The 224,533-nt window shown below is 40.7% G+C and overlaps 14 protein-coding genes and 5 non-coding genes across 27 annotated transcripts; 12 read left to right on the top strand and 7 right to left on the bottom strand.

Annotated features, from left to right (window-relative positions):
* The first annotated feature begins 2,045 nt into the window (after window positions 1-2,045).
* Window positions 2,046-39,714, top strand: clpb (ClpB homolog, mitochondrial AAA ATPase chaperonin). Its single transcript, XM_004075755.4, has 16 exons — window positions 2,046-2,699; window positions 2,863-2,914; window positions 7,172-7,258; window positions 12,598-12,701; window positions 14,459-14,587; window positions 20,282-20,379; window positions 25,432-25,546; window positions 30,298-30,375; window positions 32,509-32,564; window positions 32,635-32,679; window positions 34,374-34,535; window positions 34,616-34,772; window positions 34,846-34,919; window positions 34,994-35,113; window positions 37,149-37,253; window positions 39,019-39,714. The coding sequence occupies exons 1-16, from the start codon at window positions 2,252-2,254 to the stop codon at window positions 39,214-39,216; spliced, it is 2,028 nt and encodes a 675-aa protein (XP_004075803.1). The 5' UTR covers window positions 2,046-2,251; the 3' UTR covers window positions 39,217-39,714.
* Window positions 39,715-45,323: 5,609 nt separating this feature from the next.
* Window positions 45,324-49,383, top strand: phox2a (paired like homeobox 2a). The gene is made up of 3 exons (XM_023961495.1): window positions 45,324-45,804; window positions 46,600-46,787; window positions 46,874-49,383. The coding sequence occupies exons 1-3, from the start codon at window positions 45,582-45,584 to the stop codon at window positions 47,360-47,362; spliced, it is 900 nt and encodes a 299-aa protein (XP_023817263.1). The 5' UTR covers window positions 45,324-45,581; the 3' UTR covers window positions 47,363-49,383.
* Window positions 49,384-49,465: 82 nt separating this feature from the next.
* On the bottom strand, window positions 49,466-84,632 carry inppl1 (inositol polyphosphate phosphatase like 1). 3 transcript variants are annotated; one of them, XM_023961492.1, is made up of 27 exons: window positions 84,122-84,632; window positions 72,774-72,837; window positions 72,179-72,326; window positions 71,139-71,220; window positions 68,920-69,066; window positions 67,912-68,002; window positions 66,294-66,383; window positions 65,555-65,653; window positions 63,815-63,965; window positions 63,469-63,575; window positions 63,120-63,222; window positions 62,794-62,990; window positions 61,730-61,847; window positions 61,475-61,571; window positions 58,834-58,972; window positions 58,647-58,746; window positions 58,117-58,205; window positions 57,930-58,011; window positions 56,798-56,887; window positions 56,557-56,670; window positions 56,079-56,255; window positions 54,648-54,803; window positions 54,480-54,564; window positions 53,422-53,508; window positions 52,623-53,349; window positions 51,858-51,991; window positions 49,466-51,042 (listed from the first exon to the last, which is right to left on the bottom strand). In XM_023961492.1, exons 1-27 carry the CDS (start codon window positions 84,301-84,303, stop codon window positions 50,949-50,951), a joined length of 3,750 nt encoding a protein of 1,249 aa, XP_023817260.1. In that variant the 5' UTR covers window positions 84,304-84,632; the 3' UTR covers window positions 49,466-50,948. The 3 variants fall into 3 exon arrangements, with proteins under 3 accessions (XP_023817260.1, XP_023817262.1, XP_023817261.1); XM_023961494.1 differs by having other exon boundaries at window positions 54,489-54,564; XM_023961493.1 differs by having other exon boundaries at window positions 68,920-69,063.
* Window positions 84,633-89,555: 4,923 nt separating this feature from the next.
* LOC101171932 (folate receptor alpha) lies at window positions 89,556-93,267 on the bottom strand. Its single transcript, XM_004075753.2, has 5 exons — window positions 93,023-93,267; window positions 90,637-90,767; window positions 90,332-90,520; window positions 90,062-90,197; window positions 89,556-89,880 (listed from the first exon to the last, which is right to left on the bottom strand). Exons 2-5 carry the CDS (start codon window positions 90,763-90,765, stop codon window positions 89,606-89,608), a joined length of 729 nt encoding a protein of 242 aa, XP_004075801.1. The 5' UTR covers window positions 90,766-90,767; window positions 93,023-93,267; the 3' UTR covers window positions 89,556-89,605.
* A 1,134-nt stretch (window positions 93,268-94,401) lies between these two features.
* Window positions 94,402-97,132, top strand: anapc15 (anaphase promoting complex subunit 15). Its single transcript, XM_004075752.4, has 4 exons — window positions 94,402-94,763; window positions 94,839-94,898; window positions 94,989-95,129; window positions 96,486-97,132. Exons 1-4 carry the CDS (start codon window positions 94,644-94,646, stop codon window positions 96,531-96,533), a joined length of 369 nt encoding a protein of 122 aa, XP_004075800.1. The 5' UTR covers window positions 94,402-94,643; the 3' UTR covers window positions 96,534-97,132.
* Window positions 97,133-97,256: 124 nt separating this feature from the next.
* Window positions 97,257-99,919, bottom strand: LOC101165493 (transmembrane O-methyltransferase homolog). The gene is made up of 4 exons (XM_004075809.4): window positions 99,633-99,919; window positions 99,330-99,526; window positions 99,110-99,232; window positions 97,257-98,096 (listed from the first exon to the last, which is right to left on the bottom strand). Exons 1-4 carry the CDS (start codon window positions 99,892-99,894, stop codon window positions 97,899-97,901), a joined length of 780 nt encoding a protein of 259 aa, XP_004075857.1. The 5' UTR covers window positions 99,895-99,919; the 3' UTR covers window positions 97,257-97,898.
* Window positions 99,920-102,105: 2,186 nt separating this feature from the next.
* On the bottom strand, window positions 102,106-106,322 carry LOC101171428 (secreted frizzled-related protein 2). Its single transcript, XM_004075751.4, has 3 exons — window positions 105,568-106,322; window positions 103,024-103,104; window positions 102,106-102,895 (listed from the first exon to the last, which is right to left on the bottom strand). The coding sequence occupies exons 1-3, from the start codon at window positions 106,079-106,081 to the stop codon at window positions 102,477-102,479; spliced, it is 1,014 nt and encodes a 337-aa protein (XP_004075799.1). The 5' UTR covers window positions 106,082-106,322; the 3' UTR covers window positions 102,106-102,476.
* A 2,910-nt stretch (window positions 106,323-109,232) lies between these two features.
* Window positions 109,233-113,633, top strand: lamtor1 (late endosomal/lysosomal adaptor, MAPK and MTOR activator 1). The gene is made up of 5 exons (XM_004075750.4): window positions 109,233-109,560; window positions 110,698-110,843; window positions 110,939-111,016; window positions 111,449-111,572; window positions 112,304-113,633. The coding sequence occupies exons 1-5, from the start codon at window positions 109,519-109,521 to the stop codon at window positions 112,394-112,396; spliced, it is 483 nt and encodes a 160-aa protein (XP_004075798.1). The 5' UTR covers window positions 109,233-109,518; the 3' UTR covers window positions 112,397-113,633.
* Window positions 113,634-114,675: 1,042 nt separating this feature from the next.
* On the bottom strand, window positions 114,676-118,327 carry LOC101170946 (leucine-rich repeat-containing protein 51). The gene is made up of 4 exons (XM_004075749.3): window positions 118,118-118,327; window positions 116,415-116,620; window positions 116,173-116,321; window positions 114,676-115,088 (listed from the first exon to the last, which is right to left on the bottom strand). Exons 1-4 carry the CDS (start codon window positions 118,167-118,169, stop codon window positions 114,941-114,943), a joined length of 555 nt encoding a protein of 184 aa, XP_004075797.1. The 5' UTR covers window positions 118,170-118,327; the 3' UTR covers window positions 114,676-114,940.
* Window positions 118,328-118,732: 405 nt separating this feature from the next.
* numa1 (nuclear mitotic apparatus protein 1) lies at window positions 118,733-138,580 on the top strand. 2 transcript variants are annotated; one of them, XM_020708389.2, is made up of 25 exons: window positions 118,733-118,868; window positions 119,236-119,305; window positions 119,515-119,600; window positions 119,712-119,785; window positions 120,540-120,628; window positions 120,709-120,783; window positions 121,522-121,615; window positions 121,710-121,869; window positions 122,523-122,662; window positions 123,335-123,446; window positions 123,569-123,686; window positions 123,985-124,125; window positions 125,904-126,017; window positions 126,122-129,817; window positions 129,909-130,118; window positions 131,537-131,718; window positions 132,633-132,764; window positions 133,125-133,230; window positions 133,418-133,601; window positions 135,044-135,180; window positions 135,363-135,656; window positions 135,752-135,853; window positions 135,932-136,228; window positions 138,178-138,220; window positions 138,404-138,580. In XM_020708389.2, the coding sequence occupies exons 2-25, from the start codon at window positions 119,270-119,272 to the stop codon at window positions 138,463-138,465; spliced, it is 6,684 nt and encodes a 2,227-aa protein (XP_020564048.1). In that variant the 5' UTR covers window positions 118,733-118,868; window positions 119,236-119,269; the 3' UTR covers window positions 138,466-138,580. The 2 variants fall into 2 exon arrangements, with proteins under 2 accessions (XP_020564048.1, XP_011481088.1); XM_011482786.3 differs by lacking the exon at window positions 138,178-138,220 and having other exon boundaries at window positions 118,733-118,880.
* Window positions 138,581-140,336: 1,756 nt separating this feature from the next.
* On the top strand, window positions 140,337-156,031 carry LOC101164990 (NLR family CARD domain-containing protein 3). 2 transcript variants are annotated; one of them, XM_004075807.4, is made up of 12 exons: window positions 140,337-140,667; window positions 145,264-145,422; window positions 145,572-145,658; window positions 145,904-146,090; window positions 146,191-146,338; window positions 147,838-147,930; window positions 149,383-149,735; window positions 149,957-150,163; window positions 151,941-152,116; window positions 152,187-152,457; window positions 152,553-152,762; window positions 154,980-156,031. In XM_004075807.4, the coding sequence occupies exons 1-12, from the start codon at window positions 140,645-140,647 to the stop codon at window positions 155,373-155,375; spliced, it is 2,310 nt and encodes a 769-aa protein (XP_004075855.1). In that variant the 5' UTR covers window positions 140,337-140,644; the 3' UTR covers window positions 155,376-156,031. The 2 variants fall into 2 exon arrangements, with proteins under 2 accessions (XP_004075855.1, XP_020564047.1); XM_020708388.2 differs by lacking the exon at window positions 140,337-140,667 and having other exon boundaries at window positions 145,406-145,498.
* A 3,835-nt stretch (window positions 156,032-159,866) lies between these two features.
* folh1b (folate hydrolase 1B) lies at window positions 159,867-178,853 on the bottom strand. Of its 2 annotated transcripts, XM_023961664.1 has the most exons (20): window positions 178,683-178,853; window positions 178,081-178,192; window positions 176,608-176,794; window positions 173,725-173,826; window positions 172,331-172,456; window positions 172,177-172,257; window positions 171,985-172,090; window positions 171,819-171,912; window positions 171,006-171,101; window positions 170,633-170,718; window positions 170,383-170,502; window positions 168,683-168,765; window positions 168,547-168,610; window positions 168,399-168,466; window positions 168,221-168,312; window positions 167,095-167,185; window positions 165,937-166,201; window positions 165,781-165,862; window positions 165,554-165,646; window positions 159,867-164,200 (listed from the first exon to the last, which is right to left on the bottom strand). In XM_023961664.1, exons 1-20 carry the CDS (start codon window positions 178,762-178,764, stop codon window positions 164,011-164,013), a joined length of 2,220 nt encoding a protein of 739 aa, XP_023817432.1. In that variant the 5' UTR covers window positions 178,765-178,853; the 3' UTR covers window positions 159,867-164,010. The 2 variants fall into 2 exon arrangements, with proteins under 2 accessions (XP_023817432.1, XP_023817433.1); XM_023961665.1 differs by lacking the exons at window positions 176,608-176,794; window positions 178,081-178,192; window positions 178,683-178,853 and adding an exon at window positions 176,384-176,473.
* A 3,312-nt stretch (window positions 178,854-182,165) lies between these two features.
* On the top strand, window positions 182,166-206,537 carry nox4 (NADPH oxidase 4). 4 transcript variants are annotated; one of them, XM_004075806.4, is made up of 18 exons: window positions 182,167-182,392; window positions 183,318-183,413; window positions 189,316-189,426; window positions 190,552-190,636; window positions 194,121-194,218; window positions 194,436-194,463; window positions 194,754-194,826; window positions 195,405-195,485; window positions 195,985-196,135; window positions 197,941-198,105; window positions 198,604-198,666; window positions 199,123-199,183; window positions 199,568-199,649; window positions 202,647-202,766; window positions 202,857-202,965; window positions 203,335-203,403; window positions 205,361-205,461; window positions 205,557-206,537. In XM_004075806.4, the coding sequence occupies exons 1-18, from the start codon at window positions 182,336-182,338 to the stop codon at window positions 205,675-205,677; spliced, it is 1,671 nt and encodes a 556-aa protein (XP_004075854.1). In that variant the 5' UTR covers window positions 182,167-182,335; the 3' UTR covers window positions 205,678-206,537. The 4 variants fall into 4 exon arrangements, 3 of the variants coding, with proteins under 3 accessions (XP_004075854.1, XP_023817525.1, XP_020564045.1); XM_023961757.1 differs by having other exon boundaries at window positions 182,167-183,019; XR_002291556.2 differs by having other exon boundaries at window positions 182,166-183,413; window positions 202,647-202,729; window positions 205,557-205,586.
* Window positions 203,904-203,975, top strand: trnad-guc. Its single transcript has one exon. It is a non-coding gene; the product is annotated as a tRNA-Asp (tRNA).
* Window positions 204,120-204,191, top strand: trnad-guc. Its single transcript has one exon. It is a non-coding gene; the product is annotated as a tRNA-Asp (tRNA).
* Window positions 204,335-204,406, top strand: trnan-guu. The gene has a single exon. It is a non-coding gene; the product is annotated as a tRNA-Asp (tRNA).
* On the top strand, window positions 204,552-204,623 carry trnan-guu. The gene has a single exon. It is a non-coding gene; the product is annotated as a tRNA-Asn (tRNA).
* On the top strand, window positions 204,987-205,058 carry trnad-guc. Its single transcript has one exon. It is a non-coding gene; the product is annotated as a tRNA-Asp (tRNA).
* Window positions 206,538-208,953: 2,416 nt separating the features above from the next.
* Window positions 208,954-215,424, bottom strand: tyr (tyrosinase). Its single transcript, NM_001104802.1, is given in 6 exon segments — window positions 208,954-209,812; window positions 210,475-211,066; window positions 211,154-211,335; window positions 211,642-211,789; window positions 213,639-213,855; window positions 214,296-215,424. Coding segments are annotated over 5 exon segments (1,623 nt in total). The 5' UTR covers window positions 215,124-215,424; the 3' UTR covers window positions 208,954-209,812; window positions 210,475-210,818.
* Between the last annotated feature and the right edge of the window lie 9,109 nt (window positions 215,425-224,533).

Below are 224,533 nucleotides of genomic sequence, written 5' to 3'. Positions count from 1 at the left end.
AGCGCTCAGCACAAGAAACACGTCCCTCACATACAGTTATTTATAAAAACAAACACTGTACATCATATACATCTGCTAAATTATATAAACTCAGCTCATACAGTACAAGTGATTGAACCGACATACAGAGAGACAGCAGTACCGTCTGACTGCATAGGTATTGCGCAATCCAAGGTGAGGCTCAGCGGGCTGGTGCCTCATCGCACGTCACTTAGTATCTGAATGGCAAATGTGGAAATTCAGCTATTTTAAAAAGAAAAAACACCCAAAAATGGTACATTTAAATGGAAAATGACTGCAATGCACAAATTACTGATTAAATATAATAATTGAATTTATTTTTTCTCTTTTCTTCCCATAATGACAGGTGAGGCACAGCCTCACCTGCCTCTCCTGACTGCACGTCACTGGTCTGATATCACTACTACAGACAGTATCTTTCAATGTTCTTTATTCATTCATAACATCCATCCATCCATTTCCTCATCCGTTTCGGGGTCTCTGAGTTGCTGGGGCCTATCCCAGCTACTGTTGGGGGAAGGCAGGATACACCCTGAACAGGTCGCCAGCCCGTCGCAGGACCGCACCATCACACACTCTTACACACACTAAGAGGAAATTCAGAGTCACCCATTAACCTATGAAGCATGTTTTTTGGACTGTGGCAGGAAACCGGAGTTTCCGGAGAAAACCCACGCATGCATGAGGAGAACATGCAAACTTGGGAAAGGTCCTAGTTAGGATTTAAACCAGGGAGGGCCTTTTCCCTGTAAGGTGAGAGCGCTAACCACTACACCACTGTGCAGCCTCATTCCTAACATTTACCATTAATCATGATCCATATTAAAACAATCTAATTTCACACATTAAGTGACAACAGTCTTTTATACTTGGAATTCATTTCTCTCAAATGTCCTTTCCTTGTTAAAAATGTTGATGTAATAAAGCAAATTACATTGAAAGAAATAATTACAACATTTTATGATATGTATATTAAAGAGTCCTCAGAATGGCAAGAAGTAAAGATTTTTGTATTTGTAATTTGGTGCCACCTGGCGGCCTTCATGTGCACAGCAGAGTGTTTTTTTTACTGATCTGCTTTGTGTTCAGCTTTCTCTAGAGCAGCGCTCACACAGCGTGGCGTCTGAACACACTATTGTGTTCAGACACAATAGTGTGTTTAGAAACAAGAAAAAATAAACTACTATGGTCAGCATTAGTGTGTGTTTGATTCCAGTTCAAGCAGGGTCAAAATCAGCATTTTACAGTATCTTTAGCAGAACAATCACTAAGTAATACTTCCCTTTTCTTTCCCTTCAAACAGAACCTGCCGATTTGGTTTATAAAAATTGTGTTTGGAGTGTTATCGTAAAAGATAAGTTCACAAACAAAATTATAAGAAAAAAATTCAAACTTTTATGATGGTAAAGTTTTAAAATTACAAAAAAAATTCTAAAATTGGCTAAAGTCATGATTTTACAAATTCCTGAAATTTTCATTAATTTGTACAGAAGCTAACGTCAGAGTTTTAGTTTTAAGTCTTCAAAAAAATAAAGCACATTCAGCAAAATTCTTGAGCAGTGTAATTTCCATTCCAATTCTCTGAATTGCCTACAAAATAAAGTAAATTTGAACAGGTAAAGTTACCTGTTGAAATGCTTTAAAAGCTATTAACATTTCGTTTTCGACAAAATATATTTTTCTTTGTAAAATTACAACTTTAGGAAGCTTAAATTTGGGGGTTTTATGCTAGTAAATGTTTTATTTTTCCATAATTGTACAATTAAATTTCCTATAATTGCATGTCTTTGTTCTTCTAAAATTTCAACTTGTTTTTGTTTTTAGGTTGAAAACAAAACAAATGTGTTGTCATTTAAACGTTTTTTTTTTCTTTTATGGTGGCCCATATAATCCATCATAAAATTTTGATTGTTGCATATTTAAATAAAAACTGTAATGTGGATGTTGTGTTTATTTTATTCAACAGTGTGTATTTGGGGTGTGTCGTCATAGAAACGTGCGCAAGCTTACATAATATACTACATTTCCCAGAATGCATTTCACATTCGAGTGACATCCACGCTAGGATGAGGAGAAGCGTTTGTTTTCGTCCCCTGATTGTAAACTAACCGTCCTACACCTTGAGATCCGAGTTCAATTCCCCTCGTGGCAGCTTGCGCTTGTGTCATTTCCGCTCCGGACTTGCCACCAGACCGGGAGGTATTTTCTTCCCTCGTGGGGTTTTATCACCATGTTATCATCCGTCCCCAGCAGGCTAATAGCGCGAAGGTCGCGCAGCCTATCACCTTGCAGTCGCGTGCTCCAGACGAGCGTCAAGGGCGGCGCGAACCACGGCATCCGCGAGACGCAAGCGGAGAGCAACCGCAACCCCATCGTGTCCACCTCACGGGTGTCCAGGAGGGGCCTTTTGGCCGATGAAACGGCGGGTGCCTGTGTGAAGCCGTTGGTGCAGTACCACCACCTCGCCCCTAGGTGGCTGTCGAATCTCGAGATCCGGCGCAGTTCCTGGGCGGCTCTGGCCACCAGAGGGCGCAATAGTAACCAGTACTGGGAGGAGAGCGGGCGGAATGAAGGGGATGGGGGCAAAAGAGCAGGCGGCGGGGCAGGATTGGCCTCTGCTGGGGCTCTTTCTGCTGCAGCTCTGGCCTTTTGCTTGAGGAAAGATTCTGATAACAAAGGTAAGCTTTATAATAACTTTATTAACCATTTTAATAATAATACTTAAGTGGAATGAAATTGACCAAAGTCATAGTAAGTTTATAAACATTTTCATTTAATGTTAAAAAGCACAGATAAAAAAACGTTTTCAAATTTTACTGTTTTTATATATTTTTTCTAAAGGTGACGCCCTTCTTGAGGGAGCAAGGACCAATAATTCAGAGGATGTAATCAGGTACGACTCCCCTGATCTAACAGAATCTACATTTTTATTTACTATGTACACTACACACACAGTCCAGTCAGTGTTTTATTGTTTCTGCATACATTTTTAAATAATGGCATTATAATTAACCAGCATGTAGCCCCATATTCATTTTGACTTCCTGTATAGGCGTTTCACTATAAAAGCCATTTTTTAAGGTTTAAAATCAGAACTGATTATTTTCCTACTAAAAATTTTGATTTTTTTTTTTCCCCCTTGGAAATTGCCATTCAGTCACCATCCATGCTTTCAAATAATCAACACAAGCTCAAACAAAACCCTTTGGTATTTCAATGACATGTAGTACAAATGAAGGAGCCGCAGATGGTTTGGTTTGTGCTCCATCTTCCAGTGCAGGGACTATCTGATTTCATTTCTATGGTCACAAATCTAATTTGCCAAATGGTCAGAGTCCATATGTTAGGAAAGGCCTCTTGTAATTTCATTTGTAACCACCAGGTGGCACAAGAGGGCCACATGTGGCTGCAGACAGTTTGCTTTATTTTTGACCAGTTTTTTTTATTCTCTCAAACTAACAAAGAAAATTAGACTCCAGTTCTGAGTTTAATCTCAATGTTAAACGTAAAACATTAGTTATTCATCAATTTGATGACTGAATATAAAAGTATTACTGTAACTGCAGAAGGCCTGAACCAAACCCAATGTTTGACTTAACAGAGTTTCTCGTAATCAAAGGTAGAAAACAGAAATGAGAGGGAAGGCATTGTAAGAATAGCTGTTTGATCTGGGGGTATTTAGTATAATGGGAAATGATTTCAGTCTATTTGAATTAAAAAAAAAAATGTTTAAAACTGTCAAAGTCAAAGTTCAGGCACAGAAGACGCGTATCTTACATAAGATAACAAAAATGCATAAAAAGTAGAAATTATTTAGAGTTGGGATGGAATTTTAAGAATTATATTGCAGTAAATTTGAAAGTAGTAGTAAAAAGTGTAAGCTGCTGCATCATAGTGAAGAATGGCAGTTTTCTTTAGATTTTAGATGCCTTGATGTTCTGCTCATTTTTCATGGTCCAGCCTCTGATCATTTGGATCATTTCCTGTTTGATTTCTTTTGTGTTCTTAAATTAATGCCGTTTTTATGACTTAAGGAGTTCAGATTCGGATGCTGCAAAAACAATCATAGAAAAGTGAGTCCTTAACTCATGAGTACCCATGGTGACATCAGTGTAACAGAAAAATATCAGAAATGGATCCTGTGGTCCACCTGGTTTGTGGTCAAATACACATAATTTTTATTTTTTAAGAAAAAATGGGTCTGTGTTCTTATGGGTTAAGATCAGAAATGTCTAAAAGTCCCACTTCGACTATCTTGTGATCTATTGTAAAAGTTTTCCCAGTGGTCTTTTGATTATTACTGTGGCATTTTTAGCCAAAACAAAAACGACTTTTCTTGGACATAGTTTCTGTAGAGCGGCAGGAGGTCGTTAGAAATTCACCTCTAAATTGTGGTGGAACCTTTGGAGCAGAGCAAAAGGAAAATCATCTGATGGATTTGATGAAACTATTGAGCATTTTTTAGGTGAAGATGGTCTGGATCTGGATTTATTTAGGGTTTTTGAACCCAGCCTTAACATGGTGATCTGTGAAGCTTTCTCCTGGGGTGTCACCTGAGTGTGTTGGAGCTCGGTTGTGTTTCTTTGTGTGCAGGCTTGGGTTACCTGTTCACACACAGCAGATGGTGCAGGGATGCAGTCATCTGCTCACAGATGTGTTAAGTGCTTTGGTTTCCATATCAGGATTCATTCAGTCAGAGGTCCACAATGCAAACGTCTCACTCAGTGCATTCTTCAAATCCCAGCTATAGTAATGCGCTGACACTTTTACTCATAGAGTTTGTTTACATAAACATAGAAACGCAGGTTTGTCTTTCCAGTGTGGTGTGTTTGAAAGCTGAAAGAGCTGCTGAGCTCCAGCAGCTGTACGGGTGGAGCGTCTGCCCCATCCCTGCACACCTTCAGACGGGGGGGGCAACAGGAGCAGACGTGACAGAGGCCTCCGTGTTGACTGTAAACACGCTGGTTGCCGGCTCGCACCGCTCAATAGTCGACAGAAGGATCCTGTCAGAGACGGCGCCATGGCAGAAAACACACCTGCTCTGCACCGACAACAGTGCCGACTTTCCAGAAAAATACTTGCAACAAGTTAGGGATTTTGTCATTTACATGAGAGCTTTCCCTATCTGGTCTGAATTTTAATGAAATACGTAAAAGTTCTCTTTGGCACAACTATGTGAATGGAAAAAAAACACAATTTTGATATTAATTACCCCCAAAATTAGGACAGAAACCCCCAAATAACCAAACTAGACTGTATCAATACCAAATAAATCCTCTATTTCCCTCAATGACAGCTTGAAGGGGACGTCTCATGCTCCTCACTAGCCTCATGATGTCATTCTGAGGCAACGCGTTCCACAAGTGCTACATGCAGTTCTGCTAGATCACTTGGGGTACCGTCATCCAGTCTCTGCTTCAGCTGGTTCCAGATGTGCTCTATGAGGTTTAGGTCTGGGGTCATTGCTGATCAAACCATTTGAGACACTCCCACTTCCTGAAGTCCAACTGTGACAATTCTGGCACCCTGTATGGAGCATTTTAGTCCATGAACAGAAAGTTAGGGGTGTGCTGGTGGAATTGGGGAGGATGATGGTTCTAAGATGTCTCTGAGGTAAGAACCTGCAGTGACTGGACCATCTACAATAACCAATCAGTTTTTAAGTGATGTCTGCCCAGACTGTTGCACTGTTGCACTACTGACCCAACACACATCAGCGAACAGGAGGCTATAGACCATTCCTGCATTGTCCAGGTCACATGGTCTTGTACTGCAAACGTTCACGGCACTGTCTTGGTGTCAGTGGAGTCACCTGCAACAGTCGTCTGGTGTTCAAGTCAAAGCGGTGGAGCCAGTTGTCAATAGTTAGTGAGGAAACTCGCATCCTTCACATCTGGTAAACGGGCCTGCAGCTGTGTGGCGTTTGCTAAACCATGTCTGTGTGCAGAGGTCCTTAGGTACTGGTCATTTGCACGGCTCCACTCAGGGGTCTGTCACAAACTCTGCCAGTAGTTCTGTGTCTTGATGTAAGTCTACTGATGACACTTTGAGACTCACAAGTTCACCTGCAACATCTGGCTGTCTACTACCAACCTAAAGGCGCTGTGACCAGGTGGTGCTGCTGGTCTATTAAACAACCTCATGTAGTCATGGCTGTTTGAATGATGAACTTGGAATGACTTACTGGAAAAAAAACAGCTTTTTATTTCCACAGAATGTTGAAATTGTTGACACATTGAAAATGTTTTAATTTTAGATTTTTCTGATTTTGGCCCCAAAAAGTAAAACACACTGAACACAGTTAGACTGTTATGTGGCAAATTCAATTCAATTCAATTCAATTTTATTTGTTTAGCCCAAATTCCCAACAACAGTCGTCTCAATGGGCTTCGTACCAGTAAATGTATGGTAGAGTAGAGACAAACCAGAGACGAGGTACACGGTCAGGTACAGGAGCATGGAAAACACAGAATGAGGTGTGTCTGTCACCCTAATACCTGCCTAATAATAATTGCCTCCCCTTAAAATCTGTAAAATGTTACAAACACTGTGCATACGACATCCACAACATTTCACAATAACCTGAACTGGAAATGTAGAAATGTACAGTTTTGAAAGATTTGTTGTTTCTGTTATTAATGTCACATTTGTGCTGATGTAAAATGAACAGATTATAGAAGACATTTTCTTCTTTCTGTTCCAAGTTTTCAAGTCTAAATAGGGGATTATGTTGTACTGTATTTGTGAAACTCCTTAGAATAAATCCTAGGAAGTTTCATTTATTTATACATTTCTCCATGTTTTTACACTTTTCATATTTTTTAACGACATAAAAAATGTTTTATTTCAGTTTTTGATTTTTTTGCAGTAAAAAAACAACAACAACATTTTCTCCTCAAACCATTTCAGGTTTATTGTGGAAATAATATGTAAAATCATGAAAACCTATGTTTTAAAAAAAGAAGCTAGGGCTGTACTGGAAATGAGGCCTTGTCACAAAAACAGTTTTAAAGGTAAATTTAAAAAAAAAGGAAATGTTGGTAAACGGTAAAGGTAAAACCTGTAAAATATCATAGCATATCCTGAAACATTGCTATATTATCAGTATTATTATTATTACATGAGGACTTGTTTATTGTTTTCTCTCTAGGCTCTTGAAGGAGGGCGTGGATCCAAACCATCGCCACCGTCTCGGCTGGACGGCTCTCATGGTGGCTGCTATGAACCGGCAGCACAGGTTTGGAAACGGATCGTCTGCTTTCAGAGTGTTGTTTTCTCGGAGGTGCATGCGGCGTGGGGCCATGCAGCTGTCCGTGTGAACGCGTGCCCTCCCTGCTGCATGGCCACAGTACATCTTTAGAAGCGCAACTCCGACCGACAGACGGCGTTCAGCCGAACCCCCATGTCTCCGTCCAACAAATTCAATTAGCCTGCTGGCCCAAAGAACACACACAACGCAGAGGGCTGAGGTTAAGGCCGGGCCAAATCCAATTTGAAGGCCTTTTCTGCCTGCATAAGGGCTCGCCTTCTCCTTTTTTTCTTTTCTTGTTTGGTGAAGACAAAGCCTCGCATGAAATCTGACCACGACTTTAAAAGAGATGCTTTTAAATCGGAGTTAGTTCTTCATAACTCTGTGGCGTCTTCTCTTTCAAAACAGATCAGAGAAAATGCACATCTGTCCCATTGAGAGCTGAAACATGAGACAGACACTGTAGATATGACCCATCTTTTCTTTTATCTTGACTAAAGTAGGCAGATTTGTATATTTACTACACTTAATATCACAACATTTTTAATTTTTGTGAAAACTTTGAGCTTATCCTTGATAGTTGTCGAGAAAATTAATTTAAATTAGTTTTTTTTGATGGTTTAAAAACCGACTAATGAAAATGGTGTCGTTGGTGTTTGAATCATTCTTTAAGCAAGCAGGAAAGCACGTTATGGGTGACAGGAAGGGGGAACGGGGTTGCTCTGCACCAACAGTCCCACCCACAACTGGGAGGCAAAATTCGAATGAACTCCGGTTGCTCTGCAGAAACTATGTCCTAGAAAACGACACAGGTTTGTTGATTTTGGCTGAAAACAACACAATTATAATTAAAAGACCACTGAGGATGCTTTGAAAAAAACATCAAAAACTGATCGGAGCGGAACTTTAAAATAGCCGTTGTCTGTTAGCTGCTGCTTATGTTTATGCAAACATCTTTTGTCGCAGACTGATGAAAGTCGTGTTTTGCGTTTAACGGCGTGAATTTGTTTATGGAGTGCTTTTCTATACAAATGTAATTGCAGGAGTGCTTTTATTTTTGCGTCAGCGCAGCATCCTGTGTGTATGTGTGTTTGTGTTATGAGTGCTATAACTCAGCAAGACAGACACTCCTCTGTGTTTAATCCCGTCTTCCAACCCCCCAGTGAGCCGTCAGTGCTGCGGGGAGGACCGAGCGCAGCTTCGCACACATCACTCACTGTTTCACTCACATAAACACACAACCGCGTCCACTCAGAAAGCCCCGCACAAGCCAGGAGACGAGGGGAGTTTTTACCAAATATCTCAGAAGCCAACAGCCTATTACTCAGCTGCACACAACTTTATTTGCAGGCGTTAAGTGAAAACACAGCGAGCATCGCTCATAAACAAGCTCTGGCCTGGAGCTGGAACGTCAGGTCGGCTCTTATTAACCCATTTTTTCGGTATTTCCCCCCATGTTTGCAGTTGGAGCGGATTCTCAGTGAAGGTGGAAGTTGCTCTGACTGTTGAGGCGTGGCTCCAACATAAAGCTCGCACGGGGGGGTGGGGGGGTTTACTTAGTTTTGATGTGGGGTTGAATGGGGAGGGCCCTCTGTTTGCACTCTTTAGCACACAATACCCATCTCCATCGCTCCATCCATGTCTTCTGTGCTGCATTCAATGACCGCCCAGCCAAGTGAGACGCATGGTCCAACCTGAGGCCGCAGGGTGGGAGTGGGGTTGAAGGATGAATTTGCTTTTGGGGGGGGGGGTTCAGTGAGAGCAGCGTCATGTGAAACCAACTGGTTCATGAAACTAGACGATCCTTGGAGGATCTGCAGAGGATTCTGGCTCAAAGACCCACTCTGATGAAAATGGTGTTTTGAACATGTTCTTGTAGCATTTTTCAGATGCTGGATGACATCTATTAGGAAGATTAAGCTCAAAGTTGTATTTCTGAGTATTTCTTTATCCAAATTGTTGCAAATCAGGAGCCGACAAAAGAACTTTTGAAAAAGAGCTTAATTGTGACGTAGGAAATATGCTGGGCAGGCCACAAGCTCCGTGCTCCAAGCTCTCACTTATGGGTGATGGTGAAGGGGGAGGGGGGGGGGGGGTTCTCTACACCAACAGACCTGCCCACAACTCAGAGACAAATGTCTGATGAACTACTGCTGCCCTGCAGAAACTATGTCGTAGCAAACAACACAGGTTTTTGGATTTGGGCTAAAACCAAAATAATCCTATTTAAAGGCCCCTGGGAACACTTTTACAATCAACCAAAAAAGGATTGGGTTGAGACATTAAAGTGAAAAATGTTGGGGTTAAATCAGGTCCAGGACCTGGACCGGGTCAAAAACATGGATGGTGAGTCTCAGGTGTCCAGACAGCTGATCTTGTTTTCCCTTCAAGGCCAGATAGGAGACCAACAGCAGCTCAGCAAAACATCATAAAAAATCTAAATATGTGAGCAAACATGAACCTGAGGACCACCTCGTTCTGCTTTGGAGAAGATGGAAAAATTATTTAAAGCTGCTGAAGATAGAGGTTTAGACTTTTCCTCTAGAGCCAGGGAGCCTTTAAACTTGGCTTCAGTCTTGATACAACTGGGACCTTCTGTCATCATGATCAAACCAGTTTATGAGTAGAAATCAAGACGCATATGAGAAAATAAATCAGGAAAGATAATTCACATGTGTCTCCACAAAGCAGCTTCTTTACTCTTTGAGCTCTGACAGCACTTTGACATTTTCTAACAATGTTTCTGTCCATGCTAGAAGTTCCTTGGAAGTCTTTAACTTCTCAGTCCTTAAAAATTGAGGTTTAACCTGATAAACCTCAGCGTGACCCCAAATTAGTGTCAAAGCTCTCCTCCCAAATAAAATTAGTCACTTGTCAGTTAATTAGCAAAACTATACAGTGTTTTTTAAACTGTGTTAGTTTTCCTGTTGTCCTGCATAATTAAATCTCCATCTCTTTCATCTTTTTTAGCTCCTCCTCCATCCTTTCATCCCTTCCTCCTTTGCGACGTTTTCTTTATCCGTCACTTGTTTGCGTTTCTTTCGCCCGTAACTCCTTTCAGAGCATCCTCACATCCTGCCCAGCCTCTCCCACATCTGTATAGGTTTCAGAAGATCAGCATCAGGGTGTTCAGACAACTTCTTGCAAGGGTGAGAGCCTTTTGTGAGCCACGACACCCCGACCCCCTCTGGCGTTTAGTGATACAGTAACAAAAGGGGGGACCCCCTAATGGACCTTTTCTGCTTCTTCACCAAGGTCAGACACAAAGGCCTGGCCAGAAGTTCTCTGCCTTGGTGTCCCTCAGGAGCAGGTTGTCCCATGACGGCGCCGGGAGGTTTCTGAGACCTTCATGAGCTTTCTGTTGTTGCAGCTGCTGCACAGTTGCAGCAGGATGGAGCTTTATCTTAGTTCTATCTTAACCTCCTGTGTACCAGAGAAAACAATGTTCATTCAAAATCTTTTTAATTCACAAAAACCACAATTCCCAGAGCCCCACCCCTTGACATTAGATATTATGGAAAAGCCCCAAATGTTTTCTAGATACCAAAAGGAGTTTGTTCAGTCGTATGCTGTAGTGGGAGATATTCAGGTTGAGACATGTCCTACAGAGGACACATTTGCATGGGTGGTTGTCAGGAGGTTAAGACATATTAAAGGCCATGTCATCAAGAATAACACATCATGCTTATAATGTTTATCTTTTTCCATTAGTAGAACATATGAAGCACAAAGTTTCTCTCTCTACCATCCAGTAGCTCCATCACCAACTTAATGTAATCTTCTCTGAACTCGTTTGTCTTTTTCCTGAACATTTCGTTCCAAACCAATCCTTAAAGAAGTAACAGGTCTAGTTGGACCTAGAGCCACAACCTTAGGAATGTGGGAAAAGATTCAGCTATTATTTGTGTAGTCTTAGGTTCTAAACATTGACTGTATATGAGAACTGGACTTAGTGACCCATCCCCCTGGTGTTCCAAACAGGAAGTACCTCTTCAGTAGAGAAATAAACGGCTGTTATTCTGTAATTTTATTTGTCATAACCATTCTTGGATTACTACATTTTTTGTTGTTTTTTTTTTTACATGTTTTTCATGGCTGTTTAAGTTGTGCACATAGTTCCCCTTTTTTCTACATAAAAGTGAAACAAATCCTGCTGCCATATTCCAGTCGGTTGGGATAAGTTTGTAACCTAAAGGCCCGTTCTCTGTTATCGCTGGACTTGCTCTAAAAACAGCCCACCTCATCCTCCCACAGATGATCATTTTTCCTGCACTGAAGCTCTCTCTGGTCTCTGCCTTAGCTGTTTAGCCTGCAGCGATCCATCACTCTGTCCTGGCCTGCATTTGGTGGTCCCAGGTTTAATGACGGCAGTGCTGCGCCGGCAGGGTTCAAGTTTTGGCCAATGGCCGCTCTGCAGACACGATGGCTTTTTTGGTGCGTGTCCTCACCGCTCGCGGTGGGAACCGTGAAGCGTGTGGTTCTGTAGACACAGAGACGCTACCTGGAATGTCCGTGGGGTCACAGTGAGTGATGTTGCCGAGGTTCGCTCTAAAAAGGCGGTACGCTCCAATGAGAAGCTGCACACAAATACTCGTTTTTCTCTCCCAGACCCCCCACTTCCACAGTGTTGGTGGATACGGGCCCGACCCTTGCCCCCTCCGCCAAGCACGTATGTGCGCGTTACGAGACTGAGGGAGCCGTTGAAGTGTGTCCACCATAAAGGCGCACAACAGATGGAAGGGAGTCAGGTGGAAGTGTCATGGTCAGTCGGGGGACTCCGTGTTTGCTTTCAGGCTTTTAGGACGTGAGAAACTTGGTGGAGGGTCAAGGTTACGTTTGACGTCTCCTCCGAGTTCCAGCTCCAACGTTTGCTCTTTTTCCAGAACCAAACTCGGACAAGGGGTTTTTGCAGTCTGGCACATTTACATAAATGCAGTCTTTAGGGGCCTTATTGCAACTCTGAAGTTTAACAGCGTCTGCAGTAAAACAGTGAAAGTATTTTTACTATTTTAGAAATTAGGACGGGTGCAATATGTCCACGAAAATGTGCTGCTAAAAGCATTAAGAAGAACAAAAGTTTTTAATGGGAAAGGAACAAGAGTGCCCAGATATTTTCCCAGAAAATAAAGATGAGGAAAAAGTTCCAGTTGTTTCTAATGTGAGCCTCATCACTTCCAGGAATGAATTTTTAGGATTTAACAGAAAAACTGATCAAACTTATCACATCAAACCTTTATTTTCGTACACGATATTTGATTGTCATTTCAAGTGAAATTCCAGGTTATTTGCAGAACCGTGTGACTCCTAAGATGTGTTTGTCTCCTCAGCGTGGTTAAAGTTCTACTGGAGGCGGGCGCCAACCCGAATGCAGGAGACGAGTTCAACAACGTTTATGACACCTCGCGGGAAAAAGGCATCCACTCGCTGGAAGGTGAGAGAACAAAGCGGGCTCCTTGCAGCACCGCTCGAGTTTGCTTTATTACACAAGTAAACCTGCGAGCATCATAAGAGACGAGCATTTGCATAAACATTTACATTCATGCACATGTTTGACTCTTGGAGTATTTTTCTCTTTTATTTATTTTCTGGGACGACTAATGTATTTTTTATGTTTTTCTTCGGAGCAAATGCATGCGTGATGGTACACTTATTCGCCCCACCCTCCTAACCACCACCACAACCACCCTCCAGTCTGTGTTAGGTTTCTGCAGACATATTTATATGGGATATGTATATTGCAGACATTTATATGGCTGTCAGGTTTGGGTCCACGTGGGGCCGGCGCAGCGTGGGGAAGCGTTTCCCAGATGCACTCTGATGGATGGGCTGGGGTGGTCTGTGCGACGCTTTATTGGGTTAGCTGTGATTATCCCACCCTGTGCTTCACACACACACACAAACACACACACACACTGCAGAGAGGGAGACGACCGGAGAGATGGAGGAAGAGTGGGATGAATGGAGGGAGGAGAAGACGGATGAAGCGCAGTAGAAGGAAAAAAGGAAAGGCTCTGAAAGAATAAGGATGAAAAGAATATTAAAGACGGAGGAGTAGGAAGAAGCAGTATATGTTTAGGGGCTGAAGGAAATGGCAGGGATGATGATGATGATGAGGGAGGGAGAGGAGAGGAAGTCAGGAAATGGATGAGACAAAGCTGTGGGTAAGGCGGAGGGATGGAGAGGCTGCATGTGATGATGGAACTTATGGACACAAAGGAGGAGAGGAAGGATGCAGAAAAATGAAAATGAATGATAGAGGAGAGGCACGAGAGGAGTGTTCTTATGAAAAAGGAGTAAGGAGGGAATGATGGAGGATCTTCATTAATGTGAAGAGAGACCCAAATAAGAATCTTGTGCGAGTCGTATCATGTTGGAAGAATGAGATAAAATGGAGAAAAATTAACACCTTTTTTGAAACAGGATGACTTGAAAGTGTCTGAATAGGAATGTATTCATGAGGACAACCCTACAATTACATTAAAGGCTAAACATTTATCATTGGTAGACTGATTGGCTGCAGAGTGTTCATTATAAAGTGAAAATGGACACAAAAAAGAAATTCCTGTCACATGGCCTTAATGTCCATATTTCTTGCAATACTTGTAGACTTTGAATCTTTGAAACAAACTTTTGCTTCATCCTCTGGACAAAAACAAGAGATGAGAGATGAACTTTTCTTATAAAATGATCTTTTGAATCATTTAACATGACGTTAAGCTTATATACTAGTGGTTAGTCCTCCTACAACAGCTGCAATAGAGCGACATGCCACCGTTACCATGACATTGCATCCCACAGTGTATCAAATTATGAAAAATAATGGAAACATTGAAAATTCCAATATTAAAGTACTAATATCATATTTAATATTTATTTCTTTTGTAAGTGAACATAGCCTGAATAAGGACATTTGAGGAAGCAACCGGTTCTCGTCTCAGTGTCAGGCAATAATTTCTGATGATAGACGCCTGGAAGGGCATTATCCCTTACTTGACTTACTGCAGACATTTCTGTCAGCAGGATTTGTTTTTCAAAAGGGAAAACCCGTTTCCCAATTTTTTTTTAATTCAAGTATACTCTTTCAGTCTTTTGTATGATGTGAAAAAGTGGATCCAAACATCATCTTCTCCCACATCTTTGGGGTTATCTAAGAACTCCAATCTTCTTCTGTCCTCTTCCATCCTCCAGTCCTGGTGTCCAGAGAGGACGAGTTCAGCAGCAGACTCAGCAGCAGGGCTGGATTTCGAGGCTGCACCGCGCTTCACTACGCGACCCTGGCGGATGACGCTCTCGCAGTCCGAATGCTTCTGGAGGCGGGTAGGTCGAAGGCCCTCCCCTACCACCACCACCACACAGAGTCATCTTCAGCTGCTCAGCATAAGTCTGAACGCTGCCTACACACCTCAAAGTGCAGAAACGACGACCTTCTGATGGTCAGTCGGTGCTCCTGCCTTCACAGGGGTTCAATAACTGCTTAGCATTTTAACAAACGGATGGATTTTTCCCAAATTCCAGAGGAAAATGTAAAACCACTGATGTGCTTTACTTGACTTCATCAGCAGCAAAACTCTTTAGCTATTGTTGCTGTTGTGGAGAAAAAAAGAACAAAGCTTCTGTTGATTTAGACCAAACTCTGTCCTTTTATGTTAATTATTGAGGTTTTATTTGGTTTCAAATTATATAGCGATTTGGGTTGGGTTTAAAAAAATGAATATTTTTTATCAAATTGATGTTGACTAAAAGTTCAGTATTCATTCTTAACCCCCCCCCCCCCCCCCCCCCCCCGGTCATTTTTAGGTACAAAAAAGTTCACTTTCATTTCAACAATTTTTCATTTTGCTTCAAGTTTGTTTAGTTTGTATCACTACTAATGTGAAAGGTGTTGTTTATTACCAGACTAAATAAGCTTTGAAAGGAGATTTGAAAAAAGGAAATCAATATTTAATCTAATTGAAGCGTAAATCAAATGGAATTGTGAAGTTGTGAATCTGAGTGGAATCGATTCAGTATTTTGGCAGTTTTTCCTCTTTTAGTGACAGATTTGTAATTAAAGGTAAGGAGCAAGAAAGAAAATGAAACACATTTGAGTAAAATACCCTTTAGAAGTTCTTTGAACATTCTAATATTTTTTGCTGACCCTTCAGGAGTTTCATATATGAATTTTATTAGTATTTGTTGACTACATTTCATTTTTTTTTTTTAAACACCAAATTTGATGTCACCCATTTGCCAAAGTGAAAACCAAACATGAACCTTTTATATAATCTATTTATGAATCCACTGAGTTCTGATGGTGAAAACTTGCATGATATATAAAAATAAAAGTACATTGGTTTGTTTTTTTTGTTTTATTTTACGACAATTTTGCCATTCTAGTGACGATCAATGCACACTGTTTTTTTTTTGCATATACTTCTGGAAAACATACAGGGCACTGGACTTTGAAACTGTACACTTTTCTTCTCACTACTTAGTGCACTATATACGGTGTTTGCAATTTTTTCTGCGTCTCGGAATTTACAATTCTAAATCCCAGTGCATTGGAAATATCCTAGAAGTCTCTGCCTAAAACCAGTGTGTATTGTTTTTCACTAGATTGATGAATACACAATGCATTGCATTTGACCACTTTGTAATTTGAATAAAATAGTATGTAAATTAAATGTTTATAAATCATCCTAGTCTTTTAGGGGTTAGGGGAGGTAGTGAGTGAATTCAGACATAATTGTAGATTCAGACACTCAGAGAAAATGCCAAACGCCCTTTATAGGACTTTAATGCTATGTTTACATCAGCCATGTGACACGTGTAGTAAATGGCTGGACTGTCACTAGCCTATACTAGCACATGCACCTACAGTTGGAAGAACCTTGGTGCAAATATTGCAAACCTTGCTCCCGGCTTTTTCTTTCGCAGCTCTGTTCCAATATATAAAAGGCTTGGTGTCATAGAATTCCAGCTGGGCACAAACCGCAATAAATCATTTCTCCTCCATGATCAGTTTTCAAATGATTGGCGCTGTTGTGAATCACAGAGAATGCCATCCATACGTCACTACCAAATCTAAGTCTCTGATTGGTCAAATTTCCGCTTGGTTTAACTTTCATCACGCATTCAATGGCTATACGTAGAGCCCGAAAAAAGACTCGAAAACTTGCGTTCACAATGCGAGAACACAAGAGTTTTAAATGAGGAAGCCTGAAATGCACATAGATGTGCGTTAACATAGATTTTCATTGGAAATGGTGATCTGAACGCTTGTTGCTGAGGTCAGTAATTAGGGAGTAGTGAGCTAATTCTCCTTCAGGAAAGTTTCAGACCATAGTCTGTAAAGTTTCCTTTCAGCGTTTACATCCTTAAAGCCTTCTTACATGTGAACAGCTGATTTCAGGCTGAACTCATCTGAGATTGATCACTCGTTCATCTGCTTCATCCCCCACCAAACGGGCACCTGTCGTTGACTCAGCTCCGCTGGTGCGTTTGCGAGCACACACACCCTGAGGCGAACATCCCCCCACACAAACCCTCCCACCCCCATCTCCATTTCCAGCTTTTAAACAAGCCAGGCCTCGTTGAACTGTGACCCCCACACAGAACATGCCCTTGGGGTAACTCCACAGCCACACGAAGTGTGTGATATGATGTGAGAGCATCTATGGTTGCACTCACACCCTCCATATGTCCCACTATATAATTTGTGCTGTTACAAATCCTCTGCTTTCTTATTCTAGTTCAGTTATCGGAGTTGAGGCCCCAGTATGAAGGTTCGACCCACATTTGCTAAATTTAATTATTTTTTTTGCAAGCTAATGTATCTTCTCTGTGCTTGAATTGCAATTTTTCTCTTTTTTTTCGGTTGCAGTGCTTCAATATGGCCGCAGCAATATATTAATGTCAGTGTTTGTTCTTCTGGTATCCTCTTACCTGTTTTTTCTTCTCAGGCTGATTGCACTTTTAATTTAATATCAGTCATTTTGAGTGAAACCCTGCAAACACCATCTAAAAGGCATACGCAAAAGCATATATTAACGTCGTGTTTTTGCTTAAGATTGATGCACCTCCAGCCCGCGTGCCCACCTCATCCGCAGGCCTGAGTACGCTTAAACAAATCACTTCTATCTAACTCAATCAAATGTTCTGCTGGTGCTTTTTTTTTTTGCATTAAAAAGGTAAGAAATTTCACAAAGCGCATGCATTTGTTTGAAAAGCAATCAGATTAGCCACAGATTTGGTCGTTGCTTACCCGACGGGGACTTGGCCGTCTCGGCGCCAGCATCTCAGCTGATAACAGTCATGACATCACATACTTCTCTAACCGTAGTTTAAGGCTGAATAAAGTCTGTTCTTTCTCTGCTAAGCTTTTATCCTTTGTGAACCTATTTTCTTGTAGAATTGTGTTTTTCTTTTGGGTGATCGTGGGAAAAAAGGTCACGGCTCTTCCTTTGTCTGCGTCATCCCTTCATCGTATGTGTGTGTTTACAGCACCATGTTTGTCTTTTACCGGATTATTTCCCCTGTGTCTGCATCCGCGTTACTCTTCTAGGGATGCACTTTCGGCCTAAGCCGGACTTTGACTAACGTCTCCATCCATCACATGGTCGGACCCTAGCCTCGGGCCCCAGCGAGCCCCGTTGTCCCTCAGCCCTGCCTGCAGAGGCTGTGTAGCTTCTCCCCGGGCGCCACATCAGGGCCCCCCCAGATAATGGACAGCTCAGTAGGTGGTGAGGGGGCAGAAGAGGCACACACACAGGATGGCAGACGCACACACACTCAAAGGCCAGCAGGGGCTCTCTCCCACCAGCTGCAGTAAAAGAGCGGGAGGGGAAATGGGAAAAGAGGAGGGACTTCTAATAGGCATAACTAAAGCACTCTTAATGAAGGGATCCTATGTGAGTGTGTGTGCATGTTCAGCTGGGGTGTGTGTGTCCTCTTGTGTGATTGTCATTAGTGTTGATCCTGTTATAAAGTGCTCTGGCCCAGAGGGTTTGCCTGATATTAAAGCCTTAAATGATGCAATTTATTATGTCCGGTGTGTAGATGTGTGTGTGTCTCTGTGTCCTGGGTTTTTTATTGCTTTCCTCCCTCATGTTTTTGTTGGTTGGGGTGGAGTGGGTAGTGTATTGTTGTTGGGATCGATATGAGAAACGTACGAGTTTATCTACAACAACCAGGAAAAAGTGTGGCTACTTCAACTGTGTGGACCGTTTTTTTGCAGAAAAGGACCTCCTGACAAAAATTCTAAATTTTCTTGTATTCAAAATTTCCTTTCTAACAGCCAAACCTTGTGAGAAGCCCAATGATGTAGTTCATTTATATATTTTGTAATAAAACAACTGAACCCAACACAGTTGTTGGGCTGTTATTTTTAGTAAAAATGTGGCCATTATCCAATAGAAACTGTCTGCCAGAACTTGCTGGTCTAATTGGAGAAATATTCCTGTTGGTGCCCAGTCTGTTACTAAAATTGAGCTTTGCATCCTTGAGCAACAAAAGTTTTTACCTTTGAACCCCATATAATAATAGGGCTGTAACAATTAATCGACTTAATCTATGATTTGATTTGTATTTCTACAATCCAACCAGATCAATCTGATTCAACTTATCATTTAAATATATATATCATGTATCATCAACCACAAATTATAATATCAATTGAATTGTTGTTCAAATTAGTCAATACACCTTCTAATATGCATCATATTTGATAAACACATTTCTGACACTTCTATCTCATTTACATGATCTATTGTTCATTAAAACATGTTTTCTGTCCTGTAGTTCATCATCGTTCCACTAGGAGCAGTAGAATGGCTTTTCCTGCTCATTTCAAAATGGCTCCAACCATGAAATCTTAACCCTTGTGCTATCTTATATGACCCCACCCTTACATTGACGTGTTCTCCCTACCATGACAAAGGTGGATAAAGGTGAAGAGGATTTCATGTAATCCATGGACACCAGTGAAGATCACAAATCATTGAAGAAAAAAAGGTTCAGAGCACTGTCTAGTGGGTCTAGATGACCCAACTCTCAATGTTAAAGTGCCTAGGATAGCACAAGGGTTAAAAGTGGGAACATTTTAGCTAAATTCAGAACTTTATTGAGAGAATAACTAATCTATTGTTATTAATTTTTTTAATTACTACTAGCTGTGTTGCTAAATTTGTTTATAATTAATTCTTTATAATACATAATACCATGTTGAAATGTGTGCATTAAATTAGAAACAATCACTGCGTACATTTTTTTCCTGAACACTCTTTTGCATTTAAAACTAACATTGTTGTGAGCAAAATGTAACAAATTACCCAACGTATCATAATTGATATCAACAAGATCTCGTAAAATAATTATACTGCAAATGTTTTTTGTGAATTTCTTCGAAACCTTTCAAAAACAGATTTGTATCTTTTTTCAATGTACTGAGCTTTACAAGGTTTAGGATAGTGAACAGAAGTTTTTTGGACTAAAAATTAGTTATTAGACTCCTTTTTTGAAAGCCACAAACACATGTAAACATACATTTGCAGAAAAGCAAAAACTTATTTTGGTCACAGCTGATTGTTGTAAAATCCCAGCAGGCAGTGTCTGTCCAGAAGGATGGCGCATGCCAGTGCAGAAGAACACACACACACACACACATCCACACACATCCCGTGCTGTTACACCCAACAGCCTTCAGCACGTCTGCTGACCCATCCTGCAGTTTGATTCTTCTTGCATCGGGTGGGGGCAACAACCTGCTGTCAGTTTTGTTGTTCGGCTGTAGATGTCTGAAGGTTTATTGTTGACATGTGATGCAGATATGAACACTACCCCTGCTGGGGTGTGGCCCCCCTGCTTCGCTGCAGCAAGCCTCCGTCACCTTTGACCTTCTGTGACCCTAACCCCACTTTCTCCGCCACAGTTTAACTGTCCTGCAGAGCAGAAGGCTCCATACAAAGCTAAAAAAAAGAAGCTCATCTTTTGCTGTTGATCTCGTGACTTCCTGTCTTTTCTGTGGGTCGACAGGTGCCAACCCCCTGCAGACCAATGGTTTGGGCCACACCGCACGCGCCTATGCCAAGGAGGGCGAAGTGAGCACTGTGCTGCTGGAGTGGGAGGGCAAGGTAGGTTCACACCTGCAGAACATGCCTGCTTTTACTGCTAACAGACATCTGTACAAACCATCTTGCACACAGGCTCTTCCTCCTCAGGAGGTCTTAGTGCGTTTACTCATTGACTGGCAGGTGCTGGGGAGTCTTTGGGTGAATACTGGGAAAGGTTAATTGGGGTTAAACAGAAAAAGAGCCGTTTGTGTTTTGGAAACCAGTTTTTATTGTGAATCAGTGATAGTAAAAGAGTTAACTTGCTGAGTCATTAAACTGCATCGACTATGACTAAAGGAAAAGTTAGTAAACATTAAATTATAATTATTAAATTCCTGATTTTTATATATATATATATATATATATATATATATATGTATATGTATATATATATATATATATATATATGTATATATATATATATAAGGGCATCAAAACTAAGATTTCATATTCTATATTCTAGGTGTATAATTCCACATGTGTTAATTCAGTTTTGATGCCTTCAGTGTGAATCTACAATTTTCATGTCATGAAAATAAAGAAAACTCTTTGAATGAGAAGGTGTGTCCAAACCTTTGGTCTGTACTGTATATGAATATGATAGAATGATTAGTCATGGTTTGATTGTAAAAATTTAAAGTAAAAGTGATTTATGTCTATGTAAATACATACATATTCATAAATTGTACTTACAACACTTTGAATCCATTAATTGTGAAGTTTGTCCGAAAGAGTGTAATTAGGCTATTTGCTTGTAAAATGAGTGGGAGGAAGCTAAGTTATTTGCATTACTATTTTGCATTACTTAACTATTTTACTTTTTTTTTTTTTTTTTTTTTTTAATAATTATAAGGTTTCGGTTACTGGGGATTGAGTTTCTCAGATGTAGCAGAAGTTACGCTTCGAAGCTTCAAAGCTTCAAAGCTTCATCTGAAACAAACCGCTGTTGTTTGCCTCCAGCTGAAGATCCTGGACTTAAATTGATTTCACAGATGTGTTCTTTGCAAAGCAGCTGATGTCAGTATTCATATGCTTTTCTCTTTGTAAACATGAAAGTCTATGACGTTATGAATCATGGGATGCAACACTTCCCGTTTCTACCTCTGAAAGTGTCTTTTTTTTTTCTTTTTTTCTTTTGAATGACCTCTGCTCTCCACTGTAACTGCTCTCCGGAGGCACTGAAAGTGATAGCTGTTATTAGTTTGTGGAACTCTTTACGAGCTTTTATTTGAGGGTTGGACCAGCGAAGCTGCCACTCCATGTTTTTGGCGGCTTCATTATCTTCCATATTGCGGATTTGGTTTTTCTGCTGCTAAAAACTAAAAATCTGAAGATGATCTTCTAATCATCCAGTTTGGCATTAAATTAGGATCTCACTCTTAAAATAGAGCTACCACTTTCAAAAGAACTCATTTACATTCTTTACAGACTATTATTATAAACGATTCATCTCCAAAACGGCCAAAAATAAATGCATTCAACACTACAAAAAGAAATCTGTTTGTGTCCCAAACACGGATGTAAACGTCATTGACTGTAAATGAGAAACTGACTGACTGACTGACTGACTGACTCATTGTTTCTATGGCAACCACTCTGGTCAATCAGGCGTGAGCTTGTTGGAAGGGCATACCCCTACCACTTGAAAGCAAGCTACACCGAATCTGTCTAAAAAACGTTTTAAATGTCGGATGTGAGGGCCAATGGGCACCCCCTACTTTTATTCAGGCAGTTTATAACTTGAATAACTTGAAATACGTAAAAAAATTATCATGAAAAAAATTTGGATTAATAGCTGTTTATAAGTCTATGGGATTTTTCCTTCTCGGAGACAGCGGGTACTTCCTGTTTGGAACAACAGCGGGGAGGGGTCACTTTTTTAATTTCTCATGGTCAATGGTAATCTTCCATCTTGGTTCTTGATTTTTTCTCTTTAAAAGCTGCTTGTGTTTCTTCTGGGGTTCAGATCATTTTATATTTGCATTCTTAGTTTATTTTTAATTATTTCAGGTGTTCAAACAATCACATTATTCACTAACGTATGACTGAAGTCAACAAATGACAAATGAGTCTGAGACTAAACAAAATGATTGTCCAGATGTATGAAAATTATGTCTATAATTTGTGTTAAGTAAAGTTTGAGTTTAATCCCACAGCTCTGGGATGTTAAAGGTTTCAGTTGCCCTCTCTGCTTAGATGCTGCTGCCTCACTGGTGTGCAGCAGCATTTCTAAAATAAAACTCGAGTTATCGGTGGTTATCTGCTGGCTTGACAGTAGGCTGGAACTAAGCAAGATGGAAGGAGAGAATAAACGGCTTCCCGCCACTGCAGGCTGAAAACCTGGAGTTTAAGGAGACGGAGAAGGGGAGGATTAATGAGTGGTGGAATGGCTGTGAGAAAGAAAGAGGAGAAGAACTGAGGAGCAAGTTAAGAGCTGTAACAAGAAACTAAAGCGGGGGTGCCAAACACATTCTACAAATCTAAAGATTTGTAAAAACTGGTGAAACTTTGCAGAAGTTGTTTATTTATATATATATATATATATATATATATATATATATATATATATATATATATATATATATATATATATATATATATATATATATATATATATATATATATATATATATATATATATATATATATATATATATATATATATATATTCTCACATCTAGTCCATTTCAAAATAAGACCCGGGCAATAAACAGCTACGCACTGCCAGTTATCAGATACCCTGCAGGAATAATAAGATGGCCAAAGGAAGAGATACAGACCACGGATGTTAAGACACGAAAGCTCCTCACCGTGCATGGAGGGTTCCACCCCAAATCCAGCACCCTGAGACTGTATGCTAGCTGCAAGGATGGAGGCCGAGGACTATTGAGCGTAGAAGCCACTATCCAGGATAAAACATCCAAGATGCATGAATACATCAAGCTCAAGGCCCCAACTGACAGTGTGCTCAGTGAATGTCTCAGGCAATGGAGAGCAGAGGATACAGTGCTGGAGGACAGATCCTCATGGGAGGACAAACCCCTGCATGGGATGTACCACCGGACCATAACTGAAATGGCTGATATCAAGAAGTCCTACCAAAGGCTAGAAAGGGCTGGCCTACAGGACAGCACTGAAGCGCTCATCCAAGTAGCTCAGGAAAAAGCCCTGAGCACCAGAGCAATAGAGGCTCAGATCTACCACACCAGACAAGACCCAAGGTGTAGGCTGTGCAAAGAGGCGCCTGAAACAATCCAGCATATAACTGCAGGGTGTAAGATGCTGGCAGGGAAAGCATACATGGAGTATGCTGAAATAATACACAGGAACATGTGTGCAGAATATGAACTGGAAACCCCAAGGTCAAAATTGGAAACTCCTCCGAAGGTGGTAGAGAATGAGAGGGCAAAGATCCTGTCGGACTTCCAGATCCAGACTGATAGGATGGTAATGGCGAACCAACCAGACATTGTAGTGGTGGATAAAGAACAGAGGAAAGCCGTTGTGGTGGATGTGGCAGTGCTAAGCGATGGGAACATCAGGAAGAAGGAACACGAGAAACTGGAGAAATACCAGGGACTCAGAGAAGAACTGGAGAAAGCCTGGAAAGTGAAGGTGACAGTGGTGCCTGTGGTAATTAGAGCACTCGGGGCAGTAACCCCCAAGCTGGAGGAGTGGCTACAACAGATACCTGGAAAGACCTCAGACCTCTCAGTCCAGAAAAGCTCAGTGTTAGGAACAGCTAAGATACTGCGCAAGACCCTCAAGCTCCCAGGCCTCTGGTAGAGGACCCGAGCTTGGAGGAGAAACCAATCGCGGAGGGTGAGAGGGGCGTTTTTTATTATTTATATATATATATTATTATTATTATTATTATTATTATTATTATTATTATTATTTTATTATCATTAAAGCACTGAGTCTTTTTCCCATTTAATTATATATATTTTTGGTATATACCAGGGGTCTGTGACCTTCAACACTACAAAAGCCATTCAGGAGAATTTCTCTCTAACCACAACCCAATAGGAGCCAAAACACAACTTCACCCTATAAAAAACAAAAATGATAAATATAAATGAAACATTGTTTTAAGATATAAATACATATTTTTAAATATTGTGAATTAATAATAGACAGTCCGCTTTATAATTCAGTACGGCTTAACTATGGATTCTGGTTGTGCTTACTGACCTCAATTTGATTTTCTGTGGTACACGGAGCTCAAAAATGTGTCAAAAAGCTGCAACACTTGATAGAGAATTATGGGTACTGTAGTCTGAAGCCTGGCAGAGTGACACATGTCACATTTGTCAATGACTTTAATAAGTTTGACTTATTTGACTGTTTTGTTTCACTTGACCTTCCATTTAGTCCAAAAATTTTAATATCTTCATTCTAAAATTAAAAACATGTTAATATTCTTTAACAATAAAGGAGGGGTCCAAGAGCCCCATGTGGCTCTGAAGCTTTAGGCTGCAAACCCCTGGTATAGATGGTTTTAATCAAAAAAGGACATTTAGTTCTTTATAAGAAGAATTAATATTAGATGGATTTATTTTTGAACTGAAGATGTAAATAATAAAGATCGTAAATAGAAGTACGATGAATGATATTCAAAGTTCAAAAAGAGGCTTTGGATAAACAAATTTGGTTCCTTTTCTTTTCCCATAAACAAAAGAAATTTAAAAAAGTTTCCAAGTTTTTGTGTTTTGTCTCATTTGTAAACTTAGTTTCTTGTAATATTAAATCTCCTTAAAACCTAGATCTATTGAGCAGTAAAACTCTTGCTAAAGGCTGTATCATTAGGAAAAACAGTTGTCAGAAAAGAGCTGCAGTGTCATTTTTAATAAGACTAGACTTCTTTAAAGGACTTGTGGCTCTCAGCTTTAGGTTCAGAAGTATGTTTAGTTTTTGTGTCTCTAAGAAAACCTGGTTTCATGTCAGCAGAAGAGGAACAAATACTGCACCGTAACATAGTAATGTTTTTTTTCTTTCATCCACACCTCCCTGACTGTCTCATCCTCATGTAAATTTACTAAATTTTGTTGTTTTTTCTCTGTCTCCCCATAGTTCAAGGAGCTGCAGGCTCGGAGGGAGGCTGCAGAACGGAGGAAGTTCCCTTTGGAGAGGAGGCTGAAGGAGCACATCATTGGGCAGGAGGGGGCTATCAATACTGTGGCTTCAGGTAAATGCATGAATATACACTCACCTCAGTGGATACAACCTGAGGAGCATGTCAATCCCCCCTTCTCCTTTGGTTTTTTCCTTGTCTGTCCTTCCTCCTCTGCCTCCCCTTTTCCCTGCAGCAGTGGGCGGGCTCAGACAGACTGGCGGAGCTGTAATTGGTTAATTGTGATGAATGAGCTGTCTGTCACTCGTACACAGGTGCTGTGTGTGTGTTTGTGTGTGTGTGTGTGTGTGTGTGGTTTTGTGTGACAGCTGAAGAGGCAAAGCTTGGAGCCGCCAGTTAACACGATTACAGAGAGAGGAGACGTACTACAGACCCTCCTCCTCCTACTCTGTGCCCTCCATCTTTCTGTCTTCCATGTTTTTCCTCCTCTCTTCTTCTGCACCACCTTGACATTCATCTCACCAGCTTCCAAACATTTCTGTCTTTCCTTAATGCTTTTCGTGGCCTCCTGAACATTGTCCCTCTGAGCTACCAGGTCATAGGATAAAACAAGGAAAACAGGAAGCAAAAGAAGCTGCATGTGATGGGAAACGAGTGAGAAAGCTTTAAAAAGGTAGCCACAGATAGGGGGGGGGGAGTAAAATGATCTGTGAACCATTGACAGAAAGACGGAGAGCGGGTGGAGGCTATAGAAAGGAGGAGGCTGGATGAGTTAGAGCACAATAACGCAGAAGACGGTAAGAAGCCAATATTCCAGCAGGCATCCATGGAGGCCACGCACCGTATTGATCTGCAGATGAGAGAGTGGTTTTACAGCTTTGTGAGCTCTTTTTATGAAGCCTGACAAGCTCTGCTCAGATTTGTGAAAGTAATAACTTATTCCTAAAATTGGAAACGGTCATTACAACCTGCAGTAAGAACAACTTTCACTTGTGTGAGCATCATCAAAGCAGAAACCGCTGATATGGAAACGCTGGGAAGCGTAGAGATTCTCAATTCTGATTTCACCCATGACAACCCAGACTCCTTTTTCCTAAAACATTAAATGGGATATACCACAGAACAAGTGGATCACAGAACGTATTCTGCTGTTTTACTGTTAAACTAATGTCACCATGGGTTCTTGTGAGTTAAGGTGGTATGTTGTTATTTTAAATGTATCTGGTAATTCTTATGTTCAGTCTTTACATTCTGTTTTTATGCATTGAAGAAAAAAGCTTAATTTTTGTTTTGTTTTTAAAACTTAGTATCTCCAAATAAACTACACTTATTACGTTTTTCTTTTAAAAAGAAAATGTTTGGCGAGTTCATCCAACTTCTTACCAGGCAGCAAATCATTTTTTGAAACAGTTGATGTCATTTGGGGGTTTTGTGCTTGGTAACTATTGTGTAAAGCAGTACAAATCTCCAACAGAAGCTCAACTTCTGCATTTTCACTTTAAACATATGTTTTCCAGTAAAAATCTCCAGCTGCAGGTGTGTTTTTTCTTCATCTGCTGCTTTGAAAACATACAATTCTCTGCATGCAGACCCGTGAGCGAACATCTCACCAGCTTCTGTGCAAAAACAGACCTCCTAGAAGTAAGTCAACCATTACTACAATGTAAATAAAATAAAATAAAATAAAAAATTTAAAAAACTGCCAAGATGATGAGAAAAATGGTCTTACCTTATTTTCAGAATCCAATTCTAGTCACTGAGACATTTTTTCTTAAACTAAGATTATTTTGCTATTAAAAAAATTTCGGGAGTGCTTTAGAATAAGATTCCTTAATAAACTACTTATAAACTACTTATACTTACTTACGTATTAAGCTGCTTATGAAGACATTTATTAGTATCCCCTGTTAACATCCTGAGGTGTCCATGTTGACTGTTAGGTCTGTTATAATCCATAAAAAGCTGAAGCCAAATGAACCAAGCTGTCAAAGAGAAAACAGGGAGAGGAAATAAAATAAAGAAAACAGGAAGTAGAGACTCTTAATAAGGAGATGACAGAGGAGAACAGGATGTGAGGATAAGCTGAAAGAAAAACTGCTTGGGAAAGGGGAAAGGGTTGTGTAACTGAATGCATATTGATCAGGCTGAATGATGATTGAGTCATAATTGATGAGGGAAATTCTTACCAAGTGTGAATGCAAGGCAGCGGAAGTGGTCTCATTAATTCCCCCTCACTGTATGTTAGGATGGGTGTAGTGGTTACCGCTCTCACCTCACAGCGAGAAGGCCCTGGTTGGAAGCCTAGCAGAGACCTTTCTGTGTGGAGTTTTCCTCGTGCAGGTGTGGATTTTATCCAGGCACTCCGGTTTCCTCCCATGGGTTTCATGGGTTAATTGGTGACTCTAAAATGTGCGGTTGTGTGACGGACTAGCGACCAGTTCTGGGTGGCCCACCTTCAACGGTAAGCTGGACCCTAGAACGGATTCTGCAGGTTCTGAAGATGGATGGATAGACTGATGTTGGCAAGGATCTGTCATAAAAAAGTTCAGAGAAGCATCTTTGAAGACATTACCGTTACAGTTTAAAAAAAGGCACGCTGGATCCTTTTTCCATATTTACTTCTTTATGTTTTTGCACATCATTTACAATCTTTTTCTGATTTTCTTATCAAATCTTCTCACCTGGACCAAGTCTTTTTCCAGGTTCATTAAAGAAAACAAAATATTCTTAAAAACCCCACTCTGATTGTGTTTTGGGTGTTTTTAACATGGTCTTGTGGCATTTTTCTGATAATAGAGGACATGTAAAAACAAATTACGATTCACATGTATTTTCTGAGTATTTTTTATTTAAATCGTGACCAAAAATGCTGCTTAAAAAAGAGTGGATCTGTCCCGTTCACAATTTCTAATGAACTACTGCTGCTCTGCAGAAACTATGTCCTAAAAATCGACAGCTGATTTTGGTTTAAAACAGCATAATCATAGTTAACAGACCACTGGAAACGCTTTAAAAATAAATCAAAAGTTGAGTGGGTCTTTAAAACAAACGTTTTTAAGTGTTTTCTGCTTGTTCACTGACTGCTGCTTCAGTGCGTCAGTGTGGATTATGACTGGAATATCTGCCTGAGATATTTGCAGGTCAAAGATGAGGAAAACAAATTAAAAGTCTTTGATGTGTTTCCGTGTCTTGAACAGCTGTTTCCACGGTAACTCCTCATGATAAACAGCTGGCCTACAGCAAGACCCACACACAAACACTCACACAGAGAGCAGAAATACATAAAACCCATCAGAAGACCAACACAAACACACACACGCACACAGCATGAAGGTTAGATTGATCCAGGTTTAGCTCTCAGGGCTAAGAGTTATTGAAGAGAATCATCCCTGCGTAATCATGTTAGAGCCAACCAGACCTGCCTGAAACACAACGCCCCAATGGTGTGTGTGTGTGTCTGTGTGAGTCTGTTTGTGTGAGTGAGGAGGCAAACTTTCATTTGTTTCGCCTCCCCTTTCCTTCCTTCTTGCTGTCAGGGACCTTTCAGAAATGTCAGCGTGCCCTTCTGTCAAAGTCAGTCCCAATCAGCCCAAACCGACAGGAACGCAGAAGGTTACGCCGTCATTCATGCAGCCATGGAAGGAGCAGATGGAGCTGTGGAGCCTCCTCTTGTCACTATTCATCTCCGGGTCCATCTCTGACACGCTCATTTGTTTCTCTGCCTCATTCTCTGTCTCCTTATCTCCATCACTGGCTTTCCTCTCCTTATCTCCTTCCAGGTCTTTACTCCTCTTTCCTCTCCCTTATCTTTTGTTCCTCCTCCTGCTTCCTGCGTCTCCTCTTCCTCTCCTGCTAAACGTTTTCTCATTATCAGTCGTTAGCAGCGGACTTAACACTTGTGTAACGCATGTTTGGTGTTTTTACTCGACAAAGGCGGTTTTTAGGAGAAGAGTTTCAGCCTATTGTCATTGGAGGATGCTGCAGCTGTGGTTTCTCCAGATTTTGAGGGAGTTGTCATTATTTTCAGCAGAGAACTTCTGGCGGCCTCATCCTGTGGTTGACACAAATGTAATAAAGGGATATTGTGGTCACGTATTTCAAGGCCATAAAGCTCGTTTACCTGAATGGCTCATGCAGGAACATTTTGTCCATTATCTGCTGGAGCCTTCAACCTCAAAAGGATAACATGTCACATTAAATGTAGGAGAGTGTTGGGGTAATTTGAAGTCTCTTGACTGTTGGTGGAAACTCAATCTCTGAAGCTTGGCGTAGAAACCGCACAGAGCAGCCAGCGGGCGTCTGCTGAAGGCAGCAGGACCAGCACCCATGCATCTGGGACTCCGGTTGGGCTCCCAGCTTCTCTTTTAGAGGACGGTGCCTCTTCCGGCGGTGGTCGAATGCACCGCTCCTCTTCCTCAGATCATCCTCATCATCTGGTCTTTGTGTCTTCATAGGAGTTTGGTTGCTGGGGTGATGGCAGAGGGAGGGAGGCACTCCTTTTTAAGAGTGTGTGTCTGTGTGTGAGGCTACAATCTATGCTAAACTGATTTCAGCATGGCCGCGCCAGAGAGGCTAACACAATTACAGCTGGCTAATGGCCCCACTGACTGAGGGGGAGGAGAGGCATTGTGGGTAGCTTTCAGGAGGTCTCTCATCTTGCTTTCCTGCTCTCTTTTTCTTTTTTCCCCCCTCATTTATTCCGGCAGATGACCCTTTTCTCATCCCTAATTTTTTTACTATCATGATTGTTCGAAACTTCTCCACCGCCGCCATGCCACCTTTGTTCACTTCAGTGAAACTTTGAGTACTTGGTGGAAAAGCAGAGTCAACAAACGTAATGGGTTCTCTGTCTGTGTGTTTTACAGCCATCAGGAGGAAGGAAAACGGCTGGTACGATGAAGAGCATCCTCTCGTGTTTCTCTTCCTCGGCTCTTCGGGAATCGGTAACTCGTCTCACGTTTTAGCTCTTCTCACTTTAGCTTCTGTTATTGTATCAGAAAGGAACAAAACAATTGTAAAAAGTGTTTTTCATTCTCCTCTTTAACCCAAATAATAAGATAAAATTCAATGGAGTTCTTCCTGAAAGGTGCAGTTGTTCCTCTGTGATGCTAAAAAAGTATAAACTTTACAGAAACATGTTCCTCAGACATTTCAACAATGTATATGCAAACTGGACTGAGTGACCCCTCCCCCCTGGCGTTCCAAACAGGAAGTACCCGCTGGCTCCAAGAAGCCAAATTCCCAAAGATTTCGACAGAAATCTCAGTCATTCTATTTGTCAGAATAACCATTCTGGCTCTGATATCTTTTTTAAAGATGTTCTTAATAATCCTCTTTTTTCTGAATATTTCTTCTGTAGTTCAGGTTATTCAATTTATAAACTGACCCATCAAATACTTCACGGTGGTGTCTGGGGGCCACCACGTCCAGCATTCAGAATGATTGATTGACAGATTTCGAGTAGCCCGCTTTCAAGCGGTACTGACAATTTCTGGCTCCAGCGTTGCGGTGTCCATGACACTTACTTCCTGCTCCAACCAGGTGACATCACACTCACTCTGTCCAGTTCTCATATACAGTCCATCTATGATATTGAAACAATGCACCCTTGGGCTCCAATCATTTGACTGTTAGTGTATATAGTGCTGGGCTGCTGTTGTACTGTATACAGAGAAACATATTTGTCTTGTTTGCTCATTTCATGCTAAAATTATTGAAAAACATAATAAACCAAGTAAAAGGAAAAATTAACATAAAAGAGCACAAAGTATGAATAAAAAATCAAAGCAAAAAATAATAACTGTCACATATAATCTTAGAGATGCGAGTGAAAGGGAAGTGCTTTGAACTGATGGCTCCAAAACATTTTTGCCCACTTTTCTGTCCATTGCTGACTCCTGTTAAAGGAAGTTAAGGTCTAGTTTTATTTGACAGCTCAATATAAATCCATTTGTTTTTCCACAGCTAGTCCTGACAGAGCAACACAGTGATGTAGTATTTGAACCCACGTTTTTTCTTTTTTTACATCTCTGCAGAGATGGAGTTTGCGAACTCACTCTGAAGCATTTTTCTGTTTGTTTTCCTGCTGTTTTGTCCAGTCGCAAACAACGTTTAATGTCTTTAAAGAGACTCAGTAGAGAAATCAGCTGCTTTTTAAATCAATTGATGTTGAGTAATGAACATAAATAGTGCATTGATGCTCTGATTGCACGTTCTGGAAAAATGGCTGTAATTCTTTAGCATCTTGAAATAAGTTCAGCCTCAAAACACAATGTCAGGTTTATTTTTTTGTGCTTTCTGCTGATCTGTGGTTCTGGTTTGTCCACACAAAATCATTCTTTATCATGCGATAAAACTCCACTATTTTTCTGCAGCTCAGACTTTGTGGATTCACTCGCAGATGTATACTTTTATTCTTAAAAAACAAAAACAAAACAAAAACATCTGCATGCACGTTTGATGGGCTGAATCCTGATGTGTGGTTAGTCATTAAAGTAAATGTCAAAGGTAACTACTTAAAAACGATATGTTGTATGTTTAAGGAAAATTTGCAGTTCTATTGATTATTATTTTACAGTTGGGCTGTGAAAACCAAATCTCTTCCCATCAGATTTGACGAACTTTGACTAGAATAGTTTAGAGAAAAGCCTGAACATCCTGAAGCTGCAGCACGGACTGAAAGTTCTGATGTGGAGGCACAGCATGGAGCTCACAAACAGAGAAAGATGCTGAAATGACAGGTCAGGGAGACGGATGAGGGGGAGGCGGCGTTCATATCCTCAGTTCCCCCTCAGCAACAAACCGTGGCCACGAGACATCAATATTAAACACGGCAACAAGACGCGCGCCATCGTACCCAAATGCATGCCAAGCACAAGACATCAATATCCCATGTGAGCATTTATATGCAGAATATTTTACAGACCGCAATAATCTGGAGAGATGATCGAAAGAAGGGTAGAGAGACACGCTGGGATTTGGACCAGCACTCAGCCAGGAGACGAAGGAGCTACGTCAAAAAATGATTCCATGAAAAGTTTGATTGATTTCCTCTTTTTGTCTGGTCTTATTCACAGGAAAGACGGAGTTGGCCAAACAGGTGGCACGCTACATGCACAAGGACATCAAGAAGGTATCTGAGAGCAATCAGAAAGGAAGAAAAAGCTGGTCTTGTTCCGGGTTAACCTGTGGTGTTGTTGCAGGGTTTCATCCGCATGGACATGTCCGAGTTCCAAGAAAAACACGAGGTAAGTGCCTCTAAACTTGATCCAAATGCTGTACCTGCGTCCAGCCTCACTTCAGTCCCAGTCATGCATTTGAGGGCTTCACCCAAACCCATTCACTTCAGCTTCTGGAGCTGCGGGTGTCACGCAGAATTCATACTGCTTATGGATTCACAATTGAGGCAAAAACCAAAACGAATGTTTAGTTTTTGGCTTTTTTATACTGTTTATGAAGCTTTGATGATAAATGAATTTAATCAGAGATTTAAAATTGCTTTCTATTGCCGTGCTAAAGAAGAGCGTCCAATCATTTTGGTTTCGTGAACAAACTGTGTGTCAACGGCTCTCAGATGACTGCAGTGAGAATCAGCAGAAGGGAGGCTTTGAAGTCCCCCTTCGATCATCTTTGATACATTTTCAAAGAGTTCCCAGTGGTCTTTTAATTATGATTATGCCATGTTTAGCCAAAATAAAAATAAAAAAAACCTAGGACATAGGTCATTAGATATTCACCTCTGAGTTGTGTGCCATACTGTTGGCGCAGAGCAACCCTGACCCTCTTCCCCTCTTTATTGCTGAAAGCTCTTCGTTTACATGCTCTTTTGCTAGCTTACAGCCCCTCAAACTCACAACCTAAAGTTACTGGTGCAACTAAAATGCTGAGAGGTGTTAAAGCCATCCAGCTGTACAGTTTTGATTCAGATGAAATATCAGACGAGGAAAACAAAGACGTACATGGATCTATTTGTCTACAAGTAGATGCATCAGAATGGAGCGGAGCAGGGAGCTTGTACCCTGCCCAGTGTATTTTCTACCTCACTTAATCTTCTTTATATATGTCCACTGTTACCAGAGATTAGCCACAAGAACATTTTAAAAATAACAAAAGTACAATTTTTTTGGACAGTTTCTGTCATAGCTGTGAGTGTAAAGAGGTCCCGTCTTTTATGGAAACAAAAGCAGTAAATACGTGCAGCTGCATGGAAGTTTCAGCCTTCTCTGCCCCACAATCCTGCTGAATTTCTCAATCAGGCGTGTCCAATCAATCTCATTATTATGGGGACAGCATGGAGTAAATCGAGAAGAACTGGAAACCAGGAGTGATAGTAGACCTGGAGCATTGACTGTGTATGAGAACTGGACTGAGTGACCCCTGCCCCTGGTGTTCCAAACAGGAAGTACCTGCTGGCTCCAAGAAGCCAAAATCCCATAAACTTCTATAGAGAAATAAACAGCTGTTACTGAGTAATTCGATTTATCAGAATAACCATTCTTCATCTAACATCTTTTTTAACATGTTCTTGATTATCCTCTTTTTTTTCAATATACTTTTTTTCTGTAGTTATTTAAGATATAAACTGACCAATCAGATGCTTCAATAAAAGTAGGTGGTGCCTGCTGGCCCTCACGTCTAACTCTCAAAACGTTTGATTGACAGATTGGACGTCTGGCTCCACACATGGCGGCATCCATTTTGGAGAAAAATAAATTACTGACTGAATTGACTTCATTTGGTTGGAGCTGAAAGTAAACCATTTCCTGTGGATGATGTCACACTCACTCAGTCCAGTTCTCATTTACAGTCAATGATGTGGAGGAGCAGGACCAGGCAGGCATGTTTGATAGGTTCATAAAGACAGACTGCACGGTTAGTGTGATTGCTAGTTAAATTCCTGCGTGATTTGGATGACCAGCATCCATCCTCCCGTCCCTACTAGGTGGCAAAGTTCATTGGCTCTCCTCCGGGATACGTTGGACACGAGGAAGGGGGTCAGCTGACCAAACTGCTGAGGGCATGTCCCAACGCTGTTGTTCTGTTCGACGAAGTGGACAAGGCCCACCCTGACGTGCTCACCATCATGCTGCAGCTGTTTGACGAGGTGTGGACTCTCAAACCCTTGTACTTCAAGGCGGCCACATCAGCAGTTTATCAAGCTGACCTCTCTACATTATCTCTCAGGGGCGACTAACCGACGGCAAAGGGAAGACCATCGAATGCAAGGATGCCATCTTCATCATGACATCCAATGTTGCAAGTGAGGAGATTGCCCAGCATGCACTGCAGCTCCGACAAGAAGCTGAGGAGGTTAGCCGCAGGAAGCTGGCTGACAACCTTGGTGAGAAAAACGCCTAAATCTCAGCGTCGCACAATGAAAGAAACGTTTTCTGACGTGTTTTTTTCCTTCCCAGAGGACGTGCAGAAAGGCGATGACGTCAAAATCTCCAGACAGTTCAAAGAATCCGTTATTCAGCCGATCCTCAAGGTACGGCATTCGATGAACCCTTTCACACTGGAAACTGTTCTGCAGGTGACGCTCTCTCACCTTTCACCCCCCAGGCTCATTTCCGGAGGGACGAGTTTCTGGGCCGAATCAACGAAATTGTATACTTCCTGCCGTTCTGTCACTCCGAGCTGCTGCAGCTCGTCGGCAAGGAGCTCAGCTTCTGGGCCAAGAAGGTTTGATGACTGTCCATTAGAGTTCAAGGGTCACTAACCCTCTAGAAACCAAGAACTTACTTAATGGGTATCAAATCATGTGAAAGCCTACCAGCTTGACACAACCCCCTAAAATAACAAAATCAAATATAAAGTGTTCCCTCGTTTATCGCAGGCGTTTGTTCTAAAAATTACCTGACAAAATCCGATAAGTAGGATAAAAGATGAGTTTTACAGGCTGTGAAACTCCTCACTACACACTTTGTACACGTTTCTCAGACAGACATGAACATTTTCACATTGCTCTCATTCAAACTCTCAAAGTTCAAACCTTCATTGAAAAATAAGACCAGTTTTATGGAATGAGAACAAAGATCTGATCAAAGATTTATGTCGATTTGTCAAGCTGAAAGCATTTTTTAAAAGAGACGCAGCACAGAGGAGATTGATTGACAATGGTACACAGTCTATTATCAAACAGAATGCAATGCACTGTAAAATAAAAAATAAAAAAAACAAACGTGCAAAATTGCACAAAAGATGCCAAAGATTACTTTTGCACGTCCATTCATATATAAATTTTCTGAACCCGCTATATCCCTTCCGGGGTCAAGGGGTTGCTGGAGCCTTTCCCCGCTACTGTTGGGCGAAGGTGGGAAACACCGTGGACAGGTCGCCAGTCTGTCGCAGGGCCACAATCAGTCCCCACACATCTAGGAAACTTTAGAGTCACCAATGAATCTAAGAAGCATGTTTTTAGACTTGGGGAAGAAGCCGGAGAGCCCAGAGAAAACCTACACATGCAAACCCCACACAGAAAGGTCCCAGATGGGATTCGAACAAGTTCCTACTCCCTGTGAGGCCACTACATTGACGTGCAGCCCCACTTCTACATTTCATTATAAAAATTGTCCTGTTTTCATAATTCACGAGCACACCCTTTTAACAAGTCAGGGACTATGTTAAACTATGTTTTAAAAAAGGTTACACAATATTTCAGAAAAATCCACACAAAGAAAAAAGTATTTTACGATCTTTCATATTCCTAACTACTCAGTGTTTTATCAGGGCCTGTTTGGATGAACAAAGAGCTGATATCCTGGAGATGGGAAATGTTTTTAGATCAGTGAATGATTAATGAGGGCAATTTCCCACGGCACACCTGACCATCTCCCACGGCACACTGGTTGAAAAACACTGAACTAGTCGACAGTGAGTGCACTCTTCTGTTCACAGAGGCAAACTGAAGACATCATCAGTAAAGGACTCCTAACAGTCCCAGAAAAAACCAGCTCCACTCTTCGATCATTACACGTTGTATAGATCAGGATGTGCGTTTCTTTTATCTGTAGGCAGAGGATGGGGGCATGTTTCTTCTGAAGTAGGCCTCCAAAGCTGCACAGGCGGAGTGGGACTCAGTCGTCTCACCCTGCAGCCGCTGAGCGCTGCAGAAACACACACAGATCAATACTGTTACTCGCTATAATCTGATTACACTGTTTAACATGTTGTGCCCTCATCAATATTGAATTATTAATATTACAGCTGGTGTCCTGACAAACAACTTGGCCTCTGCAGGCGGCGTGTTTCAGCAGCTTCTGCCGTCACCTTGCTGTTGGTTAACGTTAAGGCTGCGGTTGCTGTTGGTTAACGTTAAGGCTGCGGTTGCTGTTAGTTAACGTTAAGGCTGCGGTTGCCGTTGTTTCCAAGGGTGATGCCACGTCCGACAGCACAAATGTCGTTATCGCTGAATCCCCAAAAGCCGTTGGTTTGTAATCAGAATTAAACGCTTGGCGCCGTCCGCATCGCCATAGGTACATCCGTAGCAAAACGTTGCGATTTATTTATTGAACCGAGTGTTGACACAAGTAGCTAAATGAGCCACTCGGAACACAACTATTGACTGGCGTTTGATTAAAATGCATTAAGGGCTTGTTGATTAGCGCCGGTGGCCATGCTGCCTGACAGAACCTCCTCTCTCTGCTGCTGCATTCGTCTCTGTCACTCCTGTGGGTTTAGATGCCTTCTGTTAATGTCTCTGTCTCCTCGCCACCAGGCAAAGCAGCGCCACGACATCACCCTTCAGTGGGACCAGCCGGTGCTGGACCTGTTGGCGGGAGGTTACAACCTGCACTATGGAGCTCGGTCCATCAAACATGAGGTATGGAACCTGCAGCAGCTGGGTGTTTGTTTGTTTTTTTGAGGAGTTCAAATTCTCTTTTTAGTTTTGAAGGTCTAACTTTAAAAAAAAGCATCTCTGATGAAATACTCGTGGAGATGGCTGAGAGGTGAAGAAAGTCTCAGACTCCAAACATCCCAGCAGGCCTTTCACATCCATTCATAAAGGGGGTTGACCCGTAGGGGGGCTGCACGTTGTAGGGTTGTCTGGGCCCCTGGGAGTGTTGTAGAGAGAACTTTATTATTTTCGTCCCTGAATGAAAACATGAAACTGTACCATAACTGTAGATAAATGGGCGGAGCGTCCATGACGTCACATGGTCAAATTGAGTCTATTTAAGACCAGCTATTAGTCGTCATCTTAAGATGCTAAAGAACTGTGGTTTCTGTGAAGGTAGACAGTAATCTGGAGAAAAATGGACCGAATTCTTCTCAAGTAAGAGCTGAGCATTTCTCTCAGTATTATCCCCCGATTAGAGCTGGATGTAACAGACATCCTTTACCTATGCTGAATCATCTGAGAAAGCACAGTTTATCCTTTCACAATAAAGATTAAAGAACCACTCCAATCATCTTTTGATCCGTTGTCAAAGTTTTCCCAGTGGTCTTTTAATTATGATGGTGCAGTTTTTAACCAAAACCAAACAATCGTGTCGTTTTCTAGGACATAGTTTCTGCTGAGCGGCTGGAGCTCATTGGAAATTCACCTCTGATCTGGACTGTTGGCGCGGAGCAAACCCACCCCCCCACCCCCCTATCTGTCCCTGTAGTTTGGGGCTCGGAAGCAAAGAGCTTGTGGCCCAACCAGCTTATTTTCTACATCACAAATATAGTCTTTTTCCAGCTGGATTATTTCATCTGCTCCTGATTCACAACGATTTGTATAAAGAAATACAGTTTTAATCTTAATCGTCTTTATATATGTCCTCCATCTTGAGAGAAAAGGCCACAAAAACATTCAAAACACCAGAAAACACAATCGTCATTTGCGTGGGTCTTAAAAAGAGCCTTTGGGCTAATTCTGGCGCATTGCAGCTATGCTTTTACTGTGGACTGTCCCCGTTAAATAAATAAATGTGGATTTTGTTGACTGGGAAACTGATGAGATTTGGGCCCTCATGCTTCATTTTTCTTTGTTTTTCTCCTAATGGTTTATTAAATCCTGTTTTGTGTTTGGTGGATTTCTGCTTTTCCTCTAGTTTCAGGCTTTGATTGTCAGAGCTGTTTTATGTTAGTCATTCCTCAGTATTTAAAATTGCGGTTTTCCTCCCAGTCCAGTTTTCCTGGATTTTTTTTTTCTTCTTCTCATTTTTGGCATAAATGCTTCTTGTCTGTCACTGAGCTTGTCATTCACATTTAGAACCTCCAGGACCGCTGTTCCTGGCCGCTCTGACGGGAAGTCTTTCTGTTCCTCCATGTCACAAAAAACTTTATTTTTAGGGATTTTTTACAGGCCTTTTTAAACTAAAACTGAAACAACTTAAAGTCAGTAAAATATATGCAGCTCTGCTCTGTGTGTCTGTGGGGTGGCAGGTGGGGGGCTTCAGATGTTAAATGAAAAGATTTAGGTCAGAAATCCTTGTCTCTTCATCACATCTTTACCATCTTCTACTCTTTTTTTTGAGATTTTAGAGAATATTTTTACAAATATCCTAAACCAGTCTTCTTCAGACATCACGGTACGCAGAGGCCGTCTCCTGCAGTGTGTCTTTCTGTATAAACACTAACCACAGTGTTTCATCCCACAGGTGGAGCGGCGGGTTGTCAACCAGTTAGCTGCAGCGTACGAGCAAGAGCTGCTGCCCAAAGGATGCACACTGCGTCTGTCGGTGCATTCGGATGGTCAGGAGGAGTGCGGCGCCCCCAGTCTGCGGCTAGAGGTGCTGGGAGAAGATCATTCATCCAGAATGCTTGACATCCGCCCACCGCTTAGTCCTGAACACTGACCTGCAGCACAGCACTCTGACCTCATCGCAAACATTTCAAATAAAAGTTCCTCTGAAGGCAGAACGTCGTGGTGTCCCTAATTCATGCTTCAAACAAGCTGCGGGTCTGACTAACATTTGGATCACTTTTGCTGTGGATGTCATCTCTGTTACACACTGATAAGGTTCATAATGTAAAACACTGAGTATTTATAAGTAGAAGAAATTCGAGTATAGAGGAAGAAGGGTTTAATGATTCCTCATTTCCTGTTTTTCACATGATAGAGATTTTATGTTTCACATGTAAACACAACAATCTTCATTTAATGGCATATTTCCATCAGAAAACCATCAAATTCTGCTTGATGTTCTTCATTTTGCTGTCTTAATGCTAAGAGAACCAAACATTTGTTGCATCAGGAATGTATGAAGACCATGTTCCGCTGGGACGGAGCAACATTTCCGTTCTTGTTTTCCGGCCTCCTTTGCTGTAAATAAAGCCGTCACAAAGCAAAAGGAGATTCCTCTGGTGTGTTTTTTGTTCTGCCTGCTCTGACACTGCTGATGGATGTGTGTGTGGGAGAAACCAGTTTCTGGGTGGGAATTCTTCAACAAAAACACTTGTGCACCCCATGAACCAACATGACAGAGGAATTCTGCCCCATGACGGAGGTCAGAGTCGGACACCGGAAGGGAATGCAGCCGAATTCCCTGCAGGAATGTCTTCTCCACATAAAGAAATTAGCATTAGCAAATGTGCTTTCGCTCTCCCTGTGCTGTCTGTGACCTTTCCAGGGAGTTCCAGTTTAATGGAGGTTTCTGAAGTTTTGAGGCAGAATAACGTCCCCCGAAACTCAAACTGCAGGATTTTTCATTCTTTTGTCTCCTGTTTCAATTACCCCACAGCTTCCCAGGTAAAACGGGCTTTTCTACACAGATGTGTGAAGTCTGAGCTGTCAAGAACCTGAAACTTCATCCTCGGGAAGCAGATGAAGATAACGGTGACGAGCACCAGACAAACTGAAGGGCTGTATCTGCATAGCAGACCAGGTTTGGCTCAGGTACCTTCAGGCTTATTCTTCCTCATGTGACCCTCAATCTACACTTTATGGTTTTGGGAAGTCCAATTGATGTGTGTGTGTGTGTGTGTGTCCGCGTGCGTGTGCGTATCCACTTACCCTCCCTGCAGAAGAAGACAAGAATAAGAAGAGGAGGAGAAAGAGGAGAGGCTCTTAGTCTGTATGTCAGGCTATTTCTGACTGCTACCATTTCTCTGATTAGATTATGGAGAAACAGAAACCTGGCCCTCCATCGTCTTAACCTCCTTCTTCCTCCATCTCCCTGCATTTTATTCCCCCACTCCCCCAGCTCTCCTCCACCTTTTCCTCTCCATCTGTCTGTTCTCCCCTTTCCTCCTGCTGCATGACTTTCAGGACCATGAGTTTACTGGATTTCTTGTGAAATCTATCAGAAGAGATGGAGCCAAAAGGCTGCGTGGCTGTGGACCAGCGTGCAGTCCAGCAGGTGGAGGTGCTGAATGATGAACGGCTACAGCCGCGCTCCCATTATCATATCTGTCCCTGCTCTTAACGGAGGATTTTCATCCATGTCCCTCCTCACTCCTCTCCCTCCCGCCCTCCGCCTCTCATTGTGCTCCTCTCAGAGAGGATCGATTTCACCTCCATTACCTCCGTCCACTCAGCCGATCCACGCTTGTGCCGCCGCGCAGCAGCACTCTTCATCGCAGCCTCTTCCTCAGCTTCAGGCCACGCTCATCCTGCGCGTTAACGCACGGACCCTCCGGCCCGCGCGCACCTGATCCACCCCCCACCCCGCGCTCCCAGAGAGAATTATCATAAAAGACAAATAAGGGAGGCCACCAAAAAACACAGCAGCCCGTCCTCCCTTTCTTTTAAAGAAAAGGAACAAATCCATTCCGCCTAATTCGAACCTTGCACGGGGACAGCTCGCGTGGCAGATTGCAGCCTAATTAGTTTAGAAGGAATTTAATTCAATTAACTTTCCACAGCTCCGCGCACCCTGCCGCTGGGCTGCTTTCAGAGCGCGGGGCCAGAGCTGCAGATCTAATTAGCGTGTTTGGAGAGGCTCTCCTGCGCGCGGCCAACCCCTAGCTGCTCCAGCTGTGGCGTGCTCGCGTGCGTGTGTGTGCGTGGTCTCCCGGGAGCTGGTTTTTATCCTAAAAAGCTTCTTTTTAAAGTAACATGCCGTTGTCCATTAGGATAATCCAGGTCTGGTAGCGCAGCAGAGATGGACGCAGCATGAATAACCGCAGCTGCTCTGCGTCATGTTCCTCCTGATGGATGCGCGTTCACTTTAACTTAGTGTGGAGTTGTTTACAGATGAGCGTGATGTGGATAGGTTTCATTTTTGAAAGATCCAGACTTTTGGGGTTTTAAAAACATTTTTCTGGTTCCTAGGGGGCCTATTTCAGATTTTGTGTCAGGATTTAGTGCATCTTTTCGCACTATTCTTTAGTCTTTAAGTAAGGTGATTCTGGGAAATGATTTACTGAAATTTTCCCAAGGTTATGGTGAATTTAAAACTCGTCTGTGACGCACGTTTGGCTCTTAAATTTCCAGTTTTATTCATTTTCTTCTCGAAAATAATGCTGTCATCAATATTTAGTTGGTTGTAGAACCATCAAGAGCTTTTATTGCGTATGAGCTCCTGCTGAGGGGAACTTCACGCTCGATGCTGTTCTTCCTCCTCTAAACCACATGGATGCGTCTGGAGCAGGAGAGTCACGGTGCATTCTGGTAATTGAGGGGTTGATGTAAAGGGACACAATGGACGGTACCGATGGGTCCCCAACCACCCCCCTTCCCACCGCATCCTTCATCCATCACCGATCAAATCAAATGTTTGCGCGCCTCCGCCGCTGGAAGGACGCAGACCGATGTTAATGGAAAGATCTGGGAGTTTCTGAATTTATCTTATGATCAATCTTATCGAGCTTAGAGGGAGGGGGGAACCTTAAGAGGGGGGCGATGACACGACACATTTTAGTGACACTCCAGGGAGCCGCCTGCTGCTGGCTGTGACGCAGCACACTTTCTGGCTGGATCTGCAGCAGAAAACAGTCTTGATCCCTCTTAATACAATAAAACCGCTAGTAAATCTGCTGCGAATAATCAACATTTTTATTTAAGTAAATCAGTAGAAACTGCTGATGAGGACGCACGCCGCGCCTGTTCCGTGCGTAATTTACGCACAAATGAACCAATCTTCAATCCAGAAATTAGTTTTAGCTTTTTCTTGCCGCTCTGCGTATGTTTAATTGAAATTGTTTGTCATGATCAAAATATACAAAATACACAAAAATATGTTAATTTATAAATTATATTAAATCCTGATTGTTTACTCCAGAAATGTGTTGTTTTGTTTTACGAATTAGGTTTTGAATTGGATAAAACGTGAATTAACAAAGAATGAAACTGGAATACTCAGAATATGTCCTGTTTTCATTTGTAATTTAACTAATTTCATTTTATTTTCAACAGATTTGGAAGCAGATAATTTATGATTTGATTTGAAGCATTTGAAACAAAGAGTCTACGGCGTATTTCGATGCTCGTTTTACAGAAACGGATGTGATGATTCCCGGCGCAGAAACAGAAGCTGACACGTTAAGGGAGGGGAACGGCCTCTGGACGAGACGTGTGTTTCTTTCAGTTCCGGTGATGGATGGACGGACGGCCTCACTGCCAAGAAGCCAGTCTGGGCCCCCCGCGTTGCTTTGCCTCACCCTTCACTCATCCTTCATCCTGCGTCTGTATACCTGCACCTCTTCGTCTTCCCATTCAGGCCATCCATCATACAGAGGGCGCGCTCTGCGTTTTTGCGCCACTTCTCCTGTCGCGTTCCCTTCCCTCCCTGAGGCCAGTCTGCAGGCTGGTTGGCTTCACCATGCTGAAGTGGAAAAAAATCATGCTGAGATCGAAATTCATCTGAGGAGGGTACTTTTTTAATTTTTCAAATTAAAGCAACAGATAAATAAAACCGTTTGTGTCTTTTAGCACAAATACCTAGTGTTTAAAGGCCTCAACAGAATGCCTTTCTTGGTGCTTTAATGATCTGTTTCAGATAAGATAGTTGAAGATGCTGTTTTTGTCTCCTGGCATTTGATGTTTTAATACTGAACCCATGCGCTCGTGAATGAATAAATGATGTGTGAAAAGGGTGAATTGGTCCTTTTTCTTTTCACTCCATCACGCCTCTGATTAGAAATGGACGTCACGTTTGGCTCCTTCCATCAGGTTTTGACTCTAAACGCACCAGTAGGACCATAATCCCTGCAGTGGGGTCCTCTCCAAAGGTCCCTCGGGAGTCTCTGGGGTGACCATTGTGTCCTCTCCACTGTTGACTCAGACGCCATGAATGCCAAAGCTCAGCGAAACAGTTTCCGTCAAATGAATGTAAAAGTCCAAAGTTAAGCCCTCCATGGAGGAGAGGTCTCCCCCTGCGCCTCCTGCTCCACTATGGGGCGGATTAGCGCCTTGGAAGAGACCACGTCTTTCTTTGAAGGGATTAGGGGTTAAATGCTAAACACTAGGGTCGCTCTTGGTTGCTCTTTTTTAAAAGTAGAGACGGCCTTGAGAGTTTAACTTTGAAACTGTTTAAGTTTCTCGGTAAACTCACCTCTGAACCGAAGCGACGGGAATGAAGGCGCACAGGAGGCTGAGCGGCCTGGGAGCTGACTCTGAGCCCAAAAGGAGAATCTCATTTGGTTTAAAACATGCGTGGGTAACTTCAAGTGACTGTGGGGAAACCTTTTAGATGTTGTGTCCTTTATCCACAGTAAACAGATGTTCTGTAAAACCTCTGTTGATTTGTCAAAAGAAAATGGAAGTGTATATTTTTTAATCTCGAAATGTGGCGTTTATGCGCGACAATAATCCCTGCTATGTGAAATTTGGTGCCATGTTCAGACAGCAGTCCCGCGCCGCCCCGCCGCCTCTCACCAACCACAACCACTGTAAACAAATCTGATTATTACTAAAGTGGGCGAATGCACGCGCGCAAGCACGCGCACGCAGGGTTAATGGCATTAAGGAGCATCATCGCGCGGCCTCCGGTCAGGCAGAGATAAGAGCTCGCATTTGGAACCTTGTTGTGCCATTTTACGCGCGGGCACACAGGCCAAACCAAATTAATTATTTGCGTGCGTACACAACGTAATTTTAGTTTGTGGATTATATTATTCGGTGAAATTTGCTCGCTAATAAAAAGCCCGTTGATTCGATAAACAGGTTACATGAAGCAGTGCTTTTTGTTTTTCAGACAAACACCAGATTTAGACAGAAAGTGATGTCTGCGCGCACCTCTGCATGCGTCTGCGTGCGCCTGCGTGCTCTGATGGCCGTGTGGGATATGACTTATCACATTGCATGACACCGAACAATAAACCTAAACCAATTTCTGGGGCGTCAATGCGTTTATGGGTACCCTGTCGTGGCTGCTCAGTTGTCTCCGCAGCCGCGCGCTTCTCTCTGCAGTCTTATATCAAAGTGACGCTCACTCTGGTGACATCTCAGCAAAAGTGATCGGAATCAAATCACATCTTTTAATCTGAGCAATCAGCGTCACATCTGGATGCTTTGCTGCACATAAAGACTCGAGTGGAGCTTTTGAAGGAGTGCCGCTGTGCAACTCTGGAAATATGGCACAAAAAGACTTTCAATGTGTTTTTGTTCAGTAAAATTCGTTCAAAATGAAGCTTAGCGAATCAGTGTTTTTTTATTTGTGTAATTTGTGTTGTAAAACTTATAAAATAATTAACTTTCACATTTGAAGGCCCTGAGTTCTGTTGTTGTTTAGAGATTGGTGGGAGGAGATGGAGAGATCTCAGAAATAGTGACGTCCGATAAAGGAAACATGCGGATTTTGACTGATTTAAGGGAAGAAATTGGTGCTTTTCAGATTGAAACCCCGCTGACACCTGCGGGATCGTGATGCTGTGGACCCGCGTGGGCGGTGCGGCAAATCTCCAGAAGGAGGAGGAGGGGGCGCGTCCGTTTCCACGCTCATTCACTGGTGCTATTGTCATGGTAACTAGACCACCGCCTCGTCATTGTCTCGCGCCCTGCCAAGTTTATTATAAACACACGGCGCTGTCATACGGAGCGCCAGCGCAGAGCGAGCTGCAGAGCAGGAAGGAGGTGAGAAGTGAGGAGGCGCACGCTCCTGCACACTGAAGGAGGAGACGAAGGAGAGCGGAAGAAAGCGTCTGGATTACTGCTGCAACTGAACCACAAGTTCTTTGGAGGTTCTGGAGAGAAAACCCAGAGAAGGTCCCGGAAGCAGCTGCAGAGCCAGGCTTCACCTCCCCGCGTTCTTTGGACCGGTGCGCGCACCGGCTGACCTCCATGTATAAGATGGATTACTCCTACCTGAACTCCTATGACTCCTGCATGGCGGCTATGGAAGCGTCGGCCTACGCGGACTTCAGCTCCTGCAGCCAGGCCAGCTCCTTCCAGTACAACCCGATCCGAAGCGGGCCGTTCTCCAACCCGGGCTGCACCCCACTCAGCACGGCCAGTTGCACACTGGGAGCCCTGAGGGAGCATCAGCCCACTCCTTACTCCTCAGGTGAGAAGCGTCTCTCCTCACTGCCCAAAACACGGGGGTCTGTTCGTCTCCTGAGGGAGTCCTTCATTTAACCAGAATATGAAGAAAAACGAGAATTTTATTTGATTCAGATTTCAGAAAAAGTATATTTCAATTAAAATGATATTTTTTAAGCCAGGGTGCAATCAGCCACTAATTTATTCACTCTTTTTACATTTTGATTTGTGGGTGATTGCAGCCCTAATTTTAATTCAATGAATTCTGATTTACAATTTATATGTTGTGTTTTTGCACAAAATGTGCGTCTATGTGTGTAAAAATTTGATTTTGCGCGCAAAAATATTTGTTTTATGCTTTTATTTTTTTAATGATGAAAAACTGAAATAAGATTTTTTTTAAAAAGGTGACGCAGACAGCTGAACATGAAGAGGATATATGACCGTATCTTGTTTTCTTTAAAAGAAATACTCGTAAAATTCTGCTTGTCAAAATCTATTCGAAATATTCGGTTTTTAAAGAAAATGTAATTTATCTTTGTTTTTATTTTAAACAAAGCTGTTTAGTTGGCTGACTGGTTATTTTAAATATAATAATAATAATAATAATAATAATAATAATAATAATAATAATAATAATAATAATAATAATTTGATTCAGGCCTTTTTTATGTTTTACTTTATATTTTGATTTTTCCCCCCAGAAAAATGAGAACAAATCAAGAATTAAAATCGGTGGAAATCTTGTTTTCTTTGGTTCCGTTTCGAGGCCTCTGGGTTCTCCCTGGGTTCCTGTCTCATTCCTTCGTTTTCTCCTCAGTTCCATACAAGTTCTTCTCGGATCCTTCGGGTCTGAACGAGAAGAGGAAGCAGCGGCGCATCCGCACCACCTTCACCAGTTCGCAGCTGAAGGAGCTGGAGCGGGTCTTCGCGGAGACGCACTACCCGGACATCTACACCCGGGAGGAGCTGGCGCTCAAGATCGACCTGACCGAGGCCCGCGTGCAGGTTGGACTCGTTCCTCAGATTTTTTTAAGTCATATTCCGTTTTTATTTTGTCCTGTGTGTTTGATGGGACATCTCTGCTCTGGCAGGTGTGGTTCCAGAACAGGCGCGCCAAATTCCGTAAGCAGGAGCGCGCGGCCAACGCTAAAGCCAACAGCTCCGGCGGCGCGACGGGGGGCAGCAGCAGCTCCGGGGGCAAGAAGGCAGGAGAAGCGAGATCTTCATCAGACGACGACGAGTCCAAGGAGTCCACCTGCAGCCCCACGCCCGACAGCACGGCTTCCCTTCCCGGCTCCGCCAACGGAAACCTGGGGAGCCCCGCCAGCCTGAGCCCCAGCCCCGCTCCTACCAACAGCAGCTACGCCAACGCCTCCACCTCCCCGGTTCTGCAAGGGCTGAAAACGCCCAGCTGGTCCAGCCTGGGGCCTTCTAACCCGGCCGTGGCGCAGCCCGCCGCCCAGACGCAGGAGATCCTGAAGGCCTGGCAGCCGGCGGACAGTATGAGCGGGCCCTTCGCCGGAGTCCTGTCCTCCTTCCACAGAAAACCCAACCCCGCCATCAAGAGCAACCTGTTCTGAAGCACAGAGGGGAAGCGCGCAGGAGCTGAGGGACTCTCTCTGAGAGCGGACCTGTCCATAGTGCTGAAACCCCAGCTGCTCCGAGTGGACTCCGCTGAGGATGTGGTCACAGGTGCAGCAGTGCAGACTCCACCTGTACCGCGGCATGCAGCCCCGAGCTCGGTAGAACCCAGAGCCAATCATTCACATCGACGGAAACCTTTCTAGAACAAACAGACTGAATGATTCAGAACCGCAGGCTCCAAAACTCAGACCACCCCTCATATTACATGCAGATCCCCCTCCCCGCACACCCCAGTTCCCATCCGCACTCCCACGCAGCATTGCGGGGCTTCAGAGCAGAAAAACAAACACGCAGCTCCAGTCGTTAAGCCCACAAAGCACAACCAGATCCCAACATGCAGATTTACTCTTAAAAGGGTTGGGGGCAACCCCCCTCAATCCAATTAGTGCAGGAAGATCTAAACCATTGACTGTATACCAGAACTGGACTAAGTGACCCCCCCCCCCCCCCTTCTAAACAGGAAGTGGCTCCAAGAAGCCAAAATCCCAGATTTCTTTTCATTCTATTGGTCTCTGCTACCATTTCAACATGTTTTTGATCATCCTCTTTTTATGAAATTTTCCTGTAGTGTAAGTTACTCAAGTAATAAACTGACCAATCAGATGTCTCAATGAAAGTAGGCGGTCTCACGTCCAACTTTCAAAACATTTGATTGACTGATTTTGTGTAGCCTGCTTTCAAGTGGTAGGGGTGTGGCCTTCCAACAAACTCGCTCTTTATCTGAAGAGCGGTTGCCATAGAAACGATGACCTCAGACTGACTCACAATCACTGACAATTGCGGATAATTTCTAGGTCCAACATGGCGGCAACTGTATTGCAAAAAAAAAAAGACTGAATTGACTTCATTTGGTTGGAGCTGGAAGTAAACCATTTCCTATGGATGACATCACACTCACCGAGTCCAGTGCTTGTATACAGTCAATGGTTGTGTCCCAATTCCCTGACTACTCACTAGTCAGTACACTAGGGGGTTCACCATTTTGTCAGGGTGTCCGATTCCTATTCCAAATTCCAGTGCCCTGGGAATTTCCCAGAAGTCTCTACGAAAAACCAGTGTGCATCGATCCACAATAGATTGACGCATATAGACCACAATGCATTGCTTTTGAACGATTTTACATTTGAAAACTCATAGTCTTTTTAAAATGCTTATAATAATTAGGTTGTTACATCGGTAAATCCATTAAAAATATTAGTGAGCATGGTGTCTGAATCGCTGATACAATCCAGGTTACTGGATAGACACTATATCGTTTTTTAGAAGTTGGGGAGTAGGAATGGAGAGCAGACTTAGTACAGACCCCCAACAGCTCATCCCCCCTACTTTACTGTATCCAGACCCACACGCCAATCATCCACAAGGCTGCATTTTCCCATCATGCCTTTTTTGACACAGAGAACGTTGAGTCTCCGTTTTCTCTTTAGGTGGAGGAAAGGTCAGGGAGTGAATAGTCTGGAGATGACCCTCTAATGCAACTTTCACTGTGCTCAATCCTCAGCTTGTTACTACCCGGACAAATACCAGATCGATCGCTTTTGTTGGGTTCATGATGGATTTTTTTGTTCTTCTTGATGTCAATCATTTTCTTTTCTGCAAAAGTCAAACAGGAAGCAGCTTTTTGTACTTCTGTCCTCTAAACAAAGCTGTCAAAAGCAGACAACTCTGAAGAAACTTAATCAAAATAGGGAAATCTACATGTATTTATTCATATTTTTATTATGTCAGTGAAAAGTGAGAAGCCCACACGTGTTTGATTTACTACAAAATCCTGAGAATGTAAATTCTGTAATTAGTAATATAAATCTTAGGTAGTTTTTTCTTGTTTTTTCATTGTTGCTTTACAAACTTCACTGCAGAGCATCTGTCATGTTCGTGAAAACAGACAGGGGGTTCCAGTGAATGAGAAGGTATAGCACTACTCTGAATATTCTAATAAATCTACATTATGGAGGCACTACATGATGCACAGTTTCTCTATACATCCAAACATTTTTCTAATTCTCTCAGAAAAAAAGAGGTCAGATTAAAAAACAGGGTTGGATCTTAAATTGAACTTTATAATCTTAAGAAATGACATTAGCTTAGTGAAATAGAACATTACACGAAGACAAACAGGAGTGTCACGACGGTAAGTCTTGTTTTCACATCATCTCTGAAAAATAAACCCAAATATGAGTGGGGAGCGAAGCCTTTTCTGTCTGAAGATTATTTGCGCATTTACTCAATTTACGCGAAACTACTTCAGAAAAAAGGAAGCAGAAACGTAAAAGTTTCATACGTCTGACTAAAAAACAATAAATTAATTCAACTCCTGGTTTCAGTCAGTTTTTACTGCAACTTTTAAGATTTCCACTTAAAGGTTTAGTGTGATCTGAAGAAAAACTAAGTAATTTTTAAAGTAAAGAAACATTTTTGAACCAGCCTGGAATTCCATCAAAATCATTTGTTTGTGTAAACAGCACCCCCTGCTGGTGACATCTGTGTATGACAGCCCCATATGCTTCAAATGTTCCCATGACAGAAAAAAACAATCAGGAAATGTTTCTGGTTATGCAACCAAATCAAATTAAGATGATAACACTGGAACCATGTTTTGATAACCAATTACATGATGGCTCATTTAATCTTCAGCACAGTAACCACAGTTTCAGTTTCTTTTGAAATAAAATCAGTAAAAATCGTGAAATGAACCTCAGCAGAAGTGGGCCATGTGAAATCACCACAAACATCGGGTACAACTTGGTGCAGCATTCATAAATCTTCTTGTGGGTTTTATGGCTTATTAGCTGATCGTGTCACAAACATTTTGAAATACATTTAGGACAAACTGAGGGCTGAAATGTACGGTAATAATGAAACACAATCCGGTCGAATGAAACGCCAACATGGAATAATTTGGTTTTTCTCGATATTCCCTTTAACATTTAAAGCATTAATTTATAAATATATGCAGAAACGATCTGCAGACTGTCAACCAAGGACATCCAAGAACAAAAACTAAATAAACAAGAGTTGAGTCGCTTTTCCCCAGTCACAGCTGCTAAAGAGCTCATCTGTTACATAATTCTCAGTCTTTTGATTCCCACTTTTTTTTATTGGGAATAAACCTGAGAAATAGAAAAAGGCAGTGCTGATCAGAGAGAAGAAATGGAGGGGACCTTTACATTATAAAAAAGGGAGAGGAAGAGCGCTCCTATGTTTACTTTGAAAATGATTCCTCCCTCATCAGCTCCTAAAAGGAAATATTCAGTAACATCTGATGGTGCAACGCAGTCAGTTATGTAGTGACGCTTGAACGAAAGCGGGTTTACAATTTAAGTCCACGCCGAGACAGCAACACACATACAGTACAAAAGGGGGGCAGGACGAAGGTTCGGCGAGTGTTTCCGACAGTACAGAGGGAGTGCAATTCCTCCCAAAAGGCACAGTCTGGAATGCGAAGGCGCGTCGCAGCCGGGTTCAGGTCAGCTCCGGCCTTTGTGGCTCCAGATGGTTTTGAATTGGTTTGGCACAGACTTGTTACTTCTGCTGCTGCCTCAGGCTCTCCAGCAGGATCTGCTTGTGGGCGGGGTCCAGGACTCCGGCCTCCTCCAGGTCCTCCTCTGTGATGTCACTGGAAAAGGAAGCAAACGCGAGGATGACCTTCATGGACGAGGATTTTGGGACAAACAGACAGACTGAGCTGATAAAGAGCACACAACTCTTTCTGTGTAATGTCAGCACCATAACGGTTTAATAGGGTTTTTTCTGAAAAAGCTAACTTTCTGATTTCAACAAAGAATGTTAATTTAATTTTTTTTTTTACAGTTTCTGAATATAGTTCTTGCTAAATATTTCTATCAGGTTTAACCCTTCAATACCGAAGCTTTAGCTCTTGTTTTGACATTCTTTCGATTTCCCCAACTCTTCAACTGTTTACGCAATTAAAGACATAATTCCAGCAGATTATAAGGCAGAAATAAGCAGCTTTACGTTGATATGCAACACTTCAGTAGTGAAGTAAATCAATGTAAATCCACTGATTCTGATGCACGAACAGCTTTGCGCCACTATGCTACACCTTGCAGTAATGTGTTGCATTTCGGTGCAAAGTTGATGTGAAAAGTCACATTTCTGCACCTCAGAATCAGCTGGTTCTGAGTTCAGAGGGCGTGCTACTCAGCTGTCATTGGATAATATGCACACTCTTTGAACCCCTGTAACTCTTTGACCGTTTACGCAGTTGACGCAACTCCATCAGCTTTGTGGTTAAGGATGTAAAGTGTTGCAAATCAGCACAAAGCTACTTTTCTCAGCTTTCAGAATCTGCTGGAATTTCGTTAAATGCATTAGCGAGTGAAGAGTTACTGCTATCCAAAGAAGATCAACACTGGAGCTAAATCTCTGGCGTTAAAGGGGTAAAGGTACTTCCGGACCGACTGGATGCACCTGAGGAACTCCAGGTCGTCCCAGCCATTGTGCAGCAGGCCCTGCTCGTACTTTTCCAGGCCCAGCCTCTGCAGCCACTCCCCCACTGACGACTCCCCCACTGACAGAGACGAGCTGCTGCTCCCCCAAAGGGCCTGCGAACATGAAACGCTGGATCAGTCAACCAAACCATGATTTGGAGAAATCCGGAATGTAAACCACGGACAGTAGTGATCTAGTGTGGGAGTGTCCACCCTGACAGTGGGATTGGGAGTTTGACTGTATCAGAGAACTGGATTGAGTGGGACGTCACCCACTGAAAATGGTATCCGTCCGACCAAATGAAGTCAATTCAGTCACCATTTTTTCGTGATACTGACGCCGCCATGCTGGAGCCAGACGTCAGTAAACAGTGAATGGTCTGAGTCGTTTCTATAGGAACCACCATGGCTTATCAGGTGTGAGCTTATTGGAAGTCTACACCACTACCACGTGAAATTGTGCTACATGAAATCTGTCAATCAAAGGTTTCGAATGTTGGACATGGGGGTCAGCCGGCCCCACCTACTTTTATTGAGGCCTCTGATTGGTCATTTTATAACTTAATTAACTTGAATTACAGAAAAAAATATCCTTAAAATGTGTTTTTTTTTTAAAGTATCAAAGCAAAAATGGTACTTCTGACAAACAGAGTGACTGAGTAATAAACTGTTTACTTCTGTACAAGTCTATGGGATGATTAGGAGGATCAAAGTGGAGCGTTTATTAAGCCTTAACGCTGCTCACCTCCTCCGGCATGTCCTCTGCGATGCTTTCCGTGATGGGGTTTCTAGGGGGGAAGGTGCGGCAGGCATCCAGACCCGCCCCCATGGGCTGCCCTCGGAGAGGTGGAGGTGCTGAGGGAGCACGGGGTGGAGGCTGCCCACCAAACTCACTCTCGCTCAGCGTCTTAGCCATCTGCAGCACGGAGCATGACTGGTCATCCAACGCCATCCCCCCACCTCGCCTGAAGCCCTCTCCCAGGGCCAGCGGGCCCCCAGGTGCAGCTGGTGGGATCCTGACTTCAGCCAGATCTGGGTACAGGGGGCGGGGTTTGTTAAATGGGGCCTCCGTTACCATCTCCAGGGCTCCTTTAGGCAGAGGAGGAGGGGGAAAGTCAGGAGGGGGCCGATTCAAAGTGCTCCCAGCACCTCCTCCCTGTGCCCCCGCCACGCAGGAACCTCCATCGTCCTCTGAGGAGCCCTCTTCAGTGATTGTCCGGGCTGGGGGGCCTGCTGCAGCTCTGCGTAAGTGAAGGGGCCCTGAGGGTGCAGCAGGGGGTTTGGTTCGAACTCCTGCTGAGGGTGGGTTGACTTTAGCTGCTGGGGGGTTGCTGGAAGTGGGAGATGGGAGGAGTTCTGGGGAAATAGCTGCAGCGGATTGGTTGGGAACTCCTTCCAGGATGTAGTAGGCGGGATTGTTGAAGCTGTTCTTGCTGATGGAGTCGCCGCCGTCGGGCCCGTCCTGCTTGGGTCTTCCCAAAAACAAAAAACACAAGATCAAAAAGATGGCAACCTTCTCCTTCAGGTAACACTTCTCACTGTACCTTGCTGCGGTTTCCTCCTTGCTGCTTCTCTCCGCCTCCTCACTGACCTTTCCCAGCTCTCCTAGCTGCTTGCGAACCACAGAAGGCCTGAAACACATCAGGAGGAGTTAGGAGGCGGGACAAAAGGAGACATCTGAACATTCAGTTGAAGCAGAAACCCTGCAGGGAGTCCAAGTGCACTTCAACTTTTTTTCTGTTGAGCTGCAGCAAAACAGCCAAACTGTAAACAAACGTCTCTTCTTCTTCTTCTGTCTGGTTGTCATCTATTTACCGAAACTGTCGTCAGCTAAACTTTGAGGATGGATAAACTGTGGAGAACATTTTCAGGATATGTTGTTAAATGATCCCAAGCAACAGAGATGCTTCTGTTTTGTTTACTGCTGAACTGAGACGTTGACAGGAAAACATTTGTGAGTGACATTATTTAAAGTGATAAATACCATTTCTTTGTTTCTATCTGCTATGTATTGTTGATCTCTTGTTCTAAATAAAGGCAGAAATGATGGTAATTAAACAGATATTTTTATTTTCATACATCCATACATACATAAAAAACAAAAATTTAGCAACCATTCAAACATATAGAATAGAAAGAATTGTGGTTTGATCTGTCAATGGTTGATCTTGATTTATAAATCAAATCTATCCCCACTCAATTTAGAATTCCAACTCCCAGATATATACTGGGTAAAGTACAAGTGGTAAAGCAGCAGGGGGTGCTGCAAAACTATATTAAAACTCTAGTGGTGCTCCATGTATGGATGTGTTAATCATTAGATCACATCCTTCTTTGCACTTTTACAGATTGAAAAAATGCTGAGGTTGTAGCGTTTTATTAAGCTCCACTGGATTCATATTAAAGAAAAGATGCAAAAGTACCGAAGATGTGTGACTTTGTCTTCCTCCCTTGTGTTTTTGTCATGCAACAACACCATAAGTGTCACTAGTGTTATTTGTGAGATACCACTTAGTTTAACTCATGCAGTCACACAGAACAAAGTAGTTTCCTTCAACAAAACAGCACTAAGTATCAAAATGAAAGAGAGAAGTTTACTGACTTCACATACTCATGTCCCATTCTGGACACCACTGAAGGTCTCCCTCTAGGTCCTCCCGTCTCATCCTTGTCCACACTGATCCACTCTAAAAGAAGAGAGAGGAGACTCTGAGTGATGGCTGTATTTGATCGAGCTCGTCATCCAAACATGACAGGACTTTAGTTTTACCGTAAAGTCGCTCCCTGGTTCCCATTCTCTCTGATGGGACTCTGACCCTCATAGACCCCCTGATATTTCCAGTTTCCTCACCGCGGTGAGACAGATACGTGTGGAACTGCTGTGCCGTGCTGCCGATCATTGACTTAAGAGCCAAAACACACTCTCCTATAGACAGGAACAGAAGCAAACGTAAGGTGACCTTTTTCTTGACGTAGAGCCTTAGTGACTTACACCTGTATAGTAGGTTGACCCGTATGGGTGCTGTGAGTTTTTGGGATGTTCAGGCCATGGAGAGTCATAAAGAGGAGTGGCTTAAGATATGTTCACACCAAATGCAGTTTGCACGCCAGTGGCTTCCATCTTCAATCTTAGGTCAAAGTACAGACGCGGCGTGTTTGGAGCGTTGGGTGTGGTGTGGCAGTCTGGCAGCATTGCTTTCAGGCAGCATGGTGCCCCCAGAGTTCAAAATCTGCATTCGCATTAACCAATCAAGTGTTGATGACGTGATTAGTGGGTGGCCCAAAACCAACATGGAGGACAATCTGATACCACACCAGTCTTAAGAGCAGTTGTGACTAAGGCCAAATCCAAATTGCTTCCCTATCCCTATTGCTCCAACTGAAGTGCATTTGGAGCTTTAGTGGTGTCAAAAAAAATTTTTTTAAGGGGGAGCCGTTGTGACTCCAGCACATTTCTTCATGTGGGTGTGCTCTGGAGCATGAAATTTACATTTTACATTACATTACATTTTATAGTTATAAAATCTATGTTGTTAAACATTTTCCGAGCGTTGGCAACTGTGAGCTAACGTAGATGACCGGCGACTATTGATGACATCATTGAGAGGTAGGAATGTCCGGATTTGAAGACATTGGTTCCCACTCCAATCCTTAACTACTAAAAAACTATATAGTGCGGGATTATGTAGTGCCCTGAATTTTAAAGCAATTCGAACACCTTGCTCACTCCTTTTTTATTTTTTTTAACAGCGAATATAATGTCATCGATTTTATGAAGTCAAAATCTAATTAAAACAAGCGTTTTGTGACTATTCTTTAAGTCCACTGTCTTCTGAAGATAAAAACGTTGATGGTTTATCAAAAAAATACACTTTTTTTGGTAAAAAATGTTCCGACGCAATGCATTGTGGTCTATATTCGCCGATCTAGTGAGCATCGATGCACACTGGTTTTTCGCAGAGACTTCTGGGAAATTCCCAGGGCACTCGATTTGGGAATTGTAGATTCGGACAGCACTACAAAATGGCGAACGCACAATATAGTGCACTATGTAGGGGTTAGGGTGGTAATTCAGACATATCCATTCTATTTTTTGTAACTCCCCGCTTGGAGGGCTAAATGTAGGGGGAGGGAGAAGCTGTAGGGGTAAGGAATGGATTATGATTCGGCCAGAGAGTTTAATCCGGGAGGGTCTGGGTACCGTAGGACTCGTATCCATCCACTGACTTCACCGTCAGCAGCAGGTGCTGGTCCTGCAGGTACTCGATCTCTGACAGAAGAGGCTTGAGGGTTGTTAGCTGCTTGTTGGACCAGCCCACTCGCAGGAAGTTGATGTTGTCGCTGTTCTGAGTGTCGTTCTCATAACTCTTCTTGAACTCTGCAACACAGGTGGAGGAGTGCAGAGAAGAAAGCACACGTGGGAGGAAAAAGGGAGAAAGGAGAGGTTTCATCACATTACACTTAAAAGCACATGGAGGATGGGGGAGGAGCATGCAGCACTGGATTCTAACTTTAAGGCATACTGACTTTCTGACATGGGAAGGATTGGACAGGAAAGGATAAAACAGGTAGAAGCAGAGAGTTCATTACATTCTCTGGAGAACATAACATTTTTTTGTATTTTTGTTTGCCTGGCAGCAGGAATAAGTCCTTGATCGAAGAAGTGAGGCCAGCCTTACCCTCCAAACAAGTAGAGTAGAACTCAATGAAGAATTTAGTCCTGCTTGCCGTCTTCACTATGGCCTCGATGCACTCAAACTCAATGTACGCTTGCTCTGAAGACTTTGGCAGACCTACAGATAAAATAAAGTTAATTGTTATTGTAATATTTTAGAAACTAAAACCAAAATAAGTAGGAACAGAAAAAACACGGCAGGTAAGGGTGTAAATCAAGTATTTTTGAAGATGTGTGACGTTCACCTTTCTTGGAGACAAACTGGGAGGTCACTCCAACCTCAAACGTTGCAAAAACAGGGGAATGATCACTGGTCACTATATCATCTGTACAGCCTGGGAAAAGGAGATGACTGACTTTAGTGTGCACACAAGTTTACTTTAACTAGGAATGTCCCGATCTGATCACATGATTGGCCTGATTGTGTAGTTCTAGACTCGAACAGAATAGGACGTTGTATTCCGATCAGGGATCGGATATTTATTTTATTTTCATTATTATGATCAGCGCTATAAATTTTAAGCTTGTTATAACATTTAAATACGTAAGTCTGGAAGCGGACAAAAACAGTTTGTTAAAGTTAGCAAGATATTCTCAGATTTGGGCTTCAGGGTTCAATAAATCTTAAAAACTTTTTAGAAAACAAGTGTCTATATTGGTTTGTCTTAGCACAAACAACAACCTACCAAAAAAAGTTTAACATTTGTTTTTAAGGACAATTTGTTTGTTTTTTATATGATTTAAAAGCGTAAATTGAAATTTTTGACAACAAATGGCTTCACTCAACCACTAACTATGAGTGGAAAAAAACTTTTTGTGCCATCATTCATATTCTATGAAAAATGATCAAGAAATCATAATTTCTTGCTTCATATTCAACTTTTTAGCTTCTTTTATATTAAAATCTTTTCATTGTCACAATAATTTCACAATAAAACTAAATCTGTGCAAAACAACATTTTGAGTAGTAAATTGACTGTTTTTTGTTTTTTTTTACATTTTAGAAATCAAAAGACAAAAATCAAAAGTGTATACAAATAATAAATATATAAAAATATAAAAAAAGAAATAAAGCATAGACAAAGTCAAAATATGAAAACTGAATTAAAAAAAACGGGTGAAGCTCCTTATTACGTATCATAGCCCTTGTTATGTTTGTTTTAAAGCGAAAATGTCAAAGATAAAAACCTTTTTAAAAACCTACATTTAAATTTTGAATGAAAACTATAATTTTGGAAGGCCAGCATCATTGTAAATGACCTGATTAGTAAACTCTCTAGTGAGTTCAAAGACTACTGAGGGTTATCTAATGTGAGACAGTGACTGTATGCAGCCACATGTCCTGATTATAAAGAGAAGAAGGGCTCTCCATCTCACCATAGGAGTTGCAGACCATGTGTGTTTCTGGGTAGGACTTCCAGAGGATCCTGTCACACCAGGATGGAACATTAGTCCTCATCTGCATCAGACGAAAACCCAGACCGAACAAGAATGACCGGGGTGACTCACGGAAAGAGGAAACGGGGAGTTTTTTTCCAGCGTGTGTCTTAAGTGATCAACTCACCCCTGTGGCCTTCTGCTTCTGCCAGACGTACGTGTCTCTGGAGCCCCGCTCATATCTGTAGGTGGGTGGGAAGGAGATCTCCTCCTCCGCTACGAGAAAAGAATTTACTTTTAGTTTTTCAGTGCAAAATATTGTTTTTCTTATTTTAAGGAATAGAACAGAATAGAATAGCACCAACTACCTTGTGCAAAAAGACTGCAAAAATAAGACATATAAAACAAGTAACAAAATATTTTAAAAAGCTACAAGATATCTCAAAGACAATTTTGACATCTTTTTAAAAATACATTTTATTTCTTTAATAAATAAATACAAGGGATTCTTTTTCCTGCAAGCACAGGAAACCTGTGGTTAGGTTGAACTGCTGAGCAGGTGCTTTTGAGAGTCACATGTTTATGAAACCACTAGGAAATGTATTTAAAGAAATGTTGAGTTTTCTTAGATAATATTTCCCTACATTAAATTCCCTGTAGTACCTCTAAATATACTCTGGTTCAAGACAGAGGAAGTGAGACGTAAGACCTACTGACCGAAGCGTAAAAAGACTTTATTCTTCTCCCGCTCCAGGTTCAGCTGGTCTACTTTAAGGAGCGGCTCAAACTCCTTCCTGTTAATATAGTTTAAAATTTCCTGCAGAGTAAACACAAAGCAAACCGGATCAGTAAACAGATGGGGTTGGATCCAGGCTTTGGTTTGAGCTCGACCTGTATCACCTACCTGTATGTCCATGTCCAGCCGGTAGTTGAGGTCTCCCAGCCAGAACAGATGTGTGAAGCGCAGTGAGATGTCAAAGGAGCTTAGCTGTTTGTCTCCCAGAGACAGCAGCCGCAGGATATCAAGGTAGTTCTGGTTCCTCCTTAAAAGGGAAAAAGTTGAGTGTGCTTCAGATAACAAGAACAAACGTAGAAACCAAGTACTGTTCCTTTGTATATTGCAGGGTTTACGTACGATTATAAATGTTTCATGGCTGTAAAACCCCTCAATGCACACTTCATACACTTTTCTATGACAAACTTTAACGCTTTTCTCTCTTGTTTAAACTCTCAAAGTTCAAACCTTCATAGAAACAAAAAACCAGGATGAAAGAATAAATATAAATATCTGATCATAATCAAACAATTTATGTCACTGCAGCAAACTGAACGGATTCTGCGCAGAAGAAGCAGATTGACAAAGTCAAAAGCCAATCAGGACACAGAACACAGTGGGCTGTAAAAGAAAAAAGAACATGCAAAATTGCACAGAAAAAAGCAATAGGTAAACTGCAATATAGTGAGGCAACATTATATTATAAAACTTTTGTTGTTGCGTTATCTTGTGAGGATAAACAGATTTTAACATCTGGAAGTAGGGATGCACCAAAATGAAAATTTGTGGTTGAAGCCAAAGAAAAATTAAAACTCTTGGCCAAATACAGAATAGTAATCAAATATCAAACGTGAAGGTTGAGTTTTTCCTTTTTGAAACCTTCCATACCGTATTTAACAGACAGTAAGTCACTCTGGACTATATGCTGTAGCAGTCAAAAAAAGCATAATAATAGAAAAATCGTATAGAAGTCACACTTTAACAATTAAAGATGCTATTCATGCTCCAAATTCATGTCCTCTGTCTCTCTTTCGACACGCGTCAAATTTGCTGCTCGACACCTTTCCAAAAATATTTTCATGACTTTGCTGCTTACGCCACATGTGGGAGGAGCTACCACCAAAGGTTATTAGCCTCAGTCGGAAACACTCACTATACAGTGCATGGAAGGCATGAATGATGTTCAGAGATCAAGTTTATTTATTTTGAAACATGTTGGCAATCACATCTCAATGTCTGTGTTCATTAGATCATCCAGAGACTCTCCCAGTACGGTGGGCAGGAGCTGTGTCTGAATGACGGCCGCTTTCAGCAGTACTTCTGTCTCTATGTGACCTAGTTTGACCATTTGCTGCCCCACATTAAACTGAAGAGGGAAAAAAATATAAGATTAAAAGTAGAGGATGTTTTTATTGATGTCTCGATGAAGATTCAAAAAATATCTTAAAGTTCATGAGGAGAACGATCAGATTCTCCTCCATGATGATCAGACTAAGTGGTGCTGCTTCTTCTTCTTCTGTGTTGTTAGTAGCAAATACTAATACACACACACCTATAGTACTCTCTAGAAATTGTGAGTGGGAAAATAGCGAAAACATGAGCCAATTTATTTAAAAAAAAAATCAAATATAGGTCACATCTAAGTTTAAGTTGTACCCCCGGCCAAATTATGCAAAACACAAAGAAACAAAAAAAAGGCGACTTATTCACTGAAAGATAAATGACCTAGGATACATTTTAGCTATGATTTTCAAATATCACTTGATATTTTTTGTTGCCAAATATTCAGTTCATCCCTATCTGGAAGTATATGTTCTTGTAAAATAATTTTTTTTTAGTCTCCTATCGTTTTTTCCCTTTTCTTTGTCTAAATCTCCTTAGTGCACATATGTCAAACTCAAGGCCCGGGGGCCAAATGTGGCCCTCCATGTCATTTTATGTGGCCCTCGAGAGCATAAAAGTTTTTGATTTCTTAAAATAAAAAATAAAAATTGATGTGTATATATATATATATATATATATATATATATATATATATATATATATATATATATATATATATATATATATATATATATATATATATATATATATATATATATATAGGGGGAATCTGCCTTGAAATATCAGATTGGGCAACTATAAATTAGGACTTAAACACTGTCCATATAACCTAACCTGACAGAATCAAATTTAAAAGGATTTATGACAGAGTAACAAGCAAACATATGTTTTCTATGCAACTGTAATTGTCACTTTCAAAAGTTATAATAAATAAATAAATTAGTTGTTTAACATTAAGGAGTAGTTACGTGTATGTTTCATTACATTTAGTTACATGTATAAGTTATATCCGGCCCTTTGAGGACAGCTGCTATACTGATGTGGCCCTCGGTGGAAATGAGTTTGACACCCCTGCCTTAGTGAGTCAACTGCAACAGCAAACCTTGACTTTCACCTTTAAGTGAAAACTATTCCATTCAAGCTCAGCAGGTGGCAGTCATCCTTAAAAACACAGTGAAAAGCTTGGAGAAGTCCAGAAGAGAAAGTAAAAATGAAAAAAACAAAACTCCATTTAAATATTTATATTTAAAAAAGAGCACATTACCAAGCTCATGTCTGATCATGAAATAAGGCAGTAATATTGAGGTAAACCCCAGCAGAAGTTGTGCTGCGTTAACTGAATGCACCATGTGGGGCTTTCCTGACCAAGACGTTGCTGTGGAAATGTGAACATGACGCTGCATTGGTGTGGACCGTCAGCAGGTACCTGCCAATCTTCTCGTTCCCCGAAGTCAAGTGACAGTTCACAAAGCCAAACGATGTCCCGTTAAACATAAACGACACACCCACTGCTCCTTTGTTACCTAGACATCCATCAAAATAAACACAGACACACATCAGTTTGTGTAAAAATTTTCAGACACATACATTAAATTAGTAGAAAATTCACAGATGTGGGATTACCGGACTATTATCTGGGGTTCTTAGGGGAAAGTAAAGACTAACAGGGAGTGTCAGTTACCCAAAGTGTTGGCGATGCCCGTCTTGACACTAGACATCCCCACATGGCTGATGCGGTTCTCGTGCTCTGGTTTCACCAACACAGCCAGCTTGATGTTCCACAGTGTTTGGATAGCGATCTGCAGGAACAAGACAAGCTGTGGTCAGCACTTTTACTTTTAAACAAATAATGCACGCTTAGTTCTCCTAAAGCCTTAGTCACAACTGCCCTTAGAAGTGGATAGGTGGTCTATACTAAACATCAAGGTCGTAGATCGCTCAGTGAGCCGTAGAGCAGGTATGCTCATTAACATTGTTGTCAATGGGCAGGTTATCGGTAACATTTATACAACACATAAGGCTAAGTAAAGGTAAAGTAATGAGACGCAGGCTTGTTGCATGGATTTTTCATCTTTTCAACCCTCCCCAAATCATGCAGACTGTACAAAGAGCCGGGTAGTGCTGTTCATGTGATAAGTTTTTGTTCCTTGCTTGCAGCCTGATTGTAAAAAAATTAAGAGATTAGACAATCAGAGTGTAGTTTGTGTGGGCGTCCTACGAGCACTGACACATCCCGTGCATGCAGCATTCACGTAGGGTCAGCAAGGAGCCAGTACTCACGCCTTACTAATGACTACAGTGTGGCGTTCACCGTACGACAGGATCAAGCGTACGTCATACATGCCTGCAACTTAAATTATCTTTACAAATACTTTACGCCACACTTACCACACGCATGGCCACGGTAAGCTGGCGTAAATTATCTTTACAAATACTTTACGCCACACTTACCACATGCATGGCCACGGTAAGCTCCATTTTCGTGACGCCTCTTGAGGTGGCTTTACGAGCCTTAAGGGAACTGCAGGACACACCTGAATATGCAGCCGCTCTACTCAACAACCTTACACGGGCCCGGACAACCCAAAAACCCGCAGCACTTTTTCTGGGTCAACGCCCCATAAGGGTGTATGTGACTAAGGCTTTAAGCTTTTGTGCACATATAAACCACAGTCTGCTCTGTTTTCCATCCTCATCCCATGACAGGCTTACAGTAGTCCTTCAACATTCATCATCTTTTCTCACCGGTTTATAATCCAGTTCAGTCTGCTCCTTTAATGCGACACGCAGCGACTCCACCCACTCCCTATCACACACAGAGTTCTCCTGGCTTCCAAACACGTACAGGTCGTGAGGAATGGTCACCGCCATCTCGTCCAGAGTTTTCCCAAGGCCGCGGCACAACATCCATGATGCCACAGACTTGGGTGCAGGTACAGACCCTGCAGACCCACAGCAAAATTTTAATGAAACAGCTTCATGCACATACTTCATGTTTTGTTCTTTTCTGTATAAAACATCAATATCTAATCTATTAAATTGCGTTGACAGGACAAGCTTGTGCATCTAACCCATATTCCAGGTGCCGATGAAGATAGAAATCATGTCCGGTTCATCCTGGTTGGAATGCTTGTTTTTCATGAGCTGCAGCAGCTGACAAAACGCCTCTCTCTTCTGAAAGACAGAGACAGGAAACACCTCTTACAGCATAATGGAGACATTTCAAAACAAATAGCTGTTTCAATTCTTTACAAGCATCTTAATAGTCACAAAAAGACCCTGAAACACAAACAAATCTCAGGTTTTTCAATTAGTTTAATAACCTGTTTAAATGTAAGTTTTTTCATGGTTTCTAATGTTTCTTTAAATGATGGAATGACAACCAAATCCCCCCATATGTTACTGTTTTAAAAGACCTACCTTTGCACTGGCAAAGACAAAGTCTTTCCTCTGGCTCTTGTCTTTCTCTTTCTCAAACACGATGCCAAGCTTATTCTGGACCCGCTGGGACTTGATCAGCTGACGTACTGAGATGGAAACAGATGAGAAAAGACATAAAAAACAAAAACATTTTTTAAGCAAAATGTGCGATACAGATCAGATGTTGTGGAAACAGAACCACCACATACCTGGGAAATCCCAACATACAACAGGTTAACTGGTTCTGAACACTAATATCATATTTCATACATAAATGACTAATAGGGTGAGATTTCTCCTCATTATTAATGTGAAAGCAGCGCAAATACTTTTGTTTACTCCTTACTTTTGTCATGTGTGAATGTGGTCCAGTCCTCCTGATTGTCCTTGACCTTCTTCATCACCACCAGCCTCCCTCCTTCCACATCCACAGACAAAGTGTACTTCTGACTCTTTCCTATTTTGGTCAGCTCTGCCAGGTACACATCCAGCTTCACCTGTGAGACACACAATGCAATGGTTGCTCCTCAGACGCTTAAGGTACACGCACTGGTTTGGTGTAAAAGCACAAAACAGTAAAATGTCTCTGACGGTGAAGTGAGAGGTCGTAAAGATCCACCATTAAATGTATTTTATAGACCCACTCCAATCCTCTTTTGATTTGTTTTTAACCAAAATCAAAACTCAGTGTCATTTTCTAGGTCATAGTTTCTGCAGAGCGGCAGTACCGGTAGTCAGCGGCATTAGAAATTCACCTGTGAGTTGTGGTCGGGACTGTTGGCGTGGACCAACCCCCGCCTCCTTCCCATCACTCTCCAGCTATCTTACAGCCCCTCACGCACCCAATCTAAGATTACTGGTGCAACAAAAATGGCAAGCATAATTGGAGCTATCCAGCTGTAGAGTTTGGAGCCATATGCCAGCTCTGACGAGGAAAACAAAGACGTACATGGATCTAGTCATCTACAATTGGATGCATCACAATGGAGGAGAGCAGGGAGCTTGTGACCTGCCCACCGACCAAAAAGCTTTCTTTTGTCTGCCTGAGTCACAATGATTTGAATAAAGAAATAATCAGAAATGCAATTTTGAACTTAAATTTTTTAGTAAATGTCCTCCATCATCAAAAAAATACCACAAAAACATATAAAAAAACAAAAACAAAAATTTTCATTGTTGTGGGTCTAAAAAGCAAAAAATGTGTCGCTTTTCTGGTTTCTGTGCATCATTTTCTTCCCTCTTTTTGTTTAAATTTAATTAAAAAAATCTATACTAAGAGTTGCAAAAACTTACAAAGGAATCTCTCACTTTCAATCATTACAGTATGACTGTAAGACTGTTTGTGGGTAAACATTTCTCTTCCTGAACAACAGGAAATGACTAAACTCATGCCAGGATGATTCAGACTGAGTTATCAGCTAATATTCAACCTCACTTATTTGCTCTTTCCTTCACTCTGGGCTCCAGCCCATTTAAAGTTCATCTATTTTCTGTTATGTGAGGCTCCAAGTTCAGCTTTTGTCTCCCGACTAGAATGTTCCTAATATTTCTCATTGAAACTATTTTTCCATTCTCTATGGAAAAATGCCATAAACCACTGAGGCATCAGCTGTGAGGAACAAACCTTCAGTGACAAAAGCAATCATCAGCTTAAATTTAAAGTTGCTTAAAACCCTTGTGCTATCTTAGATGACCCCACCCTTACATTGACGTGTTCTCCCTACCATGACAAAGGTGGATAAAGGTGGAAAGATTTCATGTAATCCATGGACACCAGTGAAGATCACAAATCATTGAAGAAAAAAGGTTCAGAGCACTGTCTAGTGGGTCTAGATGACCCAACTCCCAACGTTAAAGTGCCTAGGATAGCACAAGGGTTACTGATCTTTAAGATTCTGTTTACTGAAAAAAAAAAAATATATGACTCAATCCTGCACCAGCAGAATCTATAAAACATTTTTCATGAGCGCTTCAGAGCATTTTAGTGGGATATAAGTATTTTGCAAGATACAGAGCTCCACCCCCACACGCAGATTACTACTAATGAAGCGCACAAGCGTGCACGTGTGAGTTTGTACGTGTTTACCTCAAAAGCCTGAACAGGAATGGCTTTGCTGTGACGCATGGAGAAAGGAGGAGGAGAGCAGGGGGAGGACAAGCTCATGTCCTGTAGTGCTTTCAGAGCCTGAAGGGACAAAGAGAAAGTGTGTGAGTGTGGGGGAGTGGACAAACAATATGAGAAAGAGCATAAGGAAACACAAGAGGCTGCAAAAGGACAGGGCATCGGTGAAAGAAGGGAAAATGCACTGTCATGGTCAGCTCTAATGGGTTTAACGTCAGCATTTCCTTTGAGAATCAGGGAAGGAAGACCTATTTTCATCACATGTCCAGACATGCAGCTTCCCTGCACTGGAGGCCATCTCCCCCAGAGCCCACTGAAGACTTCCATGTGATGCTCTGCAGTCTCAAGTGTGTGTTTAACAAAGAAACAACTTCAAATGTCTTCAACTTAAACCAATCAAAGCTTTGATCAAGAATCCCTCTGGAGCTGACAGCATGTTTCCAGCTAAACTGGAGAAAGAAGTCAACCTAAAGGGAATAGATGAAGAATATAGAGAAATAACTTTAAATAATGTGAAATGCTGAAGAAATCAGTAGAGCCCGTTAAAGTGGAACACCAAGGATCCAAATGGGGATAAACAAAGGTTCGGAAATAGATGGTAAAATAATGCTAAAGCCCAAAAATCAAAACACAGCAAAGCGGCCTAGAAAAAGCAGAAAAAGCAAAGAGAATGGAAAACACTCAGACTAAGGATGAAGTATACCTTTTTCTCGATGGAAGACAACAGGTCTTTCAGAATTGCCAACTTTGTCACCAAGTTTTCCAACTCCTGGTCTCCACCCTGGTTCACTGACTGATGGATTAAGACAGACACACAGAAGCCACTGCTGTGAGAACATGGCAATTAAAGAGGTCAACTAAAATGTCACTTCAAACAATTTCTCTATAGTAATTACAGAGAGACAAAAAGTGTTTGTTAGTAAGGATTATGAGTTTGGTCTGTAATGTTCATCATAGAAACACTTACACTGTGAGAGACAGAACGTAAAAAAAGAATTCAGGTAATCACATTGTTTGATTTTTAAATAATTTATTTGTTTGACGTTGCAGAAAATAAGAATTTATCTCCAACAAACAAACAAACAAAAGATCTGTCCCTAAGAAGTTCTTGTACCCTCCACTTGTTACCTGTTTTAATATCAACTTTTTGAAGTGGTTATCTGGATAAAAGACACCTGTCAACACCCTGAAACAGTCAGACTGAAACCCCTCCACCATGACCAAGACCAAAGAGCTGTCAAAGGACACCAAGAACAAGATTGTTCACCTGAACAAGACTGGGATGAACCAATCTACAATAAGGAAGCAGCTTGGTGAGAAGAGATCAGCTGTTAGAGACATTATTAGAAAATGAAAGACATACAAGATCACTGACAATCTCCCTCCACCTGGAGCTCCAAGGACGATATTAATGGTCTTGAGGTGGAAACATCATGCTTTGGGGCTGGTTTTCTACAAAGTGGATAGGACAACTGATCTGTATAAAGGAAATGAGAAATGGATCCATATTTGCTGGGATTTTGGTCAAAAACGTCCACCCATCATTAAAAAAATTGAAAATGAAACATGGCTGGATCTTCCAGCGTGACAATGATCCCAAACACATCACCCAGGTAACAAAGGAGTGTCTACGTAAAAAGCATTTCAAGGTTCTGGAGTGTTCTAGCCTTTAGACCACAATCCAAAAAAGAATCTGCAAAGGGAGTGTAATGTCAGTGTTGCCCAACAACAGCCCCAAAACATCACTGCTTTTGAGAAGATCCGATTGGAAGAATGGACCAAAATAGCAGACACAGACCTACTAAAGACCTGCCAGAAACCTTTGACCTCGGTCATTGAGACCAGGGTTACATGAGAAAGCATTAGGGTAAACTTTTGTTATATTTTCTCCTCATTTATACAAATGATTTATTTAAAGACCAAACAATGTGATTTCCTGGATTTGTTTTTACACTCTGTCAGAGTGGAAGTTTATTTAAGATGAACATTACAGACCAAACTCATCTCTTTAGGTGGGACTACTTGCAAATATTTTATTCTACTTCTCCCGGAGACAAACACTTTATTTAAATAAGCTATTTTCTCTTTAAATGAGTAAGTCTGGAACTCATCTTTACATAAATATGTATTGATCACTTATGGAAGGACTTGCTTTGGTTCTTTTATTTTGCCATAGGAAATTAATGTTTGAAGCTGCCCAAATTTTACCAATTTTTTTTTAGCATTTTATAAGCTACTAATCTGTATTTATGTAAAAAAAAAAAAAAAAACATTCACCGAAAGTTAAATCATAGATATACAGACAAATGTGTCATCCTTACCTGCTGAATCATCTTTGAGACCATGAATGCACTCTGCTGATCAAATACTTTTGATAGGATCTCCAGTCCACAAAGGACTTTATCCACTTCCCTGGTTAAAGAACAAAAAAACTTTACCATGCAAAATCAAGTTTTTGAACTTTTAAGTGTTTTATAATGTTGATTTCTCACAAAAAAAACAACAAAAAAACAGCAACCCCAAGGCAGTATTTCGATCCATTCACGTGTTTCGGAGCGTCCCTCTAAAAACCTGCCTTATGAGCGCCCGCCCCTCCCAATCCAGAAAAACGAGCTGGTCCTCACAAACTGACGTAGATTATTCAGGAACAGCCCCTTCCAGGAAGCGTCTGTGCTGCCAGCACTGCCTCCAGGCTAACACACACACACACCCACACACACACCCCCACACACACACACACACACACACGCACACACACACACACACTTTCTCTGCTGAGCTAGCGGTGATCAGCAAAAACGCTTTTGTAAGGCTCTACAATACGCATATTGGTCTTTGCAAAAGTTTGGTTGTTGTGTGTTTTCGTGGGCGAAACGCAGACACACTGAGGAGGTTGACGTCATGAAATGGACGACACTAACTCGGAAAGAAACCCAGTGCCTCAGAGATCAAGTCGTCTTACTTCCAGGTAAGAAACTTTACTGCGAAAGTAACTCATATTTTATTGAAAAATCCTCCTTAAGTAATATATTATGAAATAAATGGATATAGTTTACTCTGAAAGGCTTGAGAAAAACATAGAATATAGACCTTTTAAGACGTTATGTCATCATCTTAATCTGCAAATAAAACTTAATACATTCCTGAACAATGGTCAAGTCTATTTTAAAGTGACCCTATTTAAGTTAAATATTTTTTTAGTGAATCGTTTTGTTAATTCAAATCCACTTGCTGCTTGTCATAATTTTTGAGTTTCAAACTTGAACCTTTGTGACCAAAAGCCTGAGGAAACAGGAAACACTGCATACTCAGAAAACCATAAAGCTTACCCATTAAGCCTCTTGCAGGAGGAAACTAGTGTTTTGTTGAGATGAGGCAGGGAGGAGGCTCCCTGTTTGACTGCTTCCAGGTCCAACGCGTAGCTGCCCTTCAGGTAATCATGGGAGATGGTGCTCAGGCCATTAGCTGCTGGACTGCTAAAGCAAAACCAGAATCAGTCCAGTGAGCTGTCATTACCACAGGAGGACATGAAAACAATGAAAACCGGGGGGATTTCATGTTGAACTCAAGCCAGTTTGTACAGCCACTTCCTGGATGCACAAACACTAAAACAATAGCAAACACAGCAATAATGCTGCAACACCTTACAAGTTGAGACTTCTCCACAGTTTAACTTGAAGCCTTTTGGGTTTTATCGTTGTGTTTACAGATTGCAACATCTGCTATTTTGTCTGTTTTCCTGCACATTTGCTGGACTGTTTGGCTTTTAGGTCAATACTGTTAATGCTCACATAAAACCTTAGTCACAACCGTCCTCACGTATGAATACAAGCCATCTGCAGGCAAAAAATGTGCAAACCTGTACGGGACTTACAGGTGGCCTGCACAAAATATCAAGAAAGTGGAGCAGTCTGTCAGCCCTTATAGAGAAAATCTACATACACATTTATTCTGCGGGCATGCGGCGGTCGTAGTGAACACATATACAACATGTATGGGTAAGTAAGAGAGAAGTAAGTGAGATGCAGGTGTGTCATTCATAATTTGCATCTTTGTAACCCCCCCAAATCATCCAGAATCTGCAAGGAGCCCATTAGTGCTGTTAATGTCATAAGTGTGTGCACCTTGTATGCAGCCTGACTGTTAGAAATGAGGAAATTAGACAATCAGAATGTAGTTTGTGTGGACATTCTTTAGGTGTCATATCGACACTTACATATCACGTACACATCCCATGCGTGCAGCATTCATGCAGAGGCAGTAAAAGGCCAGTACTCGCATTTACTAAGGACTAAAGTGTGGCATAAGGACACCGTAGGACCACACTCACATGTTCATCACAAGTGTGTGCAACTTACTTTAGCTTTACCAATACACAATAATGGTACATTCCATTTTCACAACATTCCTTAAGGTGGCCGTATCACCTTAAGGGAACTGAAAGACACACACCTTAACATGCAGCCGCTCCTCTCTATGACCCAAAAACCTGCAGCACCTTTTCTGGGTTAACTCCTCATGCAGATGCAATGTGACAATGGCTTAAATGTCCTAAAATGATCAGATCTTGTCAGTGAAAACAGGATGTTTTCAGACTTCTTAACCGGCTCAGAGAGAGCTGACAGACATTACAGCAGATTCAGCTGCTTTTCTCCAGCTTCTGGCAAATTTAGACTTTAGGTTGTCAGGGTAATGTTTTTAGCTCAGTACAACATTTGTTTTTCTCTTAGGAGGAAAACACCCAGGATAGCATGCAGAAGAAAATAAAGTTGGTTTAATGAGTTTTCAGCTTCAATTTGTTTTTCTCTCCTTCTATAAACTACTTTAAATAGACATGAGTTCCAATAAAAATCTCCAGAGTAAATCTTGGTAAATCTTTCATTTGGTTTTTGTCACATTCAGTGTTAGTTTTAAAGACTCAAGTGATATTTGAATGTAAAAATAAAACAGATGCATCTTTCTATTACACTTCCTGCCTTTTGCTCTTCTTCCATCCTTTTAAGAAAATGTAATGAGTCATGTCTGCACAGAGTGCAGGTATTTTCCACCACAGATTTCATGCTTCTCAAAGACCTCATTTTCTACTTCAAGGCCTTTTCGTTTTTTCTGGCTTTTCTAAAAGTACAAATGAGCGTTTGCTCCTGTCTAACAGGTTGTTTTTCTTTAACAGGACATGTTTCTCTGAGAAAAATGACATTATTATACACGCTGATGCACATCGAATGCTGTGTGACTACAGCAGCACCTCATCCAAGCTCTGCATCATCTGCGGTTTGCATCAGGATGTGGCACACTGTCATCACGACAAAGAGGGGAAACCTTTGTTCACCAGCTTTATGTTATATATGATTTAAAATTGTGTATGTTTGTTAATATTTAAAAACAGAATGAAACCAAAAAGATTCAGGGGCGGGTTTTTGTTTGCATCCATGCTGTCATTTGGTTGGTTTAACACCTCTTGGTGTCAAGTCAATCGGGTGGTTTGTGATTCCTGCTTGCATAACTTTAAGCAAGACTCGATGAACTGATTCATCAGCAGACTTTGTACCTCTCAGTGGGCGTTTCTGGTCCAGGGGAGGTGGAGGTGGAGGCAGAGCGAGGAGGAAGCGGCGGCTTCTCATCTTCTCCATCTTCCAGTCAGAGAAAATGAGGGTCAGGATGTTACAGGCAGAATCACTCTGTGCCATTGACTGTATATGAGAACTGAACTGAGTGACCCCTCCCCTCTGGCATTCAAAACAGGAAGTACCTGCTGGCTCCAAGAAGCCAAAATCCATAGACCTCTATAGAGAAATAAACAGCTACTACCCAGTCATCCTATTTGTCAGAAAAACCATTCTTGCTCTGATACATTTTTATCAACATTTTCTTGATAATCCTAATTTTTTCATGATATTTTTTTTACTGTAGTTCAAGTTATTCAAGCTATGAACTGAACAATCAGAAGCCTAAATAAAAGTAGGTTGTGTCTGCTGGCCCCCACGTCCAGCGTTCAAAATTTGGAATTTAGGGATCGACCCATAAAAGGTGCAGGTATTTGTTATTTTGACATGTGTTGGCATCAGCCATGTTTTATTCAGATGGTTATTTTGGCTCAGATGTAGCTGTGCCGCTCCGTCTCCAGCATTGTCCCGCCCATTCGCCATCTGATCAGTTACACCAACCATGCACAAATAAGAGGCAGACCCAAAGAGACTTTTAGTGCAGATGAAGATTGGCTACAGAATTCAGCTCGCGGCCCTTCTGACTACTAATAATCGGCATCAGTCCTAAAAAAAAAACATATCAGTTGATCTCAAGTTTGATAGACAGATTTTTTATAGCCCGCTTTCAAGTGGTAGAGGAGTGGATTTCGAACAAGCTCCTGATTGGCAAGAGTGGTCGCCATGGAAATGATGACTCGGACCAACCATTATTTACAGAATGGGTCTGGCCATGAATAGGCGATCGTAACACGAAAAATATGGTGACTGAATTAACTTCATTTTGTTAGAGCCAGTAGTAAACCTTTTTCTACGGGTGACGTAAAACTCCCTCACTCCAGTTCTCATATAAAGTCAATGCTCTGTCTGTGTTTGGGTCAGATACCTGAGTAGTCCCTGTCGTCTGAGACCGCCATCTCCTCCCGCTCCACGGGGAACAGCAGCGTGGTGACCAGACCCTGGCTGGGATTGAGGTACAACGATATCAGCTCTGGCAGCGTCTTAAACCTCTTGGGCTGCACACCCTGAGATGTCTGAACACAAAGGACAGCCAAAAAGTGATGACCACAGCAAATCAGCCTCTGACAACAAACAGTTGGGATCACTGGTGGCCTCCATTGTTCTACAGTTATGTTGTGTAAGCAAGCGCAGTCCAGCAGGCTAAATATAAGTCAAACCAGGAAGAACAGCTTTGATAAACACTGCAGGGCCTGGAAAGTCAATTAATTTTTTCATCGAGGCTCAAAAATCGCACAACACTAAGAGAGGCAGAGTGACAGACAGCTGCTGAGGAGGTTCCAGGGTTTGACTGCAGTTGGCAGTGGAGGAGACTTGACAGCTGTTGAGCACGAGGCCCAAACGGGCTGCTGTTGATGTGTGTGCGCGAGTGCATTACTAAGAGCTGTGCGCCAACAAATGCATTTCCAACCGCCAGCTGGAGCAAATGCATTAGCGAGGAAGCACAGGCTTCACTTGGGTACCTGCACGGCCAGAAATCCCTCATCGTCTGGCAGGATCCTGTAGGTGTGGACGTGCTTCTGGAAGCTGCAGAGGAAGACACATGGAGAGGAAGAGGGAACGCAGAGTTCAGTGGAAGCAAGCGGAGAAGAAAACGACACAAGACAAGAACATTTGAACAATTTTAATCATCCCCTTTGGTGTTTGTCTTCTGTTAGAAAGAAGTATGTGTCACTGTGTGTGTAGGGGTGTAGACAGTGTAGGGAGCGTCAACCTGTTGCTGTCTATCCCAACTATGAGCACGTGCTTTCTCCTTACAGTAAGCAGTGGAATATCATGTAAAAAAAAAGGCCAAACAAAAGAGGTTAAAAAAAAGAAAACAAGCCGCAACATTTCAGACACATAAAAACTTTGACGGAGTCATCAAGTATGTTATGGTTAATGTGTTTGGAGGCAGATTGTGAATTCTCTTTATGACCGTGAAACACGGGCGGCTGTTGTTTTCCCTTCCAATCACAGATCAATGCCCTGACATTGTGACTGAACGCCTGCAGCATTAAGCTGAAGTGTAATAATGATTTACATGCCAGCCCCCTAATGCTGGTCTACCCCAGTGCTCTGAAAATGTTCACTTTGCCAGGCAAATACTGTGGCTTTACTCTGCCGTCCTGCTGGTGCGTTTGTGTGGGTTCAGACGTGCAGGCGTTGGGATGGCCTTCAAAACACAATATTTAGACAACGCCTCAACTTCCATGTTGATGCTGCTCTCATTGGCACCATGAACGTACACAGATGCATCCTGGGAATAAACCAGTTCATCATGTCTTGTCTGGCAGGAAATGATCTAACACTGCAACTTAAACAGGTTTGAGTGGGTTCTAGGGATGCAACGTGTTTCATAAAACAACAACAACAACAAAAACACACACACAAAAAAAAGAAGAAGAAGAAGAAGAAGAAGAAAAACCTTTCAGTTAGCTAATTCTAAAGCGCGGTTTGACTGGGGCGCCCAAATTTTTTTTGCTTTTTCTTTGTCCTGTCCTGCAAATGAACACACAGATTGCAGCCGAGTACCTCTAGTGATGGACATGTTTTGCTTTTACAATCGAGGTTGTCTGTTGCTCTTCGAGTGCGTTAATATAAACCTCCTTTGTAATAAATGTGAGCCGCTCAGACAGGACAAGGGGGGAGGGAGGAGGGTGGGGGTTGATAATACTGTGTGCTTCCTGAAATGTTCTTGATCACATTCTACGCTTCAGTACAAGCGGGTAGCCCGACCCGGCAGGTACCCAGGGCCCCCACCTGAAAGACAGATGCAAAGGAACAACCACTCACAATGTACTAGAACCCCACCGTTGGAACAGAGCAGGAGGACACTCCCCAACAGCCCCCCAGCCGAGGGGCAAAGGGAACAAAGAACGAGCAGGGCAGGGGTCCTAACCAGGGGTGGCTGCCCCTACTCCCTAGGTGTCCCAGGCCCAGGTCCAATGCCCAAGACATACACCAGTGCCCAGACGAGAGACACACCACCTCCAGGCGGTCCTGAGCCCCCCCTGCCCTCACCCCCAGAAGCGAGCCAAAGCCTCCCACGACCAGCCCACACTGCAACCCCAACAGCCAGCCCATCAGGCCCGATATGGGGTGGCCGGTAGAATAAAAAGTAAAATAAAAAAAAGGCCTCTAATTATACTTTTTCCCTCCCCTGACTAATGTGAGACAGCGTTGCTGTTCACACTGAGGGACACTTAGCTTTTATATTGACATGGAGAGTCACTTTGCTTCACCTTTCTACCAGAGGACGCATGCTTACTGGAGTCAGCAGAACAGCCAATTTAAATATAAGACAAAAACATTGATTTAACAAGCTGAGAAACTAACGGAGGGATGTTAACCTTTCTCCGCCAAAGCCAACAATCAAACAACAAATCAAACAAAAGCAAGCTTTTATGGAAACTTTACAACTTTTTTTTTCCAGTACACTGCAAACTATTTGATACTTGCAAAGATTTCATCCAAGATATTGTACCAGGTTTTCAGCTGTTCTAACTTCTCTTTGCTCTACACCTTTTTAAGCTTTTCTCGAAGTCACCAAAGACTAGAATTTTTTATTTGGTCTCATTAAGAGTTAGGATCTAGAAATAAGGAAATTATTACTAAGATAAGTCAAAAATCCTTTTGCTCCATACTCTTGACAATAGAAAAACTTGAAAAAAACTTAAATTGTACTGAAATTTTTGGTTGAGCTGTGCATATCAGCGTGTCCATCTCTAATCAGTTATGCAACTCTGAGCAGACAGCTACATCCTCTTTAGAGTGCAATATTTTGTTTGTGATGACACAGGTGGAGTTGCTGTAGCTCCTTTCCTGGTACCAGTCCTGCACGGATGTTGAGGAGAATCCCCCATGTTTCTCTGAGTCATCAGTAACATGAAAGGCATTGTAACCGCACTGCTATAGGTGCAACACACACGTTTGGTTTTATCACAGCATAAAGAGACTGAACAGTCAAAAACTATTCATGTTAAAATCTTTTTTTAAATCTGAAAACAGTATGTATCTAATATTTAAACACTATCAGAAAAAGTCATACTCTGATTAAACTGGTGTTTTTAACGTGTTCTTGTGGCATTTTTGCTGCTGATGAAGGACAATTATTAAGAAAATTAAGCTTAAAAATGCATTTCAGAGCATTTTTTTCTTCAATTCATTGTAAATCAGGAGAAGACAAAAAAATGAAGTCAGAAAAAGATTGTGTTTGTGACGTTTGTAGAGAATACACAGCGCAGGCCACAAGCTCCATGCTCCAATCTATTCTGATGCATCCACTTGTAGACAAATAGATCCATGTACGTCTTTGTTTTCCTTGTCTGAGCTGGAATCTGACTCAAAACTGTACGGCTGGATGGCTCTGATATTGCTCAGAATTTATTTTGCACTGGTAACGTTAGGTTGGGTGTGTGAGGGGCTGTAAACTAGTGGGAGAGTGTGTAAACACATATGTTAGGAAGGGGGTGAATTTCAAAGAACTCCTGTTGCTCTGCAGAAACTATGTCCTAGAAAACAACACAGATCTTTTTTTATTTGGGCTAAAAAGTGCACAATCGTGGCTAAAAGACCACTGGGAACGCTTCAAAATAGATTAAACGGTGGTTGGAGTAGGACTTTAAACCATAAACCTTTTTTTTTTTTTTTTTTACAATGCTGTCTGCTAAAATGATTCCTCTGCTACAGAACCCATAAATGGGCGTCACTGCTGTGTACAGTAAACACTGGGGTTTGTGTGTGTGTGTGGCTTCCTGCTGATGTTCTTTACAGATCGGTGGAGTAAATACTATTGTTTCAGTAGCTGTAGAGTTGGAAAGAGGAGGGACAGAAAGAAGGAGCATGTGGTTTGTTGTGGGAAAATGTTCACTGAAAGCATAGAGAACAAAAATCTTGTTAACAATAAGCCTGTGCTGAGGGCACTGTCGGCCCCGGGGCCTTCCTCCGTCCTCTTGGATTAGAGATTCAACACCTCTTCTCCTGTCCTTCCAAAGAATACACACAACTTTTAAACTTCTTTGCCGTAAGCCTCTCATCCAGCTGAATTTCTGGTGGTTGTTGTTAGACTCCTGCAGCAGAAGGCTTACTTTGCCTGCTTACACACAGGTGATGTATGTGCACCTGGTGCACTACAAACACAATTTCACAGAAATACACCAAAATAGTCAGAATTATGCAAAAAGAGTTTTGTTTTTCAAATTTTAACTTACAGGAAGTGAAAGTCTGTACTTCAGACCAACTTATGGGTCCAGAGTTTATTTGGAAACACTTCCTTAACACAACTTTGTCTCCAACGTTCCAAAGCAGGAAGTCAATGTGATCATGAGTGCAAGCGTAGAAAAACTAAGTATGTTTGATGTGTGTTTATGTGTCTGCAGATACACAAGTTAGTCTGTATATAGGTTTCTGGTTATTACATTTGATATGAGACAAAACTAACTTACTACTAGGACTTGCAATTTGCCATATTAGCGCTCAATGTTGCGATGATGATATAACTTACCATACATGAACAAATAGCAAAACAACTAAATACATAATTTACATTTCACTGCAACAGTTTAAATCAGTCAACATAACTTAAATTACACTCCAAATGACCTTATTCCTACTTGACAAATTGGAAGTGTGTGGGATAAGAGGATAAGCGCTAATTTGGGTCAAAAGCTATTTAACGGAAAGAAAACAATTAGTCAAGATTGATGAATTTACATCAGAAGCCAAAGGCATAAGTTGTGGTGTCCCACAAGGATCAATTCTTGGCCCAAGGCTATTCAATATTTACATAAATGATATATTCAATGTTTCAAAGCATTTGTAACTATACTGTTCTACAGACAATCATAGGGAAGTTATGAGTGTGGTGAACAGAGTTAAACAAAATAAAGTCATGGATGGATTACAACAAATTATCTTTGAACCTACATAAAACTAAAGTGATGTTTTTTTTGTAATTACAATGCCAATACTGAGCTCTCCATTAAAATAAATATTGTCTCAATTCAAAGTGTTACATCAGAAACATGCAAACTAAAGTTTCAAAAAGTATTTCAATAATATATAAATCTAAACATATATTACAATACTAAAGTACAGTAGACTTTTATTGTATAGCCTCTTAATATTAACATATTTCACCAACTGTAGAGAAATATTGTGGAATAATTATAGGAGTTCACTACATCATCTTTTTTTACTTTAAAAACGAGCCATCAGAATTGTACATAAAGGCGGCTATCTTGATCATACAATTTATTTGATCAATCCAGACTTTAAAAATCGTTTGACCTTGTTGATTTTTACGCCGCACAACTGCTATACAGACCTAGTTGGAAATCATTAACATCCAAAAATAGTTCTTAGAAAATGAAGGAGGCTACAAACTGAGGGAACTTGAATATTAAATTGATAAGAAACCCAAAGAAAAGTTTCTGTCCTTGGCACTTTACTTTGGAACATGTAAAGTAATGAGCTTCTTCCACTATTGTCTTCTGTGCTCTTTTGTTTCAGACCACCTAACACTATTACCATAATCAATTTTTTGTGGTCAAACAGACAAAGTTTTAAAGGGATTGAAATATAACCTTTCGTTGCCTGAAGGGATTCTCAGATTTCTTCATTGAAGCCTTTTTACAAATGAAAGTAATTCCTCCAGTTCCTCTAAGTATAGAAGTCAGGAATTTAGAACGGAAATATTCACACAAGATAGTTTTATGAAAATTATAATTGCATTTATTATTTAAGATAAATCGATGCTTTACAGGATAGTGACCGTTTACCTGACAGGTTACTATAAAATCTTAAGCACTAAGAAGAAAAGCCAAATCAAGTTGCATGCATTGCGACGGAAATTAGTAAAATGAGTACTCATTACAGAAATGAGTAAAAAGCTTTGATTTTACACACATTTCAGGGCTCCAGACTAACTTTTTTCACTAGGAGCACTGTGGCCCCTAAATGAAAATTTTAGGGGCACAACCTGAAAATTTAGGGGCGCATACCATAAATCAACATGCAAACCAGATCTTCTAATTTCCACTGTATTATAAATACACTAAATAAAATAAATAAAGTAAATAAATACTTTAATTATAGATGCAAAAATTACAATCTGCTTTTTCAAATTCAGTGTCAGATTTTATTCTGCACTTTTGAAGATGCAACAAGAAGGTAAACTGACAGCAGCATCGCTGTCATGACAGAAAAAAATAGTAAACAAAATACCATAAATTTAGAATAAAAAAAGTTTTTAGTAACAAGTGATTACCGTAATAACCTTTCGGTCATTTCACAGTTAAGAACAATACTTAAATGTATGTAAACATTAGGGGATGGAAATTCATGTTGGCGACACCAAATAGGTTCAGCCAAGATGCACAATAATTTGAGATCACCCAGATGGACGTAACGCTGCACAGATCACCTGGTGTGAGACATATTTTTGTTTTTGCTCTAACATCACCTGTCAATCAAAACCAAAATATCACCAGAAAGGGGCGGAAGCAAGACCCCAACCTGAGCGAACGCAGCTGGAAATTTAGTACTGAACTGACTGAAAGCTGCCCTACAGACTACAAAACAATGCATTATGGGACATGCGTCCTGATGGGTTTTTGTAGTTCACTGATCAATTAAAATAATTTAAAATACCAACTGATTAAAAAAAGGCTACATACATCACAAAACATTGAAATAATTATAAAAGATGTAATATCACGGATCAAACTTAGGGGGAGAGGCATAATTATTAAATTGAATGTTAAGGACAACTCCAACTTCCTGTTGCAGCTTCGCCTTCATGCCCCCCCCCCCCCGGCGCTGGTTCATCTTAAACACGTCTATCGTTGCATTTTCCACACGTGTTTTAAGTGCGTCTAAGACTAAATCGTGTTGTCGCTCACACGTGTTTATGTTCGAGCCCCGTTAGTTGTCACGCATGTAGGTGTGGGACATTTATGCTCCTCAGCTGACCATCTCCCGCGGGAGCGGTGTGCTGTCGTTACAGCCGCGCATGAGAGCCGTGGTTTGCTTCGCGAGTTTGAGACCCCTGCTGTACACTCTGGCACTGGTATACTAGCCGCAGGTCGAAAGAACGAATCAATAGTTCGCTAGCTGTACATAGCTCAGACGCACATATCAGGTTGTGATGATTTGTCTCCGTTTCCTTCCCACAGACGTTAACGCGCACTCGATTATCTCTAGGCCCCGCCCCTCCACATATTTTAGCCACTTGCAGTGACTTTCCCTATTCTTCTCACACGCATTGGCCGCCTCAGGCATCACTCAATGACATGCGAGTGTGCGCTCGCGTGTGCTCCAGTCTCACGAGTGTGTGTGTGTCTGTCTGCGTGCGTGTGGGCTCGCGTCTCATTGATGATTTCATTGCTCATTTCATTGATCATTGACGGGCCGCTTCCACGTTTAATGAATAAAAAAATACGGAGGGTGGGGGAGGCAAATTTACTGGTCGCGCATGTGCGACTGGATGTAAAATTCAGTCGCACAGTCTCAAATTTTGGTCGCAAAATGCGAGCAAATGGTCGCAGTCTGGAGCCCTGCATTTTGTTTATGTCTTTCACAGTCAAAGGTCATCTTAACTCAATCTTGCTAGATTTATTTTAGATACAAAGTTTCTGTTGGCAAAAACCACAAATCACAATCTAAAGCTGAGGTTAAAGGAACAAACATATGGGCTCTGTGACACACATACAGTGTACAGCAGTCTGTCTATGCATACATTTAGATTTAAATGTTTTAAAGGGTAAAGATAATACTTCATCATGCAGATTAACCAGGCCATCACTGAAACACTGAATATGTTAATGAAAAATAAACCAAAGTAGGACCAATCCACCAAAGAGAAGTAACGGAGCTCGAGAAGCTAGAAAAAATATTGAGAGTGTCTTGCATGTGGGTGAGCAGAAGCCAAACATGATGCGACAAAACAATTTCCTCACGACTTTGCTGTTTATTTGAAACCGAGAACTGTCTCATCATTAATGGTTACTACACAGCCCTTTCTAAAGGAAAATCTTAAATAGAAAAAAATCAATTGTATATATCCATATAAATAACTGTTAATAATATCACAGAGCACCTTAGGAACATGAAAGTGGTGATCAGCAACCGTTTTGTAAACTCAAGGTTACAGTGGATGTGGAAGTTGTGAAGCACAAAAAGCTGACACTTAAAAAAAAAACACTTCACTAAGACATCTTCAATAATCCACTGCTCATCACAGAATGACTCCCACATGTGCGTTCCATGTGCTAACAGCTCAGCTGAAATGTGCATCTTTCAAGTTTAACTAATCAATTTTAATGTTGATTCGGTACAGAAGACCATATTTCAAATTAAAAAGAGTTACTTTGTGGTTTCAAAATGCTGTTTACTTTAGGTATAAAGGAGGCCCTCCTAATAACACACTTGATGTGGTTCATTTTGCCTATTCTCTTTTCTTTCTTAAGGAAATTTTTGTCTTTGAGCGATGTTTATGTTACTTTGTAAGCCCGTCTTTTTCTGCCTTTAAATTTACATTTGACAGCTACAGCTACTTAAAAAAGGAATGAATCACAAAGAAAGGAAAAGGATACTCATAAATCTTCAACGCTGAAAGTCTTTCAATATAAATCTACAACACAAAGAGTTTCTAGAAATCAGCTTTTGGTGTCCAATTATCACATAGACTGAAATATTTAAAGTTCCACTCCAACTACATGTTTATCTATTTTAAAAGCATTGCCAGTGGTCTTTTATGATTATGTCGTTTTTAGCCAAAATCAAAAAGCATGTGTCGTTTTTTCAAGATTTATTTTTTGCAGACTGGCAGGAATTCATATGAAATTTACTTCTGAGTTATGGGTGGGGCTACTGGAGCTGAAGTGACCCTCCACTGGTATCCCACTATCTCTTTGTTTACACTCTCCCGCGCTACCCCACGCTAACATTGGTGGTGTAACAAAAATGGTGAGCAATATCGGAGCTAATATTGCAGCCGTCCAGTTTTGAGCCAGATGCCAGCTCAGACGAGGAAAATAAAAAAATGCTAATGTGTCGATTTGTCTGCAAGTGGATGCATCAGAATGGAGTGCAGCGAGACTTCGGCCACTTTTCATTTCGGTTGCTGCATCACAACCGAGAGCATTTAAAAACGGCGGGTTTTTATCTGCTCCTGATCCCATCACAACTTAAATGAAGAAATACTCAGAAACGCAATTTTAATCACAAATTCTTTAATATATGTCCTCCATCATGAGTAAATGCTACAAAAACCTGTTTTAAAACACCTTTTTCACAAGAGTGGAGGGTCCTACTACATAATAAGTATATGATCCCAAAAGAGCTGTAGATCTGAGTGATGATTTTACTCCTCTCCCCCAAAAAAACAACTGAAAGGATCCAGAATTGAACAATACAGTACAAAGTTTCCACAACAGCAAACATAAAATGATGCACGGCTGAAGTACACAAACTATCAGCCACGCTGTGATTAGAGGTCTTTTATTTTTTTCTGTGAATCTATGTACAGTTTTGTGCAGGAGACACACGGTGGTGTTGTCTTTAAAAGCCAACACCCCTTTTCCACGGTTCATGGAACCTCTGTTAAATACTGTCAGTTCAGATTCTGACTGGATAAGAGAACTGGACTGAGTGACCCCCTCCCCCCTGGTGTTCCAAACAGGAAGTACCCGCTGGTCCAAGAAGCCAAAATCCCATAGACTCCTATGGAGAAATATACAGCTATTACTCAGTCATTCTATTTGTCAGAATAACCATTATTGCTCCAACACCTTTTTTAACATGCTCTTGCTTATCCTTTTTTCATATTTTTCTGTAGTTAAACCAACCAGATGCCCCAATAAAAGGCGGTGGCACCTCCTGGCCCCCATGTCCAACATTTAAAATGTGTGATTGACAGATTTCTAGATTTCGGATTTCAATTGTTTTTTTCCTCTTCATGGGTGAATTTGATTTGTCCCGTATGAGATGGGACAAATCAAGGCCCCCTCACAAAGATGAGGGGGCCTGCTCTCTCATACCTGGAGTAACATCCTCCAGAGAAAAATTGGACATCAAGGGGCCGAGTCACTTGTCAAAGTCTGACACGTGACTCCGCCTCAGTCACAACCATCTGTTTTTAAAGACGTCACACACTACCACCTGATGACGACTCTGATGAAGGCAGAAGTGATTCCGCCGAAACGTGTCAGGTATGTGGCAAACACAAACCTTGTCTGAGAAAAAATAACTTTAAGAACTCAGTTAACTTTGTAGACACAAAGAACTTTATTAAATTAAGCTCATTGGCCAAAGTGGTTACCATGGAGACCCCAACTCGGACCGATCACTGCTTCCTGACGTTGTCTGGCTCCTACATGACAACTGCCATATCGTGACAAAAAGGTGACGGAATTGTCTTCATTTTATTGGAAGTAAGTCGTTTTCTATGAGTGAACAAACACTCACTCTGTCCAGTTCTCATATACAGTCAATGGTTCCAACAACCACAACAAGAATGAAAAGGTGCAGTAAACTTCTCCTTTTTACATCTGTAAAAGGCTATTATTTCAAACTATCAAAAAGAAATCTGGATAAGAACCATTTTAATCATTATCTAAACATCTCTAAAAGTAAAAGAAGAATAATTTTAAGGTATATTTCTGGTCTTTTTTTGTAAATACAAAAGAAACAAAAAAGAAAAAGAGTTTCTGCCTCTTTAGCTTCTGTAAACAGACGATTCAACAAAACACTTTATAATGACCTGCTCCAACAAAAAATTGTTTTTGGTGTTTTTACATGCTATTGTTGAATATTTCTGATTATGGAGGTCATTTATTAAGAATATTAAGCTAAAAAATGACATTTCTAAGTATTTCTTTAATCGAATCGTTGTAAATCGGGAGCAGATGACAAAAAGCCATTTGAAAAAGATCGTATTCGGGATCATATGCTGGGTGGGCCACAATCTCTCTGCTCCGCTCCATTCTGATGCATCCACTTTTAGACAAATAGATACATGTACGTCTTTGTTTTCCTCGTCCAACCTGGCATTTGACTCAAAGCTGTACGGTTGGATAGCTCCAATATTGCTTACAATCTTTGTTGCACCGGTAATGTTGGTTAGGGGTGTGAGGGGCTGTAAGCTGGCAGGAGAGTGTGTAAACAGAGAGCTCTCAGCAACAGGAAGGGAGGCGGGGTTGTTCAACAGTCCTGGTCTACAACTCAGAAATGTAATTTCTGATGAACTTCTACTGCACTGCAGAAACTATGTCCTAGAAAATAACTTGTTTTTTTTATATATTGGTTTAAATGGCATAATCATAATTAAAAGAGCACTCAGAGCGCTTTTATAATTTATCAAAAGATGATCAGAGTGGATCTTTAAAGACATTACTTTAGTTTTTTTTTACCATTAAGGTTATGTATCTTTTATGTATTTTAATAGAATAAAATTGCTGAGCTTGAGGGGTCTAAACTATAAAACTATTACCATGTTTTTATGCTCATTTTTGTCTTTATGTGCACGGTTTATGTGACTCAGTCTGAGCCACCGTGAAGGGTTGTTTTCATTTGTTTCTGCAGCCAAGCCCTCTGGCTGAATGCAAATGTGTTTAGAAGAGCGTTGCTGCAGGGATCACCGCAAAGAGAGAGCCATGCAGCGGCTTGAAGGGCAGTTCCTCTCTCCCAGTCCCACTCACTTCCCTCTGGGGAAGTAAACAGTTTGATCCGGGGCTCGCGTTAAAACTTTTAGCCCGGTGTAGTGTGCATTTCAGAAGTTGAGAGCAAGCCGGCCTCACATTCAACCGTTAGAAAAGCAGAGGTTACTCACAGCACGCACAGCGCGTAAGCCCCGTTGACGCTCTCGCTGTCCCGCACCAGAAAGCTGCCGTCCCTCCCGGCTCGCGCGAGGAGTTCCTCGGCCGCGGCTCGACTTAGGTCCCGGTGATACCACATTGGAGGAGCGGGCCCCAACGGAGAAACCCCTCCGCTACTGCCACCTCCCCCGGCCATGGCCACAGCCCCTCAACCGGGTTTAATTCAAGCTGCTTCCCGTCTCCCCCCCTCAAAAGAAAATAAAATGCTCCCAGCTTTCCTCCAGACGAGAAAAAGTAGTCCGTACGGGAGGAAAGTTACTTCGGCCCGAACAACAGCAGGAGGAGGCGCGGAACCGAACGGCGCGCCTCTAGAATTTCATATTTAGCCTGAGAAACGCTGTTAGCGACATTTCCTTCAGTTCCTGAACGGCACACCACCACCCTGCTCTTTCGCTTCCCAGTCCCACGGAAACCAGGGTATGTAAATCCACACCGGAGAGCCCACATCCACGTCGGGGACGAGCAGCAGAAGAGCCAGAAATCCACTTCCTGTGGAGAATTTTTCAAAATAAAATAACACCCATTAAAATTGACGTCAAAACGCTTTATTTCAGAAAGCAGAGTATGTTTCCTTTGTGTTTTTTTTATTTTTAACTTGATGAACACAAATGGTACATAAAACACAGAAAACGTTGAAGAAAATATATCAGAAGTTCATTTCAGACTCTTTTAGCAATCCTCAGATTATAAATAAAACATCCTACCAACTCTGCTTGCAGCTGCTGCAGCAATTACCCGATTATTATCCTCTAAATCCCAGCATGGATGTTACTCCATGCAAATAGCACTCAATGTCTTCTCATTCACTTTTATACTTATGGATATATCTACTACAATACTACCAAGGCAGGGCTTTATGAAGTAGACACTTTTATAAATGAGTGCCCTTTCCTACTTGCAGAAGGACAAGGTGCCTGATAAACATGATCCGCAAATATTACTTTAAAAACTCTGTTAACCCAGAAGTAAGACTGTCAGTTTGACATAAAAATGAATACCAACTTTGGAGCCATCATGCACTTTACAGAGCTTTCAATTAATATTATAACCATACTTTAAATTGTTTTAGCTGTGACAAGAACACAGATTTTGACAAAAACAAAAATAACAATGATCCTGAATCTGTGACATGTAGAGCACATGTAATGGATTTTGTTTCATGTATTTATACTATAATTACAAATATGTCAATTAATAATTAGGAATGATTATTATGGCATAATTTACGTCTATGTGGATTTATCTATAATTTTTTTTTTTTACTTTTTCCAGTCAAGTCATGATTAATCATCCAAAGTTAAAATATGTATGTATAGAAACAGAGTTTTTTCTCTCTAGTATTTTTTTGTTTGCTTGAAATAAACCAATTTCAAATTCAGATCCAAAGTATTGGTACAAACTTGATCATGACCTACTTAGAAAAGTAAGCATTTCACATAGTAGGAAACATCTTTGTTTTTTACCACACTGTACATGTAATATAAAAAGAGTTAAAGACCAGTAAGAGTTCAAAATGATCAAAATTGCCTGAAGGCCTCTCATGTCCACATCTCAGTCAGTGTGTCTAGGCGGACAATACAATGACGTATAAATCCCCTTTGGCCAAAACTTTCCATTCATAAAGGTGAAAATTGTTAAATTGGTTTTGTTCTGTGATGTCAAATCCATCATTATTGCCACAGTTTTCCTGTGTTTTTCTCCAAGAACCTACAGCCCCCTCCAGAAGCTGCAACCATTTATCAACAAACCTGAAATGGGGTTATACAACCCCATTCTTCTCCAGACCACACACATTCATACATAAAGAGGTACTGCCAGCTTAGCAACCAAGCTGCCAGATGACAGGAAACTGACTGCCCGGTGTTTAAACATTTCTCATTACTCTGATTCAGCCTTTTTCTCTGCCCACAGTGTCTGGCTCCTGACACGTGGTGTGGAAATGCATGCATACAAAGAAAAAGGAGAGGTAGGAGACAGTGGGAGAGTCAGACAGGGTGGTGTGTGTTGCAATTGACCTCTGAGAAGCTTAGTATTTATAGAAGCAGGGTCTGCAGCCATGTAAGTGCTATTTTCGGATGTAGCATCATCCGTCCCTGTGTATAAGTTTACTTTTAAACACATTGATTTCCCTACAAATGTGAGCAAAGAGACAATATCACACAAAGACTTGTATGACAACAACTCTGAAAACCTCTGTTGCTGCTGCAGGTAGAGGATCATAAACTCCCTGCTCCACTCCATTCTGATGCATCCACAAGTAAATGAAGAGATCCAAGTAAGTCTTGTCTGAGCTGGCTCAGAACTGTACCGCTGGATGGTTTCAATATTTTAGTGGCACAGATAACGTTAGGTTGCGGGTGTGAGGGGCTGCAAGCTGGCTGGAGAGTTTGTAAACATAGAGGTCTCACCAACGGGCAAGGGAAGTGGGGGCGGGTTGATCTGCGCCAATAGTCCCACCCACAAGTCAGAGGTGAATTTCTAATGAACTCCTGTGGCTCTGCAGAAACCATGTACCAAAAAACAACACAGGTTTTTGGATTTATGTCTAAAAACGGCACAATCAGAATTAATGAACCACTGAGAACGCTTTAAAAATAGATCCAAAGATGACCAAAGTGAGTAAATAAATACTTTTATAAAATGTTAATCATCTGTGACACATAATTTGAGGCTCTGGTTTCTAATACTTTTTTCTAATACATCTTCTAATACTTTGAAAATGTGTTTCTTCAATCCTACAGGTTCCAGAGTCAGTTTTCTTTTTACAGATTGAAATCTTAAACAAAAATGGAAGATATAAACTGATGACACAACTCTTTCAAAACATAAAACAAATGTGTTTGGTGTGCTTAAAAAAACCTATTCAGGAACACTCGAGTCCTTGATTGACTTGGAATTTTCTGTAAATAACTGAATGTATTTTCAGTGGTGAACTGGATTAACTTGAGATGTTCGTAGATGCTGTGGTCAGAGTTTCTTAGAGATGAGGGATTTCTTGTTCTGACTCAATGCCTTTAAAGCAAAAAAGATCTATTAATCATTAAAGGAGATTCTTTTATTTCGCTTTATATGTTTGTTCTATGGTCAAACTTTGTCAAAAGTCTTTTATATAACTTTTATATAGCTATGCTGTTGTAGAGCGTAGCTATAAAATAAATTAAGAAACATTTTCTGTACTGCATTTTTAACCCAAAAAGCAAACTTCTTTGTTTTTAACACACTTTGGGTCACATTTAGCTTCAGGTGTTCATTTTCCTTTTGTTCTGTTTCAGGCCTGTGGAAAAACTTTGATCTCAAGACTCCCACGAGCTGCAAATCATTTTACGTATTCCACAACACAGCCTGCCTTGAAGACAGGAAGAACTTTAAGGGAACTTTTGTTCATTGGAATTCACACCAAATAGGAAAAGCTTTCATGCAAATAACAATGTCCCTAACTTGAAGTGTAACTTTAGAGGTGAACAGTTTGACAACTTTGCTCCAAAAGCTCTCCTAAATTCAAATGTTATGATTCCCACGAGAAAATGTCCAGTTTTACAACTTAAAAGCAAAAAAAACAGACGTTGTTCCACTTCTCTAAGAGGAAACTTGTAATCCTAGATGTCCCAACCTTTTGCTATGGAGTTGCATGGAAACATGGTGGATGCAGGGGGAACAGACAGAAAAGGCTGGGCTAAAGGATGCAGCATAGGCTTGAAGCACTGATTCAACAACTGAGGGACTTTGATACAAAAACAACAGAAAAGTACTTTGTTACGTTGTCTGTCTGTTAGAGAATAAAGTACATTAGAAAACAATAAATGTTTTTGAACAGATAAAAAATATTTTCAAGGTATTCTGTATGTTATGTAAATGATTGAGATAGAAACAATATCTCAGTTTTATCTTTAGTTCCTCCTTTGTGGTCAAATCCTTTCAAATTATTGTAAAATCAATCACAACTAAGTTTAAGAAAAATTTTAAGAAGGAGAATCAAAGTTAATGTAAAAGTCAAAGATGATTTGAGGTTTTCTCTGCTTTTTTTTTTCTTTTTTCCAAATGTCACACAGAAAAAGCACACAGACTCTCAGGGGACTAGAGCCCCATAATTACTGGGCTCTGAATCACATTAACCACTAACAGGCCCAGAATGCTCGTGCGACACTGTGATCCTTCAGAGAGGCCACAGCAGAGGAGCCTTTTCTCTCCCTGCAGATCCAGGGTCAGCTTTACAGTCTCCCCGGAGGTCTTTGAGGGTGCCAGGGGGTCATTAAGCTGATCTACACACTGCATTTAAGAGAAAAGTCAACCCATAGCAGAGCTTCATGGGCCTTAGAGCGGCAGGATTTTATTTCTGTTTCACGATCTAAACACGTCTGCTTTTAACTTTACAAGACTCCAGTTTGCCAACAATTTTGGCACCTCATTTTTTGGGTGTTAAACTTGTAATTTAATGTAGTGTTTTTCAACCAGTGTGCCCTGAGAAATCATGAGATATACTGTGGAAAATGATTCAATTTCACCTAATTGATCTAAAAAACATTTTCCAGGAAATCAGCTCTGTGTTCACCCAAACAAGTCCAGGTTTTTCACTGAGTAGGGGAGAAATACGAAAAGCAAGGCCATACATTGCTGCTTTAATTTTTTTTCTTTTTCAATGTTTTCAGTTGGAGGCATGCCTTGAGGTTTTTCTCAAGGAAACTGAACCCTTTCCCAAAAAAAGTTAGAAAAACACGGTTTAATGATGTGAGCAGGCTTCTCCTTCATCTGTCGGTTTAACCTAAACAAGAAAAGCAAAATGTGGCAAATTTTTACAAATGAAAACTCTCTTTCTTGCCAATGTTAACATTAAATTGGTTCATATGTGTTGAAAAAAATCCACTTTTTTGACCTTTAACCATTGTGTTGTGTCTGGCTCAAAATGGACACGTTTTCAAACTTGAAAATAGCTCAATTTTGACCCGAACACAATATAATGGTTAAAATGAGAAAAAAACAGAGCTGCTTTATCGGATTTGGTCCATGTAACATGATGCATACTGTAACTATCCTGTAGAACTTCGCTGTCTGTTCTATAAAATTGTCCTTTTCAGGGATGTTTTATCCTCCTGACCACCAGAGAATAAACATTTTGTCTAGTCAAATTATTTTTAAAGCCACCAAAAACTACAACTCCCAGAACCCCATCCTTTCACATTTATTAATATTGAAAGCCACAAATGCCCTCTGTAGATACCCAAAGGAGTTCATTCAGTATTTTGTAGAGGTTTAGAGATATTCAAGTTTAGGAATATCCTCTACAGATGACAAGTTTGCACCGCTGGTAGTCAGCAATTTGTGTAGCATAAAAAACAGTTTATTTTAATAAGTTGTCATGTTTTTCATTTTCAATACTCTGAAAGCCAGACAAACCTTGCAAACCACTTTATTACTTTCTTCAAGGTGAAACAGGAGGATTTTTAGTTGTTTATTCCAGTCAAAACCATGACAGTCAGGAAGAGCAGCATCGTTGGGGAAAAGCTCTGGCTCCCCTTGGAGTTGTTAAGGTAATACTCTGCCACCTTTCTGTTGGGATTTGCTCCGGTGAACCAGAGCTGCATGCAGCGGCCAGAGGATTTGGTATAAGTGGTGTAAACGTAAGATTGGGACCAGATCTGTTCACACATAGATTTAGGTGTTGGAAACACGTCAGTCCATTTACTGCATTTGCTGCCTTCAGGGCACTTGTTTGTACCTAGGAAAGAAAAAGGAGAGAGGAGAATCATGACAATAATTAGAAAAGATACCTGCAGTGAAATAGATTCTCTCTAAATATATATATTTTTTGTTGGAGCACAGCACGAGTTTGTGTTGTAAAATAATCACACGTCTAAGTGGCTTTGTGCGCCCACAAAGCTGAATCTGATCAGTTTTACCTGAGCTCCAGTCCCATCCCTTGTGCCAGTCCGTCTTGCAGGTCGTGTCATTCTTGCAGTCTGACCACCAGCTTTCGCAGTCTTCCTTACAGAGAGGCACATCTATGATACGCTCCTTACGCCAGCTCTGATCTGCCTGCCAATATGCACACAACAGACTGAGTGTGGGGGTTCCTCCTACAGCTGCAATGCCATGATCTGTGACGCCATCTAGTGCTACAACCACATGCACAAAAGAGCTCAAAGACAGAAAATAAGGGCTGTACAAACTTCTTGTATCCACGGTCCCAGGTGTGGCGAACATTCGTAGAAGCATGTGTCCTGAATGAAATGTTTCTTGCACGCATCACTCATTGCGCCACAGTGATTCCAGTTGAACTTGTAGAGGTAGGAGTTGTCATTGTGGGCTTCTTCGCTGGTGTTTGCAGTGCAGCATGCGTTTTCACGCCATGGAGAACACTGGGAGGAGAAGGAAGAAAAGCAGAATACAAAGTATTTAACAGCCTTTGACAGCCCCCTCCCCACAAGCTTTTTAACATCTTTGTTTAAGGGAATACTTAGAGTGTTTCTTTCACCTGGCTGTACAGTTGTCCCTCAGGACCAGGCTCTACTTTGTGATGTTTTGCATCCATACACATGTTGAGTTTGTCCAGAGACAGGACATCGCTAGACAGGGTGAGCAGCAAAGCCAGGACCACCTTCATGACTGTGGAGGAGAGGGGCATTAATGGTTCCGTCTTCAAGAAAACATAAGAGGAATTGATAGACAGACAGACAGACACCCTTTTTATGTTTACAGTCCTACTCTGATCATCTTTTGATCAATTTTCAAAGCGTTCCCAGTGTTCTTTTCATGATGATCATGCCGTTTTCAGCAAAAATGGACAAACTTGTGTCGTTCCTTTGGACATAGTTTCTGTAGAGCGGCATAAATTCATTAAAAATTCACCTGAGTAACCCCACCCCCTTTCCCTCCCCATAAGAGCTTCCTGTTTATGCTTTATCATTCTAGCTTGCAGCCCTTCACACCCCCAACCTGTTATTACCATTGCAACAAAAACGACAAGCAATATCTGAGCAATCCAGCTGTACAGTTTTGAGCAAGATGCCAGCATGAAACAAAGACGTACATGGATGTATATCTACAAGTGGATGTATCAGAATGGAGCAGAGCTTATCACCTGCATTTTTCTACGTTCAAGACTTGATCTTGATATGATTAAAATTTCCTTTTTTCATCTGCTCATTATTCTCAGTGATTTGAATAAAGAAACACAAAGAAATTCATATTCAAGCGGAATTTTCCTTAGACATGTCCTCTATCATCAGAAAAATGCCACAAGAACATGTTTAAAACACCAAAAAACACAATTTTTATCAGTTTAACTTTTTTTAATTTATTTTACATGGTTACCATGTTCTGGCTGTTAACATCTATTTAAAGTAATTAAGTGCAGATTATTTTTCACGTAACAAAGATGATGTTATTATTGGTCATCATTAGAGAAATTCTTTAGTTAAATGAAAGACATACTGCATCAGTATAAAAGATCTTTTTCAGCCAGTAGCTTTGAGAAGTTGTGTTTTCTACTTTATGTCTAAAACGGTGATGTTCAGTGTGTGGAGGAAGCTGTGTACTCCAGCTGCTGCCTGTTTAACCAGGACTCAGAGCACCATGCTGGTGAGTTTACACTGCAATGAACATATTATCTGCTTCAAATTAATTCTTTATTCAACAATTGGGTTGTATTTATCAAAGAAGTAAAAGTTTTTATTTCTTATAAAAAAACACATTTTTTTTATTTATGGTAGAGTAAAAATGCACATTTACTGGAACTGTGGTATCAAAGGGTGACTTCCAGAAATTAAAATTGTTGACTTTTTTTTCCTTTATTAGATTACACAAGAGACTTGCAAAGGGAAAACAGCTGGTACAAGGTCCTCTTCATGAGCTGTCTTTCACGCTTCATTTAAGTCATAAAACTGAAACAGAGATTATCTAAAACTGACAGAAATTACAAGAATTTGACACATTCAGCTAAAATGAGTTTAGTGTACAAAAAGAAGTAACCTTTGAACCCTTAGCTAGCAATGTTCTTGTGTTAGTGTGGGCTGTAAAGTACGTCATATCAGCACTTAATACTTAGAACACTGACAAGAAATGAAATGCAGTGTCCTGTGAAGCTTTGAGCTTTATCCCGAGCTCTGCTCTGAGAATGATCTGGACTCTCTCCTTGCTATGAATAAAAAAATACTGTTGACTCGCAGATTTAGTTTTATTTGAAGTTATTTAGTATTTGTAGAAATTTTCCAATAAAATCTTAACACTCAAAAGATGACAAAATGATGGAAATAATTACTGTCTTATCCATGTTAACGTTCTACAGTATGATCTTTAAGGAAATTTAAGTCAAATGTCAGAGGAAATAGAAGTTCAACATGACTAACCGATAATCCTAAAACAGAGTTCATGAATTTGTTAAAATTATCTGAGATTAAAGAAATTAGAATATGAATGAAAAAAAATCACACAGAAATTAGACACTTCATGGAAGGGTTTGGTTTGATATGTTCACGTTATCTACAGAAGCTATTGAAGATTAAATATATTTTTAAAAATACGTTATCTTCACAGAAAATGTCCGGCAGTTTAGTTTTGGATCAAATTTAAAGGAGTACGCTTTTCTAATTAAAACTCCTGGTTGTGTTTTTTTGTTAAAAATGTTAGAAGTTTAGCCTAAAATCATGAAAGAATGAATCTGTTCTAAAGGTAAATTGTTCAACTCAGTATGAAAACAGTCTGGCACAGAGTGATTGGTTAAAGCCTTCTGCTTTTATCAAGCAGGAAAAGAGCATGTTTTTCATGCTGAGCACTCAAATTAAACATAATCTTTCATATCAGCAGGATTCCTTGTGCAAATTCATTTAGAGGAGAAACAATACACAAAAGTATCGCTTTACCTTAAGAGATTCTGCAGAGACTTCGTCTTTACGATCTTCTTATAATCAGGATCTCCAGTCAACCTCTAACACGCTTCTCTAGACCAAACAGGAATTACTTTGCACACATCTGTCTGTGTGTGTGTGTGTGTGTGTGTGTGGTCGCGCCCTTGAGAGAGTGTGATCGGCAGCAATGCCTCTCCTAGCCATCTAAAATCTGAAAACCTGCAATGACACAACTTTTTTCCGCATAAAGTCTGCAGAGAGTCCCACATGTGAGAAAAAAGGAGGCTGTTCATGAGAGTGTGTGATAGGTTTTATTGCATTTTGTAGATAGTCAGGCTTAAGTCAAGGTCTCTTTCTCTGTCTCTTTCACACAAATACAGCCCTGACAGAGCTTATAAAATGTCAGTGTGACCAACAGAAAGCAAAAATGTGGGAGTTCAGACGTGCTTCTGCTGCAATTGTTTTATTTTTCTTTCCATTCACCTGCTGAACTAAGAGGTTAAATTGTTACTACAAATGTGTCTGACTTTGGATGTGTGCTATGTAAGGACCTTACTGCGAAGCCACCATTCTTTTTGGCTGCAGGGTGGTGCATTCTTGCCCCACAGAATGCTCTGGCTCAAATCTTGACTAGGTCCTTTCTGTGTAGAGTTTGCATATTCTAATTTTGACCATTTTAAGTTATAAACACGAACGTTAAAAAAGCTGTTTCTAAGATCCTCAAATGATTAAAACCACAATTAAATTAACATCTTACTTTTTTTTTTAAAATAACTCGCCCAACAAAGATAAAAGACCAAGAAGATTAGCTTATTCTTATTTTTTTAGACAATTTACAGAATCAATATGTGCTGTGGCCTAAAGTTTAGATGCACTGTGGTATTAGATTAAAAATAATGTCAAAGATTATAAAGAGAACCCCCCCCCCCCCCCCCCCAAAAAAAAGCATTAGGGAATAAATGCTAAATCATGTAGCTGTTCCAACAGCTGGAATCAAACAAAAACGTGTCAGCACGCTCTGTTTTTAAACAGTGGTTTAAAAAGTGAGTAGAATTAAATTGTTTGACGAACTTTTTTGGACTCTGACAGTTGAGAGATTCTCTTCACCAAGGTGCTCATAGCGCAACTTGAGTTTATTAACTATTAGCTGTGGGTTTTAAAATTGTAACATTTTGGAAAAAAATATATTTTCCTTTTGGTTAAAGAAAAAATACTTCAAAATTAAAAACCTATCTTCTGTACATCATCAAAAACTTTTCTGACATTTACACAAACATCTATCGATGATTTTTTATCCTAATTTTAAAAAAACCTCACTGATTCCCTTTAATTTTCTCTTAACATTCTATTCTTTTTTTCAAAGCGGAACCTTTGTCAGACACGACACGAGGGGGACATATTATTTGCAAACACCAGCAGTTTCCGGCTGTATTTATTTTTGAAATTTCGACGCCAAAGTGAAACAAGGGCAGTTTTAGACTTGCGAATTTTCACTCAAATTTTTACAAGCAGAGTTCGGAAAGCGTTAGATCGTGAATCCACTCGGAAGGTTTGGCGTTGATAGTTTTCTGTAAACTTTCATCAGCTTCGTTGATGTTGTTGTTGGACCCTCGGCCTCGCGGCACCGCCGGCAGCCATGTCCACGCTGTTCCCCTCCCTGCTGCCCCGCATCACCGAGTCTCTGTGGTTTAACCTGGACCGGCCGTGCGTGGACGAAGCAGAGCTGCAGCAGCAGGAGCAGCAGCATCAAACATGGGTGACCGAACGAGTCTTTTCCGCCTCATCTGCTGTGTCATTTCACCGTTTGTAATGTAAGATCTGCTATCTGTAGTTGCAGAGCATCGCCGAAAAAGACAACAACCTGATGCCTATTGGAAAGCCCATTTTCGAGGTATAAACGTGAATCTGAACAAAGCTGTGAAGCTGCTGGACGCTTAAGGTTCTCCCAGTCATCATGATGTGGTCTGCATGTCTGATCCAGGCAGGGTACGAGGAAGAGGAAGAGGAGGACGATGAGGATGAGGAGGACAGCGAGGAAGACTCAGAAGATGAAGAGGACATGCAGGACATGGACGAGATGAATGATTACAATGAGTCTCCAGATGATGGGGAGATTAATGAGGTGATGTCATGTTTTTGTTTTATGGGAGGACAGGCATCTTTATAGTGGATCAAAGGTGACAATTTGAATAAATACAACATTATAAGGGTGTATTCAGACTGGACATATTTGGTTGAATTAGTTTCCCCCGATAATCCGGAACAAATTTTCATTCTGAATACCACCGCTCTCAGACCGCTCTGTCAAGGTGGTCTGGTTCATTTTCAATCCGACCGATCTTCTGTTCGCTATGAGAATGTATTCAGACTGGGAAAGTCCTTTGTTCCAGATCGAGTCCCAAACCTTGCGTTTGGTCTATATTCAGACTGGCATCAAGCGGACCTTTCTGTTGAGGACCAAAGCTTGTAAACAAAACCACATGACGAAAGATCTCTTCAGTCATTGGCCAGGAACTACGAGGGGGGGTCAAAACAACAAGAGAAGGACAGACGTACTGTCCTTTACAATCCTAAGCGGAACAGTTAACTGCTCAAACTTTTTATTTCGATTATCGCTTTTGAACTTGGGAACAAAACTTTTTACTTGCTACATTGGTACTTGCATGCTGCAAGGCGGTTACTGGCAAGGTGGCGTGCCGCGTGTGCTTTAACTCAGAGGCTGCTAGCAGCTGCAGATGAGGAGACGTTTGGTATGAAGGTATGCTGATAACATCTAGATTGTTAGGAAAACGGTGAGAAGCAATTTGTGTCACGTTAAAAATGTTTTATTGAATCTGCACTCGACCGACCCCATTTCAATGAGTTGCTGTGTCTTATCGTTGTCACAGCATTGTTTTAAGAGAAGTCTGCATACTTTCTTAAAAATGGCAGCTTTTATGTTTGTTTATTTCCATAGCAACCATTTAATTTTTCGTTGCCTGGGGGTGATAAGCAGGTCCATGTAATTTTTAGAAGAATTGGAAAAAGTAAATTTTTGGATTTCCTTGGCAACAGAGGTTTTTTTTTTTTTTTGTTAACCATTCCAACATTTCTAATATAGTCATATCGTTTTATTCAACTTGATCCAACGCTTCATGTAATAAATTTTCACAAGATTTCGATTCAAAGTTTGCGGGCAGCAGGAGAGCAGGCGGCGTGTAGCAGCCGCTCAGACATTGAGGGTGAGTAGAAAGGGGGTCATGAGGATTTGTAGCATCTGCAGCTTTAATTACATGTATATTTCACATAAACTGAATTGGCATTAAATTATTGTTGACACATTTATTAAATGAACTAATGTTGTATTCAATTATTTCAATATGTCACCTTTTGTCCTCCAAATCTTTAATGCTGATGGGTAAAAGTATTTGGTTGCTCAGCTGTAAATCTTAATCTCTTCCAAACACTCGTCTTTAATCCAACTTTGTTTCTTGGGCAGGTGGATATGGAAGGACCAGAGCAAGACCAAGACCAGTGGATGATATAGAGAATGAAATCATTTTCAGTCTCATTCAAGTAATCTGTCTTTAGGTTTGTGTCCCTTTTATAGAACATTGGGGGTCTGATTTCTAACAGAATAAAAGTATTGTCTTAATTGTCTCATTTTGAGCTGCAGACCAACGGAAGCTCTTGACATCTGGACCCGCTAGCGTCCCCTCAAAGACCCACAAACCCTCTGGTGTGCTTTTGTAACTGTCATATCTAAGTGACAGCTGCACACTGTGGTTCAGTGATCTTTTATTTAAACCTTGACCCGGTCGTATCTTCAGTCATGTGCCTTCACTGCTGAGCAACCAGAAACACTGGTGTGGTTAGCACAATAATGCATTACTCATGAAGAAAACAAAAAGACATTTAAAGGTGTTTTAGCTGTTTTATTGCAGTGTTGTGTACCTTTACGGCACTCTTTCAGTAGTGACTTCATAAAGTTATACGATTCTCCTTTCAGGCTTTTAAACTGAATTGTTTAGTTTAGTTACAATAAAGCTTGTTAAAGGATACACCAGAACACACAAAGTCCATGTGAAATTCCTCCTGCATATGTTACAGTGACTTTTATTTATAATAAACATTGTTTTAACATTTTGATCTCGTCATGTTTAATTTTCCCATTTGTATAAATGAAAAATGAATGTGATGCCCCTTTAATGTGTTATTATGGGAATATTATGTTTAGATGCTTGTATAATTGCAATTCTAGATTATTTATTAATTACAAGTCCAATTCTAATCACTTTCAAAACACTGGATGTACATATTTCAGTTTTTTTACATTTTATATTTAACATTTATTTTTATTTCTAATTCCGACTTTTCTTTTCTTTTAAACACATTGAGAGTATCATCCTTTTGTTTGACAAACAATAGCATTAAAGGAAATTCTCTCTGTGAATCCTTTGCTTAATCTAAAAACATAAATTAAAATAATTTATCCATAACTCAAAAGATTTGTTCATAGTGTATTCTGGTTGTTTTTTTTTTCCTTCTAATTTCCAGGTTTAGATTTGTTGTATCTAAAACAAAACGGGATGGCATACAGACAAAAGGAAAACCATTATTTGGAAATGAAATATTTCCAAATATTTGATCCTTTAAATGTTGTTAAATATTTTTATTGTAAGAAACAATTCATCACAATTTCATTTATCATAGAAATCTGATTTATACATGGTACTTTTGTAAGTTTTTTTTAAAAATGACAATAATTAGGTTAAAAAGCTCTTACTAAATTTACAGTTTTATGCCAATTAATATTTTTATGGAATCGTTTTTATCCACATGCCATAGTTTCACTCAATCATAACTTGAATATTCGACTGCATTTTTAGGGATTTTATAAATGTGTGGAAGTTTACTTAATTCCCTGAAACACCAGCTCTGCCATCCCATCCCGAATGCCTTTGCTGTATTCCAGCATTGCTCTGTGGATCTTCCACTCATACAGACCACTCTTGCGAATGTATCTGAGGAACTTTGGAGCCCCGGGAAACAGCACATTGTCAGCCAGAATCACAGATCCTTTTCCCAGCAGGCCACATTCCTCGAGCATCTGCAGCACAACATAAGGAAGTGACAGAGGAGCCCAAATGGATTTATCTTGTAAAAGTCGGCTAAAGGTGTGCACAGCACAAAATAACCCAACATTGGTCCTTGAAGCCTTAGTCACAACTGCACTTATGGATGATACAGGCTGTCTGCAAGCAAAAAAATGGTTAAACCTGCAGGTGGCCTGCACAAAACATTGAAGTCCGAGGCCACTTAAGCACAGTTTGTTGCTGAGAATGACAAGTTGTAGTGAACACTTATACAACACATAGCGATAAAATAGGTGAGATGCAGGTGTGTCGTATAAATAATTTAAGGGCTCCTTGCGTGCACCCTGACTGTTAAATATGAGGAAATGAGAGAGAGTGTAGTTTGTGGGGACTTCAGCATTCCGGACTCGCACCTTAATAACAACTAGAGTGTGGTCTAAGGGGACTGTACAACAGCAGCACCATAAGTCTTAAGTGCATGTAACTTACGTCAGCCTTACAAATACTTCATGATACACTTGCCACATGCATGACAATGGTACATTCCAAATGGTCTATTCACCGTTACAGTAACTTTTTCATGTTTTTATATATATATTTTTTAAATTTGTATTTATTTAAATTGTTGTTGTCTTAACTGTTTTTTGTATTTTATATACAGTATACAGTGTATATGTTGTACGGCGACCTTGAGTCCTCAGAAAGGCGCCTTATAAATAAAATGTATTATTGTTCCATAATTATTCCATAAATATTATTTTTACAGTACTTTCTATTTTCATTATGTCCTTTAAGGTGGTCGTATGAGCCTTAAGGAAGCTACAAGATACACTTGCGCTCCCCTTAAGATGCGGCCACTCCTCTCTACGACCCTCCATGGGCCGGACAACCCAATAACATGTAGCTCCCATGTGAGTTAACCCCCCTATGGGTGCATGTGACTAAGGCTTGGAGCTAAAGTTGTAATCTGTTCTTGGATTTTTGATTTGAAAATGACCACACAGAGGCTCTACTCATGTCTTCACACCTGCAGATCAGGAAGGTAACATTTCTTCCAGTGGTCCATGAAGACAAAGTCAACCCTTTCCAAATTGTAGTCCGACCGCAGACGAGGGATCACCTCATCTGATGGATTCACGATGAGCTCCACCTAGGTAAGCAGAGGGGAAAGGCGTCCAGGGGGACGGGGCTGTGAACGCCTTTGATACAAAGAGGAATCCTGCAAAAAAGGTGACTTCTTTCCTCACCGTGTCATCATCAAACCCTGCCAGGCGGAGGATTTTCTCAGCTATTGCGGCGTTTGTCTGATCCATCTCAATGCTGTAGAGCCTGGCCCCCAGAGGCAGAGCCCGGGCGATCCGAACGGTGCTGTAGCCACAATGAGCTCCCAGCTCCAGAACTGTGAGTGGGCTCTGCTCCATGAGAATCCGATCCAGGATTTTACCTGATCATGAACCCATCAGAGAATATTCATTCACGTTTCACTGCATTCAGGAATTAACACCTTTTGTTTGTTTATTAACACCTAAAATCACAAACCTCCTCCCCACCTTTTTTAGGCCCAATGTTACTGATGTACTCCACTTTGTTGCACCAGTAATCGAACGCATCCAGGATACTGTCAGGGTCCCCGGGGATGGAATGAGTGAGGACGTACTGATAGGCTCGCTCCTCCCGACTTAAACCAGTGACGCAGTCCTTCCATATTCTGACCAGAACCGCCCGATAGAAAAGCACAAAGTAGTAGCGGTACCTGATTATGAGCGTCAGCAGAAGGGGAAGGAAGGCCAAAGCAATGGCACCTGACACCATCCTAGCAAAGGGGGACGGATACACAAGCAGCAGTGATTAGACCACAGAAAAATTCTCTTTTTCAAAGTCTCCAATGAAAAATTCAGTTTCGCGTAATGAGATGGTTCATGATGATAAAACAAGTTTTAGTTGACTTTGTTTAGATCAAGGTTCTATCTACAAATCGCAACACTCATAGAGCCATCCAGGTCGAATTCACATTTATGTTATTGTTACTATTAGGATATAAATATAATAGAACTTTGTTTTTTTTATGAATAAACCATAATCATAAAGATGAATGTATGTTTTTTTAAATATGAAATTGTTTATAACTTTTGACAGGTTGACATTATTTCCCTTCAAAATAAAAGACGGAAATTCATACATTTAAAGAGCTAATATTAAAAATATAAGGACTAGTAAATGATGTTTACCAGATTTTTTGGCTATATGGCAAACTTAAAGTCTGTGAGTTTCGGTTCGGTAAAAGACAGTCCAACTTATAATCCAGCACGCCTTAAGTATGAATTCTGGTTGTGCTTACTGACCTCAGTGTGATTTTCTGTGGTACACGGCGCTCATGTTCAACTTTCGTAACCTACATAGCTGTAGCCCTTGATGGATTGTTGGAGCATTATGGGTACTGTAGTCAGGAGCCCCGTTTGTGAATGAGCTGAATAAGTTTCATTTATCTGACTGTTTTATTTCAATTGATGCGCCATATAATGCGGAAAAAAATACATTAAAATGAAAAACATTTTGCTTTTCTTTAACAACAGAGCCACAAAAGAGCCACATGCGGCACTGGAGCCTCAGGTTGCAGACTCCTGGTTTAGATGAAGACTTCCCAAAGTAAACGTTTGAATTTGGGTATCCAGACACTGAAGTCGCAGGTAGTTGCTACTATGATACTAAAGGAAAAGGCCAAACTTTCAGTAATTAACACAAAACAGCAGAACATTTTCTAAAATTAAATAAAACCTTCAAGCTTAACTGAAAACTATTCAACACAAGCTGCAAAGGCTGCAGTCTGGATGTTTGTCAGGCAACTGAACTTCTCAGGTTCTCTGGACAGGACACCTGGACAGGTACTGCCGATTCAGAGGAGATTGACATGCACTTTTTAAAATACTGGGAAAAAAACTCACCTTTTCTGTAAAGCAAAGTGGAGGAGTCGATGATGAGCACTGAAAAGTGACACTTTGACCAACACAGGTGCAGAAATACAAAGAGAGGAGTGTCTGTCTGCGTACATCAGAAGGTGAGAGACTGAATAATTTATGTATCACACGCATGACAGTTAAGATCTAGAGTTCAGTAAAAAGACACCGCCAACATAAAAGCTTTAGATATTTTATTCTCTTTTGGCTTGTGGTTGCAGAATCCGTTAAAATTTTTAAAATAGACCTGACGATTAAATAAAAACCTAAAAGAGTTACATACGTAGGCTAAAGGAAATTGATCTGTCAAGTAAAGGTTTGTTTGTGTGTTTCTATGGAATCCATTTTCTGTCCTACTGAGACACAATAAACATTACGAAAAGAAAAAAGAACATTTCTGAAACTTAAAAACCAGTCAGTCTTACGAACATTAATTTGTAAACTTAGTTAAAAATGCCTAAAAAGACAATAAAAATAAATTTTGTAGGAATAAAAATAAAAAGGAAGTAAAAATAAGAATAAAAACAAATTATTTAAAGAGCCCATCTTATTAAAATTGTGTTTTTGGTGTTTTTAACATGTTTTCTTGGGTTTTTTTTGATGAGGGCAGACATATATGTAAAGAAAAGTAAGCTCAAAATTGAATTTCTGAGGATTTTTTAATTCACATAGTTGTGAATCAGGTGCAGATAAAAAATGCAATTTGAAAAAAGCTCCCTATGCTCCACAACGGGAAAGAAAAGAGGGCACAGGGTTAAGCCGCACCATCAGTCCTGCCCAAAACCCAGAGGTGAATTTCTGATGAACTCCTGCTGCTCTGCAGAAACTATGCCCAAGAAAATGACTGTTTTTATTTTCTTTTCTTTAAAAACAGCATCATCATGATTAAAAACCCACTGGGAAGGTGATGGGAGTGGGTCTTTGTGAACTAAAAGAAGATTATTTCCATCCATATCTTGGACTGAATGTTTACATCATGGTAGAATATAATTTAGAAATGTGGATTTTCTTTTTCTCATTTCAGCAAAGTTTTTGAATTCAGAAAATATCTAAAAATAATAGAAACTGATCACAGTAGAACCAGACTGTAGGCTTTTATGCAAATGTATACGAATACATCAGTTTACAGTCATTTCACCAAAAAAATATATTTTCCATTTTGCCTGTTTATAGAAAAAAAAAGCCTCCTTCTCCAGTTTAAAGGATGCAAAATGTCTTTTTTTTATATATTTCCTTTGTGACTTTTGCAGATGTGCTCTAACTGGTGTTAACAGACAAAATGACTACATTTGCATTGTTTTCTATTGACGCTGTTTGGTCTTAAGTGAATGTGGTTTTACAGCAATATTTTGGAAATGCTAAAAGTCCTAAACTTACACAGTTTGTGTTGTGTGTTATGAAAACATCAGTGGCACAAATATTAGGTTGGAGCCAATCACTTTAAACATCTGGGCAAGGTTTTTTGATGAGCGATCTGATGAACTTCCTGAGTTCTCTCTCCCCTCTGGTCCACCTCAGCAGTCGAGTCAGCACCAGTCTTCCCTCCTCAGCCTGAGCCAGGGATAAGAACCACCCACCAGAGGCTGCTTTCTCCACTTTCCCTCCATCTTTGCTTTGCTTCCCATCCACCTGCCCTTCAGCGGACTCTGCGTCTTCTTTTACCCTCGCAGCATCCAATCCAGGACAGATACAGCTGCCGCCCTCTTGCAGCCACAGAGCGCCATAGACCATCGCACTTCCAAATTCTTGAACCCTCTCTGCGCCTCCGCCTGCCCACCGGAGGATGCGGCTGCGGGCATGCGGCACCAGCTGGCGGTCCCGGCCCACTGTAGACACGCTGTCCAGACGCATCTTCAAGGCTGGGACGGAAAAATGTAAGTCATCTCCTCGCTTAACTGTCGCTCAAAAGACTTTTTTTTTTCTTTTTCATTTGCTTTACATGACCTTCTTCAAAAACCAAACGCTCAACTCCAGGATGGGCTCTTACCGTATGGACTGTGGCAGAAGTTTTCTTGGATTTCACTTTCTCCTTCTACAGCCAGACTGCATACATCGCAAATGATGCTCCCTGTAAAGGAGAAGTAAAAAGGCTGGTGTTGATGGCAGTTCGGTACAGAGGTGAAAAAAGCATTCAGGCCTTTAATAAATTCTTAGAGTATCAAAAAAGGTTCGAGCTGATTTAGTGAGAGAAGAAACAAATAAAATCTGAGAAAAAGGGTTGATTACTGATATAAAACAACCTTAAAACCAAGCTTCCTGTTGACATTCTACTGAAGTTAATGACTTAATTGGAACTCAGAACATTTCTGCAGCTGCAAACAATATTTAATTATTTAAATGACTCTTGTGAAATGTATCTTTTATGTTGTAATTTCTTTTTCATTAGCTGCTCATTTTGTGTTTTTTTTCATCTCACATCCTTTATAAGAAATTTTCATATGGAATGTATAAAACCTTATACTAAAATTAATGTATGTCAGCACAGGAGACATTTGGGTATATTTAATATACTTTATTAAATCAATTTCCTTTGAAACTAATTCTTTACTTTTTAGCTGTCAATGAATGAATTAAACCAACAGTTTTGGGGTTAACATGAGTAAGACCATGTCTTATCTATTGGAACCAAAACCAAAAAAATCTCAAATGAAAACATTTTCAATGTGTCAACAATTTCAACATTCTGTGGAAATAAAAAGCTGTTTTTTTCCAGTAAGTCATTCCAAGTTCATCATTCAAACAGCCATGACTACATGAGGTTGTTTAATAGACCAGCAGCACCACCTGGTCACAGCGCCTTTAGGTTGGTAGTAGACAGCCAGATGTTGCAGGTGAACTTGTGAGTCTCAAAGTGTCATCAGCAGACTTACATCAAGACACAGAACTACTGGCAGAGTTTGTGACAGACCCCTGAGTGGAGCCGTGCAAATGACAGAACACATGACCAGTACCTAAGGACCTCTGCACACAGACATGGTTTAGCAAACGCCACACAGCTGCAGGCCCGTTTACCAGATGTGAAGGATGTGAGTTTCCACACTAACTATTGACAACTGGCTCCACCGCTTTGACTTGAATACCAGACGACTGTTGCAGGTGACTCCACTGACACCAAGACAGTGCCGTGAACGTTTGCAGTACAAGACCATGTGACCTGGACAATGCAGGAATGGTCTATAGCGTCCTGTTCACTGATGTGTGTTGGGTCACTTTGCGCAGAAATTATGGTCATCGGTGATGCTGGAGGAGAGCGATACGCCGAGGTCAACATGGTCGCCAGAGTTCACTTTGGTGGAGGAGCTGCAGTCTGAGCAGGCATCACCAGCCAGCACAAAACCCATTTGGTTATTTTAGATGGTCCAGTCACTGCAGGTTCTTACCTCAGAGACATCTTAGAACCATTATCCTCCCCAATTCCACCAGCACACCCCTAACTTTCTGTTCATGGACTAAAATGCTCCATACAGGGTGCCAGAATTTTCACACCTGGACTTCAGGAAGTGGGAGTGTCTCAAATGGTTTGATCAGCAATGACCCCAGACCTAAATCCCATAGAGCACATCTGGAACCAGCTGAAGCAGAGACTGGATGACGGTACACCACCCTTAACCCTTGTGCTACCTTAGATGACCCCACCCTTACTTTGACGTGTTATTCTTACCAGGACAAAGGTGGATAAAGGGGGGAAAGATTTCATGATTTCCATGGACACCAGTGAAGATCACAAATAATTGAAGAAAAAAGGTTCAGAGCACTGTCTAGTGGGTCTAGATGACCCAACTCCCAATGTTAAAGTGCCTAGGACAACAAGGGTTACGTAATCTAGCAGAACTGCATGTAGCACTTGTGGAACGCGTTGCCTCAGAATGACATCACGAGGCTATTGAGGACCATGAGACGTTCCCGTCCAGCTGTCATTGAGGGAAATAGGGGAAATAAAGTTTGGTAATTTTGGGCTTTCTATTATTGTCTTCATTTTTGGGGTACTGAATATCAAACTAAGAAAATTTGTTTTTATTAGTAATATCAAAGTACATTTTTACCTATTTGAATCAAATTCAGACAACATAGGAAAAGCTCTCACGTAAATAACAATATTTTAACTTATTGTGTGTGATCATGTAATGTTGGATTACTTCAGGGTTGGCCAACCTTGGTCTTCAAAAGCCTCAAACCCTGCCTGATTTCCAGCTCTACCTGGACTGCTTGATGATGACAACCTACACCAGGTGTGTTCAATCAATCAGGATGTAGAATGACTTGAGTCAGCCAATCAGCAGCAAGCTGGTCAGGGAGAACTGGAAGACAGGCAGGGTTGTGGCTCTGAGGACCGGGGTTGGTCATCCCTGGATTACTTGTTCCAGAGCTGCACAAGTGGAACTAAAAAGAAACTAAAAAAAAAAAAACAACTGAAGAACATTTTCTCCTTAAGTTTCCTTTTCTACACATCAGCAAAAATTCAGTGCTTTAGCTTTTTTTTTTTGTGAGTGCTACTTTGGAAAAGCTTTTTGAGGAGTCAAAGTTCACAGACCCTTGAGCGCCTCCTCGTGCCGGACCTCCTCTTCAGTCCGCCCCTCCCGCGCCCCGGTTGCCGGGATACAGAGTTCGGTTCCGTGGGGGAACCGGGAACAGTTGAACATCTCTGGCCAGGGGAAGCCAAAGGCGCTCATGACGGGCACGCATCCGTCCCGCACGGCTTCGCACAGGCCCCTGCAGGGGCTGACGGGCCCGCTGAGCTCCGGCAGGCAGACGGGCGCGAACAGGGAGCACAGGAACTTCTTGGTGTCTCCGTGGCACAGCTTGGAGACGAGGGGCAGCCACGCCGCCGACTGCTGCTGCACCTCCCGCAGGCTGTCGTGGCCGAGCAGGTTGGGGATCCACATGCGCCGGTAGCCGATGCCGTGACACAGCGACAGGGTGTTCGGGATGGGTTTGCACACGGAGCGGAGGGACGGCTGTCCGAGCGGGGTCAGCAGAGCCACGCTGCCGGGGTCGTGGGAGGCTGCAGGCGGCAGAGCCACCAGGCTGAGCAGGAAGATAAACATACTGCCTTCAGGTTGGATCCCAGCCGCTGCAACTCCTGAAGGTGGAAACGGAGAGGAGTGGAGGAAACAGGAGGTGATGAAGAGACAGGCACCTCCTTCAGCCCACCTCTGCAGCCGTACAGAGCCTTACCAGTGTGCCTTCACTTTATAGGCTTTTTATATTCAAGTTTCACTCCAATCATCTTTTGATCGATTGTAAAATTATTACCAGTGGTCTTTTAATTAAGATTATGCAGTATTTAGGATAAAAAAACCCGTCGTTTTCTAGGACAGCAAAGCAGCAGGAGTTTTTATTTTTAGAAATTTGCCTCTGAGTTGTGGGCAGGACTGTTGGGGAAGCAAGCCCTCCCCCCTTCCCCTCCCCTTTTGCTGAGAGCTCTCTGTTTTTCAAACTGCATTTTTTTCCCATCTGCTCCTGATTCTCACTGTTTTCAGTAAAGAAATACTCAGCAACGCAATTTTAATCAGCAGCAGTCACTAATTTTGAGAAAAATGCTTCAAGAGCATGTTAAAAAAACACAATTTTTATTGGAAGGGGTCTTTAAAAGAGTGTCAGAGCAGGAATGGTTATTCTGACAAATAGGATGACTAAGTAATGGCAGCTTTTCCTCCATAGAAGTCAATGGGATTTTGGTTTTGGGAGCAAGCGGCTACTTCCTGTTTGGAACGCCAGCGGTGACATTGTTCGGTTTTAAACAGTATTGCAGCATCCCTAAAATCAACACGGCTCAAATGTTGGATTTACAAATAAAAAAGCAGTAGATCTGGCAGATTTCAAAGCATTTCAGCAAATGCAATTATACAGATTAATAGAAAAAGTTAATGACGAGTTATACAACATAATATAGTAAGAAATGGTTCTGATGCAGCGTAACTGCTGAGTATAATAAAAGCTTCTGTCTCTATCATCAGGCTGAGACAGAAACCCCTCTTTTTAGTGCCGCTGTTTTCCGTCTGTGAGGCGTGTCGGAGACCCTTTCATCTTCTCCAGAGAGATTAGACTTGTGCTTACATGTCACAGACTGCTCCTCTCTCACACCATCTTGCTTTTGTTAAGAATGGTATTAGAAAGAGAACTTCTTGATTTTTTTTTATAAATCTCAAAGTTTAAAACACACTGATCTAGTACAGTAAACTTGACTTTCTCAAAGTCCCACTCTAATCATCTTTTGCTCTATTCTAAAAATGTTCCAAGTGGTCTTTTAAATATGATTATGCCGATTTTACCCCAAATCAGCAAACCTATGCTATTTTCTTGGACAGTTTCTGCGGAGTGGCAGTCGTTTATTAGAAATTCAGCCATTACTGAAAGATGTCATTTTACTCGCTCTTCCTGTAGCTAACAGCCCCTCACACCCTCACCATAACATTTCCGGAGCAATGTTATCGTAATGCCTGATGCCAGCTCTGATGATGAAAACAAAGATCTACTTGGATCTAGTCATATAAAAGGTGGATGCATCAGAATGAAGCGGAGCAGGTGGGAATTAAACAGGCAATATTTCGATTAGAGGTCAGCCGCCCTACTGCTGCACCATGGCCACCCCATTATAATGTTGAACTGTTCATCCGCTGTTAGGCCATCATTGAAAGGCATGTGTTTTAAATCAAATGTATTTTATTTACCGGTAGTGCCATTTGACTCTGGAATTTAATCATGCTATTCCTTAAAAGTTTTGTCTTCACTGTAAAAAACAACAACAATAAGAGCTCATAGACAAATCTATGATAAAAACAAGTCAACATTGAGATATTTATATTTAAATTGACCCATTTTCATGAACAAATCTACATTTTCCTTGTCAAAAACATAAAATTGTCACAACCATGCTTACAGCTTATGGAGTTTTTTTTAAAAACTTTTTGTTTCTGAAAAAATTTTCTGAAAATGTGTTTACTGTATATATTTCCTGTCCGCACTTATGTTTGGCTAACTATTTGTTTGTCTAACTATCTTCATTAATTATGACTGGTACATTTTTTCTTTTCTTTAATTTCTGTGAGGATTTTTATGAGTAAATGTGGATTTCCAAACATTCACTGTGAATATCTGAAATGGAGAACCTTAAATTTAACGCCCATTCATTGTCACACACCTAAATGACCACTAGAGGCTGGTTTCAGAATGAGGCAATTTCCCACTGACTCTCACATCTAAAAGTCGGACTTTAAAGCAAAATTTTATATTTCTATTGATTTATTTTTGTTCACCACAGGTGTGGAATATGTGGAGGTGTGTGTTTTTTTTTTGATTGGCAGGTAGTTGGACTTAGCAAAACTCCAACATTCTGAGCAAACTGTGGGTCTTTTTTAGTTGCAATTCGGATTCAGATTATCCCAAGCGGAGTTTTGTTATCCATTACTGTTCACTCAAAAATCCAACACTTCAGATTTCAAAAGTCAGTTATTAGATGAAACAAGAAAAAGAATACCTTTTTTCATCACTTCAGCAACAAAATAAATAATCCATCTGTCCGTCTGTCCATCCATTTTCTTTATCAGCGATATAAACGGGGCCTGTTCACCTGCTGTTGGTTCTGATAAATTATTTAACACTTAAAGGTCTTTTTTTTCAGCTCTGCTCAATTTTTTCCTTTGGCTTTTAAACAGATGACTGATTATTTTCAGCTAAAGCTCCTGAAGGTGGAATTCACCACAGATATTTATTTTTTCTTATCTTAAATAAATTTTGGAGGAAAACGAAGGTGTTAATATTTTTTATTTATTTAATAATTTTTATATATTGTAAAAATGATAGATTCAAGATTTATATGTATATTATAATACATAATTTAAAAACATTATACTATTTTTTATTACAAATATTGATGACATAATTGTTTATCAGATTTCATTAATTGCCTGGAACAAAAATAATATTATTTGTTTTAACCCTTGTGCTATCTTAGATGACCCCACCCTTACTTTGACGTGTTCTCCCTACCATGACAAAGGTGGATAAAGGTGGAAAGATTTCATGTAATTTATGGACACCAGTGAAGATCACAAATCATTGAAGAAAAAAGATTCAGCGCACTGTTTAGTCGGTCTAGATGACCCAGCTCCCAATGTTAAAATGCCTAGGATAGCACAAGGGTTAACGAAGCAAGGGGTGAGGGTTCTAATGGCACACGGCCCCGCCGAAGGGCGCCACTGTGCTTCTGCATGAAACAACCTGCATCACGTGACGAAGGCCGCAGCGGCTTCACGAGAACCGGAAGTAGAAGTTGAGTTGTTGTTGCAACACAGCTGCTGTCATGTGATAGCCTGTCTGAAAAGCTGCTGTGCTGCAGTAGCTTCCTGCTTCTTGATGTTGTTAAAGTAAAAGTCCACAGGAGAGGAATTTTATGTTTGTTGGAGACGGAGCGCGCGGCTCGTATCTGAAGGAGAACAGGGAAGCCGCGCATTGCTAGTTTGGCTCCTCAGACGCCGCCGCCATGGGTTGCTGTTACAGCAACGAGGACGAGAACACAAGTCAGGTAGTTAGCCGCTAGCTAACCACAACCCGATAACTGTACGGTGCTCGGTTCTGCCTTGTTTACCGTGGTATTTACTTTTTTTTAAAATTGATATTTAAATATAAAGAGGAAAACCTGCCCATGTAACTTCTAGTTTTGTGTCAGATATTTCTGTAACATCTAAAGCAATGTAGCTAACTCTAATGCAGGCCTAGCCCGGAGCTGATTTAGTAGCTTAAGTAAAGTAAACAAGTTGTATATCTGTTAATGTAAACATCTGGATTTCTTGTTAAAGTTTAGTGGTTTATATATACGAAATATTTACTTATCAAACAAATTCACGTCCTGCAGTTTGTTACGTAGATTATGTTCGTGCTGTTTAATCATGGGTTAGAAATCAATTGTGAGCTGTAGGCTGTACAGAATACATAACTAGACTTTTCCGTATTGTGTCTTGAAGAGTTCAGTGTCACATGATCATGCAGACTCCAAGCTATTTTAGTATAAGGAAACAAGTGTGACGTTCCTTTGTTACTGTAAATATGCCATCATAGTTGTAGTAAAATAACTGTTTAGCCCTCTATTTTTATTATTTTTGCAAAGCACATTAAACCAAACACGTAAATTGTTCTGTTAAAAGCATAGTGAAATTTAAAGTATAATTGATTTAGTTTAAACATTTCTCTATAATAAAACACACATTAGGTTTAATTAACATTATTTTTATTGATTTGTGTAAGGTCTGGTAGCATAACATGTACAAGTGGATGAAGGGTTTTTGTATTCGTATTTAAAGAATTAAAAGTTGAGATGAACTGTTTTCCGGTTAAGTGAAAAAGTTTCTTAAAATATTTAAAATGAAATGGTACTGGATAACCTAACACATGAAAAATAAATATCATAACAGACTTATTGTTCAGCACTAGCAAAGGTTGCAGAGATTTCTCTTAGTTGAAGAGTTTGTAATATGTTCACTTATTAAAAGTAAAAATGAGTAACTTGCTGCACACATGTCATCTACAGTCTTTTGTCCTGGTAAAATGGCATGCTTTCATTGTTGCAACTACTTCAGAAAACAGTTTTAAGACAGTATTTGTGACATTTTCATTCAGAAGTGTGTATAAATTGTCTGAATAGATGCTCTGCTACTTTTGCAAGGACCCTGATGAGATTAAGCCCCTTATCCCCCACCCAAACCCCATTAGCAAGCCTCCAAATGGGACAGACTGGATCAATCCTAGCGTCCCATCAGCGCGGACGGATGAGCAGGCCATTCTCACATCCATCCTGGTCAAGACAGCACAGTAAGGCACTTTTTATGTTTGGATAGGTCCAGAATGGGACTTTTGACACTATAGTCTCAAACGCAAGTAATGAAAATCTCTTTGTTGTGTTTGAGGAACATCATTGATGTCTCAGCAGCTGACTCTGTTGTTATGGAGCAGCATGAATACATGGACAAAGCCAAGCAATACAGGTATGTCTTTGAAGACTACTTATTCGTTACCAACTGAACTTTTGGCATGTGTAAGCCAATAATTTAAATTTATATTAAATTTGTAAACTGCAAGCCTCTGTATTGTAATTGGTTGAACAACTTTTATTCTGCAATATTTTGTATACATGGTTCGGATTTAGCAAAAAAAACAGTTTTATTCGTGGAATCTAAAGCAATTGAGGATGATGAGGTCTTTGTATCCTGAGGAAGTTGTGAAGGAGGTAATTTAACCACAAAATTGCTGCAGTGCTGGTGCTTCCCTATAAAAGCTGTTTAGACAAAACAGCTGTCAAGCTGTAAAAGGCAACCGCCGGTTATAGTGCAAAACTGTGCAGTCTGGTCGGACACAAGCGAGACCATTTGGGTTAATTTTTTTTGAAGCTGAACTTGTGTTTTTTTTTATGGTTCCAGTACAAAGTTGACTGCAGTGAGCACCAGCCTACCACAGAAGAAAGCACTAGCCCTCCCCTCACTCACTACCCAGCCCCACCAAGTGCTTGCAAGTGATCTGGTGTCATATTCAGATATTCAGCAGGTAACCACACTGACACGCACTTTAATCCATGTCCTTGAATCCATGTCCTGTTTGTCCTGCCTTGTTTTATGCTGTAAAACCAGGTGATTTGTTTAAAAAACAAAACAAAGACCCTATAAAAAAGTTGAGGTTTATCTTGGTTGTGTTTTGAAAATAAAAACAGAGTATTTTGAAATATTGTTGCATCAACCCATTTCTTCATCTAAACATTCAGAATTCTCCCCCTTAAAAATGTACAAATGGACAAAAAAAAGAAAACAAGTGATATTAATTACTAGACTCTCAGTTGAAATCGCATGTTACTTTCTGCTGAAGTATTAATATTAATTTTTTTTTTCATTATTATGATCAGTGCTTTATATTTTAAAATATTCTATTAGAAGTCTGTAATAGCGTTCTGATCATGCAGATTTTCAAAATCAAATGACTCAGAATCGGATTGGGGGCAAAAAAAAACCTCGTTGGGAGACGTCTCCGCTAAGTACTTCATGTGAAGAGTTGCTTTTTCTCTTTTAACTGTAAAGCTGAACGTTTGTAAGACATCTTTTAAAGAGCAAATACACAATTTTTGTTCAATTCTTCAATATTTGACTTGCTGCTTGTTGGGACTGCAAATGGACATTAGCTCTGAGAGCTATGGTCTGGGACAAAGCACCTTTTCTTTTATTAATGTTCCTGTAATTGGTTCCTGTCAAATAAATGAAACCTACAATGTTGTCCTTTTTCCGCAGGTGTCCAAGATAGCTGCTTATGCTTACAGTGCGATCTCTCAAATCAAAGTGGATGCTAAAGAGGAACTGGTGGTCCAGTTTGCCATTCCTTGATTCTGCAACTCCGACCTGCATATTGTTCCTCCCATCCAAGTCGCTCTTCGTCTCATCTGTGTTCTCCTCCAGCCCACTTTTTCTGTTTTTTTTTAAAACTACTTTGATCCTGTGCTTCTCGGTCATACCTCTCAGTCATACCTCTGACTGTTAAAAACCCCACAGAGGTTTTGCTCCGGTCTAACTGTCCACTATTGTGCTTAGAGGATCTGTGACAGTAGGTTTTCTGTCCAATGTGCACTTGGGAGAGAGGTTCATGTGGGATTTCAGGCTCCATATGGAGATGTAGGGGAAAAGTCACATTCCTCATCTCTCTTTTGTTATAACCTGGAAGTTTTTCACGCCTTGTTTGGTTGAATCTTCAGGAAAGTCTCACTTTACTTTAATCCAAAAGCATGAACTGAATGGACGGAGTGCAAACCCCAGCAGTCTCTGTGACGATGAAGGAAAATGAAACAGCGTTTCAAAAGCAGGGGTGGGGACTGAAAATTTTCATTTGGTTATTTTTTTTGTTTTCCTGTTCTAGCCAAATGATGAATGCGTCTGATGTGTGGGGATTTAATTCACTCATGTCAGCTACGAATCAGTCAGCTTCTGTTTTGACATTTTTTAATTTTTTGTGTGTGTTTTTTTTTTTTTTGCCTCAGAATTTTAGATAATTGAATGCAGTGGGGAACAGAAGAGTGATGGAGGGGCAGGGTGTTGGAGGACACAGCATATTCATCCTTTTGTACAGACGGATTCTAAAAACATGATGGCTTGTACAGAGTTTGTCTGCTTGTAAAGGGGAGTTGAACCGACATGCAGCCTTCTCAAGTGTTAGTTTTACACAAAAAGGTTCACTGCAGGTTATCCTCATATAGAGTTGTCCATATTAATCAGAAACTAACCATCGTAGTCGAGTGTGTTCAAATTCCATGAACTGCAGGAGATGGTGAGATCTCAGAGCTTTTTGTGATTATTTATTTTTTGGTCTTCAATGCTTGTTTGCTCCACAGAGAGTGCGGTGAGCTGCTCTGGGCTCGATAAAGGGATGTTCAGCGAGGATGTGACTATTTAAACCACACAACTGATTTCAGCTTTTTTTTTCAGTTACTTGGCTTTTCTTTTTGTTACTCGGATGTGTAATACTACCTGAATAACTGTATGTTTGTAATATTTTAGGCTAGTACCAAAAACTTTTAGTTTTTTTCTTTTTTTTTGGGTTTAATCAGTACATTAAAAATTTTCAACAAAGTAGTCGTGTATTATTAAAAACACAACCTGGCATTTAAGAAGCTGTTTACTATGCGTTTCAATGATGAGCCTATAATGGGGTTTTAATAATAAAATAAATTAAAGCTGCGAGCGGTATTGTATGGCCTGCAGGCGCTGCCCTCCCTGCCCCCTTTTGTCCTGTCCTCACTGAATGGGCGACTGCCCCTCACCCCCCTCTTCTGCCCCTACCATCCTGGTCAGAGCTGCACTTGACATATTCACGACTTTTCTGTTGGTTTCACGTCCATAGCAACGGTTTTGTATTTGGGTTGCCAAGTGATGGCAAACTGATCTTTGTAATTCTGAGAAGAATCTGCAAGAGTTGTTTTATTTCTTTGACAAAGGAGGTTTTTTGTTAACCACGCCCACATTCCTAATATGTTCACAAATGTTCAATTATTCCGTTCAGCTTTAGTTAAGGTATTGTGTATTACATTTTTACAATATTGCATTAAGAAATGTGAAACAACAGGAAAATGCCACTTTTGTGAGCTCGCTAATCTACAATTGCCAACATTTTTCTCGAGGAGTTAGGCGATGGGTGAAAATCCCTAGGACAAATTTTAAGTTTATAGAAGGTACTAATGAAGATTTTTATTAAGAAAGTTCAAGATGGCAGCCTCTTCCCAGGGTCAAAGGTCAACAAAACTTCAAGGTGGGGGTGAAATTTCTTTAAGATTGCAAACAAAACATTTTTCTTTTTCCATATTGTGTGTGAAGAGTGCCAAAATTCACACTTAAAAGAGCCGCCAAGCTGCAGGTCCTGTGGCCATCCCATAATTTTAAAACTTCTTTTGAATTTGTGGTTAGTGGATTTTGAAAGTCTTTTTTTTTTTTTTTCTTTGGCTGCGTATGGCATTTTTGGCCATTTTTTTATGGATTCTCCTGCTCTGATTTTTTTTTTTTTTTTCGGGGGGTTGTCAATCACTATACCCAAAAATATTTTTTGTAGTCCTTGCAGTCCAGGACTGCTGAAGGACATGGAGAAAAAGAGGAATTTCAATGATAAAATAACCCAAAGAGGTGATTTAAAACCTTTAATTTATTTAGAAATGTTAATATTTTCACATTTAAAACCAACATTCTGAACTTTCTGTAGAATCTTTTCAGAGATCATCTCCAAGGATGCAGCAAAGCAGAACTTTGGAGCATCTAACATGAAAAATGTCATAACACTCGTCATCTCTGAAGCTGGTCAAAATCAGATATTTTGGAAAAATAATCAGCTTTCAAATATTCTTTTGAAAAACTACTACACAGCCCATCCATCCATTCTTTACGCAGCCATCAGGAGTTCTCTATATCTGCGACCGCTGGGTTGGTCTTACTGCGGCTTCTGCTTCGATGCCTCATCTTTGCCAGGACTCGCTCCTGGCTTGTTACTGCGCTGAAGTCCATTGACTTTAACTGAGGCAGTGCAAAAATCACATGATTTCTGTAGAGAGGAAAAGAGAAACCATTGACAGTGTTATTCTGATCTGTCAAAAACTACATTTAGGTTCATAAATACACCAGCAATGGAGGCTAATTCTATGTAACCTTTGTTTAGCGTGTGATTGGCAGTACCAGTGTGTCTTCAAACACTGCTGCTGTTGCACAGACGGACTGACGGGGATATGATCTGTGTTCTAGCACCTGTTGCAGAGTTATGCTTTCCAAGCACTTGAGTTCCAAGAGTTATACCTGACCCCACACTTCTACTGTGCAACAGTAGAAGCTGCTAAAGGTTTATATTTAGTCCCATTATGTGACTCTTTGCAGTTCTTACTGTAAGATTGAACAAGTAGCCAAATTCAAAAAGCTGTAGAACAACAGGAGTTCTGATGGCAATTAATTAGAAATGACAGCTGCTTTTGCTGTTAATCCCCACGCCAATCACCTTTTGATCAATTGTAAAAGCGTTGCAGCGGTTTTTTGATTATGGAGATTTTAAAAGCTTGAAAAAAACTTGTCGTTTTCTAGGACATAGTTTCTGCAGAGTAGCAGTAATTCATTCGAAATTCACCTTTAAGTTGTGGGTGGGACTGTCGGAACGGCCTAAACCTGCCTTCATTTCCCATAAACCCTTTGTTGACATGGTCTCCCACTAGCTTACAGCCCCTCACACACCATATCTAACATTACCAGTTCAACAAAAATCGTCAAACAATATTGGAGCTTTCCAGACGTACAGTTTATAGCCAGATGTCAGCTCAGACTAGGTCAACGTTTACATTTCTTTGTCTGCAAGTGTATGCATCAGAATGGAGCGGAACAGGGAGCTTGTTTTCTACGTCCCACCACATTTTATCGTCTGCCAGTGATTCACAATAATTTGAAAAAGAAATACTCAGGAATGCAATTTTGAGCTTCATTTTCTTTATATATGTTCTCTATCCTCAGAAAAGAAAAGCATGTTAAAAACACCAAGATTATGATTTTCATTGGAGAGAGTCTTTAGGGAGGACTTAAAGAACTTACATTCTACTTACTTACATTTCTGGAAAATGCTGTTGCATCTGAAATAAACAAATCTGTACCTATACGTCTTATTGGTTTCTATGGGGTTCCCATGTAAAGTGATGGAGTGGAGATGCTGAAGCTCCCCCAGCCTGTCCACCTCTGACAGAACACGAATGCTGTTCCCATGAAGATACAGCACACGCAGTTCATGCAGTCTGCATAGGATCTGGAGCAGAAATAATACCAATATAACATAAGTAGGATGCAGACATCTTTAAGATAAAAACACGTAAATAAAGGAGAAGGCCAAGTTACTCACTGGGTCAATGTGGGTAATCTTGTTGAAGGAAATATCAAGCCAAGCAAGGCGCTTGGGTTCCGCAAGGAAATGACAAACAGTTCTCTCAAGGTCAAATAAGTCAGTAATGTTGTTGTTGCTCAAGCGCAGAGAACAACACAAATATTTGTTCTCTGAGTTTTTTTTTAAAGGCCGAAGGCTTCTCCTGGGTTCCTCCGTCCAAGCATCTGAAAAGACAAACATATGTAGTATGTGTTTAAATGAAAACTGCTATCTACATTTATTTGAGTCTACTTTAAATGTGTGTCACAGAGCACCATTTCTAAGAAAAGAGGGATTTGTTCTTTGTTTGTTTTAACAAACCCAAAACATTCTTAAAATGACTGGAAAAAGAGGCCAAACGCATTTAAAAAGAATGTGACGTAAGGCAAACAGCAGAGGTGTAGCGATTGATTTTCACAACAATTCAGTTTATATCATAATTTATGATTGAAAACCTGATTCATAGTAGATATTGGTTCTTTTTTAACGATCCGATTCACTGACCTACAATCGATCGCGGAAATCTTTAGTCAATAATTCAACAAGTTTGACTTAGAGATGAATGCCAGTGCCAATTTCACCTGCACTGAACAGCACAGGTGAAGTTTTCCAGATTCCTTGTATGTCTTGTTAGATAAGTGTTAATTAAATATGTGTACAAACAAACAAGTAAACAAGAATGGTAAGGCAATACTGGCAAATTCATTCACATTTTAGTTTTCTACAGCTCAGCTCACTGTTGTTTTTCCACATCAAAATAATAGAAATAGAACATTCTTAGATCATTCTACCACACTGTATGGTCACATGTCTTTGCTAAATTTATAACGTTTCCTCACATTGGACTGGAATGATGGCTGGTTGATCATTTTTTGCCGTCATCACATGTGTGTTGTTGTCCGCTGTGATGCACTTAGTCGTTTTCAGTACCTCAGCCCAATTCGTATCCAACTCCAAATGGTATTTTCAAATATCCAATTAATTGTTTAATTTCTTGTTGAAACAACTTTATATGTTGATCTGATTAACAAGTGGCCTCAGACAGATCGGTCTGGTTGGATTGTAGGAAAAGAAATCAATTCATCAATAAAGTCGTTTGATTGTTACACCCCTTGCAAACAGTAATTCCATATATGTCACAAACTTGTCCTATAAAAATAGGTTAGTGTCAATTTCTTTTTGTGCAAATATATATTTATGTTGAGTTTGGTTTGCAAAAGTAGTTATTTTTTAATGAACTATTTCTATTCTAATCTAAGTAAATTGAGATATAATTAAAACAGGATAAAAATAATTAAAAATCATTACAATCCTGTATTAAAACTTGTGTATTAATGTCAAAAGAAACAATAGTGGACACAAAACACTCAGTCTCCTTTTTGCTCCATAATTCTCCCAAGTTTTATTTTTTTATTGTCCACCAAAAACACATGAAAATAAAATTAAGTCTGGAATTATTTTTGAAAAATGACATGTTTTATAATACTTGTTGATGAATTTAACCATTTTTTTAAAAAAAAACAACCTTTTGGCATAACCATATATTTCACAGGAATTTTAAGTTAATGTTTTTCAACAGCAAGTCTGATGGAAAACATATAATAAAAATGAAATTAAAAATCAAACTTGAGAAATAAAAACTAAGCCAAAGCAACAAATAGAGAAACAAAAAAAAGTACAACCTGTTAGCTTGCTGATGTTTTTAAAAGAGAGATCCACGGGCGCGCCGAACATAATAACCTAATGACGTCAAATCAATTTATCTAATGAATGACAAATTCAGCACATTCAGGAATTTCCTGAATTTGAAATTCAGTAATTTTCCGAGGGGCTTTCTGACAACTTCGGCTTTCCCAAACACAACTGTTTCTATGGAAACAAGCAAATGCATCCTGGGACTTGTAGTAGTAGTCACATGATAACACGTGTTGAGCATTTACTGTGCATGAGATTATGAGCGATTAAAATGTATCATCTAATAGTTGGTTTGATGTTTAATATTCTGAAAAATAATAGGAATGATGGCTAACAAATGTAACCATAAAAATTTAAATTAAATTAAAACATAAAAACACAAATACGTAATTTCATATCTAAAAATGATCATAGTTCTCTACACACAGTCAAAAATTTGCTCCCTTCTCTCCTTTGTTTTTTTAATTTAAATTTTTTAATTTTTTTCCCCCTTCTTTCCTTTGCCAAGCTGCCATGTTCTGGATAATGACGTAAGCAGACTTCCTGGATTTTTAACCAATCACAGCCTGATTTTTCACGAGTGGCTTTTTCTGCAATCGGATTGGTTGATTCAATCTGTCGCGTCCTTTTTCAAATTTTTGTTACGTTATACCTTGAGCTGAAGATTTCTTTCCATTTACAAAACGTAAACAGTCCTGTCAACAACGAGTGGTTTACACCGAGAGAGAGGAACTATAGGTACGTTTTCAGGTAAGCAACTACGTTTAAATTAGGTCATTTTTCGCAGTTCCGTTAAATTGAAAGTTTAACTTAGCCGACGTTCGTTCGTTGCATTGCAAGTTTACTCAGTTATCTTTTTTTCAAAGTTAGCTTTACTTTTAGCTTGTACTGTGAACAACCAGATTTTTGCTTTACTTCTTTAACAATAACGTCTGCCAATTAATCATTACTTTTAAATTAAAATGCAAAATACAATGTTTAGTTAGAAAAGTGGCTTGCGGCTGCGCCTTATCGAAAGTAAGATTGTTGCTTAAATTGTATTTACGCAGTAAAGCAAACCTATTTATTTATGCATTTATTTGATATATTTTTTTATTTATTTCAGATTGAAATCCCTTTACAATAAAGGGTCAACCGAGATGTTAAGCGTCGGTGTGAAGGCTCTTCTCAGCTGGGTAAAAGCTAATGACAGTGCGAACTAACCTGCACTATTTGTGTGAGTGAGTGTGTGTGTGTGTGTGTGTGTGTGTGTGTGTGTGTGTGTGTGTGTGTGTGTGTGTGTGTGTACGTGTGTGTGCATATATATAAATATACATATATTTTTTAAATTAAAAAACGAAGATTTATTTTGTAACAGTCTAAGATAAATCAACATTATCTGCAGGTCAACAGTGTCAGCCCCTCTGATGGAGAAGTGACCATAAATGATTTACAGGATGGGGTGGTCCTGGTCAAACTTATTAATATGCTGTAAGTAGAGTACATTGAATGTTTGTATCACTAATTATTGTATTACATTATACCACAGAGTCTCTGATTTAACCTGAGTGTTTGTTTTTGCTTCATTTTATGTCACATCAGGAGAAAGGAACCCGTCTCCAGCCTCAGTGACTCCTTTGAGGATCGATACAAACTCATTGCAGACTTTTTGGAAAGTACGTATCTTTCCTAACTGATCAATTGCGTGGAATATGGTTGTGGTCAAACGAGGCGTCATACATGTCTAGGCAAGGCAAGGAAAGTTTATTTGTATAGCACAATTTGTACACAAAGTAATTCAAGGTGCTTCACAAAACAGAAAAATGCATTAAAATCACAATACATCATAGAAATAATCAACGTAAAATTTACTTTAAAAGAAAAGAAAAAAAATGTCTATGTCTATGAAGACTTTCATTCCACCAGGTTGATTCCATCATAATAGCAGGTTGAAGGGCTGTCATCTGGACATGGTTTTTAAAGTTAGAAGGCATTCAAATAGTAATCAAAAGCATAAAACAATCAAAAAAAACCTAGTAAAATAGAAACACAGTTAAAAAGCAAAACAGCAGCAGAGCAGAGTCTCATGTGTCAACAGGCTTGCTTTAAATTTTAAGAAGATTAAAAATTACCTAGGGGATGCCCGCTGTACGCTCCGTGGTACACTTCACAGCTTCTGTGCACAGAATGAAAAATTGGTAAGACTTAAGGTTAAAAACAATTGAATGATTAACCCCCCTTTTTTTTCTTTAAGCAACAATAACATCTGGAGTTTTTGTTGGTTCTATGTTTATTATGTGGTCATCTGTGACATTATTACTCATCCTTAGATTTTTCTTTTCTTCTATTTTTCATTCTGCTATTTTTTTATGCCTGATGTGTCATTTTACTTGTTTCAGCTTCTTTAAAATTATTATTTTTGTTTTTTAGAAGACTGCAGATTTTGTTCCACTGAAGGTACTGACATATCTTGGACCAATATAAGAAATGGCAAAAATCTAAGTGTCGAACTCGCAAAGGTAAATAAGTAAAACAAGTTCAAGAAAGGCTGGTGTGAAAAGAACTTTTCTCATCTTTTTCCATTTTTCTTCCTAACTAGGTGCTTCTGGTGCTTGTGTACCACAATATGATGAATGATTGCTGCACTCTACACGTGTTGGAAAGTGATGTGGAAGTAAGCTGGTTATTCTGTCCTCTTGAGCGTTTTTAAGCCCCAGTCAGATGTAAGTTGTGTTCTTGGTGCTTTCTTTCTGATCATGGAGGACATATAGAAAGAAAATGAGGCTTAAAATGACATTTCTGAGTATTTCTTAATTCAAATCGTTGTCAATAAGGAGCAGATGAGAAAAACACTGTTTGAAAAAGAGCCTTGAATGTGACGTAGAAACTATGCAGGACAGACCACAAGCTCCCTGCTCCGCTCCATTCTGATGCATCCACTTGTAGACGACTAGATCCATGTACGTCTCTGTTTTCCTCATCTGAGCAGGTATCTGGCTCCAAACTGTACGGCTGGATAGCTCTAATATTGCTCGCTATCTTTGTTACACCGGTAATGTTAGGTTGGGGGTGTGAGGGGCTGGTGGGAGAGCGTCTTAACAGAGAGGTCGGTAAGGGAAAGGGGCGGGGTTGCTTTGTGCCAATGGTCCCGGTCACAATTCAGAGCTACATTTTTAATCAACGTCTGCCGCACTGCAGAAACTAAATCTTAGAAAGTGACAGGTTTTTGATTTTGGCTCAAAATGGCACAATCCTAATTAAAAGGCTGCTTGGAATGCTTTAAAATGGATCAGAAGATGATCTCATTGGGTCTTTAAGTTTTTGGTCTTTACTGTGATCTTCTAAACCTAATAACCTTTTTTGTGCTACAGTTACATTTGATCACAGTGCACCTTTTTTTCCCCCCCGTTAGAGAGAACTGGCATACCTTACATGCTCTTTTGTGATGGAGAAGGAAGGCTCAGTTTACCTGAGTGACAGCCTGGATGGCTACTTGGCACGAAAATGTAAGTCACAAACTTCTTTACCTCCATTTCATTAGGAAGAATATATTTGTCCCACTTTTTTTTAAATTCAGAAATTTGAACATTGTTGTTTCAGATATTCCAGCCTTCCATAAGATGTCGAATGAATCCGCCACCACCTCCTCCACCACCCCCTCCTCCACCACCACCTTCTCAGATGATGACTCTCCTGTTTTTCAGCGCAGACAGAAAATCACTTTTGTTGATATGGAAACTGTAGCATCTTCTTCAGTCAGGTATTGGTTCAAAATGATACATCTTTTTTTATATAATATTCCTGCAGAACAGAGCTGCCTGAGCCTGGTTCTGGCGATCCTGCTCTGTTTGCTACGGTTTTGGGCTGGACTGTAGATCTGTGGAACCAGGACTGGGCAGCCCTGCTGTAAAAGGGCTTTAAAGTCCCACTCTGATCATCTTTTGACCTAAGTGTTGTCAGTAGTCTTTTAATTATGATAATGCTGGGTTTTTTTTAGCCAAAATTTTAAAAACCTGCATCGCTTTCTAGGACATAGTTTCTGCAGAGCATCAGTTCATTAAAAATTTGCTTCTGAGTTGTGGGTGGGACTGTTGGCGCTGATCAACCCACCTCCCTTCCCCTGCCTGTTGCTGAAAGCTTGGAGCAGGGAGCTTGTGAGCTTAAGTTTAAGCTTTTAAACGGCTGATTCACAACGGTTTGAATAAAGACATACTCAGAAATACAATATTGAGCTTAATTTTCTTTATACCTGTCCTCTATCATGAGAAATATGCCACAAGAACATGTTAAACACCAAAAGCACCATTTTCATCAGAGTGGGTCTTTAAAAGGATCTATTGAAAGGCTTTGATTTGATCTTCATATTGAAAAAGCCAATTCAAGTATCCTGCTCATCTCATTTTGTTTCTACAGCAAGTCTCCTTTGGCTGAAATCATGAACACACCCAAATTTCAGATGAGGAAAATGAAGAGACAGTTGTTGAAAGAGAGGGAGTACAGAGATGATTTGACCAAAGAGCTGTCCGCCAAGATTTCCCTCGTCGCGCTTAGAGGTATCTCCTGCAGCTATTGACTCTATGTGAGAACTGGACTGAGTGTGACGTCACACATAGAAAATGATTCACTTCCACCTCCAACCAAATGAGCTCAATTCAGTTGCCTTTTTTTTTTTGTTTTTAACATCACGGACGCTGCCATTTTGGAGCCAGATGTTGTCAGTAAGCATTGATTGGTCCAAGTGGGACTGACTATGTTTGAACAATGAATTGACTCTGGCCAATCAGTAGTGAGCTTGTTGGTAGTCCACAGCTCAACTACTTGAAAGCAGGCTACACTAGATCTGTCAAACGTTTTGAATCTAATGTTCAGGGGCCATCAGGCCCCACCTACTTTTCTTGAGACACCTCATTGGTAAATTTAGAACTTGAATAATTTGAACTACAGAAAAAAAAATGTCCTGAAACAAATTTGGGTTATCAAGAAAACGTTTAAAGAAAGATATCAGAGCAAGAATGATTATTCTGACCAATAGAATGACTGAGTAGCAGCAGTTCATTTCTCTATAGAAGTCTATGGGATTTTGGCTTCTTGGAGTCAGTGGTTACTTCCTTTTGGGAACGCTGGGGGACGGGACCACTCAGTCCATTCTCATATGCTTGTAACACAACGTATTCAATTTGATGTCTAAGAAGATAGAGTTTGCTTTGATGCTGTTTTTTTTGCAGAGTCTCAAATCAGTCAACTGCAGTATCGCCTGGATAAGCTGAAAGAGGAGCAGAGTGAAGAGGAGGCGGCCATCAGGAAACAAATCAGCGACCTTGAGACCAAGAACAACATGTTGGTACCCATGAATGGAATTCTGCAGTTTGCAAACAGACCTCTTGATGAAGTCCTTTGCACAAATACTTAACACACTGGAGAAAAAAACAGAAATAAAAGTGGTCTATTTTCCCTCTTAGATTGCAAACGCGTCTTAACGAAATGCTTAAGGAAAACAAGGAGCTCAAATTAACCTCGTCTCAAACGGAGAGAAAAGTGGATGAGCTTGCAGAGGAAAACGGTTCACTCTCTTCTCAGGTAAAACTACATCTCAATATTTTCAAATCCTGTTAAATCCAGAATTCTAAATCCATTTCCTGCCATATTTCCTGATCATTGACTTATTTGTCCACTTAGACCACATTCCACTCTTAGTTCATTTTTTATTCAACTCATCTTTTTTGTTTAGTTTTAAAGAGGATTTTTTTTGTTGCCATTATTGAGGTTAAATGTTTGAACCATAGATTTTGTGTTTTTATTGTTTTTTACATGTCCATGTGTATCACAAGATGAACCTCATTTGTTTGTTTAAACTCTTTCTGACTATTTTTCTTAGATGAGAGCTGTGTGTTCACAGCTGGCCCTGTTTAAGGAGGAGGTTGGTAGACTCACAGAGAGTCAAGCTGCTGCTGACGAGGAATGGAAAACCAAAACCAAGCAGCTGGAGGCGGAGCTCAACCAAGCGACGGCCCAGAAGGTATACGTCAGCTTAGAAAAGGAGGCAGGAAGCAGCACGCTCTTGATTTCAAAGCAGTCCTTGCCACCACGCGCTGTGTGTCAGTGTTGTGTGATTTCATGTCATCACAAGTTGAAAGTGTTGGAGATCAATGCAGGGAAGCAAATTGAGATGGTTTGGACACGTTGAGAGGAGGATGTTGGTAAAAGGATGCTGTGAAGGACAGGATGGGGGAGTGAGGTTGTAGACGGCCTTGAAGGTTGAACATCAGGAGTCTGAGGTCAATCCTGCATTTGACAGGAAGCCAGTGGAGCTGAAAAGTGGTGGAATGTGTGTGTTGGGTGGGGGCTATCCGAGCAGATGAGTTCTGGACCACTTCAGAAGAGAGCAGTGTTGCAATCATCAATGGTGCTGGTGGACAGGATAAAGATGGGTGGTAATTGATGGAGATAAGCAGACCAGGTGATACTGGTTATAGCCAAATAATAGACTCCTGTTCATACTCTTTAAATGAAGTGTAGACATGTCTATAAATAGATCCAGGAAGTGCTGCCTGATAAGGTGGGAGGAAAGTTTGAATGTTCAGATCCTATTGGAAATTGGGCCTGATCACGCTGTTTCAGACTTGATCAAGATCAAACGCCTAACGGAAAAAAATGAGCTGCTGCATGACCCCACTGTTGTTGTTGTTACCTTCACCCCACTTGTGCATTGACGGTCCAACTTTTGGGGTGGAAACGCTCACCTGGACTACTCTAAACCGGACCGTACTGCTCAGTGGAAACAAGGCTTTAAAGATCCACTCAGATGAAAACAGTGTTTCATATGTTTTTAACATTTTCTTGTGGCATTTTCTGATGGTGGAGGAAATGTATAAAGAAAATTGAGCTCAAATTACATTTCAGAGTATTTCTTTAAGTAAATTATTGGGAATCAGGAGCAGATTAAAAAAATGCAATTTGAAAGGGCGGGGCCACAACTCCCTGCTCTGCTCCATCCTGATGCATCTACTTGCAGACTAATTGATCCATGTATGTCTTGGGTTTTATCATCTGAGCTGGCATCTGGCTCAAAACTGCAGTCCAATATTGCTCGCCATTTTTGTCGCACTGATATTATGTTAGGGATCTGAGGGGCTGTAAACTAGCGGCAGAGTGTAAACAAAGGGTTGATGGGATATCAGTGCGGGCTTACTCCATACCAACAGTCAGACCCACAACACTTCTCGGATAAATAAAGATTAAATGAAAAAAAAAAATAGTAAAAGACGGTAAATTTGTTATAAAAAATGCAAATATCACACTGCTATAGTTCAATATTGTAAATATTTAAAAGCTAGATTTTATAAATAAATGGCTTAATGGCCAAAAATGTGTAAATTTCTAAACATTGAGGTGAAACTTTTCGGCTCTAACTGGGTTTGGTCTGTAAGAAACGGGACCAAATGGTTGTTTTATCATTAAAAAGAAGTCTGCATATCATGATCCGTTCATGCGTATGAACGGATCGTGACATTTTAGTGCATAAAGCTCTGCAGAATACAGCACCAGATTGAGTAGAAGGTTCACCAAAACATGTCTGGTGTGTGGAGATACTTTACAGAAGAACAACTGCTTTATGTACAAGTTTCCCAATATGTGAAGGGACAAGGCAAACATTAATACAACAAACCATCAACACGCTAAAGCTTCTCATCCACGAAGTGGGGTAGATGAGAAGAGATGTGTTTCTTTTAAGGATGCAGTTTTTGTTTTATGGGTGTTTTTTTGTTAAACCCCCCTGCGTCACTCTTTCCATAGGAGCTTCTGTCTGAACAAGGTCAGATCCTCCAGGGGAAGATCTCCTGCTTGGAGGAAGAACTGAGAAGAGTTGGCAAGGAGGTTGTTGGTGAAAACATGGGTCCAGTCATGGAGGTAAAATGGCTTTACTAACAAACAGTTTAGTTTCAGTCAAACACCTGCTTTACAGGAAGGTTTGCTCTTTATTGGGTGTCTCTGAAATGTCTTCCTCTTTTTAGATTTGCCAAAGAGAAGACTTGGAGATGGAGATCCAGCGTCTCAAAAATGAGCTTGAGAGCTCTCTTTGCTCCATTCAAAAAGCTGAAGAAGAAATTCAGACCAAAAACCTCAAGATGGTTGAGTATCAGCAAGAAATGCTACATCATAAGGAGCTCCTTGAGCAACACAAGAACCACACCGATAAGCTGATTCAAGCAAAGGAGGAAACGATGGACCAATTGAAACGGGACATGGTCAAACAGAGCGAGGTTCTTCACCAACAGATTCAGGAACTGGAGCTTCGCTTGGAGTCGGTGGAGCGTCAGAAAGCCCAGCAGATGAGCAGACTCCAGCAGGACATCGCTGCCCTCCAACATGAAATAGAGACACTAAAGGAGAAGCAGAAAGAGAAAGATGATCTTCTGCGTCAAACCGAAGACAACGTGAAGGATCTTGAGGGAAAACTGTCTGACGCTTCGTCTCTGTTATCTGAGACTGAGCAAAACATTAAAAACCTCTCAGAGGAAATTGAGCATCTAATAGATGAGAAGAAAAGAAGTGGAGAAGAAATTCAGTCCAGAGAAGAAGCGTACACCAAACTTCTTCAAGAGAAGTCTGAAGAGCAAGATGTTCTTAATGACAAAATCCAGGCTTTGACGGCACGCCTGGAAATCCTCGGATCATCTCTCAGGCAGGCCGAGCAGGAAGTTCAACTCAAGGAAGACCTCGTGGCTAAAACACAGCAAGCACATTCTCAACAAAGGTGTGAATTTGAGGAGCAGATCTCACGGTGTGAGGAGGAGATCCAAAGACTTAATGCTGAGGTGCAGGAAAAAAGCCAGTCGCTGGTAGAACTGAGGGATGCCAGCTCTCAACGGGCAGAATCTCTGGAACAGGAGATTGCTGTCCTGCAAGCCCAACTGCAGAGCCTGACGGATTCCCTCAGGACTGCAGGGGATCGGGCGGAGGCTCAGGAGGCCATGCTGGCAAAGCAGCAGCAGGAAAATGAAAAGCAGGCAGAGCTCCTGCAGCAGCAACGGTCAGCCTCTGAAGAAGAGCTGAAGAACCTAAAGCAGGAGGTGCAAACCAAAGAAGAAGCCATCAGCTTGTTGAGAAATCAGAGCTCAGAGCAAGCCGAGCTGCTGAACCAGAAGATCCACCATCTGAAGCAGCAAGTTGAGTCTTGTAGTTCCTCACTGAAGCGAGCTGAAGAGAATTTACAATCCAAAGAAAAAGTGTTTGCAGAGGAAAAACTGCAAACCGCCAGACAGCTAGTGGAGATCCAGGCGCAGATGGTGGCCTCTCAAGATGAAGTGAAGAGGCTCAATGTAGAGGTTGATGCTAAGGAGGAGCAGCTCGTTCAGCTGAGGATGGAGACTGCCTCACATGCAGAGTTACTCCACAAGGAGATCGAAGCTCTGAACGAGCAAATTCAAAGTGTTAATAGTTCTCTTAAGGCTGCTGAGGAGCAAGTCAAAGCCAAGGAAGGTCTGATGGCCAAGCAGGATGAGGAGAACTCTTTACAGATTGAAGAACATAAACGCAATTGCGCAGCACTTGAAGAGGAGGTGAACGGGCTCAGACGGGACATTCACACTAAGCAGGAGGAGGTAGAAATGCTAAAAGCTGAGCGCTCCAAGGAGAAAGAAGCCTTGATGTCTCTCCAGGAGGAGGTACGAGGTTTGAATGCCTCACTGAAGTCTTCAGGTGAGCGGGCACAAGTTCAAGAAAAGATGCTAGCCCAGAAAGAACTCGAGCTCTCTGAAGTAAAAGAAACTTTTGAAGAGAAGGTGAAAACATCTGAAGATGAGGTTCAAAGGCTTCTGGAGGTGATGGCGTTGAAAGAGGACCAACTGGTTACCCTGAAAAAAGAAGAAGATGCGCGCTCCGAGTTCCTGCAACAAGAAATCACGTTCCTGAAAAGCCAGAGTGACTCTCTCACAAAAGCTGAGGAAGAAGTTCGGACTCAGCTCGCTAAGGTCACCAAACAGGAGCAAGAACAGGCTCATCAGGTGGAGATCCTGCAGCAACAGCTCTCTGCGTCTGAACAGATGATGAGAACCATGATGCTGGATGTACAGACAAAAGAAGAAGAGATGAGCCTGTTGAAAAATGTCAGTTCTGAACAAGCAGAACTACAACTTCAGGAACTGAACAGCCTACAGGAACAGGTGGAGGGTCTTAGATCTTCACTCAAGACAGCTGAGGAGAGTTTGCGGTCCAAAGAAGACGCCTTAGTGGAGCAGAGAGAATACAGCACGCATCAGATCGAGACACATAAAGAAGAAGCGAGGAGACTGAAGGCGGAGGTGAACCAAAAAGAGGAGCAGTTGGCTCAGCTGAAGACCAAGGCCGCCGCACACAAGGATTCACTTCAGCAGGAGATTGAAGCTCTGAAAATGCAAATGAGGACAATTTCGAATTCTCTAGAGATTGCTGAAGAGCAGGTCAAAGCCAAAGAAGATCTCATGGCCGAGCAGCAGGAGGGATACATGCTGAAGATTCAAGAACTAAACAAGAACTGTGCAGGTCTGGAGGAGGAAGTGAAAGAGCTGGAAGGGTGCCTTCAGACCAGAGAGGCTGAGGTAGAAAGATTAAAAGCTGAGAACTCCAAGGTGTCTGAAGTTCTGAACTCTGAGATCCAAACTCTCAGGGAGGAGAAGCAGAAGCTGAGCGAGACGCTTGAAGCTGCAGAGGAGCATGTTCGGAGCAAAGAAAAGCTGCTGGTGCAGCTGGAGAAGGAACTTTCCCAAAAAGAGCAGACGCTTCAGGACATGATGACCACCTCCAAAGAGAAGATCAGGAGACTTTTGGAGCAAATGAATGAGAGGGAGGAACAAATGGTCTGTTTAAAAGAAGAAGAAGCCAAACAGTCTGACGTTCTTCAGGAGGAAATCAGGAGTCTAAAAATCCAATTAAGTGACACGAGTAAGAGCCTAAGGCAGGCCGAGGAACAGATCCAGAGTCAGCTAGTGATGCTAACCAGACAGGAACAGGACAGAAACCATCAGGTGGAGCTTCTGCAGCAACACCTGTCTGCTTCAGAACAGGAAGTGAGAAATGCTAGAAACGAGCTCCAAGTCAAAGAAAACCAGATGTTCCTGCTAAAGACGGAAAACTCCGAGCAGACCAGCATTTTGCAGCAGCAGACAGAAGCCCTTCAACTCCAGATCCAGAACCTTAAAGGAAGAATGGCGGCCATGTCTGAACAACTTCAGGCTAAAGAGGAGAAACTGCATGAAACCCAGCAGGAGTCTGTGCAGCAGATGAACCTGCTCCAGCAGCAGCTCGTCTCTGCAAATGCTGAGCTGACACAACACAAAGAAACGCTTGCTGCAAACCTCAAGATAAGAGAGGAGATTCAGGAGCTCAGAGTTTCCACCCTAAGGGAGAAGGAGGTCTTCATTCAAGAAAAAGAAACACTCATAGCCCAAATACTCCAGGTGGAGAAGGATAAGAAAGCGCTGGAAAAGGAGGTCCAAGCAGTTGTCCTAGAAAAGGAGAGGCTTGCTCAAACCAACCAGGCCATAGAAAGACAGAACGTTGCATCTCGTAAACTGGAGTCTCTGCAGCAGCAAGAAATCCAAATGTTGAAAACGGAAAGAGACAGGCTTTTGAAAGCGAAAGAAAAGATGGAAGAAAGTGAGAAGATCAAGAGAGACCTGCAGGAGCAGCTTGCTGCTAAAGCAGAGGCTGCAGAACACTTCAAGGCTCAGGTTGGAGCAACAACAGTGACCTTATGGAAAAAATAGTGTGGAGGAAATGTGATCACATGGTAAAAAGTCATTTGCTATTGCATTCCTGCAGATGGAGAAAGCTGTGAGTCATTACAATGGAAAGAAGCAGCTCCTTCAGAAGAACCAAGAAGAAATGATGGAGCTGAAACATTCCCTGGAGGTGAAAGAGCAGGAGGTGAAGGCCATGCTGATGGAGAAAAAGCTGCTTCAGCTGGATTTGGACAAAGTTCAAAGCAACGAGAAGAAGCTGAAGAGTGCGGTGGCCAGTTTGGAGGCACAGGTTGGTAGTCTGACCTTTGAACTGTAAGTCGCTTAGGGCATATATGTTGTAGCAGCCAAAAAAATGCATAAAGACCAAAAAAAGCAAATATAAGTCGCACCTTTATGGAGACATTTCTTTAATAGAATACAAGACTCAGAATCGACATTTCATCTTGAAAGTCAAATCCTAATAACGGAATATACCGAATACATGTACGTTACACTATAGTACTGCTACATGGGCTAAATGGCTAGTCTTTAATGTGCTTTTAGCATATGGTGTTCACACTAGACTGTCGCTACACAGTACATATAAGAATTAGTGTCATATAATTCTAGCCTGGCACAAACCGCAACTATTCATTTCTCCTCCATGATCAATTTTTAGATGGTTGGCACTTCCTTTGTATAAAAGGGCCTCTATCATGCTAAATCAATTCTTTGAGCTTTAAGGTGTAGTATAATGGTCATTCCTCATGAAAAGAAACCCCAAAGCGGTATTTTGATCCGCTCACGCAGTTTTCCTCTAAAAGCCCGCGCTGTGAGCTGTGAGGAACAGCCTCTTCCAGGAAGAAAGCACTGCCCCCAAGCTAACACACACAAACACACACACACTTTTTCTGCAGAGCTAGCTAGCTGTGTTTGCAAAAACAGCTTCTTTTTATATGCACAATATGCTCATCCATCTTTGCAAAAGTTCAAATGTTGTTTGTTTTCATGGGCGAGACGCAGACACCCTGCAGAGGTCGGATCTAGGTTGACGTCATGAAATAAGGGTCACCAACAAGGAGAGAACGGTGGTGCCTCAGAGATCAAGTCGTCTTACTTCCAGAAAGGAAAATAGCTCATGAAAATAACTCGTATTTAATAAAAAATGTGTTATTTTGTGTGCCAAATGTAATATATTATTATATCTATGGATATTGTTTACTATAAATGGCTTACATCCAAGTCCCTGATTGGTCAAAGTTCAACCTGGCTTAACTTGCAGCGCACATGTTATGCCTTTTGTAAATAGACCAAAAACTGACTTAAAACTTGCGTAGCTTTTTGGAGTTTTGAAGGTGTAAACCTGAAACGTACATATGTGTGTTTACAAAGACTTTTCATTGAAAGTGGTCCTTTGAACGCATGTTGCCAAGCCTGGTTTGAGTGTAGCATAAGACTAAGCAGGACTGATTATTCTGCATTGCTGTCAGTAGCACATAGTGATACACACACCTACAGTGCCCTCTTGAGTTTGTAGCTATTTAAAAAAAAAAAGTAAGTTGCACACAAGTATAAGCATGCACCTCTGGACAAACCATGCAAAACACGTACTCTTACTCTGAAAATATGGTAATTCAAAGCCCTTTCTGGAGTTCCTGTAAATCAGAGTGGTTTTTTTTTTTGTGATTGTTTTTTTTCTTCTAAACTTTGATTTTTTTGCATCAACAGCTGGCCATTGCCGACCAAAACCTGCGAACACAGAGCAAGATTCATGGTGGTAGCTCGGAGTCCTGCCTTTCAGGGGTTTCTGGTTCACGCTTCGGTGTTTGCACCAGAGCACAGGTGAAGAAATCCATAAGCTCTGACAGCCTGGAGCAGAGCTCCCTGGAGGACTCCCTGAACTCCACAAGGTAATGTCTGAGCTCTTCTACTTGCCGCTCACGGCTTTAATGCTGTCCTGCAGCAGTCCTGGAACGCAGAACTAGATTGTTTCCTTAATTCTTATTTCTTACTGCATGCGCCTATTGAGCACAAATGATTTCCCCCCGCCAAAAATTCAAAAACAAAGCAAAGTCTGCACACACCTAGGATCCAGTTAAAAGGAATGTGGAGCATGATTAATTACACCAGCTGATAGTTTTTCACATAATTTCACACACGTCACTTGTCTACAACCACAACCAAAGTGGTGTTGACCTATGACCTCAGAAAGAGGCAGCCATGTTGAGTTTTACCTTCTACAAATTTTGACTCCTAGTGATTTTGATATATTGCCTTTTAAAGGATCTAAAGGATCATTGGAAAACTTCTTTGGGGAACAAAAAGTTGGATTTAAAGTTTGTGGATTTTGAACAGCGTTAGAGTGGTGAGCTTGCAGAAGTGGCGTTTCCCCGTTGCTTGCACATCTTTTACCAGAATATTGTGAACATGTAAAACATGAATCCTTGGCTCGAGCTGACAGAAGCGAAAGAACATTTTAGGAATGTGGGCGTAGTTCACAAAAAACCTCAGTTTCCAAAATAATCCTAAAAATTAACTTTTGTCAATACTTCTTCTAAAAATGATATAGATCTGTTTTGTCACCCCCACGCAACCAAAAAAAAAAGAAATGGTTGCTATGGAGATGAAACTGACAAAGTTTAAAAAAGCATTTTTATATGAATATGGCCCTTGAAGCTATGACCAGGGTGGCTGGGCCATAAGGGGAGAGTGAGGGGCGCGTAGCAGCCGTACAACGCAGCTCGCGCCCATTATCCGAGCTTATTTCCCACCCATGTGCTGCCAGCACTTCGCATCCCTCTAAAGCGTCTGAACTTCTTCACAGGAAGCCGTCTATTGACTCCAGCACACCACTTGTTCGAACTTCAGAACGTTTGGCTGCCAAGCGCAGTGGTCCGTACGCCGAGTCCCTGGAAACACTGTATTTTACACCCATCAATGCCAGACAGGCAAAAAGGTAGGTTGTGCAGGTCTGAAACTTAGAGGTGATTATGAATCATAGATGTGCTTTTATTGGAGGGGATGACACAAGATTTTAATCTAAAGAACTAAAATTCCAAACAAGATGTGTTTGTTTGAGAAATGTGTTGAAAGTGATATAAAACCTATAAATGGAATTCTTTTAGTTTGCTTTAAAGAAAGCTTTACTCCTGCTTCATCGTGAAAACAAATCAGACTAAAATGTTTCAAGAAAACATGTTTTGTGCAATTATGTAGACTTGAATACCTTTTTTGTTGTTGTTTTATTTTGGGGAGAACAAGACTGTTTCCTGAAGCCTTAAACTGACAAAAAGACTTTTTCTTGATCGTGACCTAGAACCGGAGCAGAGTTCGACGAGGAGCTGGACTCTGCTCGGAAAAATCCAACTTCATCTGTCAAACGGCGCAGAACCACGCAGGTTATAAACATCACTTTGACTAAGGTGCAGGAACTTCTATTTTACAGTTGTTGAATGTTTTTTATTTAATTCAAATATTTCAGTAACCTGTGTTTCTATTTGAAACTTTCCACAACATTTTATTTTAACAGGATTTTTGACAGATCTGAATTAATAATAGCTCAGGTTTTTACCTCATAGACTTAAAGTATAATCTGTCTGAATCCTTTAGAGAACTCCTGGCTGTAATGAGGAAGAGGAGACCTTCTACAGCCTTCCTTCTGCTCGCTCCCAGCCGAACCTCGCTTCTTTTCCCTCTGGGTCCACTTCTGATGCCCCGGCTGGTCAGACCAGCACTGCCAGTGACCGGCTCATCGGCCTTCCAGGGTACAGACGGAGCACAATCCACTCTCACAGTGAGTTCTGCTGCTGTGAACCCAATCATTTCACTTTTAAAGTCCCACTCTGATCATCTTTTGTTCTATTGCAAAGTGTTCCCAGTAATATTGTGTTTATGATGAAGTAGTTTTTTTTAGCCAGAATCCAAAAACCTGTGCTGTTTTCTGGACATAGTTTCTGCAGAGCAGCAGTAATTCATTAGAAATTCCCCTCTGAATTGTGGGCGGGGCCGTTGACGCTGAGGAACCCTGCTACCCGTTTCCCTTCCTGTTACTGAGAGTTTTCTGGTGATGCGTGCTCCTTCTAGCTTAGAGCCCCTCACACCCCCACCATAACAATGCCGGTGCAACAAAAATGGCGAGCAATATTGGAGCTATCCAGCCATGCAGTTTGTAGCCAGATGCCACCTCAGACGAGGAAAACAAAGATGTACATGGATCTATTTGTCCACAAGTGGATGTGGATCATAAGGGAGTTTGTGGCCTGCACATTGTAGATATTGTCTAACAACTACAAGCTTTTTCATATGGCTTTTTTTATCTGCTCCTGACTCAACAATTTGACTAAAGCAATACTACTAATGCAATTTTAAGCTTCATTTTCTCTGTATTTGTCCTCCCATCATCAGAGAAATCCCACAAAAACATGTTAAAAAAACAAATTCTTGATCTCAATCTGTGATTAAAAATGTAAAAAAAAAAAACTTATATCATTCAGAATTCTGATCAGATCTTATTCTTGAGCTGCGTTTACACAGAACACGATCCGTGCGTCAGGGACGTCCGGTTTAATGTTAAATCAATGTACAGACTCGATCAGAGGTCCTGTGGTGCATTTTCGGTGGCAGTCTGGCAGCAGCGCATTTCGGGCGGCGTGATGTTTACGGGGTTCAAATATCTATAGCTTGGTTAAGAATTGGCTTTTGGTCAATCAGCCAGAAACTCTGCTTTAGCCCGTGACGTGTTGAGCAGGTGGAGTCCAAAACCGACATGGAGGAGATTCTGACCGTTTTCCTCCTGAAATCTATGATATTTTTCTCACATGCTTGGATTCTTGAATGGAGAAAATAATAAAAAGATACTCTAATTTTATTCTTACTTTTTCCCTCCTTGGAATAATGCAGGACAGACAGCAAGACATCAAACTAGGTCACAGAGAGACAGAAGTAGCGCTGAACCGTCATTCTGATGTAGCTCCTGCAGTAGAGGATGAAGCTCACAGTACTAAGAGAGTCTCTGAATGATGCATGAATCCAGACTTGGAGACGTGATTACCAATGCTTTTGTAGAGCTCTTTAAAATAAACCTAATTTCAACATCATCCGTGCCTTTTGTTCGTTGTAAATCAGATATACAGACGTCCAGCAGCAAATTTGTGAAGAGAGGCGGCGGACGCACGGCTGTCCTTTAGTGTGAACGCAGCATCAGTGAGTCATTCTTCTGCATATGTTCACCCACAGCTGCAAGTACGTTCTGTGTGGGAGCAGAGAACGAACCCGATGGTGGACCTGAAGACTGGCTAAGAATTGCAGAACTTCAGGCCAGGAATAAGGCCTGTCTGCCTCATCTGAAGAGCAGCTACCCTATTGAGTCTGAGGTGAGGAGAGAAGGTCACCTCTGAGGTTCAGAGAACATGTTCAGGATTTTTTTTTTTTTTTTTTGATAAAACCTTAATTTAATTGAATCATTTGGAGAACTGTGAAGCTTTACAACCAAACTTTTTATTTTTCAAATGTCATCAGTTCTTCTTTTCATCTTTCATTTTCTGTTTTCATGCAGACTGGCTGCAGTGGAGGGTTGGTTTTCACAGACCAGGACCTGCGGCTGGGCGACCCGTCCGACACCATCAGGCGGGCATCCATGATGCCAGGCCAGCTGCAGGACTCCCTCGTCTCCCATCGGCAGTCGTTGATGTCGGGTCAGATGGGGGCTGCTGCCGGTACCCGTTCCCACCGCCTGTCCCTGATGCCGGGCCAACTCCCATCCAAAAACGTCAGCTGCGCTCAGATGAAAAGCCCAAAAAATTCCAAGCAGTCCTCATCCTCTCTGTCTGCTCATTTGACCTCACCAGAGGTTGGTTTGGATTTGGAGACATTTTCTTTTTTATTGAACAAGCCTTCTCTTAAAATCCTCCTCTGTTTTGGGTTTTCTTTCACGTGGACCTGCAGAGAAAAGGCCGAGCCAGCTGCTTTCCTCGACCTCTTACTCCTAAGAACAAGAACATCCTCGGAGGACCTTCCAGTGCGCTTCTTCAACCTGCTCTCAGTCCTGTAAGCGTAAACACGGTCAGGTGTCTCCCTCAACATGGAGATGGTTCGATGACGTGTCTCATTCGCTTTTTTTTTCAGGCTGACAGAAGACAGTCCATGATGTTCACAATTGACAACACCCCCAAAAACAGCAGCTACTTGAAGAAGGGGCTGACCAAACTCCGCAATTCCACCCGCAAATCTCCAAGCACGGCTTCTAGAAAGACACTTGCTAAAACCAGTGCACCCAAGGGTCAAGAAAACACGCCGCGGAGGAAAGCGAGGGACGGAGCCGGCAAGGCCGACGGTTTTAAAACGCCCCAAGTAAAAGGAAAACCTGCCCAGGCTCCCGGCAGATCTGCAAAGTCGCCCGGAATTACAGCCAGTGCTCGAAAGGTAAACTGATGTGACAACGCTGGAGCTGCTTGTTTCTTTTCTTTAAAGACTCACTCTGATAAAAATGGTGTTTTGGGTGTTTAAACATGTTCTTGTAATATTTTTCTCATGATGGAGGACATTAGGCCTGCACAATATACCGCAAATTTATCGTTATCGCAATATCAAGCAGTGCAATATCCATATCGCAAAAGTCAGAAAAAATCGCAATAAATGGTTACCTTAAATGTGCTAATACAATCCTATGGCAGCTTGAAGCATTTAACGAATCAAATAAATCCATTTATGCATTTGACCAATTGGATGGACCTTTTCCGATGTTGACCTATCAGATGAGCCCTTTTATGTTAGATGTTTGCCTCCTACGTCAACAAGGGTCATTTGGAGTATCATTTTTTTAAACTGTTAATGGTAATGATGATGTTAACTGGTAATGATGGTTTTGGTTGTTTTGCTATTTGTTTATATACCACAAATTATATCGTTATCGCAATATTGATCACTAATATCGCACATCGCAAGTTTTGCTCATATCGTGCAGCCCTAGAGGACATGTATATGTAAGGAAAAATAAGCTTCCCGCTCTGACCCCTCAGCAACAGGGAGGGTAAAGGAGGCGGTGTTGCTCTGCACCAACAGTCCCGCCCACTACTCATGTGCATTTCATCAGAATGTTGGGTGTAGGGATGATCACAGACCTAAGTTTTGATTAAGACATTGAGGGAAAATTGGCTGCTATCTTCTGAAAACTGTTTTGAAGATTAATGATCAGATGTCTAAGCAGGAATTGGAAAAATCAGTTCATGCATTCATCTTCAGAGCTAGGTGGTTCGGAGTAACACAAAAAAGTAGACCACATCAGTCCAGGTCTGAGGTCTTTCCATTGGCTGCCTGTCTACCAGAGGATAGACTTTAAAGTTCTGTTACTGGTTTTATAAAGCTTTGAATGATTTGGCAGCAAAAAACATGACAGACCTCCTGACCCAATATTTATCAAACAAACCTCTCCGGTCATCTGGATCCAGGCTTTTGTCAGTTCCTAGAGTCCAAACCAAACATGGAGAAGCTGCGTTCAGCTTCTGTGCTCCACAGATCTGGAACTGACTTCCAGAAAGCCTTACATTATCTGAAACACTCAGTTTATTTAAATCCAGGTTAAAGACTCACCTGTTCTCAGCTGCATTTGATTTGTTTTTATTCAAAAGTTGACATCTGCCCTGTAACTTTAAGCTTATATATAGCTATAGCTTCAGTTATTTTTTACTTTCTTTAAAATGTTATTTTAATGATCACTACTTTAATATTTCTTTTTCATTTTTCTTTCAATGTGTTATGTAAAGCACTTCCATTTTCTTTGTACACAAAATATACGAAGCAAATAAACTTAGTTGCCGTAACTCCATAAAACCCATTAGAAACTCCCTCTTTTGATGTAAAATGTCATTTAAATTTGGGACCTTTGGACAGACCTGGAACTCGACTCGGTCCATAGTGCACCAGGGTTTTGCAGGCCTCAGAAACCAGAAAACTGAGGCTTTGCAGACCCACGCGTCTGTTTTTCTTGTTGCGGCCGTTGACGTATTTGTAATCCAACCCAGAGCAGAAAAAAACAAATGCAATTCTAGACCGGAAAATCTTGTTTTTATGTCCTCAAGCACGAAGCGGAAATTCCTCTGTCTGCAACCGGTTAGCTCAGTAACAAACTCGTAATGAGCAAACCGTAAAATGGAGAGATTGTGCCTCCAAAAAAGCAAAATTGGTTTAAAACATTATGTTTTCAGTTTATCAAACAACACTTGAAGACTAAAGTCTAATTTCTTCAACTAATCTCTGCTAAGTGTTTGAGCTTTAAGGTCATAAGGCTAAAGCAGATGATCTTTTTTTCAGATAGATAGATAGATAATACACTGTTTAGCTCTGTAACTTTCAACTTTGATCCTTCTTTCCAGAAACGTCCTTTAAAGGCAGAAACGTTGCTGAAAGCTATAGCAGGTTGTTTTTATGAGATTTCTTCTTAAGATGGTTTCTCACATTAGTGACATTACCTCACAGTTTGGTTCTGCTTTTAGCAGATGGGGGTCCACTTTTTAAGTAACTGCACTAACAAAAATATAATAAGTATTTTGAGTTCTAGTTTTCAACTTTGCTAACCTTTTTTTTTTTCTTACTCTACAGATGATGAGAAAGATGAAGGTTTAGGAACTCCTTCAAAGACTGGAGCTTCAAGTAAAACCTGAGGATTTTTTTTATTTTTTATCACTTTGTGTTATCCTTTTTTTTTTCTTGTTGATCGCATTGATCACGAATTGTGATATGTTCACATATGTTTAAAAATAAAGTCAACAAAATGTTGGTGTTGCAATGGTCGTTTGTCACACCGTTTTATCGCAGGGTAAAAATGAAACATTTTACAACAGTGTGTGCTTTTCTGTTAGCTTCACATTTGATTATTTTCATCTTTTAATTATAATTATGCAGTTTTAACCCCAAATCAAAAAACCTTTGTCGCGTTCTAGCACATAGTTTCTGCAGAGTGGCAGGAGTTCGTTAGAAATTCACCTCCGAGTGGTGGGCGGGACTGTCGCCCTCAACTGAGAGCTCTCTGTTTAGGCTCTGTCCCACTGGCTTACAGTCCCTCACAACTCCAAGCTAACACTGGCTGCTATCTAGCCATGTATTTTTGAGCCAGATGCCAGCTTTTTCAATAGTTTTCAGGTTCGAGTTCTTATAAAGTATTTTTAGGAGCCTTCATGTGACAGTTTAAAAGAGACAAAGTGCTCAGGCACTTAAAACAATTTTATTGATTCAGATCCCGGCAGTTGAAGAGCTCAGTTGGTTATGTGCAGGACTGAAACAAGATAAAATGCAAAATTGTGTCAGAAAGGGCATCTGGTGTAAAAGCTCTCTGTGCTAATTAGTGAAAGCTGGTATGCTATGGCGACCCCGGAAGGGATATGCCAAAAGGTGAACAGCGGATTCAAATTCCATTGAGATCAATAAAGTGTCTGTCAATCAATAAAAATTGTGTACAAAACAAAGGTTAATATTTTTACAGTTATCAAACCTTATATAATGCTTCTGTAACAGTGTCTTTGTTTAAGATGGGGCAAATTTTTGTTCTTCATTTTTACAATACCTTTAAATAAAATCTGATTGCTGAATGCATCCTGCTTCCTTCTGCAGCTGTTGAAACTGTATTTATTGCCACTCTGGCATTAACTGTTGCTTTTAGTTTAAATAAAACTTAACTAGCTAGTCTTGCCCCCACTTTTGGTTTGAAATCTATTAGTAAAGCTAAACTGTTTTAATCCAGAGTGATGTTGGGGCAACAAAGCATGTCTTTCATTATTGTTTAAAGTGTTTTCACTGCTTTAAACTCCACTCTCACTTCCAGCTTTATGCAACATTTAAAGAAGATCACGTTGACCTATAGGACAAGCCTTTTATTTGGTTAATGTTGAAAAAACGCCCACTAGTCAAAAGTAAAGATCACAATATTTTTCTTTTGGTGCCTCCCCTGATTATTAAGTCACTAGAACTTCACCAACTAGGAAGTGTTTAGGAAATCTATAGCAATTATGAGCATAAAAGGTTCTGTTGGGAACCATTATAAATCAGACATATTTTTTCTTAATTAGAACTGCAGGATCTTGCAGAATGGACGATACCACTGGGAATTAAAATGTTAAAAACACCCGACACTCTGACAGGCAGCGCTGTCTCTACAAACCTTGAGCCTTCAGAATAAAAGCCTAACATGTTTCGATAAGGTCGTGGAAAGGTGTCTTTGATCAATCTTTTATAACTCAGGTGGAATTTTCCTTTTTTGGTTTTCAAATTAGGTGGACGAGTTTTTTTCTCGTTTGTTTGTTTTTAATAAACTTAAACAATAGAAGTTTTGTTTGATCTAGAACTTGTTGGACTTAACAGTACATTTACTGTTTTAAAGTGTCTCTATTATTAACAGTTTGCAATACGATGTTTGGCGCAAACGCCAAGAAATGTAAAATGATTAGCAAAAGTTTTTGGGGGAACGTCGCTTTGGCAGTTTTTGTGTGTGTGCTTTTACGCTGAAAATCCCCGGAAGGTAAACCTCTAATAAAAGCTAGCGAAAATGCGGAAGCGAATTGGGCTGTCGTCTGGTAGTAAAGGCGGAATATAAGCATTATGTCTGATTGTTTTTAATCTAAAAGTTATCAACATATTTTTAGATTTGAGAGTTTTTTAAGTAAACTAAGCTGTTTACGCTGCGTTAGTAGTTGTTGTATTTGCTTGTCATTCTTGTAGGTGAGCCGCGTTCTTCTTTACCTGAGTCATCGATCTTGGTTTCAATTTTGAAAGTTGAACTTACTACTTAGAGGGAATTTAGGTTCAAAAGAACAACAAGAATCAGCGGGGAGCTTTTAATCTTGAAGTATGGAAGGCGCAGAAGTAAAGACGTGAGTATTCACCATTTTTTTGTTTGTCACAAAGAACAACAACATTGAGACAAAAATCCTACAATAGAGATATAGGATTTGCAGTAATGGTCATGTTGCCAAACTGTCATCGGGATTGTTACCATTTGAGGCAAATGTGGCTGTACGCATGCGTGAAGACTCTTGAAGTTACTGAAAAAATAATTTATGTAAAGTGAGAAAACTATCTCTTCCTTTCGACTGTGACTGTAGCGCCTCCAAACCTTAACTTCTCCTTTAGGAGGCTTCTGTGAAAGTGTGCGAGGAACATTATAGTGTTAAAGGAGGTTTTCATCATTGATATGGTTGATTCCCAAGAGTTTTCTACGGTGGCCCTCAAGTGCCAATCTCTCAACCCCCAAGACATATTGAGGATCAAAAAAATATATATAAAAAAAACGATCTGAAATTTAATCAGAATTCCGGAAACCCAAACATGCAAAAGAAAACAAAGGTGTTTTCCAGATGAAAATATTTTTCTTTTTCTTCATTGACACATCCAAACTCACAGAACAATTCGTGGTTCATAATCACAGACTGTATGGCAACTTAAACAACCTCCCCAAAATGCAGCAGACAGCATTTTTGAAGGGATTTACAGAATAGATTAAAGTCGTCAAAACAACAAATATTGGAGCTCGGTTTAAAAAAGAAAACACTTATAAATAACAAAATAACTAAAATGAATTTCTAGATATCAAAATGAAATGTTAAAAAATAAAACAAAATAAGAAAGCAGGAAGGGTAGGACATAATGAGACATGAGTTTTGCAGAAGAGAGAAAGCAGAAGGAGGATTTGCCTGAACTCTGGTAAAGAATTGATTGATGAATCACCAAACCTTTGCAGTGGCTGTGGCCAGAAGCCTAAACAAGTCCTCTGTGGAGATTTTGAAATGCCTAAAAGTTTTGGTTGAAAAGGTGAACAAATGTCATCATCCAATCAGTGATGTCCCTTAACACCAACATTTTTTTGGTTTTTATAATTTGGTTTCATTTTCAAACATTTCATTTTGACTTCTGGAAATTACATTTGTTTTGCCAAACATTTCTTTTTATTTTGCTTATATTTTTTTTACTTTTTAATCATATTTAGGTTTTTGGAAGTTTTTTTGATTTTCAAAATGTAATGTTACTTTTATTATTTGTCTTACTTGATCCGTAATGTTTTTGCACTGAGTGATTTTGTTTTATTTGCAATTCAGGGCCACTGTACTTTTCAGCAATAAAAACATAAAAAAATACAAAAAAAAAAATATACATATACACTGACCAAAAAAAAAAAATCGTAACACTTTTGTTATTGCTCCCATTTTTTTATGGTATGAACTCAAAGATGTTCCACATACACAAAATGACCAGTTCTCTGAAATATTGTTCACAAATCTGTCTAAATCTGTGATAGTGAGCACTTCTCCTTTGCCAAGACAATCCATCCCACCTCGCAGGTGCGCCATATCAAGATGCTGATTAGACAGCATGATTATTGCACAGGTGTGCCTTAGACTGGCCACAAGAAAAGGCCACTCTGAAATCTTCAGTTGTATCACACAGCACAATGCTACAGATGTCGCAAGTTTTGAGGGAGCGTGCAATTGGCATGCTGATAGCAAGAATGTCGACCAGAGCTGTTGCTAGGGAATTGAATGTCCATTTCTCCACCATAAGCCGTCTCCAAAGGCGTTTCCGAGAATTTGGCAGCACATCCAACCGGCCTCACAGCCGCAGACCACGTGTAACCGCACCAGCACAAGACCTCCACATCCAGCATGTCCACCTCCAAGATCGTCTGAGACCAGCCACTCGGACAGCTGCTGAAACAATCGGTTTGCATAACAACAGAATTTCTGCACAAACTGTCAGAAACCGTCTCAGGGAAGCTCATCTGCATGCTCCTCGTCCTCATCGAGGTCTCGACCTCACTCCAGTTCGTCGTCGTAACCGACTTGAGTGGGCAAATGCTCACATGCGATGGCGTCTGGCACGTTGGAGAGGTGTTCTCTTCACGGATGAATCCTGATTTACACTGTTCAGGGCAGATGGCAGACAGCGTGTGTGGCGTCGTGTTGGTGAGCGGTTTTCTGATGTCAATGTTGTGGATCGAGTCGTCTATGGTGGTGGTGGTGTTATGGTATGGGCATGCATGTGTTATGGGCGAAGAACGCAGGTGCATTTCATTGATGGCATTTTGAATGCACAGAGAGACCGTGACGAGATGCTGGGGCCCATTGTTGTGCCGTACATCCAACACCATCACCTCATGTTGCAGCATGATAATGCACGGCCCCATGTTGCAAGGAAGCTGAAAACATCCCAGTTCTTGTATGGCCAGCATACTCACCGGACATGTCACCCATTGAGCATGTTTGGGATGCTCTGGATCGGCGTATACGATGGCGTGTTCCAGTTCCTGCCAATATCCAGGAACTTCGTACTAGGGTTGTGCCGATGGACGATATCATCGTCCATCGTGATGGATGACTGACATCCCGATGGAGAGACACCATCGTGATGCCACGCCCCCGCCACGTTGCGAGTCGACGCCATAAGCCGCGGTTACATGTACAAAATATCTTGATGGGATCAATGGTCGGATTAGAATCCAATCGTGTAGATGGGCCCAGAAAAATGTTTTCAGAATATAAAAACGTTCACTAAGGTCACAAGTTCGGTCGGAATAAATCATTCGCACATGCGCAGTTGGGTTTGAAAACCGGAAGGGGATACAACTTCCGCCGAGCGGCTTTTTTTCCAAACTTTATTGAATGTAACAATTCAATACAAAACAATGTTAAACAGCGCCGAGCGGCTATATATATTGACATGCCAGCTCGGTAATATACGAGACGATCTTCTAAACGTGCTTTTAATAATGTTACGGTTATTATGAAACACCTGTTCGCTCATCATTTGAATTTTAATCCGTGTGGTCAGTGCTTTTTCTGAACGAAGCCAGGATTAGCAGTATGCTAACACGGGCTAACAACATTAGCTTTGGGTGGTGCTGCTTGCTGTGAATAACAGCCTTTATTTAGTCGGGACACGACTGGAAACACAAATCCACGTGATTGTTTGAATGTTTTCTAAGGACTGAGCGACATTTCTGCTTTGAAGCTCAAACCGCTGTGTGTGCTGACGATCCGAGCTGTGCTCAGACACACACTTTTAGACCCGGTTCTGAGTTCGGTTGCTTGTACCCCTAGAGCTGCAGGACGGATCGCAGTCCTAAATCTCCCACACATACCGCTCATGTAACAAAGCCCCCCCCCCCCCCCCCCTCCCATCAAACACAAAGCTGTAAATCCGCGCTCCGCCGGTCCACTTCACTAGTCAAGTGCGGGAGCGGACTACTTTTTTATTTTGTTTGTTACTTTTTTTGTTAAAGTCACTTCCCTCAGTTTATAGTGGATCATCGCGGATTAGTCATTAGTTGGGAAATAAAATAAAACGTAAAGTAAAATATCGAATAGCAGTTATATAAGAACGAAAAATGTAAAAATAGCGTCAACGGCCAATTTAGGGGACATCGCCCAACCCTACTTCGTACAGCCATTGAAGAAGAGTGGACCAACATTCCACAGGCCACAATAGACAACCTGATCAACTCTATGCGAAGGAGATGTGTCGCACTTCATGAGGCAAATGGTGGTCACTCCAGATACTGACTGGTTGTCTGAGTCCCCTGACCCCCTCAATAAAACAAAACTGAAGATTTCAGAGTGGCCTTTTCTTGTGGCCAGTTTAAGGCACACCTGTTCAATAATCATGCTGTCTAATCAGCATCTTGATATGGCGCACCTGCGAGGTGGGATGGATTGTCTTGGCAAAGGAGAAGTGCTCACTATCACAGATTTAGACAGATTTGTGAACAATATTTCAGAGAACTGGTCATTTTGTGTATGTGGAACATCTTTGAGTTCATACCATAAAAAATGGGAGCAATAACAAAAGTGTTGCGTTTATATTTTTGGTCAGTGTATATATATGGATAGATATGTTATCATTATTGTTATTGTTGAAGAAAAAAGTTGCTTTGGGATTTTTTTTAGCCTCCTGGCATGTTTTTGAAGCAGAGTCAACATCTCAGTCAGCAAAGTATGACGACTTCAAACTGTTGCTCTCACTAAACCTAACATAAATGGTAAATGGCGAATACTTATATAGCGCTTTCTACCTTCTTTCGAAGGCCCAACGCGCTTTACAGTCACAGTCCCATTCACCCATTCACACACACATTCACACACTGATGGCGGCTCCGCTGCCGAACACTGGCGCCAACCTCCCACCAGAGGCAAGGTGCAGTTAAGCGTCTTGCCCAGGGACACTTTGACACATGGGCGTGCAAGGCGGGAATCAAACCTGCAATCTTACGATCATGGGTCGACCGCCCTACCGCTGCAATGCGGCTGCCCACATAACATAGTCTTTTATTTTCCGCAAAAACTTCTAAAAGTTTTGGTTAAAACTCATTGGAGAGGACTTGTTAAAAATGGGAAGTTTACTTCTAGTTTAAAACATTTCAAACGTTCCTCCTTAAATGTCACTTAGCCATACTAAACGTCTTCTGTTCTCTGTTACAGGAATTATGACGAGGAGAAAGAGAAATGGAAAAGGCCCCCCTCCAGCTACGGTTCGATGAAGAGCGAAAGTGAGGAGTCGGAAGGTCCGGAGACGGATGAGAATGGAGCGGGACACGAGGGGGCAGTTCTGCCTGAACGTCCTGCACCTGTAGTGATTGGGTAACTGGACTCCTGTATGCACTGCAAAAAACCCAATCCCTCCAAAATAAAAGTCACGTCTTCCTGTCCCGACCTGGTGAAAACCCTGCTCTGTGTTGTGGAAACGTGTTTGGCTGCCGGCTAAAGGTGTGTCTGTCTGTGTTTTTTAGGTCACAGAACTATCTCTCTCCTGAGACCCTCTACACCATGAACACGGAGCAAACCAAACCACCTGGAGCTTTAGTGATTGAGACAGGGTAAAGTACACCTGTCTGGCTGACAGATGCATGTCATTCAAAGAGAAGCCAAATATGAGCTGAATTACATTTAAATCATGATAATTTCTAAACAATTTAATCAGTCTGTAGCCTTTACTCTTGTAATTTATGTATTATAAAAAATTATGATACATCTTCTCTTTCCATGTTTTAATCTGTATAGAATAAAGTGTTTTGTTTCAACAAAAATGCTTTAGAATTTATGATGGGTCCGGCTTTCTCAGATCTGGTGACCTGGACAGGGCTGTGGATGATTATGAGGAGGATGAGGATGAGGAGGATGAGGATATGTACATAACCAATTCTCCTGAACCCCCTGAGCCTGTTGAGTTTGAAGGGTTGATGCAGACTGATGAAGACGAGCAGCCCGGCAGATTTCCCCCGGAGCAGGACATGCCCTTCGTGTTCACAGTAGGTCTATCACATTGTTTTGGTTTCTGTAAAAAGAAGTTATTTTTCTAAAATCTGAAGCTCTTTCCTTTATGTAACAATTCTTTTTTATTCTCCTCAGAACATCCTGAAGACTTTAACACCCCTCAAATTTGAAGAGATGTACAAGTTTAGGTCCTGGCTGAAGCTGATGGCTCGTGAGTTGAAAGACAGCAATTTCATGGAGGGAGACCTTCTTGACTTTGTGGACAAGATGATTGAAGTCTTTGGTAAGAAAAAAAAGTGTGATGCTAGCAGGGATGGACAATTGGAGGATTATTATATAGACATGGAAAATTAAAAAATTAAAGCAGGAGTCTGCAACCTTCAACGCTAAAAGAACCATTTGGTTTAGTTTCTTACCAACCAAAACCCAGCGAGAGCAGCAAAGTCCCACCTCATTATTCTGAAAAATACACTTAATTTATATTTCTGTGCCCATTAATCCCTTCATATAACAGAGTATTCTGGCCACCTTAAAAGAAATCAAATTATAAGACCATAAAGTTGTAAAATTACGAGAAAAAAGTCTAAATTTTACAGGAATAAAGTTGCAAATTTAGGATTTTACAAAGTCGTAATTTTACAAGACAAAAGTTGTGCTTTGCACAACTACTGTTAACATTTTATGAAAATAAAGCTACATTTACAAAAAACTAAAGCATATTCAGTGAGATTCCAGAGCAGTGAGAACGTCTTCTCACATAAATTCAACTGCTGATCTTTGATTTTCTTTTAAAAAAAAATTTTAAAGGCTAAAACGGTTTATTTTCGAAGCACAACTTTTTCCTTTTGTGGAGCATAATTGTAGAACATTTTTCTCAAAATGTAAACACTTAATTCTGTAAAATTGTGACTTTTTTTCTTTTTAATTTTACAACTTTTTTCTCTTACATTTAATTCTGTCATGCTGTGCCTAATACTCCATTGTACATTTGTTTATATAATGTAGCTTTTAAAAATGTTCAGTCCCTCTCCGAAAACACATTTTGATCTATTTTAAAAGCGTTCTCAGTGGTCTTTTAAGTTTGATAATGCTGTTTTTAGCCAACATAAATAAAACCTGTTTAGTTTTCTAGAACATAGTTTCTGCAGAGAGGCAGTAATTCCCCAGAGGAGATGTGAGCAGAACTGTTGGTGTGGAGCAAACTATCCCCCCCTGCCAATCAATCATCAGTTTATACAGTCTCTCACTTGCTTACAGCCCCTCACACCCCCAACCTAACATTAGCGGTGCAACAAAAATGGCGAGCAATATTGGAGCTATCCAGCCGTACGTTTCTGAGCCAGATTCTAGGTCCTGCACAAAGTCGTACGTGAATCTAGACGTCCACAGGTGAAGGCATCAGAATGCAGCAGAGCAGGGATGTTGTATTTTCTGTCACAAATAAGCTCTTTTTTTTAAACGGCATTTTTTCGTCTGTTCTTGATTCACGACAATTTGAATAAAGAAATTCTCAGATAGGAAGGTTTGAGCTTAATTTTCTTTATATACGTCCTCCATCATCATAAAATTGACACAAGAAGATGTTCAAAACACCATTTTCAGTGGGTCGCAATGAAGGGATAAAAAAAGCTGCATGTGGTTCCACAGCCTCAGGTTATAGACTCCTGGATTAAACTATCAAAATGATCAAATTAGTGAGTTTAATCGCTATATTTTGCTGCAGTCGTGACAGTCTGCTGCTTAAATGACACTGTTTTTTCTTTTTTGACGTCTGGTTTGCAGGTCATTCTAAAACACTGTACATTACAATCTCTTGTCTGGATTCCAGTGGTTTGAAAGCACAGGCGGAAGAACTGCAGAAAGTGTGCATGAAAGGTGAGTGCAAACCCATAACTGAATTCTTGTGGTCTTCTAAACATCCCAAATGTCTTTCAAGGACTTGATTCAAACATCGTGAGCTTCATCGGAGCTTTTCTTTTTCCGTTGATGCTTGGAGATCAATTTGAATTAACTTCAAATATTGACATTTTACAAAGATTAGGAATCCGTGTGTTCAGGTATTGAAAACCTGGATGATTTCTAAAAAAAAACAAGCCGTAAACCATGAGAATTTAAAGCTAATGTCATGTTGAGCTCTGGATAAAATTTCCACCCTTTCTCATGGAAAAAGCTGTGAGTTCCTTCACACTTTTGCAGAGGTGTGATCTCAACATGTAACCGGAATGCAGGGAATGGCTTCAGGATGCACCAGCAGTGCCCCTGGATCATGCTCCTGGGATGTTATCAGCGTTAATGACGTTAAAGTCATTTCACTGAAGGATTTTATTTTTCAACTCTTCCGACCTTCATTTTGACTCGTATTTGATGAACACTTCTATGTTCTGTGAGTGATGAAGAGCAGACAGGACCGCTTAGACTCTTTACTTTTGAAAATGATGCAAGTGTGGCTTCTAACCGTCGAGGACGAGGTTTGTACTGACGGGAAGCAGTTAGTAACTGAAGTTGGTAAAGGACAGAACATGTCTGAGGTCATGGAACATAAGAGGAGCTAAATGATCCATGCTCGATTTGAGGAGCGTCTCCTCTCCTTTCCAGTCATTTCCTCAACCATCCATCAGATCTTCTTTCTTCTCAGTTTCAGACTCGGTCCTCCTCAAACTGAAGCATCTGAAAAGCACAGCAGTCTGTTGCAGCTGCTGTGCTTTCACTGTGTTGCTGCCTTCTCACTTTCTACTTGTTGCATCGATGTGGAAAGAATAAGTGAAATTCCCACAGTTCTGCACTTATCAAAGGATCCGACCTGAAAAAAAAACGACGTTCCATCTTGCTCTCCCTGTCGCTCTAGGAGAGGATCAGTCAGGCAGAAATAAAGTTGTTGCTTCATTTAGATGAGAAGCAGATCATACACTTCATGGGAAAAAGGTTGTTAGCTGTTACTAAAATCCCCCTTTAGGCTTTTTTCCCTATTTTTGTGCAAATTATGATGAAGAGGACTGAAGATGGGAAGGAAAACCAGGAAGAGCAGATGAAGCTGAGGGATATCAGCCAAAATAAAACCATAAAAATGCAACAAACAGAGGAGAAATGAAAGATTAGAGAACGTCTTTCAGGTAGATTAGTTTGAAAAGAGGAGAATTTTAAAAATGTCTGTGTGACGGGAATCCTGGACAAAGATGAATTACAGAATAAGATTAATATTTGACCACTTTTTTATTTTTTTAGAACATTACCCCCCCCCCCCCCCCCATTTGGCTAATGTGAAGTACATATATTGCATAAATATTGGGAATTAAATGGTTTTAATTTTCTCTTCTTTCCTGCCGACAGCTTTGATTCGTTATCGCCTGACGGAAGAAATAAACAGGAAAAAGAAGTTTGTTTTTGAGGGGCTTGTTGAATCTAGAGTTCAGAACAAACTGAACCAAATCTTTGTGGAGCCCAAGATCTCCAAGCGCATCTGCGGGGCAATCGATCCGAGCCATGAGTTCCGGTCAAAGCCGATCACGCCTCTCCAGGTTCCCGACCCGGATTCCTTCACCAGCTTGAAGAATCTGTTCCGGCTCACCAAAGACGACGGCAGCCGCGTCAGAACAGTGGCCACCACTGCACTTCCAGGATCGGGAATGACCCTCCACACGTCAAAGTTCTGCCTGGACTGGGCAGAAAACACAGCTAATAGGGTAAAAATCAAAAATATTTGGTTCTGCTGCGCCTAGTTTACCTAAAATATTCAAAGCTGCTGTCACATAAAGGGACTCGCTAAAGCTAATGAGGGAAAAGGGGACATTGGTTTGAACCATTGACTGTATCTGAAAAATAGAATTTTCACATTTTCTCTCCAGAGGAGCCCCCTGTCACATCAGTGATGGTTTATCAGGTGTTTGTTTTCTTATTTCTGCAGGATCTGGAGTGCGTCGTCAGACTCCCCTTCCATAGATTCTGGTCTTTGAAAAGGTCGGAGTCTGAGAATGTGTCTCTGCTGGAGATGATCCACATATGCACATCAGCATTTAAAGGCCTGGATTCTTATCTGGAGGAAGCGGACCACTCTAAACGTCTCATCATCATGGACTGTTTAGATTCCTTCCAGGACTCTGTGGACTGGCTGGTAAGACACCACCCACTCTGTGATCCCAAATGAAGATTGTGTGTCAAACAAATGATTTTATTAACATTAACAGAGTTTCCTAACCCTTACTAATGATTATTATTATTATTAGGGATTCATTTATCTGATATTCAGTATCAGTATGGGACCAAACCATGAAAAATGACCGGATCGGATATCTGAATCCAATGGTTCAGTCCGTCAGTTTCATTCCTTTAATGAAAAATGAAACTTCATGGCTGCCAGTGAAGCACATCTTCCTTGAAGTGCACTCTGATCTGTTTTCAAACCGTTCCCAGTGGCTTTTCAATTCTGATAATGCAAATTTTGCCAAAAATCAAAAATCCTGTGTCGTTTTCTAGGACATAGTTTCTGCAGAGGGCAGACGGGAGTTTATAAGAAATATGTCTCTGAGTCGTGAGCGGGACCGTCGGCCTGCACCAATATCCCATCAACCATTTTTGTACACTCTCCTGCTAGCTTACAGCTCCTCACAACCCTAAGCAAACATTAGCGGTTCAACAAAAAGGGCGAGCGATATTGGAGCAATCCAGCCGTACGGTTTTGAGCCAGATTCCAGCCGAGATGAGGAAAACAAAGACATACATGGATCTATTTGTCTGCCAGTGGACGCATCAGAATGGAGCGGAGCAGGGAGCTTGTGGCCTGTCGATTGTCGTTTGTACGCAGTTTTTTTCCAGTGGCATATTTTCATCTGCTCCTGATTCCCCATCATTTGAATAAAGAAATACTCAGAAATGCTTTATTTTCTTTATATATGAAAAATGCCAAAAGGACATGTTAAAAAGAAATGAGAAAAATAAAAGGAATGTTGTTTGTGTGGACGTCCTACGTGTATTTGCGTATCACGTGTGCACCCCGTGCATGCAGCGTTATCACACGGTCCGTAAGGAGCCACTTACTTACTAAAGCTAACAAATAGAGTGTGGCGTAAAGGCATCATAACATAGCATCAACTCGACGTCATAAGTGTGTGCAGCTTCCGTTAGCCGTATGAATACTTTACGATACACTTACCACAACAATGGTACGTTCCATTCTTGGCGTCCCTTGAGGTTGCCGTATGAATGTCATCAGAACTGTAAAACACACCTGCACTCACCTTAAGAACCGTCGCTCCTCCCTATGATCCACCTCTCCTACCCTCTATTCAACCCCTCCAAGGGGGCATGTTACTAAATCTTTAGGAAGAACCTGCCCTAACCCTGAAATGACTTTTTTTTTTTTATTGAAGATGGAGACATATCTAGTTCAAATTTGTAATGCAAAGTTATATATACATTCAATTTCAGGGATTTTTTTACTCGAACATATCCTTTAATTTGAAAAATCTCCATTGGTGTTACCTCTTTGTGGGAATTTATTTAGAAAAGGGAAATTTCTGCATCGGCACATAGTAAAGTTTTACAAACCGCTATTGACTCCAAGAAAGTGGTATCAAACCATCCCTCCATCTTCAGAACCCACTGAATGCCTTTCAGGGTACTGTGGTTGCTGGAGCCAACCCAGCTACTGTTTGGTAAAGGCGGGGTAAAACCTGGACATGTCGCCAGTTCTTTGCAGGGCCACACGCTTACACACACGCACTCCTAGGAGGAATTTAGAAATGTGTATGTTTCTTGAGTGCCCAGAGAAAACCCACACATACATGAGGAGAAGTCCACACAGAAAGGTCCCAGCTGGGATTTGAACCAGGTCGCTAACCACTGCTCCACTGTGCAGTATCAAACCATCCTAATTATTATTTTTTTTCCAGAACACTCCACTTCTAACTGACATCAGAACCCCAGCATCTCCAGAGGTCCTGATGGTGAACATCGTCAGAGGCAACCTGCTTCCTGGCGCTCGTGTCTGGGTCCTGGGGAGACCGCCCGCTGTCTCACAGATCCCGCCTTCGCTCATCGATGTGTTCACTGAAATACAGTGCTTCAGGTCTGTGCGTCTCTGTCTGAGTCACTCAGATTTGACTCAGAAATCTAAAGTTTTGATCTCCTGCCCACAGTGAGGAGATGAAAGAGGACTACATGAGGAGACGCTTCACACCAGAGCTGGCACAGAAAATTCTGGCGCATTACCAGCGCATACCGACACTTCGCATTCTTGCTCACCAGCCCTTTGTCTGTTGGATTATGGCCACCATGTATAATCGCTTCCTTGATCGCCAAGGCTATGGGAACAATCCTCCTCGACTGACACCGGTCATCACCAACCTCTTTCTGATTCAATTAAACCGCCGGCTGAGTTATTACTATTATCAACCAGAAGTGAAGACGGTAAAGACCATCAAATGTGGCCCCTTTAGTTTGAAAAATGTAAACTTTCATTCCATTGTCAGTGACACTGTTTTGTAATTCTTTGGTCCATGCAGATGTGGTCCAATCAGGACAAAGACATGCTAAGATCGATGGGAAAAATGGCACTGGAGATGCTGCGAAGGAACACGGACGTGTTCTTTAAGGACAACTTGAAGGAGTATGGGTTGGACTTGAGGGAGGTGGTGATGTTGACGGGTCTCTGCACTGAGCTCCCTGCGGTTTCAAACCAGAGGAGGTTCAGCTTCATCCATTTTACCCTGCAGGTAAAGTGCTTTGTGAGTTACCACGTTTACTGGAGCGTCGGGCATAAAAAGGTCATTTGTTTGAAAACGGCAACAAAGCATCAGCTGCTGTCAGCTGAGCTAAAATCCTATGAAGTGCCACCAGATTGTGAACTCAAGTCACAGTTTTGAGATCTGAATGTCCTAAATTGCTAACAAAAGGTCATTTTTAAAAACGAAACTTTCTAAGTTGCAAATAAAAATATTAAATGTTTGCTTTCAAAATCCTTTTTTTTGGTTTTCAAACCACATTTCTGCGTTTGACACACAAGTTTCAGATGCTTTCTCCCTCCCTATCTTAGATTTTGCCTTCCTAAGTTTCAGTTTAGTGGGACATATGTGCTGCCAAACAGCCAATCGCAGACAAGAAAGTTCATGCTGATTGGTGTAAATTCTAGAGATTCCATCCAATCAAGTGTCTTAGCCTCGCATTGACGGTGCTTTGTGGGGAGACACAGACTTTAGACTTTGTATCGGTTCTGTTGGACCGGGATTCTGCAGTCTTCAGCCAGTATGGCCGTATCTCTCTGACTAAAACCCAAAAGGAGTAGCAAAGCTAAAAACAAGAAAACATGGCTCAGTATTTAATGTTAGTGTAGCAACCAGCTTGTTTAAACTGTGCACAGCAAAAAAAAACCTGTCTCAGCCGGACATGTACTGTGCCATTCAGATTTGTATCTCAGGTCGGCAGTCTGTCGCAGGGTAGAGTGTCCACAATCACACACCAAGGGGCAATTTAGATTAAAAGCGCAAACATGTTTTTGGATGGTGGGAGGAAGCCGGAGTCCCCGGAGAAAACCCACACATGCACAGGGAGAACATGCAAACTCCACAGAAATTGTTTAATGTTTCATTTAATGTTCTGGTTCAGATCCCCCAGTCAGAACTTGAACCGTGGGCATTCTTGCTGTGAGACAAGAGAGCTAACCACTGCACCACCAGGCAGCCTGAACTATTTTTTAATTAATATAAATAAAATGTTGAAATATAAAGAGAAAATAACATTTTGTCATCAATAATTTTGTTGTTTAATTTAAACAAAAATGCACAAGTTTTTGAAATAAGAAAGCCTATGCAACTCAGGATGATCTGCTGAAGCAAATTTTACTCAAATGAATAATTAGCATTTAAGAAATAAAAAATACAAAAAATTCTTCTACTTATATATAAAATCTACTTTGGTGAGCCATCATTCTTTTCATTACTTACTATTGGTGTTAATGTAATTCAAAACACTGTTGTGCAGCATAAGAAAATGTTATTTTTTTGTAAATAACAAACCAATCTTAAAAAAAATTCAAACTTTTTACCAATATTTTGCTCCAGGAGATTTAAAAATCACTCAGGCCTGTTTAGTGTAATGTCACCAGATAAACTTGACACAGTTTATTTTACTGTTTCTGGAGATCCTCAGCCATAAATTCACAAATCTGAATAAATACAATTTATTCAATGCTAAAAGAAACTATGTATTATATTTAAAATGATTTTTTTCTTCAGCCAAAGAGGCAAAATCGAGGGCAGAAGAGAGTAGTGGACTCCATGTGAGATAAATGTAGCGATTTGATTGGAGAGAATCTAGAGTCTAGACCAATCAGCCTCTAGTCTGTGATTGGCTGTTTGGGGCAAACATACGGTGGCCCACAAGGGTCACAACACAACACATTAACTTTACACACAACACATTAACTTTACACACAACACATTAACTTTACACACAACACATTAACTCACAACACAACACAATAACTCACAACACAACACATTAACCACCGTACAAACACACTCAACTCAAACTTGTAAAAGCAAAATCAAAGATGGGGAGAAAGCCAGATGAGAGACAACGCATCTGAAAACATTTGTGTCGCAAAAATGTATTTTGAAAGCAAAGAAAAATATTTTGAAAGCAAACATTTACTTTTTTTTCATTTGCAATTTTGAAAGTTTTATTTTTATCCCTTTGATTCTTGTAGCTTTCACCTCAGACACATGGATCTATAGAGGCAGGTGGAAGGTCATTTTTAAATCCAGCTTGCTTAAAATCTCACTTGTTTTGTCTGAAATTCACCTTCTGCTCTACACAGAGATGGTTAAAGTGTTCCCACAGACTTTATAGTTCTGCACATCTCTTTCAGTGATGAGTGTTAAGAACTGCTGCTATGCGACATCGCTGACTTTTCTTTTCTCTCTCTGCTTTAGGAGTACATGGCTGCCTTTTATGTCTTTATAATGTTCTACCAGGACTCAAAGAACGTGCTCGAGTCTGGAGGAAGTGGCAAGCTTCCCTTCTTCCGTCAGTCTTCTTCCAAAGCTCAGCCGTGTAAAGCTGCAAACGTGGTTCGGTGTGCTGTTGAGCTAACCCTCAACTCTCCTCTGGGCCAGTATGACTTGTTTCTGCGCTTCCTGTGTGGCCTGATGAACCCGACTTGCCACGTCAAACTGTTTGGCGGGTTCCTCTTTGAATACAGAACCCCTCCGGTGAGTGGTTTGAAAGATGTGAGCAAAGTCCTGGAGGATGCCATCAAGACGGCTCCAGCAGACAGAGTGGAGAACCTAAAGGAGTGCAACAGAGAGGTGACACAGGAGGATCTTTGAGGTGCACTGCTACCTTCCAACATTGACGTTAAGGACAGGAGAAGGGGCTTGCTGCTGTTTTAGGTTCAGTTGAAACCTACAACTTATCAAATGGGGCATTTCAAGAGCCTGACCTTAGAGAAAATAGGAAGTTCTGTTGATTGCAGCGGTACTTGCATCCTATAAAACGTGAATCGCAAAAGACGTTGTTGCAAACTTGGTTTTGCTTTGTCTCCCATCACTACGCACACGAGGAAAGAAATGGCATCAAGGTTTGAAAACTCAATCTGTGTTCTTTGCTTGTAATTAAAAACCATAGGGTGATTTTATGGTGGAAAGTCCTGAAAACAATGTGGATGATTGCACAGACAGGATATTTTATTTTTTTCTGGAGTTTATTTTTTTCAACGTTTACATTTTAAATTTGTTTTAGAGCATTTGAGACCCAAGTCCACGTCTTAGATTGAAAAAAAAAAGTGATATATTTAAAGTTTTTTTTTCCAGAAGTACATCATAGTTGTACACTCTTTGTATGTATGAATTGATTTGTTAGTCAGTGTATTTTTACATTGCCTGGCAAATTGTATGTCATCTATAGTTATTTAATGTCTTTCACATCTGTTAGCCATATTTGTGCCTAAAGGATGGGGGTAATAAAGAGTTTTTACTGCTCTCTAGTTTCTTCTTTACTTACTGACGCATGTGAATTTGTACAAGTTCACCTGAAAACAAAACCAGATCAAATATTTTGCCAAATGTTACTGATTCTGAGTTGAGCTTGTAAGTCAGAGAAAAATCTGTTTATTCACTTTGAAATTTAACACCAAAAGTAATCAATGGTGTCTGTGTTGGAACAAGGCTCCTTGGCACATCTGCAGTTGGAATGGCACATCTGTTTGGTGTGAGGAAGCAGTGGAGTGTGACAAGCACGTGTGATGAAGTGGAGGACTCCCTTATCATCTTACATTTCCTTTTTAGTCAAAGCAGGATAGTTTAGCACAGGGTTTTACAGGTCTAGTTTATTTAGCACAACAATAATGACCCTCATGTAGAGCACACATTTAGCTGTTCTTGTTCGCTTATGTTAATTCTTTTTTTATTTTTAATTTTTTCCAGTTTCTTTGAGTTTCCTGTAGAGTTTGACTTCCTGGTTACCTGTTTAGGGTTTTGTCCAAACCAGATTGAAAATTCAAAAAATAAAAAATTCTAAATTTGAAAAAAACAATAGAAAAATTGAAAGGAATGAATTACACTTGAAGGAATAAATAAGTGAATAATTTATTACTGACTTGAGGTCCAAATGACAAGACCATACACACAAACATAAATGTCCATAAAAGCAACAATGAAATGGAGAGCATATGAAAATAATAGGAGCAATAGACCAACAGACCAAGTAGTACGCAAATTACAAGCTTGAAAACTAAGGTCTTAAAAATGCTCCCATACCTCCAAATTGGACACTGATATTTGAAAATGCTGGGATTATTGCATGCAACACAATTGCCAGATATAAAATAAAAATAAGCACATATTTGTGTAATTATACAATACATTGTGAAGGAAAAGGAACGGATCTGCTGCCTCGTAGGTCGGCTTTGGCTGGTCAATAGCTACGGGACTAAGCCCAGATAATAAATCTACTCTCCTGCAACTGCGATGGCACCGGGCGTATCGGCTTGCCTTTCCATTGGACTCTGCCAACAATGCCGAGAGGGGGGTCCTGGCACTGGGCAATACAGGATCTCCAGGTCTGCACCTGGAGAGGTCACTCCGGCTTTGCTGTCTCAGCGCAGACCCAACGCTGACCACTCTGACACCTGGAGCTCCCCTCTACACCCCAGCGAGCTTAAGGTGTGGATGATTTTCTCCTCACTGCTCAGGTGATTAGTTTATTTTGTCTGTTCCTCTTCCTGTTTTGGTGTAAATATTTTTATTAATTGGTTTCTAACTGATTTGTTAGTATTCGGGAGCAGCAGAGGCACCATTGGTGTTTTGTTTGGCTTCCTTGATTTTATTGCCCAGCAGTATAGTTTTCCTCAGCCAGTGGACCACCAGCTCCACCTGTCTGTCCCCTGGGACACACTCCTCTCTACAGCAGGGCACAGAGTTCTGAAGATCCTGGGTGTCATGATTACAGCTGCAGCTCATAACTGCCAACTCCAGGCCACGGTGCTCCAGCTCCTGCCGGTGGGGTTCGGGCTGAACTCATTGAGCTGGGACACTCTTCCTCTTGGCCTCAGCTGCGGCCAACAGAAAGCAGTGTCCGCCTCTCTACCCAAGATTCAGTGGACATAGGACCTGCCAAGAGGTGCCATGCCCTCCCAAGGACCTGTAACAGATGTGCTGGTTTTAATCCTGTTTTAGATTTTGGTTTAATGGTGTTTTGGTGTATGAGTTAGTCAAAGTAGGCAGTGATTGCTGTTTTTAGCTGCCCTAAAACCAAATTGCCCACTCGTGTTTAATATTTTCCCCCCTTCTTTGTAGGGCCGAGTGCTTGGACACAGCGTATTCTGGCGACAACGGTGGAGGCTCAATTGTGGCGTGTGTGCATGCCACAGAGTGGGTTGTTTTCTTTTTTTTTAATCTTTGGTTACCAATCACCTCCATGTGGCTAAGTAGGGGTGTGCATTGGCAGGAGTCTGGCGATACGATTATTTTGATCCGTGCCCCACGATACGTAACACATCCCGACATTGTACCGGAACACACTCATTGTGTAATATATATATATATATATATATATATATATATATATATATATATATATATATATATATATATATATATATATATAAATATAAATAAAGAATAATATATAGAAAATGAGTAAAGTATTGAATTCAGTGGACCGCCTTCTTCCATTAATTTTCTTAACCCGCTCTATTCCCGCTATAACCTGCGTGCGGCGTTTTCATCTTTGTGCTGCGCTGGAGCGCCCCGACTATCGTGTCATCCTATGATGACCGTATTTAGCTCTCTCTCTGTGTAGGACACACTGAGGAGAGCAGGGGAAAACAACTCTCAGCTGCAGAGGATGTGAACAGGTAGAGAGGCGGGGAGGGGTTTTGGCTTCAGACACTGAGATGGAAACACGGGCGGCAGATTAAGACGCAGCTTTCACTGCGGAAGTTGAAGCAGAGACTTTCTCTGTGACGATTTTATGAACTCAAACATGGAAACATGATTACCAAATAGAACTCTTCAAAATAATAAACTTGATCTCTCCACATTCTCTGTGTCTACCATGCATTGGTGTAAACAGCCATCGCTCCATGCAGCGATCAGACCATAACTTTAGCTCCGCCCACACGCGACCGCGGTATCATCCTTTAAAGAACACAATTTCTAAGAGGAGGAGCGTTGCACACCCCCAACAGGTTTTAATGACAGAGCCCATTATCGTCTCTGCCTGGTGCGTACACGGAGCTTCAGTACATAAGACTCCAACAGGCACACAGCCTAACGTAGTCCGTTATTATATATTCATGAGGGGAAAAACCTGCCAAACCGACCCTAAAACCGCCCAAATTATGCATACCCGCCCAAAGCCATTTTTACCCGGAAATTTAGAACCAAAACCGCCCAATCTGGCAACACTGGTCACAAAGACGCAGAAACATGCGGAAGGAAGCAGTTGTCACAAAGACAGTTCTCAGACAGCGCAGGAGAGAAGGTGCGGGAGAATCTTTGAACGAGCTCATGAACCCTGAATGGAGACGTGATCACCGATGTTTTAGCCCAGTGGGAATTTCAGAAGAAAAGCCCTTCTTTTGCAGGTATACTTCCGTTTTAAGTTGTTATATTGTGTTGTGAGTTGTTAGATTGTGTTGAGAGTTAATGTTTTGTGTCATGAGTGGTTGTGTTGTGAGTTATTGTTTCATGTTGTCAGTTAATTGTTTCGTGTTTTGAGTAAATTTTTTTGGTGTTGTGACAAATTGTAGGATGTTATTTTGTGTTGCGTTGCAAAGTCTAAAGTGTTGTGTTGTGACCTTCCTGGGCCACCGTAATGGACCGCATTCAATTTTCATAGTATTCCATTGAAAAAGGTGTCAAAGGTCCATTGTAAAGGTTATTTTTTTTTATCAAGGCACAAAATGGCCGCCAAACCGTAGGTCGTATCGCCATTCCATAATGATTTCAAAACCTTGTTTGGATATCCCTGACGAGGTTATATTGGTTTCGTTAGCCGATTCTAAAAAAAAAATTAATAATTTTTGTTCGTTTTAGCTGAGTCAGCACATTTTTTTAACCATTTTTTTGTTGTGCGTTGATTTTTTCGTGTTGTGAGTCAATTGTTTCGGGTTGTAAGTTTCGTTTTTTTAGTGTTGTCACAAATTGTAGTGTGTCATTTTGTGTTGTGTTGCAAATCTAAAGTATTGTGTTCTGACCCTTCTGGGACATTGTACATCGGAGCAGAATCGCCCCGATGGCTGGGGAATGTGACACATGCTGATTACATCATCCGCAACTGGAAGTTTACGCCAGTAGTGCAATCACATGCAAATTGCGTCACTTAACTTGCATTTATTTAAAGCAATATGAGAATGCAGTCACTGAGAACATTGTTAACATTGATGATGATGAAAATTTAAGAAAAACCTAACTTCACACATGTACATGGATAGACCGGACAGCTTGATAGAAAAAGGGGCAAGTACTGGAAAGATATGTCTTACATCTCATATCTTGCAGCACTATTGAACACAATAGCCCAGTTTTTTTTAATTTAATTAATTTTTTGCCTCTGTATCGACTGCCACTGGATGAACATTTGAAGCATTTTATTACAAAATCAGAAAGCAGCTATTGTATTTCATGCTCTGCTGTAAACCTACAATGGGTGGAGCACAGCATTTTAAAGGTACGGAATTAATTCAGTGTCAAAAATCAGAAATGCACACAACCTGTTTCACAAATACACACGCTCTGATTCACAACTGTAATTTTACGCAAACGTGCAATATATATTTGGAAATACACACGTGTTTCACAAATGCACACCCTGTGTTTCACAAACACAAACATTGTGTTTCACACATGCACAATAAGAGTTTCTCACAAATGTACACTCAGTGTTTCACAAAAACACGATACATTTTTCAGAAATTCCCTATAAATTTTTCAGAAATTCACAATAAATTTTTCAGAAATGCATAATAGATGCTTCACAAACACAATTCTTAGGCACACCTGTAACATGAACTCACAGATCGTCTGAATTTTAGAATGTGCATTCACAAACCCGCTCTTATTTGTGAATCTCCCCACATTTATGAGAGATTTCTCTACTGTGAATATTGAGACTCCCTTCACACTGCAGGTCAACTAATGTCACTTGTGGCTAATGAATTTGTCAATCAAAATTATCAGCAAAGCAGGCGTGCTCGCTTTCAGCCAATCAAATGGCCCTTTATACTTTCTCCACGCTTTCACACTGATGTCGGAACTGAAAGTGCACGACACACAAGCATGGCGGACAAGTTATAAAGTCCAGAGATGCAAAGTCACTACATAGGATTAACAAAATGAAATCAAGTCAGTAAGTCTAAAAACACGAAAATAGCCAATTCTCGAAGTTTGCCACAAAATGGCCATGTAGGTTGTGTGGCCATCCCATAATCATATAAAAATTTCCTTGGGATATCTTTGACATGTGTGTTTTGGTTTTGTTACTTAGTTTTGTTTCTTCTTTTATTTGACTTCATGCGCATTCTTTTTTTTTTGTTATCGCTAGCTGTGATGTCATCGTCTTGGGGGGGTGTCATTCACTTTGCCGAAAATTCATTTTCGCTGGGTCCTAGGTGAGTGGAAAATTTTGGTGACTTTTTCAGCATGTGTGTGTGTGTGTGGGGGTGTGGGGGTGGGGTGTGTGTGTGTGTGGGGGGGGGGGGGGGTCAAATTTTCGCCTTAACATGCTGAAATCTTTCCAACTGCAAAAACAATGGGGTCCTTGCAGTCAGTGACTGCTACTGCGGGCCATAACTATTTAATCCTTTGAAACCAGAGCTACCGCTGGCAACAGCTAATTAGCCCATGGCCTTTAACTCTTTGATCTTTTATTCAATCAAGGAAGAAAAAGAAAAAAAATGTCCCCAACTCCTACTTTATCTTAGTGTTTTTTAAGATTTATAATTTATGGACAATCCTTTTTTAAAAAGGTGATTCTTGATTTTGGTGGATTTTCTTCTTCAATTAAGTTGTCTTCAGTCCAGTTCCACCAAGATAATTTTATACTTAACAGGAAATTATTTGTACTATAGAAATGATTTCTGAAGTACAAATGCCAACAAAAAGAACATTTCAAGCTTTTTTTTAAAATCAAACAGTACAAATTAACACTTACAATCATTTTTTGTGAAATAATTCCTATTTGTTTTGTGTCGAATGAAATGGATCTAGAATTGCGATCCTTCATGCATTATCCAAAACTACTTGATCCTTTTGGGGGTCACAGGGTATGACCAACTATCCTACCTACCATTGGGCAAGGGGATGGTACACCCTGGGCAGGTCACCAGTCCACTGCAAGGCTACACAACAACACACTCCCACTTCCACACGTAGTGACAAGAGTCACCAACAAACCCACAGAATACATTTTTGGACCACTGGAGGTAGCTGGAGTTTCTAGAGAAAACCCACAAGGAGAGCATACAAACTCAATGCAGAAAATACTCAAATGGGATTTAAACCAATGCCTTCTTACTGTGAGGCGAGAGTACTAACCACTGTGCTATCCACGTTTGAACCAGATGAAATGTGAACTCGTTGTTAGTTGCAGTCATTATAGGCTGAATTTTTCCTTAAAATTATATAGTTAAAGGACCTATTTTATGCTAAATCTACTTTTTGAGCGTTTAAGTGTATTATACTATTAATTCCTCATGAAAAAAAACCCCAAAGCGGTATTTTGATCCATTCACACATTCCTGAGTATTACTCTAAAAACCTGTTATCTGAGCACCAGCACTTCCCAACCCATGAAAACGAGTTCTCACATTCATAAGTACGAAAGTGAGAACAGCCCCTTCTAGGAAGTCTGTGCTGCCAGCACCACCTCTAGGCCAACGCATACACCCACTTTCTCCGCGGAGCTAGCGGTGGTCATCAAAAACTTAAAATCATTTCTTTTGTATGCACAGTATGCACCCATCTTTGCAAAAGTTTGGATGTGGTTTGTTTTTGTGGGCGAGTCCCAGACAAACTGCTGAGGCCGGCTCTAGGTTGACATCATTAAATGGGCGTCATCCACACGGAGCAAAAGGCAGAGCTTCAAAGATCGAGTTATCTTACTTCCGGGTAGTCAAATAAACTGGGAAAATAACTCTTATTTCAAAAATCATTTGGTCTTTAGTGTGCCAAAGATAATATATTATCATATGCATGAATATAATTTACTCTAAACAGCTTAAGAATATTATAGTATAGACCCTTTAAGTGAAAATATTGTTCTGTGTAAAAAAACAACAACCCACGAGTGGCTGGGATAGGCTCCGGCAACCCTGTGACCCCGAAAGAGAAAAAAACATGTTTAGAGGGTGATAGAATGAATGCATGAATGTGTACTTTTGATGTTTTATAAAGTATTGCATATTGTTGAAAATTTCTAATTTGAGGGCAAAAATTTGAACAGCAGACAATAGAGCGTTTGAGTGTAGCGCCCTCCTGGGGAGGAGACAGAACTCAGTTTCTTGAATGTTTGGAAATCCTCCTGTTTCTTGGCTCTTTGAACTGTGCAAAAACAACGAGCTTTATTTTAACTGCTTGTGTTTGTTGCAAATGTGGATGTTTTTCAGAAGAAACCAAGCTAATGTGTGATATTTGAGCTTTGTCTTTTACTGCGAGGCACTTTGGCTGCAGCAAACTGGATCCTGTATTTACTTTTTATCACTCATGATTTCCCTCTCAGGATTGATTTAAGGTTTAAGCTGCATATAACCATGATAACTCAATATACTGAACAAGCTAATGCAGACATTTTAAAAATAATTCCCAGCTGGAAGTGCTGGGAAAAAAGCAAAAAGTAGTACACATGGAATTTATTTCATTAGGGTATATTTGACTATAAGTATAGCAAGTTTACTATAGTAAGTGTAGTGTAGGAAGTATACTAACTGAATGACTCTTTAGATTAAATTGGAATATTTTAAGTTTACAATTTACACATGTAGATAGTAAATCAAACACCAAGTTTACAGCCTCACTTTTAGTATATATACTAAGTATATTTGTCTAAGTATACAGTGCTTAAATAGACTACTTTTTTCTAAGAGGTGTCTCTTAGCTTTCATCTTTCTATTTTGTTTTATTGTGTTTAACAAGCATCCATGTTATCATTGTTCATTGATTTATTTTGTGCCAGTGAGTAAAAAATAACTGATACTTTATCTAAAATTATAATCAATAAAAAAGGGTAGCTTTCTTTTATCAATCTACCACGGTTTTCCTAGCTTCAAAACTAGTTAGTGTGGGTTCACATATGAGGGTTTAATTCCATTGACGTGCATTGTAAAGCAAAATATATAAAAACATGAAGCGTATTGTTATCGTCTGAAAACTGATCAAAGGTGTTCTCAAGAATGACAGCAAAAAACATCTTTCTTCTGTATGTGCGCAGGAAGTCATGTGTGTTTTTCATCCCATCTAGAAGGATTCATGCAGGCGGGGTCAGCGTCATGGCTGCGGCGTGGACGGTGAAGGCAGCTATGCTGATTTGCCGCTTGACCTCTTGCCATGCCTTCTTTGGGTCGGCTGAGTTCTGGATGTCAAACAAGGCGTCGTAGATCCCAGGGAAGGACTCGCCTGCATATTTGTTATGGCTGCTGGGAGCAAAGATCACATGTCTGGAACAGAAGGGAGTTGGGAGAGAAAAAGGCCTGCTTAACTCATATTTCATACACTGGTCCATGGGTGCTGTGGTAGAACATACAATATGCTGTCTAAGAAAGATGCAGACATGTTTTTATATATTGATGGACAAAATACAAAACCTATATGTAAATATTTTGATCTTGAGTTTTTACATGACAAGGATAACTCCACATTTTAAGTGAATCTGCAAAAAAAATCCTGCTGTTTTTATGTCAAAGGTCACAAGTCAAAAACCAACATGTTCCTTTATTCCAACCTATTTTCAGAGGCAAGTCGAGTCCTATTGTTACAAAGCTGATGGTTCTTCACACACTTTATTCTCCAATTTACAGAAACCTTGAAGATGTTCTAAAATCTAAACAACTTGTTGGATTTGAACAAATTGTCACAATATTCGAGCCGTTTAGTCATGCCAAAGAGATCTATAAATGACACTCAGCGCTTTCCTGAGTGATTTTGGAACTTAGTCATTTATTCATCTACTGGTACTAAACATGTTTTGTCTACTTCAGGGTCACAGGAGCTTACCCAGCTAGTGTACAGCAGGGGTAGGGAACACATTATATGCATGTTCTTATATGCTCATTTAGCCCATGCTGTTCACACTGGACAAGCAGGGAGGAGCTTCTTTTTTTTTACTTGCACATGTTCACCACCTACAGCTGAAAGACGCTTGGTGTGAGATGTCAAAGTGGTGCGAATCTCACAAATCTTGCTCCAGGCTTTTTCTTTCACAGCTCCAATCTGACATATGAAAGACTCTGTGTCATGTCATTCCAGCCAAGCACAAACCGCAATTGTTAATTTATTCTTCATAACCGATTTTCAAACAGTTGGCACTACTATAAATTAAAGGGAATGTCATCCATATGCCACTAACAAATCAGAGTCCCTGATTGGCCAAAGTTCAACCTGGTTTAACTTGCAATGGTACAATGGCCGCTTGTTTTGTACATAAAGCCTGAAAATGGTCGCCGAAACTTAGCTCAGTAGCTACGCATGAACGTAAGAGTTTTGAACCCAGGAGCCCAAAGCAGGCATATACGTACGTTTGCATAGTCTTTTAATTCAAAGTGGCCTCTTGAATATGCATTGTCGAGTGTGGTGTGAAGGTAGTTCTAAAAGGCTTTAGTATGGGCTTCTCCAAGTGTTTGGTATCTTGATGTTTAGTCTTCTGATGATCCACAGGTCTATCCCACATATTTACCTTCTAACAGATGTTACAGCCAATAATAGTAATGGTTTTTGATCAAAAATTTTAACTCTTTAAAAAGATTGATTTAGACTTTAAGAAATCTGTATGTCTGCCTGCATGTCAGACTAACCTGTAAAAGGGTCTGCCAGGTAAACCAAGTGGGTCAATAAAGGCTCTTTCAAGGTACATGAGCTGATCGTTCACAAGCCGCACCTGCAGGGGACTGAAGGACACCCACCACATATCTTTAAATGGCTTTCATATGTCCAGTCACTAATTCTTATCACACTTTCAATTGAAGATGTGATGGAAACAGATCAAACTTGTTCAGCCCCGTAAGAGTTTGAACTGTCTTACTCGTCCCTGTTGAGGGTTTTCAGACGTTCATGGAAATCTCTGGCTGCAACAGTGAAGTTCTGTACTGCAGAAAACAGGGAATCTGCAAAGTAAAGTTCCCAGATTTTATTAGACTTGTTTCTTCACACGGTTTGTGGCACCACCGACACAACTTACCAAATGACACCTCGTACTTCACCATTTCATCTGGGTTCTTCGCAGCCAGCTGCGCGATGCTCTGGGCGTACTTACCCAGTGCATCTGCATACTCGTTAGCATCAAGCGGAAGCAGCTGGGAATTGGCCAATAGGACGGTGAGACCTCCTCTCACCTGAGCCACCGCCCGCAGCCTCCGGAAGGACGGGTCATAAAACTGTTCCACAATCTCAAAGGTTTCGTACACACTGTGGTAGACCGGATAGCTGCTGTAGCGCTCAGTTTTCTGAAAAAAAACAAAAAACAAAACAAGAGCATAAAACCTCTTACTGAGTGCTTTAGCAAAAAGATACCTTTTTCCACAATATCTGTGCTCACAATCAACCATCAAGTCTGTGGAAAGTTAGAGTTTAAATTCAGATTGTGTACTAGGCAAGGCAAGGCAAGGCAAGGCAAATTTATTTGTATAGCACAATTCATACACAAAGTAATTCAAGGTGCTTCACAAAACAGAAAAATGCATTAAAATCACAATACATCATAGAAATAATCAACATAAAATTTACTTTAAAAGAAAAGAAAAAAAAAATTTGAAAACTGATTTAAAAATAAAGGAAGGAAAGGAAAGAAAAGTGCAGATAGGACCTTTCAGTCATATACACGGCTAAACAGAAATGTTTTAAGTCTAGATTTGAACATGAGCACAGAAGAGGCCTGTCTTACGACTTCAGGGAGGCTGTTCCAGATTTTTGCTGCAGGATATTGAAACGCTGATTCCCCTTGTTTAGTTCTGACTCTGGGAATCAACAGGAGGCCGGCCCCTGAGGTCCTCAGAGTACGAGATGGTTCATATGGCACTAACATGTCAGAGATGTACTTTGGTGCTCGGCCAAGGAGAGACTTGTACACAAGCAGAGCTGCTTTGAAGTCTATTCTTTCAGGTACAGGGAGCCAGTGCAGAGACCTGAGCACAGGACTAATGTGATCATACTTCCTGGTTCTGGTCAGGACTCGAGCAGCAGCATTCTGGATGTGTACTAAATATTATCACCGTAGGGAAGTTTGCTCAGATCTCACAAATAATATAATTAAACTGTATTTACTACAGTCAAAAGGTCATATACAGGAATAATTCAATAGAGAAAATACAGATTTATTTGTAAAAGTTTCACGTCTCACCATGTCTTTTGTGTATCTGGCTCTGCCTGCAGCAATTCCCAGTCGGATAAAATAGGCCTCAAAGTCGCTTCCAGACCCGAGTTTACTGATCCTTTACAACACCAGAGAGATCAGACCGTGAATGTTCTGAATCATAAACTTCATTAGAATTACAGAATTGGAAGCATCTGATTAAAATTGCACTTTTTTAAAATTCAGACTTGCCACAATGCCCTTTAGTTGTTCTCTCATTTAATCACAAAAAAAAGAACAACTTGCATAAGATTTTAAAATACAACAACGTTCAATCCATGAAGGAACATAAACACAGTCAGGAACACAGTCAGTGGCAGCATCATTGTGTGGAGCAAAATCAAGGGTAGCTTAATCAGAGGTTCTTGGCATTGTGCAATTTAAAAAAAATGTATTGCCGTACTTTAAAGGTTTCAAAATCTGTAAACTGCTGCTCCAAAACCCTTAAAAAACCCACTCTAATGAAAATTGTGTTTGTGTTGTTTTTAACCTATTCTTGTGGCTTTTTTCTGATGATGGAGGACACATATAAAGTAAGTTGAGCTCAAAATTGCATTTCTGAGTATTTCTTTATTCAAGTCATTTTGAATCAGGAGCATTTTAAAAAAATCCTTTTGAAAAAGATTGTACTTGTGTAGAAAATACGCTGGGTGGCCACAAGCTCCCTGCTCTGCTCTGTTCTGATCCATCCATTTGTAGACAAATAGATCCAAGTACGTTTTTGTGTTCCTCGTCTGAGCTGGTATCTTCTGACTCAAAATTGTACGGCTGGATAGCTCTACTATTGCTCGCCATTTTTGTTGCACTGATAATGTTAGGTTGGGGTGTGAGGGGCTGTAATCTAGCGCGGGGTAACGTGAACAGATAGCTGTCAGCAATGGAGAGGGGAAGGGGATCGGGTTGCTCTGCCTCAATGTCCCGCCCACAACTCAGAGGTGAAATTGTAATGAACTCCTGCTGCTCTACAGGAACTATTTCCTACAAATGAAAGGTTTTTGATATTGCCTAAAACATGGAATAATCATAATTAAAAGATGACTAGGAACACTTGGAAAATACATCCAAAGATGGATGATTGGAGTGGGACTCCAGACAGACGATGTTGTTTCTTTACCTTGGAGCGTCGCGGTCATTAGTCCAGTTGTCCCTTTTGTGCCAGCTCTCATACAAAGAAATTCCTTCCTCTCCTTCCTCTGGACTGGCTATCTGAACCAACCACCAAGAAGAAGAAAATGATGGCCAACACATAACAAAACCTAAGTGCACATCAACCTGATGTGCTTGGGTCTCACCTGCTTGGTGAGGTCATAGACCAAAGTGTGCAGTGACGGAGTGCAGTCGACTCTCAGTGTGTACATCCCTGTAATACCACAAGATCATGAGGCAAACTGAGCCTGAACCCTGACTGAAAGATTATCCTAACCATGCCGACCTACTCACCCTCTATGGCAGAGTCTGCGTTGATGTAAGCCACAGCTCTCTGCTGCAGCAGCCTGGCATTGTCCTGTGGAGACCAGAACATGCTTCATCCTTGAGGGCACCATCAGCAGAGCCTGTTTGTGTCTTCAATCATTACCTCTGCCCATTCTGTAGATCCCAGCAGGCCAAACTCCTCTGCGTCCCAGCTCGCAAATATAATGCTCCTCCTCGGTCTCCATCCTGCACAGGCACACAAACACACACACATGCAAATACACTTTTGGTCTTGATGTGGTTGTGAGTGTTTTCCATTGACAGAATCGACAGCTTGATACATACTCCTATTCTAAACCACATTATAACTCAGTAAGAGACACTCTGAAAATTGATGGTAAAGAGGTAGAAAAACGTGGCTTCAAAGTGAACTAGACAAAGAATAAATAATACAGTTTAGCAGCAATAATACAGTTTAGCTCATCATAATCTTTGTGTATTGGGGCTCAACGATGACAAATTACAGGGATACAAGGACAGAAATCCTTGGCAGAAGAACCTTGGCAGGGTTTCTCCCTGGAATGGTAAATACCTGCATAGCGCTTTTCTACTTTCCTCGAAGGTCCAAGGTGCTCTACAGTCTCATTCACACACACATTCACACACTGATGGCAGCTCTGCTGCCTGAACACTGGTGGCAACCGTCCACCATGGGCAAGGAGGGGTTCAGTGTCTTGCCCAAGGTCATTTCAACACATGGACGGGCAAGGTGCCCATCAAGCCTGCAATCTTCCGATCAGGGGTCGACCGCCCTACCGCTGCACCACAGCTGCCCGTGGAAACCACTGTAGTTGCATCCAACCATCTCACACAAGGCGAAGCTTGGTGTACATCTTGGCAGTACTCTTCATCCTGCTGTATGGCTCAGAGACATGGCCTCTAAACGAGAATGCAGTAGAACAGATGGATTTGATACCTGAGCCCTCAGACCCATAGAGAACATCAAATGGCCCCACCGTGTCACAAGCAAAGTCCTAAGAGCTCGCTCATGCCAGCCCTTCGATCTTGCCTGACTGGGCAGTGCCGCACCCGCTGGCTTGGTCGTGGCTTTCACACCTTGACCACACTTCGAGAGCCATCCTCCAATTTGACCCTAGGGCTACAGGCTGGAGATGACCACAAGACAAGCTTTGCACCCAATGAGATATCACTGTGGTAGATCTTATACAACACAGAGAATTCAGAGCTACTGGATCAAGACTGACAGCGAAGGAAAAACCCGGTCCTCCTGGTTGGCTCTATGCATGGGAACAGGAAGCCATCCATCCCACTGGAGATGATGATGATAAACCAGCTCAGTGGCCTTGTGGTAGAGTCTGCCCTGTCACTGGAAGGTTGTGGGTTCAAACCCAGGGCAAGTCATACCAAAGACTTTAAAAATGGGACCCAATGCCTCCCAGCTTGACACTCAGTTTTACCAAATGGTTCCCTGTGTCTGCAGTTCACTGATCCCCCAGGGGATGGGACAAATGTGGAGAGCAAATTTCACGCACTTAGGTGAAATTTAATTTTTAATACTTATATTTGACAAATTAACGGCCACATACTTTAACTCCCAAAACCAAAAATGCATCCCTCTACATAAAATTAATGACGCGCTAATTTTTTTAGAGTCCCTGTTTTCCTGTTGTCGCAACATCTTTTCTCCCAGTTTAGTGTCATATACGACTCTTTGCAAAGCATCTCCCCATCACTAAAATTAGGAGTGCAGCTCAGAGATTATGTATGTTCACAGCACTGTTTTGATTCACCAGCTGCTGCTGACACACAGCCGGTGAAAAATACATATTATCTCCTTGATACCTTTTCCAAGCAGCAGCCCAGCGCTCCTCACTGCTTCATGAATCACTGCTGCTCCAGACATGGGATCAATTCCTCCAAACACCCAAGCATCGCGGTGTCCTCCCAGGATCACGTATCTGTCTGAACAAACCGTGAGACCGTGGAAAAAAACTTTAAAATATAAACATTCAGGATCCAACACAAAAAACTGCTACTGATGAATTGAGCGGGTACTGGTATGTTTTTGTTTGTGACAGAAAGTGCCAAGTACCTGGCTCCAGAGCTCCTCTGATCTTTCCGATCACATTATAGATCCTGGTTATCTGGTTGTTGCTGTAAATGTTCATGCGCACCTTCCTGCAATGCAGTGGGACAAATGATTGACACACAGCAGCAAAAACACTAAAAACAGAAACAACCAAGCAGGAACTGTTTCCTGGAGAGTGACAGCTGCAAGAAAGCCCCGAGCTTTTTGGCAAAAAGGAAAAAAAAGGGAAGAGATGTGGAAAACACAAATGAACGATCTACAGGACACAGAAACAGGAAAAACTTCTGCGTTTCTTTTTGTCATTTCTTGAACCCTTTATCCCTGTGGTTTTCTAATAGCATTTTTTGTGAATACTCTGAAATCCACAAGCTCTTACTGGCTCTTGATATCATCGGTGAAGCCCGGTCCAATCCTGTAGGACACATTCAGAGCCCCTTTCCAGTTGTTGGGTGGAATTTGTCCTCCCATGTTCCTATAAAAAAAAGGAAAAAAAGGAATCAAATTTTACATAATTTTACAAACGTTTTCTCAACATGTGAGATGTTGTCTACAGTGAGATTTTTGAAATTATTTCCCTAAATAATTGACTTTAATGAGAACTGGACAGAGTGACGCCTCCCCTCTGGCATTCCATATAAGTACTTGCTGGCTCCAAGAAGCAAAAATCCTATAGACTTCTGTAGAGGAATAAACAGTTACTACTCAGTCATTCTATTTGTCAGAAGAACCATTGTTGGTCTGATATATTTTTAACATGTTCTTTATAAACTTGTGTTTTTTATGTTATAAAGTTTTTCAAGTTATAAACTGACCAGTCAAATGCCACACTAAAAGTAGGTGGTGCCTCCTGGCCCCCACGTCCAACGTTCAAATTGTTTGACAGATTTTGGTAGCTTGCTGCCAAGTCGCATGGGTGTGAACTTCCACCCAGCTCACCCCTGAATGGCGAGAGTTGTTGCCCTAGAAACATTGACTCAGGCGAACTTGTACCAATCACTGCTTACTGACAAAATCTAGCACCAAAATGGCAACTGAATTGACTTGATTTGATTGAAGGGAACCATTTTCAATGGGTGACATCACACTCACTCGGTCCAATTCTCAGATACAGTCACTGTCTTAAATGCAAAAGGACCTCTTCTCATAACAGAACTGACATACAAATTATCTCTCGGCCAAACAGTTATACTTTAGTAGGTGAATTGCATCATTGAAGCCAATTGGATGTACAGGGATGTCCGGAAGTCCCACCCCTTCCTCCATGCTGAATCTGTATGTGTATTCTGCAAAAAGTAGAGAAAGTCAGTGTCAGACAGATTAAAGAGGTTTAATGCCATGCCAGTGCCCTCATACACCTTTAGCTGGGTACCCTGGCGTCAGTGGGTCTCCTGCTCCGTTCAGATTGAGTACATTTCCCCTCTGAGCTCCTCCACCAGGCAAGTTCCAGCCGTCAGGGTAGGGCTGACCACAAACACAGGAAAGAACAAGGCTGGATCTTACGGTTCACATTTATATAGTCCACTTTCTGTCGCAGATTTGAATCTTACCTGAACTCCGGTTGCCCAGTAATCAGCCGGGTCTGAGAACATGATGACTCCCTTCGCTCCGGCCAGCATGGCGTTCTTCACCTAAAGACAGATGAAAGTGTGAGGGTTCTCGGGATCCTTTTTATAGTCATTACAGGTGTTTATCATTTCCTGCCTTATTGCCTCTGAATATTTTTCCGTATCTGACAATGACAATCTTCCCTGTCACATTAATGCCCATCTCTCTTTGCAGCTGGACGAAATCCTCTGTGCGTCCGTAGTTCACGTACACCAGATCCCCCTGAAAAGAGAAGCAGATTCAGTACAAAAGCTATCTCCTTGGCCACTTCCTTCCACAAAGATAGAGCACAAAACAGAGTGTTATTTGTGTATTTTAGGGTCTGTAAAACATTTACACAAAAAAGTGTGTAAATGTAACTCCTGTGCACCATAATCTTTTAAAGTGTCAGTCATAAAGCAACAAAACAATGTGTTTATGATGCACAAGTGGAGTATCATGCGCTTTTAAACTGCAGATGAAATCTCAGCAAGTCTCTCTGGAACAAATGACTTCTTCCCTATAGTGTTTAACAAACAGAATGTTTCTGACACAAATGTATGAATTTCCCTGAAAACAAGCTCTCGTGAAGGCAGATCTTTTTGGCCTCAGCTTTCTTCTTAAAAGGCACTGCTATAACCCTCACCGGCACAGATCTCGACGGCTGCAGATGTTATTATAGGTGTTTTGTTCTGTGACCCACAAAATTCCACCTGGAATAAACTCTCAGCTTCACTGAGAGTCCACACAGATCAACCACTTCTGGACACGTTTGTGTTGTTATCATCACTTTTCTTTAATGTCACTTTTGCTATTTGGTTGTTACTTGCTGTTTGGATGTTTCTTATGTCTTTTTTGCTGTTGCAGACAAAGGAATTTCCCCATCGTAGGATAAATAAAGTCTTATCTTATGTCATTTTATGATATTGTGAATTATGAAGTTCATATGATTTCATATTTGGTGCCGGAAAATCCCACTGGGATCATCTTTTGATCTATTTTCAAAGCGTTCCCAAAGTTTTTATTTATTTTGATTATGCCAGTGCAACAAAAATGGCGAGCAATATTGAAGCTGAACACAAAAAACACCACTTTCCTTTAAGTGGGTCTTTCAATAAAGGACTTTTCCAGATCAGAACTCTCCATTTTGATCTAAATGTTTTCTAATACCTTCAGTTTTCTTTACATAACTAAAAATGTCAAAACAATAAAAAAAGCAAATGTCTCTTCAGGTTTAAAGGTCTTTTATTGCTTTTTTTTTGTTATTCTGTTTACAACTTTGAGGTCCTCTGTTTATATTTTCTCCTTAAACATGTAGCTTACTAATAATCCTGTACCATAGAAATCTCCTCATGATATTCAACTAAAAGCCATTTTTTCTTATTATCATCCCTACATATTTCTGGTTCCAGCTTCTATTGGAATTCTTTTTGACTGGACAAACAGGAGTGGCTGCATATTTACCTATTTCTTTATAAAACATATGTGTGTGTGTGTGTGCAGAAACACACCTCGGGTTGTCCTTTGGCAGAGAAAGCACTGAATGGAGGCACAATATCTGTCACATCTTCATAACCCTGTGGAACTGGCTCAGCCAACGACGTCACAAAAACCTAAAAAATGAAAATGTATTAAATTCGACTGTAAATGAAAAACTGTTTTGCTCTAAATTGAAACCAGGTGAGCTCTTTTCACCTACTTAGACTTTCCTTGACTTCTCGTGAGCTAAAATCATTGACTGTATATGGGAACTGGACTCAGTGACTCCTCCCCCCTGGTATTCCAAACAATAAGTACCCTTTGGCTTCAAAAAGCCAAAATCCCATAAATACTATATATATATAAACATCCATTAGTCAATCATTCTATTTGTCAGAATAACCATTCTTGCTGTGATACCTTCTTTTAATATATTCTTGATAGGCCTGCACAATATACCGCAAATTTATCGTTATCGCAATATCAAGCTGTGCAATATGCATATCGCAAAAGACAGAAAATTTGCAATAAATGGTTACCTTAGATGTGGCCAAACAATCTTATAGCAGCTTGAAGTGTTTAATGGATTGAAAGAATCCCTTTCTACATTTGACCAATCAGATGGACCCCTTCACGTTGTTAACTAATCGGATGGCGCCCTACTATGTTGTATGTTCGCCTCCTGCGTCAACAAGGGTCATTTCTAGTATAATTTTTAAGCTGTTGTAATGGAATGGGAATAATATTTTTGGTTGTTTTGCTAATTGTTTATATACCGCAAATTATATCGTTATCGCAATATTAATCACTGATATCGCATATCGCGAGTTTTCTTCATATCGTGCAGCCCTAATTCTTGATAATTCAAGTTATTAACTGTCCAATCAGATGCCTCAATAAAAGTACGTGGTGCTTACTGGCCCCCATGTCTAATGCTCAAAATGTTTGATTGATAGATTTTGTACCAATCACTGTTCAACGACGATATCTGTTTCAACCTGGCATTTATCACGAAAAAATGGCGACTGAATTGACTTTTTTGGTTGGAGCTGGAAGTAAACAATTTTCTGTGTACAATGCCACAGTCAGTCGCTCCAGTTCTCATGATACAGTCAATAGCTACATACAGACAATGCATGTCTTCTTCTCATTTAAAGTTTAGCTATTAAACCAATGTATGAATAATCAATACTCAATCAGCCATGAAACGTTAATTCTTGTCTCACATTTATGGTTCAATGTTTCCCTTGTAATTCCCCAATTACTTATCAACTATTTCCTTTATGTAAAAAATAGCTGCTGCAGTTTTAATGCAGCTTGACCTTTCCTTTGCTCTCAATTTCCTTCATTGTTTTTGAAGTCTCCACTCCTTAAGAATTGTTCCATCCTCCCATGCTTCACTTTGTGTCAGACCAAAATAAACCCACTGTGCCTCAAGTCAAATGGTATTTTTCCAATTTCTACTATCAATTTATCTAATATTGAAATGATTTTTATTGGTATAGGTTAATGCAATTCGATTTTGCCTCATAGATTGATCTGGTTGGGTCATGGGAATAGGAATCCATCAATCTGCCTACCGCCTGCCCTGACTCTCCCTTGGATCCTGACTACCCTGTCTCTCCTCTGATGATCATGGGTCTGTTATTGACCTCTGCCTGCCTGACCCTGATCTAGATTTATGGACTCTTAGCGGAGCTAATAAACCTGCTGCATTTGGATCCAGCCGTCTGCCTGTTCATGTGACACGATGTAGTGTAACATTTAAAACATTTTTGGTAATATTCTTTTCTCTCTATCAGCGTTTAGGTTGCCAACCATCCACATCTGTCTTTATTTTGTGCTGTGGTCCTCAGTGTATTACAGTCTCTGTTCATCATTTCAGTTCAGGTCCTTGTCAAGTCATCTGCTTTATGTTTAAGTGTATTCATTAAATGTTTGCATTTCTGTCACTAAGCCTGATCTACTGCAGTTTGGATCCTTCAACACCAGTTCCTAACACACATAACTGGCGCAGACCATTGAGAACCAGGGAGAGTAAGTGTGACATCACCCATTGAAAATGGTTTACTAAATGAAATCAATTTAGTCGCCATTTTTCTGGCAATATGGACGCTGCCATGTTGGAGAGAGCTACACAAAGTCTGTCAAATGCTGGATGTGAGACAACCTACCTTTTTTGAGGCATTTGATTGACCAGTTTATAACTTGAAAAACGTGCAATCCAAAAAAAAAAATCATTAAACAAATTTAGGATAGCCGAGCAAGGATGGTTATTCTGACATATAGAATGAGTAAGTAAAAGCTTTTTTTTCTATTTCTGTTTCTCTATATAAGTATGTGAGGATTTTGGCTTCTTGGAGCCAACAGCTACTTCCTGTTTGGAACACCAGGGGGGAGGGGTCACTCAGTCTAGGTCTCATTTACAGACAATGGCGTAGACCTTTGATGCCTTAAAGTGAGGGAAAGTCAAAACATTTAGCTTATATCAAAGACAGTCTGCACTCTGCAGAGACTTACAAACAAATGAATCTACTGGCAGCTGCTGAGCAGACTGGAAGTGCGTGTGGACGTAAGTGATGTTAGTGACATTAGTGATGTCCCACTTAGAGGCTGTCAGCTGAAAGCTATTACAGAAGCAGCCAAATATGCTAATCCTAATAGTGTTAAGGTCGTGCAGCTCCAGCAGACCTTGTTCTCTGCTGTATCAGTGACTCTTGTCAGTTGACACCTTCCCTGGTTTATCTTGTGGAGAACCTTGGACTTGAGCAAAGGCTTTTAAGGAAAAGTGGTGTGGAGGAAGGTCTGCTGCGGCACACAAACATTCTGTCTTTTTTGTGGCAAAAAATGTCTAAAACATGTTATTTTTCTTCAAAACCTTTTAATATTTTGTATGTATTGAATCTGGGCTCTACCTCAGTGCCCAGTTGATCAACAATGGAGATGTAGTTTGGCTGGGACTTGTTGGGGTACGATAGCAAGACGTCGTAGGGCACCATCTCCACTGAGTCCAGCCCAAACTCCTGCCACTCCTCTTTGATCTGCTCGGCATACTTCAGGTTCTGCTCGGTACCAGCCAGATGGGGGAGGCGAGTAAATTTTCTGTTGGAAAATTAATAGGAACACTTAAAGACACACTTTAAAGAATAATTGTGTTTTTGGTGTTTTTTCAAAATGATTTTGTGGTGTTTTCTTATGATGGAGGACATAGATTTAAAATTGAAACTTAAAATTGCATTTCTGAGTATTTATTTGATTAAACTGTTGTCAGGGGCAGACAAAAAATGCCTGTTGGAAAAAGCTTGTATTTGTGACATAGAAGCTACTATGGCAAACCAGAGGCTCCCTGCTCCGGTCCATTCTGATGCCTCCCCTTGCAAACTAACAAGAGACTCCTCATCTGAGCTGGCATCTGGCTGGATAGCTCCGATATTGCTCGCCATTTTTGTTGCTCCTCTAATGTTAAGTTGGGGTTGTTAGGGGCTGTAGGATAGCGGAAGAGAGTGCTAACACAGGGATGATGGGAAATCAGCACCGGCTGACTCTGTGCCAACAATCCTGATTCAGAGGTAATTTCTTATGAACTACTGCCTCTCTGCAGAAACTATGCCCTAGAAAACGACACACTTTTTAACATTTTGGCTCAAACGGCATAATCATAATTAAAAGATTGTTGGGAACACTTTTACAATACATTAAAAGTTGACTAGAGCGGGACCTTCATGGTTTGTCCTGCTTTTGGCCAAAAGCAACAACAATTCTGGTATTCAAGTTGTTGGTTTGGTTTTAAAGACCTGTTTCTTATCAGCGACCAACTCAGTGGCCTTAAGGCAGAATGTCTGCCATGAGAATGGAAGGTTGTGAGCTAAAATCCATGGTTGACTTATACTAAAGACCCTGAAAATGAGATCCAAAGCCTCCCTGCTTGCCACCGAGAATTAATAGGTTGGGGGTTAAACGACCAAATGGTTCCTAAGAATGGCCATGTGTCTTGCTCACTGCCTCCCCAGGAGGCTGGTCAAGTGCAGAGTACAAATTCCACACACCCAGGTTTGTGTCAACTTTATATATTACATATTTTTGCAAGTGTCACTGCTTTCTTCAGGTTCACACATCCTGTGAGTTTATGATTTTTACACTTTTAGTTGTTTCCTTTACTCTTTCTGTGTGAATGGCTCAATTTCCACTAGTCCAGTAAGATATGTGCATTTTCATTTTTTGAGACTGAAATGACAGCTCAGACAAAAATCAATGTTTAAAGCAATTGTGAATCAGTGGTTTAACATCCTGACAAAAAGGAGCATCACATGTGAGTGATATAGCACAAATAACCTTAGTCGAAAAGACTGGGCAGTCAAGATCCAGAGTGTTTTTGTGTGGATTTTTACCTGAGATGCTCTCTGATCCGGTCTGCCTGCATTTCATCCAGAAACTCCCTCAAATACTCATTTGAAGCTTTGTGGTCTTCTTTGTTGGTGTGTGAGGGCTTTGCAAACCAGCCTATGACACACACACACACACACACACACACACACACACACACACACACACACACACACACACACACACACACACACACACACACACACACACACACACACACACACACACATGCACAAAGAAACAGCACGGACAAAAATAAAGATGTTTGTAACCTCAATCTCTCCTTGCAGAATCTGCAGTGTGCGTGAAAAACTTTTAACCAAGGCCGGTGTTACACAACACTTCATACTTCAGATGGACTCTGCTCTTCCTAACAACACAGTTGAGTTGTGCTTCTTTCAGAGAAAATTACCATCATGATCTTAGTGAGACAACCACAGACTGTGAGAAATGTGACAAAGTGATGACAAACTAGTGCTCGCTGTGAGGCTAATGCAGCTGTCTAAAGAAAAACCTTTAAAGTTTTACATCTTTAAGCTGGTAATCTACACTGGCAAGTTTGCATTTACTGTTGTCAGTTATTCAAATTTAGCAGCAACTTTCTTACCTATGATGAAGCCCAGCAGGAACAAGGCTGTCACAAGCAAAATCCACCAGACCCAGCGGATCAATCTGCCCTCCTTTCTCATTTTAAAGCCCTCAGAGAAGTTCTCACACTGACTCGACAGGCTGTGCAGGCGAGCTCTGCAGAGACAAAGACACAGTCATTGTTGGAGCTGTGGTAGAGCGAGGTAGAGTGAGACAGAAGAGAGAAAGAGGGAGGAGGGATGATTGCTGATAGAAGCAGTAAGACAAAAAGTTGAGAGTGGGAACTTTTCATGTCTGCAAGGCTTTGCCCTGAGATGATTGGTGTGCACTCCCAAAGACTCAGTGGTGATTGAGGGTTACTCAGAGCACCGGACTTCAGAAACAACAGGAATCAGTAAATAAAAACATTTACTATTTATGTGTGAATTCATAATTTGCCCATATGGTTTGATTTCCTGCTGCAAAGCCCAAGAATTGTTGGAAAAAGTTCTGTCTTGCTTCAACTTGTGATTGGTTAATGTAAAAAAAAAATCCAACACAAATTATCTTTAAACCAAAAATGGTTATAAAAAAAATTAAAGGCTCTGTGGAAATAAGAAAAATCCCATAAGTAATACTGTTTTGGCGCTGTCTTCAAAAATGGATGGACTGCACTGTATGAAGAAACTAACTGGGCCCAAAACTGCCATATAAACAGATGAAAGCTCTCCAGAAAATAAAAAAATAAAACTATGAGAGAAAAACAAACACAAGGAGAAACATTTTACATAAATCTGCTTATTGAACAAATGCATGAACAATAACAGGACTCTTTTAGTCAACAATTTCAAGTTTCTGTGTGAATTTAGAGAAAGAAAACATACTGAACAAACTGAATGCTTTTTCCACACATTAAAAGACAGGATTTTTACTCTTGGTCAGTAAGTTTCATGTAAAACAATGATGTGTATCTACATAAGAATGCACAACAGCACCCTCACCCTACTGAAGACACGATCCATAGAACCAAAAGCTGATTAAACAGAAACCAGCTTTAACGGCGCACTTTGGTCCTGTTTGTCAAATCTGCCATTTTGTCTGCACTGACTGACAGCTGCATCCTTACAGACGACAAACCCAAGTGGTGGTCTTGGAGTCAGGAAAACCCCCCAAACATTCCACCCTCTCTGCAGCGGAGCGAAGTGGAACCCTCATAAAAATGTTGTAATGAACAGAATACAATGATAAATCCTGTGATTGTTAAATAAAAATAAAAGAGGGGTGAGCGTAACCATCTTTACTAGACACCATAATCAGTTAAGGTTTGAAACTAATAAATAAATGACAAATCAAGAGGAAATGAGCATGATTCTCTCAGTCCAAACATAACCCCCTAATGGCTGCACATGTGCAACATGTTCTTCCCACGTTATGGGACGTGCATGCTTGTGTTATGCTTGAGTGTCGTGGCTCGCTGAACAGCTGTGTGTTGCGGAGAACGGCTCTTTGATGCGATGGGCTGAGGCGTGAAATGGTGAGGAGGCTCTCTGCTCTCAGGAATGTGGGAGGTAAACACAGGCCTCAGTGCTGGACTCATCATCCACGCACTGCTCCTCCAGCTCATTAAGTGATGATGGAAAGAGGTCAGCTGGGCCTTTTTGCGCTTGCAGTCACATGGCCTTTATTCTTGTTTTCTGTGACCTCTTAGCTCCAAACAATTGTTTCCACATTAATATTAATCAAACACACTGCAAAGACTGAATCTCAAGAAATCAAAAGACCATTGTTTCAACTAAAATTGCAATATTTTCTGTCCTGGAAGAAAAATAATCTTGTCAAGAAAGTTTTTCATTGGCAAAATAATCTTAGTTTGACAATGCATGAGGAACTATTGGTCGGCCTCAAAGAAATTCTGGCAAACCATTCGGCAATTCATGACGGGGAAGCAGCCCAAGAATGGACCAATCCATCATTCAACCTGGAGTCATTGACTGAGTCAAGAAGCTTCTCATGGAGAAAACACTGAATGTACAGGAGGAATTTAGAGTCACCAGATTTTCTAATCAACCTATAAAATGTGTTTCTGGAATACAGCAGGAAGCTGCAGCGATGGGAGAAATCTCACAAATGCAAAAGTAGAACAAGCAGATTGACACTGAAGAGACCCTAATGGGACACAAATCCAGGGCTTCCGCATCTTATTTCTTCCACAGCCTCACGAAGAACCTGAATGCAGCATCCAACACTATAACAAAAAATTGTAATACTGTTTACATGTGCAGCATTACTAAAAGCATGAAAGCTGCGTTCACACCATGTGACGTGCATTCAAGAACTACTGTTTACTAATTGTTAATTTTCCCTCCATTATCATTTTTCAATTGGTTTGCCCTAATGTGAATGGAAAAGGACACCATCCATGCATAACAACTAAATCTGAATCAATTCACAGTCAATAGCTGTGCATTTTCTACGTAGAGCCCAAAATGGTCGTAGAAACTTGCGTAGAGATGTGTCAATGACAGAGTTTTGGACGTTGAGGCCCCAAGCATGCATATTTGCGAGTTTACATTGCCTTTTCATTGACAGTGGTCGCTTGAATGTATGTTTCCGAGGCTGTGTTAACATAGATTTAAACTTATAAGTTGAATTCCACTTTAAGATCCAGATGGTACCTCCTCTTCAGCTCCAACTGTAAGGAGTCCACAATGTCACTGTCAATTTCTAATTGGTTGCTTTTTCCTTAATACACCACGGAATTTGTCCCTTTAATAGATAAATATTGGAATTGACTTTAGTAAAACTTTGTTGTGATTTTGGACAATATCTTTGGAAAAATACAGACCGTTGATTATTACTGCTGTAATTTGAGTTAAGGACTACTGATCGCCAAGAGAAAATCCACAAACTTCCCAACTCACGTGTCAACCGGAGTCACAAAAATATTGAAGTCAGATGGTTTTCGTCAATGAATTTTAAAGTCAAACTTTGTGTGAAATTTGTTGTAGCTCCCTCCTTGACACTCAACATTAAGGCCTTGGATTGGGGTTACTCACTGGGTCAAATGTACAGGAAAGTAACTCTGTTTTTATTGAAATTATTGATAAACTAAACTGCCATCTCAGCAGAATTTCTTATAAGAAAGTTATTATAAATAACTTCTTATATTAATTTAACACAAATTTCTTTACAGTAGATTACAAAAACAGTTTCCTACTTGGAAGTTTTTGGATCAAGCTTTCATGTTCAGTCTGAACTTTTGAGATCCCACTGGCCATTTGGTCTGTGGCTCCCTCTAGCGGCAGTAAGAAGAATTGCAGCACCTTATAAGTTCAAAGTGATGTTCATTGTTCGGTTTTATTCTGGAAACTTATTAATGTTCAGATCCACTTTGTGTTTACATTGAACTCCTTAAAACCAGAGTCCAGGCTGGAGGTGCTAAAGACTCGCGTGGGAGGAGGAGCTGAGATGCAGTGGTTATTAAGCTCGGGGGCTGTATGTGTGTGCGTGGGGGGGGGGGGGGGTGGTGGTGAAGAGAAGAGTTCCTGCACGGTGTGAGCAGACCGGAGCCGCAGAACCGAGCGGACTCCGGCGAGCACAGCAGCACCGGTCTTCAGTCTCCCGGCTTGACCGACGCTTTGGTGAAGACTTGGGGCGGCTGCGGCGGAGGTGCAGCCCCGGGGGGAACGAACCATGGCTGTGTCGGTGAGGAGCTGGCTCGCCAACGAAGCAGGGAAACACTTTGTCCTGGTGGGAAAGTTTTCTTATCAGCTTTGAAACAGTTTGGTTTGGAGTTCAAGCACCAGAAACCCTCAGGGCTGTTGTTAACTGAGGCTTTAGCAGCTGAACTATAGCGCATCAAACTCATTTAGTTCTGCAGTAACATACTTCTACTTTTTATCCATCCATCCATCCATCCATCCATCCATCCATGCATCCATCCATCCATCCATCCATGCGTCCGTCCGTCCGTCCATCCATCCATCCATCCATCCATCCATCCATCCTCAGATCCACTTTGTGTTTACATTGAACTCCTTAAAACCAGAGTCCAGGCTGGAGGTGCTAAAGACTCGCGTGGGAGGAGGAGCTGAGATGCAGTGGTTATTAAGCTCGGGGGCTGTATGTGTGTGCGTGGAGGGGGGGGGGGGTGGTGGTGAAGAGAAGAGTTCCTGCACGGTGTGAGCAGACCGGAGCCGCAGAACCGAGCGGACTCCGGCGAGCACAGCAGCACCGGTCTTCAGTCTCCCGGCTTGACCGACGCTTTGGTGAAGACTTGGGGCGGCTGCGGCGGAGGTGCAGCCCCGGGGGGAACGAACCATGGCTGTGTCGGTGAGGAGCTGGCTCGCCAACGAAGCAGGGAAACACTTTGTCCTGGTGGGAAAGTTTTCTTATCAGCTTTGAAACAGTTTGGTTTGGAGTTCAAGCACCAGAAACCCTCAGGGCTGTTGTTAACTGAGGCTTTAGCAGCTGAACTATAGCGCATCAAACTCATTTAGTTCTGCAGTAACATACTTCTACTTTTTATGACGACTTTTTTTTTTTTTACCATTTAACTTCGGATATTTGTGAAAACATGCAGATGAAGCCCCTGCTGCGTTATGATGTCTTTGTCCATAGAGTAGTGTTGTGTGTCTGCTGTTGTGTCTCTGCTTCATGTGTTGTGTCTGTGCAGATGTTGTGGCTGGCGGCAAACACCTGGCTGTTCCTGGACACATACCTGCTGTACTCCACCGGGCAGCAGTACCACTACCTCTACCAGATGCTTGGGGTGAGACTGCACATGCCCATGCATGCATCCATCCATCCATCCATCCATCCATCCATCCATCCATCCATCCATCCATCCATGCGTCCGTCCGTCCGTCCGTCCGTCCGTCCGTCCATCCATCCATCCATCCATGGTTCTGCACATGCCCATCCATCCATCCATCCATCCATCCATCCATCCATCCATCCATCCATCCATCCATCCGTCCATCCATGCATCCATCCATCCATCCATCCATCCATCCATCCATGCATCCATCCATCCATCCATCCATCCATGCATCCATCCATCCATCCATCCATCCATCCATCCATCCATCCATCCATCCATCCATCCATCCATCCATCCATCCATCCATCCATCCATCCATCCATCCATCCATCCATCCATCCATCAATCCATCCATCCATCCATGCATCCATCCATGCATCCATCCATCCATCCATCCATCCATCCATGCATCCATCCATCCATCCATCCATCCATCCATCCATCCATCCATCCATCCATGCATCCATCCATCCATCCATCCATCCATCCATCCATCCATGCATCCATCCATCCATCCATCCATGCGTCCGTCCGTCCGTCCATCCATCCATCCATCCATCCATCCATCCATGCGTCCGTCCGTCCGTCCGTCCGTCCGTCCATCCATGCATCCATCCATCCATCCATCCATGCGTCCGTCCGTCCGTCCGTCCGTCCGTCCGTCCGTCCATCCATCCATCCATCCATCCATCCATCCATCCATCCATCCATCCATCTGTTGTGAAAAATCCACTTAGATGAAAATCGTGTTTTTGGCGTTCTTTTTTTAACATGTTCTTGTTGTTTGGCAGAGAGTTTTACGCCGGATACCTTGTATTTTATCCGGGCTGGGGACAGGTACAGGGGGACCCAGAGCTGGCTACATTGTTAGGCTGGAATTACCAAAAATTCCTAACCCATTGTTTATTCAAACTGTTAGCATTTTTCTTCAAAGCCAAAGAGACATAATGAAGGTGAAAAAGAGCTGCATGAAGCTCCGGAGCCGGTTGCATTATGCCAAACACAAATTTGTGATTTGATCAAAACAAATTCAAGAACTTTTAATATGAGAAGTAAAACTTGTAAATGCAGGTAAAGACTTAGAAGAAAGGTCTTTTAGGAAGATTTTGCATCTCCTAAAAGTGACTTCATCCCTCCATTAAACTGTGAAAGGAGGGATGAAGTCACTGGTATTTATGGTGTCTGGCACTACAGAAGTCTCCTTTGTGTTGGAAACATTTTAAAGTTATTTATCAGACTCTTGGAGTACAAGTAAAGCACCAAGCGAGCAGAAGAAGTAAATCTGAAATGACACAGTCAAAGGTAATTGTGATGAGAAAAAGGTTTTTGTTCAGATCAATGTTCGATTTAGAAGCCATAGACGTGCTGCTGTGAGAGTGAGGCTGCTGTGAGAACAGGCTTTGGTAGTTCATGCCAACATTGTGGGATCACAGAGCGGAAGAGTTTAACTTGTGTTCTTTTGCTGGATGCTGCAGAGCCCTCTGGTTCCTTTTGCATTGATAGAGTATGTTAGACACTGGGGCAGCGGACCAGGTGTTTAGGTGGGAGGGTATAGCTCATTTTATTGCTTTATGGGTCATTCTTAAGGCTTTGAACCTGAGGTACTCCATCTCAGGAAAGCAATGCAAAGATCTGAGCAGTGGTGGGAAATTGGTGGATTAGAATGAGATGCGCTGTATGTTGGCTCAGATGTTGAGCTTTGATTGTGCAGATGGTTTGACTGCATAAGAACCTTGTGGCATTTACTGTTTCTGCTTTAAAGGCACATTTGCTTCGTCTCATTTGTGGCTTTTAAGTTTGTGACAGCAGATATTTAGCCATGTTTCTGTGCCGTCACAAACACTCAGGTTTAAACTCTAAAGCCTGCTGACTCGGGTGCTGTAATGTTTGTCACAAGTTCCTATTAGTGAGGATATGTGCGTCCTCATGCGTTTCTGTGTGACCTTCCTTGTTTCTGCTGAAAATCACGCTGACGGCGTGCAGATTGTTCATTTAAGGCGCTGGCAGCAGATCACCACCAGCTCCACTGTCTGCTTCAGCTTCAGCCACAACAAGAAAAGACTGAACACGTGTGTGAAATCTTAAATACTGTTTGTTAAAGACTCACTTGGATGAAAAGGGGGTTTTTGGTCTTCTTTTTTCTGTTGAAGGAAGACATATATTAAGAAAATTAAGCTTAAAATTGCATTACTGTGTATTTTAATTGTGAATCAGATGAAAAAATGTCATTTAAAAAAGATTGTAATATACTGCTTCTACAATCTCTGCTCCGCTCCATCCTGATCATCCACTTGTAGACGACTAGATCCATGTACGTCTTTGCTTTCCTCCTCTGAGCTGGAATCTGGATCAAAACGGTACGGTTGGATATTTGATTTAATTTGTATTCTTTTGCACAATTACAAGAAAAAAACAGATAAAAGAGAATTAAATTAAGTGCATGGAGAAGAAAAAACCCATAGGACTTATTCAAAGTCTCCACCAAGTACATTTTCCCAAAGATTATAAGGTCCTCAGAAGTATATAAAATATAGAAAATGATGCAATTATAGTTAATCAGAAGTTCATCACAATGAATAATACCTAGCTCCAATATTGTTCACCATTTTGTTGCACCACTGTAGCTGTAAGCTAAAGGGAGAGCATGTAAACAGAGAGCTCTCTCAGGGGAGTTAAGGGGGGAGTTGCTCAGTGCCAATGGTCCCACCCACAACACACTATGGGTGTAAGGATTAATTATAACGATTCTTTTCATATCATAATTTGTGATTGCCAATCCGATTCATAGTACTTTTTGGATCCTTTTCAATGAAGTGTTTTGATCCGATTCACTGACCTAAGATCGATCCAGGATATCTTTAGCCTAAAAATTCATCCAGTGTGTGATAAAAACCTGGGTACTGAACAGATGTCTGAATAGATTTAGTGCTGGAAGAGTCAAACATCTCCAAACGGTGCTGAAGCAAATGAACAAAGAGACCCAGGAGGAGCAGCAAACACGTGTGAACTTTAGTGCTGCTGTTCAGGAAGGTAAGGAAGAAAAAAAACGGGCAAGTGCGGGCACGCCCCCTGGTTTGACTGAATGCATTTCCAGAGGGTTTTAGTCTGTGTGCCGGGATTGTTGGAGGTGTTGGTGATAAAGAAAGCCGGGCGTCACATCGCCCGTCTGCAGTTTGTCTGTCAGCTGCTTTTCTTTGGGGATGTTGTGTTGAGTCTCGCGAGTTTTTCTGAGTCTGGGGGGGGTGCAGCAGACGTTTAATGGTGTTGGTCTGCACTGGGTATATTTGTATTCAAGCTTCAGCCTGTACTCTGCTGCAGCCACATTACATCTCTTAGGTCAGTCAAACAGGAAAAGACTGGATGCAGAACATCTTAGTGCAAAGTTTCAGTTTTTTATCAAGTTCTGACACAGAAGCAAAAATGCAGACGCCACAGTCATAAGTTTGCTGGGAATAATCAGCGGGATTACACGTCTATGAAGTCATTTAACAGATGCTGTTTACAAAAGGAGACAAAGAACAGAAATTCAGACTAAAGCTTTAATGTTTTCAGCTGTTAATATATTTGGGATCCTTCTACCAAACTAAAATGAAGAACTCTGTTGTAATTTAATCCTCTGCCTAGCAACATTTTATATACTGTACATAAACAAAGAGTGCTGAAAAGAAACCCCATGTTCTGTTTGTTTTTGGTAGAAGAGGAAATGTACATAAAATTAAAAAAATAAGTCAGAACAAATTTGTGAAGAAATATACATTAAATTAAATTAAGGTAAATAAGCCTTGCATTACCAAATTTGTGATTATTTGGTTCATAACATTATCTGTTGCTCTGTATTCATTCCTTTTGGCTGCAATAACTACGGTAATTGTTTTTGGTTAATTTAGTGCGGGTTAAGCCATGTTAGGTCATGTTCAATTGTTCAATTAAAAAAAGACTTTAGCTGTAAAAAACACCAGGAAGTGAATCATTCTTAGGCTTTCCATGTGCATAAAATACATCACCATTAAGGTGAATGTGAGCCTTTGTGGTGCAGGGACCACCAGTCGCCACTTTGATTTTAGAAACAGATTACCAAAAAACAAAACAAAAAAACAGATTACAGAGCTGACATCACTCCTGCAGGTGAACTGTCCCCCATCCAGGTGTTCTCTGCTGTCTCAGCATGTTCAGTCCGTGAATGACTCAGACCTCACCTGCAACCACAATGACTCATCATATAATCTGGTGTTTTCTTTTCTTAAAGAAGAGTCTTTTACCGTTGTTAGATTTTTTTTTTTTGGTTTATCAAGTTAGCTGGAAAATATTGATATAAATTTAATGAATAAAATACTTTTAATATGTAACCCTATGTAATCCTAAACCCTAAATATAGTTTAATCTAATCACAAGTAAATTTAAAACACTGTATTTAAATGTTCGTAATTTAAAAAAATAATAATTTAAAGCAGATTTTTCTTGGTGAAGAAAAATAGTTTCATGTAACTTGAGATTTAAACCATTGACTGCATGAAAGAACTGGACTGAATGACTCCTCCCCCCCTGGTGTTCCAAACCGGAAGTAGCCACTGGCTTGAAGAAGCCAAAATCCCATAGATTTCTGTGGAGAAATAAACAACTCAATCATTCTATTTGTCAAAATAAGTAAGGGTTAATGGCCGGCGAAGTATGCATTATCACTTTTTAACGCACGCCGTGGAAGCCTTCACGTTCGACGGTTGCTTCCGCGAAGTGCGTTAAAAAGTGATAATGCATACTTTGAAGGCCATTAACCCGCTTATACCATTGTCACATACAAAAAAATAAATAGTAACCAGTTTTTAGTCCTTAATTCTTGTTTTTTTCCAATTTGGATCGCTTTTCTCACAAAAAGCGAACTATTTGTTACGTGGTGCGGCGCGTAACAAATAGTCCGCGTCACGCTGCACCACCGCTGCAGTAAAGATTCGGTGATATAAAGCGATATATATATGCTGATCTTTCCGATGTGTTGAATAAAGCATCAGTTCAGAGAGAAAGCTCAACTCTTACCGCTTGTTTTTGTCCGAATGATGAAGCAAATGATTGTTTTAAAGAAGCCGGCGCAGTGATACAAAACATTTTAGCTAGTTGACCGGAACTTCTTTTTTCACTGTACGGTTATCCTGTGGTATATCACTTTTTAATGTACACACAGCAGCCAATCAGAATCGAGTATTCACCTGGACCATGGTATAAACAGTCTTGATGTACTAACTTTTTAACATATCCTTTTATTATGCTCTTGACAATCCTTTTTTTCTCTTTCTATTGTAAGTTATTTAACTGTCCAATCAGAAGCCTCATTAAAAGTAGGTGGTGCCTGCTGGTTCCCACATCTACAGTTTAAAATGTTTGCTTGACAGATTTGGTGTAGCCTGCTTTCAATTGCTAGGTTATGGACTTAGAACAATGTAACTCCTCATTGGTGAGAGGAGTTGCCATAGAAACATTGACTAAAACTGACTTGGATCAACTGAAAACCAGTCTTTTTGTAAGTGAGCAACTTACTGACGATGTCTGGTTCCAACGTGGCAGCATCCAAATCTCGAAAAACGGCGATGTCATTTGGTTGGAGGTGGAAGTAAACTATGATCCCACACTCACTCAGTCCAGTTCTCACATACAGTCAATTATTTAAACCAAGCAAAGGAGGACGTTTTATTTGTAAAATGACACATTTTTGGTTTTAAAACATTCTTTATAATTTTTCCATTAATAATCAATTTAACCTGAATAAATGTTCCTTCCTCCTGTGCTATGAGAAGAGTGAACCTGTTCTCAGCTGGTCTTGCATGAATCCATCTGGCCTGCTCTTTGTCTTCTTTTCTAGCTGGGACTGTGCATCAGCAGAGCCTCTGCCTCCGTGCTGAACCTGAACTGCAGCCTGGTGCTCTTACCCATGTGCCGCTCCCTGCTTACCTTCATACGAGGCTCGCATACGGTGAGATTGAGTGTTCACGTTCAGGGCGGGGGACACGAGTGTGTGATGGATGTGTCTAATGAGACGGAACAGAATCAACAGTTTCAGGATCTTAATTTCATTACAATTCATTACTGTAATGACAATAAAATATGATTCTGATTTGGATCCAAAATATAAAAGAACTATTGTTTTTTACTGAACTGCTGTTTTTTCAGGACTATCAAAAATCAATTAGGGCACTGCAACTTCTTCTGAACTGTCCTGCTTGGATTCATGCAAAAAAAATAGACCACATCAGTCCAGTTCGGAGGTCTTTCCACTGCCAAAAAGCCCTAGATAATCTGAAACACTCAGTTTATTTAAATCCTGTTCTCTGCTGCATTTAATTTGTTTTCAATTTTATGTCACACGGTTACTTTAAGACACTAATGTACACTGAGTGTTTTTGACAAAATGAAGACAGCTGTGGATGATCAGCCAGAACCTGGTGAGACTGACAAGAAAAACAGAACTTTTACAAAAACTGAAGAAACATGAAAAAAAATCCAAGTGCAGCATTCTAACAGATATGGTTTATTTCAAGCAATCAAAACAAGAATAAAATCAAAGACAAACAACATAAATACTGTATCCCTACATAGATATATCAAACTTAGGTTAATTAGTCATGGAATGATTGAAAAACATATATAAGATGTGCAAACATCCACATCCACATGTAAAGAATTCAATCATTATTACTCTTAATCATAAATTGAAGTATTAGCTCTTATATTGTATATACAGTTCATGCCGAATTTAAACCATCAAACATATTTTTTTCCAAAAGAACTTTCATTAATTGCTTAAGGAGTGCATTTAAAAATCCATGAGTATTAGTAAAATCAAATGACAAAGATGAATTACATATTAATTTCAGCAGCACACATCACATTATTTCAGAAATCATTATTACATATCACAGAAAAAGTATCAAACTTAAGAGCATATTGTTTGTCATTTGAAAAAATAAAAACTATTGCAATATTTGATCTGTCTCTGAACACAAAATGTGCTACACAGATAACCGTGCCTTCCTTACAGTTGAAGTAGGTGTTTTAAAGGAATGAAGGGCTTATTGAGGGGTTTCTCTGACACTTGCAGATGTCAACAAGAAGGATGCGCAGACTTCTGGACAAAAGCAAGTCCTTCCATGTTGCATGTGGGATCGCCATCTGCATCTTCTCTGGTAAAAACAAACAAACTTCCTCCTGTCCTGTTCACTTCGGTGTGAGACATTTGTTCTCCGCATTTGGCGGAGTGGTGAGCTGCAGAAAACCATTTGGTGGTTTAACCCCCTAATCCAATCTCTGAATGCTGAGTGTCAACCTATTTTGGCATGACTCTACCTCGGATTTAAATCCAAGACCTTCCAGTCAGGGCAGACACTCTGCCACTTTACCACTAAGTAGTTGTTGGAGCTTGAATGTTGTCCTTTTCTCACTGTGAGTGTTTTCATTTCCCTTCTAGTTTGTTGGTTTTTTTGTGAGGTTCTTCCCATGACATCTAAGACAGCTGCAGGCCTGCTGGGTCAGTCTTCTTCCTCTTACTCATCCCTGTTGGGAGCTGTTATCTGGGGAGAACTTGTAATCTATAGAAGGAACTGCATGTGACGTTCCCAGTTAGATCTTTGAACTGGATGTTTTAGGTTTTCCTTGCAGCTCTTTTGCTGTGGGTTTAACATCTGTAGACTAATGTCCCAGTAAGTGCGACAATAATAATAACAATAATGAATTTGATTTGTCTGCACTTTTCTAGATGCTCAAAGTGCTTACAATGTGTCCATTATTCATTGACACTTGGTGATGGTAAGCCACGGCTGCACTGGGGCAGACGAGGTGTGACCCTCTGACCATCACCGGTACATCCACACGCATTCACACACCAGTGGAGCCACACTGGACGACGGTTGACTTGGGGGAGCGGGGATCGAGCCGCCGACCCTTTGATTATTGGGCGCCTGGGCCAGTGCCGCCCACGCATCCTCAGAATGTGGAAATCAGATAGAAATGATCCTGAAGGTCTTACAAACTTTAGGTTGACGAACTTCCAGAAAAACCAATAAAATAAAGTTTATTTCTAAAAGAAATGTAGGAAAACCAAGTAGAAGAGCAGCTTAATGTAGCAGTAAATGTGGGCTTATTACATAAACAGAACGGATGAACCAGCTAAACGGTAATAGACAACCAAATATGAATGCAACAAATTGAGAGGAAATCAGGGACCTTGGGCGTGGCACATGCACACACATGCTGCTAATTAAGAAAAAAAGAGGGTAAAAAGTTAAAAAGAAAAAAGACGGCTGTTGAATCTTTAAACTGGACCAGAAAAGGAAAACAATGTTTGAAACCAAATACTAAGCTAAAAGAGGGAGGAAGTTAAATTACCAGACATCCCAGAAATGTTAAAATTTATGTAGGCGATGAAGATGAGATATTAAAACATTTTTAGCTACTTGAGCCCACTGAAGGAAGTAGCTTATATTGATGATTTCTTAAACGTTGTCAATAATGTTACTCAAAAACTGGGGGCAGGCAGGGGTGTTAAAACCTTTTGCTAGGGGGTCAGCTTTCCCCCCTCTTCCCCTATAGTTCCACCCCTGTGTAGCTATGAAATCACTGTGGTATTCCAGTTGAATGACTCAAAAATGTTTTTCTCCACAATAACTATGGGCTTTAAAGACACAATCATACAATGTTTGACAGAAAAGAATAAGATTGAATAAAAAAAGTGTCCGATTCGGATTAATATGCAGCATTTTATTTCCCATCATTTATGTCTTTATCATTTTTCGAAAATGGTTTTTTGCAAGTTAAACTTGTTTTAAAATGTGACCTCTATTCTTCATCTTTTTGTGCTTGTCCTGTTACGCTCTATGTTACATTTTAAAATATTACAGATGTATTTTCTAAATATACAAAGACACAAGACTTTAAACCAAAATATATGGATTTTTTTTTTTTTTTTTGTGAGGGGGATTGCATTTAGAGCTGACAGAATGATGCTAAAGATAATCCTCAAGTTGACACTTTCTGTGAGGTTAACCTTAATGCTCTCCACCCGTCTCCACCCATTATTACCAAACAATCACAAACATTCTGGCATGCTTTTCCATCAGATCATTTGCTCTCTGGAAAAAGTTCTCATGTTCTGCAAATGGACTGAGGGGGAGTAGGATGCGAGAGAGACAGAAGCAGAGAAGAAAGAGACCGGAGGCTTGGGGGTGTGGGGGGTGGGTGGGAAAGGATATAGGGGGAAATAACTAGACCCTTGGGTCCATGAGTCATCTAATTCCATCAGCTGTTAGTCTGCGACGTCAGGCTGTGCATGTGCCAGTAAGACCGTTGGGAGTCTTTCCTTGTATTTTTTTGTTGTATCTGTAGCTGACTAGACATCTTGTATTTTTAGTGACACCTCTGCATAAAGCCTTAGTTACAACTGTCCTTTCTAGTAGATATGAGCTGTCTGCGGCAAAAATTGGTCAAGCCTGTATGGAATAGCGAGATCACAGACAGCTCGGTGGGGCCGTGGAGTGAAAAAATGGTCATGTATGTTTTTTTCTACAGCCATGCTGCGAGCGACAGGTCATAGCGAACACTATTTCTAAAGATTGGACTGAAGTGTCGTGTTTTGAGCTCACCAATAGAGGGCGCCACCGTTGTCAGAGTGTTTTACTAAAGGCAAATAGTATGAGTAGTTGGTCCTAACCCTTGTCCTATCCTATGGGGTCAAGATGACCATTGACGTGTTCTCCCTACCATGACAAAGGTGGATAAAGGTGGAGAGGATTTCATGTAATCCATAGACATCAGTGAAGATCACAAATCATTGAAAAAAAAGTTCAGCGCACTGTCATTGAGGGTCTAGATGACCCAACTCCCAACGTCAAAGTGCCTAGGATACCCAAGGGTTAAGACACCATGTGGCTAAAACACTTGCTCATGAATAGGAAGATATTGGTTTATTGTAATTGTATCAGTTGTTTTCCTTATTTTGTTTTGTAGAAACACACTCATATGGAAGCCAATATACTGGAAAAACAAGCCTAAATTAACCTCTTAAAACCTGGCGTCCACATACGTGGACATCACGTGGTAATATTACCACAGTTATTATTTCTGCTATCAAAGCCCAAATAACAAAGAGAAATTATAAAGGCATTTCAAACAAGAGCTCAGGTATTAGAAGGTTAAAGAGGGTCATCTGCTGTTCTGTCATTGCTTGGGAATCATTTAAGGGAATTAATCAGTACCCACTGCTAACTCACTCAAAGTCACTTATATTGGATTTTGGAATTAGATTATTTCAAACAATCAATAAAAACAATACTGAAGAAGACAAATAAATATATATATATATATATATACATCCGCATACACATGTAAATGATGCCATCATAAGATATGGAGGTCTACACACCTATACAACACGTAAAGTTAAACTAGGTGAGATGTAGGCGTGTTGAACGAATTTTTGATTTTCATGATGTCCCTTAAGGTGGCCGTACGAGCCTCAGGGGAACTGCAAGACACACCTGCTCCCCCTTTTAGATGCAGCCTCCACTGGCACCCAAAAACCTGCAGCACCTGTATGGGTCAACCCTCGAGAGGGGGGAAAGGTAAAAAGGCTTTAGATATGTGGCTTTTTAATCAGCCCTCTCTTTTTTTCTGCAGCGGTGCATGTATCAGCACACCTGATTAATGTGGTCAACTTCAGCGCCGGCTTTTCTGAAGACTTTCCAGCTCTCAACTTGGCTCGCTACAAAGGAGAGGTGAGACTCAAATACAAACAAAAAGTCACAAAAGAGAAATAATGTACTTCTGAGAGATTTCTGTTTTGACCAAGATCTGACTAAAGCCTCAGTTTTTAAGGTTCAGAAGCAGAAAGCAAATTCAAATTATGTGTTTAGATCTTTTCTGCAGAATGTAACAAACCAACAGGAAGGAAGTTTATAATAATTAATTTGTTTGCAATCCTTTTCTTTCCAGGACCCCAAGTTGATCATTTTTACTACAAGTAAGAAACACTCCTCAGTTTTTGTTGGACTGTTTTACTTCATCTGTCCTTCCTATATTAAAGCATTGTAATATTAATAAATAAATCCTAAATGTTCTATTTTCTTATATTTTGATTTGTTTCCATTGGCATCTTTTTTGTTATTGTGATTATTAAAAAAAGGAAAACTAATTATATTTTGTGGTAATTCTTCAACTAAGAAATGATGAAGAAACTTGTGTTTGATCCAATGCATTTGCTTTTTGTTTCTTTGTTCTGTTTGTTTTGTGTCTTCTGGTTTTTGTCCTCAGTCCCAGGAGTTTCCGGCGTGTTGTTGGTCCTCATCCTTCTGCTGATGTTCATATCTTCATCCCACTGCATTCGGTAGGCGGAGTCAAACTGTTTCCAGTAAAAGTTTTTGATAGATTCGCGACTCGCGCCCCCAACTGTCCCCCCAACTCTGTCTGGATGAAGCTCGTCTGCTGGACTTTAAATATGTAGAGTTAGATAAGTTAATTCTTCTCTAAGAATTCTTCTGTCCTGTCCGTCCTGGGGGAGGATCCCTCCTTCATGTGGGCACCCCTGAGGTTTCTTGGTTTTTTCCGGAATCCATTTTTTTTGTGGAGATTTTCCTTACCGCGAAGGGGGGTCTAAGGGCAGGGATGTCCAGTTTAGCTTAGTCAGTTTGTTTGTTCAATTCAATATTTTCCTATTGAACTCTATGTATTCATGATCCTTTTGATTTTATGTTTAACTTTTTCAATTACCGATACGAAGCCCATCGAGACAACTGTTGTTGTGAATTTGGGCTATACAAATTGAATTGAATTGAATTGAATAGATTCCGTGAGCTGTGATGTCTGGAATAGTTCACTAGTTTGAGATGTTCATATAATACTCTACTTTATTCAGGACTTTTCCAGAACAGCCCTTCAGATGTTTGTTTTTTCTGTATATTTCAGGGTGTGTAATTATGAGATCTTCTGGTACACACACAACCTCTTTATTGTCTTCTACATCATCCTGATGGTGCACATGGCGGGGTAAGCTGCTGTAAAGCACAGCCTCTTTTATGTTTCTGTATTTCAGTTCAAGTCAAATAATTATTCAGTGTGTCAATAAATCTGTTTACTGTGTTCCTTCTGATTTTCTTGTCGCCGTGTGTTGATTTCTTTCTTTCTTTTTTTCTTGTGACATCATTTGCTCTTGGTTTTGCACACATGTGTTTCTTTTATGAGGTTACATTCATAAATGTTTCTGAAAGGTTTTAGAAAAGATGGATCATATTGTTTTTAAATGTCTTTAAATCTTTTTATCAACTCAAATTTCTACTATCATTCCAGTTTTTAGGTTTTGGTTAATTTATGAAACACAAATTTACAACAATAGTCTCAAGATGCTGCAAAAACAATTTATATTGTTGTGATTGCTGTTCTCGCTAATTTGCAGTCCATCGCTGCATAGATACTCCTCTATTCTATGTCATATATTTTCCAACATTGAAATAAATTTCCTACATGTTTTTTTTTTTTTTCCAACCAGAGGTGCTCTGAAGTTTCAGACCAACATAGAGGCCCACCCCCCAGGCTGCCTCAGAGCCAGTCAGAGCCTTCGGCAGCAGCAGCAGGCTGAGGATCTGGACCAGAAGCAAAGATGCAAAGAAGATGCTCACTTCCAGCCACATTATCCACAGGTCTGCCTTTATGACCTCAAACATACGTTAGTGTGGCTTCCAGCCGAGTTTGAAGTATTTAAATGGGTCAGTTGTGTTTATTAAAGGTGGAGAACATGTTAGAAACAGTCTTTACATCAAATACTATATTTGTGTGTGTGATTACTTGTTTGTACATGGTTGTTTTAGTAATGCGCAGGCTTCATAAAATACCCCAGGCTGTAAGCAGTTAGTCCGATTTGATTTAGAGCCATGTTTGTTACTTTAAAGCAGAATTGAATGACAAAGAAGACGATAACCAGTACACAGGTTTTAAGCCTTTGTCACAAGTGTCTGCTCTCTCAAACGTGCACGGGGCATGCAGGTGGGCCGCGCTAAATATCAAGGACCTAGATCGCTCAGTGAACCCATAAAAAAAAGTTCCTGCACGTTTTTCTACGGGCGTGCTGCAAATGACAGGTCATAGTGAACATTTACACAATATCTAAGGGTGAAGTAGGTAAGATGCAGGCGTGTCATATGGATTTATTGTGTTTTCAACTCCCCTAAATCCTGCATGCAGTCTATTAGTGCACATTCCTTACCTCCAGTCTAACTGATAGAAATGGGGAAAATTAAACAATCAGAGTTTAGTTTATGTGGACATCCAACAGGCACTTACGGATCACGTGCACACCCTGTTCGTGCAACATTTTCGCGTGGTCAGTAAGGAGCCAGTACTTACTGATAACTAGAGTGTGGTGCAAGGACTCTGTATGACAGCATCACCTGTAATTCCTAAGTGTTGGTTTCTATTGTTTTGATGCTGAGCATCTGTGAAAAGCTAACAAAGCATTTCAGGAAAAAACCTGCTACGTTCTGTAATGGTTTGGGATTCTTCAGGTCATTGGTTTAAATTTTACTGAGTTGAGCCTCTGAGGCCACCTTCTGGATAGCTAAAGCTGAAACGGGTTGATTCAGCAGAACACGCATCAGAAGAAAAGCCGCAGGTCAAAATCATGTTGGATGAGAAAGAAGAAAAGAGTGAAGCTTGTGGAGGACCCTGGTCCTCATTCATGCTTTTTTTTGTTTGATAGCTGCTGTGCTAACGTGCAGGCTTGGCAGATAAGTGATGACCATTAAAAAAACGTTATTAAAATCTGCTGTAGTGAGCTGAGTGTTTAAATGGGAGTAAAAGGTAAAGTAGGAACATCTGGAAATGAGTAACCAGTCCTGGTAATCTACTGAGCTACATTGTCCCACCTGATTTTTTCCATTCCTCATAGTTCATTCCTTGTTGCAATCCCACAGACTGCTGTTGCATCATTTTCACTTGCAGCTGTGTCTAATCTGACACACGTGTGGTTTACATTTTTTAAAAATGAAGCCGGCTCTCATAGCAAACAGCGCAGATGTTTCCTCGTGCAGCGCAGGAGTGAACATAGAAAAACGTAACGGACGTTGGTCTTTCATCAATCTCACGATGATGAAGAAAACTCCTGTGACCTTTGCTATGAGCTCATAAACGCAGACGTTTTTGTTAAACTGACAGTGCTTTAGCTTTTTGGATAATCAAATCCATTTGGGAGCTGAAGTGAGCTGCAATGATCTCCATACAGTGAGGTTCTGTAAGCCTCCTGTGGAATCAGTCCACTGACAAAATGTTGAATATTAACAGACAGTTTAAATCAAGCTGTCTTATAAAGGTTACGTAAATGCTGCTCCTCTGTGCAGACGTAGATGCTGATTCATTTGTGTGTGAAGATTTCACTTTGCTGCTTGGATTGCTGACGTCTCTTCTCAAAAGCTCGGCTCTCAGCTCGTGCTTTGATTATGTGCGTCAACAGACCTGGCTGTGGGTGTCCGGCCCTCTCTGTCTCTACTGTGTGGAGCGCTTTTACCGCTACATCCGAAGCAGTCACCCTGTTACCATAGTGACGGTTATCAGACATCCATGCGACGTCGTCGAGTTGCGAATGCTGAAGAAAAACTTCCGAGCTCGACCCGGACAGGTAAGAAGGCGTGATTGATTGGTTTATTTCAAGTAATTTTCAGCCATAAAAAGAAAAGAAAAGAAAAAAAATGCATGGATCTTTCAAATCCATTAAAGATATGAATTCATAAATTTACGAGAAAATAAATAAAAGAAAATCTTACCATTTACTTGACATTGTAAGTTCTCCTACTTATAAAGACATTTGCTCTTATACATACAATTTAATTTAATTCATTAATAATATTTAATTATATTTATTTATATAGCCCAATATTACAACAATAGTCATTTCAATGGGCTTCATATCGGTAATTGTATACAGTACATACACGACACATTGAATCCATTAAATATAAGTTGCAGAATCTGTGAAAATGTTCCTAGAATTGCACAAACATTTTAAGTATGTTCTGTTTTTGAAACGCTGACATCAAACTTCTTTGACATTGTTTTTTTCCACATTCTGTGGCTCTTGGTGTCCCTCCATGGCTTTCTACTCTTCTCTTCATTCTAGTATATACTCCTCAACTGTCCAGGTGTGTCTCCCTTTGAGAACCATCCCTTCACTCTGACGGCGGTAAGACAAACCTAGTTTAAAACATTTTTCACTTGAAACACACTCTTCTGTTCATGGATTCTTAACCCCTGTGTTGTCTTGTGGGTAAAAAGTGACCCACTACCACACCATTGGTCAAAAGAAAAGGTGGCAGTTCTGCTAGATTTAGAATTCATTGATGTTGCTTTGGAGGGTGTAAGCTTTTGACTTGGACTTGGATTTTTCTCATGAGTGCATGGCTGTTCCTGGTGTGGATGTTTGAGCAGAAGGGCCGAGTCACTCTGACAGCAGACGGACAGACCCCTGGGGTTCATGAAGCTGTCGGCCAACAGGAAGGTTGTGTGTTGAATTCAGATAGCCCTTATGTGTGCACGCTTGGTTCTCTCCTGGCTGGACATTTTAGAACGTGCGGGTTCTGCTGTAGTTTCCATTAACCTGAAATGTTTTCCGGCCTGTGTGTCTCCTAACTCTTTACAGTGTCCCACCGAGAACAAGCAAACTTTTGGCATCCATCTGAGAATTGTGGGAGACTGGACTGGTGAGCGACCCACCCAAACACAGTACTACAATAATAATACAACGTACATTGTGGTAGAACAGTAGAATCACAGCTCAGAATGTCACGTCTGATGCTTTTCCAGTGTGAGGTTTGGTGTTTTGAAGAAAAGCACATTGTATTCATGCGACAAAAAGGTTTGAATCCAAGGATCTTAGTTTAAAAGCTGCTGTCACTGTCTGTGTGTTTTACTGTCTGCATTTGCTGCCGCATGTCCGTCCACACTCACATCCTTTCAGAGCACAGGAAGAGGAAGTGCGTTTGTTTGGTTTGGCTCTATAATCCGCCGTGATCATATGTTCCAAGGAAATGGAGAGTAGTGAATAAGAAGAAAAAGTGCAGTAAGCTCTCCATCTTTCTCTGCAGAACACTTTGCTCACCTCTTGCTTCCTCAGCCAAGAGCTGCCTTGGAGATCCTTCCTGTGGTCCATCAGAGGAGATACCCAACGTAGGTCTAAGTGTGTGTCTGTGAGTATGAGGTGACAGTTCAGGATGCCTGACAGCTCAAAGGTTTTTGGATCTTTCTGTGGTCATTCTATGATCTTTCTGTATTAGTAATGTCACGTAGCCTCACCTATGGCCCAAAACGTTACCTGGTAATTTTTTAAAAAGATCTTTTGTTTGTTGATCTGTTTGTGTCGATTGTGTTCATACTTTTTATGTTTTATTTCAGGCACACATCTTCAATTTGTTACAAATACACAAAACGCAAAAGCTTCCAAAACTCGTGCTGCCAAACTACTTTGATTCTCGATTCAACATGGCTTGAACAACATTTTCATTTATGAAATAAATGGCATCCAATACTAAAATAATATTTACTTCAAAGTAAAACTTTTTCTAAATTATGATATATTAGTTTTTTTTTAAAGCCCGCCCAATAGAAACCAACTGTTTGAGTTCATGCCCACCAGCCACTGACCTTATAATGTAACGAATTGATAGTAGCACAGCTATACAGTTAAACAGCAGCATTACCAGAGGTAAGTACTGTTTCTATAAAGTATTTAGTGTAGCCACAGGGATGCTTTGTATCAACAGATTTGACTAAACTTTAGGCTGAACTTTTTATGATGAATGGATTCATGACAGAGAGGCTCACGGGCAGGGGTGGGCAAGTCCAGGCCTCGAGGGCCCATGTGTCTACGTGATTTTCAGAAATCCTTGCCCTACTCATGGTTGATTACCTGGTTCAGGTAAGTCCAGCCAATAAGAACATGTCAGAGCAGGGTATGCAGGAAAACATGCAGGTATGTGGCCCTTAGTGCCCTAAGCCTATTCTGTGAGGGTTAAATTGAATATGAATATAGTTCATGTGTGCAACTGACACATTAAAGCAATACTTCAACATGTGGCCCAATGCAAACCATCAATTCCATGCAGACATTTTACATGTCTGCATGGAACGCCAGGCGTTAAAGCGTCAAAAAAAAAAAAAACGCCTCGGGTTCGTTTTTTTTTTTTCGACGCGTCGCGTCGAAATCTACTCGACCAATGAGAACGGCGCTTTTGCTCACGTGTCTGGAGCTTCTGAAGTTACAGTAAAACACAACTTGGGGGCGCTCAAACAAAACTGCCTTGCTGAGCACACATACCAGCGAAGAAGATAGACGCCAAGTAGCGTCTACACAGCCGCGAAGCAATAATGACGGACATTCTAAAACATCCCCGAACCAAGCACCAGTTGGAGCTACTGGTGCTTGAAATATTCATGTTTTCTTTGTTTGATTCTGACAAGCGTGTAAATACTTGCTCTCTTCTTCTGAGTGAAAAGCGACTTTAAGAAGCGTAAAGTTGCGCAGCGCCACCTTGTGTACAGGAGTATTTCGGTTTTACATTAAGCGCCATCTAATGTCAGGGAATGAAATTGCATGTTCACTCCACTCATCGTCAGCGAAAATCGCCTGGGTGTGAACACAAAAAACGTGGCGAAAAACGCTGGCGAATAACGCCTGGCGAATATTCGTCCCGGTGTGTACGGGCCTTTAGATGGGGTTTTTGTCTTTATAAAGCATATAATAGTGTTTCTCAAACAGCATCTCTTCCTCCACCACTGTTATGAAGCACAACAAACACAAACATGGCACAGTCTGTTCTAACAGTTTGTAAAGCAGAGGTAAACGCTTTAGTTCAGCTCTAAGGTTTGTGTTGGAGCAAAAAGGAATTATTACCAAGCATTGAAACCAGTCTTTTGAAACAGAACAGCTGCTTTCTAATAATGTCTGGATAAAAGGACAAATTGTGTTTCAGACTTCAAGCAAAACTATTGGAATTGAAATACAAGTCTTAACAAAATAAAAAAAAAAACACAAGTAAAGTTAAGTGGCCAATAGACACATTTAATCAAAACGAAATTGAAATTATAGTTTTTCCCAAAAAATAAATAACTTTTTTGGGTTAAAAGTTGCACACTTGATTTAAACAGAAAAAAGTTAAAAACAAAATAACAGTAAAAATACACATAAGGATTGGTACATGATTGATACAGATGACGTCTTCTATTATTTACATTTTAGGTTGATTATGGTGCCTCGTCATTTTTGTCAAGGTAAAAGTGTACCTTGGCTCAAAAAATCTGCCATGTAACTCTGCACCATCTGCAACTAAATTCTAATCTCTTAATCTACTTCAATTTTGAGTCAACCATTTTAATATGTAAAATAAAACACTGTGACATCTGACAGCTTTGTTTTTGTATCAACCTTTTAACATTTGAGACAATGGAGGAGCTTTATTTGCAAGTACCTTTAGAGTTTTAGCACAGTTTAAAAACATGAGAAATTAAATATCCAATGTTTTACTGTCCTTTACTACAAGCATGTTTTTATTGTCCTTGTAACAGTCCTTGACTCAGTCTTAATATGGATGCTGAGTCTAAATATGTCATTCATTTTTGTATATAATAATGTTTTAATCTTTAATCAGTGTAAATAAGCAGACAGATTAACATCACTTTCCTGAAAAGCCTTTATTAATATGGGATAAAACCATTTTAACTCAGTGTTTGCACTTTTTTAAGGTTGCAATAGGCTTATTTGTCCACCAGGTGTCACTGTTCTTCATTATTTTAATACTGTTTTATTCTGTATTCTTCTAGCTATCTTGATAGTTAGGTTTAAAAAATTGGAAAATTAATTAATAATTATGTTTGTAAAGACAATTTACTTACAGCTGATGAGAGGAAGCTCTATCATCATTAGTTGCTTTTATTTTGATAAAATTTTTGTTTTCACTTCTGTGCACTTGAGTGTTTGTGCATCTGTGTGTTTGTTGCTCCTCTTTGCCAATTTCTGCATGTGTGGACGACAGATGTTTGTGATGGGTATTGACGTTTGTGTATCGGTTGGCAGATTCTTATCTATAAATAAAAGAAAATTAGTGTATTTTCTGGTATAGTTTTGTCTCTGAGCTGCCTGTGTTGTTTGTTGTAACTTCTCATGACCAGGCTTTACGTCGATGGCCCATTTGGAAGCCCATCAGAGGAAGTCTTCAACTATGACGTCAGCCTTTGCATTGCTGGAGGGATAGGTGTGACACCTTTTGCTTGTGTGCTCAATGCTCTAATGTGAGTGGAAAACTGTTGCATTATAACAAATGATCAACAATTTCAGCAAATGTTTTTTTTCTCTTGTATTTCTTCTTCTTTCACACCAAGTGAGAGATGGCAGAGCTTCAGGCTGCAGAGGCTGTACTTTGTTTGGGTCTGCAGGGAGCTCCAGTCTTTCTACTGGTTTGCAGAGCTGCTGTGTGCTTTACATGAAAAGGTTGGGGCCAAGCTTGGGATTTAATATTTTTATATCTTTTATATGTATACTTTCAAGGAGCAGAAGAAAATCCTGGTGACAGACTAAAGAAAGGAGATTATGCTTTTTCTTTAACCCTCCATGCCCCACGGTGTAATTCAGAATCTACTTCATGTCCTTAAAAGAAAAACGACAACAAAAAAAACACTGAAGAATATTTTAATGTAATATAGTGACATACATTCAGGCATGAAGGAGTTAAGTACCTGTTTGAGTTGACCTTTTTTTTAAAGAGAGAAATGACAGTAGTTTCAGTAGAAAACAAGATTGTCAATTAACTGACTGTCAGCATCTAACTGTCATCTATCCACGTTTGTATTGGGCGTTTAGCTTTGGCAGGACAACAGACCTGACTACTTGAATGTGAAACTTTATGTCACTCAGAAGGACAGCCTGCAGGTACGTATATACGCAAGAGACTCGCGCACGTAGACTTTTGCTTAACCCCGTATGTATGTGTCACCAAATGCATTACATCGCAAATAAGTTAGAGACATATAAATGTCATACTTAACCTAAGACAACTTTTACCGTGACTATAACTCAACACTAAACCTGTGATAGACCACATGCCACATAGCATTTTAGCTAATAACACTTTTGGCTAACCTAGCTTCTCGTCGTTAGTATAGTATTAGTACGTATCCTCGGCTGTCGCGCAAGACCCGGGTTCAATTCCCAGACGAGAAGCGTTACGTGTTTTTTTTTTTAAATTATTATTATTATAATCATCACTGGGGTACTTTTATCAGGATATTGTGCCTCTCACATTTTTATCGTGTTTTGTCAACTTAACTTTGCTAACTAACAACAATTGAAGTGATAAAAATACACACTGCGAAACACAAAGACGATGTTACAGTATTTTATGTAGCATTTGCGAGGTCTCTTATAGCTCCTCCTCGTTAGTATAGTGGTCAGTATCCCCGCCTGTCACGCGGGAGACCGGGGTTCAATTCCCCGACGGGGAGAATCTTTTACTTTTGCAATGGCGATATAGGACCTGTATATTCATTGCCAGCCTCATTTGTCGTTTTTTCGCACGACCTCACATACATAAGTCAGTCGCGTGCTATAGCATTTTAGCTAGCAGTGTTGGCAATTAGCCTAGCTCCTCCTCGTTAGTATAGTGGTCAGTATCCCCGCCTGTCACGCGGGAGACCGGGGTTCAATTCCCCGACGGGGAGAAAATTATTCTTTTGCAATGGCGATATAGGACCTGTACATACATCGCCAGCCGCATTTGTCGTTTTTTTCACGTCCTCACATAAATTTGTCATTCGCGTGCTATAGCATTTTAGCTAGCAGTGCTGGCAATTAGCCTAGCTCCTCCTCGTTAGTATAGTGGTCAGTATCCCCGCCTGTCACGCGGGAGACCGGGGTTCAATTCCCCGACGGGGAGAAAATTATTCTTTTGCAATGGCGATATATAGGACCTGTACATACATCGCCAGCCGCATTTGTCGTTTTTTTCACGTCCTCACATAAATTTGTCATTCGCGTGCTATAGCATTTTAGCTAGCAGTGCTGGCAATTAGCCTAGCTCCTCCTCGTTAGTATAGTGGTCAGTATCCCCGCCTGTTACGCGGGAGACCGGGGTTCAATTCCCCGACGGGGAGAAAATTATTCTTTTGCAATGGCGATATATAGGACCTGTACATACATCGCCAGCCGCATTTGTCGTTTTTTTCACGACCTCACATACATAAGTCAGTCGCGTGCTATAGTATTTTAGTTAGCAGTGCTGGCATTCAGTCTAGCCCCCCCTCGTTAGTATTGTGATCAGTATCCCCGCCGGTCACGCGGGAGACCGGGGTTCAATTCCCCGACGGGGAGAAAGTTTTACTTTTCCTATGGCGATATAGGACCTGTACATACATCGCCAGCCGCATTTGTCGTTTTAATTCCAACGACCTGGCATACATACGTCAAACGGGTGCTATAGCATTTTAGCTAGCAGTGCTGGCGTGAATCTTAGCTCCTCCTCGTTAGTATAGTGGTCAGTATCCCCGCCTGTCACGCGGGAGACCGGGGTTCAATTCCCCGACGGGGAGAAAATTATTCTTTTGCAATGGCGATATTGGACTTGTAAGAATGCAAAATTTTAAAATACAAGTTACAAAGGAAAACGTTACTCTTCAGCAAAATAAGGAAGTGTAAATCCCCACTCATGTTTCACTTTGAAAGGAACAAAACTATTGATTTTCTTTTATGATAGAGAATCACAGTTCATTTTTACATGTGTGTCAAACTAAAAATCAGAAATATATAATCCTTTTCCGCAAGGAAAAGCTAAGCTTAATTTAATTATATTGGCTGATCAAAATTTTGATTTGATGCTATGGATTTGTTTTAGAGCATGTCTGAGCTACGATACCGCCCTCTTGCTGCAAGGTTGCAGGTCGGTCGCCCAAAATGGAAATTGCTCTTTGACGAGATTGGAAAGAGTAATAAAGAGTAAGTAGCTACAACACATAGTAACAATCATTTGATTATAGATTTGAAGCTAACATCCTTTAAAACTGACTGACTTTTTCCCTCTTTGATTTCAGTAAGCGAGTAGGAGTTTTCTGTTGTGGTCCAAAGGGGATCTCCAGGACCCTTCACAGACTGTGCAATTCAGCCAAATCCTCAGGAGCTACTTTTGAATTCAATAAGGAGTCATTTAGCTGACTGCTCCTTTTGTTCTATTTTTGACAAATGACATGTAGCCAGGGGACTTTGATCATTCTTGACATATGAAGTGTCACGAGTCATGTGACACTAACGATCCATATGGAAAACTCAATCCTGTGTTTCTGTCTCTTGTTTGCAAATCTTTCTGCTACTTGTTGAGCAGGGGACTAAAGTTTCTTTGGTGCTAAACCATATTTTAGGAATGAAAAAGTAAAAAAAAAAAAGGACTATACTTTCAGGGAGAAGAAAAACCCAGTGCAACTTTTGCTCCCATTCTAGTGAAAAACAAACAATCTTTATGCTACGTTAACACACAATGCGATTCACATGTCAAATTTGCATCAACCGCCTCTTTTTGTCAAATTTGTTGCTGGATGCTTGCCCAAAAATGTGTTTATAAACTTGAAGCTGCCGCTGCATGTGGGAGGAGCTACCATCGACATCATTTAGCCTCATTGCTACGTGACTGTCATTTACAATGCATGGAAGACACTGAGATCAGGTTTATTTATTTTGGAGAACTCTACAAAGGTCTTGGTAATCATGTCTCCAAATCTGCCTTGAAGCCAAAGATGAAAGAATGATTACCTGCTTTATTTGATCACAGTGGTTTTGCTTCAGTTACTGTAATCTTGGCCTCTATTCCAAACATCTCCAAAGGAACATTTCTATGGACTTTTTTCAATGAGTGGCTCACGTGGAGCTCTCTGAATATTTATTTTCGGTAATCTTTAGATTTCAGTGTTTGTTTATTCAAAGTTTTTTATATTTTATTGCATTGACTGTACATCTGTGTACATTCTTTTAATTATGATTATGCAGTTTTTATGCAAAATAAAACACATTTCTCCGACATAGTTTCTGCATAGTGGCTGTAGTTCATTAGAAATTCACCTCTGAGTTGTGGGCGTCTCGTCCAGGACTGTTGGCACGGAGCAACCCCGCCCCCTTATGCTTCCCGGTAAACATCACTGAAGTCCTGTTTGCTTGAGACACTGTAATAGCTTTTGTGCTATCCAAGGCACTTTAACATTAGGAGTGGGGTCATCTGGACCCAAAAATATACCACAAGGGATAGTCACTGTATCGATCCTTTAACAGCCGAGCTTTAGTGCAGGTGTTGACATTCTTTGACCAACCATAACTCTTTGAACGATTTACGCAATTAACATAATTCTAGAAGATCCTAAAGTGGAGAAAAGCAGTTTTGTGACATCAGTGGAAAGCCACTTCTCACTGTGTCAGAATCAGATAATTCCCATTGATTGTGTAAATGGTTAAAGAGTTATGGTTTGTCATAGAGCATGCGTTATCTAGGTCTCACTGGCAATATTTCCTGTGTCGAATCATTAATGGCAGAATCCAAAAATGGGTTCCAGAAACCCTAAACCATTTCTCATCCAATTTTTACCTTAATGGGGCCGCTGTGGTGCAGAGGCAGAGCAGTCCACTGCTGAATGGAAGGTCACAGGTTTCAGCTCTGCTCCTTGGGCAGGACACTGAACCCCCCCCCCCCCCCCCCCCCCCCCATGATTCTGGTGGTTAGAGATAGGGTACCTTGCGTGGCAGCAGAGGCGCCATCAGTGTGTAAATGTGTGTGTGCAGGGGTGAATGGGACTGTGAAGCACTTTGGGCCTTAATCAAAGTAGAAATGTGATATCTAAAAGTATATCCATTTACCATTTAATTTTTAAGAAGAGTATTTAAAAAGTTGTTGAACGAAAACTACCAGAAAACTGGCAGACTTTTGCCATCTGTTGTAAAGCCTTTCCTGAAAACACTCTAGGGAGGCTTACATGTCATGTGACAGAAATCTCTCAAGAGCGGGTTGTAAAGTTGTGACACAATAAATTAACAAATGAGGTTTTTTCCTTACAACCAAAACAAATATGCAAATGATGTAACGCAGTACTCCTCTTTGTTGTGTTGCTTGACTTTACTTGTTCTTCCTTGTGCACCAAAGTTCTTCCAAAGCAGACATACTATGCATCACAAAATCTTGGGGATTTTTTTGTACGACTGTTTTTGTTTTCACTTTATTTCTTAGACTTACAGCACATATGTTCTCCCACTAATATTGTTCCAAAGATTACATGCTATTTTTTGGTTTGAAAAGACTTTTATTTGTTTTAGAAGTGCTATCACTTTTCTGCCTTATTACCTCATTTTGTAACTCATTTTCAGTTTATAAAATAAATGTAAAAATGTTTTTAACCTTTTTTCAAGAACAGGGAGCAATTAAAGATTTTCTATTTATTTCATCATGGCTTTTGAGTTATTTCAATTTTACAATTTGTGTCTTTAAAACAATAAATTAACTATTAAACTTCTGGTTATAGTGCAGCTGAAATTATCAGTCAGTCTATGATGGAGCTTCTGTCATGAGTGGGGTCAGGGGTGGTGTTCAAGCCTTATTACAAAAGAACATAGGGAAGGATGTACCTTATATCCACCTCTATGACCACCAGCTGCATTTGGCAGTGGTCCATGCAACGCAAGCAGAATAATGCGCAAAAACCTTTTTTGAGCTATCAGGATCCCTGCACTCATTTTTTCGTCGTCATGTGTCACGGAACTATGACTTTCCCACCTTAAAATAACTGTTGGAGATCAGGTGGACATCATGATGTGACCAAGTGCCTTGTGGAGAATCAGGATGCCATTATGAGTATCCTGTCAGAGGTTACAGAGGACGGAGTTGCTGCTGTTGACATCTACACAGAGGCATTATTGCTTTGAAACAGGGACGTTTCTCCTAAAAGTTTTGTGCTCCTTAAAGCCTGCAAATGCCATACTGCAGGCTCATTCTATTGACCTGTGCTGTGCTCCAGAAGTAGTCAGTGCATCTCTGCAGGCTCTGAAGCAGATGAGGGATGAGGAGAGTGAGGCATTAGCCAGCATTCCTGCACCAGCTGCTAAAAGAAAGAGAACAATCAGCTGATTGCTCACAGGTAGTGCTGTTATGTCCACTGTGGGTCATGCAGAAGACTCTTTGACTCCTTGCCAGACTCTGAAGAGAGCTTTTCTCAACATTTTGGACATAGGCATTGTAGAGATGGAGACATCTCGACCTCATTAAAGCAGTTAAGTCTTCAACCTCAATCTCTCTCTTTTCTGGATGTTGCCATGTGAAGTGACAGTGACAAACTTTGGATCTAAAAACTGAAATGCAATCCCCTTTTGGATAATCGCTTTAATCGTGTCACAGAATGAGCGATGTTTGCATAGAAAATGAAAAAGCATTTTGGAGGTGTGATTTTTCATTTTATTTTTGAGTCAATTGATGCAGTTACACTGTGAAAATGAATAAGCACTTCTGTTAATCCATTTTAATTGGCAAATAAGATATTTATAATTGAATTATGCTACACATTTACTACAGAACTTTTTGAAAATGAAATGTCAAAAACCAATTTCTTTATTATTTTATTTAAGTGACAGAATGAGCGGTGTTAAAGAAGAAAAAAAAAGCCGTTGGGCTGATTGATTTTTCATTTTCATTCTGAGTCAACAAACGCAGCTTTATTTTGAAATGAAAAAGCATTTCTGGTATTTACTTTATGCAATGGAAAGCTTCCATATTCTGCTGCTTATTCATTCTTATTTGTGCACCAAAATCCACCTTCTTCCAAATCAGATCTTCTATGTCTCAAAATCAAATGTTTGGACACTTGTTCTAGTTTTTCACTTTAATTATACTTGATTATGAAAAGGTCATAGTAAACAAATGGAGATTATCTTTATCTTTACAATGGTTAAATGTACTACATTATTCTCAATTTGTGACCTTTCAGTTGAGGTTTCTCTAACAGCAGTAATAGAGGGTCCCTAAGTCAAAATGACAAGACAAAGCCCCCTCAATGAATGTGAACTTTCCCCAGCTTAAGCCAAAATGAATTCATGATTTTTTTTAAATGTCAATCTTGTAGATCCATGCTGCTATTTGATCCATAGAAGTGATTGTGCACCATACCCAGAAATTTGATCAGGTTAAAATAAATAATGCATTTTCATGATACATCATTATCCTTTTTTGCAGGTGATTTTGCCCGAAAAAAAAATTAAATTTATCAAACCATATTGTAGCACCATGAAGGTTATATTATCATTGAAACAAAGTGATTTCATTTCACGTGGCCTTCTTAAAACCCACAAAAGAGCTATGTGTGAAAAACCTTATTATTCATATTTGCTCTAACAAGAGTAAATGTAGTGTTAAAAAAATATCTCTCTTCAGTTTGACCTTTTTTTTAAAATCAGTAAACGAGGTAATTCGGCTTAAAGACCTATTCCAATGATTTTTTTACATGTTCCTGTGGCATTTTCTGATAAAATAGAACAAAATTCAGCTTAAAGTTACATTTCTGAGTATTTCTCTTTTCCAATAGTTGGGAATTAGTAGCAGACGAAAAATTCCATTTGAACAAGAGGCTATTTGTGACCCAGAACAAGCTATTTGCTTGTTCTATGGTCCTTGGTTTTCCTTGTCTGAGCTGGCATTTGGCTCCAAACTGTATGCTGTTGTTGCAGCAGTAATGTTAGATTGGGGGGGGGGGGGGGGGGGGGGCTGAGGTTCTGTAAACCATCGGGAGACAGTAAACGGAGAATTGAGTAAAAGGGGGTGGGGTTGCTCCACACCACACAGAGGTGAATTTTTAATACACTACTGCTGCCCTGCAGAAAACAACACAAGTATTTTTTTTAAGGGGGCAAAAAGCAGCATAGTTATAATTAAAAAATCGCTGGAAAAACTTTGAAAATTGATCAAAAGATGATCAGAGTGGGTTTTTGGGGTTTGGTGGGATGAAAATTCACCCTTAAGAACACAAGCATTCAATGTTAGAACTGGCTTCACCTATGCAATACTTGCTTGAAAACATTTTCATCAGAAGTTCTAAAAGTATGTGCACACGTGACCTGTCAACTACCTGTCAATCAGAGTGACAAAGTATGAAAATAAATTACATTAAAATGTGGATGTCTTTTTTGCTGATCCAGGTCTTGTCTAGATGTGGTCGGTGAGAACATATGTTTAACACATTAAATTGCTTTATTGGTTGAACGGTTCCAGCATTTCATGTTTTCCTTTTATTAGAACCGCATGGCACAGGGAGCTGTGCGGCAGGCTTTTCTCTGTGTTAAAGTGTAGTCTGGTATGACGATGAACCCTCTTCTGAACTGCTCTGCAACAGTGGCTGCCTCTCTCCAAAGCTGGGCGCCCTTTTCCTCTTCTGGTTACGTCTCCTCTTCCTTCTGGCAAAAACAATCACCGCGGCAACAATTGTGGCGATCAAAGCACCGAGGATCCCGGCCCCCAGGAGCCACTGCCAGATCTGCTGGGCTTGCTGAAGGTAGGGGGTCAAGAACTCCTGGACAAACCTCTGACCTGTGTGGAACAGAGTGGATATGGGTGTCTGAACAGATATTCACGTCTTTTGCAGATCAGAGGGCATTTCTGGTGTTGTGCAATGACCTGGGTCCAACAGGTAGGCGTACTCGTATCCAAGAGCCTTGTTGGACAGGAGGTAGTCTCCATTCCTATAAAGAGGAAGGAATGGCACCATGTAGTAGCCGTCATTGTGGCCAATTGGTGCATTGGTACGTGGGTAGATGGACCGGGGAGGCTGATGAGTTCTTAGCCAGCGCTCAAAGATGCTAGAAATGATGTAAGAAACAAATATGCAAGATGAAAGTTAAGATAAGATAAAAAATTAAACAAATAAATGCAATTATGTTTTGTGTTTCTATTCCACCAATAATAACCTCACGCAGTAAAGCCACCAGATTATTTTTTGTTCTTTGCTCTGCAGGGCAACCAAACTCTAACAATTGATCTCAATTGATCTTTCGCTGCTCATCCAAGTACATTCACAAACTTCACTAATTGTAGCAGCTATAAACAACAGATTGTATGAACTTTGTCAAAAACTGTGCAGTCTAATGTCATGACGTGTTTGTTACCTGTCAATGAAAGCATGGTGAAGGAGGAAGATGGGGTCGTTGGCTGAGCCCTGGACTGAGGACATTGAGCCGTTCATGAAGACATGCAGCGCATTGTGCATGGTGCTCTGGCCTTGCACAGCCATGCCTGTTTCTGGGCTGGCAAAACCTACAAAGAAAAGAAGCAGGTGAAGAAGTTACAGTTTCAATCAAGATAACAGCAAAACAAGGCTAATTAAAAGAGAGCAAAAAAAGGAGATGTAAAATATAGCTATTGATTTTCTTTACTTTTCTTTACGTAGGCAAATGTGACTTAAGTGTGTTGTTGTATCCCCCCCCCCCCAGTTTTTTATGTATGCATTTAATCATTTCTGTAATGAATCTGTGGAAATTATTTCTTATTTTGACTACCAATCAATCAATCAATCAATCAATCAATCAATCAATCAATCAATCAATCAATCAATCAATCAATCAATCAATCAATCAATCAATCAATCTACCAACCAACCAACCAACCAACCAACGACTGTATATGAGAACTGTAATGAGTGACCTCCTGCTCCAGTGGTGGCATTCATATTAAAATCTTTATTTAACATGTACTTGTTAATCATAATTTCTGTAATAACTTTTCTTTTCTGTAGCCCAAGTTGTTGATATTATAAACTGACCAACCAGATGCCTTAATAAAAGTATGTGCTCTCACATCCAACGTTCAAAACGTTTGACAGATTTTGTGCAGCTCGCTTTCAAGTGGTAGGCTGTGGACTTCCAACAAGCTTACTTCTGATTGGTTAGAGGGGTTGCCATAGGAACGGTGACTCAGACTCGACGCATCTCGGCTCTTTCTTGCTTATTGGCAACGTCTAGCTCCAACACGGCGATGTCCATACAGTGAAAAATGGCAACTGAATTAACTTCATTTTGTTGGAGCCAGAAGTAAGTCATTTTGAATGGGTGACGTAACACTCACTCGGTCCAGTTCTCAAATACAGTCAACAAGTACTATTACATAATAATAGTGTGTACTACTATTACATATTATTGTAATAATGTCTGTTAAACACAGTCATAATTGAAAAAAAACAACTAAAACATTTATTCAAGGGTAAAGACAAATGCAGACAAATACAGAAAAGATTTAAAATAGCGGTAGAAAATGGCAAACGGGCTTATTCATCCAAGTTTTCAGCACTTGTACAGGTGGGTAATTCCTACTATTTGGTACCATTTGAGACCCCATTACATAATGTCTCCTACTAATTTTTAAAATGGGATAATCCTTTTTTTAAAGCTTAATATGCCTTTACCCCACTTTGCCATAAAGAAAAATGTTATGTATGCAGGGTTAATTAGTATTATTAGTAAAATAAATATTCTTCTTCTTCAGGAACATATACTTAAAACTGCCATGTCCTAAAGCAAGTTTGTTAATGTTTTGATACAAACATGAGAACAATAACTTAGGACAAATGTAGATTTTTTAAAACATTGTTTTGTGGTTTTATTTGTAATATCTGTCATCAAATATGTTTGTTACTATTGCATTTCTAACACTTTTCAAGTTTTCAAAATAAGTAGGGTCCCGAATTCAACTGTCGACCCTGCTACTCTAATAAAAGTCCCTCTAAAAATGCCCCTTGACTATTGTTGTGGTCACATCATCATCTGGATGTATCTATATCTAAAAGAACATGTGCCCCGCGTGAACAAAAAAGGACCAAAGTTTTTCCACAATCTTAGGTTAAGAACAAATGATAAAGACTGTTTCCTCTCGTAAACCTTTAACTATTTCCCCTTCACTGAACACCTGCTTGTTCCTATTTTTACTGCCTTCTGTATTCTTTCTTTAATACTAAGGTCTGAAACCACAAGGAAACCGTAGATCCTTACCACAAGGTTACAACACTGCTTTCTTTCGTCAGTCCATTCAACAGATGGTATCATGTCCTTGTTTTATCAGATATGTGTGTGTGTCAGTGTATGTCTGGACAGTATATGGGGTGTGTGTCTACCCTCTAAGACGTTTCGAAAGCTGTTGTTGGCAAATCGGTCCATGGACCCAGTCTCATACTCTGGAAGACTGATGGTGAACTCTACGTCAGCGGTCGTAGGGATCCGTGGCACGCGGTTTGGATCATGGTTGCCGGGGTTACGCAACAGTGGACCTTCTGCAGTAGCGTTACACAAAGCCTCTTGGTTGTTGTACTCTTCTTGCTGGGTGCAGATTACCTAGAGGTATAAAAACAAAAATACACCAATTTTAATCATGTGTTTGGCCCACAAAAGCTTTAGTGTTGGTTATCTTCGATCATTTTTGCGTAAAATAACATTTAGTTTATTGTGAAGATCAAAACGAAGATCTCATCAGTTGTAAAAACACATGTTAAAATGCTTTTAAAGACTTTAAATTTAATGCTTTTTAAGACTTTCTGTTTTTGTTTTATTTGAAAATGTTTTGTTGTAGTTTTATAAAGCTGTTTTTTTTTTAAGCAAACCCTCTAGTTTTCTGGGGATTTTTGGGTTAAATTAAAAACATCTGAAGTGTGAAACAGAAAAAAACACAGGTTTTAGTACTTTTTTCTATTACATGCTGAAAGTTAAATTTTTAAACGGTTTTATGAATGGCTCAGAAAAGCCTAATAAAATCAGAGGCAAAGCTGTTTTCTTACCTTCCATGAGGAGAAGACAGAAGCAGGGCTGATAAGGTTTGGATTAAGGGCGTTACGTCCACCCATCAGATTATCAGTGCAGACTTCACAGGACTGGGCATCCCTCCAGTCCCAGTACGGGATGGTAAAGTTAAAATCTCCTGCGATTTTGCGTATCTCCTGCTCCCAGTGAAGCAGGTAGACTCTGTGCCAGGGGAGAAATGCAGCAGACTCGTGGGCAAAATCGATATCTCTCCAAACATTCCCAGGCCCTCCCAAGAAGGTGTCTCTGGACACGTAGTAGTGTATCCAGACAAATAGGTCGTAGGTGTTGATGTCAGAGAACATGGGGCTCTCACCGTTCTCTCCCATCTCTGCTCTTGTGCCTGTGGTGATGACGTAGTCTGGGTTGATGGTGTTTTTGGCCAGGTTTAGATAAGAGATGAACTTTTGCTGCTCAGTAGTTGACATGCTCATGATGTTCCTGCGCACTGACTCTCTGTACTCAGCACAGTTGGAGCCCCAGTAACCGAATCTGCATTCCCCACAGTTAAACCCTCCATAGTTTCCTGCACAACGACACGTCCGGTTGAAGAAAGCTAAAGGCCAGCGCTCCCTGTCATCGATCCCGCTGTGAGGGTACTGCGGCCCGTTGGGCTCGTCTGAAACCGAGACGTCTGCACAGAACCCGCGACCAGACAGGGCCCCACAGGGTGAGCCATCTCCACTCCACACTGGACAGCACTCCTTGGTTCGCAGTCCCTCTGAATTGGCACAGGGGCGAGGAAACTGGCTCCAACAAGTCTCAAAGAACTGCAGCAGAACGGCAGACAAAAAAAGACTCTTCATGATGAAAAGATTCACCCACATCTGTCCAGACCTCAGAAGGAGGAAAAGTCCTGCAGGAAAAACAACCTGCTGACCACTCTGGTGAGATAGGGCTGAAGGTTTGAAGAAGTGACAGCAGCTCAGACTTGTAGATCTGATGCTAAAAAGTTACTTTTAGAGATGCAAAAGCACAATACTTTGCCTTAAACTGCAATTAATGCAGAAGATACCCTTTAAAGTACACAGACAATGAAAAATCCCCAAATCTCTTGGTGTTTCTATATTTCAAAGTTACTTCTACTCTAACCTCCCATCTAACCAGCTCCCAGTCCTCCCTCCACCTCCTCTCTCGTAGAACCCAGCCTGCAGTCTCGGGTTCTCTCCCTACCCTTTGAGCCCCTTTGGGGGCTGTCCTCTGAAAACGTGTTAGATCTCATGCACTCAGCAACACACACAACCACACATTAATATGAGCATCACATGCTCAGGATAATACTCTTGGTTTCTTTGCTACTTTGTCTTTAGACTAGCTGACCTCTGCTCCACGGTACCTCGGGCAGAAATGGGTGTTTCTGTGGTTGTGTATCTACCATGCTTTTCCCCTCCAATCTCCACCCCCCCACCCCCCATCTGCAGTCAAGCCAGGAATTTACGCATGACCAAGTGTTCAGTAGTTACTGAATGAAGCAGACTGAGAGAGAGCCATGAGTAGAGGATAAAGAGGTCCACAACTGATAAAACTTTCTGTTTTAATCAGATTTGGGCTTTTGAAATGATGCCCCCTCTCACCTCATCATCATTTATTGCCTGAACTGAATGAGAATTTGCTACGACCAGATTATGTTCAGTAATCCATCATTTAGTGGCAGATAAATTATGTGATGGGTGGCGCAGTGCAGAACAAAATTAAATTTTAATTTAATTTTTATTGGAAAAAAATTAGCAGGATTATTTACTATGTGAAACCCACTTTCCACGAGATCAGTTGCAGTAGTGAACTGTACTTTTTGTGAATTGGCATTTTAATGTCACTGTGCCTCATTGAGGGAGTGTTTAATTTGTGGTGCTGAGTTAATATGCATTAATAGACAGAACAGTTGTTTGGAAGCAGCTTAAAAATGAACAATGATGGTCTTTGTTAAAGTGGAAATACTCAATGACAGAATGACATCATTAACCATTTCCGTTTTTTTGTGAAAAGCTTCCAGTTTCCAAAAAGCACCCTCAATAGACATCAAGCAAAGTTATCATTAAACACCCACTACGAGGAAAATTGGGTTTTTGCTGTTTTTAACCTGTTTTTGATGCCTTTTTCTCATGATGGACATCCATCCACCTCTTTTCTTAACCCGCTATATTCCTTTTGGGCTCAAGGGGTTGCTGGAGCCTATCCCAGCTACTGTTGGGCGAAGGTGGGGTCCACCCTGAACAGGTCCCCTGTCTGTCGCAGGGCCACACACTCACACACACGTATTGACATTCATATCCAGGGACAATCTAGAGTCACCGGTTATCCTTTGAAGCATGTTTTGGGACCATGGTAGAAAACCAGAGTGCTGGGATGTGAACCATGGCCTTTTAGCAGTGTCCGTATAAGGAAGCAGTGGTGAGGGATTTTGCCTCATTTTGCAATAGAATGAGGTAGGGAATTTTCTATGGGTGACGTCACACCTCGATTTGTCCATTGTTTTTACAGTGTATGGGACCAACCAGCGCAGGAAAGTGGCATGTATGCTAAACGTTATGTTAAGTGACACAGAGCATCGTTTCAGAGGGAAATTTTAACCTCTTACCTCTTGTATTTGTCCAGATGATGAAGGAAAAGTTTGTTTCAAAGAGAAAAAGTTCACAAGTCGTTTCCTAGATCGCTTTATTAAAGAAATATCCACTATTAACTCTGAACATTAAATGTGGATCAACAAACAAACATTGTCTTTCATTAAACAATAACACAATATTTTATAAACACATTTTCAGCTTGTATCAAGCAATAAGGTGAGCATTACAGAAAGACAGGCAATGAACCATTTATAAACTATAAATTTACTGTTGACATTACTGTTGATGGTAAAACAGAGCTACTGGCATGTCCATCATGCAGTCATTTAAAAGACAGATCTGTTTTACCGTCTTGCTGTTGTGACCGGAACTCCTTTTTTAGATGCCCTTTTAACGGACACCCTGCAGCCAATTAGAATTGAATATACATCCGCACCACTGCATTATAATTTACAGTTGGTCTAAATGTTATAAATAAAAAGAAATGAAAATATTAGTTAAAAAAATTCTGTTGTCAGAAACTTTAGTAACATAGTCAATTTCAGAATCTGATAAAAACCCACTAATGTTGTCAGCAGGTATGAACTACAGGAGAATAAGAAGCATAAAGTTCGATTCTTAGAGACATGCAATGAAGGGCAAGAATTTGTTTCCCTCCAGCAAGAAAACATGTTCGTTTTAGCTGCTTTTCCTCTCAGTCATCCCGTAGCTCCGTCCTTCTACAATGAATTGATTTCATGGCAAATAAAAAAAGCAGGCAGGTGGGGCACCTTGTTAGTCACAGTGGCAGAGCTTTAGTGAAAAAGAAAAACTTTCATTCTGACAGCTGCCTGAAACAATCCAATAATCCCACCATAATTCTACGGTAAGCAAAATGAGACCAGAAAGATAACGTTTTTAAAGGATTTTTTCTGCTGTAAAAAAAGGAAAACAACCCAAGAGTTTAAAGTCCCTTTTACCTGAATCTTTGTAAAGATAATTTTTAAAGAAAATGATGCCAATAATTTAGTTTAACATCAATGCAAAATACTAAAAAATTGATCACTTTAAAATCACAAGAAGTAAAAAAACTTCCCAATCGTGTACCACATAGTAAGAGTACATCAAAAGGGGTTGGAGGTTGTTCTCCTTCACATTTTTGGCCGGCTCAAGTCCTGCATACCGGTGCGTTCAAGCTCGGGGGCAGAAAGTCATCCGCGCAAACTTCAGCCTCACAGGCTAGTCACATGCTGCTGTTGCCAGGCACGGGATGCAGCTTATCTTGCAGCAGGAACGGCGTGGAGCGCAGAGGAATGACTGTCACAGGATGAACCTGCCTGCGGGGCGCCCCAGACAGAATGAACTCCATTTTAGAGAGAAACCTTTAACTTATGATGGATTTAATCTTTAGGAAGTCACAGCCTCTTAAAGGGGTTTAACTACTTTACATTCTTGCGTCCATGTGACATTATGTAAAGGCCCCTGGATGCTTCGTTTCCCTTAAGGGGACACTAGAGGGCACTGTGATCCCTTTTTTTTAAGTGAAGCAGAGGTGCATCACTCACTCAGCAATCAGAAGGTGGTAAATACAAACAGCTGGCCTTCCAGAAGAGATTGGTCAGACATTATTCTAGGGTATTTTCTTTGTGGTGTTAAGTTGTTAAGGTGTTAAGTTTGTGTCCCTTAATTTATGTTTGTTTCTTTATTTGGTCAATTTAACCAAAAAAATTATGGTAGATAGTGTTTAACCCTTTATCGCCAAAGCTTTAGCTCCAGTGTTGATTTTCTTTCACTTACCATAACTCTTCGACTGGATAACTAACGCAATTCCACTCCGGATTCTGAAGCGAAAAAGTAGCCTTGCGCTGATGTGCAACACTTTGAATTGTGGGACTATTTGAATTTGAAGTGTTAAGTGTTCACAAATCATTGAAGAAAAAAGGTTCAGCGCACTGTCTTGTGGGGTCTAGATGACCCCATTCCCAATGTTAAAGTGCCTAGGATAGCACAAGGGTTAAAGGGCTCAGTGTTTTCATATCTGTGTCATGGTCAGAGGATCTACCATATATTTATGCAAATACAGTGGATATTTTCATTATATTTGTCTTTTCTGGTAAAGTAGAGCTAGGCCACATAAGAAGCTGTTTAATACCACTCTGAAGGTGAAACGGGCATTTTTCAAACATATTTTCTTCTTAATGGAAATAGTGTGCAACCATAATCTGACTCAAGACAGTTATCAGTTTTAAAAATTCTTTGCAAAGGAAATCATTTTTGCCTGGAAACTCATTTGTATTTAAAGGAACCCTCTGATCATGTGACATAAAAACAATCCTGCACACTGTTTGCCAGAAGGAACAGAAATTCAGAAATGTACTTCTTTGGGTTAAAATACACAATTTTATTGCAGTATAATCTAATTATTCGGTTACTCTAAACTTTTTCTTGACCACTTATGCACTTCCTAACACTATTAATTTTTTATTACTGTTTATCACTGTTTTGTGTGTGTCCTGTGTTTTATTTTGTCGTACTGTATACTGTTTTTAATTCCTATGTTTATTGCACAGCACTTTCTTATCTTGATTTCAAAAAGTGCAATATTAATAAAGTTTATTATTATTGTTATTTGAGAAAGTCTTTGGGGGCCGGTTTAGCTCGTGCTGGTTTGCAGTGCCTTCCATCCTTGGAACCAGGGTTCAAATCCAAGCTGCTCCCTATTTCCTTCTCTGCTGCTGTGCCAGTCCCAAGCCCAGTTAGATTGAGAGGGTTGCATCAGGAAGGGCATCCGGCATAAAAACATTGCCAAGTTAACCATGCGACTCGTCCTCAAGGGAGGGTTGTTTCGCTGTGGCGAAACCCCTGATGGGAGAAGCTGAAAGTGAAAGAAGATTTGAGAAAGTCTTTACACAATCATTGAAAAGGGCTGCTCTTCAACTAAAACAGAAAAAATTCTGGGGAATGAGTGGATCAACTGAATATACATTGGTTTATTTTTGCAATGTTTTTCATTGAAAACCATCCAGTGTAGGAAAGATGCATTTTCTGAACATGTTTGGAATTTAGAAAATATGTTTTAGCACCAACTCAACATTAAATGTCACACATTTCGATAAAACAGCAAACAGTCCTTAAACAGTTGAATTCAGTTTATAGTGTGGGTAAATTGGTCATTTAAATGCATATCTTAGCTTCTGCAGGGATTTTGTACCCGTGATCATAGGGTAGCCGCCCCCCCTGAGGTGTTGTGTGTCTGTTTTCAGAGCATTCAGATAGTCAGAGACTCCATGACAGCTTTGACAGTTTATGTTGATGTTGAAGCTGCTTGTTTGTATTCATGCTGGATCTGGAGCAGCTCCGAGGACAAACTGAAATTTGTTTTTCTCCAGCTAACATTGGAAAAGTAAAACTGTGCAACAAAGATAATGCATACTTAACCCACATCTTTGCAGTAGGCTTCTCATCTATGATGCTTCTGTCATGGTATATGTCTGGCAATTCATTAGATCTTGAAGTAAGGCGGCTCTTTCTCAAGCAAGATTCAATTAAAAATTTTGTTTTTATTTAAATGTAGAAATACATCATTTTCAAAGACCCACTCCAATTGAAATCATGCTTTTTTTTTAAAACTTCTTTTTGTGGAATTTCTATTATATTGGAGGAAATAAATATATATTAAAAAAAACATCCCTCTCACCCTCCGTGGGTGGTTTCTCCTCCAAGCTCGGGTCCTCTACCAGAGGCCTGGGAGCTTGAGGGTCCTGCGCAGTATCTCAGCTGTTCCTAGCACTGAGCTTTTCTGGACTGAGAGGTCTGAGGTCTTTGCAGGTATCTGTTGTAGCCACTCCTCCAGCTTGGGGGTTACTGCCCCGAGTGCTCCAATTACCACAGGCACCACTGTCACCTTCACTTTCCAGGCTTTCTCCAGTTCTTCTCTGAGTCCCTGGTATTTCTCCAGTTTCTCATGTTCCTTCTTCCTGATGTTCCCATCGCTTAGCACTGCCACATTCACCACAACGGCTTTCCTCTGTTCTTTATCCACCACTACAATGTCTGGTTGGTTCGCCATTACCATCCTATCAGTCTGGATCTGGAAGTCCCACAGGATCTTTGCCCTCTCATTCTCTACCACCTTCGGAGGCGTTTCCAATTTTGACCTTGGGGTTTTCAGTTCATATTCTGCACACATGTTCCTGTATATTATTCCAGCCACTTGGTCGTGGCGCTCCATGTATGCTTTCCCTGCCAGCATCTTACACCCTGCAGTTATATGCTGGATTGTTTCAGGTGCCACTTTGCACAGCCTACACCTTGGGTCTTGTCTGGTGTGGTAGATCTGAGCCTCTATGGCTCTGGTGCTCAGGGCTTGTTCCTGAGCTGCCAGGATGAGCGCTTCAGTGCTGTCCTGTAGGCCAGCCCTTTCTAGCCATTGGTAGGACTCAGAGGTGAATTTCTAATGAACTGCTGCTGTTCTGCAGAAACTATGTTCTGGAAAACAACACAGATTTTTCTATTTGTCTAAAAACAGCATAACAGAAATTAAAAGACCACTGGAAATGCTTTGAAAAAAGATCAAAGATCGAAGTGGGTCTTAAATATGAGAAATGCTTTTATTATGTAATGATGGCTGTAAAAATAAATTTACTGCACTCTTCTAGTTCTTGTCTCATATCATAAACTTGTCTAGTTCCACCAAAACAAATAGATGTCATTACAAAACAATTTTTATTTGGTCAGTGAAGCAGGAACCACATTAAATCCAAATGAATTTCCTATAAACGGTCTCCTTTTGTCTGTTGACATTCTTGCTGCTTCCATCTCAATTAGTGGAAATATTGCACGAAAATGACAATCTTGCAAATCGGCTACATGTCTGAAGCAATCACAGAAATCCACTCTTACTTTAAAATGCCTCTGATTTACCAGCTGTTACATCTGTTTTCTGTCATTTGTAAAGGAATACTATACAATAAGACAGTTATTACATAAATATAGCGTGCATGTGATGAACACCATGTTCACTGATTACACAAACATAACACTGTTGGTATGTTTCACCAGGCACGTTGTGTGACTGTAATCTCCCTTTTTAGCAACCAGGGGGTTGTCTTGCTATTCATGGCAGAAAGTGTAGCTCACAAGCTCTGCTTAACATCCTCAATGTCAGATTATATTTCTAAAGGAAGCCAGCAGGACTGTAACTGTCAGATTCTATGTATCCTTCAATCACATATCATTTACTTTTATCATTTGTGTTTATTTCATTTTATTTATTGATGCAAATTGGAAGTGAAATGAAGGTGTGACTGTTTCTGTGTGGAATTTGATATCAATTTGTACATTTTTGTTGATGAACAGGTAAAGTTAATACCCTGTTTTTCCAACTATGAGAAAAGTAAATGTGAAAAAAAAATATATACAAACAGGTTGAAAAATTTGTAAAAACTAAATTCTTATGAGACCTAATGACAAGCACGTTGGTAGAAACTAATACAATTGATTTGTAAAATAATAATGAAATAACAAAATTTACCTCCTATTGCACTTTTATTCAGGCAAACTGGAGCAAATAAACAGATGAGGGATTATGATGTGTTCGAATTAGGAGACCGAAACCTTTAAAGTCTACATTTTCTGACCAAATGTGGAAAAAAAAAAGTAAAGGCTTAATCTGCAGCACACATCTGGTATGCAGTCAGCCACATCCCATAATCCATTCCAGGGAGTCAATATTTTTAATTCGGGGCATTCAACTGATCACTAACCATGCTGTCGCATCTGAGTGGTGATGTGAGCATCACTAAACACAAGACATAATCTGGATCAATGGAAACAGAATCACTCCACCACCTAACTGCTGCAAATCAATTTCATCAACATTAGTTTCTGTTGTTCTATAGCAATGCTATCGAAAGATTATTATTCAAAGCAACCCAGCTGCGAGACTATTTACAACATCTTTCTAAAATGTGGCATCACCCTCTTAAGTGCTTGTGAGAGGCAATGAAAAACATCCAGAATTTTGAAACTGAGATGTTTTTCCCATCTTAGTCTCACCCATCATCATTATTTACAAACCAACCAACCAACCAACCAACCAACCAACCAACCAACCAACCAACCAACCAACCAACCAACCAACCAACCAACCAACCAACCAACCAACCAACCAACCAACCAACCAACCATCAACAGCCTCTCCAGTCCCACTGCTCTCATATCTATAAAAAATAGCAGAGCTGCTAGCGCTCAGAAATACACAGCAATAATGGTTTTATAACTTTAAAAAGGTCATGCTAAAACAAAAATTAGTTATTTAGGTTTAAATGTAAACTTCTGTGCATCAGAGCACACCCACATGAAGAAACGTGCTTCTCCTCTGTGACACAGCGCGACGCAGAACACCCTTGTGGCAGAGGGATGCGGTGCCCTCCGCCACAAGGGTAAGGGTTAGCCCTTAAAACAACTATTTCAAACAACCCTACACCTCCAAATGCCCCTACAATTGGGGGGCTTGACCCATATGGGTGCATGTGGGCTTTAAGAGGAGCCACATGAAGTGAACAAATTTTGATTTTGAAAAAAGAACAATATATATATAGCTGTGTATAAGATAAGATAAGATAAGATAAGATATTCCTTTATTAGTTCCCATCGTGGGACTAATAAAGGAATATCTTATCTTATCTTATCTTACACACAGCTATAGGGCTTCTAATGAGAAATTGGGATTCATGTTTACAATGCATCTGAGTGTTTTTACCTTTTACTTCTGCATATGGAAGCTGGGTAAGTAGTCCGCACATTGCTTCATGCGTGCCAGGGTTGTGCAAGTGCTGTATAAATTACAACAGGGAACTGGTGAATGATTGCCTATTTTTTATCATGGCGTTTATTTTCCCAATACTTCTATTTATGTGTCCAGACAGTTCAGCTGATGGTTGCATTGGCTATGCATGTGTGGTCAAGTAACTGGGCTCACATTGAACCTCATGAAACTGGACTTTTGAACACTTGCATTGAAGATGGACAATAGATACATTTCTTTTAATTGATCTCTGATTTTCTGTTATTCTAACTGTAAATAAATACTCACTCTCTGCATTTCAGCTCCTTGTCTGTTTTCATTGAGCACAACACTCCCTCTGAGACAACTGTATAGTTCTGGTCCTGGCCTGCTTAATGTTTTGTCATACTGTGGCTCTATCTGACTGTTTAACCCTTGTGCTATCTTAGATGACCCCACCCTTACATTGACGTGTTCTCCCTACCATGATAAAGGTGGATAAAGGTGGAAAGATTTCATGTAATCCATGGACACCAGTGAAGATCACAAATCATTGAAGAAAAAAGGTTCAGAGCACCGTCTAGTGGGTCTAGATGACCCAACTCCCAATGTTAAAGTGCCTAGGATAGCACAAGGGATACAGATGGATGGATGGATGGATCAGAGACTAAATCCTTTCCATGAACGGTTTTAGATTACAAACATTGGAATTCACATCTATGATACATTTGATTGTTTTTACCATGTATAATTGAAGGTAAAAAATTTAACCTTCAGTCATGGCCGACAAAACAAGCTGTTTGGCTTTTTTATGTTTTCAACAGCAGAAATGATTATTTTTCCATGTAACTTTTTTTATATGGTCAAAACAAGCTCAGAAGAGTCA

Source organism: Oryzias latipes, chromosome 13, assembly GCF_002234675.1.
Source record: "Oryzias latipes chromosome 13, ASM223467v1".
In the NCBI taxonomy this organism is placed as follows: domain Eukaryota; kingdom Metazoa; phylum Chordata; class Actinopteri; order Beloniformes; family Adrianichthyidae; genus Oryzias; species Oryzias latipes.
Note: the sequence above shows the minus strand (reverse complement) of the source record. Positions and strands in the feature narration are given on the sequence as shown.

Excerpts from the sequence above, each read along its gene's own strand:
- LOC101171932 (XM_004075753.2), bottom strand. The coding sequence starts at position 90,765 with ATGAAGGTGGTCCTGGCTTTGCTGCTCACCCTGTCTAGCGATGTCCTG. Across the intron at positions 90,521-90,636 it reads AGGGACAACTGTACAGCCAG|TGTTCTCCATGGCGTGAAAA; the intron begins GTGAAAGAAACA and ends TTCTCCTCCCAG. Across the intron at positions 89,881-90,061 it reads GGGATGGGACTGGAGCTCAG|GTACAAACAAGTGCCCTGAA; the intron begins GTAAAACTGATC and ends TTTCTTTCCTAG.
- LOC101171428 (XM_004075751.4), bottom strand. The coding sequence starts at position 106,081 with ATGTTTATCTTCCTGCTCAGCCTGGTGGCTCTGCCGCCTGCAGCCTCC. Across the intron at positions 103,105-105,567 it reads GCACGAGGAGGCGCTCAAGG|GGAGCATCATTTGCGATGTA; the intron begins GTCTGTGAACTT and ends TCTCCTTTACAG. Across the intron at positions 102,896-103,023 it reads CTTCTGCCACAGTCCATACG|CCTTGAAGATGCGTCTGGAC; the intron begins GTAAGAGCCCAT and ends TTTCCGTCCCAG.
- clpb (XM_004075755.4), top strand. The coding sequence starts at position 2,252 with ATGTTATCATCCGTCCCCAGCAGGCTAATAGCGCGAAGGTCGCGCAGC. Across the intron at positions 7,259-12,597 it reads GCTATGAACCGGCAGCACAG|CGTGGTTAAAGTTCTACTGG; the intron begins GTTTGGAAACGG and ends TTGTCTCCTCAG. Across the intron at positions 12,702-14,458 it reads AGGCATCCACTCGCTGGAAG|TCCTGGTGTCCAGAGAGGAC; the intron begins GTGAGAGAACAA and ends TCCATCCTCCAG.
- lamtor1 (XM_004075750.4), top strand. The coding sequence starts at position 109,519 with ATGGGTTGCTGTTACAGCAACGAGGACGAGAACACAAGTCAG. Across the intron at positions 111,017-111,448 it reads GACAAAGCCAAGCAATACAG|TACAAAGTTGACTGCAGTGA; the intron begins GTATGTCTTTGA and ends TTATGGTTCCAG. Across the intron at positions 111,573-112,303 it reads CATATTCAGATATTCAGCAG|GTGTCCAAGATAGCTGCTTA; the intron begins GTAACCACACTG and ends CTTTTTCCGCAG.
- LOC101170946 (XM_004075749.3), bottom strand. The coding sequence starts at position 118,169 with ATGTTCGGCGCGCCCGTGGATCTCTCTTTTAAAAACATCAGCAAGCTA. Across the intron at positions 116,621-118,117 it reads AAACATCAGCAAGCTAACAG|ATGCTTGGACGGAGGAACCC; the intron begins GTTGTACTTTTT and ends TTGTCTTTTCAG. Across the intron at positions 116,322-116,414 it reads AGATTACCCACATTGACCCA|ATCCTATGCAGACTGCATGA; the intron begins GTGAGTAACTTG and ends TTTCTGCTCCAG.
- folh1b (XM_023961664.1), bottom strand. The coding sequence starts at position 178,764 with ATGAGAAAGGAGGGCAGATTGATCCGCTGGGTCTGGTGGATTTTGCTT. Across the intron at positions 172,258-172,330 it reads AAATATTCAGAGGCAATAAG|GTGAAGAACGCCATGCTGGC; the intron begins GCAGGAAATGAT and ends ATCTGTCTTTAG. Across the intron at positions 166,202-167,094 it reads CCAGATACACAAAAGACATG|AAAACTGAGCGCTACAGCAG; the intron begins GTGAGACGTGAA and ends GTTTTTTTTCAG.
- inppl1 (XM_023961492.1), bottom strand. The coding sequence starts at position 84,303 with ATGGCCGGGGGAGGTGGCAGTAGCGGAGGGGTTTCTCCGTTGGGGCCC. Across the intron at positions 62,991-63,119 it reads CATCGGCACCTGGAATATGG|GGTCTGTACCTGCACCCAAG; the intron begins GTTAGATGCACA and ends GTGGGTCTGCAG. Across the intron at positions 54,804-56,078 it reads GGATGGATACGAGTCCTACG|GAGAGTGTGTTTTGGCTCTT; the intron begins GTACCCAGACCC and ends TCCTGTCTATAG.
- nox4 (XM_020708386.2), top strand. The coding sequence starts at position 183,219 with ATGCAGATGAAGCCCCTGCTGCGTTATGATGTCTTTGTCCATAGAGTA. Across the intron at positions 183,414-189,315 it reads ACCTCTACCAGATGCTTGGG|CTGGGACTGTGCATCAGCAG; the intron begins GTGAGACTGCAC and ends CTTCTTTTCTAG. Across the intron at positions 198,667-199,122 it reads ATCCCTTCACTCTGACGGCG|TGTCCCACCGAGAACAAGCA; the intron begins GTAAGACAAACC and ends AACTCTTTACAG.
- phox2a (XM_023961495.1), top strand. The coding sequence starts at position 45,582 with ATGTATAAGATGGATTACTCCTACCTGAACTCCTATGACTCCTGCATG. Across the intron at positions 45,805-46,599 it reads GCCCACTCCTTACTCCTCAG|TTCCATACAAGTTCTTCTCG; the intron begins GTGAGAAGCGTC and ends TTTTCTCCTCAG. Across the intron at positions 46,788-46,873 it reads TGACCGAGGCCCGCGTGCAG|GTGTGGTTCCAGAACAGGCG; the intron begins GTTGGACTCGTT and ends CTGCTCTGGCAG.
- numa1 (XM_020708389.2), top strand. The coding sequence starts at position 119,270 with ATGTTAAGCGTCGGTGTGAAGGCTCTTCTCAGCTGG. Across the intron at positions 122,663-123,334 it reads TTCCCTCGTCGCGCTTAGAG|AGTCTCAAATCAGTCAACTG; the intron begins GTATCTCCTGCA and ends TTTTTTTTGCAG. Across the intron at positions 132,765-133,124 it reads AATGCCAGACAGGCAAAAAG|AACCGGAGCAGAGTTCGACG; the intron begins GTAGGTTGTGCA and ends ATCGTGACCTAG.
- anapc15 (XM_004075752.4), top strand. The coding sequence starts at position 94,644 with ATGTCCACGCTGTTCCCCTCCCTGCTGCCCCGCATCACCGAGTCTCTG. Across the intron at positions 94,764-94,838 it reads AGCAGCAGCATCAAACATGG|TTGCAGAGCATCGCCGAAAA; the intron begins GTGACCGAACGA and ends TGCTATCTGTAG. Across the intron at positions 94,899-94,988 it reads TTGGAAAGCCCATTTTCGAG|GCAGGGTACGAGGAAGAGGA; the intron begins GTATAAACGTGA and ends TGTCTGATCCAG.
- LOC101165493 (XM_004075809.4), bottom strand. The coding sequence starts at position 99,894 with ATGGTGTCAGGTGCCATTGCTTTGGCCTTCCTTCCCCTTCTGCTGACG. Across the intron at positions 99,527-99,632 it reads TAACATTGGGCCTAAAAAAG|GTAAAATCCTGGATCGGATT; the intron begins GTGGGGAGGAGG and ends GTTCATGATCAG. Across the intron at positions 99,233-99,329 it reads CAGGGTTTGATGATGACACG|GTGGAGCTCATCGTGAATCC; the intron begins GTGAGGAAAGAA and ends CTGCTTACCTAG.
- LOC101164990 (XM_004075807.4), top strand. The coding sequence starts at position 140,645 with ATGGAAGGCGCAGAAGTAAAGAC. Across the intron at positions 140,668-145,263 it reads GAAGGCGCAGAAGTAAAGAC|GAATTATGACGAGGAGAAAG; the intron begins GTGAGTATTCAC and ends TCTCTGTTACAG. Across the intron at positions 145,423-145,571 it reads CCTGCACCTGTAGTGATTGG|GTCACAGAACTATCTCTCTC; the intron begins GTAACTGGACTC and ends TGTGTTTTTTAG.